The 288,358-nt window shown below is 41.6% G+C and overlaps 11 protein-coding genes and 2 pseudogenes across 27 annotated transcripts; 5 read left to right on the top strand and 8 right to left on the bottom strand.

The window, feature by feature from the left end:
* Window positions 1–49,445: 49,445 nt before the first annotated feature.
* Window positions 49,446–60,305, bottom strand: sp3a (sp3a transcription factor). Of its 2 annotated transcripts, none has more exons than XM_079518297.1 (7): window positions 60,139–60,305; window positions 59,696–59,793; window positions 59,428–59,517; window positions 56,629–57,721; window positions 53,231–53,417; window positions 52,618–52,814; window positions 49,446–51,585 (listed from the first exon to the last, which is right to left on the bottom strand). In XM_079518297.1, exons 1-7 carry the CDS (start codon window positions 60,143–60,145, stop codon window positions 51,296–51,298), a joined length of 1,962 nt encoding a protein of 653 aa, XP_079374423.1. In that variant the 5' UTR covers window positions 60,146–60,305; the 3' UTR covers window positions 49,446–51,295. The 2 variants fall into 2 exon arrangements, with proteins under 2 accessions (XP_079374423.1, XP_079374424.1); XM_079518298.1 differs by lacking the exon at window positions 60,139–60,305 and adding an exon at window positions 59,936–60,060.
* A 6,693-nt stretch (window positions 60,306–66,998) lies between these two features.
* LOC306934876 (obg-like ATPase 1) lies at window positions 66,999–118,382 on the bottom strand (annotated as a pseudogene). Its single transcript has 11 exons — window positions 118,368–118,382; window positions 118,179–118,264; window positions 112,271–112,414; window positions 111,598–111,725; window positions 94,049–94,228; window positions 88,874–88,954; window positions 88,431–88,528; window positions 74,905–75,045; window positions 74,221–74,317; window positions 69,205–69,327; window positions 66,999–67,088 (listed from the first exon to the last, which is right to left on the bottom strand). The product of its transcript is annotated as an obg-like ATPase 1 (transcript).
* A 3,742-nt stretch (window positions 118,383–122,124) lies between these two features.
* Window positions 122,125–123,948, top strand: sp9 (sp9 transcription factor). Its single transcript, XM_079518180.1, has one exon. It carries the CDS (start codon window positions 122,155–122,157, stop codon window positions 123,418–123,420), a length of 1,266 nt encoding a protein of 421 aa, XP_079374306.1. The 5' UTR covers window positions 122,125–122,154; the 3' UTR covers window positions 123,421–123,948.
* A 1,522-nt stretch (window positions 123,949–125,470) lies between these two features.
* Window positions 125,471–135,607, bottom strand: cirsr (corepressor of RBPJ and splicing regulator). Its single transcript, XM_079518836.1, has 10 exons — window positions 135,394–135,607; window positions 132,155–132,249; window positions 131,787–131,860; window positions 131,613–131,626; window positions 130,569–130,621; window positions 130,425–130,473; window positions 130,121–130,241; window positions 128,794–128,900; window positions 128,414–128,499; window positions 125,471–126,890 (listed from the first exon to the last, which is right to left on the bottom strand). The coding sequence occupies exons 1-10, from the start codon at window positions 135,463–135,465 to the stop codon at window positions 126,035–126,037; spliced, it is 1,527 nt and encodes a 508-aa protein (XP_079374962.1). The 5' UTR covers window positions 135,466–135,607; the 3' UTR covers window positions 125,471–126,034.
* scrn3 (secernin 3) lies at window positions 134,939–140,815 on the top strand. Of its 4 annotated transcripts, none has more exons than XM_079518837.1 (9): window positions 134,939–135,017; window positions 135,920–136,019; window positions 136,519–136,588; window positions 136,991–137,172; window positions 137,487–137,686; window positions 138,229–138,441; window positions 138,547–138,709; window positions 138,796–138,976; window positions 139,219–140,815. In XM_079518837.1, exons 1-9 carry the CDS (start codon window positions 135,008–135,010, stop codon window positions 139,378–139,380), a joined length of 1,281 nt encoding a protein of 426 aa, XP_079374963.1. In that variant the 5' UTR covers window positions 134,939–135,007; the 3' UTR covers window positions 139,381–140,815. The 4 variants fall into 4 exon arrangements, with proteins under 4 accessions (XP_079374963.1, XP_079374965.1, XP_079374964.1 ...); XM_079518839.1 differs by lacking the exon at window positions 134,939–135,017 and adding an exon at window positions 135,611–135,718; XM_079518838.1 differs by lacking the exon at window positions 134,939–135,017 and adding an exon at window positions 135,663–135,797.
* gpr155a (G protein-coupled receptor 155a) lies at window positions 140,058–152,034 on the bottom strand. 2 transcript variants are annotated; one of them, XM_079518834.1, is made up of 16 exons: window positions 151,933–152,034; window positions 149,749–150,254; window positions 149,208–149,607; window positions 148,278–148,446; window positions 147,905–148,060; window positions 147,013–147,096; window positions 146,770–146,890; window positions 146,265–146,349; window positions 145,396–145,486; window positions 144,637–144,829; window positions 143,473–143,568; window positions 142,246–142,376; window positions 141,751–141,846; window positions 141,598–141,662; window positions 141,349–141,486; window positions 140,058–141,008 (listed from the first exon to the last, which is right to left on the bottom strand). In XM_079518834.1, exons 2-16 carry the CDS (start codon window positions 150,224–150,226, stop codon window positions 140,813–140,815), a joined length of 2,499 nt encoding a protein of 832 aa, XP_079374960.1. In that variant the 5' UTR covers window positions 150,227–150,254; window positions 151,933–152,034; the 3' UTR covers window positions 140,058–140,812. The 2 variants fall into 2 exon arrangements, with proteins under 2 accessions (XP_079374960.1, XP_079374961.1); XM_079518835.1 differs by having other exon boundaries at window positions 140,821–141,108.
* Window positions 152,035–155,759: 3,725 nt separating this feature from the next.
* Window positions 155,760–188,203, bottom strand: LOC306935803 (acetylcholine receptor subunit alpha; the record flags this gene model as incomplete). 2 transcript variants are annotated; one of them, XM_079519014.1, is made up of 10 exons in its annotated part: window positions 188,200–188,203; window positions 166,039–166,082; window positions 164,176–164,318; window positions 164,037–164,081; window positions 163,591–163,700; window positions 161,235–161,430; window positions 159,595–159,832; window positions 157,364–157,587; window positions 155,986–156,228; window positions 155,760–155,888 (listed from the first exon to the last, which is right to left on the bottom strand). In XM_079519014.1, exons 2-10 carry the CDS (start codon window positions 166,079–166,081, stop codon window positions 155,760–155,762), a joined length of 1,371 nt encoding a protein of 456 aa, XP_079375140.1. In that variant the 5' UTR covers window position 166,082; window positions 188,200–188,203. The 2 variants fall into 2 exon arrangements, with proteins under 2 accessions (XP_079375140.1, XP_079375139.1); XM_079519013.1 differs by lacking the exon at window positions 188,200–188,203 and having other exon boundaries at window positions 166,039–166,244.
* Window positions 170,071–230,816, bottom strand: chn1 (chimerin 1). Of its 7 annotated transcripts, XM_079519017.1 has the most exons (11): window positions 230,747–230,816; window positions 230,106–230,192; window positions 224,051–224,169; window positions 223,023–223,113; window positions 183,520–183,828; window positions 180,802–180,886; window positions 176,556–176,729; window positions 174,647–174,724; window positions 173,513–173,650; window positions 172,098–172,203; window positions 170,071–172,011 (listed from the first exon to the last, which is right to left on the bottom strand). In XM_079519017.1, the coding sequence occupies exons 4-11, from the start codon at window positions 223,062–223,064 to the stop codon at window positions 171,840–171,842; spliced, it is 1,104 nt and encodes a 367-aa protein (XP_079375143.1). In that variant the 5' UTR covers window positions 223,065–223,113; window positions 224,051–224,169; window positions 230,106–230,192; window positions 230,747–230,816; the 3' UTR covers window positions 170,071–171,839. The 7 variants fall into 7 exon arrangements, with proteins under 7 accessions (XP_079375143.1, XP_079375144.1, XP_079375142.1 ...); XM_079519018.1 differs by lacking the exon at window positions 230,747–230,816 and having other exon boundaries at window positions 230,102–230,295; XM_079519016.1 differs by lacking the exon at window positions 230,747–230,816 and having other exon boundaries at window positions 230,106–230,295.
* Window positions 195,107–199,076, top strand: LOC306935540 (nuclear pore complex protein Nup54-like; annotated as a pseudogene). Its single transcript has 3 exons — window positions 195,107–195,165; window positions 197,149–197,971; window positions 198,716–199,076. The product of its transcript is annotated as a nuclear pore complex protein Nup54-like (transcript).
* LOC306935539 (uncharacterized protein) lies at window positions 204,645–211,559 on the top strand (the record flags this gene model as incomplete). Its single annotated transcript, XM_079518641.1, has 12 exons — window positions 204,645–204,769; window positions 204,963–205,061; window positions 205,169–205,240; window positions 205,333–205,452; window positions 205,630–205,698; window positions 205,850–205,897; window positions 206,088–206,207; window positions 206,385–206,453; window positions 206,605–206,652; window positions 206,765–206,836; window positions 207,056–211,321; window positions 211,537–211,559. The coding sequence occupies exons 1-12, from the start codon at window positions 204,646–204,648 to the stop codon at window positions 211,557–211,559; spliced, it is 5,130 nt and encodes a 1,709-aa protein (XP_079374767.1). The 5' UTR covers window position 204,645.
* LOC306934807 (uncharacterized protein) lies at window positions 211,007–213,714 on the top strand. Of its 2 annotated transcripts, none has more exons than XM_079517602.1 (8): window positions 211,007–211,446; window positions 211,624–211,784; window positions 211,943–212,103; window positions 212,271–212,339; window positions 212,491–212,538; window positions 212,651–212,722; window positions 212,881–213,303; window positions 213,462–213,714. In XM_079517602.1, exons 3-7 carry the CDS (start codon window positions 211,998–212,000, stop codon window positions 212,913–212,915), a joined length of 330 nt encoding a protein of 109 aa, XP_079373728.1. In that variant the 5' UTR covers window positions 211,007–211,446; window positions 211,624–211,784; window positions 211,943–211,997; the 3' UTR covers window positions 212,916–213,303; window positions 213,462–213,714. The 2 variants fall into 2 exon arrangements, with proteins under 2 accessions (XP_079373728.1, XP_079373727.1); XM_079517601.1 differs by having other exon boundaries at window positions 212,813–213,303.
* A 3,139-nt stretch (window positions 230,817–233,955) lies between the features above and the next one.
* On the bottom strand, window positions 233,956–257,432 carry atf2 (activating transcription factor 2). Its single transcript, XM_079518458.1, has 11 exons — window positions 256,476–257,432; window positions 256,296–256,392; window positions 256,079–256,200; window positions 255,848–255,964; window positions 251,764–251,942; window positions 251,117–251,231; window positions 248,973–249,059; window positions 246,785–247,114; window positions 245,179–245,385; window positions 240,099–240,204; window positions 233,956–236,860 (listed from the first exon to the last, which is right to left on the bottom strand). Exons 1-11 carry the CDS (start codon window positions 256,620–256,622, stop codon window positions 236,652–236,654), a joined length of 1,716 nt encoding a protein of 571 aa, XP_079374584.1. The 5' UTR covers window positions 256,623–257,432; the 3' UTR covers window positions 233,956–236,651.
* A 485-nt stretch (window positions 257,433–257,917) lies between these two features.
* On the bottom strand, window positions 257,918–260,346 carry atp5mc3a (ATP synthase membrane subunit c locus 3a). 2 transcript variants are annotated; one of them, XM_079517999.1, is made up of 5 exons: window positions 260,290–260,346; window positions 259,992–260,089; window positions 259,049–259,123; window positions 258,677–258,867; window positions 257,918–258,514 (listed from the first exon to the last, which is right to left on the bottom strand). In XM_079517999.1, the coding sequence occupies exons 2-5, from the start codon at window positions 260,028–260,030 to the stop codon at window positions 258,400–258,402; spliced, it is 420 nt and encodes a 139-aa protein (XP_079374125.1). In that variant the 5' UTR covers window positions 260,031–260,089; window positions 260,290–260,346; the 3' UTR covers window positions 257,918–258,399. The 2 variants fall into 2 exon arrangements, with proteins under 2 accessions (XP_079374125.1, XP_079374126.1); XM_079518000.1 differs by having other exon boundaries at window positions 260,202–260,311.
* Between the last annotated feature and the right edge of the window lie 28,012 nt (window positions 260,347–288,358).

Raw genomic sequence — 288,358 nt, 5'->3', positions numbered from 1 at the left:
CCCAAACGTTTTAGCTCAAGACCCAAAAGATACATTTGGTGTGAATTGTGGGGGGGAGGAGTATTTTATTTTTTGAAGAAATTATGAAAATCATGCTTTTCGACAACATAGGGCTAGTTTTTCATGGTTTTCCAAAACGTTAACAACTTTCTAAAAGGTCTGACAAAATCGTGACCTATACACCATTCGATTCGGCGTGCTCGTGTATAGCACCGAATTGAAAATACAAACTTTGAACAGGCAAATAGCTCATTTGACCGTCAGCATAAAACTACTGGTATACTACTAGTATACTATACTCCTATGAAACCAAAAAGAGTAGCTCAATGTAGCTCAGCTACTTTTTCTATGTAGCTGTATAGATTTTCAAGTTATATTTCTCCAGGGGCAGAAATGTAACTTGATCAAGCTACTGCCATGGTGATCTACTTGTAGCTGTACAAGCTACGCTTTTGAAGCAGCTGACCCAGCACTGTAATTATTATTTTTTCCAAATTATTTTGGAATTCATGAATCATGAATCATAACTTCACAGAACCACCATCCATCCAGGCTATGGGATACATGTCTGCGAGGCTATGGACTATGGAGTGCAACTAGATAATCAGCTGCAAGCTGCCTGGGTATCGAGGCTACAATTATGTGATCTACAGTAGTAGAAAATTAGAAATGGCTCCGTACTCTCTGCTACAAGCAGGCAAACTGGCCTCGTAGTTGATACTCTATGCATGTAAATAATATTATTCAGCGAATTCCTTACATCAACGTTGTACGTGTGAAGTAGTTTTGTTATTATTGGAGAACATTATAAAGATTGCTGTGTCTGCGTCTGTCTGATACACAGTGCTTGTCTTAGATTGACACAGATAGAGAGAGAGAGAGAGAAAAGAGAGAGAGAGCTAGAGAAAAAGAGAGACGAAGGAGGGAGGCTTGCAGCCGGCGAAAACTAGAGTTCTCAACAGGCCCGAAAATTAAGACCTGGGCCCTCATCAAACCCTGTACACTCAAGACACTGCCCCCGCTGCCACCCTTAGATCTCCATATATGGAGCTGACCTGTTCTGACATTCCATATGTTGATCTGACCTCATCAACCCCAGTACACTCAAGGCACGCTCCATATATGGCCAGTGCACGCAACCTTGCCTTACTATTTAGTATTCAAGTGCCCTTTCTCTAGAGAGACAGCGAAACAGAGAGACAGAGAGAGAGCAAGAGAGAGCACAAGAGAGACAGAGACAGAGGGAAAATGGGGGTGGGGGGAGAGAGAGAGAGAGAGAGAGAGAGAGAGAGAGAGAGAGAGAGATGTTGTGTTGTTGTCCATACATACATATACAATTATACATATTTGCATTATCAACTACACAGCATGAATGTGTTTCATAAGTATAGCTGACAAACAATATGGCATCGGCACTTGAGTCAATGCTTCACTATTAAAGATGAAAAGATCAATAGTTACTCATTTACAAATGTGTTTTGTTGCCCAATTACTTATACTTAATTGATTTCAGCAGCCTTATGGGACCTGTATAAAGAGGATAATCAATTGAGTGCCAGGTTAAGTGACTGCATAACAGATCATATTGTGGTCTGCCAATACAACATAACAAAGGCAATATTGTCAGTGCCGTAATAGAGCTGAACACCACTACGGCTACATAACACCCTTCCATAACGGACTGAACAACAGAGCCATGTTATCTCCCGAGGAAGCAGGAGGTGAGGTGGAATAAATTCCCCTGGTAAATGTTATTACAAACAATATGCCTTCATGAAGAACAGGAGAAGAGGAAGAGCAATCTGCACTGACTGACCCTTCGGCAAACCGTTTATCAGCTTGAAATGCTATTTCATGCATTAATACTCCACAAACCGCAACCCCCCCCCCCCCCCCATTGCCTTACATTTTCAGTACAAAAGACCTCCGATTTATGATTACCAGTCAACTAAACAATACCCTGTGGCCCCTGCCAGTACACCACTTTCTTCTCGCTCCCTCACTCAGAGCCAGTCTCGGGGCCCCTGCAGTTTTGGGGACAGGGCTGTCAGGATAATGTGATGAAGGTGGATGCAGGTGGAGAGAATCTAAATCGTGGCTGAGGGATGACGTTCTTTGATTTTTAACCATTACAGAGTTTTCATAGAGCTGCAGTCAATTTATTTTATTTATTCTAATGAAGAGCATTAGGAGTGCCGTAGTGTGCCGCAGCGCACATTGATCGCCTCGTTAATCACACTTTGCAGACACCCGCAAATCAAGTTCTAACAGCAAGCACTGAATCAAGGGCAATGAAGCGTGAGCTCCTTCACAATTTATGATCTTTCAAATTGCATCTTTTCAACCATTAAATTGCAAGATACCATAAATTTTTATCCTCTCTACTTTAGTCCTGGTATTGATTCTGTCGTGTGAAAAATAGAATAGTAGTAAATTCAGGCAGTTGGACTAAATTTAAGCCTTGTCTTCAGAAAAGAAACTGAATGGCACAGGAAAGGCTGTTAATTTGCCATTGAGAACAAATATGAATATGAGTGGTAAAATGTCAAAGTCCCAATGGAGGCTTAAAGATATCACTCAGATGGGTTGCGGTCCTCTGCAACCTTGACGTCTTTTACCTCAATAGCCCTGAAATGCCACTGCACTTTCAGTGTCTTTTATATGCCACTTTTAAAGATTAGGTACCTGATGTAGGCTACTGCGGAATTAGAATTAAGTTCTATGTGAAAATGACTTCATCCACATTTCACATGTCAGTCCCACATACAGTAGGATCCAAATAACATTGAAAGAAAACATGTATCTCTATCATCATCATCATCTATGGGACATAACTTTATTACCTACCAAAAAAATGCATTTGTTGCAAAATTTCAGCCTCAATTGTTGTCATAAAAGGAAGAAAGAAAAAGAGAGAAAATTCATAAACTCAGAACTTAGATATTACATTACAAGTGGTTCTTACCTGCCCCATACTGTTCTCTGGAATTGACATAATTATTCCTAGATTACATTTTACCAAGCTGCAAGGAACGCACTTGTCAAACAATATAGTCAGATTAGCTCTTTGTGATTGAGCATGTTGAGTATCTATCCAGCTCATTACATACCGGTACCAAAGAAAAGAAACAAAAGTGCTGAGAGAGTCTCAATTAATGCTATAAAAGGTAGAAGTGACAAAGCCAGTCTGTGGGTTCCAAAAGTAGAAAGCATTAACCTCTTCACATTGCTGAAGGGAACAACACTTAAGTTATGATTGAAAAAGAATGCATGCTGTTACAGGTGGCTGGAAAACAACAATGCCACTAGATTGTCAGACCCTGGTGCAGTGAAGTTTCATTCCTCCTCCTCAACACACCTATCTGTGTATTTGTGAGTTGTGTGTTTCTGCCTCATCTGTTAGCATGTGACCATGTTGAATGAGTGTGTGTGTGTGTGCCTTATTACTGTTTTATTGTCTAAGAAGGACAATATGATTCAGGAACGGGAAGACTTTCATTTACTGTAGACTGAGTCTTCTACTTTAAATTAAAGTAGAAGATAAACAAAAAGTTCAGTCCTGTAGAAAAACAAACAAATAAACCAAAAAATGAATGATGAAATGACGATGAAATGATGGAATGTCACATAGCCATAACGAAGGACATGTGTCTAAATCCATAAGGTGTCCTCTACTAACAAACGCCCCAGTTAACTGTTCCAGAAAAGAGGGTCACATTAACCATATGCCGCCGTGCTACAGTACCCAAATTGCTCTCAAAGGTGGGTACTAAAACCGCAGCAGCATGGCCGACCTGTGCTGCTCCACTCACTTCCACAGGAGGTCCTGCCCAGCCCAAAGGACACGCATTGATTCTGGGCCCTGATAGCGGTAACGCTGGTCGGGCAGAGAGATGCTTCGGACACCCTGTCCCTCCCCAAGGGACACCAAATCAGCAGAGGAAATTACACGTAAGGAAAACAAACCATAATAAAAGGCATAAAAGCCCACAAACATTGGATTGATCAGACGATTACAACCCATCTGGCTTGTTAAACTCAATCTGCCATTGTGTGCACGCAAACAGGTTGGTTCCTGTGCAGAGAGAAAGAGACAACCTGGTGCTAGCCAGAGACGCACAAGTCAGTAAAGTTAAAAAAGTAAAAGGTGCTCCTGGATCAGACAGGATAAGACATCAGATAGAAAATGGGAGACCCGGGCACACAGACCAGGCGAGAACGCAGCAATACTTGACAACACAGAACTGAAGACACTATAGGATCCCACAGACCAACAATTCAGTGTAAAAGTTCAAATTATTCTCAGACAAATCGGGGTCGGCACTAGGCAAGGGTTGATGCAGTCGTGCTCGAGATTGGAAAACAAGGTAAATGCTGGGTGAACACTTAAAATGGCCAACAATGTAAACAAGCTTCAGCTTTTTTGTGATTCTATTTTGGCACTTTTAATGGGGTATTGTGCTTTTAATTGTTGCCAATAAAGTATTCTATTCTACATACATTCATATCCATAGCCTTTTTTATTATCAACTTAAACTCTGTCATACTTTGTTGTACATCAAAGGGCAAAGATAGCCATTCTACAAGCTCCCAACATGTCGCACATATTGTGAGCTTGTAGATCTGCTATTTTTGCAGAGTATTCGCCTATCTTTTTGGGGGGATTTCCCAACACTGTGGTGAGAGAGTAGGCTGAAAAGATGGCAGTACATGGCTGACTGCCAGGCTCACCATTATACAGCCATTCTGTACTCTGTCGAAGTTAGCAATTCCATGCTCTTTTTTTGTTCCTTTGTACCCAGATGCCAGATACAACAACAGAGTTCCTATGGCAGTGAAGTTGTTCATGGTGAACGTTCAGCATGGAATGGCACTTTTTCTTGTGCTTTTTGGTCACCTGCCACATCAGCCCTTGGGATGAGATGCTACGGCCTCAGCTTGTGACAACTGAAATAGATAACTGGGCCAACACAGACTCTTGGGTGGGGGGGGTTCGGAGGGGGCAAGAAAGGTTTGACAACTTGTAGCGAATGACAAAATGTTGGCTGACAAGCTTTCATGGGATGGATGAGCTCCAGCAGATTATAGAGATCTTTATCTTTTCATAAAATGGAGTGCAGCATTTAAGTGCCAATGACTGAAGAATACAATCTGAACTGTAAAGTGTGTCAACAGCCATTACAAGGAGCTGTAAGGCCAGTAATGGTTAGAGTAATTGTGTGATGACAGTTTCATTGCACTCTGACGTTCTCCAGGGCATTGTCATCATCACTGACAGGTGATACAGCACCACTGGGATGGGTATATCTTACAGGTTTTGCCTCTGTAAACACACTACACATACAGAGGTGTGATCTCCAAGTGAACAATACAATCGCCTAAAAATCAAAAGAGGTTGTCTGTGGCTCACCTAAGCAGCAGGAAATGCCCTGACTTTGGAAATACATTACAAAGGTAATTGCTCCGTTAAAATTACCTTGTCTACGGTAATTTGCTCGACCAGGCATCTGAGATATGCATGTCGATTTACCACTTCATGATTATTCTGGAGGCTGAAATCAAGGCCTTTAAATGTGATAGAACATAGAACAATGAAATTGACATAAACATCTTATTGGAGACAATCAATGTTTCACACTGAAGGTTGGTACAGCCACCCAGGGTGTGTATAGCGAAGTTCGGAGGACGCTGGAAGCAATGTGTTTTAAAGTGGGCACTGAGGTGCTCTTGGGGGGTCATACTGACATGATTCTGACCATGATACTGAAAAATGTGTCAAAAGACTGCAAAGGTTATTTAAACAAGCATTAAAAATCCCACTATATAATATAATAAGAATATGTATATGGACTCTTGTTTTACTTCTCTTAAGGTCTCGTTTCAGGGCTTCTCTTGTCATATATCTCAGAAAATGCCTCCCATGTCTGTGAGCTGATGAGGATCACCTACATTCATCTGAAAGGTGATTTCCGAACGAAATTGTTCTCTGAACTCATGCTGCTTGAGCCGAGAGCACATTTTTCCAGAATGTTAACAAACATGTAATTTCCATAAACACGTCCAGTAATTGACAGCTTGATTTGGGCTCTGCCAGAGAGCTGACAGACAGTGCTTGGCTGTTTTAATGCAAACGGCAGGATCTCACCATGCCATAATGAGCTTCTCTGGGCCTTTGTGTGGAGTAGGGTAGGCCACCAAACATAGGCATAATCTCATAGAAAACATCTAACATTCTTTATCTTATGATGAGATTAATGCATTAAAACATTAGCCTATTTGTAGCCATTATAAAGTGAACAAACCAAAGTCAAATCTCAGCACAGCTAAAATGTAACTCAGTGTACAGTACCAAACACAGCATGGTTATTCAAAATGAATTCACTGTATAAAACCCTTACTAAGCATAATTCTAAGAACTAAGATAGTTTACTCGGGGGGACCACAAGTCAGGAACGATGTAAGTTGGGAGTGCATGCCCCACTCAGTTATGCAATATACGTTGTACCAATTGTACCAGAGTAGGCTACTCGCCGTACATGTAATTAGAGTACAGTACCCAATGCGGTACCCCTTAGCACAGCTCTAATAATAATATTAGATAGCATATTACAAAGGACAAACGTTACGCAAAGCTTTGCCAATCCATGAAGCCGGTGGGTCGGGTTGTCTATACAGGGATCCTGGTGCCTTCACTCCTCCCGAATGCACAAAGATTTGGTGCGTCCTCCACTGTCCACAGACCCTCGGACAGACATTCATCCCACTCAGGACAGCAGTGCTGCACTCCTCGGAACATCAACGACCCTGCCGACACACACCAAGTTTGAAGTCAAACGGTAGGAGGGTGTCAGAGTTATGCTCATACAGAAACACAAACACACACAGTCAGACAAAAATAGTTTTCTGCAATTTATACATAGATACATACATAAATACTGATGTCCTCTAAATGTCAACCATTTAATCTCTTTTTAGGCACTAGGCCTATAAATTACAACACACTACTCAAGTCATTCTCACTCACTCACTCATCCCATGACCATAGCATAGGGGGCCGTAGTGGTGTCATGGTGGATGCTTGCATTGCTTGCCTTGGGGAGTCAGGGAGTTCCAGCGCTCTCGTTCTTCTGCTGTGCGAAGCAGGATTTGAAAGCTGCAGCCAGTCCATTCCTTGATGTTGTCCATCCAGGACTTTCTCTGCTTTCTCTCAAGTCATTATAGGTTCTTGCTAAATCAATAGAATTTGGCTATGGAACTGACATAAATTTCATTTTAAAGTTATTGTTGTGTAATTTTGAGATTTGAGAGCTGTCTGCTTTCCCTGAACTACCAAGTAGTACCGATGGAATCTAAACATTCTAGTATCTATAGGTAAGGGTGTGTGTTGCTTCAATGTCAGCTGCACATGCGGGCCTGTTCTGTGTGCAAAGAGCTATGGTTCGAAAGCAGTAGGTGGACGATGGTGCACACAAGGAGAAAATAGACTGATAAATCTGTATTGAACAGTGTGTGGAGGATGTTAATACATATTAATGGTGACAGGAGTATTTGCAAGTGAATACACTGGCAAAGGGGATTAAACATAACTCTCCATAGAAGGGGAGGTATCATCACTCCCATTCTGGCGTGGGACTTGGACTTATCAGATTCAGCCCCATGCGCATTGCCAACACTAAGCCCTTATCTCTCCACTGGGCCTCTCCGGAGAGTTTACAATTTCCTGCTTCGCTGGAGCCTGAGCTCAGCTTGTTACCAGCACAAAGGCTGAGAGGTGGTCTGGTTGAGAGCACAAAGCCGTCCTCACCTCTGGACGGACACATTTCCCTCCGATAACAGATGACTTGTTGGACAGCAGCTACTAGATGTGTCCCTCTACATCAGTATGACCGTCATTCACCACCCTCACACTGGCATTCACAACAAAGTTAAAGTTGGTAGAATACACAATATACCGATGTGGCTTCAGTACTCAGGTCTCTGATTAATGAGATCTGTCAGAGGGACTCTTCGCTGTTCTGTCCAAGGCACTGCTGCTCTCTTAAGGCCTCATACAGAGCTATGGTTCTGTATGAGGCATTCTGTGTTCTGTCTGTGTTTCATGGCCGCCTCAATGCTTTCCCAAGGGAAGTCACATGGTTTGACCAAACATTTGTGTTTGATTGCCCCCCTCGGAGGCCCTCCCCCCATCAAACATAAGTGTTTGGACACACACACACACACACACACACACACACACACACACACACACACACACACACACACACACACACACACACACACACACACACACACACACACACACACACACACACACACACGTGTACACACTATGTCATTTTGGATTGAATTTTTATTTGACAAGAACACCTTGGATTAGTGCTTGGTGCACACAAAACGTTCCTACAGTATGTCTACGATGCAGTCTGTTTCAACAGACAAGGCATGCTCTGGCATTGTTTTCTAGTGCACTGTGAAATTCTATTTTCAGTTTTACTTGGTGCAGTAATTATCTGCATTGTTGGTGAGAATAAAGAAAATAAGTGCATGAATATGTGCCGGTCAATTGGATTCTGTCAGTTCAAGCAGAATTGGGTACACAAGCGAGCAGTTTGCCAGCTTGTAATAACGATGGTATTTTTGCGTGGAACAATTTCCCTTCTAAACAGCTCATCAACAGCAGAGAGAGTCTGTCACCCATGTTACGGAGTGACATGTCTTCCGCATCTCTGTCTGTTATTAACATGTCTCTTACGACAAGCTCAATTATCTGACACTGCCCGTAATTTTCATTCCTTTTTCTGGCACAATGTAAAGTTCCTCTCCTTTATCTTCGAAGCTGGTCGTTTTTGATCTAGAAAACACTGATATAAGACATGATGTGTGGGAGGAGACGAAGAATGCTGGGCAGAAGAACATCTGCAGAGTGAAGCAGCTACAGGCAGCTGGTAATCCCTAACTTTTGTCAATATCTTAGATGGGCCTTCCATTTAAGGGGTTTGATTTCATTGACACAAGATTATTAATTAAGACACTCTTTGTGTTCTATAACCTGACAGTGACCTGTAATTTATTGTATCCACCAGCCGAAGGCATGGGGAGAGTATGTTTTGCACTCCGTCCGTGTGTGTCCGTCCGTCCGTCTGCGTACAGCTAATCTCCGCGACCGTTGGCCCGGTCGATGCCAAACTGTGAGCACACACTCCCTGGATGCCAACCGCAAACCTCTGCCCCAAATTCTTCGGAACGACCTGTTATAGCACCACCATGAGGCCGATATTTGTTAAACACATTTAATTACAACTCGTACACATTTTAACCATACCAGGCAAATCGTTATACACTAACTCTATAGTCATGTGATCGACACAGATCGTACCATTTCCCATATTCTATCCTGATTGGCTAAGATTGCCTTCCAAAGCTTGCAGGATTGGACGGTTTCAAACAAAATGCCAAAATCATGAACACAGCGTGCAAGTTCTGTGAAATCTTACACATACATTTCCACTAGGCAGAGGATGAAATGCCACTTAACCTTTTTCAAATCAGCCTCACGGTTGCGCTATAACAGACCAATTCCTGTTTTACCTATAACTGCACCGATCTGTGTACAACTATGTATGTGCACTCCCTACAGGCCAAGGAAAAACATTTACCCTGCATTTCTTGAATCTGCCTGTTATACCACCACCATGAGGCCAATTTTTGAAAGGGTTATATACAGATTTGATCTATACTGTACATCACGCAAATCGGTATACACTATTAAAAACCCTCCTATCCTCCTGGTGGAGACCTGTGCCCCGAGGGGCAATTTTTCTAGTTGGCTTCTGCTACACTAACTGTCTACAACACAACTTGTTTGAATGTCTGATTTTAAAATTGAAAGACTTGAAATGAGAGATTTGTAGGGGAAAAGGCGTAACTCACGTAATATCACCATTATAAATCATCATAAAATTCTTTATTATTATTACTTGCGCAAGCAGAGCGCGCAAGTAAAGTTGTTTGTTCCGGTGCTCCGATGCGTATGCCGTAGCTGCATGATTTGCTTTACAGAGCAATGGAGAAGGAAAGCAAAGAAAAGCAAGGTATAAATACATGTATGTAATCTGAAACCTACCTTTATTACGTCACCACCGAGAGCCAGTTATACCCTGGCATTGGTACATATCTTCATTACGTCACTCTCAAATCATGTTTTTCTCCATTGCTCTGTAAAGCAAATCATGCAACTACGGCATACGCATAAAACAACCCAAGTAACCACAGTATACTACTCATCAACTTACAAATTACATATACATTTAGGCATTCATATATAGGCATCCAGTGTCGGGTGGATTAAAGGTAATGCCTCTATGTATACATGTATGTAATCTGAAACCTACCTTTATTATGTCACCATCGAGAGCCAGTTATACCCTGGCATTGGTACATATTTTCATTACGTCACTGACCATCGAGACAGTTATACCCTGGCATTGGTACATATTTTCATTACGTCACTCTCAAATCATGCAGCCACGGCATACGCATAAAACAACCCAAGTAATTACCGGTAAGTAACTACAGTATACTACTCATCAACTTTTACAATTACATATACATATATAGGCATTCATATATAGGCATTCAGTGTCGGGTGGATTAAAGGTAATGCCTCTATGTATGTAATCCGAAACCTACCTTTATTACAACATTTCAAAGATTCCTTTTCAGGCAAACATGTCCACCGCAAGATTAACCTAAAGAGGTTTGAATGGGGTTTCTAGGTGTAAGTATGTCGGACTAGTAGCATGCCAAAGTTTGTGCTATTGCCATTGAGAATGCATTGGGCGTTTAAGTTAAATAACTCTACAACTCTACAAAACATTTCAAAGTAAAAAGTTCCAGCATGTGTCTCCACAGTAAGCTGAATTATAATTCAGTCAGACAACTCAAGAAGGATGTAATATATATTTATTGAATATAGATGAGCAATACAGTATATTTATTATGGTTTGGCGATGTATTGGATCTGCTTTTTAGGTACTCAGATCAAGCGCATCAGTCCCGACCATGGGACTCCGAATCCCCCGTACCTAAACAGTAGATCCAAAACGACAGGTGGTAGCTGGGGTGGAGGTGGGTGCGCAGCAGGTTTGTATACAGCGGCACGCTGATACAGCAGCAGCAAGCAAGGTTGTATACTGCAGCGTGCAGGTATACAGTAGCAGCAGCGAGCAAGCAAGCAGGAGGAGGAATGCAAACCTCCTGTTAAAGTAGCCGGTATGAAGATGGAGTGAGAGTGTGATTGGCTGAGTGAATCATGTGAATGAGAGCGTGATGCTGAGGTGGCCCAATTAACGGCCGGCAGCAACTGCACTGAGGTTCCCTGACTGAACTTGCTCTGCGCATGTCTACGACAGGCACAAATGCTCATAAAGTGTGAATGGAGTTTCTAGGAGAAAGAGATTTTTTTACTTCAAAGTCCTTTTCTTTACCAACTGCCCCATCACTACCTTCCTCAAAAAATCACTCCGAGACCATGGGCTATATAGCCCATGGTCTTGGAGTGATTTTGGTCTTTTTTTTTAATCCTCGTTTTTCATCATTATTGAGGATTTGAAAAAAAGACGAAAATAACTCAGAAACTACAAAACATTTCAAAGTAAAAAGTTCCAGCATGTGTGCCCACAGTAAGCTGAATTATAAAAAGTGTGAATGGAGTTTCTAGGTGAAAGTGACTTTTTGACGTGCCATAGGGTTAGGGTTAGGGTTTAGGTTTAGGGGTTAGGGTTTTGACTTCAAAGTCCTTTTCTTTACCAACTGCCCCATCACTACCTTCCTCAAAAAATCACTCCGAGACCATGGGCTATAGCCCATGGTCTCGGAGTGATTTTGGTCTTTTTTTCAAATCCTCGTTTTTCATCATTATTGACCATGGCAAATAGCCCATGGTCTCGGATGGCATACTATAGCACGCTGTTTTTCATAATTTTTTAGCACTATATTTCTAAAACTATGAAACATTTCAAAGATTCCTTTTCAGGCAAAGTGTCCACCGCAAGACGTTTAAGTTAAATAACTCAGAAACTACAAAACATTTCAAAGTAAAAGGTTCCAGCATGTGTGCCCACAATAAGCTGAATTATAAAATGTTGTTTCTAGGTGAAAGTGTTTTTTTTTCTTTTTACTTCAAGGTCCTTTTCTTTACGAACTGCACCATCACTACCTTTGCCTAACTGAGTGAGATTTCCGAGCGCTATTATCTTCTTCTTTTTTCAAAGTAAAGTTTCAGAGTAAAGACCAGAGTGGCATTTGAACCCACAACATCTGGATCATGTGGACAGCCACTTAACAAACTGAGCTACCAGGATGTCTATGTTCTGTCAAGGTTTCTCCTCTGTATTATCTGATTACCATCCATGATAACACTTAAAAGCACTAAAGACACATTTGGTGCACAGCAAAGACCATTAAAATCTGAAAAGTGACACCAAGAAGAACAAATTAAAACCTAAAATCACAGAGAGCTCAGTGGCACCCTTGTTAAGATGATGTTCATGTGATCCTCCTACTTTCACTCTGTAGCATGTTTTGGAGAATAACATCCAGAACAACACTGGAAAGAGATGGAAAGCTGGGGAGCTACTCAGAGAGCATGGTGGCACTCTGTGATAAGATGCTGTCTATGTGAGCCACAGGTTGTTGGTTCAAGTCTAGCTGAGTTTCTTCTACTCTTCACTGTGGACCTCATTTTGGAGAATAACACCCAGAAGAACAATGGAAAGCTGAGAAGATTCTCAGAGAGCATGGACGGCAAAGATTCCTTTTCATGTCCACCGTAAGATGAACCTAAATAGGTTTGAATGGGGTTTATACGTGTAAGTATGTAGGACTAGTAGCATGCCAAAGTTTGTGCTATTGCCATTGAGAATGCATTGGGCGTGACGAAAAAGTGTGACGAAAAAGCGTGACGAAAAAGCGTGACGGAATGGAGTTTCTAGGTGAAAGTGACTTTTTGACGTGCCATAGAGTTGCCATTGAGCCCCATTATAAATGTCTCAAACGCCCAATGCAGTAAAAAGTTCCAGCATGTGTGCCCACAGTAAGCTGAATTATAAAAAGTGTGAATGGAGTTTCTAGGTCAAAGTGACTTTTTGACGTGCCATAGAGCTGCCATTGAGCCCCATTGTAAATTTCTCAAATTTGGAAGCACTATATTTCTAAAACTATGAAACATTTCAAAGATTCCTTTTCAGGCAAACATGTCCACCGTAAGATGAACCTAAATAGGTTTGAATGGGGTTTCTAGGTGTAAGTACGTATGTGAGGCACAGGTTGTGGGTTCAAGCTCAGCCCTGCATGGCCTCGAAAATCGAAATACGAAAATCACTCGGGGACCATGGGCTCGGACGGCATACTGTAGTACGCCGTTTTTCATCATTTTTGAGGATTTGAAAAAAACGACGAAAATCACTCGGGGCCCATGGTCTCGGACGGCATACTATAGCATGCCGTTTTTCATCATTTTTGAAGATTTGAAAAAAAGACGAAAATCACTCCGAGACCATGGGCTATAGCCCATGGTCTCGGAGTGATTTTGGTCTTTTTTTCAAATCCTCGTTTTTCATCATTATTGACCATGGCAAATAGCCCACATGGTCTCGGACGGCATATAGTATGTCTCTTTTTCAAATAGTCCAAAATCACGAAAAACGACACGCTATAGTATGCCGTCCGAAAAAAATTATAACTTTGGCATGCTACTAGTCCTACATACTTACACCTAGAATCCCCATTCAAACCTATTTAGGTTCATCTTATGGTGGACATGTTTGCCTGAAAAGGAATCTTTGAAATGTTTCATAGTTTTAGAAATATAGTGCTTTTAATTTGAGAAATTTATAATGGCAGATAGTGGCACGTCACTTTCACTTTCACCTAGAAACTCCATTCACACTTTTTATAATTCAGCTTACTGTGGAGACACATGCTGGAACTTTTTACTTTGAAATGTTTTGTAGTTTCTGAGTTATTTAACTTAAACGCCCAATGCATTCTCAATGGCAATAGCACAAACTTTGGCATGCTACTAGTCCTACCTAATTACACCTAGAAACCCCATTCAAACCTATTTAGGTTCATCTTACGGTGGACATGTTTGCCTGAAAATGAATCTTTGAAATGTTTCATAGTTTTAGAAATATAGTGCTTTTAAATTTGAGAAATTCAGAATGGGGGTCAATGGCAGATTTTGGCAAGTAAAGATTTGAGTGGGGTTTTAACCCACAACCTCCAGATCATGCAGCCAGTGTGCTAAGTCACTGATCTACTTGCTACCTGCTACAATGCAGTCTGCTGTTCCCTTTGAGTACAACATTGATACAAAAATAAAATACAAAAAATAAAATAACAGGAAATTTGTCTATTGTTTCTTTTGCTGTTGTTTATCTCTAGACGTTTGAATGTTTATGAACCACAATGGAAACAAGTCTCTGGCTCTTCTGTCATTATCTATTCGGCCTTTTAAGAACATCATGCACAGTAGCTCACTGGGTACAGATCCTGCCTGGGAATCTGGAGGCTGCAGGTTCAAGTCCCCGCTCTCACATAGTGTCCCAAAATCATGAAAATATGACATACTATAGTATGCTGTCCCAAACCATGGACTATAGTATGTCGTTTTTTCATGATTTTCATCTTTATTTCAAATCCTCCAAAATCACGAAAAACAACATGCTATAGTATGCCGTCCGAAACCATGAACTATAGTATGTTGTTTTTCATGATTTTCATCTCTTTTTCAAATAGTCCAAAATCACGAAAAACGACATGCTATAGTATGCCGTCCGAAAAAAATTATAACTTTGGCATGCTACTAGTCCTACATACTTACACCTAGAATCCCCATTCAAACCTATTTAGGTTCATCTTATGGTGGACATGTTTGCCTGAAAAGGAATCTTTGAAATGTTTCATAGTTTTAGAAATATAGTGCTTTTAATTTGAGAAATTTATAATGGCAGATAGTGGCACGTCACTTTCACTTTCACCTAGAAACTCCATTCACACTTTTTATAATTCAGCTTACTGTGGAGACACATGCTGGAACTTTTTACTTTGAAATGTTTTGTAGTTTCTGAGTTATTTAACTTAAACGCCCAATGCATTCTCAATGGCAATAGCACAAACGTTGGCATGCTACTAGTCCTACATACTTACACCTAGAAACCCCATTCAAACCTATTTAGGTTCATCTTACGGTGGACATGTTTGCCTGAAAAGGAATCTTTGAAATGTTTCATAGTTTTAGAAATATAGTGCTTTTAAATTTGAGAAATTCAGAATTGGGGTCAATGGCAGATTTTGGCAAGTAATGATTTGAGTGGGTTAGAACCCACAACCTCCAGATCATGCAGCCAGTGTGCTAAGTCACTGATCTACTTGCTACCTGCCACAATGCAGTCTGCTGTTCCCTTTGAGTACAACATTGATACAAAAATAAAATACAAAAAATTAAATAACAGGAGATTTGTCTATTGTTTCTTTTGCTGTTGTTTATCTCTAGACGTTCGAATGTTTATGAACCACAATGGAAACAAGTCTCTGGCTCTTCTGTCATTATCTATTCGGCCTTTTAAGAACATCATGCACAGTAGCTCACTGGGTACAGATCCTGCCTGGGAATCTGGAGGCTGCAGGTTCAAGTCCCCGCTCTGACTTAGTGTCCCAAAATCATGAAAATATGACATACTATAGTATGCCGTCCCAAACCATGGACTATAGTATGTCGTTTTTTCATGATTTTCATCTTTATTTCAAATCCTCCAAAATCACGAAAAACGACATGCTATAGTATGCCGTCCGAAAAAAATTATAACTTTGGCATGCTACTAGTCCTACATACTTACACCTAGAATCCCCATTCAAACCTATTTAGGTTCATCTTATGGTGGACATGTTTGCCTGAAAAGGAATCTTTGAAATGTTTCATAGTTTTAGAAATATAGTGCTTTTAATTTGAGAAATTTATAATGGCAGATAGTGGCACGTCACTTTCACTTTCACCTAGAAACTCCATTCACACTTTGTATAATTCAGCTTACTGTGGAGACACATGCTGGAACTTTTTACTTTGAAATGTTTTGTAGTTTCTGAGTTATTTAACTTAAACGCCCAATGCATTCTCAATGGCAATAGCACAAACGTTGGCATGCTACTAGTCCAACATACTTACACCTAGAAACCCCATTCAAACCTATTTAGGTTCATCTTACGGTGGACATGTTTGCCTGAAAAGGAATCTTTGAAATGTTTCATAGTTTTAGAAATATAGTGCTTTTAAATTTGAGAAATTCAGAATTGGGGTCAATGGCAGATTTTGGCAAGTAATGATTTGAGTGGGGTTAGAACCCACAACCTCCAGATCATGCAGCCAGTGTGCTAAGTCACTGATCTACTTGCTACCTGCCACAATGCAGTCTGCTGTTCCCTTTGAGTACAACATTGATACAAAAATAAAATACAAAAAATTAAATTAGATTTGTCTATTGTTTCTTTTGCTGTTGTTTATCTCTAGACGTTCGAATGTTTATGAACCACAATGGAAACAAGTCTCTGGCTCTTCTGTCATTATCTATTCGGCCTTTTAAGAACATCATGCACAGTAGCTCACTGGGTACAGATCCTGCCTGGGAATCTGGAGGCTGCAGGTTCAAATCCCCGCTCTGACATAGTGTCCCAAAATCATGAAAATATGACATACTATAGTATGCCGTCCCAAACCATGGACTATAGTATGTCGTTTTTTCATGATTTTCATCTTTATTTCAAATCCTCCAAAATCACGAAAAACGACATGCCATAGTATGCCGTCCGAAACCATGAACTATAGTATGTCGTTTTTCATGATTTTCATCTCTTTTTCAAATAGTCCAAAATCACGAAAAACAACATGCTATAGTATGCCGTCCGAAAAAAATTATAACTTTGGCATGCTACTAGTCCTGCATACTTACACCTAGAATCCCCATTCAAACCTATTTAGGTTCATCTTATGGTGGACATGTTTGCCTGAAAAGGAATCTTTGAAATGTTTCATAGTTTTAGAAATATAGTGCTTTTAATTTGAGAAATTTATAATGGCAGATAGTGGCACGTCACTTTCACTTTCACCTAGAAACTCCATTCACACTTTTTATAATTCAGCTTACTGTGGAGACACATGCTGGAACTTTTTACTTTTAAATGTTTTGTAGTTTCTGAGTTATTTAACTTAAACGCCCAATGCATTCTCAATGGCAATAGCACAAACGTTGGCATGCTACTAGTCCTACATACTTACACCTAAAAACCCCATTCAAACCTATTTAGGTTCATCTTACGGTGGACATGTTTGCCTGAAAAGGAATCTTTGAAATGTTTCATAGTTTTAGAAATATAGTGCTTTTAAATTTGAGAAATTCAGAATTCACTCTTCGCTAAGTCCCACCCAAGCCCGTTGTTGGCCAATACCACGTTAGCGACGGTTACTAAGGTAGAAAACTGGTCACGCTTGCATGCTGGTCAAATACCTGGCTCTCAAAGTCAGTCAGTTAGCACATAAGCGAACACAACAAAAGCTGATTCTGACAGTTTATGACATCAGGAAAACTTTTCGTCTTTTGATAGATTTATAAAGTAACTATTTTGGTTGGAGATATACAGTGAAGCGGTTCTGGTGTTCCCAACTCTCGTTTGTAAACAAGTCTCCATGCTGTTTGAGCACCCAGCTGCAGTCCCAGACATTTCTCCTAAAGTGTCTCCCTCAAACGCGTCCAAAATTGTGTATGGTGTTTGCGACAAGTGGACGAGATCAAATACATTTGTTTACATCCAACGGCCTGGATGGAAGGCTGAGACCGAGGCTACTTCAGAAGTGTGTGTACAGATTTGGACCAATCAGATCGTTTTGTAGGCAAACCGGAACTTCTTTCCACACAAACTTGTCAGGGTTGCCAGGTCTGCTTATTTCCCGCTACTTTTGGCTTAAGGCTAATAATTAGTGTATGTAATACATTACCAAAACATTAATTATCATAGACATAGGCCTACATAGTATTTATAATGATAAATGCATACAATCTTTTTATTATGATTATATATGGTCATATTATTGTGTTTGTTTTGGCTTGTTTTTCTTGATTTGGCTTTAAGAGTTGGCTTGTTTTTGGAGGTGGGTTGGCTTATTTCTCTCACACAATGTGGCAACACTGAAGTCAAAACAAAAACAAACAAGACAACGTTGACATTTTTTATTAAAAATAAAAGTGAGTGAGTTTTCCTGATGTCATAAACGGTCAGAATCAGCTTAGTGTTCTAAAAGAGTGACTTTGAGAGCTGTTCCCCCGTTACAATGGAAGTCAATGAGAGCCTATTTTTATTTCTAATATGTACTATTAAACTGCACAACGGAGCGAAATAATTCATGGAACGGACTAGTTTGCTCATAACAAGGTAAGAAAACAAACCCTCTTTCTGAGGTCCACACATGCTGTACAGCAAATATATTTATTGACACTGCTTAAACATTTTGACCAGCATTGCAAGCGTGACCAGTTTTCTACCTTAGTAACCGTCGCTAACGTGGTATTGGCCAACAACGGGCTTGGGTGGGACTTAGCGAAGAGCTAATTGGGGTCAATGGCAGATTTTGGCAAGTAATGATTTGAGTGGGGTTAGAACCCACAACCTCCAGATCATGCAGCCAGTGTGCTAAGTCACTGATCTACTTGCTACCTGCCACAATGCAGTCTGCTGTTCCCTTTGAGTACAACATTGATACAAAAAAAAAATACAAACAATTAAATTAGATTTGTCTATTGTTTCTTTTGCTGTTGTTTATCTCTAGACGTTCGAATGTTTATGAACCACAATGGAAACAAGTCTCTGGCTCTTCTGTCATTATCTATTCGGCCTTTTAAGAACATCATGCACAGTAGCTCACTGGGTACAGATCCTGCCTGGGAAGTCCCCGTTCTGACATAGTGTCCCAAAATCATGAAAATATGACATACTATAGTATGCCGTCCCAAACCATGGACTATAGTATGTCGTTTTTTCATGATTTTCAACTTTATTTAAAATCCTCCAAAATCACGAAAAACGACATGGGTCAGGGGACCTTAGTATAATTGCCTTATTTGAATCTGAATCCAACATATAAAAAACATATTTGTGATTTTTGTTCGTTTAATTTGCTAGTTTTTCCTTTTTTTGTTCAGAATTGAAAAATGGGAAAACGCTAAACGAAAAATCACAAAAATGGTGGTGCCTTAGTATAATTCTGTTTGAGTCCAGCAAACAGAAATTTGCAATTTTTTTCCTTTTTTTTGTTCAGATTTGAAAAATGTGAAAACTCGAAGCCAAAACCCAGCTTTTAAAAGCTGCGTCAAAGTTGAGTTTTCAGGAGAAAAAAAGCACGCAAAAAAAAGCTGTTCATTCCAAGCTTCAAAACGAAAAAGCTGGTATACATAGAGATAACATGGGAGCACGAAGCAAGAAGCTGCTTCTAGCTTCCTTGGTGTTAACGCGGCTTAAGTCTGATTATGCCTTTGGTTTTTTTGCACTACTGATTGTTACCCGTTTCCTTTCTTGTCAGTTAAAATTATCATTCATCATCACTTCCATCTTGTCCATCACCTAACCCTAACCCTAACCCTAACCCTAACCCTAACCCTAACCCTAGTTGTCTGGTACCAGATTGGTTACCATATGGTACCAGAACAAAACAAACAAAAAAGCAGTGTGAATTGTCTCGAACAAGTGGCGCAGTGTGTTACAACGCTGCCACATGATCGGGAGATGTTGAGTTCAAACCCCACTCAAGTCCTTACTTTCAAGACCGATTTCAGAAGAAGAAATGCAACACAAAAGCAGTGTGAATTATCTTGAACCAGTGGAGCAGTTTGTTAGAACGCTCCCACATGATCGGGAGATGGTTAGTTCAAATCCCACTCAATTCTTTACTTTCAAGAAGAAAACCAACAAAAAAGCAGTTGAATTGACTGGAACCAGTGGCGCAATGTGTTAGGACACTGCCACATGATCGGGAGATTGTGAGTTCAAACCCCACTCAAGTCTTTACTTTCAAGACCGATTTCAGAAGAAGAAAACCAACGACCTATCAACCAACACATTCAAAGGCATATCAATCCCATTAATCTGTTTTCTTATCAAGTTGAAGGCATCCCGGATTTTGTTGAGGGTGGGTTGGGTGTTTCACGGTTTCTCATCAACTCCATGTTAAATCACTCAATTACCCCCCAACGGACACTAGCCATAGCCCTAACCCTAACCCTAACCCTAACCCTAACCCTAACCCTAGTTGTCTGGTACCAGATTAGTTACCATATAGTACCAGAACAAAACAAACAAGAAAGCAGTGTGAATTGTCTGGAACCAGTGGCGCAGTGTGTTAGAACGCTACCACATGATCGGGAGATGGTGAGTTCAAACCCCACTCAAGTCTTTACTTTCAAGACCGATTTCAGAAGAAGAAAACCAACAAAAAAGCAGTTGAATTGTCTGGAACCAGTGGCGCAGTGTGAAAGAACCCTCCCACATGATCGGGAGATGGTGAGTTAAAAACCCCACTCAAGTCTTTACTTTAGAGGCCGATTTCAGAAGAAGAAAACCAACAAAAAAGCAGTTGAATTCTCTGGAACCAGTGGAGCAGTTTGTTAGGACGCTGCCACATGATCGGGAGATGGTGAGTTCAAACCCCACTCAAGTCTTTACTTTCAAGACCGATTTCAGAAGAAGAAAACCAACAAAAAAGCAGTTGAATTGTCTGGAACCAGTGGCGCAGTGTGTTAGGACGCTGCCAAATGATCGGGAGATGGTGAGTTCAAACCCCACTCAAGTCTTTACTTTAGAGGCCGATTTCAGAAGAAGAAAACCAACAAAAAAGCAGTTGAATTGTCTGGAACCGGTGGCGCAGTGTGTTAAGACGCTGCCAAATGATCGGGAGATGGTGAGTTCAAACCCCACTCAAGTCTTTACTTTAGAGGCCGATTTCAGAAGAAGAAAACCAACAAAAAAGCAGTTGAATTGTCTGGAACCAGTGGAGCAGTGTGTTAGGACGCTGCCACATTATCGGGAGATGGTGAGTTCAAACCCCACGCAAGTCTTTACTTTCAAGACCGATTTCAGAAGAAGAAAACCAACAAAAAAGCAGTTGGATTGTCTGGAACCAGTGGCGCAGTGTGTTAGGACGCTGCCAAATGACCGGGAGATGGTGAGTTCAAACCCCACTCAAGTCTTTACTTTAGAGGCCGATTTCAGAAGAAGAAAACCAACAAAAAAGCAGTTGAATTGTCTGGAACCAGTGGAGCAGTGTGTTAGGACGCTGCCACATGATCGGGGGATGGTGAGTTCAAACCCCACGCAAGTCTTTACTTTCAAGACCGATTTCAGAAGAAAAAAACCAACAAAAAAGCAGTTGAATTGTCTAGAACCAGTGGCGCAGTGTGTTAGGACGCTGCCAAATGATCGGGAGATGGTGAGTTCAAACCCCACTCAAGTCTTTACTTTAGAGGCCGATTTCAGAAGAAGAAAACCAACAAAAAAGCAGTTGAATTCTCTGGAACCAGTGGAGCAGTGTGTTAGGACGCTGCCACATGATCGGGAGATGGTGAGTTCAAACCCCACTCAAGTCTTTACTTTCAAGACCGATTTCAGAAGAAGAAAACCAACAAAAAAGCAGTTGAATTGTTTGGAACCAGTGGCGCAGTGTGTTAGGACGCGGCCAAATGATCGGGAGATGGTGAGTTCAAACCCCACTCAAGTCTTTACTTTAGAGGCCGATTTCAGAAGAAGAAAACCAACAAAAAAGCAGTTGAATTGTCTGGAACCAGTGGAGCAGTGTGTTAGGACGCTGCCACATTATCGGGAGATGGTGAGTTCAAACCCCACGCAAGTCTTTACTTTCAAGACCGATTTCAGAAGAAGAAAACCAACAAAAAAGCACTTGGATTGTCTGGAACCAGTGGCGCAGTGTGTTAGGACGCTGCCAAATGACCGGGAGATGGTGAGTTCAAACCCCACTCAAGTCTTTACTTTAGAGGCCGATTTCAGAAGAAGAAAACCAACAAAAAAGCAGTTGAATTGTCTGGAACCAGTGGAGCAGTGTGTTAGGACGCTGCCACATGATCGGGGGATGGTGAGTTCAAACCCCACGCAAGTCTTTACTTTCAAGACCGATTTCAGAAGAAAAAAACCAACAAAAAAGCAGTTGAATTGTCTAGAACCAGTGGCGCAGTGTGTTAGGACGCTGCCAAATGATCGGGAGATGGTGAGTTCAAACCCCACTCAAGTCTTTACTTTAGAGGCCGATTTCAGAAGAAGAAAACCAACAAAAAAGCAGTTGAATTGTCTGGAACCAGTGGAGCAGTGTGTTAGGACGCTGCCACATGATCGGGGGATGGTGAGTTCAAACCCCACGCAAGTCTTTACTTTCAAGACCGATTTCAGAAGAAAAAAACCAACAAAAAAGCAGTTGAATTGTCTAGAACCAGTGGCGCAGTGTGTTAGGACGCTGCCAAATGATCGGGAGATGGTGAGTTCAAACCCCACTCAAGTCTTTACTTTAGAGGCCGATTTCAGAAGAAGAAAACCAACAAAAAAGCAGTTGAATTCTCTGGAACCAGTGGAGCAGTGTGTTAGGACGCTGCCACATGATCGGGAGATGGTGAGTTCAAACCCCACTCAAGTCTTTACTTTCAAGACCGATTTCAGAAGAAGAAAACCAACAAAAAAGCAGTTGAATTGTTTGGAACCAGTGGCGCAGTGTGTTAGGACGCGGCCAAATGATCGGGAGATGGTGAGTTCAAACCCCACTCAAGTCTTTACTTTAGAGGCCGATTTCAGAAGAAGAAAACCAACAAAAAAGCAGTTGAATTGTCTGGAACCAGTGGAGCAGTGTGTTAGGACGCTGCCACATTATCGGGAGATGGTGAGTTCAAACCCCACGCAAGTCTTTACTTTCAAGACCGATTTCAGAAGAAGAAAACCAACAAAAAAGCAGTTGGATTGTCTGGAACCAGTGGCGCAGTGTGTTAGGACGCTGCCAAATGACCGGGAGATGGTGAGTTCAAACCCCACTCAAGTCTTTACTTTAGAGGCCGATTTCAGAAGAAGAAAACCAACAAAAAAGCAGTTGAATTGTCTGGAACCAGTGGAGCAGTGTGTTAGGACGCTGCCACATGATCGGGGGATGGTGAGTTCAAACCCCACGCAAGTCTTTACTTTCAAGACCGATTTCAGAAGAAAAAAACCAACAAAAAAGCAGTTGAATTGTCTAGAACCAGTGGCGCAGTGTGTTAGGACGCTGCCAAATGATCGGGAGATGGTGAGTTCAAACCCCACTCAAGTCTTTACTTTAGAGGCCGATTTCAGAAGAAGAAAACCAACAAAAAAGCAGTTGAATTGTCTGGAACCAGTGGCGCAGTGTGTTAGGATGCTGCCACATGATCGGGAGATGGTGAGTTCAAACCCCGCTCAAGTCTTTACTTTCAATACAGATTTCAGAAGAAGAAAACCAACAAAAAAGCAGTGTGAATTGTCTGGACCCAGTGGCTCAGTGTGTTAGGACGCTGCCACATGATCAGGAGATGGTGGGTTCAAACCCCACTCAAGTTCAAACAAAAACATAAAGGTCCAGGGTGCAATCCCACCCCAGTCTTTACTGTGACACTTTGCTTTCCACACTGACATCAAGTAGCACAGAAAAGCTGTGTTGTAGTAACCATCAGTTAGCTCAGTGTGATGAGAGGCTGTCCTTGGGAGCCACAGGTCCACGGTTCAAATCCCACATTAGGCATAACTGTGACACTTTGCTTTGCACACTGATTTCCTGAAGGACAACTTTAAAGCAGCCCAGAAATTCACCATGATTGTGTGCCGGTAAGTGGCCCAGCGGATAAGTCAGATGATATCCGTAGTATACCTAGTAGAAGTGTGCCGGTTCAAACCTGACATACTCCTAGTAGGCGGTGATGGTTCAAATCACTGACACCCAGAGTAGGCGTGGCCCTGTGGCCCCCTCACCTACCCCCCCCCCCCCCCTCGCCTAATCTCCCCCTACCTTACCCCCCTCACCTACTCCTCCCCCTAACTGACCAACCCTCGCCTACTCTCCCACTATCTACACCTCAACCTACTCTGCCCCTACATACTCTTACCTGACCACCTACCTACTCTAGGTGATGGTAATTTGAACCAGCACCATCCTACTAGGTATTCTACAGCTATTATCTGATTTATCCACCGGGCCAATTAACGGCACACGGTCCTACCTACTCTAGGTGATGGTGATTTGAACCAGCACCATCCCACTAGGTATTCTACGGATATTATCTGATTTATCCACCGGGCCAATTAACGGCACACAGTCCCAACTACTCTAGGTGATGGTGATTTGAACCAGGACCATCCCACAAGGTATTCTACGGATATTATCTGATTTATCCACCAGGCCAATTAACGGCACACAGTCCTACCTACTAGGTGATGGTGATTTGAACCAGCACCATCCTATGTCGGGTTTGAACCGGCAGACTTCTACTAGGTATGGATATTATCTGATTTATCAACCAGGCCACTTAACTGCACACACTCCTACTTACTGTAGGTGTTGGTGATTTGAACTAGCACCATCCTACTAGGAGTATGTCGGCCGGCATACTGCTACTAGGTATTCTACGGATATCATCTGATTTATCCACTGGGCCACTCCTACTCTAGGTGTCAGTGATTTGAACCATCACTGCCTACTAGGAGTATGTCGGGTTTGAACCGGCACACTTCTACTAGGTATACTACGGATATCATCTGACTTATCCGCTGGGCCACTTACCGGCACACAATCATGGTGAATTTCTGGGCTGCTTTAAAGTTGTCCTTCTGGAAATCAGTGTGCAAAGCAAAGTGTCACAATTACGACTAATGTGGGATTTGAACCCTGGACCTGTGGCTCCCAAGGACAGTCTCTCATCACACTGAGCTAACTGATGGTTACTACAACACAGCTTTTCTGTGCTACTTGATGTCAGTGTGGAAAGCAAAGTGTCACAGTAAATACTGGGGTGGGATTGCACCCTGGAACTGTATTTTTATGTTTGAACTTGAGTGGGGTTTGAACCCACCATCTCCTGATCATGTGGCAGCGTCCTAACACACTGAGCCACTGGGTCCAGACAATTCACACTGCTTTTTTGTTGGTTTTCTTCTTCTGAAATCGATCTTGAAAGTAAAGACTTGAGTGGGGTTTGAACTCACCATCTCCCGATCTTGTGGCAGCGTCCTAACACACTGTGCCACTGGGTCCAGACAATTCACACTGCTTTTTTGTTGGTTTTCTTCTTCTGAAATCGGTCTTGAAAGTAAAGACTTGAGTGGGGTTTGAACTCACCATCTCCCGATCATGTGGCAGAGTCCTAACACACTGCGCCACTGGTTCCAGACAACTCAAGTGCTTTTTTGTTGGTTTTCTTCTTCTGAAATCGGTCTTGAAAGTAAGGACTTGAGTGGGATTTGAACTCACCATCTCCCGATCATGTGGGAGCGTTCTAACACACTGCGCCACTGGTTCCAGACAATTCACACTGCTTTTTTGTTGGTTTTCTTCTTCTGAAATCGGTCTTGAAAGTAAAGACTTGAGTGGGGTTTGAACTCACCATCTCCCTATCATGTGGCAGCGTCCTAACACACTGCACCAATGGTTCCAGACAAATCAACTGCTTTTTTGTTGGTTTTCATCTTCTGAAATCGGTCTTGAAAGTAAAGACTTTAGTGGGGTTTGAACTCACCATCTCCAGGTCATGTGGGAGCGTTCTAACACACTGCGCCACTGGTTCCAGACAATTCACAGTGCTTTTTTGTTGGTTTTCTTCTTCTGAAATCGGCCTCTAAAGTAAAGACTTGAGTGGGGTTTGAACTCACCATCTCCCGATCATGTGGCAGCGTTCTAACACACTGCGCCACTGGTTCCAGACAATTCACACTGCTTTCTTGTTTGTTTTGTTCTGGTACCATATGGTAACCAATCTGGTAACAGACAACTAGGGTTAGGGTTAGGGTTAGGGTTAGGGTTAGGGCTAGTGTCCGTTGGGGGGTAATTGTGTGATTTAACATGGAGTTGATGAGAAACCGTGAAACACCCAACCCACCCTCAACAAAATCCGGGATGCCTTCAACTTGATAAGAAAATGGATTAATGGGATTGATATGCCTTTGAATGTATTGGTTGATAGGTCGTTGGTTTTCTTCTTCTGAAATCGGTCTTGAAAGTAAAGACTTGAGTGGGGTTTGAACTAACCATCTCACGATCATGTGGCAGCGTCCTAACACACTGCGCCACTGGTTCCAGACAACTCAACTGCTTTTTTGTTGGTTTTCTTCTTCTGTAATCGGTCTTGAAAGTAAAAACTTGAGTGCGGTTTGAACTCACACTCTCCCTATCATGTGGCAGCGTACTAACACACTGAACCACTGGTTCCAGACAAATGAACTGCTTTTTTGTTGGTTTTCTTCTTCTGAAATCGGTCTTGGAAGTAATGACTTGAGTGGGGTTTGAACTCACCATCTCCCGATCATGTGGCAGCGTCCTATCACACTGCGCCACTGGTTCCAGACAACTCAACTGCTTTTTTGTTGGTTTTCTTCTTCTGAAATCGGTCTTGAAAGTAAAAACTTGAGTGGGGTTTGAACTCACCATCTCCCGATCATGTGGTAGTGTCCTAAGACACTGCGCCACTGGTTCCAGACAATTCAACTGCTTTTTTGTTGGTTTTGTTCTGGTACCATATGGTAACCAATCTGGTACCAGACAACTAGGGTTAGGGTTAGGGTTAGGGTTAGGGTTAGGTGATGGACAAGATGGAAGTGATGATGAATGATAATTTTAACTGTTTGCTGGACTCAAACAGAATTATACTAAGGCACCACCATTTTTGTGATTTTTCGTTTAGTGTTTTCCCATTTTTCAATTCTGAACAAAAAAAGGAAAAAAATAGCAATTTTCTTTTTGCTGGATTAAATTGAACAAACATACTTATACTAAGGTCCCTTGACCAGTTTTTGTTATTTTTCGTTTAGCGTTTTCCCATTTTTCAATTCTGAACAAAAAAAGGAAAAACTAGCAAATTTCTGTTTGCTGGAATCAAATTAAACGAACAAAAATCACAAATATGTTTTTTATATGTTGGATTCAGATTCAAATAAGGCAATTATACTAAGGTCCCCTGACCGACATGCCATAGTATGCCGTCCGAAACCATGAACTATAGTATGTCGTTTTTTCATGATTTTCATCTTTATTTCAATTCCTCCAAAATCACGAAAAACGACATGCTATAGTATGCCGTCCGAAACCATGAACTATAGTATGTCGTTTTTCATGATTTTCATCTCTTTTTCAAATAGTCCAAAATCACGAAAAACGACATGCTATAGTATGCCGTCCGAAAAAAATTATAACTTTGGCATGCTACTAGTCCTACATACTTACACCTAGAATCCCCATTCAAACCTATTTAGGTTCATCTTACGGTGGACATGTTTGCCTGAAAATGAATCTTTGAAATGTTTCATAGTTTTAGAAATATAGTGCTTTTAAATTTGAGAAATTCAGAATGGGGGTCAATGGCAGATTTTGGCAAGTAAAGATTTGAGTGGGGTTTTAACCCACAACCTCCAGATCATGCAGCCAGTGTGCTAAGTCACTGATCTACTTGCTACCTGCTACAATGCAGTCTGCTGTTCCCTTTGAGTACAACATTGATACAAAAATAAAATACAAAAAATAAAATAACAGGAAATTTGTCTATTGTTTCTTTTGCTGTTGTTTATCTCTAGACGTTTGAATGTTTATGAACCACAATGGAAACAAGTCTCTGGCTCTTCTGTCATTATCTATTCGGCCTTTTAAGAAAATCATGCACAGTAGCTCACTGGGTACAGATCCTGCCTGGGAATCTGGAGGCTGCAGGTTCAAGTCCCCGCTCTCACATAGTGTCCCAAAATCATGAAAATATGACATACTATAGTATGCTGTCCCAAACCATGGACTATAGTATGTCGTTTTTTCATGATTTTCATCTTTATTTCAAATCCTCCAAAATCACGAAAAACAACATGCTATAGTATGCCGTCCGAAACCATGAACTATAGTATGTCGTTTTTCATGATTTTCATCTCTTTTTCAAATAGTCCAAAATCACGAAAAACGACATGCTATAGTATGCCGTCCGAAAAAAATTATAACTTTGGCATGCTACTAGTCCTACATACTTACACCTAGAATCCCCATTCAAACCTATTTAGGTTCATCTTATGGTGGACATGTTTGCCTGAAAAGGAATCTTTGAAATGTTTCATAGTTTTAGAAATATAGTGCTTTTAATTTGAGAAATTTATAATGGCAGATAGTGGCACGTCACTTTCACTTTCACCTAGAAACTCCATTCACACTTTTTATAATTCAGCTTACTGTGGAGACACATGCTGGAACTTTTTACTTTGAAATGTTTTGTAGTTTCTGAGTTATTTAACTTAAACGCCCAATGCATTCTCAATGGAAATAGCACAAACGTTGGCATGCTACTAGTCCTACATACTTACACCTAGAAACCCCATTCAAACCTATTTAGGTTCATCTTACGGTGGACATGTTTGCCTGAAAAGGAATCTTTGAAATGTTTCATAGTTTTAGAAATATAGTGCTTTTAAATTTGAGAAATTCAGAATTGGGGTCAATGGCAGATTTTGGCAAGTAATGATTTGAGTGGGTTAGAACCCACAACCTCCAGATCATGCAGCCAGTGTGCTAAGTCACTGATCTACTTGCTACCTGCCACAATGCAGTCTGCTGTTCCCTTTGAGTACAACATTGATACAAAAATAAAATACAAAAAATTAAATAACAGGAGATTTGTCTATTGTTTCTTTTGCTGTTGTTTATCTCTAGACGTTCGAATGTTTATGAACCACAATGGAAACAAGTCTCTGGCTCTTCTGTCATTATCTATTCGGCCTTTTAAGAACATCATGCACAGTAGCTCACTGGGTACAGATCCTGCCTGGGAATCTGGAGGCTGCAGGTTCAAGTCCCCGCTCTGACTTAGTGTCCCAAAATCATGAAAATATGACATACTATAGTATGCCGTCCCAAACCATGGACTATAGTATGTCGTTTTTTCATGATTTTCATCTTTATTTCAAATCCTCCAAAATCACGAAAAACGACATGCTATAGTATGCCGTCCGAAAAAAATTATAACTTTGGCATGCTACTAGTCCTACATACTTACACCTAGAATCCCCATTCAAACCTATTTAGGTTCATCTTATGGTGGACATGTTTGCCTGAAAAGGAATCTTTGAAATGTTTCATAGTTTTAGAAATATAGTGCTTTTAATTTGAGAAATTTATAATGGCAGATAGTGGCACGTCACTTTCACTTTCACCTAGAAACTCCATTCACACTTTGTATAATTCAGCTTACTGTGGAGACACATGCTGGAACTTTTTACTTTGAAATGTTTTGTAGTTTCTGAGTTATTTAACTTAAACGCCCAATGCATTCTCAATGGCAATAGCACAAACGTTGGCATGCTACTAGTCCTACATACTTACACCTAGAAACCCCATTCAAACCTATTTAGGTTCATCTTACGGTGGACATGTTTGCCTGAAAAGGAATCTTTGAAATGTTTCATAGTTTTAGAAATATAGTGCTTTTAAATTTGAGAAATTCAGAATTGGGGTCAATGGCAGATTTTGGCAAGTAATGATTTGAGTGGGGTTAGAACCCACAACCTCCAGATCATGCAGCCAGTGTGCTAAGTCACTGATCTACTTGCTACCTGCCACAATGCAGTCTGCTGTTCCCTTTGAGTACAACATTGATACAAAAATAAAATACAAAAAATTAAATTAGATTTGTCTATTGTTTCTTTTGCTGTTGTTTATCTCTAGACGTTCGAATGTTTATGAACCACAATGGAAACAAGTCTCTGGCTCTTCTGTCATTATCTATTCGGCCTTTTAAGAACATCATGCACAGTAGCTCACTGGGTACAGATCCTGCCTGGGAATCTGGAGGCTGCAGGTTCAAGTCCCCGCTCTGACATAGTGTCCCAAAATCATGAAAATATGACATACTATAGTATGCCGTCCCAAACCATGGACTATAGTATGTCGTTTTTTCATGATTTTCATCTTTATTTCAAATCCTCCAAAATCACGAAAAACGACATGCCATAGTATGCCGTCCGAAACCATGAACTATAGTATGTCGTTTTTCATGATTTTCATCTCTTTTTCAAATAGTCCAAAATCACGAAAAACAACATGCTATAGTATGCCGTCCGAAAAAAATTATAACTTTGGCATGCTACTAGTCCTGCATACTTACACCTAGAATCCCCATTCAAACCTATTTAGGTTCATCTTATGGTGGACATGTTTGCCTGAAAAGGAATCTTTGAAATGTTTCATAGTTTTAGAAATATAGTGCTTTTAATTTGAGAAATTTATAATGGCAGATAGTGGCACGTCACTTTCACTTTCACCTAGAAACTCCATTCACACTTTTTATAATTCAGCTTACTGTGGAGACACATGCTGGAACTTTTTACTTTGAAATGTTTTGTAGTTTCTGAGTTATTTAACTTAAACGCCCAATGCATTCTCAATGGCAATAGCACAAACGTTGGCATGCTACTAGTCCTACATACTTACACCTAAAAACCCCATTCAAACCTATTTAGGTTCATCTTACGGTGGACATGTTTGCCTGAAAAGGAATCTTTGAAATGTTTCATAGTTTTAGAAATATAGTGCTTTTAAATTTGAGAAATTCAGAATTGGGGTCAATGGCAGATTTTGGCAAGTAATGATTTGAGTGGGGTTAGAACCCACAACCTCCAGATCATGCAGCCAGTGTGCTAAGTCACTGATCTACTTGCTACCTGCCACAATGCAGTCTGCTGTTCCCTTTGAGTACAACATTGATACAAAAATAAAATACAAAAAATTAAATTAGATTTGTCTATTGTTTCTTTTGCTGTTGTTTATCTCTAGACGTTCGAATGTTTATGAACCACAATGGAAACATGTCTCTGGCTCTTCTGTCATTATCTATTCGGCCTTTTAAGAACATCATGCACAGTAGCTCACTGGGTACAGATCCTGCCTGGGAAGTCCCCGTTCTGACATAGTGTCCCAAAATCATGAAAATATGACATACTATAGTATGCCGTCCCAAACCATGGACTATAGTATGTCGTTTTTTCATGATTTTCAACTTTATTTAAAATCCTCCAAAATCACGAAAAACGACATGGGTCAGGGGACCTTAGTATAATTGCCTTATTTGAATCTGAATCCAACATATAAAAAACATATTTGTGATTTTTGTTCGTTTAATTTGCTAGTTTTTCCTTTTTTTGTTCAGAATTGAAAAATGGGAAAACGCTAAACGAAAAATCACAAAAATGGTGGTGCCTTAGTATAATTCTGTTTGAGTCCAGCAAACAGAAATTTGCAATTTTTTTCCTTTTTTTTGTTCAGATTTGAAAAATGTGAAAACTCGAAGCCAAAACCCAGCTTTTAAAAGCTGCGTCAAAGTTGAGTTTTCAGGAGAAAAAAAGCACGCAAAAAAAAGCTGTTCATTCCAAGCTTCAAAACGAAAAAGCTGGTATACATAGAGATAACATGGGAGCACGAAGCAAGAAGCTGCTTCTAGCTTCCTTGGTGTTAACGCGGCTTAAGTCTGCTTATGCCTTTGGTTTTTTTGCACTACTGATTGTTACCCGTTTCCTTTCTTGTCAGTTAAAATTATCATTCATCATCACTTCCATCTTGTCCATCACCTAACCCTAACCCTAACCCTAACCCTAACCCTAACCCTAACCCTAGTTGTCTGGTACCAGATTTGTTACCATATGGTACCGGAACAAAACAAACAAAAAAGCAGTGTGAATTGTCTCGAACCAGTGGCGCAGTGTGTTACAACGCTGCCACATGATCGGGAGATGTTGAGTTCAAACCCCACTCAAGTCCTTACTTTAGAGGCCGATTTCAGAAGAAGAAAACCAACAAAAAAGCAGTTGAATTCTCTGGAACCAGTGGAGCAGTTTGTTAGGACGCTGCCACATGATCGGGAGATGGTGAGTTCAAACCCCACTCAAGTCTTTACTTTCAAGACCGATTTCAGAAGAAGAAAACCAACAAAAAAGCAGTTGAATTGTCTGGAACCAGTGGCGCAGTGTGTTAGGACGCTGCCAAATGATCGGGAGATGGTGAGTTCAAACCCCACTCAAGTCTTTACTTTAGAGGCCGATTTCAGAAGAAGAAAACCAAAAAAAAAGCAGTTGAATTGTCTGGAACCAGTGGCGCAGTGTGTTAAGACGCTGCCAAATGATCGGGAGATGGTGAGTTCAAACCCCACTCAAGTCTTTACTTTAGAGGCCGATTTCAGAAGAAGAAAACCAACAAAAAAGCAGTTGAATTGTCTGGAACCAGTGGAGCAGTGTGTTAGGACGCTGCCACATTATCGGGAGATGGTGAGTTCAAACCCCACGCAAGTCTTTACTTTCAAGACCGATTTCAGAAGAAGAAAACCAACAAAAAAGCAGTTGGATTCTCTGGAACCAGTGGCGCAGTGTGTTAGGACGCTGCCAAATGACCGGGAGATGGTGAGTTCAAACCCCACTCAAGTCTTTACTTTAGAGGCCGATTTCAGAAGAAGAAAACCAACAAAAAAGCAGTTGAATTGTCTGGAACCAGTGGAGCAGTGTGTTAGGACGCTGCCACATGATCGGGGGATGGTGAGTTCAAACCCCACGCAAGTCTTTACTTTCAAGACCGATTTCAGAAGAAAAAACCCAACAAAAAAGCAGTTGAATTGTCTAGAACCAGTGGCGCAGTGTGTTAGGACGCTGCCAAATGATCGGGAGATGGTGAGTTCAAACCCCACTCAAGTCTTTACTTTAGAGGCCGATTTCAGAAGAAGAAAACCAACAAAAAAGCAGTTGAATTCTCTGGAACCAGTGGAGCAGTGTGTTAGGACGCTGCCACATGATCGGGAGATGGTGAGTTCAAACCCCACTCAAGTCTTTACTTTCAAGACCGATTTCAGAAGAAGAAAACCAACAAAAAAGCAGTAGAATTGTTTGGAACCAGTGGCGCAGTGTGTTAGGACGCGGCCAAATGATCGGGAGATGGTGAGTTCAAACCCCACTCAAGTCTTTACTTTAGAGGCCGATTTTTAGAAGAAGAAAACCAACAAAAAAGCAGTTGAATTGTCTGGAACCAGTGGCGCAGTGTGTTAGGATGCTGCCACATGATCGGGAGATGGTGAGTTCAAACCCCGCTCAAGTCTTTACTTTCAATACAGATTTCAGAAGAAGAAAACCAACAAAAAAGCAGTGTGAATTGTCTGGACCCAGTGGCTCAGTGTGTTAGGACGCTGCCACATGATCAGGAGATGGTGGGTTCAAACCCCACTCAAGTTCAAACAAAAACATAAAGGTCCAGGGTGCAATCCCACCCCAGTCTTTACTGTGACACTTTGCTTTCCACACTGACATCAAGTAGCACAGAAAAGCTGTGTTGTAGTAACCATCAGTTAGCTCAGTGTGATGAGAGGCTGTCCTTGGGAGCCACAGGTCCACGGTTCAAATCCCACATTAGGCATAACTGTGACACTTTGCTTTGCACACTGATTTCCTGAAGGACAACTTTAAAGCAGCCCAGAAATTCACCATGATTGTGTGCCGGTAAGTGGCCCAGCGGATAAGTCAGATGATATCCGTAGTATACCTAGTAGAAGTGTGCCGGTTCAAACCTGACATACTCCTAGTAGGCGGTGATGGTTCAAATCACTGACACCTAGAGTAGGAGTGGCCCTGTGGATAAATCAGATGATATCCGTAGAATACCTAGTAGCAGTATGCCGGCCGACATACTCCTACTAGGATGGTGCTAGTTCAAATCACCAACACCTACAGTAAGTAGGATTGTGTGCAGTTAAGTGGCCTGGTGGATAAATCATATAATATCCATAGAATACCTAGTGGGATGGTGCTGGTTCAAATCACCATCACCTAGAGTAGGTAGGACCGTGTGCCGTTAATTGGCCCGGTGGATAAATCAGATAATATCTGTAGAATACCTAGTGGGATGGTGCTGGTTCAAATCACCATCATCTAGAGTAGGTAGGACCGTGTGCCGTTAATTGGCCAGGTGGTTAAATCAGATAATATCCGTAGAATACCTAGTGGGATGGTGCTGGTTCAAATCACCATCACCTAGAGTAGGTAGGACTGTGTGCCGTTAATTGGCCCGGTGGTTAAATCAGATAATATCTGTAGAATACCTAGTGGGATGGTGCTGGTTCAAATCACCATCACCTAGAGTAGGTAGGACCGTGTGCCGTTAATTGGCCCGGTGGATAAATCACATAATATCCATAGAATACCTAGTAGGATGGTGCTGGTTCAAATCACCATCACCTAGAGTAGGTAGGGGGTCAGGTAAGAGTATGTAGGGGCAGAGTAGGTTGAGTTGTAGATAGGGGGAGAGTAGGCGAGGGTTGGTCAGGTAGGGGGAGATTAGGCGAGGGGGGCGGGGGGGTCAGGCGAGGTGGAGAGTAGGCGATGGGGGGGGCCAGGCAGGGGAAGAGTAGGCGAGGAGGGAGGCAGGCAGGGGGAGAGTAGGAGAGGGGAGAGGCCAGGCAAGGGGAGAGTAGGCGAGGGGGGAGGCCAGGCAGGGGAAGAGTAGGCGAGGAGGGAGGCAGGCAGGGGGAGAGTAGGAGAGGAGGGAGGCCAGGCAGGGGGAGAGTAGGAGAGGGGAGAGGCCAGGCAGGGGGAGAGTAGGCGAGGGGGGAGGCCAGGCAGGGGGAGAGGGGGGAGGCCAGGCAGGGGGAGAGGGGGGAGACCAGGCAGGGGGAGAGTAGGAGAGGAGGGAGGCCAGGGGAGAGTAGGAAAGGAGGGAGGCCAGGCAGGGGTAGAGTAGGAGAGGGGGGAGGCCAGGCAGGGGAAGAGTAGGCGAGGAGGGAGGCAGGCAGGGGGAGAGTAGGAGAGGGGAGAGGCCAGGCAGGGGGAGAGTAGGCGAGGGGGGAGGCCAGGGGAGAGTAGGAAAGGAGGGAGGCCAGGCAGGGGGAGACTAGGCAGGGGGCCTCTTCCTATTTCTTTTTTATAAATAATTTTAGAAAAAATAAAAACATTATAATAAAATATTTATAATATTTTTATAAAAAAAGATTTTTTTTAACTTATTATAAAAAAAAGTCAGGAAGACCGCTGCCTGGCCTCCCTCCTCTCCTAATCTCCCCCTGCCTGGCCTCCCTCCTCTCCTACTCTCCGCCTGCCTGGCCCCCCTCGCCTACTCTTCCTCTGCCTGGCCTCCCTCCTCTCCTACTCTCCGCCTGCCTGGCCTCCCCCTCACCTACTCTCCCCCTGCCTGGCCTCCCTCCTCTCCTACTCTCCCCCTGCCTGGCCTCCCTCCTCTTCTACTCTCCCCCTGCCTGGCCCCCCTCGCCTACTCTCCCCCTGCCTGGCCTCCCCCCTTTCCTACTCTCGCCTGGCCTCCCTCCTCTCCTACTCTTCCCCTGCCTGGCCCCCCTCGCCTACTCTCCCCCTGCCTGCCACCCCCTCACCTACTCTTCCCCTGCCTGGCCCCCCCCCTCACCTACTCTCCACCTCGCCTGCCCCCCCCGCCCCCTCGCCAAATCTCCCCCTACCTTACCCCCCTCACCTACTCCTCCCCCTAACTGACCAACCCTCGCCTACTCTCCCACTATCTACACCTCAACCTACTCTGCCCCTACATACTCTTACCTGACCACCTACCTACTCTAGGTGATGGTAATTTGAACCAGCACCATCCTACTAGGTATTCTACAGCTATTATCTGATTTATCCACCGGGCCAATTAACGGCACACGGTCCTACCTACTCTAGGTGATGGTGATTTGAACCAGCACCATCCCACTAGGTATTCTACGGATATTATCTGATTTATCCACCGGGCCAATTAACGGCACACAGTCCTAACTACTCTAGGTGATGGTGATTTGAACCAGGACCATCCCACAAGGTATTCTACGGATATTATCTGATTTATCCACCAGGCCAATTAACGGCACACAGTCCTACCTACTAGGTGATGGTGATTTGAACCAGCACCATCCTATGTCGGGTTTGAACCGGCAGACTTCTACTAGGTATGGATATTATCTGATTTATCAACCAGGCCACTTAACTGCACACACTCCTACTTACTGTAGGTGTTGGTGATTTGAACTAGCACCATCCTACTAGGAGTATGTCGGCCGGCATACTTCTACTAGGTATTCTACGGATATCATCTGATTTATCCACTGGGACACTCCTACTCTAGGTGTCAGTGATTTGAACCATCACTGCCTACTAGGAGTATGTCGGGTTTGAACCGGCACACTTCTACTAGGTGTACTACGGATATCATCTGACTTATCCGCTGGGCCACTTACCGGCACACAATCATGGTGAATTTCTGGGCTGCTTTAAAGTTGTCCTTCTGGAAATCAGTGTGCAAAGCAAAGTGTCACAATTACGACTAATGTGGGATTTGAACCCTGGACCTGTGGCTCCCAAGGACAGTCTCTCATCACACTGAGCTAACTGATGGTTACTACAACACAGCTTTTCTGTGCTACTTGATGTCAGTGTGGAAAGCAAAGTGTCACAGTAAATACTGGGGTGGGATTGCACCCTGGAACTTTATTTTTATGTTTGAACTTGAGTGGGGTTTGATCCCACCATCTCCTGATCATGTGGCAGCGTCCTAACACACTGAGCCACTGGGTCCAGACAATTCACACTGCTTTTTTGTTGGTTTTCTTCTTCTGAAATCGATCTTGAAAGTAAAGACTTGAGTGGGGTTTGAACTCACCATCTCCCGATCTTGTGGCAGCGTCCTAACACACTGTGCCACTGGGTCCAGACAATTCACACTGCTTTTTTGTTGGTTTTCTTCTTCTGAAATCGGTCTTGAAAGTAAAGACTTGAGTGGGGTTTGAACTCACCATCTCCCGATCTTGTGGCAGCGTCCTAACACACTGTGCCACTGGGTCCAGACAATTCACACTGCTTTTTTGTTGGTTTTCTTCTTCTGAAATCGGTCTTGAAAGTAAAGACTTGAGTGGGGTTTGAACTCACCATCTCCCGATCATGTGGCAGCGTTCTAACACACTGCGCCACTGGTTCCAGACAATTCACACTGCTTTCTTGTTTGTTTTGTTCTGGTACCATATGGTAACCAATCTGGTAACAGACAACTAGGGTTAGGGTTAGGGTTAGGGCTAGTGTCCGTTGGGGGGTAATTGTGTGATTTAACATGGAGTTGATGAGAAACCGTGAAACACCCAACCCACCCTCAACAAAATCCGGGATGCCTTCAACTTGATAAGAAAATGGATTAATGGGATTGATATGCCTTTGAATGTATTGGTTGATAGGTCGTTGGTTTTCTTCTTCTGAAATCGGTCTTGAAAGTAAAGACTTGAGTGGGGTTTGAACTAACCATCTCCCGATCATGTGGCAGCGTCCTAACACACTGCGCCACTGGTTCCAGACAACTCAACTGCTTTTTTGTTGGTTTTCTTCTTCTGTAATCGGTCTTGAAAGTAAAAACTTGAGTGCGGTTTGAACTCACACTCTCCCTATCATGTGGCAGCGTACTAACACACTGAACCACTGGTTCCAGACAAATGAACTGCTTTTTTGTTGGTTTTCTTCTTCTGAAATCGGTCTTGGAAGTATTGACTTGAGTGGGGTTTGAACTCACCATCTCCCGATCATGTGGCAGCGTCCTATCACACTGCGCCACTGGTTCCAGACAACTCAACTGCTTTTTTGTTGGTTTTCTTCTTCTGAAATCGGTCTTGAAAGTAAAAACTTGAGTGGGGTTTGAACTCACCATCTCCCGATCATGTGGTAGTGTCCTAAGACACTGCGCCACTGGTTCCAGACAATTCAACTGCTTTTTTGTTGGTTTTGTTCTGGTACCATATGGTAACCAATCTGGTACCAGACAACTAGGGTTAGGGTTAGGGTTAGGGTTAGGGTTAGGTGATGGACAAGATGGAAGTGATGATGAATGATAATTTTAACTGTTTGCTGGACTCAAACAGAATTATACTAAGGCACCACCATTTTTGTGATTTTTCGTTTAGTGTTTTCCCATTTTTCAATTCTGAACAAAAAAAGGAAAAAAATAGCAATTTTCTTTTTGCTGGATTAAATTGAACAAACATACTTATACTAAGGTCCCTTGACCAGCTTTTGTTATTTTTCGTTTAGCGTTTTCCCATTTTTCAATTCTGAACAAAAAAAGGAAAAACTAGCAAATTTCTGTTTGCTAGAATCAAATTAAACGAACAAAAATCACAAATATGTTTTTTATATGTTGGATTCAGATTCAAATAAGGCAATTATACTAAGGTCCCCTGACCGACATGCCATAGTATGCCGTCCGAAACCATGAACTATAGTATGTCGTTTTTTCATGATTTTCATCTTTATTTCAAATCCTCCAAAATCACGAAAAACGACATGCTATAGTATGCCGTCCGAAACCATGAACTATAGTATGTCGTTCTTCATGATTTTCATCTCTTTTTCAAATAGTCCAAAATCACGAAAAACGACATGCTATAGTATGCCGTCCGAAAAAAATTATAACTTTGGCATGCTACTAGTCCTACATACTTACACCTAGAATCCCCATTCAAACCTATTTAGGTTCATCTTATGGTGGACATGTTTGCCTGAAAAGGAATCTTTGAAATGTTTCATAGTTTTAGAAATATAGTGCTTTTAATTTGAGAAATGTATAATGGCAGATAGTGGCACGTCACTTTCACTTTCACCTAGAAACTCCATTCACACTTTTTATAATTCAGCTTACTGTGGAGACACATGCTGGAACTTTTTACTTTGAAATGTTTTGTAGTTTCTGAGTTATTTAACTTAAACGCCCAATGCATTCTCAATGGCAATAGCACAAACGTTGGCATGCTACTAGTACTACATACTTACACCTAGAAACCCCATTCAAACCTATTTAGGTTCATCTTACGGTGGACATGTTTGCCTAAAAAGGAATCTTTGAAATGTTTCATAGTTTTAGAAATATAGTGCTTTTAAATTTGAGAAATTCAGAATTGGGGTCAATGGCAGATTTTGGCAAGTAATGATTTGAGTGGGTTAGAACCCACAACCTCCAGATCATGCAGCCAGTGTGCTAAGTCACTGATCTACTTGCTACCTGCCACAATGCAGTCTGCTGTTCCCTTTGAGTACAACATTGATACAAAAATAAAATACAAAAAATTAAATAACAGGAGATTTGTCTATTGTTTCTTTTGCTGTTGTTTATCTCTAGACGTTCAAATGTTTATGAACCACAATGGAAACAAGTCTCTGGCTCTTCTGTCATTATCTATTCGGCCTTTTAAGAACATCATGCACAGTAGCTCACTGGGTACAGATCCTGCCTGGGAATCTGGAGGCTGCAGGTTCAAGTCCCCGCTCTGACATAGTGTCCCAAAATCATGAAAATATGACATACTATAGTATGCCGTCCCAAACCATGGACTCTAGTATGTTGTTTTTTCATGATTTTCATCTTTATTTAAAATCCTCCAAAATCACGAAAAACGACATGCTATAGTATGCCGTCCGAAACCATGAACTATAGTATGTCGTTTTTCATGATTTTCATCTCTTTTTCAAATAGTCCAAAATCACGAAAAACGACATGCTATAGTATGCCGTCCGAAAAAAATTATAACTTTGGCATGCTACTAGTCCTACATACTTACACCTAGAATCCCCATTCAAACCTATTTAGGTTCATCTTATGGTGGACATGTTTGCCTGAAAAGGAATCTTTGAAATGTTTCATAGTTTTAGAAATATAGTGCTTTTAATTTGAGAAATTTATAATGGCAGATAGTGGCACGTCATTTTCACTTTCACCTAGAAACTCCATTCACACTTTTTATAATTCAGCTTACTGTGGAGACACATGCTGGAACTTTTTACTTTGAAATGTTTTGTAGTTTCTGAGTTATTTAACTTAAACGCCCAATGCATTCTCAATGGCAATAGCACAAACTTTGGCATGCTACTAGTCCTACATACTTACACCTAGAAACCCCATTCAAACCTATTTAGGTTAATCTTACGGTGGAGTTTGCCTGAAAAGGAATCTTTGAAATGTTTCATAGTTTTAGAAATATAGTGGTTTTAAATTTGAGAAATTCAGAATGGGGGTCAATGGCAGATTTTGGCAAGTAAAGATTTGAGTGGGGTTTGAACCCACAACCTCCAGATCATGCAGCCAGTGTGCTAAGTCACTGATCTACTTGCTACCTGCCACAATGCAGTCTGCTGTTCCCTTTGAGTACAACATTTATACAAAAATAAAATACAAAAAATAAAATAACAGGAGATTTGTCTATTGTTTCTTCACTCTCTCTGCGTCACTGTCTCTGCGCCACTCTCTCTGCGTCACTCTCTCTGCGCCACTGTCTCTGCGTCACTGTATCTGCGTCACTCTCTCTGCGTCACTGTCTCTGCGTCACTCTCTCTGCGTCACTGTCTCTGCGTCACTGTCTCGACTTTGAAATAGTGCCCCTAAGGGGACATGTGGGTAGATTCTTTTTAGGTGGTAAAAAAAAGAAAGGGGTGTGAAAAAAGGGTGGGTATATTTTTTATGGAGACTTTTTTTTTAATATCGTAATGAAATATAGTGAAATAGTGAAATAGGGTAATAGGGTAATAGGATAATAAGGTAATAGTGTACTAAGGTAATAAGGTAATAGTGTAATAGTGTAATAAGGTAATAGTGTAATAAGGTAATAGTGTAATAAGGTAATAGTGTAATAAGGTAATAAGGTAATAGTGTAATAAGGTAATACAGTAATAGTGTAATAAGGTAATAAGGTAATAGTGTAATAAGGTAATAGTGTAATAAGGTAATAAGGTAATAGTGTAATAAGGTAATAGTGTAATAAGGTAATAGTGTAAGAAGGTAATCGTGTAATAATGTAATAGTGTAATAGTGTAATAGTGTAATAAGGTAATAGTGTAATAAGGTAATAAGGTAATAGTGTAATAAGGTAATAGTGTAATAAGTGGAATAGTGGAATAGTGGAATAGTGGAATATGTGTAATAGTGTAATAAGTGTAATAGTGTAATAAGTGCAATAAGTGTAATAAACAGGCAGGGAACATTTTTGATGACGTGTCACTGTTGTGCAACACAGAGGATTGGGCAACAAGCGCTCCTAGGCTGTGGAGCGATGCGACCGGTTTTGATATCATTAATCTCCGTCCTATTTATCAATCTCCGTCTCGGGCAACTGACCGTGCACTTGAACTTGACGGTGATCTCCGTCTGGGGCCTCCAACCTGTTAAATAGAGTTAATTTAATAGAGTTTAATATCTATATGGGTCCTTTCTGCTAGCAGTGCCTGCCTGCCTGCCTGCCTGTCTGTAGAACTTGAGCTGTATACTTTCTTGACCGGGGTTCCCAACTTCCAATGCAGAGCTTTGTACTGGGCCCAGGGCTCTTTGCATTGTGACCTGTTCTGTGAGCTTGTAGATGGGCTTGCCCACTTCCAACTCATGCCAGTTAGCCCACATGTAGACCATGTGGGACCTACATGGGCTTGCCCACTTTCAACCCATGCCAGTTAGCCCACATGTATCCCATGTTGGACCTACATGGGCTTACCCACTTCCAACCCATGAAAGTTAGCCCACATGTAGACCATGTTGGACCTACATGGGCGTGCCGACTTCCAACCCATGCCAGTTAGCCCACATGTAGACCATGTGGGACCTACATGGGCTTGCCCACTTTCAACCCATGCCAGTTAGCCCAAATGTAGCCCATGTGGGACCTACATGGGCTTGCCCACTTTCAACCCATGCCAGTTAGCCCACATGTAGCCCATGTGGGACCTGCATGGGCTTGCCCACTTCCAGCCCATGCAAGTTAGCCCACATGTAGACCATGTTGGACCTACATGGGCTTGCCCACTTCCAACCCATTCCCAGTTAACCCACGTGTAGACCACATGGGACCCTCATAATTTGCCCAGTTCAAGCCCATTCCCACTTGGTACCCATGTATCCCGCATTGAAACCACATGGGCCCCAAGTGGGCGTGCTGGCTGGGATAGCACGCTGTTTTTCATAATTTTTTAGCACTATATTTCTAAAACTATAAAACATTTCAAAGATTCCTTTTCACCGCAAGATGAACCAAAATTAGTTTGAATAGGGTTTCTAGGTGTAAGTATGTAGGACTAGTAACATACCAAAGTTTGTGCTATTGCCATTGAGAATGCATTGGGCGTTTAAGTTAAATAACTCAGAAACTACAAAACATTTCAAAGTAAAAAGTTCCAGCATGTGTCTCCACACTCAGCTGAATTATAAAAAGTATGAATGGAGTTTCTAGGTGAAAGTGATTTTTTGACGTGCCACTATCTGCCATTGAGCCCCATTATAAATTTCTCAAATTTGAAAGCACTATATTTCTAAAACTATGAAACAATTCAAAGATTCCTTTTCAGGCAAACATGTCCACTGTAAGATGAACCTAAATAGGTTGGAATGGGGTTTCTAGGTGTAAGTATGTAGGACTAGTAGCATGCCAAAGTTTGTGCTATTGCCATTGAGAATGCATTGGGCGTGACGAAAAAGTGTGACGAAAAAGCGTGACGAAAAAGCGTGACGGAATGGAGTTTCTAGGTGAAAGTGACTTTTTGACGTGCCATGGAGCTGCCATTGAGCCCCATTATAAATGTCTCAAATTTGAAAGCACTATATTTCTAAAACTATGAAACATTTCAAAGATTTTTCAGACATGTCCACATTAGGATGAACCGAAATAGGTTTGAATGGGGTTTCTAGGTGTAAGTATGTACTATGTAGGACTAGTAGCATGCCAAAGTTTGTGCTATTGCCATTGAGAATGCATTGGGCGTCTACGTTAAATAACTCAGAAACTACAAAACATTTCAAAGTAAAAAAGTTCCAGCATGTGTGCCCACAGTAAGCTGAATTATAAAAAGTGTGAATGGAGTTTCTAGGTCAAAGTGACTTTTTGACGTGCCATAGAGCTGCCATTGAGCCCCATTGTAAAGTTCTCAAATTGTAAGCACTATATTTCTAAAACTATGAAACATTTAAAAGATTCCTTTTCAGGCAAACATGTCCACCGTAAGATGAACCTAAATAGGTTTGAATGGGGTTTCTAGGTGTAAGTATGTAGGACTAGTAGCATGCCAAAGTTTGTGCTATTGCCATTGAGAATGCATAAATAACTCAGAAACTCCGAAAACTACAAAACACTGCACCCCTTGTGGTGGTGTGGAACGCGTGTGTCGAATTTGAACTCGGTGGGGTGAACGGTTCCCGGGTTATGTGGATTACACACGTACGTACAGAGACTTGGTGCATTTATAGATAGATAGAAGATAACTTGGATCATGAAACTCATTAAACTTATCTGCCTACCTGCTCATTCCTGACTTCTCTCCTGCTGTGCAGATGTGCGTCGCTTATGCTGCTGCTGTCTCCCTGCCTCGCTTGCTGCTAACCTGCTGCTCATGAAGTTTTTACAAATCCCGCCGCCTCCCCAGCATCCACCTGTAGGCGCTGTTTCTAGATCCCCCTGCATGGGGTCTTATTCATTCCCTGTAATTCTATTTGGCTTTATAACTTACAGTAACTAAAATGTGAATATTACAGGGAATGAATGGGGACAGAGCCCAGTTCAGCCAGACAACTCTTAGAATGAATTTAGAATATATTAAGTATACATTCTAAATTCATTCTAAGAGTTGTCTGACTGAACTTAGATTCTTAGACTAAGAATCCACTGAGCAGAATCCGACAAACTATACTTTTGGAACTCATGTTTGCTAGTCTGTAGCTCAGAGAATGCCCTGTTAAAGGTTACCTTACTGCTTCAAAATGGAGGCATTAACAGTCTTGTCTTCATGTAGACTACCTTTAGTGTGCATACTAAAGAGCGCAAATGTTCTACCAACGTGAAATATTGCTTTAAGTGCGTGTATGGTTTGCTGTGGGAACGTTGGAGGTAGTGGTAATGATGACAGCTCTAACTCAGTGCAGGTGCAGTAAAGCATGGCAGGTTGGTCAATTGCCCAGAACCCATTACTTCTCCCCAGAGACCAACCTTCTAATGTGCTTGGTATCTTCTGTAAAGGAATGACCTATTGTCAACATAGATTTTCTCTTACGTTTTATAGAAAGACCAATGTAACTGACAAGATCACAGGGGCAGATAAATCCATGTTAAATGTCCTAGAGTTTACAAACATGGCCCATTCTGAGGGAAGAGGATCTTCGCTTCAGTTTCATTACAGACTGGTTTCATTCTTCAGTGAATACAAACATTTATTTTAATTGTATTTACAGCATTGTGTCATAATTCAATTTCAAGTTTATTTTTTTCTCTCTCCACCATGCCTTTTGTGGTCAAGTTAGTTTGGCCTATAGATGGGGTATGGTACTGGTCTAGTATTTGTCAAGTATTTGTCATTCTGCAAGCCCAGAACACAATGTCCAGGAATGTAATAGTCATGAAATTGTCTGTCTGTCTGTCTGTCTGTCTGTCTGTCTGTCTGTCTGTCTGTCTGTCTGTCTGTCTGTCTGTCTGTCTGTCTGTCTGTCTGTCTGTCTGTCTGTCTGTCTGTCTGCCTGCCTGCCTGCCTGCCTGCCTGCCTTGCCTGCCTGTCTGCCTGCCTGCCTGCCTGCCTGCCTGCCTGCCTGCCTGTCTGCCTGTCTGTCTGTCTGTCTTGTGAGTGTCTTTTCAAACAGAGTATAAGCATGTACTGGAGATGAGGACGGAATGACCTTGAGAGGCAGACCCATTTATGTGCCCGTATTATCTTCAGACGGTCTCTGTTTGACCACTATTCACCAGATGCATTCTATCCGACACTTGTAACAATAGTGTAAATGGGACGAAAATTGAGCTCACCTTAAAGGCGGACTTCAGTCCTCTTGAAGGCTGAAAGCTGTGGGTGAGCCCAGTGCCCAGCAGCAGCTCACTGAGACGTGTGTAATCAGAGACAGTCCAGCACAGATTACAGTCTTCAATCAGTCAGGGACGAAAATGATATGTACATCATTGTCTCTGCTGCACATCCGAGGCACTGTCAGCCTGCATGCATATTACCTGTGTCAAAGCTGCCAGGGGCATGACGAGAGAAACTGAGAGCCATCACTGAGATGCCATTCAGTAGGGTGGGGGGCGTGGGGTGGGGGTGCACAAGCTCACCTTCTCAGAATGCAGCCGGCTTCAGTCGCCATGGGGACTCCGCTGTGACATCTGGGATGGACAGCATTTAATGTACATTTTGAAATACAAAACTGTTTCATACATGAAATCATTTTTAAATGGTGCTGAATAACACTGAACGCTCACAAAAACAAATTGCAATCTTTTGTTAGAGTCAAATCTGCACTACGCTGAAACCATTCACACACCGGACGTTGAGTAGTTCAGAACAGAGGAAGAGTTATCAGCCAGAACCCCATCCCAGATCCCACAATAACATGTGCAGTGGCTGGAGGAAGGGTGCAAATTTGTAATAATTTCAGACATGAAACTCAATAGGACGTTATGATAGAAAAGAATACCTATAACATATTCATTGAGTTTGATCAAAAGGGGTAAATAAAAACATTTAGAAATTTAAATTTGTTATGAACTCCATTAGTCTGCAAGACACATACTTAATAACTGGACAAAAATGACTGATATAACAGAATCTCAAATAAGTAACAAGAATACAACCCCCACAGAAAAGTGAGGCAAACCAGCAATTTTCCTTAAACAAAAAAAGCACTTAATTAGTCCCTGTGAATAACCCACCTTCGCTCCACACACTCACACACGGATGCATGCATGTACGCGAGCGCACATAAACAAACGCACGCACGCACGCACGCACTCACGCACTCACGCACGCACGCACACACACACACACACACACACACACACACACACACACACACACACACACACACACACACACACACACACACACACATACTGCACACACACACATTTTCCTATTCAGTCTGCATTTTTCAACAGTCCTTTCACCTCAGATAAATACTGATGGCAAATAATGACAGAAACTACAAAATTCAGGAACATACGGCTGGCCTTTGCTGTCAGGTTTGCATAATAGCCCCCCTTCCCACGTATCTATTCACCTTGAGAAATCTGGCCCTAAATGCAATGTTAACACAGGTAGGCCTAGTTTTATAGCTCACAGATTCTCTTCTCTTTGCTGGTCCTGCTGGGAATCCAGAGGGAGGTCACTAAATTGTCTCTGGAATAAAAAAAAAGGCACTGACCTTCTGTTAAATTGGTCACATTCAGAAGACAGGGAATATCAGGTTATTGAGTCGATCCATGCTGTGATTCCTTGCCTGGGGAAAACGATCTGCTCCATTGTCTGCCTTTTGCAGTTGATCAAGGGCAAGAGTGTATCTGGACTGTAAAAACAAAACAAGATACTTTTAGATAGTTACACAGTAAATTCCTCATTTTTTATCTACACTTAAGCCATTTCAAATAGGCCTATAGTGAAAATAGCAGATTTACAAGCTCACAATGCATTGCAAACTTGAGGATCTTCTATTTTAGAAAAAAATAAAGATAAAAATGAATAATAATAACGATTTGACATATAATTGCATGCCCAAAATGGGGACACTGGGGTTAATGTGGTGAACAGAGAAAATCATTTGTACACTCTTAGTTACAAATGCATGAATTAAAATGTTTTGCTATGTCGTTTTAGATAGTAAATGAAGCATGACACTTAAAATCTTATGGATTGAGCACAGTATTTTGACAGAGAATATAGTATATTGTAAGCAGGTACAGAGCCACAACAATTCCTAGCACTGTAGCTTCCGTTCCAGTTGATGATTCCTTGAGAAAAGCAAATAGTAATAGTAGTCATTTTGCAAAATGACAGGCATATCCTTGAACAAGGGGAAATTGTTTAAAAATAGGCAAGGAAGCACCCCTCTTGCTGAAGTATGCTTTATCTTTGGGGCAGAATAATGAAATAAGTCATTTCTGGCAACCCATTATCTCCCTATGGTTAAGAAGCATAATCCCTATGGTATTTTAGAATTCTATCATACATACAGTGGGGAAATGTTATTACATTATTATAGGGGGTGTGTCCTTCTGCTTCTATATTTATTGTATTTATGTTTTGCACGTAAATTGAAATAGGAATAGTTGAGAGCCATGTACAATCACAGCTATTCAAACTGAACTAGAAGAGGAACCTAAAGCTATTTTGTATTATGCAAAGCAGCAAACAACTTCAAGTAGAACCACTGATTTTGAAATATGTGAAATGATACCTTTCCATCACAAATCCCAATACTTAACTGAACACAATAATGAATGGCAATTCACCATTGCTTAAAAGGCGTTGCTTTTACTCTTGTGTGCATATTTCACCAAAAAGACTGTTCCAATCTCTAGTTGCAGTTTGTTTGACTAATTTCTTTCATGAAATACATCCCATATTATATTAAAATCTAATCAATAATCATGATCCAGTTGTGTTGGCAGCCCTGGGCTACATATATGAAGGGGGGTAAATGCACACAGTTGAAGATAAGTGGGCTCGGACAAAGTTGTTTTACATAAAAGCTTTAAAACAAAGCCGGGGCAGTTAAGGAGCTGTGGCCAGTGCTCAGGCCAGTGGGCCTGAGCTGGGCTCAGTATGCACGTGATTTTGTTTTCTTCGAGCTGCAGGCCGGGTGCTCTTTGACTGGTCATGCTCCCTTCTGGTATAGGCCTGATTCTGAAGCACGTAACTCTAGCTCTGCCTCTCACATCAGTGGCACTGGCCAAGCATCTGCAGATCCTCAACCTACCATAGATTTACCCACACGGCCATTCAAATAAACAATATTCAGGGACAGAATGAATCAATTCTATTCCAGATCTTCTGATTCTATAACATTCTTTAGATTTATTTTCAAATATAGGCTACCTTATAGTACTTTCACTACCTTGGCATTTTTGTTGTCTAGCCTACTACCTACAGTAGTGTAGCCCACGATTGGGTTGTCCCAGAGGTCTGCTGCATATCATAGATTTCATTCCTGCAGGGGAGCTGCGCAAAGATTATTACAATATTCAGATTACCGAGCTGGGGAAATTAATTGGACTAATTAACATACAAGTAAATGATGATACCGTTAACACATTTCATTAACTCAAACTGTCATTCTATGTTCCTGGAGCACTTGATATTGCATTACAATGAATTGAATTCATTAAATTATGCAAATTAAAGGTTTGACAAAATGGATGAGTCCTTTTAACTTTATAGACCATATTTTCGGACTCGATTTCAGCAAATGAAGTAAAATTCAAAAAAGCATGTGCTTTTTCACTACGATTTAGCCGGTAAAGGCTTTCATACAGTATAGCTTTAATTTATATTCCCTAGTAATAAGACCAGTGGCTGGGGTGTAATGCCAAAAGATGTTAATTCTAGTGAGATGCATTTGTTTGACAGTCGAATAAATATATCTCAATAGTCATGTTATATTGCATTGATCTAAGTTAATATTTAGGCTAATGGTAAATAATTAAGCAATTATTTGAGAACTGATTATGACAAAAACTATAGAAATGCTTATATGGATTGCATGAAGTGGTGTCTTGCCCAGTAGACAAGACACCACTTACAAGTGGACATTTCCTTATTAATATGCAAGTTAATGGTAAAAAGATCCACTGACTTGGATGGTGCCAAAGAATACAAAGACTCAAAAAAGAACTGTGAGGCTGCAGAATATAGCCATGACAATTCTGTATGACAGTTAACTCATTAATCAATTAAGCCCTTAAGTATGTCCTCATATGACAAATAGCAAAACTAGCCAATCTACAAGCTCACAATTCACCAGGTAAGGACACATTGTGAGTTTGTAGATGTTGTGTCATTGTTCTTGGCATCAGTGACCTTTAAATTAAACCCGACATCATCACATGGGAGGGTCAAAGGGTCAAGCATGTGCTGTATCTCTCCCAGCTGCCTTGGTTGTAGTGACATCTACTGGACCACTAACTCAGACTGCCAGCAAGTTAGTGATTTGACTGATTACATTTCTAAAATAATATAATTTGTCAATACATTTAAAACCCATCTATCAAACTAAAAATAATCTTCAAACCTGACAGTCACATCTGAGTCTTCCAATTCTTCCAGGAGATAAATCAAGTGTTTTGTGTTTTAAGTATAAAAAAGATGACTTGGCTCATGTCTATGTTTAGTCATTTTAGTATGAAATGTAAAGCTGCCCTCAAAAAGTGGACATTGTACAACCTTTATGCACGACCTAAAAAATACAAAATCTAAACCGAACGGAAAGTCAACTGTTACAGAAGAGTTTATATTGACAAAATTATACAGAAGTTTGATCAACTGAATTTTGAATAAAGGAGGCCAACATGTACTACACGTGTGAGGCTGTGTAATAATAAACACAATTGAATGTCTTACTAAAACCACACATATAGGTAGCCTAAACCTACAGATCTTCTGAGGAGAACCTCATGTCACCATGTGAAGACAAAGAAATTAAAATAAAATAAAAATCACAGGAAACATTGAGCATTGAAACATTCCAGTAAATACACTGCTCGGTGTATACAGAGACAAAGAGACAAGATATATTAACACAGAACAGAAAAACCTAAAATACAATCTTATAAATTCAAAGAAATAACAAAAGACAAAGAAAAGAAAACATACATTTACTGACAGGCATAGATGACACAATTTGTAGGGACGTGTACAAAACATTTCATACAAAAAAAGAAAGTGATGAGCAGTGCTGTTACAAAAAAAAACAGAGACAAAAAGAGTACCGCTTTGAGCAATACATTGACACCAATTCACCTGGACTGATTGGGCAAGGTATAGCACTGATATAAGTCCTACCAAGCCATTACATTAAGGTGATAGGGGGTTCAAAAAAAGACATGGTCAGATTACATGGTGACAGCATAATTTACCTTAGCTTTTGGTCCATCAAATAGCATCACTTTAAAACACCCTGCACAACGACCCTCACAGCTACAGGGGAGAATTACTCTGGTATTCACTGTCCAATCATACAGTACTGCATGACCAAGTCACCCTGAGATTGTAGTTGAATTTGGCAATTACCTCCAAAACATGGCTTTTGAGTCTTTCTGTTACAACACATTGTTTTGAATTAATAATAATTCAGGAAAACAAAAAATAAAAAAAGATTGTTTGAATTACACATGAAATAGCCATTTTAAGGAGGTTTTTTTTAAATATCACAAAACCAGTTCCTATGCAAAGCCTACTATAAATAGCTGTTCAGTCAAAATATAGGATATGCAAATAATGCATATCACTTGAACTGTATATGTTTCAGAGGGACTATAATATAAAAAAAACATAATTACATTGATTGTAATTTCCATCTGGAGAATTATAATACATGAGCAACTTAAAGGAGGGGCTTGCTAGTTGGGGCAAGCAGAATGACTACAAAAAAAAGAGCACATAAAAGCATAATATAAAAAGTGAACAAGAATAGATTTGCATGAAGACACACATGGACGTAAGCAAATCCACAGTTCAATAAAATCAGGTCTCAGGAATCAGGAACAGACCTTTCTAACAAAGAACATGTTTTTGCTCAATTGTGTACCATAAAAAGACAAAGGAAAATCATGAAACATTATTAACAAATAAGTAGCTTTGAAACTAACGGCTTCCTATGTTTCCAACAACATATTGTACAAAATAAGGCATTTCCTTGTGTGTGTGTGTGTGTGTGTGTGTGTGTGTGTGTGTGTGTGTGTGTGTGTGTGTGTGTGTGTGTGTGTGTGTGTGTGTGTGTGTGTGTGTGCGCGCGCACGTGCTGCAACCGCATATTTGTCTCTTGCTGACCCCACCCTCCCCACTACCTCCATTGATAAAAAGACTATTTAGGGACATGGATTGACTATTTCTTGTGTTAAAATATATATATAATATATATTTCTTCGTAGCATGACTAAAACAAAACAAGGAACAAGTCGGGTGTGGAGTACATGAGAGGTTGTAAGAAGTTTATAAAGTGGAGTGCGGAGAATCACTCCATTACTTCGCTGGCTGCTACGGTGACAAGCTGGAGAGGAATCTCAGCGTTGGCCAGGATGTCCTGGGCGTGGCTGGAGCCCTGCTGGATGTTGGTGAGGATGAGTGTGGTACCACCCGCCGTGGTGATGATACTGTCCGAGGACCCCGCAGACTCCATCGAGGCGACCACAGCACCGCCAGAGTTCACGCCTTTTTTGTTCTGATGCGTTTTAATGTGCTTCGCCAGGTGGTCACTCCGCATGAACCGCTTGGAACATTCCGGGCAGACAAACTTCTTCTCCCCTGCCAAGGACGGAAGAAAGAAAACAGAGTTGGGGCAGAGATACAGAAATTGATCTTTGACAAGTTTGAAGAGGACCCGCCGCTATTTTTCTATGTCTATCTTTTTCAAATATTAGGTGGTTGTTAAAAAAAAGAGAGGAACATAAAGTGCGACTGCAAGTTGAGCTTGTATTATGAATAAAATGAATACTAAAGGTCTGTAGTCTTGATTATGATTTTCACGTCAGATAATTAACCCGTTACAGCATAGAATTACTATGAAGGCCACTCTCTGATCAACATCGTCATTGATTGTAATACATGGGCAACTGGAAAAAAGAAAAGGAAAAATCAACTTGGTTAGTACAATGTAACAGGTAATTGTTAATATTTAAGCCTTTGAGGATAATGAAATGCTACTGTAGTCTGTATTGACTGATTACTCTCTTTCAGCCAATAAAGCGATCACATATACACATAATTTAGACAATTAGCTGACATCTTTATCCAGAGCGACTAACAAAGTGCATGATTTGAGTAAATGGCATGAAAAAAACACATGCACAGCACATGTGTTTGTGTGCGCCTCACATTTGGCTTATGGCTGTTTTTAAGTTCTGGGTCTTTGCCCAGTGTTAAGTAAACAAACCATTGATTATTGTTATTTTATTTATTTGGATGGATATTTTAAAAGCCAATACTCTATTATTAAGAATGCATATTACATAAATAGAAAGATATAGTGCACAGATTTGGCACATATTTCAACATACTATAAGGACACATATTTCAACATACTGATCAACCTTAAAACAGCATGCTTTCAAAGTTTGCATAAGTACACTGCTTTTGCGTTTCATTGAACCCTGGGCAAGATAAACCAGACAAACATCCATTACGAACATTTTAACAGGTAAGCCAAGATAACCTCTGTTATTTCATGCTCAGGCCGCACCATTAAAACATTCCCCATGCACAGTCGAGGTGTTTGAAATCACTGCAGATTCCGACATGCAGCGCTATACGGGAGTGATAAAAAGAGAAGCACTGCACCTGTGTGTGTTCTCCTGTGCCTCTGAAGTTCATCGCTGCGTGTGAATCTCTTCCCACAGAACATCCAGCTGCAGACGAACGGCCGCTCCCCAGAGTGCCAGCGCAGGTGTGCTCGCAGGTGGGATGTCTTTCCGTACACCTTCCCACAACCAGCGATGTGGCAGATGTGTTGCTTCTTCTTCCCCATGCTGGAACCTCTGAGAAACACAGACACATCTCTGTGTATGCCCGCGCAGAAGGAGTGTACAGCGTCTTGCACACTGTTTCCCAAACAGTGGGTCGGGGTCACATTTTTGTGGGTCCCTTTATTTTTTGTTCCCTACATTTTGATTTTTATTATTATTATTTCAAAACACATTCCCCAAAAAAGCAATGGGTTTCATGAACAAGAATCAATGTCAATGATTTTTTCAGTCATTTCATGAAGAAGAAAGAAAGAAGAGAAATCTAAGAAGTAGTGAAAATGGCTGATCTACAAGTTGTGTGCTTGTCTGCTATTTTCATTAATTTGGGTCCCGGGCAAACATCTAATCTCTCTTTTGGATCACAGGCTAAAAGGTTTGGGAACCGTAGAGAGTTGAGTGTCTTGCAGAGCTGCAGTGTGTAAACTCACCTCCCCCCAGACTCTTTGCAGTTGGGGCAAGTGCACGCCACTCTCCTCAGCCTCTTGCCCTCCTGGCCGAGCTGGTCATCGTCTTCCACCAGCCTCACTCGTAGGTGCGAAAGATCACTTTCGTTCAGGGTAGAGTCTGTCCCCAGCTGCCAGTCCTCAGAGTCTGGCTCTTGCTTTATCTGGATGTCTGGGCGCCAAAGCAGAGGAATCAATTATTGGATCAATATCAATAAAAGCTCTGATAATAACATGCCAAATTGCCCACAAAATGCACTGTGAAAAGTGCTTCCCACCATTCCTGGTGGGAAAGGTTAGTCAATTCATTCAGACAGTCTCTCAGTAGACTATGGACAACTTGATGCAAAGAAAAATCAACAGTCGTTGAGAATTAAATATAATGAATGAATTACTTATGTAATAGATTGAGGAGGTTTCAAGAAACTTAGAAGAAGCTACGTGTTCTGTAGCGTTTTACACACAATCAACAGGCAATGATTGTACCACTGGCAACAATACCCTATATTATGTACCAAGTTTGGCCTTCCTCTAAGGGCTAGGCCATGTTGTGTAGGCCATCTCTAGACAAGATGATCAGCTGGATGGAAGGATAAACGGCTCACCTAGCCCCCTGGAGTTTAGACAGTGACTTAGCTGTAGACTTAATCGGGTATATGCCTCTATGAATAGAGACGGCACCGGATTTCTCCTCCCATCCACTTGCATTAAGTTGCTCAAAAGCGCATGAGGCGATTTCACTCAGGAACAGAGTGCATTCTGGGATGGATTTGCCCCAAACTCATGAACGCGCTGGCCGTTGACTATCATTGCACGCGTTCACGTATGAAACAGCGGCGTTCACGTATGAAACAGCGTTCACGTGTCATCATGAACGTGCACAATGATAGTCAACAGACCAGCGCGTTCATGAGTTTGGCCCAGCACTGCAATACCAAATTCGGCCACTATGTCCATTTCGCCTCAGGGTTTCCTCCGGGTGCCGTCTCTATTCATATATACTCTAAGGTATATGCACAGCAGCCATTTTGGGAAGAACTCTCCCTACTTCCTTCACAGGTGTTACCGATGATACGAATTGATGCCATTACATTTAGTGTACAGTGGTTCTCAAACCTTTTAATTTCAAGGACCCCCAAATGACAGTGTACACTCTCAGAGTTACACACCCATATTTACTGGACCATTTGGAACCCCCACTCAAGGACACTTTTTGAGACCTACTGGTGTAGCAGTGTTTCCAGAGAGCCAACATGCACAATAGCAGCACCCTGACTCTGACCAGAGCCTTAACACTTATGATGCTAAAGACGTGTCCACATGTCCTCTCAAATAAAACCGCAGGGTGCGTCAGACGTGTGTGGACTTGTCTTAAGGTCTTTATCGATATAAAACGGGGTCACTGAAATCCTTTTAATTTTTTTGTGGACGTTGCAAGGCAACGTCTTACTTCGTGCTCCCGTAGCCGTTTTGCTGCGTACGCAGCCATTCACGTACTTGTTTACGGACCGACAAACTTCCTTATTTACTGAATCTGAATCTACTCCACGCTGCCTCCGCTCCCTCTACAGCCATGTCATCAAGACAGGTCTGTTTGATTTCTCATATTCCACCCTGAGGTGCATTGAAACTGTGCACTCATATTCCCACTAGGCTATGGAGGAAATCCCACTTGACATTTTTCAAATCAGCCTCATGGTGGCGCTTAACAGGCCAAGTCACATCTTTACATATAACTGCACCAATCTGCATAAAACTTTGTATGCGAACCCCAAACGAAATTGAGGTGTATTTCATTGGTATTGCAGAAAAAAAATTCCCAACTAAAAAACAGGTTTCTAATTTATATAAAGCACTGGATGATGTTTCTCAAAATACATGGTACATTAAGGATAAATGGGAATTGGAATTAAATATAATAATTGAAGACAAAACCTGGGAGGACATGTGTGAAGGTTGTCACAAGGGAATAAATAGCCAGTTGTGGAAGGAATTTGATTGGAAACTCAAAACTAGATATTTCAATACTCCTCTGGTCATTTCTTCATACGTGAAAACACCATCCATAGAATTATGTTGGAGAAATTGTGGGGGAGTTGGAGACCATACACACATTTTTTGGGATTGTCCAATAATTTCAGGGTTCTGGAAAAATGTTAAAAAGGAAATTGAAAGGTGTTTGGGGTTGAATATTCCTTCTGGACCCGAGTTATTTCTGCTGGGAATTATACCCGAGGAGTTGCGTGGATGGAGTTACATATTAAGGATACTTTTACTGATTGCTAAGAAAATGATAACAGTAAATTGGAGGGAGGTAAAACCACCTACTATAACCCAATGGAAACAGAGACTGAAGCAGGTTTATATAATGGAGGAAATGACGGCAAGGTTACAATTAAAAATGGAAAGTTTCATACTTAAATGGACTTCTGTAATATTGTACTTGGGTGTTTCGGTGTATGTGTAGAGGTCTAAGAGTGCTGAGTAGGGGTTGTTGAGTCTATAAAAATGCTTCGAATGTTGGATATCTGCTGTATATTGTATTGTATTGTGAGTCATGTCTCCTGCTGTTCCCTGCCTTGTCCTGTACTGTCTGAAGAATGCTGTGTTTTTGAAGTTTGTCAAGCTGTTTTTCTGTTTTTCTTTGATTTCTTTTATTGTCTCTGTTTTTGTTATGTATTTTTGTTTTCTTGTATTCACATTTATGTTTGATTTCTGTTTCATTGTTCGTGTTTCATTTTTTGAAATAAAAACAAAGTTAAAAAAAAAAAACTTTGTATGCGCACTCCCTACAGGCCAAGGAAGAATGTCTAGCCTGCATTTTTCAACTCTGCCGTTTAGAATGCCACCAAAAGGATGACTTATGTGCAACACTTTTTATTATATTAGTCTTTAAGATTTTATCAAAATCTGATAGTAGTTGGTCGACATGATCTTCATAGTCATGTATGTAATCAAGCCGGATCTGTCATTTATAATGTATGCCAGCCATTAATTCACAACACAACATGCATTCATCTTCATAACATTACTAAGCATTATGAATATACTGTTACGTCACAAACGATCGTATCGAGGGGCACTTTTTCTAGTTAGTATTATAATTTATCCGTAACACAGAAGGAAGTAGGGAAGTGGCCCGGAAGTAGGAAACATTATTCTGTGTGCATAGAGCCTATTGTAGGCTAAAAGTGCTGGTTCATCTGCCAAGCTTTCTGCCTACTCAACATTTGTTGGAAATGTAGGGAAGAGGTTTACTTGATCTGTTTGACACCTAACAAATGTCCACCGGTCGCGACTTCCTAACAATAATACAGCACATTGCTCCTCACAGCCTGAAAGTGAAGCTGTCTCCTATTTTTGATACCAAAGAGTTTCTGTACCTGCGATACTGTTCATGTCGACCTCATGCTGTGCCAGCGAGTTGATGGTCACCGTTTGCAGGTTGGGGATCTGCCCCGTGCTGCAACCCAAGGACAGGGTCTGGATCGGAGCCAGGGTTATCTGTTGGGGTGGCGTGGTGGGCAGTTGGAGATTCTGCAGGTTTTGCACGCCTTGCACCTGGAAGGTTTGCCACTGGATCTGGCCCGACGCTGTGACCGTCTGGGCCTGAATGATAAAGGTCCCCGGGTTAATCAGCTGGACGTTCTGCATGCTCTGACCACCCGACATCATCGTTTGGACAACCTGACCATTACTGGACTGGACCGGCACCTGCTGCAGCTGGATAATGTTCTGGCCTGAAGACACCTGTATGTGCTGGACCTGGTTCTGATGGATGTAGCCTTGCTCTGTGGCCATGGATGGCATCGAAGTGTCTTGCGTCAGCAAACCCGACCCGTTTGTTGAATCAGGCAGCTGAGAGGACGTTGGCACATATATTTCTTGATTTGAGTCATTTACAGTTAGTGTCGGTGCATCGCCTGTCTTCTCCATGCTCTCAGAGCAATCCACAGATTGACTGGTCATAATTAGTTGGCCATCAGCGGTGATCCCTGTTGCTATAGTCTGAGCACCAGACAGGCCAAGGGAGTCCAAATCCACACTATTAATGGGAACAAAAGTAATGTTCCCCGGCAAACCCACAGGCACATTAGTGACAACCTGGCCTTGGTTGTTGAAGGTGGAGCTGCCAATAGTTTGTGATATGAGGTTCTGGTTGTTGGTAAGGATGTCTCCAGCCCCTTCCATTGTGGACGTGGAGAAGCTCAGCTGACCATCAGCTGTCTGAATCTGAGGAATCACTTGGTACTGAATGTTAGGCACTGTGTTGGCAGAGGAGCCATCTGTTCCTGATGTCACAAAGATTGGCTGAGACTGGAGGTTCTGGAAAGGAAGAACATACTGTCCGTTTGATGTTAATATCCCCTGACTCTGGATATGTATCATCCCAGAATCATCGTTTGCTGCCGTGGTGGGAGATAGCACCTCCCATCTATCGGTCCCAGTAAGCTGTATAGATGTGAGATCTGTCGTCTGAGGAAGAAAAGAGGAAGCTTTCATTAAAGAAATGCCTGTTACTCAATTAAATCTAAGTGATAGGATGGGGTTGTTTTTTTTACATATTCCTCTGGAGTTCAATTACGAATTAACCAATAACGTTTTCAAATTCAAGCAATTTTCAACCATTTGTCCCACCTGCCTATATGATCCTTGTTTTACCAGCCTCTAACCATCCTTGAATTTGCAACAAGCCAAATGTTTTGTGCTTTAAACTAATTCTGTACTTAATGTGACTACTCAAGTTAATGTAGAAGTAAAATAATATTTCTGCCTCTAAGGAGATATATCAAGCTGAAATAATCAAATGTAAATGTTCATCGGGACATGAACAAACGGCAGTTTTGTACAGAAATAAAGAATGAATGCTTTTTTATCAGGTATCATCTCTGTCAGCTGAAATATAGTAAATTTCTGTTTTTAGTTAGCCATTTAAATGGTTTCATATGCGCAATTTATAAATTAATTTATAAAGTGTCAGTGAAATTGAATGGAATTCCTGTGCATGTTAACCTGGGGTCAGAGACCCCCTCGTTGAAAGGTTTTGTGGTGTGGTGAGATGGATTGTGAAATTTGAGAATATCATTCTATTAGGGTGGAAGTAACAAAAAATACTTTATATAAGTGCATATAATTGAATGAAAACAGTGACCCACCTTTATATTGTTCATAACTACAGCTCTGTCATTACATGTATCACTTACAGTCAAGAGTGCGCACTGATTTCATGTCATAAAAAACATTTCTTTGACAATTATACTGTTCCACAACTGTTGTTTTACATCAACCATCAATATCAACAATGTATTCCATCTCCCCATTGCAGTACAGCAGAAAAAACAAATAACAGATTTCTTGCACATTCTTTGGGGACTTACAGTACGAGTAGGATTTTGTTGCATGTAATTAGGGATGTACCGATCAGATATTTTGGCTGACATCGATATCCAATATAATGAATTGCTGTTATGGCCAATAACCAATATAACCGATATGATCTCATTCTGTTTTAAAAATTATAATAATTTTGACCATTCTGAAAAAAGGCGTATAAACACTGAATTTAAAAAAAGCAATGCCTCTTTATTCTAAAACTAGGGATGCACCGTTATTGAAATGTTGGCCCATATGATCCCATGAACATAAACAGCTTTAATGTAGTATTTTTTTATTTAAAAATGTTCCACTTCCAACTTGTTGACTCTTTTGAAAGCTTCCCCAGAGAACAATGATAGAATTTGTAGCCTTCATCATCCCAAAAGGCTTTTTTTCTCCAACATAATTATTATAAAATAAATTGCTAAAACCGATATCGATCCGATACGATATTGCAGTTTAAGGCCAATATCGTCCGATACTGATGTGAAGAACTATTAATTGTCCATCCCTATCAATAATGTAAACCTATATTATTTTTGCTATTTAATTCACTTACACCATCATCAATCACTTGCATTTCCATCAACTCAAATTTCAAGTTAGTATGAAAAGGAAAGGAAAATATGGTACATTCTTAGGCATTTGTGTGTAGACACTGCACTGCAGTAAAAAACAAGCCACAAAAAAAAAGTTACAAACCACTTTTGTTAATAGGGTTCCTATAGTTCCGCCACCACTATTATGATCATTAAAGACATTTATATTGTGGCTTATTAGCATATTTAGCAGAGGTGGTGACTTACCACATCAGCACCTCTATCCACCTCTGATGATGGTGACCCGACCTGGCTGCAGGTGGTTGCTAGCAGGTCAAGCGGTGACGGCTGAGTGTCCTACTCACAATGGGCGGGTTTAAAGGGAAGAAAGTGGGTGGCCGTTAGTCCAGGCCACAGAGGAAGTTAGATTTATCGCTAGTAGCTAGGAAAGTTTGAAACGTGTGAACTTCACGAAGCACTCACTCACTTCAAACAGCAGAGATGCACACTGGTTAGCCCGTAAATATAAAGTTACCTGATTGTTTCTTCCATTGTCTTGTTGTAGAAAGTCGCTATGACTGCTATCCACGTCCAAGGCAGCCATTTCCTCCGGTTTCACTGGCTGTTCTGGCGCTGTGAAAAAGGAAAACACAGTAGAAAAGCAGTGCTACACGTTAGCTAAACAAACCAGATGCTCCAATAACGTTGCAACGTTTCAATTTAGGTGAATATTTTAATCCAGCGTTCAATGTCACGGTAGCTTTGAGTGACTGACCTCACAGAAAAAAGACTGATGTAATGATAACGATAGGTAAACTGACTGCTGCATTTTATTTTAGCTTGGTTGGTAGGCTAAGACGCTCTGATGCTAACGGGATATCCTTCACTGCTAGTAACCACCAACGAGAACATAGCGTAGGGCGCTTACGTTAGCTCGTTAGCTTACGTTGCTTAAGGAATAAGATGGATATTACATACCAGTCATGGCGTGACTTCTTTTTTTATTCGGAAAAGGTGTATAATCACATGTCACCAGACATGATCGGCAAGTTCTATTGATTGTAGGCGCGCAGCAATATGTGATAACTGTCAATATTATTTCTATTTTGATTGACGGGCAGTAGGAAACACAAAGGGTTGGGCCTCCAGCGTAGACCGAGACATTTTGCGTCACATACAGGAAGTCCCGCCGTTCTTCCCAAACGTGATTGGCTAGCGGTGTTATGAACTGTGGTGTTATTTGTCAGTTAACACGCCAGTCATTTCGGTCAAATTAATTTCCTGTTTGTTTATGATGCGCCTGTTTTGCTTTTGGCCATGGCCAGAGTGCTGCTGCGAGTGAGAGAGAGACCGAGGGTATAATCAGCAGGGTTTAATGTTTCTAATTAATAAGTTGTAGACTATAGGCTACTCACACAGCTATTTTCATAATAGCTTTAAACGTTGCATTGTTTAACAGTAGTTCCCAAACTTTTTCATGTCAAGGACTCCCAAATTGACACTAATTAGCCCACGGACCCCCATTTGAAAAGATACGGCAGGGACCCCCATAAGAGAAGATTTCTACGGATTTAGCAGTGATTCTCAACCCGTCTAATTTTCCAGGACCCCCAATTTGACATGCATTAGTCTTTGATTGATTGAAATATTTATTAACAGTTTGCAGAATTACAGTACATTTCCAGCACAACTCAATACAAAGACTGTTAACTGTGAGTGGACGACCCAATAAAGCATTACACTTGTTTACAAGAGGGTCCACCTTGTTCAATTCATCAAAACATTTAGAGACGTACAAATATAATATAATATTGAATGGGGGTCTATGGACCCCCATTCAATAATGGCATTTATATCTGGGACCCCCAATTTATATTGTAAAACCAATGTTAATTTAACTCTGGGAGTGTACAAATGGAATGGGTCCTTTTGGTTCCATTTGTACACTCAGAGTTACAGACCCATAAGGGTCCATTTGGTTCCAAACTATCATTTAGCTGGGGACCCCCTGGAACTCCCTCGTGTCGAGCTAAACTACAAATAGGGTTGTCTGAAAGCCTTGGCTTTGCTTACAGTCCAAAGCAAGGTTCTATGAAATTGTCTGATGTAGAATAGCCCCCTTACCCCTTAAATGAGTAGGCTAATTAAAGTAATATGTGAAAGAAGGTTTGTTAGAGCAATAATCTATCATATCAATTTAAATATATACACTACTGAATTCTGAAAGAATTGGTCAGGAATGGCTTTAATATGATTTAAGGGTCGGCGACCGTAGATCGCATTTACTATGAAAACCTGCATCTCCCGTCCGTTAGTTAGTCACCCCATGCCTCCATATATGGTCATGCCTCGTGACATCACACCTCCATATACGGTCACGCCTTGTGACATAACGCCTCGTGACATGTCACTCCTCCATATATGGCCATCTCCATATATGAAGATCCCGACACTGACCTCATCTAACCCTGGATAACCATACATCACCTAGATCTGCATATATGGAGCCGGCCAGCAACTCTACATCTGACCTCAAGCCCTTAGATCTCCATATATGGAGCTAACCTGTTCTGACATTCCATATGTTGATCCGCCCCCTCCCATCCTTCCTGTTCTGACATTCCATATGTCAATCTGACCTCATCAAACCCTGTACACTCCAAGACACGTTCCATGTATGGCCAGTACAGAATTAATTCCATATGTTGATCTGCCCCCCCCTCATGCCAAACGCTCGCCCAGCAGTTTGCCGTCACCCAGGCGGATGCGTGCTTCTCGCCCTCAGGACGTCTTACTGGTAGTAATAAAGTGTAGTGTAAATCTAATAAGCAAAAACTATCACTATACAGACATAGTGAATGATCAACTTCTCTGTGTTGAGGTATTATAAATATCTATGTTTCACCCAAAAAGAACTATAGAATAAATGTATACTGTATGCATGCTCAAATGGTGATCTTTTCTTTGCAGTAGTCGTGGCATTAAAAATATATATATTCCCTTAAAGTTAATGTCCTGTGTGTATTTGATACAATTATTGACGTGTAGCCTATATTTGATGCTGTGATGCCAAGTGTTCATCCAGTCATTTTAATAAAATATCATGCACTGTAGCTGCGATGCTATGAGAGCCAGGGTACTATTATTTGTGGTGTGTCAGTTCCTCACAGTGTGCAAGGCCAGATTTCTCTCAACCTTCAATTCAAACTCGTCCCATACAGCCAGACTACAAAAGCACTTTCCTGGCGCTCAGGAGCTCACGGCAGTGAATTGTGGATATTTCTAATCAGTCTGCTGTCAGTCTAAGTGTCAGGTAAACACAAGCGTTAGGAAAAACCATAAACCTTTCAGCCATGTCTGTCTTATTCCAGCAGTTCTCTTACTACTCTATAGTGTATACACTGGTTCTTAAGCTTATGTATGATTCATGATGACTATCTTTTATGTATTTGATGTATTACCATGTTTGTTCTTGCTTACTGTAAATCGCTTGAAGTTGAACGGAAAGTCAAGTATCCTTATACCAAATACCAATGCCAAATCTGACATTCTGGAGGAAAGTGGCCTACACAAGACACTAATTACCAGAACACTTGTCTTCAGATTCCTCCTCTGAATTTTAAGATTAATTTATATTTCATCACACAACTGTAGTATACCGTAGGGACTATTCAGTTTCACTCAATTCAATTCAATTCAAAGGAGCTTTAAGTATACAGTTGGAGGGTGTACAGCATTTTGTAAACAGAGCTATGTCACATTGCATCGTTATAAAGCTCACTCACTGCAGCTCTAGACAGGGAAAATCTGATTCTATTGACTGACCTGAGGGACCTGTTAAGATTCTAGAACAATTACCCAGTGGGTGTGAGGCAGCAATGCAGACCCCGGAACAGCCACACTGGTTTGCCTTCATGCACTCAAATTCAACAGTTGTGCAAACAATGCTTGGTTGGATGTGTCAGTCAATGTTCACATGATAGGCCTTTGTGTAGTTTTTTGGGGGGGTCAAAATGAGAGAATGTTATATGGTCTCAAAGAGCACTTGCGGGTGGCTTCAATTCGAAACTAGCCCCAGTAAAAAGTCAAAGTCCCCCCTTTACTGTACTTATTATTTCTAACCGTTTATAAGATGTTTTTGCATGGTATTGTATATATTTGTATGTCATTAAATGTTCAAATTAATTGAATATGAAGGACCCCAATGGAAACAACTACAAGCCATAGTGCTTTCTAAATTTTCTAATCAATCACTCAATTATGTCATGTTGTATATTAAGGTTTTATCTATGTAACTTGTCTCCGTTAGACATTCAGTGCAATGCCTCATGTTGTGCTGCGCTATGAATACACAGGCAGTGTGTAGAAATGCTGTACTTACACAGGTGACCAAGTCTGAAATAAAGTAATCTTTTACTGTAATTGTGGCAATCATTTCATAGCAGTGATAACTGTGACAGTAATAAATGCAGCAGAGCAAAGTGAAAACTTAAATTAGTCAATCTCTTTGGGTAAGTTACACACTGCTTACTAAGACACTCCTTTCAAACCTTGGTGGCATTCTTTTCAATAAACTTTGGTATGGCAGCATTGGCAGGCTTAGTCCCCAAGGAAGATAACAATACATAATAACTTAAGTCCATAATGAAAAATATTATTCATGGGAAATCAATAAATAGGCCTAGGAAGAAATTGCATTGCTGTTTTATTCCATATATGAGTGATTTGAGATCATTCCAGTACATCTACAATTGAGCATAGTATTCAACAAACAATATTTATATAACAACCCATTGCAACAGTTTCATTGTAATCCAAAATAGGGATAATTTCCTTTCCGTAATGATATGATACAATGTGTCTATGATAGCCATGGAATTTCCCAACACAAATCCTTTGTGTATAGTTATGGCTCTGAAAGAATACCATTGGTTATTTATGTTTATTTGTCATAACTCATAAATATTTTTTTGTAATTCTCAAAGTTCTTTGGTGTGCATGTGATTTACAATAGCAGGCCTTGTCCTTTTATGTGTACTTTTTTAAGGCAGACTTTCTGTATGCCAATCTTGGTCTGGTGCCATTGTGGTTTGCCTCTGGGCAGAATGGCACCGCATGATTGACGATGCTGACAGAAGATTTGCACCAACAGACAATCTTGCAGTTCTATAACGTAGCTTCATAAGCTACTGTTTAAAACCAGATAATGTGTTTGGATTTGTATAACAGCTATTCTAAACATGGTGCCTTATCAGTGAGAGGAGTTTTGTCCCACAAAATCAGGACACTTATATGAAAAAGGGCATCTAATGGAATAATTGATCATTTCTGGGTCTTTTTTAGCTAGCTTGTGGATCTTAGAGTCTGAAACTGCCTACTTATGACATGATTAAAGAACAAGAGGACTCTTGTGGTATATTGTCCCAATAGAACACATACATGGTTCTAAATAGCTTTATTACTGTTCACAGAAAAGATTTACTGTCACTTTATGAAAAACAAAATACTCAGACCCAGACCACTGGGAAAGACTTGTCAATCCCAGTGCCTCAAAACTTCAGCAGATGAATGATCTTCAACGTGGGGTTTCTAAGTTGGCCAACACCACAATTCTCGCCCAAGAAGAATGCAAAAACAGCTTTGTCTCAAGCCTCCATTGTGCTCTCCAGAGGATTCGCATGGTTTCACTTAGCCAACGCTCATCTTAAAATGTCCCAGTTGCTGTATGGAATAAGAATAACACACAGCATAACTGTAATAAACTAACAATGGAAGCATGTGCTTGATATTGGAGTGTGTCTCCTCCGGCTTGTTTGATTCAGATGTGATATCTATCCTTCCTCTTATCAAATCATTAAGAGCGCTATTCTGCATCTGTCCTCAAATCATCTTCAAGACTGTAATCCAACTTTTCATACCAAACACTATGTTTGGAGTGCTGGAAAAAGCCTCTACTCCATTAATAACTAAGTCATTAAACCTGATCCAAAACAAAACTATATGAAATACATTGCTTAATCATTTCACCAAATTTGTTTATAACAATTTATGACTATATTAATATAAAAATAACAAATATAATTAAATAGGATTAAACTTGACTTAGGCCAATTTACATGACTCTTACTGTAAGTCACAAAACCATGTGACCATGTGACTTAGGCCAAAACATTGCCTATTTTGGCCTGAATCACTCTTGATACAGGACATTTTACTAAAAGGGGTGGGATCAGCATGTTCCTTTTCAATTAGACTAGAACATTTTACCAGAAGTGGCCATGCAGTGTCATGAGGAGCTGACTTAGGCCAAGATAGATATATCTATATATAGATATATCGCCCTTTATTTGACTTTTTAAATGGCTTTATGCAGCCGCATGATGCGTCTCAATTTGTAACCTATATCGGGCATTTCATCAAAAGAGAAAAGTTTTATGTAAACGATAAATAGCAGATCTACTTGTAGATTGGCTGTTTTTGAATTGTCTATTTTCTAACAGCTTTAATCAAATCAATGTTTTTCAAATTGATTAGAATTGATCTTGCACTTTTTGATAAAATATTAGTCAAAGTATTAATAATATAATTGTTGGGCTCGGACTCTCCAAAATCTGGCATCGGTCGGGCTCTAGTATGCAGTACTTGTCACCATCCCAAAACTTGTATTCAATCATTTTGTTCTCATGCATTTATAGGCCATTTTGTGCCGTATTAGATTTAGACAAGATATTCAACTATGGACAGTGGGCACTTTATGTACAGCTGTGTGCTCCATCAGCATAAACACTTCACAAACACTTACACACAAAGTAGGCCTATAGAGGTGAGTAAAACACTTCTCCAGCCCAGATAATTCTGAACCGTTTTCTTTCAGATTGTGTCAACTTCTGTTGAGTTACTGTGTTCACAATGCCATAAAATGAAGACTTTTGTGAAAGAGTGTTGAAATTTCTTTCTTTGTACAGTATATAGACACTGTTTCCTTCTACTTCTGTGATGTAAGTGAGCAAACTGTAAACATTACAAGGCATAATCTTACTGCGTTTGATGATTGTTTGGGGGTAAGGATACAGTACAATAACAACGCACATATTCATCAACCGTGAATGGAAACAGCGATTGAGATTTCCACGACCAAAATAATATGACTGGAATGGAAAGGTTAATTCAAACGTAATACAAATGATCATTCCAACTGGCAATTTCTCTGGCATGGATAATCAGCATCACACACTTTACCCTTCTAAAATAAGCATCACTTTACAGATACAATTGTAGTTGTCGCCTGTCTGCTAAAGCCACTGTCAGATGGGCCTTTCTAATTCTCTAATCAGTGGCGGGCAGGACTCCTATCACCGTCCCCATGCAGCGCTTCACTCAATACAGACATCCCCAAACACACACGGCCTGGTTTTGTCAAATGTTTTATTGAGTGTAGACATCTGGGCTACTGTAAAACATGCATTATCTGTAGAAGGGGGAGAGGAGCAGGTGGCATTGTCCCCGCTGTCAGCTGTGTCACTGCTGGCACCAGTGATGGAGATTAATGAAGTATCTGGAGAGTAATACGCTTCTTCAAATGCTGCTACATTTTGGAGTGGGTCTGATCCTGATCTTAAATAGCAAAGCTGTCAGGGTTTTAGTGAACCTGTGTTTTGGTAAAGGCACTGGAGTGGAGTGGTCGATTGGAGAGTGCAGCTAGAGCACAATACTAAAAACAAACGAGACAGTGGGTGACTTTGGCTGGGGTGACCTGACAGAGAGCAATCTACTGTAAATTACAAACAAAGACAATTGGCAGTACATTCCAGTATGCCCGCTGACAGGCCGCTCTCGCATCAATTCTTCTTCGGTGCATTTGGTGCATTGAATTTGTCTCCATCCTCAACAATATAGTTTCTTCCCTGTTGTCTGTACTTCCCCGCTGCCTGTAAGATGGCAAACATAATTCAAAATTAGAGCCATATTAAATGAATAAACAAATATAAATAAATAATTGAAAAGTGTAGTATTAATTCATGTAAACATTATATTCTCATAGTCATACATAAAGAAAACTGTCTCTCTTTCTCACACATACACCTGTGCGTGTGCGTGTGCGACACACACACACACACACACACACACACACACACACACACACACACACACACACACACACACACACACACACACACACACACACACACACACACACACACACACACACACACACACACACACACACACACACACACACACACACACACACACACACGTTCCTCAAGGTCTACATTCCCAATCCAAGGGGGTATGTTCATTTATTTTTTCGTCATTTCCATCTCAGTTAATTTAATTAGTAAAGTCTTTGATTCCGATCGCATCATAGTTCTCAAGGAAACTGTTTCTATATGCAAGATGTGATTTCTTTTTTCTCTCACAAAATTAAAAAAATAAATAATAATAATTGACTTGAAGTGCTAATATGGACAGGTTTATGCATTCTGGTTCTGCACAGCGCACATTAATTAGAAAAAAATCAATGCCCCTTTAAAGGCTCAGGAGACTATTTAATCCAAGCTCAATACCACCAGGAACACTGGTTGGAGAGAGAGAGACAGGGGAAAAAAATCAATGGCTATTTGTGGTTGCCGAGTATGTATTAAACCAGACACGTCTAACTGGTTCATTTGCACTTGAAAGCAGCCATCTGGAGGAGCATGCTTGGCTTAAGCAGATATGATTACTAATAATGTGATATCCCCATACACTGGTCCTATTCAGACAGCCTATTCCCACAACTGTCATTAAATAGCATGGGCCTTAATGCCACAGTGAGAAGCGCTCCATGTTCCTATGAGGCCCCAAAAGGGGAAAAGATTATAAAGAGAGCATGCAGTAAGGATCTAACACTCAGATCTCAACCTTGGATAACAATGATGCAACCTCCTGCCCCAGTATCACCCTGAATCCCCTCCACTCACCCCCCAACCCCCAGGGACCGACACATTTTACCCTCTGCTGCCAGCTTATGAAGAGAGGGGACAATGCATTGGCAATGAATTAAATATAAAAATAAATAATACCGTTTAGGAGGCTTAGATAGTTAAAAATGGTTTGAGTGTTGTCACAATATACTTCCATTTCAGATGTGTGCTTTCAATGGCATATTGTTGATCTGGTGTGGTGTGTAGCCTTCAGTGGATTTAAAATGTGAGTGGGAAGAAGTTGTCGACGGTGATATCATGTTCGTATGGCAGGGTCTGAAGACTGCTGATTAGTTACACATAGCAGGTCTGAGTCAATGCCAGTTGACTTCACGTGATTCAAAGCGTCAAAAGGTTTTTGGTTCTGCCAATTGAGGAAGTGAAACCTAATGAATTAATACATTGCAAAGTAAAAACTTTAAAGTCAAATTAATGCAATACCTGAAACGTTATCCCTGCAGGCAAAGGTGCATGGTAGTGTACTTGCAGCATGTATAACTGCCTTCACAAATTCACCATGAAATCAGTTATTATATTTGACAGGGCTGTGCATGTGTAAAGGCACAGACCATTTAAAAAGGTCTGAACTCTAAACAAACGTTGGCAGTTATATAAAAAAGATATGCAAGTCACATATCTGTACCACTCATCCATGAAACAGTCCTTATTTAAAGAATTTCACACTATATTGAACTTGTCTCTTTATATCACTGTCACATGCCCATGGTGGGGATTTGGCAACAAAGAGCGCTCAGCCAACAGCCCGCACTATAGATCTGCTAAATGTCTATAGAAGTGAAGACGAACTACCTCTGAGAGACCAGGCTGAGCTATGAGCAAGACCTACCATGAGCCAGTTAAGACACAATGTGATAAAGATATGCACAGCTGGAACACAATGGCAGTGTTTAGAGCCAGAATCAGTTGGCTTGTCAGTGTTGGTCCTGGAGTGTGTGCAGTAATTTCTTCCCCTGAGTAAAGGTGAAGAGTGGTTTGCAGTGGGAGCTGTGTGGTGACTGTCAGCTCCACTGATCACAGGAGACTTCCCCTCGTCTCCACTCGCACCCCGATGGCTCACCTTGACAGCGTTCTCGCTGCCTTCCTCTTTAAAATCCTGGAATTTCATTACTTCTGCCATAATGAAGCCCTTCTCAAAGTCCGTATGGATCTTCCCTGCAGCCTGTGGAGCCTTAGTTCCTTTCTGTCACAGGGAAGGGAAAGAGAGGACATGTAAGGCAAATGAATTGTTTTGGAGAAGATGGATTACAGCGAGCGAATGACAGTGTTTGATAGGGGGAACAGCGACGTGAGCATCACTAGGGGGTGTGCTGGGTCAGGGGTGTTCCTGACTCGGTCCTGATTTCTGGATAGCTCTCCACTCGGCTGTGCCCTGCCAGGGCAGCCTGGAGCCCGATAAGGACCCGGCACCTGCTATCAATGCTTTCTGATTCCCATTCCTTGGTGGTATTGATTTCTGTCCAAGCAATCTTGCCTCATTGTGGGTTTCTGCTCTGCTCTGCGATCATAACAGCAGAGCTAGTGTTGCAGTGAACAGCCAGTAGTGTATTGACCTCACTGCACCACACCTTACTTTGAAATGCCCAAAGTTTGGCGATGCTAAAATGTACACTCAATAACGTATTGTTGTGGTAGATAGGCCGGGTGCCATAAAGCACACAAAATACCAGAGAACAAGCTGTTTTTCATTACTTTAAATTGACTTGGAACGGAGGGTTATGATTCTATTTTTATTTTAATGTACAATTTAAATGTGCCCTCAGTCGCCATGGGTTGACAGTGAAAAATACAAAATGATTTCAGATGCCATTTCAAAGAGGACAAAATAACATTTTAACAGTGTCATAAATTCTTTGTAAATTCAATTCCATTTAGCACCAGAAGTCACAACTGGTGAGTGATAAAATGTGCAATTTATATGCATTGAAATAATGCTGGAGGGAAATGACAAATGACCCAAACAAGTGACACGGTCGCTCTGTATCATTATGACTCCTGCCTGTCGACCTGCTCCCTCTCTCTCTGCTCTGCAGCGCTGTGCTCAGGAACTGTTGAGCGGTTTTAATTATGTATATAATCAGGTTGGGGTCAACATATTTCATGCCAAAAGAATGATGTGTATTTAATGACTCCAATACATTACCATCCCCATGCAATCTCATTGACGGAGTGCTTGTGAGTTTAACTACCATTAATCAGCATCAAGGTTTGTCTATCTGGAGAAAAATAGATTAGGGGAGGGATTTTTTTTTAAATATGGTGCATTACAAGAGATCCACATTGTCCTAGTTAAGAACTATGCAGAGAAGGCTGATAGATAATGGTCACCTCGAAGCTGCCTAATAAAGCATGGTAAAGGACTTAGGACCACAACATTACCGAGTGTAGTTTTTACAATGCAAGATGTATTGGCTTAATATAGTTACTCACTGATGCTTACCTGACGAAATGCCTCTCACACACAATCAAGGCTAGCTGTAATCAGTTAAGTTGAGGAGGACAACCATGTTTGTAAGTAGAGCTTTTTAAGTGTGCCGGCACTTCCTTGCATATAGCAAGAACATTGCTCATGCTGGGACAAGTATGCCCCTAAAGACTATGATGCAACCTGAATAAAATGTAAAGTTTCCTAGCTGTAAAAAACAACAGCAGTGATCTCATCTTTTCTTCTCACACACTATTGTCTTTAAAAGTGATAGGCTTTTATAGTCCTCAAGGTCCCTACATAGGCAGATATTCCCTTTCATGAATGTGTCAGTGCATCTGTGAGTCGTTAGAATATATAAAATACATAAACTAAATATAAAATAAATTATAATCAATGTTTAGATTATTTGGATTTAGGTTGAAAATCAATACATTGATATATTACAATTATTGAGCAAAGTACAGATTTTAATTAATACATTGCTTTAAACTGTTGCTAATAAAGTATTTTATGCATCTATCTAATGGGATTCATAGTCAACTTTTGTCTTTTTCCTATACTACCTTGTTTTAGAGTGTAATTAATGCATTGATCTACAGTCAGTGTCCAGATCCTGTGTTAAACTATCAGCCATATAGTCTCCCACCACAGTTCCAGAGGTTACACAGCGTCAGTTCGGCAATGGGGTTCCTGCAAACTATTATTTACATTGATCTCTATAGTAAAATGACCTAAGTGATATAACTTAAGGTTTAAACTTTGTGATGAATGATTCACAAGCCAAGAGCCCGTACATTGGAACTATGCATTCCACACTGCTAAATTAGTAGAGATTCAGACAGTCTGTCCTAGAGATGAAATCCAACTAAGATGTAGTATGATGCAAGGGGGATGAAAATAAAGTTTTAATAGCTGACTGTGTGTACTTTAATTAACTGACGATATGGTCCGATCTCAGAAACTCTGAGCAACTATCGAGAATCAAGAGTGTTTATTATTTGTCACTGCTCATACAGCTACAAAGGTCCGCAGGACTGTGCTAACAGCAACAAGAACAGTAAAGGTCTCCAAACACCGGGCGCGAATCGGATGCGAATTCGGATTTTTAGCGGCGTTTCTCCATCGGTTTTCCAAAAAACGCGGCCGTTGTGCAACCACCTTAATACTGGATGTACAGTAATGGCAATAAAAGTAAAACATATTAAATAAATAAGTAATAATACTAATAATAATGTAATTAAAAGTTACAATCAAGATTAATCAGATCAATAAAAAGGCACACGATGAATCTCTCTGTGTGTGTGTGTGTGTGTGTGTGTGTGTGTGTGTGTGTGTGTGTGTGTGTGTGTGTGTGTGTGTGTGTGTGTGTGTGTGTGTGTGTGCGTGTGTGTGTGTTTTATGACAATAAATCTAACAGCTTCTATGTTTTCTTTTTGTCCTGTCGTTTTAATGTTGTCATGACGTTGATCTTCCAGGGAGTCAGAAAAAGAATGTAACAAGCCATTCATTCCAAACTGATATCACAACTAGAGTTCTCATTTTCTGCCCGAACCCGGCCCGGCCCGACCCGGCCCGACATTTTCGGGCCGGGCCGGGCCCAAAACACTATGCTAATTAGTCGGGCCGGGCCGAGCCTCGGGCTCTGTGATTTTCCGTGATTTTTTCTTTTTTCTTTCTCTTTCTCCTTTTTTCAAGAATGTTATTATAATAAAAATAGCAATTCTGTTATTTGTGTAATGTGTACGCTATACTGCCTACAAGTATGTATTTATTATAAAGAGGGCTTCACTTAATTGTGACAGGAGGAAGACGGAGGAGTGGAGGCAGGGGGCTTGGATTACTGACTGCGCACAGTGCGCAGGCATGAGCAGAGAGAAGTGAACGGTGGGGTGGTTGTTTATACCGCTGGCTGGCCTCTGGTTTGCGGCGCACCAAATGAGCTTCAGTTCATATGCTAAATGTTTTATAAATCAATCGGATTATCACACGATATCTGATTCAGCTATCGTGTGACTGCAACATGACGAAAACAGTTGCACAGTTGCACTGAGCCATCTCGTTAAACCCAGCTGGCTGCGATGAAATGAATAACCTAATCATTAGGCCAGCTAATCAACGTCATATAGTCACCAACCGTTCCATATAATTCTGTAGTGTATGATGACCACGCAATGTTACAGTCCACTGCAGGCTACAGGCTATTTGATTTACAAAATGATTAGTATTATAACCGCCGTCCCTCAGTGCGGCGGCGCTCCTCGTTATATGTGCCCGATTTAAAATAACAGATCTCTAAGCTGTCGAGACACGCCATGAGCGGGTGCGTGGATGGTTTGTAAACTTTGTAGGCTATGTTTGTTCTTTTGGACACCGAACGCAACGGGGACGATACTTGGGGTCTTGGACATAGCTGCTTCACTTCAGAGGAAACTAAGGGGAGCTACTCACCACCACTGGAAATGGAATCCATTAGAATGATATGGAAATGGTACATTAACAGTCTAACGTGAGCTACATAAATCCTTTATTTCGGCGATAAGTCCATTGGAACTCCTTTCTCACTCTCACACAGACACACACTGAACCACTGACGGCGCACGCCGCTGCGCTGGCCATGCATTAAAGTGGCGTTCTTTTTTTCCTTTTTTTTCCCCGGGCTTCATCGGGCTTCGGGCCTAACATTATGGAAATCTTTAGGGTCGGGCCGAGCTTCGGGCTGAACCAGTTAGGGCCGGGCCGTGCCGGGCTTCAAATTTCGGGCCCGATGAGAACTCTAATCACAACATAACGCTAGGCCTATATGAATAACACACATGGTGCAACTCAAACACCAAAAAGTTTCATGTGAATTTCTCATTCCTTCATTTCTTTCTTTCTTTCTTTATTTTCTTTTTCTGTCTACCTGAGACGTCCCTGTAGAACTCCTGCATGAACAATAGCAGCACGCCACGACAACATCTATATCGATGTAAATCCTGCGATCCTGTTGCACAAAGCCTTCATCGTGCGGGGCCGGGCTCAGTAAACTGAGACACACACAGGGAGGTGGAGCCCCTCGGTGGGGGCCCACAAACGGTCAAATGAAAAGCGACATCAATTTTGGCACAGACAGCCCGCCCGTCACACAGATTAGGCAGGCACAATGCACGGCCTCCTTATCTCCAGCGGCAGGAGGAGGTGCAGGCAGATCTGTGCAGGATGGAAACATTCTCATGGACGTAATGGGCTAAAATCAATTGTTGCCCTCCTCAATCAATGTACCCCCACTTTCACTGTTCAGCAGCTCACCAGTAATTGAAGTTATCCTTGGCCTGTAATGACTAGCTAAGGCACAACCATGACAAAGTTGAAAGTGTGTGATATCAGTGAGGGTGCCAGCAGGGTGGAACGCTGGCCATGTGCATGTGTGTACATGGTTCCATGTGCGTGTGTCTGACTGTATATACGTATGTGTGTGTGTGTGTGTGTGTGTACTGTGCAGGCAGTGTGTGGGGGGGTGCGCGTGTGTGTGTGTGTGTGTGTGTGTGTGTGCGCGTGCGTGCGTGCGTGCGTGCGTGCGTGCGTGCGTGCGTGCGTGCGTGCGTGCGTGCGTGCGCGCGAGAGAGAGTGTACGTATATGTGTGTGCACAAGCAGCGTCTGGTCCTTACTCGAATGGTCCATGCACAGACCTCATCTGGTCCAGCAGTGAAGAAGTATTCAAGCTGAAGAGTTGAGTAGCCTGTCTTAATGATCTTGGACAGGATACTGGTGGAAGGAGGAAGACACAGGTATAGGAAATTAAAGTTTACACGGAGAAATCCTAAATTAAAGTAAGATTTAAGCGGTGCTTTATCAGTAAGAATTATTCACAGTCTCAAGTTCAGTTCAGTGGCAGGGCCCCATTCATTCCAATATAAACTCATTAAATTAATAAGATGGGTCACTTCGTTTCGCATAGGACATTCAACTCTCCGATGAGTCCTTTTGATTAATTGGAAAGCTTACAGACTCATTTAGCACTTTTACGAATTCAACCCAACGCCTCGCTCTGTGCCTGGAGAGAGAGAAAAAAGATCTGCTGTCACAATTTCTTTCTCTCCATAGAGGTTTTCACAGGAGAACAATAAACCCAAAATGCCCAAGTTATAATTATACCTGCCAATGACAGATGACAGTTAAAAACTTAATTTAGAGGAAAACCCTTTGACTGAGTTGTTCCGTAAAGAGAGGGATCCTTTGCTTTATAATGGTAATTACTCTGCCATTTATTATTCTATCAGCACACGCAATTAAAGGAGTGCGTGGAGGACACGGTTGATAATAAAGTGCGGGGAGACTGAATGCTAATTAACCTCTGCGTCTTGTGCTCCATGCAGTACGTGTGACTCTCCTCTTCACTCGGGTCCTGTAGATGGCTCTCCATGCCGCCGTTGAAGGGGATGACCACGGCCCCGGGGTCGTGACAATCCACCCACTCCTTGATTTTCACCAACCTGGCAACACACACAGCAGCAGTCAGCCACACAGCGTTTTATAGAGAAACTTGACTGACACTGAAAGTGTGTTATCTCTGGGCTGATGCATATTCATGAAAACGGCGGAACATATGAATGTTTACCGCACCGTTAACAGGAGATTGCTTTTCAAAGGTTGGGAATTTTGTTTATGAAAAGTTTCACTTTCTCACTTGTGTTCTATTTAAGCTTTCCAACTAAGAATTGTTTAATGTGTTGTAATTATTACATGCATTTACAAACTATTAAAAATGGATATTCTGGGACACAGCTGGTTAGTGCGCAATCCACACATGGTCTAATGCAGTTGTTCCCAAACCTTTTAGCCTGTGACACAAAAGAGATTAGATTGCCCGGGACCCAAACTATTGAAAATAGCTGATCTACAAGCACACAACGCATTGCTTCGTGCCGCGTTGTGAGCTTGTAGATCAGCTAGTTTCACTACTTCTTAAACATTTGATTTCTAATTTATGGATTTTTCTTTGATTTCTTTACGAATTTTGTTATTAATTCTTGAAAATATTAGCTTTTTGGGGAATGTTTTTTGAAAATGTTTTGAAATAATAATAAACAACAAAATGTAGGAAACAAAAAATAAAGGGACCCATAAAAATGTGTCAGCGACCCAACCTTGGGTCCCGACCCAGTGTTTGGGAACCAGTGCTCTAATGCCTGACTGTGAGTCTCCGGTTCAACACCTGGCCAGGCCAGCCTAACCAATTGCTGCATGTCACTCCCCTACTCACTCGTTGTTTGGCGTCTCTCTCCACTGCAAATATCGATAAGCGCTAAAAATCCGGTATCGATAGTGCTCACGATTTCATCATTGTAGAGGTTACTCTGCACAGTAAATAGCCTCACCGATACCATAACAAACAATCAGGATATTATTTTTCTGGCAGCTAGTCTCCAGCCAGACAATTACCATGAGGCCAAAAGAAGTGCAAATAAAATTACACAATATGTGTAATTGTCCCACTTATAAATGTCTTTCCTTTAGCCCTTTGAGGGTTTTTTTCATTTCTTTTCTTTATTTTAAACTTTTTCCCCCTTCCAATCCAGCAGGACACCTGACATTGCAGACAAAGATTTCCTCACAGTTAATGGTAACTCTCAGTCAGAACAATATAAGGGGGTCAGGGCAATTATGAGATTAGCCCCACGCGCTTTCAGGCCGGGATTGGACCATTCTCAAAGAACAGCATCACACAAATCCATTTTCACACGGCAGGCCTGACAGAGCTCCCAGGCTGGATTGATTCTAAAGAGTCCCCGTCATTATCTGTAATCCTGGTTTCCTATTTAAAGTCCATAAGAAATCAAAGACTGGGAGGTACCTCAATACCACATCTCCTCCAATAACAATGTCACGGCTTCATCACCTACAACAGCACATCGCTACTTCTAGAAAATGATTGTCAATATACTATTAGACAGGGAAAGACTCTTTAGGCAAATGTAATTTTTACTTGTACAGGCCTGGGTGCCTCTTCCAGCACAAGCTTGAATTATAATACTATGGGGTAAACCAAGTGCTTCATAAGACAGAGTTTCTGTCTTTTCAGTAAACAACTATTAAGGATCATAATCTAAAATGTCCCACTCTGTTGGTCTTATATATGCAGAGCTAAGTTTTGACAGCTGCTGCCTGCAATACACTGCTTGCCAAATCTCATATCTCACAAAAGGACAAAAAATATATAATAATAAAAAACAGAGACAAATCTAATACATTTAGTCAAAACTGAAAACTTGAAAGCGAAGGAGATAACTGGCTCTCCAAGAGGGGAAAGGAATCCAATCTGAGATAATAACAGCTGTAGTTTGTCACTTTTAGGAGCATAGCTGTCTATTCGGTGGCATGTTATTTGCATTCCTCAGGTATCGCGTTCTCTACAGGCGGCTGAATAATGATTCACAAATCACTCTCCCCACACCAGTCAAGGGCTGTGATCCTGTGAATAGACCATTGTACCTGAGACTGTAATTGGTGAAGACTTGACAGAGCTGAGCCGAGCCAGCCAAGTAACAAAGAGGCTCTTGGTAGAAGGCTGAGGAATGATTTTAATAATGTGAAGGCGAGATGGAGAACGTGAGCAGTAAATGAGCATGGGGGTCTCCAGGTCCTTGCACTGAGTGACACGGGACCAGACAAACACCTTGCCAGAGGAACATGATACACCCCCTTCCCTCAACTCCGGAAACAAAGCACTGTCAATTAAGAGCTTTGATGCTCCGTCAACATGACTTCCAAAACCAATTCAGTTAGGCCTCACTACTGTCTAGTCATGCCACTTTGCAATTTGTATTTATACCTCTTCCAATTATGTGTATGAAATTGTGAGTGGGACTATAAAATTACATAAAATGTAAAACCTACTGCAGATGTATTTATTTATTCATTTTACATTGCAGCAATGCATGAATTCCTGAATAATGAATTGGAACCATTATTGAGCATGCTCCTCTTTGGGCATTAGAGGCTTGATGCCCCGGCCAGTGTCCCAACAAAAATCTGATCGAGACAAACTCATTTCCTTCTATGATGCCAGAAATCAAATATATTATTATTATTAAATTGTTTGTGTACACAGTAAAGTCTTCTATGTTAATTTGTGTGTATTTAGAGTTCAATTAATTAAATTATTAATACAAAAATAAATGTTACTGTGTATGTATTACTGTGGGTATAGTATGAACTTGAGCGAATATATTGCGTTTGTATACATTATGTAAGATTATCTGCATTATGAAATTACCTGACATTATTATATTCTAATTTATAGAGAAAAAAATATGTTTGCTTTATGTATCTTGCATTAAAAGGATATCCAAGTAACCAAAAATCCACACAGAAACGTATGCGTGTCTGTGTGCACGCACAGTCACGCACACGCGCGTCTTGTCACTCTGTCCCATGTCCCAGCATCAAGTGCCATCTCACACCACTCTGTTAATAGAAAGATTCAGCACTTTCTGGTCTACATATTCTTCTCTGAACAAATGATGCCTGAAATTTTTATTCTTTTTGTAATGGAATTCCAATGGCCTTTGCTGCAAATCTAGTGGAAATTTTTGCATATCAAGTGGGAAAAATTAAATGTTAACCACGTTTTAATGTGATTAAGGGTGACAGGGACATTATTTCTGCTAATCATTCACCAGCTTAAAAGGCTCAAACAAGACGAAGGAACAAGCCATGTTTGTGCTGCTTTTTTACTGGTCTCAATTCAGGGAGGAAAGAATATTTAAAAACTAATACAATTAGCCATTTCTTTTAAAGCATTATTATTATCTACACATTTAAGAGTAATTATTAAGCATATTCTAAAAAGTCATGAGTTGAAGCTATATGCATTAGTCTGTTTCAATCACTACTGAATCGGTTTATTTTACCACCAGAAAAATGGCTTTAGTGAGCAGCTTGTAAGATTTTACGCCTACAGCACTTATCATAAGTCCAATTAAAAGCACAATATATGGGGGAATAATGACAACCAATCAAAAACAAAAGGAGCTTCCACAACAGAGTGGGTTTGAATGGAGACGTCCCACAGGGCCCACCCTCTGGGGCTTGTCTATTTGTCTTTTTTGTGTGGGAATCCTGAAGGGGGAATAATTCCTGTGTTTCCGCATGCCTGGGGCTACCCTAGGCTTTTTCCTTTTTTTCTTTTTTTTACAGAGCTTTGATCTGCTTAAACGACTCCGGAGGAGGAAACAATGGGAGTTCCAGAAGTACAGGTGCAGATACCTGAGCCAATGACCTGAGCCTGCCACTGTCGTGTATTCATACAGGCAGGCTTTATCGTCGGTACTTAGCCAGGTAAGCCTGTAAAAGCTGTGGGACAAAACAGCCCAAGCGCCTCCACTCTGAGCACCTCCTTTCAGATGCAATTGAATGCTGACAGGCCCAAGGAGTAATCCACTACCAGCCTCACCCTCTCTCCCGAATTCATATACTGACCCGCCCACAGGTGGACAGTCAGGCAGCCAAAATAACCGTCTCAGCACCTGAACTGGGTTCTATCAGCCCTGTGTGATGGAGCCACTTCATATTATCTTGGCATCCACTGGCTGGCATTGCTAGGCACCAAGTCGTCAAGTACTAAACCTGTGGGGGGGTTACTCGTGTGTCCCTGTTAGTTGCTGTGGCATACAGCGTCCTGACCCCCTCCTCCTCTTACCTTCCTTCGGTGGAAGGAGACAGAAATGAGAGGTATGAGCTCATGGTGGCTTTTGAGGCTGGGAAGTCGGAGGCTCTGTGGGACGCTTTTCATCCTCCCAGTGGTGAGCTCCTGAGAGGACATGAGAGCAGACGCTGCATGCTCCCTGTGGCCACTGCATGCCGGATAGAGAGCACGCACGCACGCACGCACGCACGCACGCACGCACGCACGCGCGCACACGCGCACACACGCACGCACACACACACACACACACACACACACACACACACACACACACACACACACACACACACACACACACACACACACGGTTGGTTTTCCACATTTGGTTTTTAATTATAATTATTTCAAAACATTTCCCAAAAAAGGAACGATTTTCATGAATTAAAAACAAAATAAATAATGATTATTTATACTGAAGTAGGCCTAATTTCACGAAGAAATCAAAGAAAAATCTAAGAAATTCCACAAATTACAGAACAAATGTTTAAGAAGTAGTCATAATAGCCGATCTACAAGCTCACAACACGGCGCTAAGCGGCGCGTTGTGAGCTTGTAGACCAGCTATTTTCACTAGTTTGGGTCTCGAGCTAAAAGGTTTGGGAACCACTGCTCTAGACAGAGGCAGCACTATGCGCACACACACACACACACACACACACACACACACACACACACACACACACACACACACACACACACACACACACACACACACACACACACACACACACACACACACACACACACACACACACACACACACACACACACACACACACACACACACACACACACACACACACAAATGAACTAATGAATGAACTAATGAATGAACGAACGCACACACAGTCACACTGTCACACGCGCGAGCACAAAAACAGGCACACGCATTTGCTGACACCCACACATTCACAAGTGTCCTGCAGTGTACACGTGCACACGGACACACATGCAAACACATGCATGCACGCGCGTACGCAGACTACGCACACTATTGCCAATATTGTGAACTTCTTTCGCTCTTCACGCACAATGGGAGGCTTTAAATAAGTGCATCATGGTGCATCCTCTCTCAAACACACCTTAAGGAGTCATGCTAGCAGGCCTTTTGTTAACAACTTTCTTTGTCTTCTGGTGCACCCACTACTTTTCTAAAGACAGAATCCTTGACACAAGCTAAAACCATTCACATGATGGACATAATAATTCTCACTTTTGGCATCATGGCGACAGTAGAGGACACATCATCCTAGTGGCTATGCCCTAGTTATTAGGGCAGTATATAGGAAGTATATAGGCCTTAAGTGGTTAAACTAGGGCCTAGTTTAACCACTTAAGGGCAGGCCTTCCAACTATAGGACAAAAATAAAATAGCTGCTCTACAAGCTCACATGACACTTTATGAGCTTGTTGATCTGCTACTAGAAGCTCCGGTCTCGCTCGAGTGCCACGCAAAAAGGAAAATAATAATAAAAAAAGGTGTAACACAGAAACCTGTGGCCTGTAGAATGATGTTACCATAGGTGTGTGTCGCGTATTGTGTCACTGTTTGATGAGTGGTCCTAATTGGCAAAAGAGGTGGCTGAAATGTGCCTGAATGATGCGATTCATATTATACACATATTGTACAGTTGTACAATATGTGAAGACATTGAGGGCAGCCGCAGGATAATAAGCCTAGAACCTTGGCAATGAATAGTCTGTGGCCAATATGATGAGGAGGCCCAATTATGTGGAGGCAAGTGGAATGCTGGTAAGCCCTCGCAACCAGACACCACGTCGACCCAATTCTGATTCTGTTAGTAGGATGGATACTAATTAAAAAGGGAAACATTTTGAATATTTTTTAAAGTTTGCCCAAAATTGGAATGCCTTGTTGGCTAATGTGTTTAAGTATTGTTCATGTTCAGGAAAAGGAAAAAAGAAAGGGAAAAGAAAGAGTGGACAATCATCAGGAATGACAATGGCACCCCAGAAGTACATGCTACGTACATCACCCAAAATAATTCTCTATGTGGGGTATTCGTGCTGTCATTCATTGCAGTTGACTGGAAGAGTGGAAGAGAGGAAGGTTAAGGGTTGTGTGTGTGTGTGTGTGTGTGTGTGTGTGTGTGTGTGTGTGTGTGTGTGTGTGTGTGTGTGTGTGTGTGTGTGTGTGTGAGAGAGAGAGAGACAGAGAGAGTGAGAGAGAAGAGAGAGAGAGGGAGGGAGAGAGAGAGATAGAGGGGGGGAGTCATCAAGATGTGACAATTGTGACAAGAGCAGGCAAAGTGTAGCGCAGCAGAATGCCGCATGGAATTCTCCATCTCTCCTTTTTGCCAGGGTGACAGCTTAATGTCTACCACATGCAATATTTATTCTCATGGTGTGTCAGACTGTCTAGCTGTCCAACGGAGTACAAAGAATGTCACTTATTAGAATAAAAGCAGCAGGAAGGTAATCAAGGACATATGTAACATCAGCCAATCATGCCCCCGCCCCCTCTCCAATCCTGCATCCTTACACCCATTCATAACAATTCGACAAGCTTTCAGGGGCTGTATGTAGGCACAACTAAATGTATTTATTTATCTCATTAGAGCTGGCAGACTGCAGGACACGTGCAACATGACACTTGTGACATGCGCAATTTTTATAACAACCTGGCCACAAAGATAACAAACAGCCCAACTCAACAGAGCCAAAACGTATCATTAGCCAGACTTGAAACTCTGATATTTGTTTTTGTTCTGGATGCTCACCTGATAAAACCGTATATAGCCTGTATAAATGAGGTTAAATCCTTCCCTTTTTTTCCCCTTTTTTTTTTTACCATTACGTATGCGTTGAACATTAGCATCCTGGAACTGGCCTTGATCATCATCATTTTTCGACCGCGGTCGAGATCATGGATTTCACAATGCCACACCAGACTTCTCGGTCTTTCATTGCCATCCCCAGTTCCTGCTTACTGATGCATGTGTCCCTAGCGATGACATCCGGGAACGACAGTTTCCTACCTCTGGTCTGCTTTGAGGCAGGATTCCAGAGAAGGGAAGATATGACCTCATGATCAGCTCTGCAGCAGTGGCCGGCAAACGGTGTTCTTCTGGATCGCACTAGTGAAGAAACACAGGGAAGGAAGCCATATATTAGAGAAGTCAATGGGTGGTTCTTCCAACCGAGATATTTTGCGCTCTCATTAGAAGGCGGGTGTAAGTGCCATCCAGCTGTTTCTCTAATTTCTTTGAAAGTGTCCATATCTCGGAGCCATAGAGTAGAATCTGGTCGGCGGTCGTCCTAAATATCTTTTACTTTGAACCTCTTACTAAGCTGGGATGACCAGATCTTATGCATGTCATTGCAGGCTGACCAGGCCATACCCTTCCTAGTTTTAAAGTCCTTTTGGGAAGATATATACAGAATGAACTCAAATACTTGTAGTCATCAACCTGTTTCAAAGGAGTATTGTTTTGTTTTGATAACGTGGTTATTGTTGAATTTGTATATTGGGGGAACAAAATGCTATCTTGCAGGATCATTATAGGCTACTATAGCAACAAAAAGCAACTGCTTTGTTATTTATGATTTAAAGAAAAGGCCTGTGACACTCCTAAGTCAGGGTCAGGGTCAGGACACAGCGAAGCCATCAAGGCTGTGTCACATCCCTTCCAAATCCACATAGTGACAGGATGACGTGTGACATGTCAACAGCATCCTTTCATTACCTGGACTGGGGGACAGTCAATAACGAGACTAGTGATCCAACAGGACTTTATTAGCGACATCTGGTTCAGTTTTACTATACAGCCTCTCCTGTTGTTCTCGCTTGCTGAACATCTAGCTAAAGGCTTCCATTAGGATGGGCTGTGGGCAGCAGGATGCATGTCTTTCCATGGGAAAGTGTTTCTCAGGATCCCACACTGCACAAGACGAGAGTGGACGAGGAGCAGGCGATTGTATATCTCCCATATGGCTTTGAAAAGCGAACCGTGACTCCCTAGACGGCAGTTCCTAAAGAACTTGCATGGAGCCAGTGGTTTTAAACTCAATAAAGTTTCAGTTCTGTTTATGGGAATTATGGTTTGGAGTAGCAGGAGAGAGCTGCAGCGAATGCTTTCATGAAAGGGTTCCCAGCGAAGCATAATAGTCTTCCCCTGCAGTGGGTCTACTGTCCCTCAAGAGGCATTCAGACATGGAGGCCTGGACATTTATCCAAATGATCAAACATGAAAGAAAATAAATACATAATTTATTAATACATTTATCAAAAGAAAAAACTAAAGGTAAAATAGAAGTACCTATTGAAGCCGAGCAACTCTACTCATTAATGTGGATAAGAATATTAAATAGGTTATTTTCTGAAAAGGTTAGGTAATCATAAATTAGGTTAAAAAAAAAATGAATTAGGTAAATCATAATTTTAACCTGCAGGTGGTGGGTCTACCAGCACCAGTACCAAAAAGTACTCAAATGTTTTAAAAGTATCAATACTTAGAAATACTCTGTTACAAGTAAAAGTCCGGAAGTCAAAATGCACTTGAGTAAAAGTACAAACATATTGGCTTAAAAATTTACTTAAAATACCAAAGGAAAAAGTACTCATTATGCATTTCAAGTTTTCAAATGTATAACAATCTTTTGATAATAGCAGTCGCGATGCGATGCATTGTGAGCTAAGTTGTAGATCTAGTCCACTAGATTCTAGTGGACTCGTGGAGTAAAAGTACAATATTTGGATGAGATGTAGTAGAGTAGATGTAAAAGTATTTGAAATACTCAAGTAAAGTACAAATACCTCAAAATTGTACTTAAGTACAGTACTTAAGTAGATGTACTTGAGCCCCCCTCTGGTGGTACACAGGAGTCGCCCAAAAAAGGAGAAAAAACTGAAATATTTATCCAGCCGTGGTGAAATGAGCATGACAGCACATCTATCCATTAATAGAAGATTTGAGAACGGATAAATCACATTAGAAATATCATCAGTTGTGCCGATTAGTGATTTGACATAGTTTTGTCAGAGCAGCAGCATTATTTGCTTAGGAATGGAACAAAAAGGGCATGGTATATGCTCCTGTATTTTAACATCAGTTTATTATGGTGGTATTTGGAGATACAACGAGATGTACTCAAACCATGCACTAACAGTGCTGTCTTGTAGAATTGCCAGCAAACGCATAACACCATAGAGCTCTGTGAGATGTCAATGGGAAACAAATGTGGCAGGAGATCTTCCCAAATTAGCCCATCCCAGACACATTTAGTGGGATTAATTGAGGGTGAAAATTTTACGACAGTTTTTCTCAGAATCTTAGCACTGGCTGGGAAAGTAACTGTGATCTGTAATTGGTACTAGGAATCTTGTAAGCGTCCTAAATGTAAAGACAAGACAAGATGCAAATAACAAATATCTATTGAGAAGTATGTCATTTTAAGGAGTACTAATTTCACATTCAAGGCATAGATGTATTGCCAGACAGATACACGCACGCACGCACGCGCGCGCACGCACGCACGCACGCACGCACGCACGCACGCACGCACGCACGCACGCACGCACGCACGCACGCACGCACGCACGCACGCACGCACGCACGCACGCACGCACGCACGCACGCACGCACGCACGCACGCACGCACGCACGCACGCACGCACGCACGCACGCACGCACGCACGCACGCACGCACGCACGCACGCACGCACGCACGCACGCACGCACGCACGCACGCACGCACGCACGCACGCACGCACACACACACACACACACACACACACACACACACACACACACACACACACACACACACACACACACACACACACACACACACACACACACACACACACACACACACACACACACACACACACACACACACACACACACACACACACACACACACACACACACACACACACACACACACACACACACACACACACGGCATCCAGCCAGGTGTTCGTATACACTCACTGGAAGAAGAGACTGGCAGAGGCACTCATAGACAGGTCACGCTTACCGGTTTCCTTAAAGGTCAACACACCTACTTAAGAGGCTCCAATTTACTTTTAAAGCACATTATCAAAGGAATGGGGAAAAACAACTTCCCTGTGAATCAGGATGATTCTCTGGCATGTCTGTTGCATTTACAAAACATGACCGCTCTTAGTTCTCTGGTGAGGATGGGAAGGAATTATACATAGTTTGATATCACATCTGATAAAACATATTAAAAGGTTTATAAAGACAGAGGACATGAGCTTGTAAAATTACTCATTGCCCCCCTGACAAGTGAAAACACGCTAATACAAGGCGGACAACATCCATCACATCATCATCAGTGGTGGCGTAATGATCCTCTCCCAAACTCACACACCAACTATGCGGCACAGACAAAAGTCTTCAAGGCAGCCAACTGACGCCGAGAGAGTGAGAGAGAGAGAGAGAGAGAGAGAGAGAGAGGAGAAAGCCTCTTGATAGACTCTTGTAGATGCCATTCCCTATCACGCAATGCCTCTCAGTCATAAACACATGACAAACGCGGCCTTAATCATTTTTTACGAGCGGGGATGTGCAGGGGGGGCAGCGCATGGCTGGAGGGGCAGAGGGGAGCAGTGAGCAGCAGGCGGCCTCCTCTGCACAGAGGAGAGGGCCGTGCGGTAAAGTCTCCTCTGGAACATCACTCGGCCAGCATGCCTTTGATCTCCACACCGCAATTACGCCAGCATCCAAATGAGCATGGAGTCGCCTCCGACGCAGACTTCAAACATGCACATGGACGCATTCTCATACACGTACACGGCACTGTATATAGGATTGGAGCCATGTGCTCCTCTCAACAGTAAATGATGTACTGTCTCCAGCAGTGAACCTGGGGATGAAAGGGGGCCCTGGTCCTTCTCTGATCCCTCCATTAATGATGGCTTGCTAAACCCCAATACATTCTTGTTTAAACGAGGTCAACTTGGTATGTAGTGGCGCCTGCACTCTAAACAAGAGGGTACACACAATGGACATTATTTTGTTTTGAAACTTCAGTAAGTCTGATAAGGCTCCTGATATCAACTGTGCCTGATATGGTTAGATCAGGGAGTCTCAATCCCTTTCAGCTTGAGACCCAAAACCGAAATCTTGTGCCTACCCAAACGTACAAAATATATTGATGAATTTGTATATCTGCTACTTTTGCTGAATTTTCAGCTATTATGAGATGCGCAGATAGGTATGCTAGAGTTCATGTGGTTACGTTGGAAGCAATGAATGGCCAGCCTGAAAGTGCTAATATGATGTGCGAGGCATTGCAACTACAGGACTGTACTGTGAAAAATACTGAGCCGTGCAAAACAACCCGGGCAAGTATACTCAACGATACAGATGAAACTGCCGCACTTGCCTCACTTCTAGGCATCGTCTTTGTTCCCTCTGCACATTAAAAGCTGAGATTGCAATTTGTCTTGCTGTTTGCTTTGAATAGCCCTTAACCATATCATCATCTCAACTGTGCCGGAGGAAAAACACGGGAGCATGGCGACAGCAAAATGGCAGTCTGGCGTCTCTGCTGCAGACTAGCTGCCATTAGGGCTGAGAGCAGCATTTATTGTACAATTAGGGGCAGTCAGATCTACCTGTAATCATCTCCATACAGGTGTGAGCTCCTCTCTGGACAAGGGAAGTGACTCATCACTTGTCAAACGTCAACACTTTGATGTCAGCATTGTTTGACACAGGGCCCTCAGGGCACCTGGGCACTACTGTTTAAAACACTCTCGCGATTTATTGCATTTTGTACAGCTGAAAAAGGAAGAAGAAAAAAACATGCAAAAGAAGAAAATAACTTCCTGCTGATGACTGATGCTCCACATGTCATGAATCATTTGATTTATGAGTTGAGTTCTCTTCTTGAGATATTCCTCCTCCCTCTCGGTCTGACAGTCATACTTTCATGTGAGGAACATTTTACCATTCAAAGGTAAACAACTGCCTTTTTAATACAATGCTGCCAAGTAAATTGTCGAAGAACTGTTTGACATCGGAAACCTTAGAGGGCAATTGGAAAAGTGTGACAACAATCCACAATTGTTATTTACAAAAGAGCTGTATAGTGTAGATAAATATGCCTTTCACATGCTATAATGGATTCCTCACACACCCATCTTCTAGATTTGCTCTGACTTTGGCCAGATCAGAGCATTACTCATGCTAAACAGCTGCTCAAGAAGAAATAGCACATTCTTGTACAACATAATGCCACAGATCTGGAGGGCGGGGGATAAGTATCATTTGGAGCATGCAATGTCATTAGTGACCAAGTTTAGCGCTTATGAATAAGTGTGCCCCTGGAAAAACATCCCTATCTCTGCATACAAACATTGGACAGTAAATCATATACGGGAATAAGCACATTTTAATGATTCACGGTGACATAAAGACTGTTGCTTTTGGAATCTATGTGGATTCTGTCTGGAGCGGACAGTGTAGCCTGTAAAGCATGCTGTTAATATTCTCAGCCTCTGGGCCAACGTTTGAAGGCAGAGTTCTCTTCAGACCAAACCAAATAAGTAAAGCAATTTTAAACATCACAATATTTAAAGACCACTATCCTTGTGATTTATAGGCCTTCCCCATATGATATTAATTACTTTTCTGGCTTTGGGTCTAAGTGTTTATTTATTTATTTATCTATTTTGTCATTTAAAGCCTTCATCCTCTTTGATTTCATATGGAAATGAGATTTTGTTTTTTTTGTTGATGGAAAATGGAGACCATATGCTAAGAAGTGCTTAATGAAGTGCAGAGTTAGGGGGCTGGCTAGTGTTTGCAAGGCTGGATGTTGTGTTAGGATATTGCTTAGTGCCACCTCCAGGCAGATCCTCTCACAAAGACACAAACATTTAGCCAGCAGGAGACAGGAGTCAGTACGCCACTCTAACTTGGACATACATTTTCCATATCCTTGTAGCCTACTACAACACACGCACAGCGCACCGCACGCACACCCACCCACCCACACGCAGGCACACACGTGTTTTGTTGCTAATAAGCACATATTCAGAAATACTCTGTCAACAGTTTAGTGGATTAGAATCACTGCAAAATGTACAAAAATAAATCAAAGGAAGGCTTGGGGGATCTGTAGAACATGTGAAGGGGCAGTGATTTGTCTGAATCCCTTCTCCTAAACCCTTACCATTTGTTCTTTCTCCTGATGTAGTCTCTCTCCGAGAGGTTAACGAGGTACATCATTGGTTTGGACGTCAAAAATAAGTATTTGTTCAATACTTCGATCTGTGACAGAGAGAAGGCAAATACTTGGGACCCAAACTTTCCAAAGTAGCCTTTGAGGACCATGCACAGGGAGATACGTGAGGACAAATCAAATTAGGGTCTGGTGCTCTGCAGGGAGCATCTATAAAGCCTCTAGAGTCTAGATCAAGATCAGCATGGACACATGTCATTAGTTTGATACAAAAAAACTAAAATCAAAACACCACAAAAAGAGACAGCATGCATGTTAACTTTGTATTTGCATAGAACACCCTTAAAAATACAGCAGCTGGACTTTCAAGCCAGATGAAAAGATTAGCACGATAAATCACATTAACAAATTTGAGTGTAACATCAAAGGCTTACCTCCTTGTCGTTCCAATCGTGATAGTAGCGGACGTGTTTCTTTTCATCCAAAACTCAGCTCTTGATTTTGCACATTACGTCCTGTTTGGGATTAAAAGAGAATGAACAAGAAGCCATTAAAGGAGATGAAAAAGAATATAAACCCAGCAGGGTATGGGGTAATTATTTCCTAAATGCATGGCATCCTGATGCCAAAATGAACAATGGCTGCGCTCGTATTCAAACAGGAGAGGTCCGGCTTTGACAGGGATGGCATGTGCACACGGGCCCCTTCCCTCCTTTAAATCATGACTAAATGCCTTCTGGGGAGCTTCACTTAGACTCATTGTTATGTACACTGATATTCCATAGGGGCTGTCTGATGAATAGGATAGCAAGAGGGCAAAATTGGAAAAAGAGCAGGGAACTAATTGCAAGTTGGTTAGTTATGTGTAAATTATTAGCTCTTCCTCAGGCGCTCTGCTGTATGCCTTCATAATGAATATGCACTTGTAAAGTGCTAATTATGCATGTTCCTTCTGGAGCAAATATTTGGTTTTTCCACCTATGTTTGCTAAATTCATTACCGAGGTAGTGGATGGAGGCTGCGGGCAGGACTGGGTCTCGACAAGATCTGAGAAGTGGAATCGGATGAAGAAAATGGGAGGGAGGAGGTTATAAAAATGTGTAATAAAGAAATTGAGCCTATTATTGTTGATCCAGCCCCACAGAAATTAGCGGAACACATTCTTTTTTTGTTCACATCAACTTAACCTCCCCCTTCATAAAAAAAAAACTCCCCCACCCCCTTGCTACACTCCCCCTATACCACCTCTTTCCTCCCCAAACCCTTGCAGCACTTCACAATCACACTCCCTTTTGAAAGAACTGAGGGGAAAGAGAAGAGAAAAAAAAGGGGGAAAAATCCTGCCAGCGCCTCAATTACACAATGGCAGAAAAAGCTCCACACACTGACCCCCAGCCAGCTGCATTCACTCTCTGCACATCTTTCTCCGCAGGAATTCTAAAGGCCTTTTAGTCAGGCAGCCAGAGTGCAGCCAGCGGGGGACGGCGCAGGAAGAGCGGCGCGCACTCCGCCTGCGCCGGCCCAAGTCCTCACAGAGAGATTAATCATCTGTGAAATGGAAACAGCAAACGGCCAGTGACACAGGCTGAACCCCGCTCCAGGTTTCCCTCATCAGCTCGCAGCCGCCGTGCAGCGCTCCCTCTAACAGGCAGGTGTTAATAAAAGGCATATAGGTCCCACAGGGGTCAAACGCATACGCCTGCCACCATGAAACGCCGCTGGTGGGCTCGCTTCTTATTATTGTTTGGTAAGGAATGGGATTTTTTTGCCGGGGAGAGGGGGGGGGGGGGGGGGGTGGCGATGACGACAACAATGAAATATTGTCTTTGTACAAACGGTGCTAGCAAAATGGATTTGAATTGTTATAACAATATATACAGTATATTATATATATACTGTGAGCCCTATTGCCTGAAAACATGGATTAAGCCTATAGAGTTGAGGCTCATTCACACTGGCTCACTGTGCTCTGAATGGACAAGATCCATATAGCTGCAGCCACAAAACTCATGTTGGGCTTTAACCCTGTCATTAGCAGGTTACAAAACACAATGCCTTGTACAGACGTAATGTTGGGAACACATGTGTGGACAGTGTGGTGTGATGTACTGAACTTCATTTAAAATTCACTGGAACAATACTGGAATTCCCCGCTCAGCGTCGTTTCATTTTTCATCTTACTTGGTAAAAGCAATGCATGTTAATTATTCTAAGCTGCTTGCATTTGTCTGCTAGTAATGAACTCTTTGAAAGTTCTGCAGAAACCACCCAGAGTGGCTGCAGGAGGAAACAAAAGGAAAAGCATAACTTGATGTGGATTTGTTCCTGGGTGTTAATGTCCCATTAGAGAAGAGATTTCACCCTCCAAAAATGGATTTCCATCGCTTACCAATATTATCAAAAACGTAAAGTTTAACTTGGTCAGTTAAACAAAGGTTTCACTGGTATGTTTTTCACAAAACCATTCACATAAATACAGTGTGTGTGTGTGTGTATATATAATGCATACATACAGTATATACAAAATATATAACAAATAATGACATTATGTCAAATAGGTCACCTGAGAAAATATTTCTTAAATTCAAATTTACCACAGAGAGTAGGATATTAAAAAAGCATTTCCTGGGCAGGAATATGTCAGACACAGAAACCAATAAAAGGATACTGGGGTGCTGTGAGAAAATGAGGTGCTGCTACGGAAATTAGAACTTAATTCAAAGTTCTTGTTAATTACTCAGTAAGTGCAGAATCTCAGTATGTAATTAGCAATTAAATAGCTCCATGGTGTTTACCTTTTTATCTCATGGTATTTTGTGGTACTATAAAAATAAGACCAACACTCTTAAATTCATAGCAACTGCGGTGATGCACATGTTGTGCATATACATGTTGTAACAAAATGTATCTGAGAAATACTCCCAGAAACAGATAGTCTCTCCACAAATAAAACTCAGCTTCACATGTCAAACGGCAGAGACTCAGCACCCCCCACATCCCACCATCTGAAGCTTGCTATAGCCTTTGATAAGGGCCATTCTTCCACGTCTAAAGAGGTCTTCTATAGATTTCACTTGGCATCGCGTACACAACCTTTGACAAGTAATGTAGATCATTTTTATTCATTGCCTAAAATTGTCAGCAATTATGTGCGTCAACGAACGGCCACCTGCCTGGCCTGAATGGCTCCTGTCTGTGGGGCTGCAGAGGGGGATTACTCCGAGGGGAACCAACCAGGCGCTGGGCCTCTGCAGCAGGTGAAATGGCCCTTCTCGTTAGTATAATGACTGGTCAGAGCCCTCATGTGTCAGGGCCTGAAATTGGGCGCGCAGTTCCAAGTGAAAGGCCAGATTACCTCGCTTACTGGACCATTTTGCATCGGGGTCACCCTCTCCCTGCCCTGAGCACCGCTAGTGCATGTCAAATATCATCATTGCTATCACTATATCCGGCCTCGCTTGTGTGACAGAGGATAGACTCAAACGCGTAGCTTCGCTGTCGGGCAGAAACATTATGTTCAAAATGGTTATTTTCCAGGGAATGGAAACAAAACAAAACCTGTGCTCCAATGGATCCAATGTAGTCATTATTTAGTCTAATCTTTTAAATATTTCTAAAATATATCTAAAATATATATATCTAAAAGCTCACAATGCAACATCACAAATTCACAACCCGTTGTGTGCCTGTAGATTGTCTATTCTTGCTACTTTTGTGCGACATTGTTGTATGACAAAGTATACAATACGGCATTCATTTATGAATAGCAAAAATATGAAATATGGAGATACAATGTTCCTGCCCAACAGCAACGACAGTTAGCTGCACCGCCTTATTACCCACTGCATAACACGGTGATGATGCCACACACACAGCGTTATGTTTTTGTCTTTTAATTTCCAATCTAGCTACCTCTGCAACCCTGTCTCACTGCACATAACCCAGGGACAGTTTACTGTATTCATATCGACATCATGTAGGCTTGTGGGTCACCCCATTGTGTGGTGTCACCCAATTGTCTAAGCTGTTGTAGGGTGCACGAACATGAGCAGGAGCTGTACTGTGATTTGAGTATTACTTTACATGAATAGAGCCTTGTGGAAACACTTTCATTAGCCCAGCGCTGTGACCCAGGGTTAGCAGCTGAATAAGTAACTCTCTATTAATGATTTCTACAGCAGAACACCCCTGACCCCTGATCACTTTCAATCTCAGGAAGAAAAAAAAAAAGCAGCAGAAGGGGGCGAGAGAAAAAAATGAAAGAAATAAATGCATACATTTTCCTCCCATGTCATATGTGTGGGGTGATTATTATTTTGTTACCGTATTTTGTTTTTAAATATTTCACTGTAGTAGAGGTGCCTCAAAAGGTCTTTGCACATTATGATGGCTTTCTAGGCTTGATGGTGGTGTGATGTACTATTGAGATTTATAGATACATACATATACATTCTTTATGTTTGTTATTATTGTTGCCTCTTGTGTCTCCTATTTGCTGGGAGCACATAAGATTCATTTCAAATTTTGGGTATACACCATTTATTCACATCTTATTATTGTGTATAATAATATTATCAGCCATGAGTGGGTGATTTATGCATTTGTCTCTAAATACATTGGTATACAATGATTGGGCGACGGTGGCTCAGGGGTAGAGTGGCTGGATGGCAACCGCAAGGTTGCCTGTTCGAACCCGGGCTCCCCCAGAGCTAGTGTCGAAGTGTCCTTGAGCAAGACACTGAACTCCAAATTGCTCCTGATGTGCTGGTTGGTGCCTTGCATGGTTTCCGCGGTGTATGAATGTGTCAATGGGTGAATTGATGCACAATCTATGTAAAGTGCCTTGGATAAAGGCGCTATATAAATGCACCATTTTACCATTTATTGTAAACTTCACCTTGGTGTTTTCACAGAACTTGTATATTATACTTCAAACGTATTGGATTGAATTGTATGTGATTCATTACTTTGAACTGATTTGTTATTCTTGTCAGATATAGCGTGCGTACAGATAGGTGCAATGCATCTCATGATGTGTCTTACAGTTACCTACTGTATGTCTGATAAAGATCACGTAGCGTGAAACGTCACACAGGCACGCTGTACAATAAACGCAACATTTTCAACTGGACAGTGTGCGAGCTGTATTTCTTTTGTGTCTATTTTGTTTTCTGCTCAGCACCTGCCGTATTTGGTATTGGATGTGTGTTCTTCCAGCATGGTCATTATTATTTATGCGTTGTTGTTAGCGAGAGCAATGGATGTTGACTCATGTATTCAGGTGAGAAGGGGGAGTAATTGGACATGCTAGGGCCATTGATTAATGTAATCCGGGGATGGGGCGATGATGGACATGCTAGAGATGCTGTCTCATTCAGGTGGACATGCTAGGAATATTGACTCATGTAATCAGGTGAGGGGGAGAGATGGACATGCTAGGGACATTAACTCATGCAATCCAAGGCTGTGGGGCAATAGACATGCTAGGGATGCCGTCCCGACTCTCATGTACAGTATTTAGGTGGACATGCTCAGAGTATAGACTGACTAATGTAAGGGGGAGGGGGGGGGGGGGGAGGACGATAGACATGCCAGGGACATTGACTCACGTATTCAGGTTTAAGTTTCTTGTCACCGCCTCTAATGGCCACCTTTTCCAGTTTTTCAATAATGGGATTGATCATCTCCTCATCCTTCAGCCTGAGCTCCTCGTGGATAATCTCCATGTCCCTCACTGGGTCCACTAGCTGTCCCCTCCACGTGGATGATGTCTTCATCCTCAAACGCACCTACAGCCCAATACATCAACAAGGACGCACGACGCACACAGTAAAGACACCCATGCGGTCAAAGACAATAATACTGTAGCTGTCATCTTATGTCGGCGACAGGAGTGCTCCCCGCATACAGACACGTGTAGAATCAATGGCATTGACTGCCTGAGATCACATATTGTCCAATGATTAAAGGTAGTCGATAATGTTTATCTTTTACAGAGAATATCTGTAAAACAAACGCATCCATATGAGAAACCATAGTGGGAGATGCAGGAAAGTCACAACAAATACACTGAACATATCCGTGTACGGTACATTAGATTTTCCTGTTCAATGGGCAGACCTGTCTGTGTCAGCTGAGCTCAACAAATAGTCAACTTGCAGTGTTTCCTTGAAAAGACTATTCACGTCTTTAAATGGAAAACTTCAGCATGGCACAAAGGATTTATGACAACGCTGAGGAAGGCCTATCCGGTCGAATCGTGTCCATTGCTTGTCCATGAAAGGTAAATAAACCATGTTAAAAGGACATTTATTGTGTGCTGGCTACTTCATTTCGATTACAAAGAATTTATCCTCATATATTATTCTGTGAACTAAAACGTTTTTTTTCTCTCCAAGGCAGTGTTAACATCCACAACCACTAGCAGTAGCTCAAATATTATTGTGCTGTTTTACAACTATGAGCCATATAATGTATTAACATTAAAGACACAAACATTAGCATTTAATCCATAAATATAGAAATATATGAGAAGGGGCCCAATCCTCTCCTAATCAATGGCTTAGTAGCAATGGCTGGACTGGTGATTAGATAATGAGGCACTAAAGTAGACCATTAGCCAGCAGCAGCTCTTGGTCTCCTTCTGAGGGTTAGGGGAGGGGGTGGGGTGTACCGTGTACATCTGTCACACAAGAGTGACAGCCTTTAACCAATGGCAACTACAGCGGATCCTTAGCCTGTTAACAATACACATGTTCACTACATGCTTCCCTGATATCATGAGTACTTTGCATACAGTGCTTCATGAGTACAACATACAGTGAATGAAATCATCTAGTTGAATTCACTGTCTGAATTTACTGCATTACAGCAGCTCACATCTCTCTTATATTATACTCCTTCGAAGGGTTGCAGTATTTCCTTCATCATTGCAACAAACCAATTGTTGTTCAAGTTGACATAATACGAATACCATCTCATCCATGGGTGTGTGTGGATGATGTGACATAGCTTTAAGCACTACCGCGCTGATGGATGCTATGTTCGGCATCTGCCTGCTAGAGTCACTTAATTGTCGACGATCCAGGTTGAGGTGTTGACATCCATGTGTAAAGGACTGTTGACAGTCGAAGCCAAGGGAGAAAACAGCATCACGTGTACTGTCACTTTATCATGGCTTGTCCATCTGTCACACCTCCGTCACTCAACACATTCCTACAGTGATGCATGCTAAAATAAAACGTTCATGATTCATGACTGCTTGTAGTTGTCACAATCGCCTCAGATTCAACCACATGAAGCTTAGTGTCCCTATTCAAGGTCGAACATTCGGCAAAAATAGCCGATCTACAAGCTAACAAAGCGTCACAACTCACAATGCACCACAACACAACCCTTTGTGGGGGAAAATTGTGAACCCAGTATAGAGTGCCATAAGGGAAAGGGACACCAGTCAACTAAATAATGTAATCATGTTTAAGTGGTTAAACAAATCTTTCATGCAGAGCTGTTACATCACCTGACTAAAGACAGTTGAATTGGTGTTTAACCCTCCAAATAAAGATATCATAATTTTGTTGTCTATGTAGTTTCCATTCCAATATCAATCAGGGACAAATAGTGCTGTCTTTAGAGCAATGCTTAAAGTACAGATTAACAGATTGATATCAAGTTGGAACCTCCAATATATCGTATATTCAATATAACCTTTGCATGTATCGTGTTAAGAAATTATGTTCACCTGAGAAAATGACATAGAACTCCATGGCCTGTATACGCCTGTATCAACAATCTGAATTCCGTTAGGGACGATAGGATAAGCAGCAAAATGACACAAATCTCTGACAGATGTTTACTCCCCAACAGAAGCATGCAGGTAGAGTCTATGGTGCAAGCTGTCACCCAGTGAGTTGTCCTCATGGTGAAATGAACTTATCCAATTACTCGTTGCCTAATCAGGCTGTTTTGGTTCCTCTGCTCTTCCAGAGGTACTCCACAGTATAAACAGTTCACTTACAGCACACAGAAAGGGGCTAATCAGTGGAATTATTGTTTTGCTGCTTCAATTTACCAGCTCCCTGTTCAACACTGATTGGGATGAAAATTTGCTATTGTCTCTGCATGAACCCAGAGAATATAATGCAATGTAAATCACTGTGTGACCAGCAATAATATAAAATGGGTGTGATGTATAGTTTTTAGTACAATGGGCTTAAAATGGAAACTATTTGTTAACCCTGTACAATTCACTACCTTAGATTTCACAGAAGGGTTTTTCAAAATGGGAATCATATTGTTAACAGACAGATGATTAGAAAATTAAAAAAGCAAAAAGGAAGTAAATTTGTTCAGTTCAGTCCAGTTCCCACCATGAATTAATGAGCAACAGTCTATACCTGTTTTAACTCCATTATAAAAGCCTGATGAATCTACCCATCAAACGATGTTTCCCGTTGTTCAGGAGCTAGAGCAGCTGATCACCAACCATTTAGTCATCCACTTACTCTCTCTTCCGGCTACTATATATTCCAAAGTAATTTGCTTTAATTAATTTCGCCTAATTTAACATTCACATCTCCTATGCCCCAGTCCCCATTCAGGCTTTAGAGCCGGGGTACAGATGCATGAGGCGAGAAAAAGGAGGCGAAAAATGTGAGGGGGGAAATCTCCACAATTAGTCGTTTAACGACGACAGCTCTTATACTGCTGCGGCACCACACAAAGCCACAAGCAAGACTAAAACTGAGAGAGAGAGAGAGAGAGAGAGAGAGAGAGAGAGAGAGAGAGAGAGAGAGAGAGAGGAAGAAAAAGAGGGAAATACCTCGTTTCAGGAGTCAAGTCTCTTCTCATACTCTCTCTCTCTCTCTCATACATTTTACTACTTTTGTTTGAAATACTTTGTGTTTTGAAGAGACTATTGACAGGTGTGTCTTTATTGACCAAACAAAGAACTTTATTCTTTAATGGGCTGAGTGGCTCAGAGTGTACAAGGGTCCATTTGGCTTTATTTGTACACTCTCAAAAAATGTATAATACTGTGAATTTTACTGTGTACAGTATACTGTACAATGTACAGTAAAGTATACAAGTAGTTTTACAAAAAGGACCTCCAGGCCAGTGTGTCGTCAGATTCAGCTTTGCATCAGAAAAAGTGACTGACTTCTTCAGTTGTTCCTGAAAGACTCAAACCATTTCATTCTGTATTAAAATGTTTTTTTCCTCTTGATAATGCTTCAAATCTGTGCACATCCCTGGGGGCGTGTTCTCTCCTCCGCATCATCAGTGCCCATACCCGAGGCAGGGTTGGCGAAAGGGCCTTTCTGTGTGGAGTTTGCATGTTCTCCCCGTGTCCCCTAGGGTAGGTATACCCTCACAAAAAACATGCAGTAATCCTGGTCTCTAAACCACCTCCCCCTGGCCAGCCGAGGCGCCTGATGGAGGGGAAAGGAACTGGTCGGAATAACGTGTTCCTTCCACGCTCTACGTCCGGCCGGGGAAACTCCCCCCCCCCCCCCCCCCCGTCAAGTGAAAAGAAGCAGCTTGGACTCCTCATGCATAGAAGGAAGCATGAGGTCAGTCCGCTGCCCTCCCAGGTTGGCAGAGGAAGTGTAGCACCCAGGATTACATTAGATAATTGACAATGGGTGAAAAGATGGGTTTCAAAAATCGTGGGATAAAAAATTATTAAAAAAAAAAAGAAAATCTGTGCTCATCCCTAAACTGCATTTTTTTCTAAATGGAATACGGCACTGAAAGAAACACTTTATTCAATAGGCCATACAGTAAAATCCAGATAAAGATTTATATTTATATAGTATATATATACACTGTATGTCCCTACTTCACTTTCGGGTACCAAGACACGGGAGCCTAAGAGCGTTCTTTATATGAATTCTGATCAAGCAGGCTCCTCTACAGTTGCTACCTAGGAGGATAGTATGCGGTCAACAACATAATTCAGTTAAATTATAGTATTCACTGGCTTCTAACTTCCTGTGCATGTTTTCACGTGCAAGATGAGTAAGGGCACATCTAAGCAGTTGCATTCCTAGCACTCCCTGTAAAATGTTCATGCAAACTTAGTACCGCAATCCTTCTGGTATTCAGAGCAGTAAAAAGGTATTTTATGGGTCTGTCAGGAAAAGCACATTATGGATGTCTGCCCTGCATAAAACACTGTTTATTCAGGAAATATATCTTTTTTTACATTCATCTATGATCTTAGGGATACACACATTTGACAGAGATTTGCAAAATACTGTCTCGTGTAATACTAGTTTGTTGCCAATTCAGCCTGGTTTCTTTGCATATTTTGATTATGGCACATACATTAGCAACCAAAAAGCAGATTGACGCTTGGAAAATGGTGGGTTTGCATGTGTCCTTCAAATAGCTTAGGCATTCATGTTTTCACGTGATCCCATCTTTCAAAAAAGATTATAGTGAAATGACAGCTCTCCATGGAATATCAGTACCGTATACAAGGTGTCTCCAATTCCTATGTAATCTACTCTCAGCTGTGATGTTTCATACCAAATCTAGTACACAATAAATTCCTCATTATCCGCATATCCATTTGTAACAGAGTTACCCCCCCCCCCCCCCCCCCCCAAGTGAATTTGGTTTGGTTTGTGTATAATATTCATGTGTTTTTCCACTGTCAATGTCTGTATGAGTGCAGGACCTATAATGTCTGTATGAGTGCAGGACCTATAATGTCTGTATGAGTGCAGGACCTATAATGTCTGTATGAGTGCAGGACCTATAGTGACCTTTGTCTCTTATTTTTATTGTTGACTTCCTTATTGTATTTGTACAACCAAGTGTCTTTACATCATTGTTTTTTTGTACAATGTTTAAGTTTTCTGGGGTCCTTGTGCCTTTAGATGATGTCACCACATTTATCATCATCATTATCACAAGCTGCACCTTATTTCCAATCACAGACCCTGGTTGTTTTTTAACCAAATGTTTGTATAAGTAACTGGCAAAATTCTGTGATATGCCTGAAGAAGTTCTGTAGTGGCCGAAATGTTGCCTTCATAATAGATTTGTTCTCTTGTACCGAGCAGATCTACAGTGTACGGGCATATTTTTCTATTTTATTACAGTCTCAGAGTTAAACTAGATAAAGTGGCCCTCGGGGGTACAGGTCTCCATCAGGGCAGGTCAGGTTGTGGCCTCCTGGTGGTATAATAGGCCAATGTGAAAAGGGTGCCATTTCTTCTTACGCTTTGCATGGCAATTGGATGATTTGAGGCATTTTGTTCCAAAAATGGGTTTTGCAAAAATCCACCTGTCGGTGGCGCTATAACAGGCCAATGTGAAAAGGGTGGGATATATTCCTCAGCCTAGTAGGAAAGTCTGTGAAAGATTTCACGTAAATTGCACGCTGCGTTCATGATTTGAGGCTTTTTGTTCAAAACGGGCCAATCCTGCAAACTTTGAAAGCCAATGTTAGCCAATTAGGATGGAATATGAAATATCGAACAGATCCGTCTTGAACACATGACTATAGAGATAGTGTGTAACAATTTGCGGGATTTTTGGACAGAATCTGGAGTAATATAAAAAAATGTGTTTTTCAAAAGTCGGCCTCCTGGTGGCGCTATAACAGGCCGTTCTGGAAGATTTGAGGCAGAGGTTCATCGTGGCATCCAGGGAGTGTGTGCGCAAAATTTGGCATTGTCCGGGTTAACGGTGCCGGAGATTAGCTGGTAACAGACGGACGGACAGACAGACTCTCACACACACACACACACACACGGACGGACACACGGACAGAGTGCAAAACATACTCTCTCCCCATGCCTTCGGCCTGGTGGAGACAATGAAACAATCATGATATTACTGTAACATTTTGATGTGACTGACTGGGAAAACCATGGAGCAGTCGATTCAATAGAATAGAGAACGTTCATTTACACTTGTGCAATCTATACACAGCTGGACAATGAAAGGGGGAGGCTCCAGTATCCATTAACTTTGATAGACAATAATTGTGTTCGTTGCTTTGTCATTTAACTTAACCTCTGTCATGTCATTTATTTTGTCAAATCGGCGAGTGTGCGAGCTCTGTGATTGAAAGGAACCATCGTGCGCGTGTCAGTGTTGTCCCACAGTGACCACACCATTCAGAGAACAAACCTTAGATCCTTAACTACCACAGCACTGCTGATTGCACAGGCACCGGCAATTTCCTAACCAACCGCCACCTGAACAATGATGTGTTCAGCTTCCAGGCCCTTCAGCCTTTCAAAGGTGAATCATTTCACAGTTTGGAACGAGATCTCCATAGCAACTCCTCTTTGAGGGGTTTTGAATCACCATCCAATAATTCTATGATCATCGGGCCTTGCCATTCCCAGTGGTTCTTTTCACAGCTGACAGGGAAGTGTGTGTGTGTGTGTGTGTGTGTGTGTGTGTGTGTGTGTGTGTGTGTGTGTGTGTGTGTGTGTGTGTCTGCGAGAGAGAGTGAGTGAGGGGGGGTTGGGTGCGAGGTGGGTTGGGTGCGAGGAGGAAGCAGAAAGAGTCTGCAGCCTATTTCAAGCAATTCTTCCTGAAGCCCCATTAGAATTCTAAATATTTCGACCTTCAATCACGTAGCATGTTATCTGGAGCCGTGGCGATCTCCAGTCAAGATGGACAGACGTTTTACTTTAATCACCCACGACGAGTGGAGGCTCACAGAAACTCTTCTCGCCGAATAAAAATGCCCATTTAACCACTTTTAAACTGCTGTCCCTATTTTGGGCATGTCATGTCATTATGTATTCAGAAATGGAGAAAACATCAGATCTTTATTTTTGCAGCATGACACTATCGTAGAATGACGTATATTAAAGGGTCTAGAATTCGACCGACCTTTGGCCGGTCTCACTCTAGCGCCACGCCACGCCATCCAGGTGGCCAGTGTACTGTACCATGCTGTATTGTGCCATACTGTACCATGCTGTACTGTAGCAAGCTGTACTGTACCATACTGTACTGTACCGTAACATACTGTACTGTAGCAGGCTGTACTGTACCATACTGTACTGTAGCAGGCTGTACTGTAGCATACTGTACTGTAGCATACTGTACTGTACCATACTGTACTGTACTGTACTGTACTGTACTGTACTGTACTGTACTGTACTGTACTGTACTGTACTGTACTGTACTGTACTGTACTGTACTGTACCGTACCGTACCGTACCGTACTGTACTGTACTGTACTGTACTGTACCATACTGTAGCATACGAGCTGGCATCATAAAGAACCAGAGTTATGTTTGAAAATCCACCTCTCCACTGCTCTCAACTGAAAATATATATGCCTTCCCATAGTTTGAACGGTGGGGCGTTGCTATGGGAACTGGACCAATGTTAAAGGCTTCCGTAGGCATCAACCATTATATAGACGGAGTCCACATTGAGGTACATATATACGGACTTGGTATATGACGCCACCTAGCGTCGACGTACGTATGCGGACCTGGGAGAGAAAGAATTGATCTAATCCGGTGTGCACGTGACGACGTGCACATGACGTGCACATGTTTTAATTGCCTTGTATTTGAATTGCCTTGTATTTGTCACAATGGCCAAAATGTCACAACCTCTACACGCTTGGTGTCAAGCAGGTGGCACTGAATGAGTTAAACATGTCTGGTTGCGTCCCCCTCTCTATGGGTTGCGTAGAAAGGCAGCCAATCAGAACTACGCGTCAGTATGACTATATGTCGAAGATTTCTTGGCTATTCATTGACCAGTGCTTTTCAAGCCACTGGTAAAAAACTCATCGCCCTTCAGCCAAACAAAGCCACCGGCCATGACAACGTCCCACCAGATTTCTCAAAGATGCGGCAGCCTCTATTGCTCCAATAGTAGCCCACATCACAAATGTATCCATCAGTCAGTGTCACGTACCACAGGATTTCAAAGTGGTGCGAGTAATCCCTCTGTACAAAAAAGGAAACAAACTAGAACCTGGCAACTACCGCCCGTTTCCATCCTTTGTTCCACCTCAAAGGTAGAGAGATTCATTCACGAACAAATCAGCAGCTACCTAGACGAGCGTAAACTGCTGTCTGAATTCCAATCTGGCTTCAGAACATCCCACTCCACTGACACATGCATACCTACTGTATTCGAACGACTAGGCCTACATTAAACGTGAGGTAGACTCGGGCAAATACTGTGGCATGGTCAAGCTGGACCTCCAAAAGGCGTTCGACACTGTTAATCATTCAATTCTCCTGGACAAGCTAAAGGCGATCGATTTTGATCATTAAACTAGATGAAATCCTACCTGGAGGGAAGAGAACAATTGGTTGACATCAAAGGAACCATGTCCTCTCCCCTCCCAGTGAACTGTGGGGTTCCCCAAGGAAGCATTCTAGGGCCGCCCGTTACTGTTCCTACTTTACATTAACGACATGAATGCTGCCTGTAACTGCAAATTGTTCCCATTTGCTGACAACTCAACACTCCTGATCTGACTATGCTTGCACCTCTTGGTTCTCAAACATCCCTATGACACTAAAGACCAAGCTACAAACCTGCCAAAACAAACTAATTCTACTACTCCTCGGTCTGGGGCCCATGACCCATCTTTTTGCAACCCATTTTGATAGTCTATGGTGGCTCCAGGTCAGAAAGTTAAGCAATTGAACAGAGTTAAGCAAAACTGCATTTACATTTAAAGGACCTATAACATAAAATTCAACTTTTTAAATTTATTTTGTGTTTTTGGGGCTCCCATGTGTGTTTTCTATCCCCACAAATAACCAATTTTGAACCATCAGGCTTTCATATCATATAGGTGCTTTAATGGAAATTGCTCTCAGGAACAGCTCAACTGATTTTTTCCTCATCGTGATCATCAATATCACCCTACTTTGTATAATTCCTCCTCTTCTTCAGTCTTCAGTTCCAAATGTGCATTTCCACTTTGTTTACAATGTCCATTATTGTTGATTTTCCAAGCTGGCATGGAATGGAAACAAGCCTGGTTTTATCTAGCATCAGTATTATAATGACTCAAATATCAAATAATCTGCATATCAGCCACCTCAGGACATTGTGGTACTGCAGTTAAAACTGCTTTTAAAGTCCAGAAAGAAATGACAAGGACTGGTTATATCAGAGTGGTGATTGAGGCTCAAACCATTAGAAATAACTTTGAGGGACATAGACAATATGATATTAAAGATTAAAAGCAATTTTAAAATGCATGTTATTTGCGCTTTAAAATTGTAAATGCAGCTTTGCCCTCTATGTCCTCTGTACCCGCATACCTGACAAACTACCTAAAAAAGTGAGTGACTCCCAGAGCCACAATACAAGAGGAAGCGAGAACAACGATCTGGTACCACCCACTTTCAAAACAAACATGGGCAAATTCTCCTTCTACAGCACTACCACCCAAGTGTGGAATGCCCTGACTCTCTCCCTCAAAAAATGCAAATCCCTGGCGTCTGTTAAAACAACCACCTTTCAGCATGCCAAAGGCAGAGGAAATGACCCCCCCCCCCCCCCTCTAGTGACTACCCCCACCTCCTTATAACCCCTTCTTTGTTCCCCAACCTGTACATATTTTGGGTATTTTTACCTTTATGATGATTAGAATTTTGTTGTTATTTTTCATGTCATGATTATGAACTGAATACCCAGGACCTGAATGGTACCGTACTGTATTGTATCATACTGTACCGTACTGTAACATACTGTACTGTCTGTACCATACGGTACTGTACTGTACCACACTGCACTGTACTGCAGGGGTTCTCAACGTTTTTGGCTGGGGACCCCTGGAAATGCTTTGGCCATGTCTCGGTCTCATTCAGTTGCCTAAAAATAAATAAATAATAATAATTTGGGTACCCCCCAAAATAATTTGGCGACCCCCCGAGGGGTCGTGACCCACAGGTTGAGAACCCCTGCTGTACTGTACAATACTGTCCCGTACTGTACCACACTCTACTGCAGGGGTAGGCAACCTTAGGCACCAGTGCCAACCTTGACACAAAGGAGGGTGATCACTGGCACACTGGCAAGTGTGTGAGAGAGTATTTTTGGTTTTAAATAAACTATTTTTAAAAAATGCAGTCAAATAAATGAAGTCCCTCACATTTGTGTGTAAATTACATCCTGCATTCTACATTCATTAAAACTGAACTCTGTTATTGCCCTGACTCTAATGATCATTATAACAACGTGAAAGAAAATATTTAAAAATAAGGAAAAACTTTATATTTGTGGAGCAAAATAGCAAAATATGTTGGAATTTTTCACGTGGTGTCATTCAAATTAATTAATGTTGATATGGCACACTGACGATCTAGAAAATAAAAACATGGCACTTAATTTAAAAAAGGTCACAGACCCCTGCTCTACTGTACTGTAGCATACTGTACTGTACCATACTGTGCCGAGCTGTAGCATACTGTACTGTACTGTACCGTACTGTACTGCTGCGCCCTGTGTGTGTGTGTGTGTGTGTGTGTGTGTGTGTGTGTGTGTGTGTGTGTGTGTGTGTGTGTGTGTGTGTGTGTGTGTGTGTGTGTGGAAAGGGTAGTGGTTTAAAATGTGATGTAATTTGCATCACTGTGAAATGTTGTGCAATAACACGGTATTTCATGCCAATGCAAACTGTACAGTAATTATGACGTGGCGTGGATGCAACATGGTGCGTTATGTCTGGACAGGCATGCAGTAGGTATTGTGCATGGAGAGATTTGTGCAAACAGTGTGGTTTGGTAGGAGAAGGCGGACATAGGCGGACGGATAAATGGGCGCAGGGCTTTCAATTAGTGTGGCAAGATAACGAGGTTAAGGTCTGTGAAGACACCTAAACACAGCTCACATACATACAACAGAGAGGATTTGGGCTGTCAGCAGAGCTCAATGATCTGTATTTGTATCTCAAGACAATTGCACTGACTGCAGGTAATTAAACACTGAGGGACATACAAAATATCAGCTACATGTTTAATGTAATGTGTCACATGTGAAGAAACTGACCCAATAATGCTTTTCTGCTATTGTATTATTTAAATATGGGATAGTGGAATGATTCAGTAACATACAAAGTTAACTGTGGGATGGTCCGTTTCTTTTTTCTGTGTTGTTTTATTTAAAAAATGGTTTAATTAGCAGAGGAGCGAATATTTCCTGATCTATAATTTCAAATCTCTGATGAAAAACTGAGGTGAAGATGCAGAAATCAAATAGCACCGACACAAACTACGAGTCTAGTGAAATGCCTAGTAATAAATAAGTAACTATAAGTGAATATAACATGCATGTGTCCCACGTAAAATGTATTCAATAGTAAAAAGTAAAACAAACATAGGAATATAATACAATATTATGATTGGTGGTGTGTCATGCATCACACCACAGCTGTTGCTTCCACACTAGATACTGGATGGCAAACTGCAAATTGTCCTAGTTGCAGTTCAGTGAGTACAGTGTTATCTCATTAGTTGGACTGTATTGTACTAATTAATTGAATTTAGTTAACTGAACAACAGTCAAAATGACATTGACACTTAACTGGACAGAATGCCTGTCACTTGATTTCAGGACAGTTTAGCTGTAATGACAGTTTAGTCACAGTTTATCAGAATTATTTCGATTTTCTACATTCTGTGCCACTGAGTTATCCTTCACCCGTACAGTTACAAGTTAGCACAAGAGGCTCACATTCATTGTCCAGAATCAATCAATCAATCAATCAACCAACCCCTAAGCATTGCTCTCTCATGATGCCACTCTATCCTCAGCATAGGACAGGCCATGCAAGAGACAGGAAAGATCATTGTAATATTAGGAAATGGCCTTTAGCAGTAGCATTTACCCACGGTTCAGTTGATGCAGATGTTCCATGGCATGAAAATCATAGTGAAAGACGAGCGTAAAGTGTGACAACTGCCAAGAATAACACCTACTTTGTAATTGATTGACCACAACCACATCACAGTCCTTTCGGATTAAATGTGCTGTGCCAGTGTGCCACAATGTCTTGAGATTGGATTCTCTAGTGTCTTAGATTCCCTGTGACTGTAAAGTGTATAAAGAATGAGTCTTCTGATTTCTACAGTGGATGTGGGACACTCTGTGCGCATTCATGTTTTTAATTGTTAGAAATCTGGGCAGGTAGCCAGGTGAGCTGGCAGGCATTGCTAGCAGTGAATATAGGAATAGATGAAGTAAAACGTGTCAGACAGAGAGCATCCAACCAGTCACTCCAGAAGCACTGGGAACACTTATGGCCCTGCAAACCATTCCCTTATGACATTGGGGAACACCAGGCATTCAAAAGAATCAGTTTTCAGGATGTTATAATGCGCCTTAATAGTTTTTGGAAGCTTTCGTTGAAAGCAAATCCACTGTTTACACAGGGCTTTCAAAGCCATTAGGGGTTGAAAAATATTCATAAATGCACAATACTGGAGGAATTGAGCAACTATGTTTGGTAGACCTCAAAGTCCTGACATCAAGAAGAAACTCCAGTTACACCACTGCCTGGATCCAATAAGCCTATAGCAGAAAGAAATGAAATCTTTGCGGTAATCAGTATTTACGAGTATATTCCACCTGTATGCTTTTGAAAGAGTTTGCAACTCTTTAAGGGACCAAGCCAGTCCCGAAGGGACTTTGGTCCCTTATTGTTTTTGTCAAGCTTTTTCTTCTTTTTCCACCAAAAATAGCAGTTCTGGCTCAACATGGCAGTCTGTTTTCACGAAACTGTAATATGGTAGAGGGCCATGCCAAATGGTGAGGATGTGAAGCCCACGACTATTGGCCAAAGGGTGGCGCTATAGCACTCAATTGAAAATGCAAACTTGGAACGAGCATAGCTCATGAACCGTTTGAACGTCGGCAATGAAACTTCAATACACTCCTCATGCCGAACAACGTGCTCTTACTTTTGACCTCTGACCTCTAGATCACCTGCCATTTTTAATTATATGAAAAAAAGTCTATCTCCTCCAACGATCTTTGATCGAAATGCACGAAAAATGCTACACATGAACTTTGGACCTATACGGACAAAAAATCGGAAGTCATTTTTTTTAAGTGAAAACAATGAAGGTTTTATGAGCCAAAGAAAATTGCTGTTTTGTGAAAGATCTTCTTCTGCCCCCAATACATACATGCAGCATCATATGCTTATGAAACTTTACAGTATGGTAGAGGCCAGGGTCAAAACAGCACTGAAACCAGTCTTACTCCAATTGAGAGAGAAAAAGTAAATGTTGGGAAGTTTTGAATTAATCACACTTAGGATCACAAGCTGAGCGTTCTGCACTTAATTTCATCAGGATCATGTCAACCATTGTGACCGAGTTTGGCAAAAACCGAGCACACAAATTACATCAATCTCTGGAACTGTGAACATCCTTCTGTTGTAGCATGTTTTCAAATCCTGCCAGACACAAACATACCAATCCAGACAAGAAAAAGTGTGATTCCCCCAACCATATAATCAAGCAATATAAAAGAAGTGCCTTGAATATTTCAGCCCACACTGCCTGACACCAGATAAAACATTTCTATAATTGCAAAACAAAACGAGCTATGTTTAATGGTTAACTTGAGAAACATACCGCATGGTCTCCAAGGAATCCGCGAGAGGGGAAACAATGGTATGTCAAAACACACAGCTGTAAACTCTCAGAAGAAGCCTTCTATCAAATTGTTTCCGATGGATATGGATGTTGTTTTTTTGTGCCAGCACAAACAAAAAAGAGGTTGGTTTCGGTCATGTACATTTGGTCCATATAAAAAGAACAGAGGGTGTTTTTAGTCATGCACATATATGGAGGCACAAAAAATGACCCGGGTCATTCTCATTCTGGTATAAAGATCTGTTGTGGTCAAGTACATAGACCTTAGAATAGTGCCCTGTGGTGGCAATTTGTTCAGTTGGCGAGTGCGCAGGTGGCACAAAACAGAAAACAAAATAATTCCCAGATCATCTCCTTGTGAGGTAAACCATTTCTTGTCAGTGTAAAGGCTCTTTTTTTATATACAATTGACAAAAATGTCATCCCTCAAAACCATCAGTCAGGCAGTTGTATCTCACCTGACATCTCCTTATACTCCTCTGTAAATCACTAGAATTTCGCGGGCCTTCGGCCCGCTCATCCCAGAGTTGCGTTGGCCCGCGTTGCGATACAGAAGTCCACAGATACAGAAGTGCACAGTGACACGCGTTGTATGCAGCTGTTTTGTGTTGCAGCGCGCGTGTAGTGTTGTTATCCATATATGCGCCTCGGTTCGTCCCGTTTGTTCCACGCCAGGTGTCGACGCAGTCGTTGGCGCAAATTTCTTATTATTTTAACTGTGTATTTAATTGCGGCTAGTAGCACACATTTTTTTTTAGGAGCACGATGAAAAGTTATGAAATAATGTGTTTGAGGGCCCTCCTATATACAGCTTTAGTCCCCACACGTCTCAATATTTGCCATTGACAAAGAACAGAGAAATTAGGTCGAAATGCCGCTAAATATGACGTAAATTAAAATGTATTATATATATATGTTTTTTTAATTGAATGTAAATACTTTACTTATAAAAAAACCTGGCAACCCGCACCCCGCGGTCATTTTCCGCTAACCGGAGCGGTGCTCCCTAGCCTGCTGGAGGGGTTCACATCATCCCATGCAGCCTCGAGAGGAAAAAGAAGGCAAATAAATGCAGCCTTGAGGCTACCTCCCAATGTGGTGTTGTGGAGCTTGATCACCTCCTCGTCCTCCTTTTCTCCCCAAATTGGCAATGCCACATTTTTTTTTAGGAGCACGATGAAAAGTTATGAAATAATGTGTTTGAGGGCCCTCCTATATACAGCTTTAGTCCCCACACGTCTCAATATTTGCCATTGACAAAGAACAGAGAAATTTGGTCGAAATGCCGCTAAATATGACGTAAATTAAAATGTATTATATAGATATGTTTTTTTAATTGAATGTAAATACTTTACTTATAAAAAAACCTGGCAACCCGCACCCCGCGGTCATTTTCCGCTAACCGGAGCGGTGCTCCCTAGCCTGCGGGAGGGGTTCACATCATCCCATGCAGCCTCGAGAGGAAAAAGAAGGCAAATAAATGCAGCCTTGAGGCTACCTACCAATGTGGTGTTGTGGAGCTTGATCACCTCCTCGTCCTCCTTTTCTCCCCAAATTGGCAATGCCAATAAATGCAAAAGTTGCCTAGTGTGAATACTTCCACAGCCTAAGTAGTAAAGGAGAAACTATCAGTCTGCTCCGAAATCGGTCAATGTTTGTCAACTCAGCACGTGTTGACAACGCATATTAGTAAACAGAAGCCGTATGTGTGTCACACCAAAAGTGGTGACCTATAGAATCCTGTACATAGAAGCATCACGCAATCGTCTCCCTCCCTGTGTGGGTCACGTGGTGGGCTCTGAGCAAATGGGAGAGAGAATGTAGTGTTGCCAGGTCCGCGTATTGTAAGCGAGTGGTAGTGTGTGTAAGTAGCGTGTTGAATGGCATTTTTTCGGTGCTTGTTTTCATAGACGTGGCAACAAATTAGGCGGGGGTGTCGGTGCTTGTGGCGTGTTTGTGTTTATTATTGATATTGATATTGTTTGCGAGTGTGGACGGGAGCCGGCTTTAGTGTCAGTGCGATGACAATTGTTACGCGGCTGGTGTCGAGTGTGGCCGTGCGGCGCGACATGAGGAGATAGCCGTGGATCGACGCGGAGGGTAAGGCTGTGTCGTGTTAGTGTGTTGTTGCAGTGTGTGTTGCAGCGTGTTGCAGCGTGTCAGTGACGTAGTAGCTGGTGCCTTTTGTTCCTGTGCGTGCTTTTGGGCACATGTTTTCAATTGTAATATAGGATTACTAGGCCTTATACTTACAGTGGGTGGTCTTCCAATTGATCACAAAGAACATAGAGTAACCATGCAGTGTGTGTGTGTGTGTGTGTGTGTGTGTGTGTGTGTGTGTGTGTGTGTGTGTGTGTGTGTGTGTGTGTGTGTGTGTGTGTGTGTGTGTGTGTGTGTGTGTGTGTGTGTGTCGCAAAGCTATTGAAAAATGATAACGGAACAGAAATAACACACTTATACTGTCCACCAAGTCAAATCCCTAGCAGCGAAGGGAACATTATGGGAAAATGGTTTCATATTTTAACCCTGTCCATTTGTTTGCTCTTTGTCTGCCACAAGCTACTCACTAATCAGAGCTCTTTCCACATAATGGTAATGTCAATAACCGCATACAATCAGTAAACAGATTCTGCTATTTTTAAAAGAGACTCTGCCTCCATTTCAGAAGCAGCAATTTAAATTATTCTAGTGTGTAACACTTTAATCGTGTAAGACAAAGACGATGTTGGAAGCACAAAAGAACGCGAGGCAGAGAGAGAATTGCAAGTAATTTCAAGGCTGCCATACTGAGTGACAGGTATTTCTTTGTAATAATTTGCTGAGCTAATCACCTCTGTATAAGTTGGGACAAAAAGCTGCTCTTCTTAAACAGATAAACACTAAGAAATGTAATAGTGTCCGTTAGAAACATTATAGCACATCTATAGTAGGCTACAGTGGGTAAAACAGTAGCCTATGTATATTTTCCAAAATGATTATAAAAACTAACTAAACATTCTCCAAAATACCCTACCATTCTTGCAATATTTCCATGGTAGCCTAATTTATTTTGTCGTACCTAAACCTTGATTAAATGTGGCATCTGGAATCAAATTACGATATTATGTGGATACCGGATGCTGTTCGACAGTCTTGCTTTATTTCCAAACCTCAGAATATGCTACTGATTGTGCAAAGCTTAAACCAAACACAGATCCTTCCCCACTCCCCATTTCTGTGAATCTAATTCAGGGAGCCTCCCATTAGAAATGTCTGGCTTCATTACCCCTGACTGTCATGTTGATCTTGGCACCTCAGCATAAGCCTCACTACATGGTAAAATCCTCAGTGTTGGATGGATACATTAACACAGAGGATTTTACTGTGTAGTGAAGCCATAACACAGCAAAAGCATCTTGGAATAAAAAAGCTGGAGCAGGCAGGCACTGCTGTGTAAGACTAGACATTGACGACACAACTGGCTAGGTTCAAATAAATGTTATTATTATTATTATCATTATTTCTTTGCAGGGAGAGTAACCGTAATCAGTGTGACTCACGTGTCATATGGAAGATGCCATCGCATGCACTGATGTGGGACAGGAAGGCGTTTCCCAAACCTTCACCAGCATGAGCACCTTTCACCAGGCCATCAATGTCCACAACATTAAGGAACGCTGGGACTTTGCTGCAACCCGGGAGGATGGGATAGGCGGGGAAAATAATTAGCTATTTAAATTAAACAAAAGTTCAAAAATACATTCTGTAAACTCTATTCATTAACAGCAGACCATCAAACTGTGTGGATTATATGCTTTTGTAAAGGGGTATAGAGATAATGACCAATGTTGTGTTAGTTTGTTTTCCATTGCTCTCATAAAGGTTTGACCTGACTTCACACATCAAATGGTTCATTACTGTACTGATACTTGTCTGTCCCAGAGTAATAGAATCTATCTACTGGCTTATCAGCATGCTACTATAAAACAGAAATGGAACCTCCCCTAATTGCTAGAAGATATGATGATGGACTGACAGCTCAATGCTATTTATTTTCTTCCACAAACATCATGGAGGACAGGACAGCTACAATCATACATCATGTGAAAACAATACATGACATCCTCAACAACATTGTTATATCCTTTCCTTTCACATTCCTATAGTGTGCAGTTGCTATATGGCCTAAGGCCATATGGTATTGTTTGTGACTATGTATGTGAGACCCCATACCTGGCAGGCTTGTGGAATTGGCAGAGGAAATCATAGCGTTCATCAGGAATGGGCACTCTGCTTTCATGTGGGTCAATGGTGCAGAAGGGAAGATTTTCAGCTGCAGCGTGGCTCTTTGTCAGCACGTTGAAAAAGGTTGACTTCCTGAAAATAAAAAATAGCACAGAGGTCAATCTATCATAAAGGGCTTGTGGGACCTAATGGTTGGAGAGTTTTATTTAGATTATTCAAAGTCCTTGACGAATTATGTGAGACATGGAAAATATATTTGACTTCTTCTTCAGAAGAAAAAATTAATTCTAATGCATTGATATTTCTCGTTTTTGAATCAAGCCTACTCTGATTTTAAAATAGGCTCCTAAGCACAATTACAAGGCCAGATAATCCCATAATAGATCAATTGTACTTGGAATCGAGGGGCAAATTACATTTCTGATAGATCTGAGCTATTGAACGGAATCGGCCAAATGTAGCCCCATGTTGTGCTCAAAGGGACATTTCTATGGCACAAGCACCTCAAGGACACTTCAAGATGTACAGACAACAGAATGAATCTAAGTATAATAATGGCATGGCAGTTAACTATAATCCTTATCCCCTCACCTGGTGACTCACATTTAAATGATTGGTTGACAGGACCTACAGAACTGAAATTGCTCAAGATTGCAAAGGTCTATGTATTAATTTCTTATACAAAGCAGGGTCGTTTCTCTTAGATACTTAAAGGCTTTTCTTGGGTCACCTTCACAGAAAACAAAACATAAATGGAAAGTAACACTAGTATCACCAGGTAAGTATACCCTGGTAACATGCACTTCAATGCAATTTTGTGGTAATGAACTGCAAATATGCAATGCACTGTATGCTGACATTGATGTGAAGAGGTCACAGAGGCTTTATGCTTGGCTAAGCACTGTCATTCTGATTGTGTTGGGATTAGCTATCAACAAATGCACAATCGTATTTATAATCAAAGACTTACACTTATGTCTTTTATGCAAAAATGTAGTACACCACCTGGACATGACATGTCACAGGGATTTACCCGCAATTGAGTGCCGTGGGTACCATTTGGTATGACTCGGCAAGGGATTGAACCAACAACCTCCCAATTTCAGGGCGGGAAAGCCGGGCAGGATAACCATCTAATATTACAACCGAGAGAGGCTGCTCACATTTTGTGTTCACAATCGGGTGGCCAAGTCATAGACTGTGACGTACGTAGAGTATGCGGATGCCGTTTACGCCTGTACTGTGCTGTGCCTGTGCTGTGTCCTGTTACTGGGTGCTCTGGGTCATCACTCCTTTACCTCTGCATTTTCAACCCAACTTTTGCAGCTTCCGTTTCTGAAATCCACCATTACTAACTGTCCGTCTAATAAAGTCTATTTCTCTTCAGAAGCGTTAATATTGTAACCTCGACACAGCATAACATCAGAAATGAAACGTTCCACGTTCTGTTCAATCAGCGTGGATGCAGCCTAGATTCTGAGAAACTAGGAACAGATGAGAAGGAAAAGTCATGGTCACGTGACTGGGCTCCGCCATGAAGCTGTCGGTGGCAAACCTCGCACCGGAGGTTAGATGAAATACATGGTAGTGAATGGAGCTGACTGGACCAGCTCATGAACAAACACAATTTATGAAACATTGAGACCCTGTTATATAATCGGTTCAGGAATATAAAAGAAGACATATCACAGGTTGTTTTCCAATAACTTGCTTTTTGATGTGCACAGTACATCATTTTATTGAGGCATCTAAACAGCGGCAGGTATAGTTTCTGTCTCTGAGGTATAGCAAAAGATTTGGTTCCCAGACAGGAAACGGTGGACAGTCTTGCGATACCTGTCACGTTCAGAAACTAGTTTGTGCTCTTTAGATACCTCTATAAAATGACAGTGTACAAATAGAAAAGAAACACAGCAGACAATAATGTGTTATATGTCTTCTTTTATATTCCTGAACCGATTACATGACAAGGGTCTCAATCTTTCATAAATAGTGTTTGTTCGTGAGCTGGTCTAGCCGGCTCCATTCACTGGCATGTATTTAATCGAACTTCCGGTGCGAGGTTTGCCATCGAGAGAGTCATGGTGCAGCCCTGTCACGTGACACGTAAACAACTAGGCCTACTTGGGGGAACGAGTCACTAACGATACAAGTTGGGAATGCATACCTCACCCGCAATGCAATAACTATGCACAGAGATCTCTGTATCTGTCTGTCTGCCTGTGTTGCTTTTATATATATGGACATCTCTGTATCTGTCTGTCCATGTTCCTTTTATGCCCATATGAAGATCCCTGATTAACTGGATCTCTCCATACAGTAGTAGGCTATACAGTATGCCTGCCTATATATGGACAGATCGGGTGGATAGGTGGTTCTCGATCCGACCGACTCCACGCTGTGCACAGCACTCCATCATGCCGTCCACCCACAAGGTGGATGTGAGCTAGGCTATGCAGACTTCACATCTGTCACAATACCGATCCATCCAAAGTTCCAGCATGGCTGATGCAGCCCAGCAAGAGGTTGGATAATGATCGAGGGCAATGACAAATGTTGAGCGATAATTTGTGCATCATATGCCCATAGCCTTATTCATTCACAAAGACAAGAAAATAGCATCTGATCAACACTTTAATTCAATAAATAACATTACTGTCAACGATGATGTTTGCCCTGCTGGGATTTCCCTATACTATGGCAAGAGTTAACTGATAACATGGCAGGTGCCACTGGTGGGCGTCACCCTTGTGGGTGAACTGTCAAAGGTTGTGGTTTTTTTACAATGTGTTTTGATTCCTTTGCACCCACTAAGCTCCTGTCTCCTTAGAGATTATTGTACAACACCATTCGCAGCAATTTTGTTTAGCATTCAAGTCTATTCCACAACTGGTTTGGGCTGACTGATGATGGCAATTGGGTGGTGCAGGGGTCAGGTTCCTGCCTACCACCACATGGGCTTGAATTCTCCACATTGCCTCCAGCTTGGGCAGGAGTACAATCGCCATTGTCATGATAATGACCTGAATACTCAGGACCTGAATGGAAACAAGACCGCAAGGACTATTTTCGGTGATCCCTTTGGACGTGTGTTTGACTGTACCCTGTACTGATTACATTTCTGTTTGACTGTACCCTGTACTGATTACATTTCTGCCAATAAAGTATTCAATCAATCAATCTGTCCATACGAACACAACTGACTATGTTTGCAGGAGGGAAGTCGGGTCATCTCTGTTGTTGCACTAGTTCCAGCGTGTACCTCCACATGCATTACGTCCTCCTCACGGTGAAAGGAAGTGCCCTTTATGTCACAAGTATCGGAGGAGACGCAGTATTGTCTGTACTCTCCCTTGGACCAACTGTGTGGATAACGGTGACAAAGGACTATGGGAATGACAACTAAATAAATAATGTCCAAAAAAAAGATGATCATGTCCATGTGGGTGCACTATGTGCAGTGGAATCATTGTTATTTTTTAAGCAAAAATAACTTTATGAATACCAACTTTTATATGTGCTGAATAATAAATGTCTTCATTGTTTTTTATATTTCACACACTGACACAAGCACCACAGATAAAAGGCTCAACATAGTAACCCTTACTCATTTCAAATCTTGGTGTTTTATAAAATAAAATAAAATAAAATAAAAAGGGGGTCCTTGATGACTTGATTCTATGATGTATACAATGTATGAATAAGTCAAGGTACGCTGAGAAAAACCTGTTTCCGGAGATCTCAGTTAAATTATCTTCCAACTTCCATTTCCTTCCACATTTGTTTTCATTAATGTAGTATCACAGTCCATGAAGGACATTCTACTTAAGGGCAGGCAGTACTTTAAAGCAGCTGCTAAGGACAGGTATGGTGAGTACCTAAACCCATACCTACAGTGATTATCGTCTAGACACACTGAAAGTTGTTTGGTCGATGCCAAATTTTGCACACACACTCCCTGGATGCCAAAGATGAACCTCTGCCCCAAATTTTCCAGAACGGCCTGTTATAGCGCCACCAGGAGGCCGACTTTTGAAAAACACCTTTTTTGATATTACTCCTCCAGATTCTGTCCAAAAATCCCGCAAATCATTACACACTATCTCTCTAGTTCAAGACGGATCTGTCCGATATTTCAGATTCCATTCTAATTGGCTAACATTGGCTTTCAAAGTTTGCAGGATTGGCCCGTTTTGAACAAAAAGCCTCAAATCATGAACGGAGCGTGCAATTTACGTGAAATCTTTCACATACTTTCCTACTGGCTGAGGAATATATCCCACACTTTTGACATTGGTCTGTTATAGCGCCACAGACAGGTGGATTTTTGCTAAACACATTTTTGGAACAAAATGCCTCAAATCATCCAATTGCCATCCAAGGAGAAGAAATGTCACCTTTTTCACATTGGCCGATTATAGCGCCACCAGGAGGCCACAACCTGACCTGCCCTGGTGGAGACCTGTGCCCAGAGGGGCACTTTTTCTAGTTTATGTGTTTCTACAATCAGTGGACCTTTCAATGCCACAGAAATGTTGTTTAGAGGTTTTGTAAGTCTTATTCAGTCTCAGTATTCAGGAAACACAATTCATGACACCCAATGTTCTACAGAAAGAATCACCAATACTTTCACTGGATGAATTAAAAGAGGAAATGATGCTTTCATATAGACCAACATTTCTATTGGGAATTGATTGTGTCTAACAGTTCACTATAACAAAATAACTATTATTCATATGCACAAATAAGTCCAAACTATCATACATAATCTAGAAAATGTATTTATTTTATATAAATGTGATAATCAGAACGTAAACAACTAATAATAATAAAAACATAAGTGGGCGCTCAGGTGGCGCAGTGGTAAAGTCTGTCTGTGGGTTAGAATCCACCGTGGTGCATCCGCCTTTGTCGAGCAGCTACACAAACACAATTGGCCCGTGTTCAGAGGAGGGAAGCCGGGCAGGGAGGGTTATAATAGTCACTGAACGTAATTCTACGGGCTGGGGCGGCACCTGTCAGCAGGGGGTGTTGGGCGGGAAGAGTAGGACGAAGGCTCTACGTTCGCCCGGTGGGGGCTCCTCACTGGTAGGTGAGTCAGTAGGATAAAACAGCAGTGACAACACAGAAATGTGTGTGGGGACTGGGGAGGAATCATTTGGCAAAAGAAACGACTATAATTTTGGAGAAAAGTGGTTTGTCTGATAATATTGTGTTTTATTGTCAAAGTCTTACTACACTTTCCAAGTCTTACAGTGCAACTCATATTATAAGTGAGGTCACAGCTCCCATAGTACCAAACAATAGTGTTTCTCAACCAGTGGACCGGGACCCAAAAGCAGGTCAAAAAAGCAGGTCATGTGGTGAAAGGGTAATAGTTAAAGAACAGCTCTGTGAAATTACTGAGCTTCAGGTCCAGTCATTTGATATACTGGAACTATAGTCTATCATTCACAGCAGTGTGAAACCAGTATAAAAGCACTGCATTAGCAAATCTTGCTGCATAGTGCAAGAAGTGTGGGATTACTATGTGTCTTCTGCTGGATGTTTGAATGCCCAGTAGCTAATCAATCATCAGCCTTTCATGTGCATACAATATTTGATCAATATACAGTTAAAAAAATAATCAAACTTTTTAGGTTGTGATATTTTAGCACTCACGTACATGAATAAATCAAATAAATGTGTATGGTGTGAAAGTTTGCCGGATACATGCATAGCCCCTGTTCAAATCTGCATGGCGTTTTAAGCAGTACCGTCAGAATTAGCCATGTTTATGCAAACAGAATTCTGTTAATCCTTCATTCAACAGTACTTGATGTATACCATATATTGCATTACCTCAATGTGTCTTTGTGCTTGTCCAGTGTTAAAAAATAAGAACCTTTTTACTCACCCTACATTGGGTAGTCCGACAATTCCTATTTTCAATGAGGTGCCAAACCTTCCAATCAGTGGTGCTCGCTTCAGTTCTTCACCTCCCTATAAATGCAAAGTGCAATGCCTGGAATGAGTAGAGGCACTTGTCATTATGTAACCGGCAGTTCACATTAATGTTTGAATGGTGAGTTAGCGTGTCACACACCTTCTTTGGAGCCATCTTTATTTTTTACTTAGTTTTACACTGGTGGTTACTCTACACGCTCTACTGTATAAAAATCATACATTGAAAGAACATGTGTCTATAGCCCACCCCTCAGACATATCCAGTCGACTCCATTTGAACTGGCCCAAGCTTACCCCTCACAAAATAGACCAAGTATTTTCTAGCAATGAAAGTTGACCCTATAGCTGCATGGCAAGCTGACTTACACTTCCAAATTTAGCAAATGTGCGTTGAGAGATGCAGTTCAATGAACTGGTCTGAGTTCAGTCTTACAAAGAAATGTCAGTTGCAGGGATGATATGAAAAACTAGTCTTCACGTTAACATATTCTTATAGTAAATCACTCTGCTGAGAGTAATCAACAGTTGTTAGTGTTGCCCCCTGTACTTCTGAAGTTATTGGTCACAGTACCACTTCATCAGTAGATTACTCTGCATATGTAACATGTCATTTAGATTTCAACTGTCTGATTAACTTACAAACAGTGAAACAGGCTACAAACATTGGATTTTATCAGTTAGGTTCTCCACAGAGACATCATAAGGAAATAACATGGTATTAAAAGAAGTGTAACAATAATCTACATCGAGTTCCAAGACTTTAAAGAATGCTTTCTTATATATGAAATATATGTATGAAAGAACATATATGAAAGAACTTCACACAATAGGCTCTTATTTTCTCTAATATTAATACCGTTCCAAACTTTCAATATGCTTAGATCCGACAACAGCATACAGGTGCTTAAAACAAAGGTGTGACATGGTGTGAATAAACCCCCACGCACCTCAAACTTCCTTCTAGAGAAATGCAAGATTAAAGCATGCAAGATATACAGTATTATGCCCAAATCTAGCACCATGCATAGGTTAACATGCAGAAAATGAGGCTCCAATAATCCAGATTTGAGCAAGTAGGGGTGCTTTTGTAGCAAGAATTCAAATGAAATAGGCCTGAATTAATCATTTATCTTTTGTTGCTTAACGCCTTGATGGATGTACCGTCACTTAGACTGATCACAATAGATGCATAGCGTTTTGTTCTACCAAATAAATCATCCTCATTGTTTAAGGTACATTGATCAATCTAATGGCTTGTAATAGGTTCCTAATTGCCACAGAAAAGTCCTCAAGAAGATCCTCAAAATTCTCTCTTGAATAACAATAAGATGATGTTATTTCCTTATGTCCATTGGTAAAAAAAAAAAAGAAAAAGAAAAAAAAGTTGAATGTTTTATAAATGTTATTACAGTGAATTCTATAGGTAAATTAGAAGCAATATGTATGACAATTATATTTTCTATATTCATATATGAACAGAACTGAAAATCATGTATCAGCCTATAGAATTGGAATGTATATATTGTCTGACCTTCATTAACAGAAAAAGCAACATTGAAATATGAATTAGCCTATATATAGGCCTATAATAAAAAATATGTATATTGTACTTGGTTATACCTACTCCAATCTGTAAATAATGAGGGAAATCCCCTTACATTTTACATTCATTTGTATTAATTGTCATATTATTTGCACTTCTTTAGCAACAATCAACGTTATTTATGCAGAATAAGCATTTAATTGTGTTAATAGCACTCCGTTAAATTGCCGTGATTGCGAAAATGAATCAATTTTCTTTGGCAGCATTAAGTAGGATTTTTTTTACTCGCCCCCCACAAAGGTGGGGATTTACAGCAAAAGGAATCTTTGAACAAATTGCGCTTGTGTCGACTGGCAGCATTCAGACACTATGGTACATTATTTGTCCGTTTTGAATAATGTAATGGTTGAAGCCTCTCTCTTGAAAATTGCTTTAACTTTTAAAGGGAAGATCATAGATTATTCGCACAAGAGCAGGTCAGTCTTATACGTTATTAATACCCCTGAATGTCTTAACAAGTTGTGGAACATGTTGCCTTTGTGTCATGCGATCTTAAGAATGATTTAGAAATATATATAAATCTAGACACAGATGAAGTGGGCCAAATTAGTGAATTAGTTTAGAACTCCAATATGCAATATCCTTCGCTATATCGAATGAGTCAGTGTATTTCATTTTGAAGATGATGATTTTGATAATGTAACATTCCATAAAGAGGCCTCTGAAACATTTTCCTAAATAATTTGTGGTCTTTAAAAACGACTGTCTGGTAAAGCAATCTGTCATTTTTAATTAACCCAACATCTCACCTCACTCCCACAACAGGGAGTGCGTACACCCACGCGCCCCAAAACCGCGCGCGCACACACACACGCGCGCGCCAATGTGCGCATGAATTGAAACTGAAAGTAGGCTAAACAGCTATTAAATTGTTTTGTTGGTTTTTTTTTGTCCATTTACAGCTGTCCAAAATATAGAGATAAAAAGATAATTTAAAAAGAGATAGGCCTTCCGTATTGTATGCATAGATAATAGCCCCATTAGCCCACAGTGTGTGTATACACTTTCCATCACATGGAAGTGCATGAGCATCCTCATATTGATATTCGGCGAGCCGAGCCTCGTGTCATGCTATAGCGAACAACACTTTTATAGCCTACAGTACACTTTTACAAACAATCGTGGGGTGTTTAAAAATACATTGAGTGAAAATATATATTGCCTTGCAAAGGCTACTGTAGCCTAAATCAACCATATGTGCGCAGATCGACCTCAGTGTCTAATGTCTTTCACGGTGACGTATGGCGTGAATGTTGTATAGCCTGAATGTAAAGAATTAAAAAACAATGCCACAATCCCCCAAAATATCTTCAAAAGTTAATTAGCTTACCTTCTGGAGCACTGGTGTTTTGAACTCATCTCTATGAAAGAAGACATTGCGCCTTCGTGTGAGAATACATTAAATCAAATGTATTTTTAAAAACCAAATCGTATCATGCTTGACAGTGAGAGCAGAGCCACACAACAACATATGATTGACGTGAGACGTTTGGCGTCTGTGTCCATGGTCGAACCTCTCATTGGTTGACTTCATCGCCCAGCTTGGAATGCCGCTGTTAGATTGGCTGCACGTCCGTGCCAGCTGTACTTCAAAGAACACGCTCTCTACAACTAGCTAGTGTGGGAGCCAAGAGCCAAGAGAAAAATTGCGTGGCTTGAGAAAAGCAGTGTCTGAATCAACTTGGAAACCTACACTATTGCAATTGCGAACAATTTCATCATAGCACAGACCCTGGATATGGCTACGTCTATACTTGGGGTAAGTGTGATTTTGTATTCGTGCGTAAAAGTTACGCGTAAAGTTGTTATTCCCCCGCGATTTAGCCTATCCAGTAAAAGTACCCTTACTATAGCCTATACATTTTAGTTGCATTGTTTTTTAAATCTACCGCGGGATATTAATTATAAATAATATTACCATTCTAAACGGTTCCCCTTAGAAAATGTGACACATTTTACACATGCAAACTACACATGCAAACTTTCGAGGCAGAATTATAGTGTTTCTGGATATCCTTTTACTCAAGGATAGAACAACTGACATTTCATAACAGAACACAGCAACACCATTGCCTTACTGATCTATTGTAAGATACAGATATATGCTATACATAATATGTTATATACCACTGATGCCAAAATGAGCACTCCAAAAATAAAGCAATAGAGTAGTTTGGAACAAAATACCTATACGCTACTTTTAGAACACGTTGCACCAACGTTTGTTAACTGAGAGCACTTTGGATTTTTATTCCAATAACTTTTTTTCCTCTTCCCCCCCCTCTTTCAGGAAGAGCCACGTTTTGGAACTACCCCTTTAGCGATGCTGGCGGCAACCTGCAACAAAATTGGTAACACCAGTCCTCTTACCACTTTACCTGATTCCAGTGCTTTCTCAAAAGGTGGATTTCATCCCTGGAAACGGTCCTCCGCTAGCTGTAACTTGGGCTCCAGTCTCCCCGGGTTCACTGTGTCAACGAGCCGCGCGTCGACAGGACTCACATCAACTAGTGGCAGCAGCAACAGTGCGTTCTGTCTGGCGTCCACCTCCCCGACCTCGTCTGCGTTTTCCACAGACTACAGCGGTCTGTTTTCCAACGCCGCGAGCGTTAGCTCTCAAGAGTCCGGACAATCAGCCTTTATCTCAAAAGTCCACACGTCGGCAGAGACACTTTACCCACGAGTCGGAATGGCTCACCCGTACGAGTCGTGGTACAAGTCCGGTTTCCACTCGACCATTTCTGGCGACGTTACTAACGGCGCGTCCTCGTGGTGGGACGTGCACACCAATCCCGGGTCGTGGCTCGACGTGCAGAACCAGGCGAGCAGCCTCCAGACCTCGCTGCACTCCGGGACGCCGCAGGCCATACACTCCCAGCTCAGTGGCTACAACCCAGACTTCTCCACGTTGACCCACTCGGCGTTCAGCTCCACCGGCATCAGTCCCTCCGCGTCCCACCTACTGTCGACCGGTCAGCACCTTTTAACGCAGGAGGGTTTCAAAACGGTCATCCCCGCGTACACAGACGCGTCGGCCGCCAACGCCATGATTTCGGGCGCCAGTTCAGGAATAAGTAGTTCTTCTAGGTCGTCCAGAAGGTATTCGGGCAGGGCGACGTGTGACTGTCCGAACTGTCAGGAGGCCGAGCGGCTGGGGCCCGCCGGGGCCAGTCTCCGGAGAAAAGGACTTCATAGTTGCCACATTCCTGGCTGTGGCAAAGTGTACGGGAAAACGTCTCACCTCAAAGCCCATTTGAGGTGGCACACCGGCGAGCGGCCTTTTGTCTGCAACTGGCTATTCTGTGGCAAACGATTCACGAGGTCCGATGAGCTCCAGAGACACCTTCGCACGCACACGGGCGAGAAAAGGTTCGCGTGCCCGGTATGCAACAAGCGCTTTATGAGGAGTGACCACTTGAGCAAACACATCAAAACGCACACTGCCGGTGGTGGAGGAAGCAAAAAGGGGAGCGACAGTGACACCGATACAGGCAGTAACCTGGAGACCCCACGGTCAGAGTCCCCTGAACTCATTTTAGATGGGGTGCATCCCAGAATCACGTCTAAAGACCACGACGACGAGCCCTAATAAAAGTGAGAAATGCAACAATCTATACCGGCAATTGAAAAGTGGCACAGTTTTGAAAACGGGTCTGATTTGAAAATGTCAAAATGGCATGCGGAGCGAAGCTTAAACATTGTTCTCCACAAACATAACGAATTTTGATTCGTGACACCATGCAAACATGGGACATAAATTCAAGAATGGCAGGCCTTGAACATTTTTTTAGACAACTTGAAAAGAAAAGGCACGATTAAGCGCTAAGGATGTGCTAAACCTGTTGAACTTGGTTGGACAATGTGAGTTCATCTTGTATATGACGACAAATGTGTTACTTTCATGTAAATGTAATGATTGTTTTATTCGTGTTTGGTATCCTGAAATCAGGGAGTTTACTTTCGACGCACTTTGTGGATATGTATGTACACAGCTTTTTAAACTTTAGTTAACCATTTTATTTCTTTGCTAAAAAATGATATATATATAAATGTTTACCTGTATAAAGCCACACGTATAAACCTTTCATTTTACCACAATTAAAAACATTTTAAAACATCCGAGGCTGACATTGTGTGATGAACATTTTATCATTTGCCCAAATTATTTATTTTCAGGCCTAAATACATCTAGAAATTAAAATGTATTTGGACAAATATGGGATGACATTCAGAATGCGTTTATTTTCTAAATTATATCAGGTAATCGCACCTTGACTTTGACTATTTTCTCTATGGAATAAATCAATGGTTAATGCCCCGGAAAAGACATTTCATGCCCAAATGAAAATCTTGTTAAATGGTATTAATTATGACTTGGAGCACATCACAGCCCCATGTGTCTTGTATTTGCGATTAGGGATTCGTGTCTTATCAAATATCTAATTAATCTCCGAGACATCTTTTGTTCAATTTCACTTTATCTGGCGGTTTCCACGGGGGTTTGATGACAAAGGTCTCTGCATATTTATTCTAATTGTCCAAATTAACTGCTTCAATTTGCATACAAAACGGCGATGGTATAGCCCAAGAATAAGGCCCAGTCATCTTTCTTTTGGCTGGAAACCACTAGATGTTATGGGAACATTTTTTTTAACTTTTGAAAAGAAGGGGCAAAAAGCCACATGCAAATGTTGAATTTAAAATGCTCTTTGCTCAGCGCAGTCAAATGGTGCCTGCGTGTATTTGAATATCAGTGGCCCCGTATTGAAAGGGTTCAAGGATGCTCTCTGCCTTCTTCTTTGTGCTTACCCACTGCAGCGTCCGACCCTCAAAGAAAAACCAGCCCGGGGAATAATTACAGCCAGGGTCCAGGCCTGGGAATATGCATCTCATCCAGACACGCTCCTTTTACAAGAGGAAGTTAAATTGAGCAGAAGGCAATAGAGGGGAATTATTTTCCATTTCCTTTTGTGTGACTGCCTCGAAGGGAAGCGGTCAGATAAAACCCAGTGAAAACTATTACATTTGAATTACATTTTGAATTTCATCAATATAAAAATCTGAACTAGCGGCATTTCAATATAAAATGTTAGGCCCATTTTCAATGTTAATTTGCAGACATTCAGCGATCAACATAAACATATCAATAGCCCTGTACCCGTCTCGTTTTCAATTTAATTCTGAAAATAAATTAAAAAATAAGGCTAATAATTATAAGGAATAATAATAATAATAATGAAAGGAAAATAATTCCCCAGTGATTTTAGATTTAATTTAAAGTTTTAAATGAAATAAATGGTGCCACTTATTTCATGTCGCCCTTGGGCCAATAAAAAGATTGCTTAAATTAAATGAACGACTTAATGAGATGGTTGCGACATGGATATAGTAACTTTAAGTCAAAGATCTAGTTGTATTATTATTTTATGCCCACTCGCTGGGATATTTGAACATTATATCCATGTTTTCAGGCAGATGTAAGAGGAGCGCTCAATTCATATATGAGGGACTCACGCTGTTGTCCCGTCATCAAGTCAAGTTAGAATTGCTGTGGCTATCAGAGTAGACTATATTGACCCGAAGAACGAAATAGGCCTATTTATTATTTGACATAAAAGATCATATAGGCACACGAAAGATCGTCGGCACATTTTTTTTTACTAAAATTCTGTACAATACACGTGATCACAAAACCTTTACATGCTGCTATCAATTTAAGCTTTCATTTTCGAGGATAAAATACATTCCTGTGTGGAGGAATCCAGAACCTTCAGATATACAATTTTCCAATAGGGGCCTAGGCAAAGCATCGGAGGAACACATTCTATCTATTCACGACACCACCGGTGGTCAAATAAACACGACAAACGAGTCTCCAACACTACTAAAGGGCCACAGATGGAAAACCACTCTGCAGGAATCAATTAACCTATACAAGCCAATACAAATAAAAAGCGTTGTGGCCAATTTTACGTTATTTGTAGTCCATGACTGCCACCTACTGGAAGAAAACCAGTCCCGCTGCCGCATATAATCTCTCCCATCTCGGATGAAAATAAGGGACGGTCCAGTTTGTTATAATCATTAACAAAACAAAAAACAAAAAAACATTGTAAACATTTAATTTTGTGTTAAAATAAAATAATGTAATTTAAAAAAAAAAAGGACACAGTGCTTTCACTGATCTGTGTTGATTCTTTTCTCTATTTTCCAAACTCCTGGGCTACTCCTTTCTCTTTCCCCCTTTCCCTGCTCCTGCTCCTCCCATTTACCACTCCATCCTTCTGTCTATCTGCACTGCTCCTGGTCCTCTGGTCATCTGTACTGTGACGACCGTCTTTACCCCCACCCTCCCTGCCTCTGTTGTCGCTCTTGCTCCTCTCTGGGCCAGACTTGGAGCTGCTGGGTCTCTGTCTGTCCCTGCTGTCACGTCGCTGTCTGTCCCCGCTGTCATGTCTCTGTCTGTCTCTGCAGTCACGTCTCTGTCTGTCCCCACTGTCATGTCTCTGTCTGTCCCCGCTGTCATGTCTCTGTCTGTCTCTGCAGTCACGTCTCTGTCTGTCCCCGCTGTCATGTCTCTGTCTGTCCCCGCTGTCATGTCTCTGTCTGTCCCCACTGTCACGTCGCTGTCTGTCTCTGCAGTCAGGTCTCTGTTTGTCCCTGCTGCTGTGTCTCGGTCTGTCAGTGCTGTCACGCCTCTGCCTTTCACGACCTTCCTGCACCTTGCTCTTCCTCTCGGGGCTGTGCGTTTGGCCCTCCTCGCTTCCCCGTTCCATCCCTCTCTGCGTGCCATCTCCATGGCGAGGGCTCCGTGACCTGCTCCTGTGGGGAGAGCGGTTGTTCCCACTCCCTGCGTCGGTATCATGACGGGAGTCGTTCCTCTTGCTCTTCTTCTTTCTCTTTTGGTTCTTAGATTTGCCGTGGCTGTCGGAGTCGGAGTCAGAGTCACTGCTGCTGGAACTGTTGCTACTCTCATGCTTTTTCTTGTGCTTCCCTTTGTTTTTATTGCTCTTCTTTTTCTTCTTCTTGTCCTTCTTCTTTTCCAGGCGATCAAGTTTCCTATGGAATTATGAAAAGTAATATTTAATGTACAATGCACGTCATAATAGTGTATGTTTTCTCACACTAACTGTATACATTATAAACAGTATATATACACATGTTACACAAGTTACACAATACAGACCAAAAGATTGGCAGTACACGCAAATAATTCCCAGTGTCATGATATGAAATTTTAGTCCCAACAAAGATAACATGCCTAACAAGTGATGCGACTTTCCTGGATTGTTGTGACTGTCAATCCTTAGTGCCAGTGTGTGCAAGCTAGAGGGTAGCACGGGTCCACCCAGGACCGAACACCCAAGGTCTGAACAGAGAACCGAGCCGGTTCGGGCACAAAATATTGACTTACCCTTGGGGGCATGGGTCAGTTCCATTTCAAAACTGCGGGTCTCGGTCAGGGCATCTGACATGCATAATACCTGCAAGGACTACTTATATATATAGTTTGCGTTGTAATAATTACATTCTAAGATCTCACGCCACGGCTGACGGCGATTTGGAATGGAATCTCGATGTGCGCACACACACACACACACACACACACACACACACACACACACACACACACACACACACACACACACACACACACACACACACACACACACACACACACACACACACACACGTTTCCTATGACACATCTTCACTGAAGAAACACTTATGCAACCCTTTCTTTCCTCTCTCCGCTGCGTCGGAGACCAGAGGCAGGGGTGACGCTCCTATTACGAGCAGTCATGTCATGGTGAGAATAAGCATAATATAGCATCGGGCATACTACGGGTCTTTCGGACCGGATCCATTATGCCTGGGTTTATTTAGATTCGGCTCCGTTTCGGACCAGGTCCAATCCTTCTCGGGTGCTACCCTCTAGTGCAAGCGTCTGTGTGTGTAAAAAGTGCGCTTGATTTATTGTTCCTGCCCTGGCTGAATTCTCCCAGACTTGACCATCCACTCCATTGATGTTGTTTGCATCGGGCAAGAGCGGATGATGAATGATTCAACCAAAAACCTTGTGACAAACTGGTCTGAAAATTTGACAAACATTCCATACAAATCAGTGCCCCTCAGTAAGTCAATGCTCTCGTCGAGAGTTGGGAAATGTGTCACATTTCGCTACAATGTGTACAAAATCCAGACAACACAATTAAAATGTTTGCCTTGCTGTCCTTGTATCCCATGTTTATCCCATGACTGGAAATACTGTACTGTGCTCTATAATGTATTGTAGTGTACTTTGTTCTGTACTGTGATTCTTTTTGGAAAAGACATTTGAGAAATATCCGGCGAGCCTTCCCACGTCCGAAACAGTCGAGAAATTATAGAGTTACGGTGTTGGAGCTTTACGTGCTCGGACACGTATAGGGACACACATAGATGGAGCGGAGGCACCGCTCAAAAAGAAAGCAAAAAATATATATAAAAGCCTACATGGCAAGATCTCTGAACTAAATTATTATTATTTCCAATTATAAGCAGTGCCTTAAGCATTACTACAGTATTTCTTTTGGACCTACCTGAGGAGTTTCTGTTTTTGTTTGGTAGTTAGCGACTTCAAAAATTCCACTTCAGGATCCAGTTCTTCATCACTAGCTACATATTCCTACCAGAGACACATACATCTTTTTTTAAACAAAGAAAGCAATAGCAAGGTAATCTATTTTGTGGTGTTGTGGATGCAAAACTATATCCCACTATACCTACGCAAACACAAATTGGTTTGAACATTTTATCAAATCTTTAACACATGACTAATCTAGACTATAATGGAATAACAGTGCTTAATGTAAATAATTGGCCACTTTATAGCATTCACATGTAGAAAAAAAGATACACCCTTATGTCTAGACTCTAGACCTGTGTGTGTAAAGATGGGGTGGGTGAGATTGACAATTACCTGTGATGGATCCCAAACAGTAGAATTTCTTCCAAGGACATGTTTTTTCAGGGCAAACCCACTGTTCCGCATCTCCGCCATTAACTCCGAGGGGTGCATCGACGGACCTGTTAGCACAAATCACAGCCTCAGAGTCCCATTGATGTCAGCCCATGCCAACCCACTACCTCCACAGCGGAAATTTTTAAAGGTGGCTATTTGTTAACAGAATACGACACCAAATCAACTCACTCCACTTCCGGCTGAGCAAATAATACAATATCATTCTTTACCAAAGCGTCACTTACAGAGAATCGGAATATACAATAATTGCATTTTTCTCCGGTCACAGGAGGGGCACCATTACCGCACTCCACCATCAACACTGCTGCACTGGACTCTTCCAGAGTAAACACGTTACTTTAGTACTCAACTCCCTGATTGCAGGAGTGAGATTCAGCATGAGACTATGAACCCAGCCGAAACACCAGAGGAGTGCTGTTCTATGTCTCATACTGCAGCACTAACGGACGGCTCATGCTGGAAACATACATATCCCAGTCAAACACAATTTGAGTAAATTCCTGTTTAAATGACAAAAGATTATATTTTATTGAAATTAATATTTGTATCATTTTTAATCGACAATCAACATCAGTGATTAAATTAAAGAAACGCAATTATAATTGAAAGGTTCAGGCGGCCCTCACATCTAGAGTTCGGGCCGCTGTGGTGTGAGGGCCACCTACGTCGCACCACCGATCCGACCAATATGTCTGAGTCATAGTTTCGGGCTTGCGAGCATGGAATCCCCTTCGCGTTTGAGTACGGATGCGCTGTGATTGGCTAGTAGCCACTTTGAGTGGCAGTCGGGGCAACCGCTCTCGCCAGAACATGATTTACTATTATGTCCATATCGGGGTCGCAACTCGAACAGGGCTAAAGGCCTATTCATAGTCTGGATTTTCGGTGTTGAGGTGACCACCCTTCCGGTGGTGAGCTGACCACCAGAGCTGAAATAATGTTGAGCGGTGGTGAGTAAAAACAGAGAGAAGGGCTGGAGCGGTGGCGGTGGTTTGCTCTTCACCACGGCTTGTGACGTCATGTTGTAGTTCGGTGGTCACCTAACCACCGAAAATCCAGACTATGTATGAGCCTTAAGTTGGCTAAGCGAACTTCGCAATGTTCGACACGCGGTCTAAAACTATACTTTATCCCCTGCTACTAGTATGAGGGGGGGTGTGACCATTTACCGGTTTGGTCCACTTTGACCACTTAGAGCCAAAAGGAACAGCAAGCTAAATTGTGTTTCAATGATATTGTTTATAAGGGTTAAAATGTAGGTTACCTGGTGCTTCCTCTGGAGTCACAGAGCTGGCATTGATACCAGACAAGCCAAAGAGAGGACACTCTCTATCCGTGTTCACATGGCCCCATTTATGACATTTGATGCATCTGACGTTGCGCACCTGAGAATTAAAAGGTCAGTAGACATAAATGTCTATATTACAACAATCTGTGAAAAGGCACAAGCAAATGCTGGATGTCAAGATAAATTTGAAGCTTATAGGGACCTTTACTCAAATTTGAAAACAAATGAATATAACTGTTTCAGGATCAAAAGGGTTAATTTCAAAATATTAAACACCCACCTGGATCCCAAATGGCTGATCTCGAATAGTCATGTCATCCTTTGCATACCTGGAAAAAAGAAATGAAAATAGGTCTTAATGCTGAAGACCTACACATTCCAATGGTAAAGATGTGTGTGTATACTGTGTAAATATCATGTTTACTTCTCTCGAGGAGCCGTCTTTTGCCACTCAAACCTGCAGTCTGACTCCCCCTCCTGAGGAAGAGAAAAACAGCATTAAGATATACAATAATATGATGTCAACTACCTGTTTTACTTAACAAAACAACTTAAAAGACCATACCAGTTTTGTCACTATATCATGTTTAACCCCATTAACTACATAGACACACAGTATACTACACGGTATACTCAGAAGACCTGGCTTAATTTTTTGAGGAAGTTTCAGCACAGTATGAAAATGTACTTGCAGAGACTTGAAACTTGCTTGAGATATAGTGAACATTATGGCACCTTTATATGTTGTCAAAGTCATATTATCATTGATTTAACGTGTGGACTGATCTGAAAAGTCTATCTGAACAGTCCCTGGAGAAAATATAGATTTATGTCTATGACTTCTTAGTTCTTAGCTATACAATAAAGTTCACAGTCAATACTGACTCAAAGATTCAGATAGATTTGGTAGTATTTTAAATAAATATGGAGAAAATGTAAACAAAGGCAAAACTAAACCGGATATAATCATAATATAATCCATGCATAATCAGATTAGAATCAGAATAGTAATATTGTATTTTAAGGCCGTTTCAGACGGGGAGTGAGTGACGCAGGCTTTCTCGATTGGATCAGCGGGGATTGTGCTGCCTCATGTGCAGACACATGGCGGTAAAAAAAAAAGGCCCACAATCCAGCTCTTATACCGCCGGCAGCTCATCTAAACAACTTGATCCAAATATTGTCATATCTATCTTCTATCTATAAATTCATCAAAATCTCTGTCTGTCCTGTGCATAACTCAGACAACTTCAAACTTGGCATGCAATTTCAACTTGCATTGTTCCCGATGTGTTGTCCTAGAGTAGTTTATTTTAGAATATTCAATAAGACCAATAGTCAGATTGTCGCAAATTCGCAATCCATGTAAACGTCAAGTCAATGACATGTAATGATGGTATGATCCTTTAAAATTGGGTAAAAAGCAGTTATATTTGTATATATGCGTTAGCATGGTAATGTTCTTTACCTCCTTTATTTCCTCTACAGCAAGGAGACAAATATGAAGGAGAAAAGAGAGAAGAGTTAAAATAAAGTGATACCGGTAAGTGCTTTCCAAAACAATCATGTTGAACATAATAGGAGGATAATAATCATTCAATAAACCATCAGCCTATGGCGATAGTGAATACTAGTGAGTTACCTTTGGAGACTCCAGGGGGAGCTTCATACATGAAATTGAGGCCATTTTTAACACGATCATCCCCCATCAACACTCTATGGTAGAGAGGAAATTATATCGATCAATGTCAGTACAAAGGTAGATAATAAAAGAAGCTTTTTAAGCAGCTAACCTATGTATAATTATCTGACTCCTTAGCAGAAAAGCAGTGATCATGTGAAATTACTACCACACTTATCTCTAATGCTGCAGTTTCATAAAACCTTGTTTATATTAGTCATGTTCTGGACATGCATGCATATGTACAAAAATAAATTCTGTCAATTTAAGGAGGCTGTTATTTAATAAATAAATGTAGTTCATACAGAAGCAAGCAACTGTAACCTCACCTGTTGTTGTAGGTATCCTGTTCTTTCATATAAGCCCCCATTAGATCTTCTTGCTTCTTCTTCTCGAAGGTCAATTTTTGTTCTGCTATCCATACCTGTAAAATAAAAACATACGAGACACTTCATAATCTCAAAGACATTTCTTGTCGGAAAAACTATACTTAGCGAAGTAATAACAACTAGAAAAAGTGCCCTTCTGGGCACAGGTCTACACCAGGAGGATAGGACTGTGTGAGATGTTTGGCAAAATGTTTAGGATTAATATAAACATGTTTTTGAGGCATTTTGTTCCAAAAATGTGTTTTGCAAAAATCAACTTGTTGGTAGCGCTATAACAGGCCAATGTGAAAAGGGTGGGATATATTCCTCAGCCTAGTAAGAAAATGTGTGAAAGATTTCACGTAAATTGCATGCTGCGTTCATGATTTGAGGGTTTTGTTCAAAACGGGGCAATCTTGCAAACTGTGAAAGCTAATTATAGCCAATTAGGATGGAATATGAAATATCGGACAGATCCGACTTGAGCACATGACCATAGAGATACTGTGTAACGATTTGTGAGATTTTTGGACAGAATCTGGAGGAGTAATATCAAAAAATGTGTTTTACAAAAGTCGGCCTCCTGATGGCGCTATAAAAGGCACATGCGGAAAATGCAGGTCAACGGTTTGTCCTTGGCCTCTAGGGAGTGTGCATGCAACGTTTCACGCAGATCGGTGCAGTTTTAGGTAAAAAATTTGAAAAGCTGCCTCATGGTGGCGCTATAACAGGCCGTTCTGGAAAATGTGGGGCAGAGGTTCATCGTTGGCATCCAGGGAGTGTGTGTGCAAAGTTTGGCATCGACCGGGTTAACGGTGCCGGAGATTAGCTGGTAACAGACGGACGGACGGACACACGGACACACACACGGACGGAGTGCAAAACATACTCTCTCCTAATGCCTTCGGCCTGGTGGAGACAATAATAATGATAGAACATTTCCATTGAGCAGATATGTAGGTAGCACACTGGAGTAACTAAAACATTTTCCCATCCAGAGGAATATTTTATTTTCTGGCCAAAGTGTATTTTAGACGAAAGGTGTGGGGGTGAGTGTTACAACATACAGTAGGCTTCCAACACCTTAAAATTATTTGTTTTGGTGAGTAGCGACTTTAAGTCGAGAGACTGCTGTATGAAAACAAATGCCCGAAGAGTCACGATGATTGATTGCAATTTGTATTCAGTTAGTAGAATGGGTACAGTACTATAGTTCAAGCAAAAGCACAGGTAAAATGGTAAATGGTGCATTTATATAGCGCCTTTATCCAAGGTGCTTTACATAGATTGTGCATTACATTCACCCATTCACACACATTCATACACCGATTGTGGTGGAAGCCATGCAAGGTACCAACTACCAACCAGCACATCGGGAGCAATTTGAGGTTCAGTGTCTTGCCCAAGGACACTTCGACATGTAGCCAGGAGGAGCCGGGATTCGAACCGCTGACCCATGGATCATTGGACGACCTGCTCTACCTCTTGAGCCACAGTCGCCCCTAGGTCAATACAAAACTGCTATGAGCATGAAACCAGAAAAAGCAATAATACTTGTTTACATCAGGGTTCTCCATTTTCAATTATCAGAACATTTAAAGACATATACACAAACTACAGTATACTGTTAATGTTATAGGTACTGTACTGAACTCCTGTACTACTCCAACAGTGCAAACCCCAGGTCACACAGCGCTAGCCGAAATGACACCTGCTTTGACAATGTAAATGTATGCTTTCTCATGCCAATAAAGCTCCTTTGAATTGAAATGGACATACATACATGAAAAAACATGCACGGTATGGGGGAAAAAAACAGGGGGAGGGGGGACTTTGACTGATTTTTACAGGGGCCCGTTTCGAATTGCAGCCGTCCGTAGGTGCTCTTTGAGTGCGGTTTTGAAGGAGTCTAAGGATTCACATTTCTTAATGGCTGTTGGTAGGGTGTTACACATTTTAGTGGCATGGGAGCGAAATTAATTTAATCACTTGTTTGAGCAGAATCTGGGTTGATGTGGTTGTCCCTCTGGCGTTGTGATTGTGGACTTCGTTGAGTATTTTGGTGGTGTAGCGAATCTTGTAGACCAGGCTCATAATCGCCATTGTAAGTTGCTGTACTCTGTCGTCAACCCTAAGCCATTCCAGGCTCCAGTCTATCAAAATGGGCATGGGTGAGGTGGGTTCTGGGAGTAAGGCCAAGTAGTAGCATGACCAGTTTATTTGGATGTCTGGAGCCTTGTTTGAAGGGCCTTTGAGGTGCTGTGGTACCATGAGGTGCATGCAGTCGAAGAAATGTATGCACAATTGTATGAGCACACCTGTTAGGGTCTTTTTTGTTTTTTTAATTTGATTTGATTTATTTAGAAAAGCAATCATAATACAACATTATAATCAGCAATTCAAGGATTTCACAGTAAAGTCCGAAGACTTATTTCCACTGAGGTCCTCTCACACTGAACGGAACAATACTTTAAAATACATCACAAACACATAAAAGTACTTATACATTACATACACAACAAGTACGTCCCTATCCATCCCTCTAAGATGACCCTTTATAGGGGAACCTTTTCCAGTAGCAATTGTTTAGTCTTCTGTTTAATATGTCCTCAAATTGAATGTCAGTTTAACACTGGTTTCCAGGCTGTTCCACTGTGTGGCTCCTATATAAATGAATGAGCCTTTGCCCACTTTACTTTTAAAAGCAGGGAGCACATCATCTGCAATACTGGCTCTGGTGAAATAGTTGTGTACCTCGTTTACCTGTCTGAAACATGTTCTTAAAACTGTTGGGACCTCTCCGTATTTAATTTTATGGACCATGGTTAGTCAAGGTGTTTTTGTTGACCATTGAGATCATGTGCAGGAATCTTGTTCTTTGGTACATAGCGCTAAGGCCTGGACCTGAGCTAGTGAGAATTACCGACCTATTTATATGTTCGGTTATGTCATTCGTAATTGTCTAATAGCCTATATATTTCCGCCATTTGACGTGGGGTATTTACTATTTAGTGTTGATCTGTAATCACTGTAGCATTAGCTTAGCCAAATCTGTAGCTCTGAGATCTCGATGATATCTATGAGCGGTCCCATATGGGGCTACGCTAAAGCCATGGTAACGTAGGTTAGCATACAATTAGCATAGTTTAGAGGGCTATCTTGCGTATATGTAAAGTCTGTAAACATTGAACAACACTCACCTTTTTTATGTTTGACTTCGACGCAGGATGGAAATCTTTCTTGCACATAAAATTAGCAAACGACTTCCCCATGTTTGAATTATAATTTAGCTAATAGCTTACTGAAACCTTGATTCAAATGAGTTAGTAGCTAACTTGCTAGTAGTTGCTGCTACCCGCTAGCCAGGGCTGACGCAGTGAGTGACGCACGACGACTGCGTAGTGCGTAAACAAATGTGTCACGTGACTTCTTAATTTCCGGATCAAGCAGTCACGTGAGGCTTGGGAAGTTGGGAGTCTAAAGTCTGGTCTGTGGAATGGAAATAGAAAGTCACTGAGCACATTGGTAAGAAGGATATCTCTCACGACGATCATTGATCAGCCAACGTTAATTTAACTGTGAAATATCCAAATAATCCGCAAACGTAAGGGTCTTTAAAGCAAAATTAAATGTACACTTAAAAGAGTTACAAATGGATGGATTAACAGTAGGCTATGTTTTGTGTAGAATAACATAACGGGTCGTTCTTTCCTTTTATTGTCATAGTTATACCTGCCACGATGTACCCGTCCTCTTGTGACACTTTCGTGGCCCTGCCTCCATCCACCGAAGGACAACATATTGTGTTTGGAAAAAACTCTGACAGGTATAGCTGTCAGGCGAGTATGAAGCCTGACATAAATATTAAATAATTGTGACAGGCTGACATGACAGCAGTCACAGTTTTTTATTCGACTTCATAATTGCCTAATTATTATTTATTATTTAAGATAATCACAATTATTTGTGTGATGATCTCGTTTCGTATATCGTTTACATTCATCTCTATGAATTCATCTTCAAAAATGTTCATATACATTTACAAAATCTTTCGAAAATAGCAGATCTACACACTCACAAAGTGCCGTGATGTGATTCATTGTGAGCTTGTACATCTGCTTTTTTCCACAAATGTCTTTTTCTGAAAGTATAAAATTACAGTAGGCCTATGGGCTGTTTTGGCCATAGACATAGCCTAAAACGGAAACTGAATATTCATTTTGATTGATCTGACATTCAATATAAAAAAACACAATGATGTCGTTAATAGCAATAATTTGTATGACAATTAATCATGAACTAAAATTTCTGTCTGTCTTTGACAGGCCTTGTGATGAAGTTCAGGAGGTGGTTTACTTTCCTGCCAGAGACTATGAAGCCGGAGAGAAGGTTGAGGTAGGTATAGGAAAGCAAATCCTGACTTGCTTGCTTAAAACTGTGAACATTGCTGAATTCATAATTCAAAGCGGCAATACGTATGTAACCTGGTCTCACTTTAACACGTTATAACCGGGAAAGCATCTATGTCATTTTAGATTTGGCTAAATATAGCACATTGGTTGGCTATTAAAAAATAGCAGATATACAAGCTCATAGCGCATCACTTTGTGCTGCAATATGAGCTTGTACTTGTAGATATGTGCTTGTACTTGTAGATCTGCAGGGAGACCACCTGGGCTCCAAGTTCCAACTACTGCAGATGTTCTAGTTATATTGTATCAAATCAAAATAAGTTCTGGATTGCAGGTTTAATAATATCCATTGACAGCTTTTGCTCTTCTTTGTTCTTCTTCAAAGTGCACGTACATAGAGATTGAACAGGCCACCCACACGTATGCTGTTGTGTTGAGCAGACCTGCTTGGCTATGGGGGGCAGAAATGGGGGCAAATGAGCACCAGGTTTGTATTGGAAATGAAGCAGTTTGGGGCAGAGAGAGTGCAGACGATGAGGAGGCTCTTCTTGGCATGGACCTGGTCAGGTAATTGCTCTCCAGATGGATAATATATGCTTTTTATACAACCAGGTTTTATTCATTTGTTTTTGTAATAATTGATTTCCTTTCAATTTTAAATTTGTCTTGAAACATTACCATGCAATGTATCATGTATCAACTATTATCAAGTTGGCCTTATTATTGCTTAATAAAATTGTAAATGCATAGTCGTGCAAATATTAAGTGACATTTCCTATTAAACTATGTTTGAGTCAAACATTACATTATAAACGGAATTCACTGTGAGAAAAGATCACAAAGAGCCAAAGCATGAATCTGTTATCTCTTAATCTTTCTAGACTTGGACTTGAGAGGGCGGACACTGCTGAGAGAGCTGTCGATGTCATTACAGCGCTGCTGGAAAAATATGGCCAGGGAGGATCTTGCATGGAGGATGAGAGTGGCTTCACCTACCATAACAGCTTCCTTATCTCAGACAGGAAGGAGGCATGGCTGCTGGAAACATCTGGGAAATACTGGGCGGCAGAGAACGTGGAAGGTAATCACATGCAACATCTTCAACACAGCATACTAGACTGAGATCACAAAGCATGCCCATCACATGCCCTGCAAAATTCCAAAGTTAAGGCCATGGATACCGTTTCGTCATTAGGATCAACCATATGACCCTGCAGTCATGGGAAATCCTCTATCACACCAAGCAACTGAGGTGTCATCTAAAAGCACTGGTTCTGAACTTGGGGTTTCGGGACTCCCAGGGGTCCTTGAGGGGGTTCACCAGCTAAGTGATTGATAGTTAGCAACCAAATGGATCCATTCCATTTGTACACTGAGTTAAATAACAGAGGATTTTACAATGTTGATTTACAGAGATAAAAAGATAGAGTAGAAGAGTATGTTAATACAGTATAAATAACATACATTTGGGGTGGTTGGATTTTCCTACAACCTAGTTACGAGTGGTAAGGCGTGAAAGCAGGCAGGCTCTATTAGCTCATTTGTAAAAATGCCTGTGCTTTATTTATTATTGCATGTATAGTAGTAGTCTTAATCTCTTACGTCAATGTTTTACCCTGCTAGATGGATACCGTAACATCTCTAATGAATATGGCATAACAACCAAGATAGACAAGGAACATCCAGGAATGAGGGAATATGCCAGGAGCCAAGGCTGGTGGGATGGAAAGACACAGTTCAGCTTTGCTCAAGTCTATAGCTTCTTGACTACAGCCAGAATTGAGGCCTCCGGCAGCCGATACTGTGAGGGAAAGAACTTGTTGGAAAAAAGCAATGGTCAGTCACAATGCAATTCATTGTAATAATAATAATGTTAATATTTGATGAAGAGATTGTTCATGATTCTTAAGCCACCAAATACTTTTATAATATTTACTGAAGGCCACATCACTGCTGACACTATGATGGATATCCTAAGAGATAAAGAAAGCGGTATCAACATGGAGGGGATGTTTATGACAACAGGAAGTATGGTGTCAATGATACCCAAGGATCCGGCATTGCCAGGGGTCCACTACTTCACTGCAACTCCTGACCCTGAAAGGTAGTTAGTACAGCAAAACCTTTTGCATTAGAAGTAACACATTTTGTTATAAACTTAATTCACTGGATGATCCTTTTCTGTGACAGGTCCGTTTTCAAACCATTCATCTTTGTGAATGGCATTAAACAGTTGAAGCTGACATGCTCTCCCAGCTATGGTCTTGATGATCCTGTGAAGAAGAAACCCCGATTCCAGAGCAAGCCTGATCGCAAACATCCGTTGTTCATCAAACACGAAGTGGTGGCTGCCATCATTGAAACCACAAAGGTTAAGACCACTTAGTAAACCCTCTTAGTAAACTTGGTCCTCTTTTTTTCCCCCTTGATACTACACCAAATCCATTTGCCACAAAAGAGCCACATTTGGAAGTGACTTATGCCTTCAGACTTTAATATGCCTGGGGTTAAAATACATTTATAGTTTAGAATTCAGTTGTCGTTACACCAGTTTTAGTTTCACTCTTTACTATTTTCCGCCTGAAGATTTTCTACCTGCTTTATTTCCCTCAGGAAAGAGGAAAGAAGATTACAGAAAATCTGAGGCAGCTGGAAAAAGACAAGATGGCTGAGATGGAGAACATTCTATCAAATGGTGTTCAGGACTCTACATTGGTGGTGAATCTGTTCACAAACTCTGTTCAGGAGGAGATGACGGTGTATAGCAAAAGTTGAGAATGGGTCTACTGTATAACCTCTCAGGGGTTCCCAAACCTTTTCAGCCCAAGACTCAAAAGAGAAATTGAATATCTCCCTGGAACTCAAACTTACAAAAATACACTATTAATGAATGACTTAAGTCCTATTTAATAGTGAAGAACATAGCTGTTCACATGCCACTCACATGTTGCATCGAGACACGTTGTGAGCTTGAAGATAGTCTATTTTCACAATTAAACGCTTTGGGATTTTTTTGTGTGCACATTTCTGATTCTTTTGGGAAAAAAGGAAACTAATTACATTTCTTCATAAATAATTTCATTGAACATTTTAGAAATGTACATGCAACCGATCCGTGACCCAAAAATGGGTCAATCAAAACCCACTGTTTGGGAACCTCTGACATGTCTCAAGTTGAAAGTTTTACTTTACTTTTGTACGGTATACTGTAACTTCTCAGCCAAGCAGACCACTAGATACATACAGTACTCCTTTGCACAGAGACAGTATTTAGAATTTTTAGATGCAATACATTATTGCATCTAATTTATTAATGCAACTACAAAATCCTGCTAAGCTTGATATAAAATATAAGCTTGTATAAAATGAGAAATCGCCTTATAAGAATCAGCACAGCACTTAAGTGTTCACAAATGTCATTTATTTTTTTAAACATAATAAATATGCAGCCCTTGGCATAAAATGCATAAGCTCATTTATTTTAGTAACTGACAAAACAAATAAACATTCCTTATTAAATAAGTGTACACAATTCTGTTCCATATTTCCAAAATACGTACAACTGTCTTGTTAAGGCTAAAGCAACATTGTTTGTGACATTTTGTCCCAAATATAGTTATTGACTTTGCATAGTTTGTTCCATATAAACTGAGCAACTTAATCACTTACAGTATCTTGGCGAATACATTCCCCTTCATTCAATCCAAACATTTACACATAATATGCATTTACATTCCCTGAGTTCTGACCGACTTGCATTGGCATTCAGGAGGTTAGAGCCCACACGCTACCATCATATGGTAATTATTGTTACGGTAATATACCTGGGCTATTATTTATAAAAAGCAATAACAAAACATAATGCCAAAATATTCTGGTTGAACCTATATAATGTGTGCAAATGGTAAAAAGCAGCAAAATGTTCAAGTCACTTGACTCACTTCTAAATATTAGTATTGCCTGCTAGCTCATTCATCACCCAGTGCCAGCGCAAGGCTTTCGAGATTGGTGAGAGTCATGCTTTTATGCGGTTACATTTCATTAAAGTAAAAGTCAGTGTGGTTCCCAGCTGGTTGCATTATGGTATCATATGACACCTATTAAATAATTACTGAGGCCCGTCACATTTTAACATACTGTGAATCGTTCCCTATACTGAAAAGCAAATTGGCCACTTTCGAATAAATAAAAAGAGAATCCTGAACATTCATGTGTTGAAGCAGTAGTATAAGTTACTGTCTTGGAAGTCATATTCCTGCTGGATGTGCTGGAGTACAACACCCTGCTGTAGCCGAGTCCCATAGAGCACCGCCTCACCTCGGTCCTGTGCTAAGCCCACCTGTAGGAGCCACTCCACGAGATCACTGCCTTGAAATGTGTCCACCATGGTGCTCTTCCCAAACCTGTGAGTCAAAGGAAGTATTCCCCCAAGGGCCAATTAAGTTGTCTTCATCGCTGCACGGGTAACGGTGTATGGCAGAGCGGATGAGTGGGAAGAGATTGCTTAAAGGACGGGACGCAAGAGAGGCATGCTTAGCACAATGCATGCAACACAGCTGTAATAACTTATTTTTACACAGTGTCTAAAAATATGTTTATGCACTTTTCATATAATGTGTAATTGTGATCATGAAAGTGACAGGCTGTATTTTGAACAGTAAAACTGGATCAAATAAGGCACATGTTCCAGACAGCATTTTCTCCAAGAGGTCTGCTTTGGAAAATATCACAATGAGTCCTCACCTTCTCTTGTGAACAATGTCCTTAATACATTGGTCCTTGTGGTATTTGTTGAACTGAGTGCAGGTCATCCTGATATCCTCAGGTAAATCAGTCTCTGGTTGCTCTGCCCTCTCCTTCCCATACCACAGGCGGTATATCCTAAACATAATTAACAAAAACAAACGTTGTTTGATTATCAGAGGTTTGAACTAAGTATCTTAAACCCTTAGACAGTACAGAGGAAATGTATTGTGAAAAGAAAATAATTACCTTTTCTTGAATGGTAGTATAACCAACGTTTTGTCAAGCCCAAAAAGTCCAAACGAAATAAATCCCTGATGAAAGAATACATATTTTGTCAAGACAGACATAGTGAATATTATTACCTGTAGTCACAATCATGGTGTTTTAGAAAAGACCTACCTGGCCAAAGTTAGTCACAACACAAAAGAACTGCAGCTCTAAGTAGAGTCTCCCAGGAACATGGTTAAAGATCAGCCACAGGTAGCTAGAGAAATTCTATAAAAAGCAGTGAAAACAAACAGGGATTATATATATATATAGACACAGGACCAGTTGTATTTTTGAAAAGTTATTTAAAAGGATTCACAACTTTAAGTAAAAGGTAGAGTTTACAGCAGGACTTTCAGCTCATGTCAGGTTATAACTTATAAACCACAGGAAAGTGTGCTAAATTGACTTTCAAATGCTTTTGCAGCTCTACAAACTTTGTTCTCTATAGATGCAAGCCCTACCCTATACCTTGTAACTCCTGTTTTGAATTGCACTTTATAACTAAAGTTACATACGTACATACTCACTACTGTCTTCAAGTATCAACCCCTACCAGAAGTAAATTCCATCTAGCAGTATGATTACTTAAATGAATGGAGAGGGTATTAGTGTTGGGCTACTCACAGCAAGCAGACTGACAGTCAGAAGCAAACATAATAGTACATGTCGTGGCAACTGTTTATCCGCATCTTGCTGGAACTGCTCCACTTGGACAAGTAGACAGTCTGAGGATTCACAGCTATTCCCACACTGACCTGAGGGGGGCAGCACAATGTAAGGTTGACTATTCACTCAATATAATCTGGGTTGTTCATCAAATACAATGAACACATCAGGATAATCTTAGATGAATGAATTTGACAAAAAAATGCATACGATTTTACAGTAAATAGCCTACTGGGCCAAATGCAAAGATACTCATCAACGTTAGTCTGTTAAATTGTTTGAAAAGTATTCTGTAACACTTTCCCTATCAGTCAAACAGTGTCGCTGTCGGGTGGAAATCTTGTATGTCTAAAACATTAACTTTTCAGGAAATGGAAAAAATAAGCTTTGTTCTAATGCAGGGGTTTTCAACCGATTGTGAACGAGGAACCACCACCCTGACTTAGAATCAACCACTGTTGTGTTGGGCTAGTTACTGTACAAAGTGTACATGCACTAATATTAGTGCTTTTGTAACATGTGGTATGCATCCCATGTGTATACATCCCACTATTTCTCAACCAATGGCCCATTATTGACTACTAATAATGTACTAATAATAATGACTCAACCAGATAATGCTGTGAACTTCCCCCTCTTGAGGTTCTAACTCCCTTTTTCTGTTGAATTTCCTGACCTCCAACTTGTCAGTAAATGACTACATGGATGGTCATCATAGGTCACCAGGTCATTCAGTTCAGTTTGAAAGGAAATGTAAAAATCAACATCATCAATCTTACATTACTAAATGCATGGTCAGGGACCACATGCAATACCTCCACAGACCACCAGTGGTCCACGGAGCACCTGTTGAAAACCCCTGTTCTAATAGATTCAATGTAGTTACTTATTAATTTGTCCTGGCTTGTGTGGCTATCACTTATCATTGGTTGAATATTTACAATACCCACAGACAACACTTAAGCAAAACTAGAAAAGATTGTAGATCTACAAGCTCACCTTAGGATGTGACACATTGTGAGCTTGTAGATCTGCTATTTTCGCTACTTTTGCACAACACTTACGTACGGCATTAATTAGCGAGAAGTTGAAATATGGAGATACAAGGTTTCTACCCGACAGCGACACCATTTTGCTGTTGCTGTGTGTTGAAGAAGAACAGTTAGCAGATAAACCATACAATACCTAGTTGTGTGGGTGGCACGCCATTCATGTTTGTACTGATAATCATATCAGGCAGATCCAGGGGCTGGGCAGGGGCGCAGTCGCATATGAGGCACTCTGCCAACACAAATGTGTGAGTGAGTGGCAAGTATGACCTACTTGACATTTATTTAGTTATTCAATAACTTCTGTCTGACTGAAGGACACAAAACAACAACTACAGTGATCTTAAGAAAGCAGCAGTTCCCAAAAGATTGATCTTTCCGACATGTTTTTACTTGAAGGTGAGTCAGACTTGGCATAAATCTGCTACACTGATACACTGCTACATGTCATTATACTAAAGCTAACCATTGCCCAACAGCATTGTTGTCAACACAACACAGCTTATTGTTGTCCAGACACCAAAACAAAGTCTGGCTTAAATTATGAATCACTTGGCTAAAAGGTAGAACATTTTCCTCCATTTTTTCCCATTGACCATGACATAAGGTACTGCATGATAATCTTTTGATAGAATAGCAGATTTGGTTGATTTGCAGATGTCTCACCCACTGCCCCTTTCTGATCCATGCACAGATTTGATTGAAACAAGCCACTTCAAATGTTGCCCTCAACGCTTTTTTTTCCTTAAATCTTTAACCCACGATTTTTGTAACCCATTTTTTCACCCAGTGTCAATTGTCTTTTGTAATCCTGGGCGCTACACTTCCTCTGCCAACCTGGGGAGAGCAACAGACTGACCTCATGTTTCCTTCAATGCATGAGGAGTCCAAGACGCTTCTTTTCACCTGACAGGGGGAAGTTTCCCTGGTTGGACGTATCGTGTGGAAGGATGTTATTCCAACCAGTTCCTTTCCCCTCCATCAGGTGCCCCGGCTGGCCAGGGGGAGGCAGTTTAGAGACCAGGATTACATGTTTAGTGACATGGGGAGAACATGCAAACTCCACACAGAAAGGCCCTTTTGCCAACCCCACCAACGGTATGGGCACTGATGACACAGAACACGCCCCCAGCAGGAAACAAACCCAGGACCTCCTAGCTGTGAGGCGACAGCCCAACTCTGATGAAGACACAGTGGCATTGAGACATTGGTCTCTTTAGGCTACAGTAAAGGTTAAATAAATCTGTGTGCCTCAGTTAATCATCCGGTTAAACACAGTAGTTAACTGTAGTTTGGTTACCTGATGGAACAGCTGTCTCCAACACATTTTGGTTCCCTGGTTCATCTACAGGTCTCGAGTCCTCCGCAGTGCCAACAGAGACATCTCTCTCAAGGACTTGGTAATTTGAGTCCCAGCTCCCTCTACTGAGACACACCAGAGAGCTCCCTCCAAGCAGTATGCTGAGGCCAAGCACAGCCGTGGTGCACGCTATCTGGCCAAAACAAAATACAGAAGGTTGTTAGGCAACTCATTTCCTATAGTATAAGGTCCTATAAGTATTACCAGAACATATAATATGCGCCCAAGACAGAGATCGATCAAAAGGACGGAGATTATTGATATCAAAACCGATCGCATCACTCCACAGGCTGGGAGCGGCTGTTGCGCAACAATCAATGTTATTTTCTGTTGGGACGTCATCGAAAATGTTCCCCCCCATTTTAGCCGACGAGATCGAAAATCTTAAAACGTTAATAACTCTTGATCTAAATCATTCCGTCCAATTCTAAGAAAATATTATGTGTTAGACGGCCCATCGCGGTCCCGTCGCTACTCGCGTTAGAATTAATCATACCTCCCGTTGTCGATCGCATCGAGAGTGTTTTGGCTACATCAAGCTACTTCAGCCACATCCGGGATAGCATCCGGTCCGTCGCTAAATATGCTCTGCTGCTATAAATCACTGGGCACTATGATTTAATGGATTAAATAACCCTGGGCGTTCGGGGTGTTAACTTCAGCAGATGTTTGAGGGAGTGAGAAGTTTATAATTATTACCTGTAGTCTGCCGTAAAAGAAGGCTGAGTCAATTGTGTTTGGCAATTTCTCCCCAGAAATGAGCAGCACTGCAGTGACAAAGGCCGGAACTCTAGAAACAGAAAAAATGCAGAACAGCAGAAATGTTGCCATCTAATTCATGGTGGCCATTTGCAAACAAAAGCTAAATGTAGACTAAACGTTATGCTGAGGCACACTGGTGTGCCGCCGTGAGACAAGATCAGGTGTGCCATAGCTGCATATTGCAAGGAGTTGCATGGCGAATCATTGGTGTAGATTGGGCTTTAAGTCCTAACCACACCAGAGGGTCGCCATGCAACAAAAACAGAAAAGCCCCTAAGAAAGAAAGAAAGAATTGAACTGGTGTGTCCACTGTACCCAGTTAAAAGACAAATAAATTACTTGTTCAGGCATTTAGATTAGATGTCTGCCTAATGAGACAAATCTAGAGTAAAGGGAACTCTGCTTTAAGGATGAATCCTCTTTTGAGAACACTTACTATTTGCAACATACTAGTGTCATGTCCAGAGGGTGTACTTCTTCTTTTTTGTACTTGATTGGGGTTTTTTTTTTAACTAAAGTGTTACTGTATTTTTGAAAAGTCTCCTGTGGACAGCTGGTGAAAATTAGCACTTGTGCTACTGTAACACACTGTAAGCAATGCATCTACAAATTGTACAATTGTGCAATGAGAAATGTGATTGTGATGTCCATATCAAATAAATAAACATAAACATAAAGCTGCCTTGCGACACAGGGTATAGAATCCTAGCCCATATGCCCCACATTGCTTTTAGTCTACGAATTTAGCATTTGTGAACCAAGCATACCAGATTAGTTTCATTTCTCATTTCCAGTCATTTACTCACCCCCAGCCTACCATCACCAAGACAGCTGGTGATACCTTCAGTTCCTCACCACTCTTTGTTAGCACAAGAGAAAGCGCTATTAAGCCTAAAAAAAAAAGAATAAGAATTATACAAAGACACATACTGCATGTATAAATAAACACGCATTGAATCTCTGTGGTGGAAACGAATGGAAACAGTAACTTCGAACTTGTTCTACAAAAAAAGGTTAGAGCTAGATCCCAGCTGGTCTTAGCCAGTTGTAGCTTTACAAGCTCACAACCCATCACAGCATAACGCATTGAGCTTCTGCCATTTTCTATGCTCAACAAAGCACACAACTAAGTGGAAATTACTATTTAGGGTAAGGTTTTGGGCGAGGTGTTCTGTGCTTACACTTCCTGGGATCTAGCACCCCAACAGTACATAAATATGTAATCCCTGTCATTATAAAATATCATAAAGAGGAACAACAGATACATTGTAAACGGTATTTATGTTGGTAGGCAGTGGACTGTATACATACCTGGCCATACATATGTACTGTAGAGGGAAGTATATAACAATGCAAACGTCAAAATCTGGCCAACGAAGGTGTCTTCTCTAACAATGAAGTTCCATAGGATCATTCCAATACATGTTGAAAACTGGAAGGGAGTAGATGCAAGTATTTACAAAAGTAGAACTGAAAATAGAAATAAAATAGTGATAAATCATTAATTTTGGTGTTGCTATGAATGTATGCTATGTATGCTATGGTGTTGCTTACCTGCGCCAAGAACAGGTTGAATGTAAACATGTGAGGTAGTCTCTTAAATTTCTTGCCAATGTGCATGATAGCTGTTGTCCATACCTATTACGCAAACAGAACATTTAGCATTAAAAAGGTGATTAAATTGTATTTGCTCATTAATTGTGATGACACAAAGTTGACACATGTATTTGTAACCGCCAACACTGTTGATTGGTACAGGTGTCAGTTAATTTACTGAAGAGGAGGGTAGACATAAAAGAAAACGTTGTACTGAAAGTCTTTAGAAATGTTCACAATAATAATAAAAGTAATAAAGCAATTAAAATTGAAAAGGACAGTATGAATTAGTGCACACTGTCTGCCCATGGTCTTCTCCAACACACCTGTCAATCTACAGTTGTACAAAACATGTTCTCTTTTCAAACAAGTATGATACAAATTGGTATTAGTTCTGTGTTTCAGGTCAGATAAAATGAGGAAGTAAGGCACAGTATCCTGCTCAGCTGGTGACTGAACAGATCAATTTTCATCCCCTGGCTGCAACTGTTTTTACATAGCGAAGGTGTGTCTTACTATTATTGCAGCTACAGTACTTGGCTGAATATATCTGTGTGGTGAGTGGTCACTTGATACATTAGTATTATGTAAAGACAGACAACAGTCAGCTCCACAGCTAAATTCCCTGTAATTGTACTGCTATAGTATGAATGGATTTAAGTGAAAAGGAGCTTTATCATTAAACCATGCCTTGTTAGTAAGTAACAATTTACTGAAATAAAGCATAATGACTTCAAACAAATCAAACAGAAAGGGCTCTCTGCTACAAAGCCAGTCACAAATACATGTAGCAGCAGCTGTAGGTAATGATAGCCCTCATTTCATGAAGGTGCAGGCAGCTAATACTCACCAGGGCAACTAAGCTCACAATGCTGATGTTAAAGCTAACATTCTGTAGTGAATCCATCAACAGTTTAGGATCCATCCCAGGTATTGTAAGTAACCAGGCAGAGGCATACATTATTGGAGCTGAGAGAAATGTGCTTATAACCATCCCAGAAGTAACCTGTTGAATAGTAAAACACAAGAATCACACAACAACTTACCACAAGATGTAAGCTATATGACACAACTGTTAGGTAGCACACGCGCACACACACACACACACACACACACACACACACACACACACACACACACACACACACACACACACACACACACACACACACACACACACACACACACACACACACACACTTCTTGATTAGATAGCGACTTACAACTTCTAGCTCCATGTTATAGTGAGCAGCATAGATGGCCACACTGGGCGCAGTGGGAAAGACTCCATAAAGAAAGGCATAGTTAGAAAGGCTGGAATGGTTCAGAGAGCTGCTGTTACTATAATCCAACACTCCCACCATGACCTTACACATTAGGGGCATCACCAACCTAAATAGGAAACAAAAGGAAACAATTAAAAACACATCTTCTAAAACCGAGGGAATGCCAGTAGCCTTGAATTAAAATACTAAAAACTGTTGCCGCCACATTACATGCCTCGGATTTCACAAAAGGATTACAATTTTGCAAGAGAGGTCTTAGTCATCAAAAGCGACAAGCAAAATAGCATGTTGTTGGTACAATAGAACATGCAGAGGCCTAACCCTTTGTGAGTTGTAGTACAGTCCTAAGGAACAGCTAGTTAGAAATAGCCTAGGTCACCGAATCCTGTGATTATGAAAATTATTTCAGATTGATTGATTGATTGATTGATTGAAGAATTTATTAACAGTTTGCAGAATTACAGTACATTTCAAGCACAAACTCAATACAAAGGCTGTTAACTGTGAGTGGACGACCCAATTAAGCATTACACTTGTTTCCAACAGGGTCCACCATGTTCAAATCATCAAAACATTTAGAGACGTACAAATAGACACTTCTATAGACAGAACAGGAATTCATCAAAAAAGAATTCATCAAAAAGGAGGTAAAAAGGGAAAAGAAATATATACAGTGAGGGGAAAAAGGGGGGGGCGGGGGGGGGGGATTCAGTAATCAGTAAGATAGCAGCAACAGAGGAGCATACCAGAATGAAAATAACCAGGAAGAACCCCAAATACCTTTGTTGAAACACACAAAACTGGCCAAATATCTCTCAATAAAAGGATTAATCTCCATATATCTTTTGCCCACAGTAAAACACTTACAGTTTTGCTGTAACAAGCAGTATCAGAGCGACAACCGTGGACTTGGTTAGTTTCCCCAACTGGCCCACCATGGACAGACCCAGGTAGAACAGTGCTGCTCCACCGAAAGAGTTCGCTAGACCGTCCACAAATCGAACCATGAAGGCCGGAATTCTCTGGCCCAGGAGGAAGTTGGCGACGATGCCAATGACAACCATGAATACGATAGGGTTCTTCAGAACCTGCAAGACGACAATCCCAAGAATCGTAAGCTTGCTCTGTTGATGGTCTCTTTGGTTTTTCCATTTCTGGATCTCACAGCAGGCGAAGCCAATGGGATTCAGCAGCATGAGGGACACAGGTGCAACCAGGTAGATGTATTGGAGGTACTCTGGATATGTGTTTCTGTACAGGGCCTCGACTGAGGAAAGAGAGGGAGGAATGACATAAAAAACAATGTAACACTAGAACATCTTGTTTGCTAACTTTGGTTTGTTTTACTGTATGTCATAATTGGGGCAATAATACTAAATAAAATATATGTTCACCGTATTCTACTCACCAATAGGGTATCCCAAAGCAAAATCATTGCTTTGAGTGGCAAATATAGAGAAGAGGCCAGCTTTACTAAGGCGATTGTCTGGACTGGAAACCAACAACGTTAGGAGAAAGACGGTGAAAAATACAGACACTTTGGCAATGAGGATGCTCCACAGAAATGGCCAGATGACATTGCTGAAGTCCAACAGAACCATGTTCTTGAACAGCAGTGCCGGCAGGGCAAACTTTGAAACAAAATGTCCCATTCCTTTGGCTTGTGTGGATGTAATAATGTTTGCTCTCCCTGCAATGTATCCACACAGTATTATCCCAAAACACTCCAAGAGGGCAGGGAAGAGCTTGTCAATAGACATCATGGAGGGACTAGAAGTGGAATTTTCCACATATAACAAGGTGCTACTTCTGTTAGATTCCATTGTGGTCGTCCAGTCAGCTCTCATGCTTGGTTTATGATCATCATACAGGAGTTGTTTACTCATCTTGGGCAGATATCAAAGAGGGAGAGGGCTGCGGTGAGGGAAGAAATGTAGCTAGTTAATGAAACAAAAAAGAATGATCTATTATGTAATCATAATAATGCACTTAATGTATATCTATGGTAATTTTCAAAGAAAACATCTCAATGTGCTGTACATTAAAGAAAAAGAACTTGATATTTAAAAAAAAAAAAAAAGTTAAAAAGAAAAAAGAAAACTTGACAAACTTGAACAACTAAAACAAAACTACATTTCTTAATGTCCACGGCAGCTCTTTGTACAAACACCAAAAGATGAACTTATCCCCCACTCCAACACACATCTCACTCCAAGACAAGGGGAACCAGTTTGGCAACAAGGTGTTAAAAAATAAAATATTTGTCAATAAATAAAAAAAGTTAAATAGAAATATAAAATGCCTTAAAATTGAGCGTGTGCTACAGGTTAGGTTATGTTTTTTTTCTGCAGTTACCTAATTTGGGTACATGGTTGAAGCAAGGTGCATCTTCAATTTTTCTATGTGCATTGTACTAGTAACTAGTCCATCCCATTTCAGATAAAACAAGCATGAATTAACTTTATTTTTGTTTGAGTTTTTGCTTTGTGGCCAATTATAACATTTCTGTCATTTCTTTCTTTAGAGAAAGTTATTACTAGCCTAATCCATGTATTGATTGCAGATATGTAGATTCAGGTCATCTGCATCATTGGTTTGACAGTATGTAGTGTAGCTACATTGTGAGTATCATCAGAATTATTGTTATTATGTTCTCCTTCTCCACAGACATCTACATCATGTATTCTACTTATAGAAGAAGCACAGTGCCCACAGCTGTTCTTTGTACACAACACCAAAAGATGAATTTATCCCCCACTCCAAGTTCAACACACATCTCACTCCAAGACAAGAGGAACCAGTTTGGAAACAGGATAGGTGTTAAATATTTGGAAAATAGAACATGCTTAAAAATGCAACAATAAGGTCTAATTATATTTCTACAATTGCTAAATTGCTACACCTGTGTATATCCAGTCCTTTTGGTGCATAAACAAGAAGTTAACGGTTATTAAGTCGGATAATGCACCATGCAGGGCCTGGCTGGAAACAAGTTCTTGAGCTTAGCCCAGATACCCTGGGTAAATATAGATTTCATTTCATTTCATTTCATTTCATTGCAGTAACTTTTTTTAAACGTTACAAAATAGCCAATTTTACATTGAGGTGCCCATCTATGATCTATTCTATCCTGTATCTGTATCTAGACCTAGAATGTCTGTGATCATTCATTTAACTTCGTAACAACAGAGCCATTCTAGGGCTATCCTCCAACACATTTTGAGAGGCCAACCCAGCTCGAGGCAGTTTGAGGATCATTGATTCATTGCATGTATAACACTTAAATCAAGAACAAAAACAGATGCCTTATTAGCATCAGCTCTAACTTACTATATCATTTAGTGCTGAGAGCAGTTTCTACGCAGCTCATTATCTCTGAAACCTGACTTTGTAATTACACGGTAGTGATCAGCGACCATTCCTTATGCTCACTGCTGTTGACTTTTAGGTCGTATCACTGATTACCGGGTAGCGACTAGTGACTACCGGGGTATTTGTCAACGTGAAACTCGGCCTACTGTCTTGCTGTAGCCTAAGCTCACTATGTTCAAACCGATAATAATCAGAGATCACGTTGTGTCTGTTTACTTACGATTGTTATTGTCAGTCTTGGTCCACGTCCTCGCTCACATGGTTCGTTTCAGGCGAGCCGGGGGTTCACCCCTACAACTTTCATTAGTGCTCTTTTGACGCAGAGGGAATCAGCCAATCACATTTGGAGAACGACTGTCGTTCAACGACATATTAGATTTGAGCTTCTACCAATGCGCAAGCGCAACAATTTATACTCCGTAGTATGACGGTGTTGCTCGAAGCCTATCTCACAGAATTTCCCCGCCCCCTAAATACGCCCCCTTTCGGGGTTAGTGGTGATAGCGTGACGTCACTCCATAGACACTACATGTTAACCGAGGTAATTTAAGAAGTCTACAACTTTTGTTTTCTCAAGGTAAGGTTTGTTCTATCTGTTCGACCTGATTTACCATCTTGTTTGCTTCATAATAATATTGGTCTGTCACATTTTTACATTAGAAAATGTACTTAGATTCTCCAGAGAAAAAAATGTTCATGTGAAGTCTGCGAGGGCTTGAGGGATGTCCCATTTGAAATCGGTAAATCAGTGAGGGCTCAGCCCCGCCCCTTTATGCACCCTTTGCCAAAGTCAGCATCGATGCTGATTTTGGCAAAGAAATTACCCACAGTTCATAGCGTTACCAGGGGAAGGAGGGGTGATCCTCCGAACGTCAATCATTTAAGTATGCAAATTAGTTATGTATCGCGGTTAGAATGTCAACAAACACAATAGTGCTTTCTCACTGTTCTCAAAGGGAGACGGAATGGAAGGATAGGCTATATATTTAATAACAAGAATAATAATAAGGGAAACATGATGAGAAATGACTAATGAGCAAAGTAAAAGAATATGGGAATGCAATTTATAATGAATATTATTATATATGAATAATAAAGCTTAAATACTAAAATAGACATGATAGACATAAATAGGCCAAGCATGTACAGTAGGCCTAGGCACTGGCTGTGAATAAGGTATATATAAAGTGATGCAAAGTGTCATGAATGACAGACTCATATCTTCAAAGTGCTGTCCCATTCCTTTCACAACAATTTGGAGCCCTTGCAGCCTCTCACCCTCAAGCACTTACAGCTGACGTCACTAAAGTCAATGAGGGTTCAGGGCTCAGGGCTTGAGGGAGGCAATTGAGATTGGGTTTTAGATTAAGATGATATAATCTGGTGTGATTATGTAGCACTGCCACTGTTTGGTAAACTATATTATCGTATGTGTGTGCTGATATATAACGCCCGTCATCTAGTTTGGTTACCAGTGGTAACCAAACTAGATGACTTACCACTGCACTGCCAGACTTGTCATTAACAGCAATAACAAATTAACAATGAAATGAAATGAAATGAAATGAAATCTATATTTACCCAGGGTATCTGGGCTAAGCTCAAGAACTTGTTTCCAGCCAGGCCCTGCTCATAGAACACATTTCATCGTAGTGGTTGATGCCTTGTTCAAGGGCATTTCAGCGGTGGTAATTTTAACGTGTCGGACGGCTGGTTCGAACTGGGAACCTTCCGGTATCTAGACCGCGCCGCTATCCGTTCGGCCACCGCTGCCACCGCTGCCACCGCTGCCACAAAATGAGTAGCCCCTGACTGGAGAAACAGTGCCACCTACTGCTTATCCCATGAAGTCCTATTATTTGCGCAACACTGGTTGATGGAAACAAACAACAAACATGTAGAGATAGGTTTAATGTTGTAATGAAGGGAGCTATGTGAGACAGTGAACTGCCCACATCATTTGTGGCCTTGGAACAACATGTAAAATGCTGTAATGTATACTACTGTATTCAGATTATTCTTTTTTGAGTGGTGCAACCTATGGGACTGGGTGCAACCACTTACCACTCCTATAGACAGAGCAACCTCGCCTCACCAGGCTTCCCACCTCGGAGGAAAAATAGACAGCTATGTGTGTCCCTGCCTGGGTCCCTGGGGGTAAGTAAGTGTCACTGTTGCGCAGCCTAACACATACACACACACACACACACACACACACACACACACACACACACACACACACACACACACACACACACACACACACACACACTACCGGTAACTGATGATTTGGGGTGTTACAGTACAGTACAGTGACAGTACAGTAGAGGGACCCCCTGGGGACCCCCACACGGTAACTGTCATTTCTCGACCGTTTCGGACGCGGGGCACCCTGGCCACGTTCCTGTGGGTCTGGAACTTCTGGGGACCCCCACACAGAGTTGCACCACTCACTTCACACGGGTGTGATTTTCTTTCAAACAATTAACATTCAATCCATGGGATAGCACATTTCTCTTCTTGTTTATTTAATGTTCTCAAGTAGAGGCACACAACACAAGTCATAACACAAACATTTTAAAGTAATATTTAAATGTCAGCACAACACAATTACAAATCTTACAGCACCTGTGGTTGCTGCAGATGGTAGCAAAATAAAATGCCTCATCTAAGCAAATAACTAATAAGAATCAATGTTCTGTGTTCGAGGCATGTCCCAAATCACAGTATCTCTACATCTTATAACTAAATCAATCTGTGACTATTTACACTCTCTACTGTGGCACTAACAGGCTATGCAAGACTAATATAGGTATATACATGTAGATACAGTTGATATCATGCATTAGATGGGGACTCAATATGGTCTGCTGCTAAATTCCTATGTTTCCCTTTAACCATGCCACTTTATCCATGCACATGAAAGTTTCATGATGAAACTGTGATTTTAGATGGTCTACCTGCTGCTATTTTTGTACTGTTGGATGTTTTCCACCAGCACAAGAAGCATTTCTGCCTTTCATAGTGCCATGTATGTCTATTTTCATGCACCTTGTGGACTTTGTATATTTGATGTGACTGTGCCTTCCTCCTGTTATTTGACTTGTTCTGTGTGTTATTTTCAATGCAGGCCTGCCGTAGCTGCAGCAATGTTGCCAGTTTGCACAAATTATAATTTCACAATACAGTTGGTTCTGATGTTTCTGACTCAATGCATGTGCTCTCTTTTATTAAGATACTGCAGGGCAGGCCTATGTATACTGCATGTCACTGCATGTGGAATAACTGTCATCTGCTTTTTAGAACATCATGTTTTCTATCGACACCAATGCATTTCCTGTCTCGCCTACTTCTGCATCAGTCATGACTCATGAATGACTCACTTAGTTTGTGGTTACGTAATATGGCTTGTGTAAAAAACAAAACAAATCGGGAGTGCCCAGTACCTGCCCATGACCCCACAGTCTAGTATGGTGCATCCAGTTTGCAGGCACGGACGGCGCCTGTCAGTGGGGAATGTTGAACGGGAGGAGTAGGATGGAGCCGCTTTGTCCTCCCAGTGAGGGCTCCTCACTGGCAGGTGAGCCAGTATAACCGCAGTGACAAGCAATGGGAGGAAATAATTGGCCAATTTGGGAGGAATAGGTTATAGGAATAGCTGTTTGTGCGGACTTCCTTTCTCTGTAACTATCTATAGTCCAGCACCAGTGAGGAACTGGATGTGCGCAAATACTTTGTTTTTTAAACTAATCATCAACTTTAACCACTTAGTTGACTGCATTTTCAAGGGCTCTGTAGTAGGCCTCCCCTCAATAAAGTTGATTCTGCATTATTCTGTTTCTCTCCTGTTTTCATGCTGCAATAATTATCTGAAACTGTACAAACTCACAGCTTATAGATCTATTTTCACAGAATATTCCCCCAGAATAAGGATGTTAGGGTTCATGTGTTTAAAAGAGGATCACAACAACAGAGGATTGTAAATGCCAACAATCAACTTAAAAGAAAAACATTAGTATGTTTAATGTTTTTAGACATGTTTTATGTCTAAAGTCTACTTAGCTCAATTAGGCGGCCTGCAAACACGCCTAATGTACCAATGAGACATACTGCCATGAACACACACAGCAGAATGTGATCCAGAACCATTGCCACAAACTTCCACTCCTCAGCAGCCTGTGGAGAAAAGGGACAGATCATTTGTTACTCGCAATGACAAGAGACAACAAAGAACAACATTCCTGCTTCCCTCCCTTAGAACGCGAAACCTCACATTGTTGGACTCCTCGTCTGATTTCATGGTTTCTGCGATGTACTTCACCCCTTCAATGGCACTGCGAACATCAGGATTTTTGGTGATAGGTGACTGGTAAGGGACACCAGCAGGGACAGGCTTTCCAGAGATGTCTGAGATGTCAAAATCAGCATTATAGATGACTTTGTCTGGCTTTGTTTCCTGACTTGGGCGCTTCATGGTTGAGAAGAACATGATGTTGGGAATGGTTTCAATGAACACCTTGAATGGAAAATACAGATACAAAATAACACTCAATGTAAAAGTACCACCATGAGCTACTGTCAGCTAGCAATGACAGCAGAAACTATTGATTAAAAAAAACAAATGCAATTCATCCTACTGCCACTGGATGGCTATAGAGTGCAAAGAATACATAGGACCCAACCGACCCATCCTATGTAAAGTGCTGCCAGACTGAGGGAAGCCTATAATTGATCAGATTTGTAGGTTTTTCACACTTGGAAATCGGGCATTTTCGCCGAGCCACGCAATCATACGATTGTCAATCTGGTCACTGGTCAACAAAAACACCTTGAAGACCTTAACAGGAGCCCTCGTACAAGGTTTCTTTGACTATGCATGCACCTCCTGGTACCACAGCACCTCAAAGGCCCTTAAAACTAGGCTCCAGACTTCCCAAAACAAACTGGTCAGGCTCCTACTTGGCCTCACCCCCCAAACCCACCTCACCCCTGCCCACTTTGACAGGCTGGAATGGCTTAGGGTCGACGACAGAGTACAGCATCTTGCAATGGGTCTGGTCCACAAGATTCGATACACCACCAAGATACCCATGTACCTGTCTAGATACTTCCTTAATGTTAACGAAGTCCACACCCACAACACCAGAGGGAGTGCAACAAACCGTACAACCCAGATTCGGCACAAACAAGGGACTAATTTTTTTCCGCTCCTATGCCACCAAAATGTGGAACGCCCTACCAACAGTCATTAAGACATGCGAATCCCTTGACTCCTTCAAAACCGCTCTCAAAGGGCACCTACGGATGGCTGCAATTTGAAACTGGCCCCCGTAAAATCTGAATCCCCCCCCACTGCCCCCCCCCCCCCCCTTTTCCCCTCACTGTATATGTTTCTTTTCCCTTTTTACCTCCATTATGATGAATTCCTGTTCTGTTCTTTGTCTATATAGAAGTGTCTATTTGTACGTCTCTAAATGTTTTGATGAATTGAACATGGTGGACCCTCTTGTAAACAAGTGTAATGCTTAATTGGGTCGTCCACTCACAGTTAACAGCCTTTGTATTGAGTTTGTGCTTGAAATGTACTGTAATTCTGCAAACTGTTAATAAATATTTCAATCAATCAATAAAAAATCTAACGGTATAACCACCTGGCGAACCCAGTCGGGCATGGTGTGAGTGCTTGGGGAGCGGTGGTGGGTGTTGATGACAATGACGGTGATGATGATGGAGGCAATCACGAAGACCATGGTGAAGAGCATGTACTTTCCAATGAGTGGCACAGCACTGGAGGTGGACGGGATGAGCTCCACGATCACCAACAGGAACACAGTCAGGGACAGCAGAACAGAGATGCTGAGGGTCATCTTCTCACCTACAGAGACACGTCACAAAGTCCATTTGATGTATAAAGCATGGTGGAAAAAGTACACTTAGTTAAAGTATCAATACTGCAATATAGAAATACTCAAACTCAAACAAAGGTTACTGAATGTCCAGAAAATGTAGGCTACTTGAGTAAAAGAGAAAGTACAAACGTATTGGCATCAAAATTAATGTAGTAAATTATCAAAAGTAAAAGTAGCCCTACTCATTATGCAGAATGTCCCGTTTCAAGTTTTCAAATGTATAACAATGTTTTGAAAATAGCAGATCTACAAGCTCACAATGATTGTGAGCTTGGGAAAAGAGGGGTGTCTTTAGTCTAGATTTAAAAGTGTTGAGGGAAGGGGCAGATCGGGGGCAGATCTGTCTATCCTCGCCATCTATCCTCGTCGTCTGTCTATCCTCGTCGTCTATCCTCGTCGTCTGTCTATCCTCGTCCTCGGCAGATCGGACAAGAAGTGTCCGATCTGGCTTTGATTGCCCTTTAATTTGTCACATGTCACTATATAGCCTGGCCCTTATATCCATCAGTGGCGAACAAAGTACTCAACTCCAGTACTTGAGTCAAATAGATACTCCTGGTCAATTATATTACTCAATGTGAAAGTTGCTCTGCCAAATAAGTGCCTGAGTCAATGTACTGGAGTTAATGTACTGCTTTTAAAAAGAATTACTTGGTCAAAAGTAGCCTACATGCTTTGAAATGTACAAATTAAAAACTAAATTTCTTTTTAATATCAATTCATTGCTAATTATTATTGTTGTTGTTGTTGGTGTTGTTGTTGTTGTTGTTGTTGTTATTATTATTTGTTGTCATTGTGTTTCAATGCTGTTTGTTTGTTGTACTGCTGAAAGCATCAATCCACAGGGAAGACTCTTTGGCATCCTTCACAGTATCATGTCAGCAGCCATATTAAAAACAGCCATCTAGTGATGTATAATACATGAAAGCAAAGCCTGCTTGCAGACATGACAGCACAGAGGGACACTGGGTAATGAGGCAGGTCTCCACACTGGGAACACGGCCAGATGTGCACTGGAGCACTGCAGTTTCAATAACTTAACACCTTATAAGCTGGCGTTCAACATGTCGGACATGCAAGCTCATGGCAAACAAAAGTATTCGCTGGAAATGTACAGGAGATAAACCTAATTTGAATAATCAGTGTTAGAACTATAGATAATAATTACGGTACTTTATATTCTAATACACAACTTAATTGCTGTTGTTTGTCTTTCTATTCCTCTAGATATGGACACATGGTACATACAACACTCCACAGACTTTGAACACCGCAGTATCATTTTGGGGATTAGACCCTCGCTTAAGGCAATTTAACCAATGATAGCAGCCATCACAGGTGTAATATCACCACTCACACTACAGTACTTTCACCAACCCACAGTAGGAATACACATGCGCACGCACACATGCACGCACACACACACACACACACAGACACTCACGTACACACACACACACGCACGCACACGCATGCACGCACGCACAAATATTTGTTGTGTGTGTGTGTGTGTCTAGTCTACCAAGCAGACCGCCAGACCTACTGCACATGTAAACACTACAGAGCTGCTAACTTTAAAGTACATCTTAAGTTTTTTTTGTATACTATTTAAATAGTCTTGAGAGAAAATGCAGCTATTTTTCCCAAAGTGAATATTTTGTTTCAAAAAAGCTTTATACCCTGTATAACATGTATAGAACAATGCAATGTGACATCTAGCTCTGTTTACAAAATGCTGTACCTCCTCCAACTGTAGATACTTTCCCCATTTTCAACTGTTTTTATTATATTTTGACACTTGCTTTGGCAATGTAAACGTATGTTTTCTCATGCCAATAAAGCTAATTTGTGTTAAATTGTGTGTGACTGTGTGTATATTCTATATACTGTAATTATGTGTAATATGATGATTCTCATGTGAACTCATTCATTCCATGTGAACACAGATGAACTGTAAACAAGTGTCAACGTACCAGAGTCTGTAGGCAGATAGAAGACGAGGCCAGTCAAGAAGGAGAAGAGCATGCAGGGGATGATAACGTTAACAATGAAGTAGAGCGGCAGACGGAGCATGAGGAAATGGTAGGTAATGTCCAGGTAAGGGGTGTCTGGGCAGCAGGCATAGTACACATAGTGCTTCCAGCCTCGATAGTACTTCATCACCCACTCTCCACTCTCCATGAAGTTACTCAGGTCAGGCTGCTCACTTTCCTGGTGAAGAGAAACAGTCGTGATATTTAAACCAGGGCCGTCCTTATACAGTAGTTCGTAGTCAACTAATATTAGGAATATGAATTTCTCAATCAATAGATTTGTTCATTTAATTAACGAATCTGTTTGCTGCATACAATCATGCAGAGCCAGAGACCAGCCTTTTCAGGTTAGTGGTGAGACTGAGGAGAACTGAACATGCTGATTTCACAATAGCTATTGGCTATTGGCCTATAGACTTGGTAGAATTTAAGCATTATATTGACTGTTTACATTTAACAAGGTGTGCTCATTATTTAGAAGGCTGATTAAAGGAGTGGTTCACCCAAAAAATTACTTACTTTACAGTGCTCTTGGCTGACAAGTGACAACCCATAAAGCCTTGAATTCATGGAGTTTTGTTTTAGTTTTGGACACATTCCTAAGCCAATAATTTGGCTTTAGGACACTGCTGTGTTTCTGGTAGGAGACACTTCCTCTTCTGTGTTTTATACCGGAAGCACAGCCGAAAGGATTCAAGGCTTTATGAGGTGTGTTATTGATAGAAAATAAGTACTTTTTTTGGTGAACTACTCCTTTAATCAATAATTTGACTATGGGGGAAATCGATACTGATTTTGATCAGTTTCTACACGCACGTGTGGTATACTTTATCAGTATTAATTTGCAGTTATTGCGACTGTAGGTCGCAGATTACTATGAAAACCTGCAAAACCTGTCCGTCCGTTCGTCAGTCAGGTCACACCACCATATATGGCTGTCAGCCCGTTACACCTCGTGACACGTCACACCACCATATATGGTCGACACTCCATATATGGCCATCTACATATGAAGATCAAACCCTGGATAGCCATACATGGAGAAGACTGGATCATCACCTAGATCTGCAGATATGGAGCCGGCCAGCAACTCTACATCTGACCTCAAACCCTTAGATCTCCATATATGGAGCTGACCTGTTCTGACATTCCATATGTTACTCCTCCCCCACCCGTCCTTCCTCTTTGATGTCTTCCTTTTGACTGATACCTGTCCATTCAAGGGCCGGTCCTACCTGAGACCTCATCAAACCCTGTACACTCAAGACAATGCCCCTGCTGCCACCCATAGATCTCCATATATGGAGCTGACCTGTCACCTGTTCTAACATTCCATATGTTGATCTGACCTCATCAAACCCTATATGTAGTCCTACTTGTCTTGTGTCTTTCTTTCTTTCTTTCTTTCTTTCTATCTCAATTTTTTTCCCTTTCCAGGAATCTACAAATGATTAGCGGAAATAGGCAATCTATAACGCATTGTGCAGTAGGACACTTGTAGACCCGCTTTTTTGAAAAAATAAAAATATTTGGGGGAAAGAGAGTTCAGTGTTTTCAATGGTACGGATCATTGGTATTACTTGGTTGACAACGACCAAGTTCCCATCATAGGTCCAGGTGCCCAGCTTCATACTACAGTTCTGGAGGTCAAACGGGAAGTGCAGCACAATAATTTCACAGTAGCTCTTAAAGATGGCAGGCGGGTTCCATGTGATCATCCCTGTGTGTTCCAGTAGCACTTTGGTCTCATGAACGATTGCAAAGTCTCCATCGGCACTGTGGGCACAAATAAGCACACATGGGAAATCCTCAGTGTTCATTCATTATAATTTAAGTCTGGGGCTCCAGCTGAATGCTTGATAGTTAGGAATAGGAACCAAATGGACCATTACAGGTCTGTAACTCTGAGAGTGTACAAATGCAACCAAATAGACCAGTAGTTTTCATCCAGTGGTCCAGTGGCTAAATGATGGAGAGTTGGTAACCAAATGGACCCTTGTAGATCTTTAACTCTTGAGAGTGCAAAATTAAACCACATGGACCCGTAAGATTTCAAGAGTTCAATTGTTGTTAAACATCTTTTTACTTAATTTACGAGAAGTCTACACGACTACAGAATGTAAAAGAATTGTTATTTTGATCAACGTTTGCCTGTTATGTCTCCTATGGTCCAACATCAATACAGCATGGAACAAAAACAAAACATATTCTTTAGTTTGTATTTTGTTGTGAGAGGCTAAATCTCTTCAAATGGTGGTCTGTGGCTCAAATGCTGAATAAATAATGGGCCTTGATATGAAAAGGGTTGAAAAGCACTGAAATAGCCCCATACTGTGCTAGCACCGCTTCCATACAAAGAACCTACAGCTCCTATACCTCTGTTTGTCAAAGGTGCTATATATCATATTTAGAAAAGGGTCCCCTATGACAGTGTTTCCCAACCTTTTTTGTCCCAGGGCACACTTTTCATAGCCTAAAAATCTCAGGGCACACCTAGATATACGGTGTATAGGCCTATCTATATACATATACATACATATGTGTATGTATGTGTATATAATATATACAGTATATATACAGTATATATACAGTATATATATATTTATATATTTATATATTTATATATTTATATATTTATATATTCATCATTCAATATTTTGAACTAAAGTTCATGGTTCCAAAAAATTAACTATTTTAGTTATTTTTCGTTCTTTCTTTTTTGAATTATTATTATTATTATTATTATTACCACAGTACCACAGCCCATAGCCATATAGAACCTCAGACTTTATTGGGGGATTTAATAATAAAAAAATAATTCCTCATATGCAATGTAGCTCATATGCAATGTGAAATGCCACCTAATTCTTAATCCTTTTCCTTGTCTTTATTATGGGCCAACTTGTGAAAGCTGTATGCTTTTATTGTGAAGGGTCTCAGTTCTCACAGCCTGCATATTTCCACGTGCTAAAAATAGCTGATCAACAAGCTCACAACGCGTTGCGTCCGCAACGCGTTGTGAGCTTGTAAATCAGCCATTTTCAGCATGGAACACGTGTACGACGAAGAATAAATCAGGCAAAATGCATGCGCAAAATGTAGCGTCTTCTGGATGCATCTCTTTTGCATTAACATTTCAATGGCTAAGGGTCGTTAGAGTCTATTGTTCCGTCGTTATCGCACGTCTAATGGTTAGACGTGTGACAACAACAACGCCGCAACAATAGGAAGCCTGCAGCCCGGGAGGCATACTATGGTCCGACGGAGCATTGGAATCAGGCGGCACACCTGGACACATCAAACGGCACAGTAAAGTGCCGCGGGACACAGGTTGGGAAACACTGCCCTATGATTTCTATCCAAATAACCACTTTTAGTGCTAGTTAGCATAATTGTTGTTGTGTGTGTGTGTGTGTGTGTGTGTGTGTGTGTGTTTGTGAGTGACTGTGTGTGTGTATAGGCAGCATGAGCGTGGCAGGAGATAACGTTAACACGGGGGGACATCAGTGCCTGGGGGGTTGGTAACGTCTGGCCAACACTCCAGTCAAACAGCCCAACCAACCAGCGCACAGCCTGGCTGGCACAGGTTGTTGTGGCAGCGGAGGCTGGTTGTCAGGGAAAAAACAGCAGTGTGTGTCAGACACAGCATATGGTATGGACTATGGAGAGAACCTGGGATATTACCAGGGGCCAGATTTAGCCTGCTGCCTGATGCAATCTGAGCCTTCTCCACTCAACACAACGGAGTAAAGCAAAACATGACTCGACAACATCGTTTGGAAGTCGTTTTGAGTAGGGCTGCAACTATTGATAATTTTCTTATCACTTACTTTTTCAATTATTATTATACAACTGTACAACAAATTGAAAAAAATGAAAAAAGTAAAGAAAAAAGGGGGGAAACACAAACTAGTATTTTATTAAAGGAAAGCTTACTTGTTGTAAAGAACCAGATCGGGCCGCCAAATGTCAGTGGATGGAACTCTTATCTTTTTGATTCCGCCATAATCGTCCGGGTTCCAATGCAAGTTCATATCTTTCCATTGCTGCGTAAATGAACAGAGAGGGTAATGCCAAATATATTTCTGACCAACTTTCTGTTGGAAATGGACAACATTTCCAGGGTTTTACATATTTATTTACATTGTGTATACTTTAATTTGAACGGTACATTATGGGCCAAACTTTGCACCTTGTAATGTGTCTTTAGGCCATAAGTATCTGTCTATATAATATTGCATTTACAGAGTTCCAAAAATATGTGTTCTGATTACTCAGTGAGCTATTCTAACTATAGTGAGCTATTCCATTATAACCTTTCACAATATTAGTAGCAGGTGTGCCTCTGTTGTGATTAGTAACAATTACATGTTAAAACAAACCTGTTTTAATCGCACATTGCTGCTGACAATCTGGTTGACCTCATCCTGCATATGGGGATGAATGATTCAATCATTTAGATTCTTGATTACAGTGAGCCTTAATAGTCATGAGGCGATATGGGATGACTAAACCTCTCACCACACTGATGAGCTGGATGAGCTGAAGTCCAACAGTAACTACTACCGCGTCCTTGAAGTGAGTGACAGGACGCACAATCTTGTTGTAACCAGTGAAAATGGTTTTAACCAAGCGAGTTTCATCTTCAGAAGCCCAGGCAATGCCTACAACAATCACAGAGATAGGGTTCAGAACTTCAGACTTAAAGCAGCTTTGTTTAGAGCAGTGGTTCCCAAACGTTTTAGTTTGAGACCCAAAGAGAAATGTGATGCTCCCTGGGTCCCAAACTAGTGAAAATAGTCCATCTGCTTCTTTCTTTCTTCTTTTTTCTTTCTTTCTTTCTTTTTTTTTTTACTAATTATTAAAAGTATTCTTAAACGTGAATCCCCCCCACCGCCCACCCCTTTTTTCCCCTCACTGTATATGTTTCTTTTCCCTTTTTACCTCCTTTATGATGAATTCCTGTTCTGTCCTTTGTCTATATAGAAGTGTCTATTTGTACGTCTCTAAATGTTTTTGATGAATTGAACATGGTGGACCCTATTGGAAACAAGTGTAATGCTTAATTGGGTCGTCCACTCACAGTTAACAGCCTTTGTATTGAGTTTGTGCTTGAAATGTACTGTAATTCTGCGAACTGTTAATTTCAATCAATCAATCAATCAAAGTATGTTTTTCCTCCTTTTTTTAATGGAAATCTTTTGAAAAACCTTTGAATTTGTTCTTAACTAAATTGTGAAAAATGTACTAAACCAAAAATAAAGGGGTATTTACTCACGACCGATAAACATTGGTCCACAACCTACATATGGGTCCCGACCCACTGTTTGGGAATCAGCGATTTAGAGTATCTAATGATGATATCAATGTGTCACTCAGTGAAATGCTTTCACACAGTGAGAGGATTTTCTTTGCACATATTCCTCGTCATGGTTCATAAACAGTCATGACCTCTGGGTATGTGAGTGCCCTGCTGGGTATGTGAGTGCCACTAAATCCTAATTCTAAAACACATAATTGAACTGTTCATGCAGCCTCGTTTTCTTGGTGGTGGTGGAACATGAAATCCTATCCGTTCATGAGCAGAATTAGAAGTTGTCGTCACCACTGGAGACTACGCAGGTTGTCCAGGGTCACTTTCCTGGGTCCTCAGACTGTCGCAGAAGCACCAGTGGTGCTGATGTCTGTGTGATTTAATGTGTGAAAACTGGCTTGTATTTCCAGAGAGCTATGTAGCCTACTTCTTCTATAGAAGTCATTTGGACACATATAAGTAATAAAAACAACAATCTTAATAACAACAACATCAACAACAACAACAACAACAACATACAGTTTACATAATTTGTTGGAGTTGAGAGGGTCATTTGTACTTCCAGTATTTCTGTTACACATTTGACACATGACAGAGAAGTATCCCATTTCATTTTCCACATGACCTTGGGGGGAAGGCTGTATTAAAGCAACATGAACCATATGATTCTTGACACATTTAGCTCACTAAACCCAGGACCCGTCCGGCCGTCCCTATACTTAACTATGGAGGCTGTCTCGTGAAACATTGAAGCGGCAGCCCTAGGTTGTAAAGCAACATACAAATGCTCTTGTCAATCAAAGCATGTTAAAGCTGCACAAGACAAACACGTAATTTACTTAAATTAAAATACATTTAGTTATCATTTATGTTATTCCAACAACATAAAACCATGAAACTACTGTTATAGTATAATTCATGGAAGGAATTAAAGTAATTATAAACTTTAGAAGCAACTAAAGTGAAATTAGTAGGTAAGATTTAACTTAATGTAATGTAAATACAACATAAGTTAAATAACACTTTTCTTTCTCTGGTTTACCAGCATTCACTCATTTCAGTGCCCTTACCTGAAAGAAATATTAGATGAAAACTGAAAAATAAAAGATTCATTATTGGCAATTCTTTCTTGTAAATCCAAAATGAAGACTCAACTTCAAGTTGTTGCCTGCTGGCCCCTAAGAGAATGAAAATGTATCTCCCTGCTTAAAGGATTCTTACAGCACTGGCGCCCAATAACTTACAGCCAAGTAGTAGTATTGTTTTTCTCTCTGACACCGTATGTGTGACTGCCAACGTTTGTCATTTGAGAGCCACATTCTTTGTCATCTGTTATAAGCTCAACATGCCACAGTAATCTACCACTGAAATATCCCATCGTGAAATAGCCCACACAGAACATAACAGGTGCAATGACAACCCCTGGCTGCTTTTAAAGGAATGACATTTGCAGTTATAATATGAACAATGAACATTGAGGAGAATCAGAACAAACAAATTTCCACAACGATTGTTGAATTTTGATGAATTGAGGATAAGTATCTAGAATATTTTAGAATGTATTAAAATGTTCTTATTCAGTTTTATCTGGGTGTAAAGCTACAGATGGAAAAAAAAAACAATTGTCCTAAGTTTAACACTTAATTTGTCAAGTCGCAAACATTGAATACATTATTAGTCCTAGACTTAATTGAATAATTCTAAAAATGTCTACTGAATGTTGCAACAGCCATGTGTTTCCAGATGGCCGGGCATTACACCCATGTGGCCCTCTACACCTGCTCAAGCTTGCTGAGCCAGTGATGGGCCGGGCAACTCAATTTCCTCCCAGCACCAATCTGTTCAATCAGCCAGTCACTCAATAACTAGTCTCATTCATCTCACTTAAGGACAAAATGACCATTTTGGCAATGTCTGAATTAGGAGAGATTTGTCTCAACCCCCCTCACCCAACCCTTTTCCCTATCACTCAGACCACCTGAGTTCACACACTGCTGCCTTGCCTCAGCAGCACTGCCATGTAAGCCAGGACAGATCACCCCAGTGCCAGTGGTACTCCGATGTTTTACATAAGTAAAAGGGCTGTATTAATAATTTGACTACACCACTACTGGTTCTCGTACAGGAAGGATACTGACCAGTACACTACTGGTTCTTGTACAGGAAGGATACTGACCAGTACACTACTGGTTCTTGTACAGGAAGGATACTGACCAGTACACTACTGGTTCCAGTAACAGCTCTGTAGGAGTGACCAGTATGTTTAGCTCTATCCGACATGTGATGAAAATGGTCATGGAATATATGAATGGTGATACCACTGCAGGGGTTGGATGAACAATGGGCAGCATGCTGGATGTTGTGGAAGATTATGTGGATTAGGGTTTTCATGATAGAGTATTAAGTGCATTATAACCATGATTATATTTATCCATGTGTGTGTGTGTGTGTGTGTGTGTGTGTGTGTGTGTGTGTGTGTGTGTGTGTGTGTGTGTGTGTGTGTGTGTGTGTGTGTGTGTGCGTGCGTGTGTGCGTGCGTGCGTGCGTGCGTGCATGGGTTGGTGCGTACACTAGCCTATCTTAAACAGCCACATTATCAGAATCACAAAGTCAGCCTACTATCACCTAAAAAATATAGCTTAACAGGATCTAGAACAACGTGTCCATGTATTCATCTTCAATAGACTTGATGACTGTAATAGTGTCTTTACAGGTCTCCCTAAAAATCCTTGTGTGTCAAAGAATTGATTTCAAAACACTACAATTTGCCTAAAGCATTAAATGGTTTAGGTCCAAAATACATTTCTGATTTTGTGCAATCATGAACCATCCAGACCTCTCAGGTCATCTGGGAAAGGTCTGCTTTCTGTTCCTACAACCACAAATAAACATGGGGAAGCGGCATTAAGTTTTTATGCACCACATATCTGGAACAAACTCACAGAAAACTGCAGGTCTGCTACCACTCTTATTTATTTTAAAACACAACAAAGGACCTTTCTGTTTGCTGCTGCCTTTGATCGAGTTATTTTTTATTTAAAGCACATAGAATTGCCTTGTTGAAATGTGCTTTACAAATGTATCTATCTATCTATCTATCTATCTATCTATCTATCTATCTATCATATAAACTATATTCAGTAAGCACAAACATTACCCAGTAAGCACAGAAACACTGATTATGAGATGTGTCTAAGATATCCAATCACACAGTTGTGGTTGTATGTGCCTACATGTGGTAACGCTATACACAGGCAAAGAGATTGACATTTGGATTAACTGAATATTTTGGTTTATCTTTAGAATTTGGATACTTAGGTTAGAGCCGCTCTCTGTGGGAGGAAATCAACAGACAGTAACATGTAATCAACAGAGAAGAAAGGTCACTTATCTCATGGATCACATGCAGGCACTGTCACATTTAGACTCATTACTGTGAATAAGGCACAGCCATCACACAATAAAATTGGCAAACATTATTGGATGTGCATGAAGAGACTACTGTCATGGAGTCATCACAGCAGATATCTAATCGGTGCATAACTTTGGTCTATTGCCTTTTGCACCCAGTCAGTGTCTAATGTAGATGAATGTATAATATATTTGAAAAAATGGCTGATTATGGCTGGTGGAAAACCATTCAGCTGGAAGACGAAATTCCATTTTGTATACAGCCAACAAAGGTAGGTATGAATCCGTCACACAATAATTTGATGTGACGCGGTCACAAAAACCTAGTGATTAAATGTCAAGTGAGGACAGCTTCTGAATTGCAATGCAGGCAATGTCGCAGAGCATGTTTAAAAAGCATCAGTGGGTGAACAACACAGTCATAGACAGTCAAGATCAACATTTTCTGCTTTTAATATTGAGGCAGGCAGTTATAATGGATTGCATTTTTATAGCCCTGCCTTTTCCAAGTGCTCAAAGCCAGCGTCCTCACGTCCCACATTCACACACAAGCTAGCACCGACCGACTCATTGGAGGCAATGTGGGGTTCAGTATCTTGCCCAAGGACACTTTGACATGTGGATGGGAGGAGCTGGGATTCGAACCACCGACCCACGGATTATTGGACGACCTGCTCTACCTCCTGAGCCACAGCTGCCCCGTTATCAGTGTGAACAACCACTTATAGGATTTTACTTTACAGATTAGGAGACAGCTGTGTCCTTCATTGATAGGACTGTATTCTGTACCAACAGACACAAACAGAGAATAGTTGCTAGCAGACACTATCAGGTTATTAAGCCTAGTTATCACTTGGTAGGGAAAATAAAGCCCAGGGGAAAGAACACGTTCATTTAAGCGGTTAGAACTATTTAACTAAAATAATTTGACACTCCCATCCAACTGAAATGTCCACTAACTAAGTCAAGAAGCTAGTCAGTATTGGCCTTGGCCAACATCCTGTTATACACATTCTGTTGAGGCCTGCCCCCAGAGGCAAATTCAAAGGAAACAAACAGCAGAGGGTGCTGTTTTTACTTTCTTTGCAGATGGGTTCCCAGATTGCCACCATACTAGTTCAAGATGACCTACATATTTAGAATCTGCCTTTGTTGTGTATATATATATGCCAAAACAACACTTTGATCTCATAATGAGCTGCCAATGAGCTCACTATGGCATGGCTGTTTTTTGGAAATTACATGGAAAGATTGCTTGTTGATAATTAACCCTAAAATGCATAAATCCCAAGTGAGGTTGTTTGCATATATATATATAATATATATACACACACACATCTCTAGCAATTAAAAATCTCATGGATGCATAGGCGCAATGCCGGAGGTACTGTGGGTTTTGATTTAATCTCACAGTGAATGACTGATTGACGTGTTCCCAGAGGGGTTGCTCTACAATCATATGTGGCGTCTAACATTACTTGTCACTCCGAATATGCAGATTTCAAGAAAAATAGCCCCTTTTGCCTGGGTCACCTTGGAAGGTCAAATAAAATGTAGTAATTATGTCATTATGACTACTTCCCCCTTTGTCAACCATTTCCTGCAATTAAAATGTACCTTACAAAATGGTGATGCTCATACTAGAACTTAATTGAACACATTAAAATTCAGAGTCGTGCCATTTGTGCATTTCTCAGAGAAAGGTTTAATAAATTAAAGAGTTCATGCACAAATTATGTACAAAAGCATTACAGTAAAAAAATAATAATAATAATAATCTTCTTTGAACAAGAAAAGATTTTTTTTTAAAGTTCAGGCAAATATAACAAAGCACACATTGACTGGTTGCTTTCTGTGAGGAAAGGCTCAAATGGTAACTTGGTAAGAAGTGTAATTTACATAAAAACAGATAAGGAGGTAAAAGGTAAAAATCCACTGTCATAAAGGTGCTCCTCGGTCAGGGACGGTTTTAAACCCAGTGAGGGCCCCTGGGCCCGGTATTTTTAGGGTGGCCCCCCCTGTTTCCTTTTGTTTTTTTTATCATCTTTTTTACCTAAATTTAACACAATTAACAGCCAATGGAGGCCCCAAGTAGCCCTTGTCAGGGCCTCAAACCCAGTACCATGCGGTCCAGTTTCCCCGAAGGGCCCCTGAGAGCCAAGGGCCCCTGAGAGCCAAGGGCCCCTGGGCCCAACCGGCCCAATGGCTAAATTGGTTCTGTCCTCGGTACGTCAGTAGCTTTGTTCATATCCAGCTCTACAATGTTTCACAGAAAGAAATAATTTCACATTAGGTAGCTAGGGATCTGTACTGTAAAATCCCCAGTGTTAACTCAGAGGGTAAAGGGAGCTACACATACAGTACATCCGATGTCCGACTTCGGACAGGGTAGGTTACAACTACAAAATTATGTCATTCAGAACTTCGGATGGGCAGTCTCAAAACTTATTTTTTGAATGTAGACACTCCTGCACCCCTAGATGTTCTTAGACAGGATTGGTCAGGAGTTAGGTGGGTTTCATTCATTTAGTTTTGTTTCCGCATTCAGCCCAAGGCTTTATTCTGATGCCAGCCAAGCACACTGCACTCACTTTCTGCTGCATAGAAGTCGCACATTTTTACAAGTACCAGTATGTAAAATCAGTGAAGATTGTGCGACTATATGGCATATTTAATGTCTAAAATATATAAATAATTTACAAACAATCTGCCGTATAGCTAGATTGGAGTGGCTGCCTGTGTCTGCCTGGCTCTGTGCTTATTGCTGCGGCTCTCTGGCATTCACTGCTACAAATCTCCCGAAACAAGCCAGCCTCCAGGTGAAACACATCCTATCACAAGAAACTGCGAAACCTCCGTAGCTCTGAGAAAAAAAGTCCCACAGTACGCCAGATGATTCAGGGGCTTGAGTGTCGCGATTCATTGATGAGTGGGCAGAGTCTGGCATTCAGAACACACACATTTGTGGTGCTAGTATGAATGTTGGGCACTTGTCTGTCCACAGTTTTTTTGGACAGGCCATCCCAAAAACCTTTCGGCGATCGGATGGAGCATGTAGGCCCCTTCGGAGTTAAATTAATGAACATTGAGGTTTTACTGTGCAACTACTACAGGACAAACAAAATCAAAGTCACAAGGATTCACAATCTTTAACACATGCTGGGGTACTGCTATGAAGCTACACAAAAACAAAGAACCTGCACAATTCATACTGGCCCATCAGCTTTAAGAAAAGCCCCGACAAAAATGGGGAGACATACACATACAAGTGTAAGGTACATCATCCACACCCGATACAGGGGAGGAGGAATGTTAGGTTCAGCACTGGTCCATAAAGAGGGCATAGAATAAAAAAGTATTACACATTGTAATACAAAAGATTTGTTCAAGTCTTTGCACAAAAAAAGAAAGGTATTATCAAATGGCTGTTCTACAACAAGCAGTCCTTCCTCATCTGCTTTCAGAAGAGCACATCACAGTTTTTAATGAGGACCTCCACCACCTGTCTTTGATAGCGGATGTCATTGAGTGCTGTCATGGCGTCCAAGTTTGAGACTCGCATGAGGGTGGGCCCAAACACAATGCCGAGGTTCTCTGCATTCATCAGGTTGTCCTTTGCATTCAGTGTCACCCTGCAAAAGTATATGATCGTTTAGAAACATATACACTCTGGTAGCAACTGATTTGAACTTATGTGGGTTTACTACGGATCACTCACCTTTTTAAGTGGGCCATGAGGTATTTCAGAGTGTCACTGTGTGATGGGGGCAACAGTGCCAGAGCTTCACGGAAAGCTTCAAGTTTCTTTTCAGGGTCTGTCAGTTCTGGAAAGCAAAACATTCTATTATATGAGCCACTTGATCTGCACATACTCAGACGTCTCTAATCATGAGGGGTCACTGACAATGTCCAATGTCCTTTACAGGATTACAGAATAGTACAAATAATGTCAGTCTGACATTATTTGTACTATTCTGTAATCCTGTAAATCATCCTTTGCTGTGAGGAAATTACAGTATACAACAGTACACAAATCCGCAAGGTTAAAGGAGAATTCCATACTAAAAGGCTTTCTTACCTTTATTTGTAGTTGTTACGTCCCCATCAAAGAGGTCCAGGTGTTATTTTGTGCAAAAGCTCCTTATTGGCTATTTCCCCTACCATAAGCCCTAAATTAATTGAATGGGAATTGAATGGGGCTATGGGGTGTTGTGCTAATTCGCTTATTTCCATCGCTCAGATTTTTTTTTTGTATACATCCTCTCTTCATAATGTAAATAATATCCCAAGCGGCACACTTTACTACTTATTTCGATGGAAATAAGCGAATTAGCACAACACCCCATAGCCCCATTCAATTCAATGCAATTCATTGAGGGCTTATGGTAGGGGAAATAGCCAATAAGGAGTTTTTGCACAAAAAAACACCTGGACCTCTTTGGTGGGGATGTAACGACTACAAAGAAAGGTAAGAAAGCCTTCTAGCATGGAATTCTCCTTTAAGCCATACTCTGACATTAGCCTCACGTTACAAAAGTCTGACAATTCAGAACTGTTGGTTTAACAAAAATTCCAATTTCCATTTATGAAAATGTTGGAAATAATGAAACCGTGGGGGCCTTTGTGGTGTCTTAACACTGAATCATTCTGTATTCCATGCAAGTTCCTGTACCATAACAATAAGCATCATTTGGTCCTCCAGCAAAGTAGTAAGTATGTGGATGTAAACACAGAAGTAGGGAACTTTGACTTTACTAACTGCAGTACATTAATGGCTGGTTTACATCCCTGGACCAGCTAATCGTTTGTCGAGGAAATTACCAAACAAACTCTTTCACCTCCCGGGCCTTGACAACCACCATTAAAAATGCCCACAGGCAAATATTACTGTGAATCTTAACTTAAGCCTAATTTATACTTCTGGACGCATTATGAGTTTATAAATCTGTCCGCAACAAAATTGTACAATGGAGCATAAATTAGGCATGAGTCACCATCATTAATCTAAGCAATGTGAGCAGAGATTTACTGAAAGGGTGCTTGCATGCCCGGCAAAAGAATCATATGGGTATGTAAAGGTTAAAAAAGAGAAATGTATTAAATAGTTTGACAAAACTATATAGTTTGACTTACTTGCAGCCTCAATAAACCTGGGGTAGGCATCATACGAGATGACTGGAACAGGTAGATCCCTCAGATAGAGTTTCAGTGCACCTGTGATGATATTGATGTCTTCATAAGAATCCACTGAGATGTCTGTCTTCTCACCATCTGTGAGGATACAGAATACGTGATGGAGGGAACACAAAAATGTGAGCTTGGAAATAAGAAAACTTTCCTCATCAGAAGATTATGCTTATGTCTTAGAATAAAGTGAGGAAGACATTGTGTAAGCCTCGAGGGGAGATAAATCTAGACTATTAGTCTGAATACAAAGTGGCTTCTATCACTCGCCTGAACTGTTTTATTCTGACGTTGTCTTCATTCATGCATGGTATTCAGTGTAGGCCATGGCCTAATTCTACTGGGCGGTCTGAACATCACAGTGCCATGAGCTGGAATGACACTCTGTCATGGGTGATCTCCCAAAGGCAGCTAAGACTTTAGTTTAGCCTATAGCTGAAGGGTTTTCCTACAGTTAAAAGTCACGCCGCACTGGGCCAGGATAGACTCAATGTCACCGCCTCTTATACTGGAAAACCGTTTCTCAACCAGTGGTCCTTAATTGGACCAGTAATGTTCCATGGCGGGAACAAAATAATCAAATATTCAACAAATATAATTTACCGGTGAGCAACTAATCCAGCTTTAAGATCATTAATAAAATATTAATATTAAAATAAAATAAAATAGAAATTACTATGTTATGCCTTAAAAAATACAGTGGGTGGTCCTTGAGGATTGTTCGAAATATTCTAGTGGTCCAGAGGAATACCAAAACACAGTTGCCCCAGGGCAAATCCGGCGGTATTCAGCTGGTATTCCTAAACTATGCCTGAACCTAACCATATTCCTAAACCGCATTGAGTGGACCATGTCAGGATATAGTCCGCTTTCCCGGATTGACATTAATCCTTAACAAACTGCGTGACTTTTTGCTTAATCTGAAATGTTCTCAGAGCCTTACGTAAACACATCACAATGTTAGCATGTCACGTCAGCATTCAGTCAGTTGCGTTGAGTGCTGATGCGGATCTATATGACATTCTGTTGATGACAACCCCCTGGCTAATCCATAGCAAAACAGATAATGAACATTGCACTTGCCTCTGTCAAACGCGGTCTTGACATCTTCCACTGAATCGCTGAATCCAGACACTCTGTAGAGCCCTTCTGACTTAAGACCTAGAGAGACAACGGCAAATAGGTTTCATTTCACCATGTCATGAGGAATTCTTTCCGCCTAGTAGTACACAATTCATGTCAGTCAATTTCATAAGACTTCTCGGGTCATATGGCCACCGAGATGCCCTTAAATATGCATAAGAAATTAGCAGCCAAACGTCTGCAGTATCACATGGGGGAATAGCATGGACAGATACAAATAGTTTTCTGCATCAGTGAACAAAATAATAAAGACATAAATCAAACTTAGAGCTGGTTACACACATGTAAGACACCAGACAATGAGGGAGAGATGAGGGTTCCTACATAGTTGAATGATTTAACTGAAATGCAATCAACTTCGGCAGCAGGAAACAGAGTAATCTATTCCTCATTACACAAGTACGATTACCAGCAGTCTCACGAGCCCGCTTAATCATTACTACATAAGACCAACACTACAGTCATTAATAGAAATCCACACATTTCCCTCATGACCCGCTGGGGGATGGATTAAGATGCAATGAGATATCATATAAAAACACAAATGAGGGTTTTATTTTAGAGGACACCTGGGGCCCTATTATGCGTGTCTTAAGTACCAGGTCTTATGACTTAACTTAAGACCTGGAGGCGTGGTCAATGCTGTTTGGCCACTCAGAATAGCCAAATGGCATTGATCACGCCTCCAGGTCTTAAGTTAAGTAATAAGACCTGGTACTTAAGACACGCATAATAGGGCCCCTGCACTACTATGACACCTCATCTACACTGCCAGCGAGGCGAGCGAGCGAACGATGAAATCTCATTAGTTATATATGTTTTTCATTGTGACTGTCCTGACGTACCGCGAGCGACAACACGCCATGCAGCGAGTTGACAAAATTGACCCTTACGGGTCCTGAGAGTGTACAAATCTGTATACTGTCAGAGTTAACTTAACACTGATGATTTTACAGTGTTGTTTGGCATAGCAGAGATTAAAATGGTATCAAATGGTGGTCGGTCCCATAAATATTGCTCGTCAAACTGGGGTCCTTGAAATGAAAAAGGTTGAGGATCACTGTTTCACGGCAGAGGTAATCAATACTATTTACAGTGGTCCCCAACCTTTTGTCCTCCGATTCCCCCTTTCTGACAAAAGCAGAGACTCCCCAAACGTGCACACACTTGTGTTTTTAAAACATGTTAAACACATTGTGAGCTTTTAGATCTGCTATTCTCAATACTTAGTAAAACACTATTGTTCACAACGTAATGACCCAAAAATGCCCCAAAAAAAGTTATAATTTTGTGTAACATGTTTAAAGATGGAGTGCCATGATTTATTTTTTCCAGTTTTTCATGTGTTTATGAGGTGACAGTACTTCGTTAGACCCCTTGGTGTGGTTGTTATGGGCAATGATGTCTTCCCTTTGTATTTAGGGTTTCTTCCTGGGGGCTGAAACCTTGACATTCAAACGTGCCAATGAAAAAAAACTGATATAGTGACATCACAATATCTTCCCGAACCACTTCAGTTCAGGTGGATCACCACCCATCACCACCCACCAGGCAAACCAGTCATACTTAATGAACTGGTGGGCGTGTCCACATAAAAACATAATTTTAATAAATACTGTTGTGTTTATGAATAACTTCTTCCTCCTTATATAATACCTGATGATCATGTTTTAGGGTGGGGAAAGAAATCACGGCACTCCATCTTTAAATATGTTGGACTATACCTCCAAAACAGACATGACCCCCCTGTGATCTTTGGCACCTGGGAACCACTGCTCTATTATAATGAAGTATTGGATTGTGCAGCCCCCCCCCCTCCCCCCCCCCCCCCCTCCCGCCCCAAACTAACCTCGTGACTCTATTTCTCGTATGCACATGTCCACCACCATGGGTCGCGCTGTATTGTGAACTTTCACCAGGGTCGTGAGGTCGCAGCTGTAGACTTTACGGACGTGTTTCAGGTCGGGCTTGCAGTCGTTGGGTACGATAGTTGAACAGTGTTTGTGGACATTCATGCCACAATCTATAGAGAGGTACAGAAAGTAGAGCAAGGGGCATTAACAGTGTTATAATAAGGTAAATGGCACAATCAAATCCTGTCTGTAAAAATGTACCCTTGTTGTAATAATGCAAAGTTAATGTTATTATTATGTTATACAACCCTGTGGAATTTACAGAACAAAACCTTGAAATCATGAAGCAACAAAACAAATACTGTAGTGAATTCTATTGTAAAAAAAATGTCCATTTAATTTTTATTGATGAAATTCTATTGTCATTTTAAACAAAGAGGTACCAAATTAACATTCAGCTCGTTTTGTTAATTTCACTTTCATTGCATGGTTGCTTTAATTGGCGTTTTTGCTGGCTTAGGTCTAAATCCCCTTAATCAATATTTGCTGTCAAAATGTCACAGGGACACTGACTGGACGACTACTGTCAGCGGTGGGTGACATCACTCTGGTCAGCTGCCAGGCGTGTCATTGGGGTCACCTTGAGCACTAGAGTGGAACGCAGCTCCACAAACAACCACAGTCATTTATAAATAAAAAATCACACCCGTGTGAAGTGAGGGTCGCTCTTATGATCATACATCATCATACGATGATGATTTGATGTTTGTTTACACAAATCCGGAAAGCTATAGGCATATGGGAGGAGCTAGCGACCCTCAAAAACAATAAATGAAAAAGGCAAGTCAAGGAAAAGAAAAACTCCACAAATGTCAGATTTCAGGCCAGTACATTGACCCAATATTTTGCTGTTCTATACCCAGCTTTCCGGGTTTGTGTAAACACAAACATTGGCTTGTGATTGGCTGATCACCCCCATAGCGATGATTTGATTGGCTGAGCAAAGTACATATTGAAGATAAAAGTAAGGGCGTATAAGTGAGGACGCAAATTATGATTGGCCAGAATGAGATGATGTATGATGATAAGAACCCCCCTCACTTCACACGGGTGTGATTCTCTGATTATTTGTAAAAGCTCAGGGCTATGTTTTAGTGTACTGCTAATTCAAATTAATTGACAATGCCATTTGATCATTCTTGGCTATGTGTGGGGATTCCCTTTATTTTATGTGGTAATCTGTGGCATCACAGTATCCATCTCTGTGGATTTTCAAGCAGTATATTAGTCATGATGATCATTTGGTTCTCCCACATTGCATTTTGCCTTCAGTGTTAGAGCATGTGCTCCGGCGCATGACAGTGTTGCGTGCCGAAAATAGCAGACCTACAAGCTCACAGCGAGTCGCATCCGCGTCACGGTGTGAGCTTGTAGGTTGTCTCTCTCTCTCTCAGAATGAATTAGGTTTTAGTGAGCACACAGCTGTTTCAGGGCAGGTTTCACCTTGTAGGGAGATCAGCAGCCCACAGCGAGCCAGTGTAGAGAGACTGACTCCAGGACTGCTTTGTAGCAGAGGCTCTTAGAGGGAATTAGAGGCTCAGTGGAAACAACGTGGCCTGCAGTAGGGACAGTCAGCCCTGCTGTATGCGCTCCATTCTCTTCCAAATCTGGGCTCGCACACAAAGGCTTGGAAGAAGCAATTCAGACGCTGCGGGCTACACTAGACCTAGTTTCCCACACGAAAATGGGGGCAGCCTCTCCAAGCTCCCTGAGCATTCTCCAAGTTCTGAAGGGGATTTCTTAATTTTTGTGTATATTGATGCCAAAACCTCAAAATTTCATCATTTTGCTCTTCAGAATGATTCTTGTTTTTCGTTCCTCTTTTTTTCCCCCAACAATTATTGTATCGATAAGAAGGAAAAGATCTCCTATGAACATGGAACTGCCGTTTCAGCATGTAATTTCACATTTTGATTAATATGGACCCCCTGAGAAATGTGCGCAGCCTGCCTGTATTTATATGCATTGATGCAGAAATGTAATTACTTTTAAGAGATGGTTCTCTTAAGGATATGAGACAGGCAGCGTAATAGAGGGCACTCTGTCATCAGACACAGGTCTGGTGTTGTCCATGTGTGAGCGCACTGATGGCCCTGGGGTCCCAGGTGGGGTGGGTGAGGGAGAAACAATGGCCCCAGGGACACCCTGGAGACAGAGGAGGCTGCACACTGCACAGTAAAAAAAAGAAAATCCTCAGCGATTATTTAACTCTGAGAGCATAAAAATAGATGCAAACGGACTCGTCGTAAAGGGCGCATTTTTATGCCCTTGGAGCGAAATGAAGACTGATGACTTTTACTGTGATACATTTTACTGCACTGTCAGCTCTATCTCCGTTGCCATGGTGAGAATCACGTTTTTTTAGCTCAACTAAAAGATTCTAGTGCTGATGAGTAGTGGTTGGTGCCTTGGTGGGGGTTGGGGGCGTTGCTAGCGTCTTATCACCACATTATCACCATATCACACATCTACTATGCTTAGGACCCCATAATGCCGGGTAGTCTACCAACCCATTATTGCGTTTGTCTCTGGCTGGAACGGTGCAGGCTGTCTGACTGTTTTTTCTTTTTTCTTTCTTTTTCTTTTTTGATAATTTGTTTTTCCAACAAGAACTGAAGCTGAGGTTGAGCTATGGGTGACCTAGCTCTTTGGTTGAAGCTTCTGAATTTTAATGCATGTGGAAATGGAGCTCCTTCCCCATGCTCCGAGCCCCGCTCCTCATTAAAGAGACATGCCAGCTTTGTTTTCCCTCACAGGCATGATGGGATGAGAGGGGGGGGCTACTCCGATGAGGAAATGTGGCACAACAAGCAGTGGCAGAAGCTGGCTTCCTGGCACTGTGCCAAAAACAGTTCACACACACACAAAAAAGAGGAAAAAAGGGGGGGAGGGAGAACATTTTTTGAATGCAAATTCAAAGCATCTGAGACTTTGTTGCCCCAATTTCAACTAAGCAGGATAGCTATGGTTGAGTCTGAAGGAATGACTAAATACAAATATAAACCAATACTCCGGAAAAAAGAAAGAGCTTTTCCTTTGACTGTTGTCTGCTTTCTAAACCAATAACACATCAATAATTAATGTGAGAGCTCCCACATATATGTGTGGCTCACTTTGTTCCATCAATAAAACATCACTACACATCAACCCACATTATAGTGCTATTATTTGTGATGAAAATCCATTTCTGTGTCTGCTGCAAAATGGAAGTCTCACTTATTGACAGGCAAGGTAGAAACATATAATAAAACCCACTGAAATGCAATTTCAGTAGGTTCATAAAATGGAATACATATAGCAGATAAAAGAATAAAGGGAGTTTTGTGATGTGATTTCCCTTAAACCACAGATGAATAGGAATAAAAACAAAGGAACACTGCAGTGCTGTATCTTCTAAGGTGGGTGAATGTGTGTTATAGCATGGTGACTGCTAAGCGAATGAATGCAGAGAGAGACAGAGTATTCAGCCAAACACTGCCGCCTTGCCTAAATGTCAGTCCTATGGTAAGCTAGCTATTGTAGCTTCGTAGCCAACCAACTAAGGTATGGTGGGGGGAGTAGAGAAATGTCTCATTGTGTCTGTATAATAATTATGGCAACATGGCAGAATAGAGATGTCCTGTGTGACCACAATAAACATAGCCTTGAGCTAAAAGCAATGAGACAATTGCTTCAGAAAAGTGTAGTTATTTTAAATTTTTAAACTGTATCAGTTCACTAATAACAAAAGTGAGCATATACTGAATCTCGTATTCACCAGTCAAATGATAAGCAACCATGTCAAAAGCAAAGCATTAATATTACTTTAAATTATCTATTACATCACAGTAAATCCACAGTGGGCCTAAATCTTAATTTCACTATGTTATACAACCCTTCTAATCTATAGGGCCTGGTGGGAGTTTTAGATTAACACATAATAATACAGTTCTACTCGCACTAGAAACTACTGTAGGTAACCCATATGCAGACATAAGAACTTTATAATCCATGATGATTACATAAACTAAGTACAGAAAATTATGTAACCCAGTGCTTACATTTGCACAAACAGTGAAATCCGGAGTAATAATTTGAAGATTAAATTAACACTATGGATTTAACTGAGTATATATGTAGGCTACACTGCACTTATATCTGCAGCCTATATAATGTTGATATTTAATGTTAACATTTTAGTACCTGCACATTTGACCCCTTGAGCCATCAATCCCCACATAAAGTTGGCACAATGTTCACACCAATGAGGACCTCGAAAGGTGTGCACCTGGAAGAGAGAGAGAGAGTTCTCAGATTACTGATGAAGTGAAAGCAAAAGATAGACTTACATCGCACCTACAGACAGTAGACATGTCGATGTTAACATATTGAACTAGAAGAAGTGCCCTTCTGGGCACAGGTCTCCACCAGGAGGATAGGACTGTGTGAGATGTTTGGCAAAATGTTTAGGAGTAGGAGTTTGCCTTTGATGGAAATTGGATGATTTGAGGCATTTTGTTCCAAAAATGTGTTTTGCAAAAATCAACCTGTTGGTGGCGCTATAACAGGCCAATGTGAAAAGGGTGGGATATATTCCTCAGCCTAGTAAGAAAATGTGTGAAAGATTTCACGTAAATTGCATGCTGCGTTCATGATTTGAGGCTATTGTTCAAAACGGGGCAATCTGTGAAAGCCAATTATAGCCAATTAGGATGGAATATGAAATATCGGACAGATCCAACTTGAGCACATGACCATAGAGATACTGTGTAACGATTTGTGAGATTTTTGGACAGAATCTGGAGGAGTAATGTAAAAAAAAGTGTTTTTCAAAAGTCGGCCTCCTGGTGGCGCTATAAAAGGCAGATGCGGAAATTGCAGGTCAAAGGTTTGTCCTTGGCCTCTAGGGAGTGTGCATGCAACGTTTCACGCAGATCGGTGCAGTTTTAGGTAAAAATGTGAAAAGCTGCCTCATGGTGGCGCTATAACAGGCCGTTCTGGAAAATGCGGGGCAGAGGTTCATCGTTGCCATCCAGGGAGTGTGTGTGCAAAGTTTGGCATCGACCGGGTTAACGGTGCCGGAGATTAGCTGTACACAGACGGACGGAAGGAAGGACGGACGGACACACACACGGACGGACGGACACACGGACGGAGTGCAAAACATACTCTCTCCCCATGCCTTCGGCCTGGTGGAGACAATGAAGCAGATCAGGATGATTAGATCTGTATAGGAAACAATGGTTCTTTGAACAGACTCTAAAACTAAGGGGGAGTGTGCCTGCATGTGCCAGAGTATAGAAGTGACTCGGAGCAGAGAAGGCATTGCAGTTATTGTACAGTGCGATATGACAGCTAGACACCAAAGCAATGTAAAGGTGCAAGTTGTCATGGAAATCTGCTATGGAAACAGTAGGACGCTACCTTGCTAAGGGAGCCCACACTCTACCAGGTAACAACAGCCCAGCCAATCAGGAAGGCCCTGACGAGACATCAGGGGGTGACAGAGAGCGACGTCTCTCCTAGGTGCTTATTTTTTTACATGATGATAACAGTGGTTACAATACACAAACTCATTAAATCCCACAAGAAAGGCTGAGGCCTGGAACCAATATGTCACTTTGGCACAGCAGCCGTAGGCTTTTGGCAAGCGTGTCCCTGTGCTGGTTCTTGGACAGTCAGTTACCAATTACCATTACTGGCTGCCTCAAGAATGAGATCTTTCTTATTGTTTGTATTCTAGTCTGGAGCTCACACAACGTGCCTTATTAAATAAATACATGAATATACCTGCTTGTAGCCAATTTTCAATAGAGTAAATAAGCCCAAATATCAGTGACAACTAAGGTAACTTTCTAGGCGTAGCTAATGTTGGAGGTTGGTTGATTGGTTGTCAGATCATGGAGATTGTGCTCATCTGTTGGAAATGGGGAAATGTCTCAATTTGATATATAGCTGTCATTAGTCAACATGCTAGTCTATTTAAATAAAAACAATAAAATAAATCATTAGGCACGTGTCATTCTGTGAGGGAAAAAACACCTGGCAGTATCACAACTCATCAGAGTACACAGCTTAGTTCATTAGCAAAAGAAAGTGTTCCGTCAGCGCTCTCTGTGATTAAATGAGAGTAGCTTCAAACTGTTAAAGGAGAATACAATTAATCTCATCAATGTAAAGCAAATTATTTGCAGACTATGGTGATAACAGCTAATCATTGTGTCAATGAGTGAGAGAGTGACATTAGATTAGTATTCTATATTAAAGAGTATACTGATAAAATTCCAATCAGTGTCATGATTTCACACAAAGTGAAAAAACAAAACAGAAATAAATAAATAGTGTAACTCTTGAGAGAAATGGAACATGTTCCATTTGGACACTGCACTCCCAGAGTTAAATTAACACACCCAGTGTGGGAGCAGTAAACATGGATGCTAAATGTGTAGGTGAAAGTGGGTGTTCAGCAGTAAGCAGGAGAAGCCTGGTGAGCAGACATCAGCACTTTGCAAGCCTTTAAGGCAACCATTTCCTCACGGGCCTCCTTTCCATTAACAAACCAAGATAGGAAACCAAGTGTAGGACTGCTGACACAGGCCAATATGGGGAAAGCCTCCTGAGTCCTCCATGCTTCTCGCTTCCCTGCATCATCCTAATCTCTCCATCTGGTGTCCAAACCAACAACAGCGGTCCTCAGGCCACCAAACAGATTTTCCTTAGAAAAAAAAGCTCAGCGGACAGATCCAAAACATTCCCCCCCCCCCCATTTTTTATCCGCTCTCCCACTCAATGGCAGACCTGCCTCCTGTTCCGGCAGAAGGAGACCCGAACCCTGCCTTCTGGTCATGACACAACAACACGAAATACACAGGCAACATTTTGGACATGTAACTGAACAATAATAACTCTCTCCAGCCTCACCTTGAAGTTGTGGACTTTGTCAGATTTGGGGGTCCGGTCGCTCTCCTTCAGTGTGGCTCTGCGTACCAGCGAGGTGATCTGTGAATAGGCAAACAGTTTGAAAGGCTGCCAGATGGCGGCTGGAGGTTTCTGTGGCCCCATCCTCATCGCCAGTGCCGCCGCCAAAATATCCTCTTGGTTGGCCTCTCGCTTGGCCTTTTGCACCAGGGACTTCTCTCCCTTGTGAAGCTCGTAGCACTCCCTAGATGGCATCTCAGTGGCGACGTCTACCCAAACAAGACCCAGTAGAGTCCAAAAAGTTACTGGGTCCTAAAATGAAAAAACAATTAAAACTATCTGATGCTCAAAGAAAGTCTACAGAATGCAGGGTTGCTTTCATTGCTCCAGTCAAACACAACATCTACAATAGCAGTAACAAACATGCAAATCTAAACTGCGAAGAGTCTAAAAAAGAAAATAAGTCCAAAAGGAGGAAAATGGGTCTTCTGTCTAAATCCTCTCTCAGCAGTGACAAGGAGATTAAATAGTGCTTCTGTTTCGAGAGTGTCAAGTCCTGTGATGGTTAGATACAAAAGAGGTACAGCCCTGGGTGCTCATATGGTTGCCTGGGAATGTGCATGCAGATGAGATGAGTGGTTGCGCTAATCCTCTCCTCCCTGTACAGAGCTGATATCTTCCCTGCTGGAACAGAGACAGCACACAGTGTATGGATGCTGCCAGGGCTGTTGGAGTGAGGGGGAGGAGTGCAGGGGCGTACCCCGTTGTAGTCACCAGCGGATTAAATGGTTCACACTGGCCAATCATAGCACAGCCCTGCATGCATTATAGTTGCTACTACCCCGCCCCCACACAGACGCCTCTATCAGATATCCAAGCAGGGGTGCCTTGGTGGGATGAAATGAGTGTGGGTTGATAATGAGCAATGAATGAGTCATGCATCATCGGTGGGATGCTGTTTGCAGCACTACCAACAGCAGTTGGCTGTTGGATCGAGGGGCTGTTTTCAAAATCATGTTGCCACAGTAACTGGTTATGCCTTAACTACAATGACCTGGACAATATCAATTCATGCCCAGTCGAACCACATATAAAAAGCATCTTTATCATCAGTGTAAGTAAAGAAAGCAGCTGTGATTGTTTTTGGTTTCCCCCCCCAAACAAATTGAAAATGAAAATATGGTTTAAACATTTTGAGTTTTAAGAACAGACAAACAAAACAAAAAAAATCTAAAAGGGACTAATCAGAGATGATGCAATAGTAATGTAAAGGCATGCAGTTTACCAGATGGAGGGAGCTCTGATGTGCATTAGCAATTAAAAGTGGCTAAAAGGAAGCTTTAGCTGTTGTTATGCTCCCTGACTTCAAATCCATAAAGAGATTAAAGTCAAATGCCAACATTCTTAGATAGAAAGCTGACCTAATTCTACCAATGAACACTGCTGAGGTGAAAGAGTCAGCATACAATTTATACAGTATAGAATTATAACCACCCCACCCCCCATGGACTGTCGAATGTAATTTATTGCAACCGCAAGTCACATTTACTATGAAATCGTACATTTTGTCACAGTGTATCACTCAAAATCCCCATACATGGGGAAAGCCCCCATATATGGTACCCAGGTCTCGTGACATCACGTGACATCATCAGTGATGGAGATCCCTGATGTCATAGTAAATGCGACCTGCTGTCGCAATTAAGCCCATATATGGAGAACCCTGATGTCATCAATATTGGCCAGCAACTCTACATCTGACCTCAAACCCTTAGATCTCCATATATGGATATATGTCAGAACCTGTTATGACATTCCATATGTTGATCCTTCCCCATCCATCCTTCCTCTTCGATGTCTCCCTTTTGACTGATGCCTATCCATTCAAACTCTAGACGGGCCTGCCCCAAAGTTATTAGTGCAGCCGCGCCCGGCAGCCGGTGAAAAATAGAGTTCTCAACAGGCCCGAAAATTAAGGCCCGGTCCTACCTGGGCCCTCATCAAACCCTGTACACTCAAGATACTGCCCCCGCTGCGACCCTTAGATCTCCATATGGAGCTGACCTGTTCTGACAATCCATATGTTGATCTGACCTCATCAAACCCTGTACACACGCTCCATATATGGCCAGTACAGAATTAATTCCATATGTTGATCTGACCCCCCATGCGCCAGCGCTCGCCCAGCAGTCTGCTGTCACCCAGGCAGATATGTTGATCTGACCCCCCCATTCCAAAGCGCCAGCGCTCGCCCATAGTCTGCTGTCACCCAGGCGGATGTGTGCACGCGACCTTGCCCTCAGGCGTCTTACTGGTTTAAACAGATGCTAGGTTGATTGTTTACCTGACATCATAGTTTCAATGTACAGTTTATATTGTTATATTGTTAAGACTAGGTTCTTTGTTTACCTGGGATCCTAAAGTTTCTAGAGGCACTACTACACTCTTGGATACTGTGGATAAGAGTGATAAGAGTGTCTGGTAAATGCCTAAATTGTAATTGTATTGAATATCCAGAACAGGCACTACTGTACTCCGAGGTGGACAGAGTACTCGACCCCAGTACTTGAGTAAGAGTACAAATACCACCTGTTCAGATTTACTCCACTTGAGTCCACTACAATTAAAAGTAGCTCATTGTCTCCACCAGGCCGAAGGCATGGGGAGAGAGTATGTTTTGCACTCCGTCCGTCCATCCGTCCGTGTGTCCGTGTGTCCGTCCGTCCGTCCGTCCGTCCGTGACCAGCTAATCTCCGGCACCGTTAACCCGGTCGATGCCAAATTTTGCACACACACTCCCTGGATGCCAACGATGAACCTCTGCCCCAAAATTTCCAGAACGGCCTGTTATAGCGCCACCAGGAGGCCGCTTTGTGCAAAACAAGTTTTTGGACAGTACACCTACAGATTTTGTCCAAACATCACGCAAATTGGTACACACTCTCTAGAGCAAGGGTTTTCAACTGATTGTGAACCAGGGACCACCACCCTGACTGAGAATCAACCTGGGGACCACCACCCTGACTGAGAATCAACCTGGGGACCACTACCCTGACTGAGAATTAACCTGGGGACCATTGTTGTGTTGGGAGGGGGGATATGGGCGTGGTGTGGGGGAAATAAATTAATCTTCCATATTAAACTCATGTTGCTGTTCATTGTAACTTACTCTATGAGTAAGCAGACACTTGCGATTGATTATGGGCACATTTCCTTATAATGGTGACTCAACCAGGCAAACCGGTACGGTTTCCCTTGAGATTCTAACTCACCTTTCTGTGGAAGTTCTTGACATCCGACTTCCCAGTAACTGACAACATCGACGCGTCATCGTTTGTCACCAGATCATTTACTGCATTGTTTCTTAACTTGTGGTAAATCTTCACTTTCCTACATTACTAAATGCATGGTCAGGGACCACATGCAACACCTTCACGGACCACCAGTGGTCCACGGACCACCTGTTGAAAACCCATGCTCTAGAGCCATTCAACGAAACGGGTCTTTCAGATTTCTCGGACTCCATCCTGATTGGCTAAGATTGGCTTCCAAAGTTCGCAGGAATGCTCAGTTTCAAACAAAATGCTGCAAATCATGAACACATTGTGTGATTTCCGTGAAATTGTGCACGCACATTCCCACTAGGCCGAGGAAGAAATGCCACATGAACATTTTCAACTCAGCCTCATGTGTTTTTACCTCTAACTGCATGGCTCTGTGGATAACTTTGTATGCCAACTCCCTAGAGGCCAAGGAAAAACCTTTTCCTGGAATTTTTCACATCTGCTCTTTATAGCGCCACCAGGAGGCCGACATGTAAAACACATTTTCTAATATTACTCCTTCAGATTTTATCAAAATTTCACGCAAATCGGTACACATGCTCTCCATAGTCATGTGATCAAGACGGGTTTGTTTGATTTCTCATAATCCACCCTCATTGGCTACGATTGGCTTCTAAACTTTTCAGGAGTAGCCCGCTTTGTACCCGTTTTGTACAAATCGCCACAACTACTCAACGCAGCGTCCGATTGTGGTGAAACTGTGCATGCATATTCCCACTAGGCTTTGGAAGAAATGCCACTTGACCGTTTTCAAATCAGCCTCATGGTGGCGCTACAACAGGCCAAGCCGCGACACACACACACACACACACACACACACACACACACACACACACACACACACACACACACACACACACACACACACACACACACACACACACACACACACACACACACACACACACACACACACACACACACACACACACACACACACACACACACACACACACACACACACACACACACACACACACACACACACACACACACACACACACACACACACACAGACACAGACACAGCTAGTATGAGAGAGCAGAAGTGGAGAATAAACAAAAAAAAATTTTGGGCGGTTGCTTGCCCTTGAATAAGACAAACATTAAAAGTCCATAGACTTGGCTGCCACATATGACATCATGTCTGAAAGCCAGACAAAACAAGTAACAACAAAGTAAAATAATTTGTCTTGGAGTAAAGTACAAATCCTCAGAATCAGTACTTCAGTACAGTACTTAAGTACATTTACTGACCTCTTGAATGTACTACCACATATATTTGCCAGACAATGCAGAAGATTGAATAACAGATTCTTTCTGCAAATATGTTTGCATGTTCAATTCCTTTCAGGCTTCCACTGATGCAAGCATTGATGGTATGCACATTTGGCATCAAACACAGGACCATGATAGCACTGTGTCATAAAGGATACACACCTTTTTGAGGGGTGCTAGCCCCTCCTACGTCCAGCTTTGAGGGTCTACTGTAAACACAAACATTGAAGACTAAAGTGTGTAAACACAAACATTGAAGACAAAAGTGTGTAAACACAAACATTGAAGACAAAAGTGTGTAAATGTAAACCCAAACATTGAAGACAGTGAGGACGCAAATTGTGATTGGCTAGAATGAGATGATGTACGATGACGTATGATGATAAGAGCGCCGCTCACTTCACACGGACCGTGATCTAATATTTTATCTACATGTATCATGTATGTAGATATATTTTGATCTCCTTTCCCATGCCCCCCCGCACTTCTTCCCTCTCTTTCTTCTAAGAAATAACGAAACGATGCACAAAAACGAATGTCAGACACTTCTTTACTTCTGTAAACCTGTGATGTGACAAGAACGCTGATTCTGATCTACAACCTGCTTCAAGTCAAATGTGAATATAATAATCCCACATCTCAGAGCTCAATTTAGCCTTTAGCTGTCTTCACACCTCTTGAGGGGAGAAATGGAGGTAGTAGAGATCAGAATGAATGACTCACAGATAAGACTCTCCTTCAGAAATCAATGAAGACTATTTTATTATTGACAGTCAGTGAGCTCCCCAAACCTCAGCAGAGGGGTGGCGAAATGAAAGTCTGTTCGGTAGAGAGGAACAAACGATAGCTTTGAAGATCAGTGTAGGTGCGCACAATAGCATCCCAAACCTGCATTGTCTGTTTGCTGACAGGGACTGAAGCTCCACATGAAAGTTGATATTCTTTTCTTTTTGAAGTTTTTCTAAAGGAACTATCTCCGCTGTGCTCAGTGCAAGTCTCTGCTCAGAGGGGGCACCAGAAGTTGGTGGATAAAAGGCAGCAAAGACCTTTTATGTATATGCATCAGGCACCCTCCCAGACCCCGAGCACTTTGGAAGGCTTTGCAGCGTAATTGCATTGCACGCTGTTAAGTGCAGAGCGAGCATCTGACTCCCAGGATGTGGCTTACTTTGAACGCAGCTCTAATTGACACTGATTGATTTGCTTGTTTCCCAAACATGCCTCAAGTTTGGGCCCTGGTGTAAAGAAGGACGTAGGGCCGTCAATATAATACTTTTTATTTTCTCGTCCTACAACTGCCCGTCCATGGCGAACAACAGAGATCTTTTGAGCCTACCCAAATACTGTGTGCCAATTTAAACCTAACAGTGTAAAATGGACCATGTACCTTTCAGAAGTTAACCTCACATATATTATGTTCTCATCACAAACTTTTCCTTGCTAATGTATAATAAATAACAGTAATAAAGGCACCAGTCCCCATTCAGAAACTAGAACAAAGGTTATACTTTGTCAAAAGATGTTCAGTTGCCATTTGATACTTGGGGTTTCTACCGTGTTCCATTATCTGCCCACAGTACGCAAGAGAGCCATTACAGAGCGGTAGTGGAAGACATTATTTATGGAGTGGAGGTTGTTACATAAGGAAATGTACTTCTAATGTGCTGCTGACCTAGCATCAACATTAAGAGCCATTAAGTGAACAGCAGAATTCTCTTTATTGATCAGATCATAAAATAGAACTGAGAATGTAACATCCCTAGAAGAAATTGCATGTTTTAAGGTGGTAAAGCTTATATATAGAGGCTATTTCTTGTACAAGCAGTGGTTTTCAACCATTTTCACATCAAGGTCCATTATTTATTAGATTTAGAGTCTAAGACCGAAAAATTCGAATGACCACAATTCTAATGCTAAATTGATGTTGGCACCATAGGAGATAACAGGCAAACGATCAAAATAACAATTATTTTACATTCTCCAATTGTGTTGACTTCTTGTAAATTAAGTAATGCAGATGTTTAATAATAATGTAACTCTTGAGTGTAAAATGAAACTAAATGGATGCATAGGGTCCATTTGGTTTCATTTTAGACCTGTAGGGTCCATTTGGTTTCATTTTACACAGCGGTGGCCGAACGGATTGTGGAGAGGTCTTGATACCGGAAGGTCGCCAGTTCGAATCAGCGGTCCGACACGTTAAAATTACCACCGCTGAAGTGCCCTTGAACAAGGCATTGAACCACTACGATGAAATGTTCTATGAGCAGGGCCTGGCTGGAAACTTAGCCCAGATACCAGGTATCTGAGCTTAGCCCAGATACCCTGGGTAAAAATAGTAATCATTTCATTTCATTTCATTTCTCAAGAGGTAAAGATCTATGGGTCCATTTGGTTACCAACTCTCCATCATTTAGAGCTGGAACTCCCTCAAGGACCACTGGTTGAGAAGCACTGGCCTAAAGGAAGGCTGGAGATGGTGTTGGTGGTGTGAGGTGAGTTGAACCAAGTGAAAGGCAGCCTTGAGCAGAACCATGGGTCAGAACATTACAATACATAATATTATATAACCTGGAGATGGTGTTGGTGGTGTGAGGTGAGTTGAACCAAGTGAAAGGCAGCCTTGAGCAGAACCATGGGTCAGAACATTACAATACATAATATTATATAACCTGGCATAGATAACCCTGACGCAATCAAGAAACATGGGAAGTAGGACATTATAGAGAACACAAAGAAAACAAGACCATTGAATAACAAACTCTGTCTGAACTGGGGCACTGTTCTATTGACACAGCAGCTAAATGGCTTCCTAATGTCTTAGGTATACAGTACATATACTGAGTGATGATGCACTTTGACTATCCATAGTTCTATCCATAGTTATTTCCATACCAGTTAATAGCTCATGCATCACGCTAATACCAAACAGTCCAATTGCAGTGGGCCAAGCAAGAGTACTGTAGTTTATCTAAATCCACTGGTTGTGGTTACTTTATTCCTATTCCCGGTTTGTTACTATCGGCTAAATTCATTATGATTACTATAACTCTTAATATATAGCTGTACCTTTTTTCTGTATCTGTCCTGGACGTGTTTCATAACTGAGGTACTGCCATGACAACTGAATTTCCCCTCGCTGGATCAATAAAGGTCTATCCATCTAGGTAACTACGATAAATCCTAATCTATTAGTATAGGGCAGGTCTTCACCACTCTGTGAAGTGAGTGATATTGAGACTACCCAAATACTGTGTGCTAATTTAAACCTAACAGTGTAAAATGGACCATGTACCTTTCAGAAGTTAACCTGCCTCACATATATTATGTTCTCATCACAAACTTTTCCTTGCTAATGTATAATAAATAACAGTAATACAGGCACCAGTCCCCATTCAGAAACTAGAACAAAGGTTATACTTTGTCAAAAGATGTTCAGTTGCCATTTGATACTTGGGGTTTCTACCGTGTTCCATTATCTGCCCACAGTACGCAAGAGAGCCATTACAGAGCGGTAGTGGAAGTGGAGTGTCCCTTGCTATATGCTTATATAGCAATATGCTATATAATGCATATTTGGTATGAAACTAGAGAAAAGCTATGCATCAAAATAAATAAGATGAAATAAATCTAGCTTACATAGCAGCTAAAGTATGCCTATAGCACATATGGTTGCGCTAGTAGAATCCTATAAGAGACAAAATGCAGGGTAAAATCTTTTTGCTAGCGTTGCAAGGAAGCTGGAACAAATTACACCACATTTTACCAGGACAAAATAGATTACCCGAGTGTGGCTGGTGGCGTCTGTGCTGTGACAGTGATGTATGGGGAGACTGCTATCATGCTTTGCTATCGAAAGAGCAAGGTCACAATACAGGACATACTGTTTATAATGCATAGGTGCAATATTTTATGAAATAATAGTAACTTCGGCTGCATCTGGTGCTTTGTATTCAATTTGATTGCCTACTGGTACTGGTTTCTTTAAAATAGGAAATATGGTGGCAAAAAAATACTATAAGCTACTTATTGGTTTGTCTGAAGAAAATATATTTGATCAACTGGCATGGCCTAGTATGACCTTTATCGTCCTAAAAGGAAGATGTTGAATTAATGAAGAACTATAGGAAAATAAAGAAAAGTGTACACTGTAGATTAATATAAAGAACTAATGGAAATCTTACTGCGTTTCATGGCATACTCCTTACTTGCACTCTGCTGTTATACAGCACAACACAGATACTCAATATAGTCCTGATTTAATTATGGAACCTTGGAACAAAATGGGAACTAATCCACAGTTCACAATAAAAAATAATCTCATCCCTCACAGCAACAATTCTATGTAATGGAGCATCATTTGATTTTACATGTAGCATCAAGGAAGCATGTGCTGGAAGCAAATGCTTCCTTTGTGGCACAATGATTCTGAAGAACTGACAGGATGTTCTGAAATAAAATTGTGATTTAGCAGCATTTAGCATTGATTACTCGATAAATAATTAAAATACTAAGTATAATAGAAACAAACATTCAAAAGAAAATCATAGATGAAATTGTTTTTATGTGTAAACATAGGTGCCCCTCACTTCACACATTTGTGATTTATTTTCACATATTGTGGGCATTTTCTTGTACGTGAATATTTTTCACTGTTTAGATGCACCACCATGCCTTCATTAGACCCCATGTTGTTTTTATATTCTTTTTAGGAATGTTTGGTATTGAGAAATTGAATTCCATACATTTTTATTAAAACTTTACTTCACCTGGCAACGAGATGGAAATGTTTTTTGGAATTTACATCGAAAAAGGAATTAAATTAATCTGGTGGGAATCCAACCCTAAAATGAACCCTGTTCATGATGTAAAATGTACAGAATAATGGAGAAATGGATTGTTGAGCAATTAACATTAACATTTCTGATGTTTTCATTTTGAGACTGTGCTTTAAAACTGTCCTGGGGTTTGAGGGTGGAAGGAGGGTGGGATAGGGGATTGAGGTTTTTATTTTTATATATGTGTATAACCAACACTGTCCTTATGTTTCTTATACTGATTGCACTACTGAAGACTATAAACTTCTGTTTAAATTTTTTTTTTAAAGATTTTGAAATGAAAGAAAAGAACATTTATGATGTTAGTAACCTGGAAGATAAGAGGCAAGTGAGACAGTGTCTAATCAACATGACGTTAGAAAATCTGTGGGTGCAGGCAGGGTGAAAAATAGCTCAGCGTGGTACATTACATCCTTCGTTCTAGGACAGGCACAGATGAGGGTCACTCCGTCCGTCATTCCTGTCAAAAGACTCTTATGCAACTGTTCTGCATCATTCTCCCCCGCATCACCAGGCGAGCACAGCTAGAAGTCCACGCATGCAGCTTCCTTCAAGGCATAGACATTTCATAACTGATTGATGATTGCATTTAACTTTCTCTTTCACATACACTGCACACAAACACATTGCATGGCCACATCTACAGTCAATTAATGATGCTGGTTAAATGAACCAGTAAATGTAATTCAAGGTGTAAGTAAGCGGATATATGAATATGACACACACACACACACACACACACACACACACACACACACACACACACACACACACACACACACACACACACACACACACACACACACACACACACACACACACACACACACACACACACACACACACACACACACACACACACACACACACACACACACACACACACACACACACACACACACAGTCTTGAAAGTCATGGTGAGGTTATGAGTGTCACTAAGGCAAGAAAAGGGGTACCAAGATATGTGAAAAAACCCCAACAATTATTACACTGAAACAACTGGTTTCAGTGTAATTGAGTATTGGCCATATATTGTTTCTCATAACATTTGGTTAGGTGTACTGTACTGACACCAGATTTATACGACTCTTCATTGTACAATATATGGAGTCATGTACTGGGAAAAAAACCTGATCTACAAACTCTGTGCCACGGATGGATGCATGGTGAGCTTATAGATCAGCTATTTTCAGCATGAGACTCCCATCATACGTCAAGGTACAAACCAGGCTTAAAACAGCAGCTGTTGCCACGTTCCCATGAGAACAGAGTTCTGTTTTTGGACTTCTTTTATACACCATTGGTTCTGTAAGTCTTGTAAGTCCCATGAGGATGCAATGTTAATGGACACTTAAAAGATGCTGATGTATGAATAATTTGATCAGTCTTTTATTTTATGGCAGGCAACACTGAGCAGAACTCGAGTGGTTTAAAAGAAAAGAACATTTTGTCTCACATTTGTGACACGTGCAGGATTTTTCCAGCGAGTAGGGAATAAACGTCATCATTAACAATGTCAAATTAGACCCAACTGAGAAACACGGCAAGGGGTCTTCAAAACTGGGGAAAGAAAAGTAATGTCTTAGCCTGCAGCCTTAATCATCTAATAAAATATTTTCAACCTAGCTTTCAGAAAAGCCAGAGAGTTAGAAACAGCATAGTGAAAATTGTGATAGTGCCAGTAAACACAATAAGGGAGAGACATCAGGCTGTTCTTACTAAGGGGAGCAAATATTTCAGATGCAGCCAGAAACAACAAATGAGCTGCCGTCCTCTGCAAAAGTTAAACTAGCATAACCCAAAGTCTGCATCATAGGGTCTGCATATAGTTTGGGTGCGCACATCTCTCGGTGTGGACCAATTGTTTATATGATTTTAATGTCTTTTTTCCAAATTATTTTTCTGGGAATATATATTTTATGAGAAACTTCCATGATATGATTAACGACTCGAGGGCTAGTGTGTGTGTGTGTGTGTGTGTGTGTGTTGTTCATTGGGTTTCTAGCTTTGGGATAGAGTTGGTCATAGTCACATTATGCCCGGTATGTTGGGGATAATGGGAATAATACACATCCTCAGTCAGCGGTAGTCATATTGCAACACTTGGGGAACATTGTGAACAAACATCGGATGGTTGATGCTGAAGGGGGTACCTTCAGCATCAACCATCCGATGTTTGTTCACAATGTGTAACGTTCAGATCACATGTCCTGCGCCCGCTGGCTGGCCTAGTGGTCCAGGCGCATGCCACATATAGGCTCTGGCCTGACAGCGCGTTGTGTGTTCGAGTCCTGTTCATGACGACCTTAGCTGCATGTCTCTCCCCTTCTCTCTCTCCCTCTTTCCTGCCTGTCTTCACTGTAACTATCAATAAAGGCACAAAAGCCAAAAACCAATCTTAAAATATAGCTGCAAGCAGCGATAAGGCGGGACCAAGCAGGAAAGAAATAAGCAATACGATAACATGGAAGACTGAACTTGAGAAAAAGAAGACTAGAAGGTTCTTGAAGACTAATACGCTGAGTTGGAGGTGCCCGGATTTGAACCCATGACCTTGTGGTCCAAAGGCGAGAGCTCAACAGACTGTGCTATCCAGACACAATCAGTTGTCTTAGTGTAAACAGCTAAATCATTTAGTGTTTTTGATGACAATTATGTCTGTCCTGGTTTTGGGGATGTCTTTATCCATTACTACAGTGTGTTTGCTGTCAATTGTTTCACGTACAAACTTCTCTTCAACTGGGAGTTTCAAGTTTCATAAGCATATGATGCTGCATGTATGTATTAGGGGCAGAAGAAACCGCAATTTTCATTGGCTCATAAACCTTTTTTGTCTGTGTAGGTCCAAAGTTCACGTGTAGAAGGTTTCGTGCATTTTGATCAAAGATCCTGGGAGGAGATAGATTTTAACTGTTTTTCATATAATTCAAAATGGTGGTTGATCTAAAGGTCAGAGGTCAAAAGTCAGAACACGAAAGTTGTTCGGCATGAGGAGACGCATCTGGGTATCGAAGTTTCATTGCCGACGGTCAAGCGGTTCATGAGCTATGTACGCTAAAAGTTTGCATTTTCAGTTGAGTGCTATAGCGCCACCCTTTGGCCAATGGCCATGGGCTTCGCATAGTCACTGTTTGGCATGGCCCTCTACCATGTTGCAGAGTTTCACGAAAACAGACTACGCAGTTCAGCCAGAACTGCTATTTTTGGCGGAAGGAGAAGAAAAAATAACGGACAAAAACAATAAGGGACCAAACCCCTTCGGGACTGCTTGGTCCCTTAAAACAAAACAAAAATATCACATGTCCTAACAACGGAATATGTGGACATGCACATCACTTAAATTCACCTTTAAGTTCATCTATGTTAAATGGAAATGGTCACTACATTTCTATAGTGTTTCTATTATCACATTAAGCAAAATTGTTTTATTGTATCATTAAAATATAAAATTATGCTCACGCTTACTTTGAGATATAACCTTCAAATAAAACCCATAATTGAATGTCAATCATCCATGAGTATGATGACTGACATTCAATACGGTATAAATAACACATGGACAGGCCCATGGTGCCAGAGTCTGGTCTTAGTCTGGCAGTTAGGAATTCATACATATCCAAGTGAGACAGCTGCTATTTGGTTTGAGGCAATGCTCACACCAGCAGGCACCAGGCCATGAATATCAAATCCTTCACATTTACAAATAACAGAGCTACCGGTGGACATCTGGTCAAGCAAAGTCTATGGATGATGCTCTCTCCATGTTTGTGTGCTTGTTAGCATATCAAAGATATGAATCTATCACCAGGAAAGATAGGAGAAATCAACAGTGTAGCTCCAACATGGATCCTTGTTTTTTTGGACTTGACTCCAATGTAGATTTCGACTTAATGTGGCCAGCCTGTGACATCATCATCTCCTCATCAGCATCGTCATCTATGACGGTCATCATATTGTCGAGTTGGCAATTAGCAAATGCGACAATGTCAAATTGTCACAGATGCAGGTATACCATTTGTTTATGTATTTGGTTGTGAATTGGGGCGGGATACTGTGAGGACATAGTGCAGGCTATTGTAAAGAACTAGAATCTTGCACGCCTGTGGCACACTCATGTCTAACGTAACACGATTCGTGTTGTTGTTTCTCCGTGCCACGCGTGTGTGTCGCAGTGCACCTGCTACCACAACTGCAGCAGCCACAGGTTTTGGGTTCGGCTCCACCATAACTAGTGCTTTCGGGGCTTTGGGACCAGTACTACATCTGGGGCTGCTCCGGGTTCCACGTTCAGCTTTGCTGCTCCCTACAACACCACAGGTGGTCTGTTTGGTAACACCCAGCAATGCAACTAGGGCTACAGGATTTGGAACTGGACTAGGAACTACTCTGGGTGTGTTTGAAGGTTTAAATGTGCAACCAACTCAGCAGCAGCAAGGAGGCTTGTTCGGCTGCAGGCACATGGCCGCAGGCCCAGCCCACTTTGTTGTACCGGCAAGTCACGGCTTTGTCAGCTCCTACATTGCTGGGTGATGAGCGAGATGCCATCCCAGCCAAGTGGAACCAAATGCAAGCCTACTGGGGCACCGGGACTACAGCAACAACGTCCCACCTGTCTACTTAACAAGTAAGGATGAGGATGGTTTGGTTCTGTGCGATCGATGCAGCAACAGTTGGTTGAGTCTCTCTATACGATTTTGGGAAGCATTCAGGCCATCACTGTCAATGTAGAAGGTGTGAAAGCACTGCCCGATGACCAGACAGGTGATAATTTATGTGGTGCAACGGTCCCCTAACGGCACCTCAAAACACATCCGAGCATCCACCCTCTTCAGCTACGTGGAGCAGACCAACATCAAGGTCCAACTCTCACAGCTAATTCAAAATGGCCCTGAAGGTGTAGGCCCTATCATTTGGGATCAGGCCAAGGTCAACAACCCCTGACGCTGACAAACTGATCCCATTGCCCACGATGGGTTTTACAGAGCTGCTTTTTTGATTGATTGATTGAAATATTTATTAACAGTTTGCAGAATTACAGTACATTTCAAGCACAAACTCAATACAAAGACTGTTAACTGTGAGTGGACGACTCAATTAAGCATTACACTTGTTTACAAGAGGGTCCACCTTGTTCAATTCATTAAAAAAACATTTAGAGACGTACAAATAGACACTTCTATATAGTCAAAGAACAGAACAGGAATAAGCCTATCTCACAGAATTTCCCCGCCCCCCTTAATACGCCCCCTTTCGGGGTTAGTGGTGATAGCGTGACGTCACTCCATAGACACTACATGTTAACAGAGGTAATTTAAGAAGTCTACAACTTTTGTTTTCTCAAGGTAAGGTTTGTTCTATCTGTTCGAGCTGATTTACCATCTTGTTTGCTTCATAATAATATTGGTCTGTCACATTTTTACATTAGAAAATGTACTTAGATTCTCCAGAGAAAAAAACGTGTAAATGCTAATGTTAAAGACACCACTATTTACCGGAAGTGGGCGTGGAAAGCGGGCTGTGAGATAGGCCTATTCATCATAAGGGAGGTAAAAAGGGAAAAGAAACATATACAGTGAGGGGAAAAAGGGGTGGGCGGTTGGGGGGGGATTCAGATTTTACGGAGGCCAGTTTCGAATTGCAGCCGTCCGTAGGTGCTCTTTGAGAGCGGTTTTGAAGGAGTCAAGGGATTCGCATGTCTTAACGACTGTTGGTAGGGCGTTCCACATTTTGGTGGCATAGATTGAAGATCCAGGAACAGATGACTAAACAGTACCCGACCAAAGTGGATATTATTTCAAATGACATCAGTGAACTGCAAAAGAACCAGGCTACTACAGTGGCCAAGATCACTCAGTACAAGAGAAAGCTACAATGGACCTTTTTCACAGGATCCAGACCCTAACCCTATGGCATCTAGGTGGCACCTCAGGGTGACACCATTCAATCAGAGCTCAATGCTCCAACACAATTTAAGGGACGCGGTTGAACGAGCTGATGTCCCAAATCAGAATGCAGAAAGATTTTGGGGCAGTGAGATCAGAGGAACGTTACAGTGTGGGATGCAGACCTTCTCAGAGAAATCAAACACCTGAAACAGTAGCAGGAGGATCTAAGTCACCAAAGATCAATATCATCAAGACTGGAGGACATTGAACATGGGCTAAATGACAGTGGGCATATACTGTAAGAGGAGTATGGTCAGCTGAATACCCTAATGCCTAAGTTTGTGACTGTGTCCATAGCTTGAGGTATCACATCTGCAAGCTCACAGCGCATCACGATACCTCTGTGAAGTGTTGTGCTGTGAGCTTGTAGATCGGCTATGTTTGACATGTGAACACCGTCGTACAATGAAGTATAATTGGGGCTGAACTAATCTACGTCCTCCATACATCAACAGACACTCCATCAGCTCGTTGGAAAGATAATTGGTGGAAGGTTTCTTAAACTGTCCAGAGCCCACCTCTGAGACACAGAGCAAGAACACAGTGGTGGAAGGTTTCTTAAACTGTCCAGAGCACACCTCTGAGACACAGAGCTAGAACACATCTTATAATGGGCGAGGATATGAACATAAGGTTGAAAATGTGTGAATTGCTCCTTTAAGGGAGCTGGACTTGTGATGACAGAATTTATTAAAACAATACGTTGATTTTAGTATCCATCAGATGAATTAAGTCTAAATCGGCATACATTTGCTTACATTCTGGGATGGCAGAGCTATTAATATGAAAACTGAACTATGGGTGTAAACAGTTAGTAACAGTCTGTAAACGTGATGTAACAAGCCCAGCATTGTTTTAATAACACATTCAATTGTTGCTGTCGTGCAGAAATCTTGTATCACTATAATTATTTCAAATGTTTCTGGGGCGGCAGTGGCTCAGGGGTAGAGTAGGCGGTACAGCGGTAATGCACAATCTATGCAAAACGCTTTGGATTAAAGCGCTATATAAATGCACCATTTACCAAAATGCACCATTTCTATATTTTTGTAAATGAATGGCCTGCTTCATAATACAAGTCTCACACATACGTAGTGACAATAACAGATCTACAAACTAAGAGCTTGTAGATGGGCTATTTAATATATTTTTTTATATAATAAAAAGGAAAGATTTTGGACCTACAATGTTAACCGACAGCAACGGTATTCTATGGTGGACTGTTTTTGGTATGATGATTTTAGCTTTTTGTGATGTTATTCTTCCCCTGACCCCTATAGTTCCATTTTCCCATCAGAATACATACTAACACCTACGAGAAACATTCTTCTTGCGTTCATAAAACCTTATAACCTCTCATCTTGCTGTCTGGGTCTGAAGCGTGCCTACAGAGGAATAGCTGCTTGACCTTAATTGCTGTATGCCTGCTGCTTCATAACTACAGACACTGAGGGTGTACTAAAACATAATATGTCATACTCATAAGTGCTCTAAACACACAATCCCATAGACTTGGCTTCCATATGAACCTTCAAAAGCCCATGCTTTTTCCCCGCCTGATGGAGGGGAAAGGAACTGGTCGGAATAACGTGTTCCTTCCACGTGCTACATCCGGCTGGGGAAATTCCCCCGAGGTGAAAAGAAGCAGCTTGGACTCCTCATGCATAGAAGGGAGCATGAGTTCAGTCTGCTGCCCCCCCAGGTTGGCAGAGGAAGTGTAGCGCCCAGGATTACATTAGATAATTGACACTGGGTGAAAAAATGGGTTGCAAAATCGTGGGATAAAAAATATTTAAAAAAAAAAGGTCCAATGTTCAGAGTTACAGCAACATAACAGGATAGCAGGATGTAAATAAAGACCTTTTTGGTTGTAGGTTCAGGGAAAATTGTATATCTGCATCTATAAACTCTAGAAGCCCTTACTTGGTATAAGATGCTTTACTAGCCTGCTTGCCAATCATTATATAAGTATGAGGATCTGATGAGGTATGATCATTCATCCAGACTTTTCCAACATGTATATCTCAGTGTTTACCTCAACAGTAGTGCAACATGACATAAACTAAAGTTATCTGTCCTTGAAAGAAATCAAACAAAACATCTGACATCAAATTAATTTCTGCTTTCACAAAAGGTTGCGATGCACAAACAATACTTAAATATCACTTCAATTAATAGCAGAATGATTAGCACGTCTTTGTTGTCTTGATTAAATAATTTGCCTGCCATGGCATGAAAGCTAACAGCTGGATGTCTGGAAATCAGTGGTGAGTCGTGACACCTTGAAACCTGATCTGATGCGCGCGCACACGCACACACGCACACATGTTGAGTTCTGAAAGTGGGATCCGTTTGTTGCTTGGATGTTTTGGTTTTGATATTCTTGAGCTGCTTCCCGGAGGGGAGAACTTCAAATAGATCAGCGATGACCCCTCTCCTCCTGGCTTAGCCTGAAAATGTACTGATCATGGATTTTGGGGGAGGGGGGGGGGGGGGGGTAGTTTGAGGCTGAGTATCTTCACTGATCCACCAGCCAGCGGTAAGGACAGACTATGATTTCAGTGTACTGTAGAACTGGAATCTGTGACAGGTTGGATTTCTTGCGACTTGCTTCGTTGCTCATTTATAAATGTACCCGTTTATTGTAATATCTAACGCTATTAACGGGTACCGCACTGGGTACTCCAACATGGGTAGGAGTACTGTAACAAGTAGGCTACAGCAGGTATTGTAACGAGCATAAACGAGTGGGGCATGCATTCCCAACTTGCATCTCTCTCGACTTTTGTGGTGCCAGAGTAGGCCGGCACCGGTTTAGTTTATATAATTTGGTTGCTTATTTATTTTGCTTGTTATACAGTAACTGTAGAGGAGTGTAATGCCTGCCTACAGTAATTAATAGTCCACTGAAGTATAAATCAGGTTAAGTCTTCATCTGAAAGTCATCATTGGGGCTGTTTTGCACAACTCACCCTGGGGATCCATGTCATGTAAACAACTGGTAGCCCAGAGGAGTTTATGTCCTCAGCGTGAGCCTGTCAAACAGGTTTTATGGGCCCCCGTTTGACCTCGATAATACAGTCTATGAGCATGAGCAGCATAAGACAGACTTTAATACGGCCAATAAAAACAGTGACCTCACAGTCCCTGGCGTCATCTAAAGGCGCACAGAAGTCATGCTCTCCTTCATGTGTGATGAGAGTGTGCCCTCATTAAGTGTTAAACATTCGATAGTTAAATGCAGGGCTTGAAGCACTTTCTTTAATCCTATTATCTTCTCCAAGCTCAGCCTCTGCGAACTTAATTGTTGGAGACATTGCATGTGGAACCAGGAGCTAGCTCAGACAGAACAAAATCTAATTGTGTGTGCATCTTGAACAAATTTCCCAAATCCACAGCAGGGTTTTTGAAATCCACATCAGGGCAAACCTGCTTTTAAAATCCACTTATTACATTTGTGGAAATCCCATTAAAATGTCATTTGACTCACTGGTGCAGAGATGAAAAAATACAGCTGTTGTGACTAAATGGTAGTCTCTTCCAGCTAAGATGAAAATTTACAATACAGAAATGAAACATAATATGCGGTGAAAATGTGTCCATTGTGATTGTGATGTAGTGGCTGTTATTATGGTGAGTGATTTTGTGAGTGTCACGCCCTCACAAGCATTATGTTTTGGGACGCGTCCAATCACATTATAATAAAGCATTGGTTCTCAAAGTGGAGGTCCATATAGCACCATAATCATTTTAACCACTTAAACCATATTTTATACGTTGGCTATTAAAAAATAGCAGATATACAAGGTCATAGCGTATCAGAAATTGTTTTTAAATCATGAAAATGTGTGCAAATCTTTGAATATACCATATACTATCTATTATACATTTGAAAAGGTGTCCCCAAAAGGTGTCCCCAACACAGGAACAAAAGGCACCAGCTACTACGTCACTGACACACTGCACTGACACACTGCAACACACACTGCAACAACCCACTAAACACACTAACACGTCACAGACTTACCCTCCGCGTCGTTCGTTCCCTATCTCCTCATGTCGCGCCGCACGGCCACACTCAACAACACCCGCCTAAAAATTGTCATTGCACTGACACTACAGCCGGCTCCCGTCCAGACTCGCACACAATATCAATATCACTAACAAACACAAACACGCCACAAGCACCGACACCCCCGCACTCACACACGGGCCACTGTTGCCAGGTCTATGCAAACAAGCCCAGAAAACAACACGCTCCTCACACACACTACAACACGCTTCAAACTCGAGGACCTGGCAACACTGCATCCTTTTTTCCCATTGCCTACTCTTACTAATTTGTTGCCACGTCTATGAAAACAAGCACACAACAATGCCATTCAACACGCTACTTACACACACTACCACTCGCTTACAATACGCGGAACTGGCAAAGGACCTGGCAACACTACATTCCCTCGCTTTTGTTACGGATTTCACATCCGGTTGGACCACCACAACTTACACGCAACACACACACCCTCACTCACACTGATTCTAACTTGGCTGGAGATCGGCGCGATTACATACACAGTTTCATTCATGAAAAGACGACAATTGCGCGCGGGACGGACGCTCGCATTGCATTGAATTGCGTATCGCTGTCCCCCTCGACCACGACACCCTTCTTCACAGCACTTTCACTACTCACTTGGACACGACCACTACGCCTCTTTCCACCATTACAGGTAACTACAACTTAAGGCTGCGTGCGCGTGTGTGTGTATTGTGTGTGCGTGTCTATGATGTACTCTTAAATGACCATAACTTGCTCAATTTACAACCGAACTTCAAACGGTTGGGTTTGTTATAAACCTCAGAGACGTCCGCATACTTATATGCTTTTACACGACGTTACAAAAACAAACAAAGAGCGACGTCGTTACGTGGCGCACATCTTACCTCGGCCCACATAACATTGTGTCTATGATGTACTATTAAATGACCATAACTTGCTCAATTTACAACCGAATTTCAAACTGTTTGGTTTGTTATAAACCTCAGAGACGTCCGCATACTTATATGCTTTTATACGACCTTAAAAAAAAGAAAAAAAAGAGCGACGTCGTTACGTGGCGGCCATCTTACCTCGCCCCACATAACATTGTGTCTATGATGTACTCTTCAATGACCATAACTTGCTCAATTTACAACCGAATTTCAAACCGTTTGGTTTGTTATAAACCTCAGAGACGTCCGCATACTTATATGCTTTTATACGACGTTAAAAACAAACAAAAAAAGCTGATAAGCTTCCTGAATCAGAGCCACGTTATGATTCTGTTGATGCATCAACAGCTGATAATGCCATGTCTCATGTACAACAGCTATTGCCACACAATTCTCCATTCATGTTGGCAATGCTGAAAATAACGCCTGCTAACAATACAGCCTGCTAACAATTGGGCTGTTGCCAATTATGCTCTTACAAATAGCAGGACAATAACAATATTAATAACGCTAGCATCATTACAAGCATAATAACACGCCGCCATGTCTCATGTACAACAGCTATTGCCACCCAATTCTGTCTTCATGTTGTCAATGCTGAAAATGAGGGCTGCTAACAATTCCACTGTTGCCAAAAACGCCATTATTTGCCTCATACCATAACTATACTTTCATAATTTGTCGTCAATGCATAAAACACTTCTTTCAACCACTTCAGCTACATACAAAGCCATGCCGAAGAAACGCACATCATCCCTTGGATACCGAACGGCAAAAGCCACCCAAAAACGCTTGCACACAGCTGCCAGACAACACCACGCACCATCCGCACAAGGTACAGCACCATCCGCACAAGGTACGTGCTCTAACAACCTTCCACAAACACTTGCACTGCACAATACATGTGTGCGTCTGTGCACACTGTGCACACACGTACTCCTTCACTGTGTGTGTACCACCATTTACTAACATCGTACCACACGTAACCAGTTTCCCACACGTGACCAGTTTACACTAACTCATGCATGCTGTCCAATCACACTCCACAGAACAACGCAATGAGGATCCAAACTTCCACCACAACCCTGCTCGCGACACTCTACGTGGCCACACACACACCCGCTCATTGGAAGACACCCAGCCCACAGGTACCCAGTACACTGACACCTTTCTATTTACTGTGTGGCGGCAGGGACCCATCACACAGCACCATGTCATAGCAGCACAACTTGATGATGATTGTCTCACTTCACAGCAGAACGCCTTGATGACGCGACTACACCACGACTGCTCCACACCCCTACTTTGCACCTGCATGACACCAGAGGTAATGCATTCACATATGTTGCACTCAAATTTACCCCTACTGCATTGTGTCCACTACACTCACATACTGTGCAAAACATCCATCGCCAACAGCTACACGCAAATGCATGCATCAAGCAGCTGAACTACTACATGGACCCTCCCACGCCACTCACACGCCAACAGCCCCAACACAACGCTTGGTTCCAGCAGCTGCAGCACAACATGTACCAGGTAAACTTGCTCAAAACTACACTTTGCACAGCACATTGCACAATGCAATACACTGCTGTTTCTTTCTCCACAGATACTACAGTATCTTCATCACATAACCTACATTAATTGTGTACACTACACTCACACCCTGTGCTCTACTTAACTCATACTATCTCTCTACACATCACTTCACAGCTCAACACCAGGGCAGCACTCCTCCACAAATGGCCAACACACCTTCATTGGACGTGGCTGAGGCCAGAGGTACTGACTTCTGTTATTCAGATAACCTTACTGCTTGGTACCGAGCATCCTGACACACTGTATAGAGACATCTATCTACATATCTCTGCATAACATGTCGATAACATTTTGTACCTCTGTGTCTACACACACTACTGACATCCATACCCAGTTCAGCGCAGGCGGGAGCAAACACGTGACAGAAAGAGACGGACCAGAGGTAAGGCCTCAGATATGTTGCCCTCTGCCTCAATGCATTACGCATATGTGTGTATGTTATACCTACATGTACTGAATATATAGTCAATGACACCAGAGGTAATGCATTCACATATGTTGCACTCAAATTTACCCCTACTGCATTGTGTCCACTACACTCACATACTATGCAAAACATCCATCGCCAACAGCTACACGCAAATGCATGCATCAAGCAGCTGAACTACTACATGGACCCTCCCACGCCACTCACACGCCAACAGCCCCAACACAACGCTTGGTTCCAGCAGCTGCAGCACAACATGTACCAGGTAAACTTGCTCAAAACTACACTTTGCACAGCACATTGCACAATGCAATACACTGCTGTTTCTTTCTCCACAGATACTACAGTATCTTCATCACATAACCTACATTAATTGTGTACACTACACTCACACCCTGTGCTCTACTTAACTCATACTATCTCTCTACACATCACTTCACAGCTCAACACCAGGGCAGCACTCCTCCACAAATGGCCAACACACCTTCATTGGACGTGGCTGAGGCCAGAGGTACTGACTTCTGTTATTCAGATAACCTTACTGCTTGGTACCGAGCATCCTGACACACTGTATAGAGACATCTATCTACATATCTCTGCATAACATGTCGATAACATTTTGTACCTCTGTGTCTACACACACTACTGACATCCATACCCAGTTCAGCGCAGGCGGGAGCAAACACGTGACAGAAAGAGACGGACCAGAGGTAAGGCCTCAGATATGTTGCCCTCTGCCTCAATGCATTACGCATATGTGTGTATGTTATACCTACATGTACTGAATATATAGTCACATACACTCCCATCTTAATTTCTCAGCTCAGCATAACCTGGACAAACAGCAGCACATGATGGCTACAACACAGCCAATGGCCACAGCAGAAACCACAGGTAACCAACGCACTACACTCACATCTACACTTTCACCTCAATAACTCTTAATACAACTATCACATTGTCCCACTACACATACACACAGTTCAATTTAATGCCTCCACAGATTTCCATTGCCTGCCTCAACAAAAACATCACATTCACATACTGACCACAATCTACTTATTGACTCTCATGAAATTAACTTCACACCATACTTTCCATTTACCTTCACAGGCAGTTCCCATCAGCCAGCAAGACGACAATCACAAGTTGCTGCCAAAATTGCAACTTGCACTGCGCAGATTCTCAGCGGCCAACTAACTATCAACCAACTCTCCGACACACCACAGAGTATTGGCCAGCTCAACTGTGTGTGTGACCACTGTCACGCATTCACATTCAAAAACGAGACCTCCAGTATCTGCTGCTTGAATGGAAAGGTTTGCCTACCAGCCTTCCCTAGGCCCCCACAGGCCATCAATGATCTGTGGTTTGACGATACCCCTCAGGCAAAACTGTTTCGGAAACACAGCCGTGTCATCAACAACGCTGTCTGCCTCTCCAGTATTGCGGTCAAAGAGAAAACATTCACACGCTTCACTCCCACTGTCATTTTCCAAGGAAAGGTAATCCAGCGCATCGGGCCACTCCAACCAGAACCTGGTGCTGTTGCTGTGTTTGCCCAACTTTATGTCCTCGACCCAAGTCTGGAAAACACCACCAGATTTGCAAACATGACACTCCCCGCCAGAACATCCACTGCTGACAAGGACACAATGGCGCAGCTGCTGCACACTGTGCAGCAAGTTATTCACCTGCACAATATATTTGTCCAAGATTTCAAGCAAATCCTTGAAACCCCAGAAGAACAACTACAGCGAGGCACTATTGTCATAAGTGCTGCAGCCAGGCCACAGGGAGGACATTCCGGTGTTTACAATGCCCCCTCCAATCTCCAAGAACTTTGCATTGTCACCAACGAACAGGCACATGATCTGGTCATCCACTTACGTGGTGGAGGTCTGAAAATCATATCTGACTGCCATCCCAAAGCCATGCCCCTCCACTTCACCCTCCTCTTCATTGAAGGGACATCTGGCTGGCACTGTGCTCTCAAGCATGTGGGTGATGAAAAAAGGCTCACAGCCCGTGAGTTCTTTGCCTATCACATGAACAGTCGTCACACTGCGAGCGACTACCTTTTCCAGGCAGGCAGACTGTTCCAAGAATGGATCCTCAATGCCTGGATAACATGCGAGAACCAGAGGCTGACTTGGCAGCGCCATAACCAGAAGACATTACGGGCTGACAGCTTCAAACAACTACAACAGGTTGTGGCTGTGCGTAGACGGGAACGGAGTGCTCCATCTCACTCTGTCCACCACAATGAGCAGGAACATGCTGTGGGTAGAGTCATCCTTGCTAGCTCTTTCCATGGCAGTCCACGCTGGTACCACAGCAAGTTCCAGGACGCTATGGCCATAGTCCGCCACATGCGAAAGCCAGACCTTTTCATCACGGTCACCTGCAATCCTCACTGGCCAGAGATCGTAGCTGCCCTCACCCCTGGCCAGACACCCCAAGACCGACCTGACCTGGTGGCCCGGGTATTCAAACTAAAGAAAGATCAGATCATGGATGACCTCATCAAAAGACACATCTTTGGCCTAGCCATTGCCCACCTCTGGGTCATAGAATTTCAAAAACGCGGCTTGCCTCACTCGCACATCCTCCTCATTCTAGCAGAGCAGGACAAACCCAAGACACCAGCCCAAGTGGACCAAATTGTCTGTGCAGAACTTCCCCCTGACCCGCATGAAAATGGGATCTCTGCCCAAGAAAAAGCAAGGCGCCAGCCACTGTGGGACATTGTACTTGCTAACATGATCCACGGTCCCTGTGGACAAGAGCATCCCAACAATCCCTGCATGGAGAAGAAAGCCGGCTCCAACTGCAAAGCCTGCAAGAAGAACTTCCCCAAACCCTTCCAGCCCAGAACAACAGTTGGTGACGAAAGAAGTTATCCTATCTACCGCCGTCGCTCTCCAGATAATGGTGGCCGAACTGCACAAAAAAATGGGAACCACATCAACAACAGTTGGGTAGTGCCCTACAACCCCTACCTCAGCCTCCGATACAACTGCCACATCAACGTAGAAGTATGCATCTCTGCACTTGCGGCCAAATATCTCTACAAATATGTGACCAAGGGGCCGGACCGTGCAATGGTTTGTGTTGAAGTTGAGGGCGCCCAGGCTGCCCGTGATGAGATTAGGGACTATGAAGACATGCGTTCTGTTGGCTCAAGTGAGGCCTGCTGGAAACTCTTCGCATTCCCCATATCCGCCAACAAGCCTCCTGTTCAAGTCCTCCGCTTGCATCTGGAACACGAGCAATACGTCGTTTTCGCCGAGGGTGATGAGGAGAATGTGGTGGAGCAGGGCAGACAGACAGAGTTGACTGCTTTCTTCAAACTGAATGCTCAACAGAAGACAGCCAAAGGTCCAGATTACAACCCTATGACCATGCAGCGCTATGTTGACATGCCTCACAAATACACCTACACAAACAACAAGTGGCAACTCAGAAAAAACAACGCTTTCTCCGTTGGCCGTGTCCACACCATCAGCCCCCTAGCTGGAGATGTGTTCTACCTGAGACTGCTCCTCCACAATGACCACTCCAAAGGGAAAACAAGTTTTGAGGACCTCTACTCAGTCAATGGCAGCCGCCTTGACACCTACCAGGCAGTGTGCAGGGAGCTTGGCCTGTTGGATGATGACCAAGAGTGGTCCACTGTCCTTACTGAGGCTGCTGCCACTCACCTCTGCCCCCAGATTCGTGCCCTATTCGTCATCATCCTCATCTTCTGCCAACCAGCGAACCCTGCAAGCCTGTTTAACGACTTCTGGCCAGACTGGACAGATGACTTCAAGCGGAGAGCACAGCAGAGTGCAACGACCTTCACTGACCAGCAACTCAAAACCATGGTGAGACTGGATCTGCAAGTCCGCCTCCAGTCACATGAACATGACCTCCAAGACTTCCTCCTGGAAAAAATGACAGATGAGGAAAAGGCCACTGTCCATGGGCTGGTCAACATCGAAGAGCCTCTTATCCGTGAGGAGCTGGACTATGATGTGGCCCAGCTGAAAGCCAATGTACAGGCAACAATTCCACAATTCACTGCTGCACAACAACAGATTTACGACACTGTCATGACGGCAGTCCAGCAACAGGCCAACTTACAACTCTTCATATCAGCACGTGGCGGTTGTGGTAAGACCTTCCTACTCAATGCACTACTGGACGCTGTGCGCAGTCTGGAACCTGGTGGCTGTATTGCCCTTGCCATGGCAACTACTGGCATTGCTGCACAACTCCTACACCTAGGCAGAACATTCCATTCGCGGATGAAAGCACCTCTCCACCCAACAGAACACACACCCTTCCACATCACAGCTCAAAGCAGCCTAGCCAAGCTGGTGCGACGGGCACGCCTCCTGCTCATTGATGAGGCAACCATGCTGCACCGCTTCTTGCTAGAGGGACTTGACTACACTCTGAAAGACCTGATGAACAAGCCAGACTGTCCATTTGGTGGGAAAATCATCATCTTGGCCGGCGACTTCCGCCAGTGTCTTCCAGTGGTTCAAGGGGCTAATCCTGCCCAAATTGTCAACAGCTGCCTCAATAACTCAGGCCTCTGGCAACACTTCCAAGTCTCCAGCCTCACAGAGAACATGCGAGTCAGGGCCAGTGAAAACCAAGACCTGAAGGCCTTTGACCAATGGACACTCCGCATTGGTGATGGTACAGCCAACGATGCAAACGACTTCATCTTCATCCCAGATGACAGGTATTTCCACATTCAAAGCAACACAGACAATGACCACACATCCATGAAGATGTTTTGCCAAACTATATTTCCAGATATGTCCAACAACTTCACTACTACCGGCTGGCTGGATGGCCGATCAGTACTTGCCCCTACCAACAAGGACGTGGACGCCATCAACGACCTAATGGAGACCTGGGTACCAGGTCTGTCAACCAACCTGAGCAGTGCTGACACCCTGGAGAACTACCAAGACAGAATGCGGTTTAACGTGGAATACCTCAACACCCTCTGCCCCAATGGATTTCCCAGGCACCTCATCACCCTCAAACCAGGAATGCCCTTGATGCTACTGCGCAACATCAGCCCCAAAGACGGACTCTGCAATGGCACCAAACTGTTTTTCCTGAGAACCCTCAACAACAAACTGCTGCTGTGCAAACTTGCAGCCACACAAAAGGAAGTCCTGATCCCTCGAATCAAGTTCATTCCTGATCCTAGACATTCCTACTTTGAGTGGGCCAGACGACAGTTTCCAGTCCGCACCGCTTTTGCCACCACCATCAATAAATCCCAAGGCCAGACACTTACAAGAGTGGGGGTCTGGCTTTCGTCCCCTGTCTTCAGTCACGGACAGCTTTATGTTGCCAGCTCAAGGACAGGTAACCCAGAAGCTCTCACCTATGCCATAAAGCAGAAAGAAGGACAGCCGGAACATCATACTGCCAATGTGGTTTTTCGAGACTTGCTTCGCGCTGTTCTTCCTGGCCCTACAATCCCCATTGAGGTAAGGCTGTTGCATTGCTACATGTCATTTCTACATATGTCATTTCTGAATAATACATAACTGCTGCTAACACTGATTAACACTTTCCAGAAATATCACTACCTTTCACATGATCTGTGGTGGACATGTCACATTGTGTGGTTGATTCATCCCTTATCTGTGTCTCCTTTTCTGCAGGCTCAACCATGACAATCTCTGGAACCAGAAACACAAACACCCCTTCCACATCACCCCACTCCTCCACGCCCTCCTCTGGATCAGCTGCCAAATACAATTGTTCCTTTGCTAAGTTGGCCTTTCCACGACAACTGCGTCTTCCCCAAACCATCCCCATCAACGTAAGGCTGTTGCATTCTTACAAGTCTCATTGTTGATTAGTCTACATAACTGATAATCAAACATAAACATAGCATTGTCATTCCATTCACAACATACCTGGTGGAGATGTCTCAATGTATACTTTCTCCCTACCTTCTCTGTTTCCCCAATTCTGCAGCCTCTGCAATGTATAGTCTGCAAAACATCCATCGCCAACAGCTACACGCACATGCATGCATCAAGCAGCTGAACTACTACATGGACCCTCCCATGCCACTCACACGCCAACAGCCCCAACACAACGCTTGGTTCCAGCAGCTGCAGCACAACATGTACCAGGTACACTTGCTCAAAACTACACTTTGCACAGCACATTGCACAATGCAATACACTGCTGTTTCTTTCTCCACAGATACTGCAGTATCTTCATCACATAACCTACATTAATTGTGTACACTACACTCACACCCTGTGCTCTACATAACTCTCTACACATCACTTCACAGCTCAACACCAGGGCAGCACTCCTCCACAAATGGCTAACACACCTTCATTGGACGTGGCTGAGGCCAGAGGTACTGACTTCTGTTATTCAGATAACCTTACTGCTTGGTACCGAGCATCCTGACACACTGTATAGAGACATCTATCTACATATCTCTGCATAACATGTCGATAACATTTTGTACCTCTGTGTCTACACACACTACTGACATCCATACCCAGGTCAGCGCAGGCGGGAGCAAACACGTGACAGAGTGAGACGGACCAGAGGTAAGGCCTCAGATATGTTGCCCTCTGCCTCAATGCATTACGCATATGTGTGTATGTTATACCTACATGTACTGAATATATAGTCACATACACTCCCATCTTAATTTCTCAGCTCAGCATAACCTGGACAAACAGCAGCACATGATGGCTACAACACAGCCAATGGCCACAGCAGAAACCACAGGTAACCAACGCACTACACTCACATCTACACTTTCACCTCAATAACTCTAATACAACTATCACATTGTCCCACTACACATACACCCTGGAGAACTACCAAGACAGAATGCGGTTCAACGTGGAATACCTCAACACCCTCTGCCCCAATGGATTTCCCAGGCACCTCATCACCCTCAAGCCAGGAATGCCCTTGATGCTACTGCGCAACATCAGCCCCAAAGACGGACTCTGCAATGGCACCAAACTGTTTTTCCTCAGAACCCTCAACAACAAACTGCTGCTGTGCAAACTTGCAGCCACACAAAAGGAAGTAACATTGATTAACACTTTCCAGAAATATCACTACCTTTCACATGATCTGTGGTGGACATGTCACATTGTGTGGTTGATTCATCCCTTATCTGTGTCTCCTTTTCTGCAGGCTCAACCATGACAATCTCTGGAACCAGAAACACAAACACCCCTTCCACATCACCCCACTCCTCCACGCCCTCCTCTGGATCAGCTGCCAAATACAATTGTTCCTTTGCTAAGTTGGCCTTTCCACGACAACTGCGTCTTCCCCAAACCATCCCCATCAACGTAAGGCTGTTGCATTCTTACAAGTCTCATTGTTGATTAGTCTACATAACTGATAATCAAACATAGACATAGCATTGTCATTCCATTCACAACATACCTGGTGGAGATGTCTCAATGTATACTTTATCCCTACCTTCTCTGTTTCCCCAATTCTGCAGCCTCTGCAATGTATAGGCTGTTGCATTCTCACAAATCCCATTTCTGATTGAACTACATCACTGAAGATGATGATGATGATCCCATTCTGCAGGCTCTACTGGCCAAATCTGGGCAACCTCATGGCACTGCAGCTTCTTTTACTACACATTCACTGTTAACATTAACATTCTTTCCTAAAAAAACACTCAGACTCCATTAAAAATACACTGAGAACTACATTTTGAAATGTTGTGACTTTGTCTACCTTTGCTCTCACAATTTCCTTCCTCCGATTTGCGACGCGCAGGGAGCTAGGATGAGCGGGCCGAAGGCCCGCGAAATTCTAGTATATATACATTTCTAAAGCGAATATGTTTAACTCAAATCTTTACTCCTGGAGGTCCCTGGCACAAAATATGTTTGAGATGGCTGTATTTGACCATCCCCAGACTGCACTAAACATTACAATAAACACTAGGTCTCAAACAGACAGAGGAGCTGGCCAGATTATTCTCCTTTCTCCTAACGCAAAAAAAAGAATGTAACCTTGAATTGACTCCTTGTGTATTGTTGCTGATAATGTGTTGACAAATTAATAGAATAGGGCTGGGTCATTTGCAGATGTACTGAAAGCTGCTTACTTAGCACATCACATCAGAAACGACAAGCAACGACAAGCACCTTCCCCAAATCCATACTATCCGTAACTAACTGTAAAAATAAAAAAATAAAATAAAATAAAAATAAAATCGCTCAGTGGATTGAATGTTACTGTACAACCAAGACAAAAGCTATATTTTAAATAAAAGCCACAAATTCACAGCTGTTTTGTGCCAACGTGGATGCATTCATCCACATTAGTAGGCCTATTGCATTCCGTTATAAATATGCCATATATACATTGCATGTTCTGTTCTAAAGCCTGGGATTGTGTTGACTTGGTGCTGTTCTTTGAAAACATGTGAATGCCTAGTATAATTCACATAAATAAGTTATATGTAACAATGCGCCCCCACCCCCCTAAAAAAAAAGAAAAGAAAAAATAATCCTCACAGAACCGACTCAGTAGCCTACAACTCTTTGTACAATATGGCACACCGTGAAATGATCGACAGGGTAATGAAGAAGCTAATGAGGGGAATCAAGACTGCTATGGAGCCAATAAATCAACACAACTGTGCCTACAATGATATAGGAGCAATCGGTAACAATGGTCAGAGCGAGGGGAGCAGAGGGGGAGGGTTGAAGCTGCAATGCGAGTCAATGTCAAGCACACCACGCTGGCTGTGTTTATGGCCTCTGATGCTTATTTGGTCATACGGTGGAATCCTGTGCCAAAAATAGCCAATCTACAAGCTCACAACGTGCAGCATAGATGGACTATTTTCAGCACGAGACACTGTCTCAAAGCATAAATCCGGATTCATTTTGCATGGCAAATGACTCATTTTACCTGGAGTGCAGGAGCTGAAGACTAGAGCCATAAAAATGATAATGAAAGACTGCAATAAAGGCCTCATACCAAATTCATAGAAATATGGGAATTGACTTAACTCTATTGGACACAACTCACAGATAAAATCAATTCTTAAATCCTGAAGTGTCTGCAAATCAATATGGCTTTGCACCGATCAGCATTTCAGTGAAGATTCCCTATTGTAAGCACATGTACCAAACAAGGACAATTAACACTTCACTGAGGAGAAGGAAGGGCACCACAGCATTTAATACCATTTAGATTAGAATAATTGTCTTCCTGCTGAGAGGCTTAGATTATTTCACTGTAGCAAAAAATCTATTAACCAATATGGGTTTTTAGTGCAAGCACAATGGAATTGAAAGCATAAAGCACAAACAAAGAAAGGAAAAGCCCAGTGGGGAAGACAGCAGCTCCTATTTCCAGGCTTTGGAGAAGAATTTACTGGAAAACCAATTAAAGGGATAGTTCACAATTTCTGAACTTAACACTTACTAGCCTGGCTAATAAGACAGACTCAAATCACACTGTCGTGTGGTATTTGAGTCTGGAGATGCTGTGTATGGATCTTGTTTCCTGGGGGGCGGGTTCAAACATTTTCTCTTTGACGCAATTGGTCAGAGCTACTGTCAGTCAAAGGTCTCAAGCATTGAATGTCACTGTACCAAAGCCCGCCCATATTGCATACCGTGTCCCGATTGGCCACACCAGTTCTCTGGTGTAGGAAATGGGCGTACAATTGAGCCTCTCCAGACCGTAATCCGCCGGCAGGCAATTTTTTTTTGCCAACGGCTGATTCGGTCTGGCTTATTAGCCAGGCTAAACACTTACAGCGCTAGCATTTATTGACAAATTATATAATTCACGCCAGCATTTTTCCCAGTTCAGCTCTTATTTTGAAAAGCCACATTTCCAGACTTCCAGTGTTGATCATAAACTAGGAAGTTGGACGATGCGTGGTCAGGTCCTGTGTATCAAACGGAGCGCAGTGGAATGCTTCACAGCGTCGGCTCCCTGCCGTGGAATAAACCTTGTTTTGACCAAAAATGCCATCTGGGACAAGGAATAGGATATACAGGCGATTGAAAGAAACAGATAGAATGGGTGTTTATGGTGACGACGATCGAAGATGGCGCGACCCAGTGTTATGACAACAACAGCTAGCAACCCGATGCTAACATGAGTAGCATTATGACTCGATCAATCGAAAGCTCTATAAAAGCGCAATTGCCATTGATCTACGGCAATGGCGTTGAGGGTAGCATTGATTCATTTGCTTTAATTGACATACATTAAGCTGTATGAAATACTTGCAATGGTTGCTCTGGTTTTGGTGAAATATTAAGTAGTTCCGGTAATTTTGTGGGGGGGCACAGGGGGCCACGCATTAAAAGTAAATTAATTCACAAAACTAGCGTCATTTGTATTGTTGACCTATTTCTACCATATAGTGCAACTTTCGTTCATTTTTTACCCTTCTATCACACAGAACTATGTTTGTTGTGTCCATATCACTACGCCCAAAAATAGTTCCATGTGATAGAGGGGTCAAAGTTGAGCGAAAGTTGCGCTAATATTTTAGAAATAGGTCAACAATACAAATGACACTAGTTTTGTGGATTAATTTACTATTAATGCGTGGCCCCAGTGCCCCCCACAAATTGACCGTCCGAAACTACTTAATATTCACCAAAACTCCCACCACAGGACTCGGGCAATCAATTAATACAGTTGCAACCAATATATTAATGGCAAGTATTTCATACAACTTAAGTTCAAAAATTGTGAACTATCCCTTTAAGCTACAATCAGTAATACATTGACCAGCTCAGTGGCCTTGTGGTTAAGAGTGTCCACCTTGAGACTGGGAGGTCGGGGTTCGATCCCCGGACCCGACTGGGAGGTCGGGGTTCGATCCCCGGCCGGGTCATACCAGAGACTCTAAAAATGGGACCCAGTGCCTCCCTGCTTGGCACTCAGCATCAAGGGTTGGATTTGGGGTAAGTCCCTGCGACATACTAGGGCTTTCACTTCTAGTGATTTTTACTAGTTGCCTAGTCGACTAGTTGTTTAACTACCTATTATGTAAAAAAAAAAAAAACGTTTTAATTGAATATTTGTACATTTAAAAACGGTGTACATTGGTGACTATAATCTATCTGATCTTGAGGCCTACAAAAACGGGAGGAAAAAACACGCCTTTTACTTTTTTTCTTATCAACTAGTCAAAACCAATGAGGTCAACTAGTTGCTTAAAGCCCTACGACATACTAGCGTCACGTGTACATCAAGGTGCCTCACGCTACAGAAACAGGAGATAGGCTCCTGCCCTATGAGCCTCATGGCTCGGCACAGCTTACTTACTTACGTAGTAGTACATGAGGTAAGACCAGTTTACAGTATTTTAGTGAATATGAGTCTATGCCAAGCCAGGGACTACGTTTTCGACCCTGTCCATCCGTGTGTCCGTCCATGAAACCGATTGGCATGAAACTTTGCATGCACACTCCCAGTAGGCCAAAGACTTGGAAGCTCTGTCACACATTTTTCAATTCAAATCGCTATAACAGCCCCCTTTACATTTTGACCTACAAATCTTGACCCATAAGACAATCAAAATCTTTTCCCCCCTGCATGCATTCCTTGGATCATAATGCAACTCAGCATATAGCATACCTGCCAATTTTGCCAACCCTCCTGCATTTAGCAGGAGAATCCTTTTATTTGACCATTTCTCCTGCACGATTCCTGCGGCGGCATTTCTCCTGCTTTTGGGGGGTTTCAGCCTTTGTGCGAGGACAGTCACGCAAAAATGGTCTATGACTGCCTTGACGTATAGGCTATACGCTTGCACGTGGTCAGTGGATGAAATGATTAGCAGACGGTAGCCTATGCTTTTTTTCTCCAAAAACCTTGGCACAACATACTACATATAGGTCCTCATTCACAAAGGAGAAATACGCAAGAGTGTAACGGAAGCGGAACGGAAGCGTAAACTGATGCGGGAAATTCCGTCCGATCACGCAACGTTGTTTTGCCGTGCAATTCAAAGAGCGGTGTGTACCACAGGTACGCAGGTGTATGTTGTGAGGTACGCAGGTGAATGCGAGCGGGTGCCAAATGATCGGAAAATCAGCGGATAACTTAATTTGCATTGATCCACGCCCCATTTCACACCATAAAAGGCGTCAAGCATGACTCAGCAGACAGCAGTAAAAAAAACAAAAAAGAACTATAGGCCTTACAGCTCAAACGAAATAGAGGTCCTCCTGACGGAATGCAACAAAATAATGATATTTTCCAGTATAGTGGCTTCACAAATTAAAATAAAAATGATTGCTGGAAAGAAATTAGGCTATATTAGGAAATTAAAAGAAAATGATCTGACCATGTCAAGCGCCGGAGCGACGACCACCACCTGCAGTCTCTTTTTTTACATCCATATACCATTACATTTGTGCGTGATTCTTTATATTGTCTATAGCCTACCATTAAACTATATAAATCATTTTCCCAAGCTTACAAAACGGTGAACGCTGCTCCGCACCGCTGCAGCAATGTCAAGCTGACTTACGGTATAAAATGCAGCTTGGCCATTTATTTATTTAAGTTCGGGACCAAGGCAGCAAGCTAGCGTAAGCGTATACTTGGCAATTATATTATAAAGCCTTTTCTTTTCTATTAAACAATTGCTCACTCACACCTTTGCAGAGGTAAAACATATATCCGATATTTTTATCAGAGCTGCATTGATTCATGCGGGGAATAGATTAATATCATCTCACTGTCATCTGTCTGAATGCCATGTGGAGAATGGATTTGTTCTGATCATGGACACGTAGGCATAGGCCTATAGCTATTTAAAATTTCAACCATATACGGCGGGTAGCCTCCTCTTTGTCAGATCTAAGTGCAGGTTCATTTATGATGATGTCGTCATATTAAAATGATTCGCGAATTTCGCGGGACATTTGGCACCAAACTTGATTGATCTCATCAATGTAGTAGCCTACAGCCTAGCTATAAATTCCCCATATTATAATTAATTAAGGTGCACTGGCTTAAAACTATGACTGGTCGAATTGCACGCGCTGATGCAATAATGTGGACTTCTATTTTTTTATAGGGCTAATTAGCCCTTGTGACTGCTGTCTGTCTGTCAGACCGGCATGTCTGTGAACCATAGAAATAATCTGTTCTGTCCGGGCCGGGCTCACCGCACCGTTATATTCATTTTCCAATGAATTCGTACAGTGCAGAATGCAGATAAGTGTATGTTCTTTTTTAACATGCAGCGCGAGTCCGCGAGAGCCGATCTACAAGCTCACAACGCGTTGCACTGCGAGTAGAAAGCTGTCAAGTGCAGCGCAATCGCGCATGCTAGAAATATCCTAATAAATAAATAAAAAGGTGTCGGGTTTGCAGGGGCAGTTTCTGTATGGGACTCTAGGCTAACCTGCCTCTAGAATGCATGCATTTAGGCATCCAAGTGATACTTGGCTTTTATATAAGCTATCATTTTTTTATGTGCTGACCAATGTTTTGGACACATTCCTACATATTTTATCTGAGATTTGGGGACTTTTAATTGATTCAGAATGAAGACTAAAGCCTTCTGAATAAATCTACGCAAGCAGTACACGACCCTCTGAGCTGGCGCAGCTTTTAGCGGAGATTCCGACCATCCGACGTCACCGTCAAGTTCACGTTGAAGTTCATGAATTCCCACGTAATGTGGGAATCCACGTAAATGCCTGTCCGCTCACGCTCCGCTCACGTTACGTAACGGTATGAGCGTAAACGCCGTTGTGAATGAGGACCATACTGTGTATAGTCAAGTGTATAATGGTACACCACTGGCCCTGACCATTTGTGCCAGACTAGATTTTGTACCATTTTGCATTTTCTTTGAAACATTGTTTTGTCTAAAGCTCTTAGTTTAAAGATATGTTTTTGGCCTTTTTGATAGATGTACAGTAGGTACAGTGGGAAACGGGGAGAGAGATGTGGGAGAAGACGCACAGCAAAGGTCGTCGGGATCGGGACTCGGACCCACGGCAAGGTTTTTACCAGCCTAGGTGCCGGGACCGCTAGGATCCCGGGCTGCCTTTCAAAATGTGCAGGCTCTGGCTCTAAACTTTAATAAACAGACCGTTAAAAAGAAAAGTTTAGGCGACACAGTAGCCGTAACACAGATGTATAGCAGACCCACAACGCTGCTATGAGTAAAACCAGTGCATGCGCCATGCATGCTAATCTCATTATAGACATTAACGGAGGAGTTCCATCTCCAGACGCATCAGGGGGGGGGGCTTGATACCCAGGGGAGGACCTGGGAGGGTTGGGTTCAGTCCATGCACGTGCACATGCCCAGTGGGGATGGCCTCCATTGGTCTGCTTGACGATGGCTGAACTGATACACCCCGGGTAACATATTATTAAATACATGCACGTCCCTGGTGAAAACAAAGGCAGATGCCAGGCCCAGTCGCCCTCCAATCAAGAGTGAAAGCAAACAGACTGACTATGATAGTATTTGCTGCTTCCCAACTGAAACTAATTAACTATTATCACTATGTGTGCGGTGGAAACAGCTCGTATCTCATCAGGACTTCCAATAAAAAGGTTGACCACATATGAAAGACGTACATTATTCATGCAAATCTGAATGACAATGGAGGCTACCATTGCAGGGTGCTGCAGGCAGGGTGCATTGTGTTTTACACTGAAGGTTTGGTTTGGGACATAACCAGTGTATTTACATAATCTGAAATAAATGCAAATCAAGTCGTTTCATCTGGGTCTCTCTGGATAAAAGGGGTTAAAGTCTGTGCTCAAAAACAGCACTCTCTCCTGGGAGAATAAGGATTCATGATATAAAAAGCTCAATATTAAGGCCTGAAGCATCTTTAGTTTTTGCAACCCACATACATTTTAAATGTAAACTTGACTCCCCCTTCAGCAAGGAGCTACCCACTTTGTATTTAGAATACAATTCACGTAAACGAGAAGGCCGCTTGGCTCTTAATCCCTGCCTAATTAAGTGAGCGGCCAATCTGCTGAGGCAGACGGCTATGGGCCAAGGCATACCTGTCGAATTATGGAAACAGCAGGAAGGAACAGCTTCCCTGTCAGCACATCAGCCCTGCATTATTATCCTATTCATTTAGTCACAGGGCAGGGCAAAGAGAGAAAGCATTATTTTGCGCTAGCTCTATATATATATATATATATATATATATATATATATATATATATATAGTTCCTTATACAGAGTGTGTCAGACTTAAATATACATTTCAAATCAGTCGCTTTGTTTATTTGTCTCACAGATCGAAGGATGTACTGAACTACTACTGTATATTTCCTCCACATGAAGGATGGGCCCATATTCTGGGCCCATCATAATAGGCCAACATTCAGCGAAGATAGCAGATCTACAAGCTCACAATGCCTCACAATATGACACTTTGGGAAAACTGTCAATCAATCAAGTATTTAGCAAGTAATTGGTTAATCATTGTGAATGCACATTATGCACATTCAGCAAACTACATTTTCTTTCCACTACTACTGCAGCCACTACTCTACAAGTATCTCTCTGTCAGAGAGAGAGAGAGAGAGAGAGAGAGAGAGACTGACTGACTGACTATGGGATTACTTGCTATTTTACAGATGTTATTTTGCTATTTGCAAATGTTATAATGACTTGTATATATATTTGTATTTCATTTTATTTTGTATTGTTATCTAGTATCCACACAGGGGAAGTTCAAAATAGAAAAACGTTACTACCTGCTGCGTGCAGTCGTGCACGTGACAAACGTTTAACACATTGAATTTATAGAGGTTCCCTACACGTTCCAAAGCTCTCATGACAAACGCCATAGGCATAGATGCTCTCTGCATTTACTCACAGAAGCATCGTCAAATGAGTATAAAATCATTACTGGCTGAATAATTCAAAACCATTACCTTGGGGTCTTAAACAAGAAAAAAAAACATAATTTAGTGGAAAAGAAGAAAACAACTAGTGTCTCTAGATTTCTCATAAACACAAAGCAAGTGGATGAACTCCTGCTTTAAAAAAATGGATTGGGGGAAAGCGAGTTGTTATTCACAACACACAAGCAATGTGTGACCTACATATTAACATTTACAATTCTTATCTGGCTGATGATCAGCTAATCGTGCTGGTCTCTAGACAGATACCCGGTCGATGCCAAACTTTGCACACACACTCCCTGGATGCCAACGATGAACCTCTGCCCCGCATTTTCCAGAACGGCCTGTTGAAGCGCGACCATGAGGCAGCTTTTCACATTCTTTACCTAAAACTGCACCGATCTGCGTGAAACGTTGTATGCACACTCCCTAGAGGCCAAGGACAAACCTTTGACCTGCATTTTCCGCATCTGCTTTTTATAGCGCCACCAGGTGGCCGACTTTTGTAAAACACATATTTTGATATTACTCCTCCAGATTCTGTCAAAAAATCTCACAAATCGTTACACAGTATCTCTATGTTCATGTGCTCAAGTCGGATCTGTCCGATATTTCATATTCCATCCTAATTGGCTATAATTGGCTTTCACAGTTTGCAAGATTGCCCCGTTTTGAACAAAAGCCTCAAATCATGAACGCAGCATGCAATTAACGTGAAATCTTTCGCACATTTTCTTACTAGGCTGAGGAATATATCCCACCCTTTTCTCATTGGCCTGTTATAGCGCCACCAACAGGTTGATTTTTGCAAAACACATTTTGCAAAATGCCTCAAATCATCCAATTGCCATCAAAGGCAAACATGTTTATATTACTCCTAAACATTTTGCCAAACATCTCACACAGTCCTATCCTCCTGGTGGAGACCTGTGCCCAGAAGGGCACTTTTTCTAGTTATTTCCTTGTTTCGTTTGGTTGTCTTGATTTGTTTTTTTCATGCGTGTGTTATTTATTTTTCTCTCTCTTGTTATGCGTTACTCTGTCTCTCTCAATTTGTACCTGAATATGTAAAAAAGAAAACATGTAAAATAATTTAATAAACGGAACGTTTAAAAAAAAACATCAACATAGCACACAGGGGCAGAAAGCAGACACTCACACGTATGGCGAAAGTATGAATGAGGCGCCTCCTGGTGGACATTAAGGGGTGGTACTGTTGAACCGACAGCTGCCTGCTGGACAATGGTCATCTGCAAAAACATAATGAGCAACAAATAAATTATCACGTCATTATTTACATAAAGAGGAAATTACCTTAAATAGGAGTACAAAATGCTAATCTTATTTACTAAATCTCCTACCTTTGGGCTCACACTGAGAGGACATGCAAGCATGTGAAAGCTTTAGCAACTAAATTCGGACTGTGTATATCTGACTGTCAATTCAAACATCAAATCAAAATATACTCAGTTAACATCAAAAAATAAGTTATACAATGTCTAAACAAGGGAATGCTTCAGATGGCAAACTTCAGATGGTTAATAGTTCTCTTATGAGACTGGCACTCAGGTATTCACTACTTCTCTACTGTACATTGTTATGCACTTGCCAGAAGTCTCACATTCATTGTTAATGTCCTGCTGGCCTGTCATAGCACCAGATGGCAGAGGAAAAAGTCCTTGTCTGAATCTCATACTTGACAATAAAATGAATCTGATTCTAACTGATGTCTTAATCTCAGTGGTATGTACTGTAATATGTATGTATGTATGTATGTATGTATGTATGTATGTATGTATGTATGTATGTATGATTCCGATCTTCCGATTTTAGTGAGCTTGTAGATCTGCTATTTTTAAAAGATTTTCATTAATTTTGAGAACTTGAAATGGGACATTTTTCACAATAAGTACTTTGAATTCCGTACTTTTACTTGTAACAGTATATTTCTATATAAAGTAAACAAATTGAATACCTTTCTCACCGCTGCTTAAATGGAGAAATGTCTTTTGTGGATTACATATGAACAGGTTCTAAAACAAGTTTGAGAGAATTTTAAAGCACACTTTTGCCTGTCAAATTTCTATTTGAAAATGAGAGCCTGTGTACAGGGACACTAACGGACATCTCTTGGTTTTTTTTTAGATGTTCTCAGCCTGATCGAAATCCTGAGGGGGCAATAGCTACCTGGGTGGAATAAGAAGCACATTGGTGATTGGTCCGTTGCACTGACAGTGTGCAGTGATGCGCTCCTACATGTCAGCAGCACATGGTTGTCAAAACCATCTATTGTCAACAATGAAGACCTACAAATTCACAGAGGAGAGAATACAATTACTACTACTTTTACTATTGAGAAGACAATCATCAGATACATGACACAAGCATGGCATTTGCAGGGCATACAATTGTTAAAATCAATAAATAATATTCTAATAACTAAGGGTTCCAAAAATTCTGAGACCAGTTACTAAAAAAACAGTTTTACATCATTCAATAGAAACCAAAGATTTTTTTGTAACCATTTGTTATTGAGACTGTAGGTCACAGATTACTATGAAAACCTGCAAAACCTGTCAGTCAGTCTGTCCGTCCGTCCGTCCGTCCGTCACGCCTTGTGACACGCTCCATATATGGCTGTCTCCATATATGTAGGTCACCACACTGACCTCATCAAACCCTGGATAGCCATACATGGAGAAGGCCCGGATCATCACCTAGATCTGCATATATGGAGCCGGCCAGCAACTCTACATCTGACCTCAAACCCTTAGATCTCCATATATGGAGCTCAGCTGTTGTGACATCCATATGTTGATCCCTCCCCACCCGTCCTTCCTCTTCCATGTCTCCCTTTTGACTGATACGTGTCCATTCAAACTCTAGACGGGCCCACCCCAAAGTTATTAGCGCAGCCACGCCCGGCAGCCGGCGAAAACTAGAGTTCTCAACAGGCCTGGCCTCACTAATTAGCACACATTTTACGCCCTACCCGGCCCGAAAACGTCAATTAAAAATAAATAAATAAGGGCGACCTCGCCTTTAGGGCATCTTACTGGTTTATGATATGGTATCTGTTATTTGAGAACATGTCATAAACCACTGATACAAATCCAAATGTGTAGCTGTTTGGGTAAACACTTAAACCCTGTTATACTATACATTGTACATCACAGTGAAAATAGCTATACACGCTCACAACGAGAACTTGTAGATCTGGTGTTTTTGTCAAATAGCCCCCATGTCATGGATCAAAGCTTTATACTTATGTTTGTAGTATGCTGTAACTTTAATACCACCATCCTGCCACTTGGTGGTGCTATATGCTATATACATATCATTTGTGTCACCTGTGCTAAAGTTGCACACCTGTATTGAATTTGAGTTGGCTTAAATACCCCATGCCTTGATTGCAGTCAGTTAATTGTTTGAAGCACATAAGTAATATAACCAGATCCAGGTTCTTCCAAACTACTTCTGTTTTCTTTTAAGCATACCGAGATCATATCTATGAGTATGACTGTAAATGTTTGTGTGAAATGTGAACTGTAGACATGAGGATTTTCTACTGTAAAATCATAATGTATCTTTTGATAAATGAGCATATTGTACTATTGATTTGACATTTGACTAGTATGCGTTTGATTCAATGTTTATTGTAAGTTTGTGAATGTAATATTGAGCATTATAGTGAAGATGTTCTTTGTTTCTCGATTGATTTTCTTGATTTGTGAATACGAGTTTAACCGCTGGATATATGTATGCTACAGTTACGTGTACATAGAGGCCAAGACAGTGAAAAGATATCTCCAGCACACACTCTAAGAAAGAGAAGTTACAAGTGGAGGTTTTTGGATCATGATTTAAGTGGCATGTTAAACAGGCATATTGGAGAAGCCTTCACAGCACTGGTAGCTGAATCTCCCTCTCCCTCAAATAGATTCAAAATGGCTGAGGGAAGAGAAGCTAAGCAAACAAATGTATCGCAGCGTGAGAATGATGCACAATTGGAATTTCAAAGTAATGGTTCCTCTAGATCATCCATCAGTTCAAGCGCCAGCAGGATTGCTGCTAGAGCCTAGAGCTTGTACAAAGGCAGAGACTACAGTATGTACATGTATGTTGAGAGCCAGGCCAATGGAGAAGATGATCAACAGTCCAGGCAGGGAGAAGGCGATCTAGGTTCTATGCACAAGAAGACAAAAATCAGTCTATGCATGGACAAGACGTAAACCCAGGAGCTGGTGCATTCTTACCTGCAAGTAACAACTCACACCAACCTCACTCGGGCTGTTAGCCCAAGTCCACCACCGAGTCTCAGTGTATACTCCCTTTACCATACTCCTGCAGATCGAGGCATCAATGCAGCCTCTACCCAATCTCCTCACAATGTGGCGCCTATCCAATCGCATTACAATGCAACCCGTGTCTCGTTACTTTGGAGCTTCTACCCAATCACGTTATGATGCAGCTCCTAACCAATCTTATTATAGCACTATTCCTACCCAAGCTAATCAGAGCACAGCTCCTACCCAAGCTAACCAGAGCGCAACTCCTACGCGAGCTAATCCCCGCGCAACTCCAACATCTCATTTCACCCAATGTACCTTAGGCCCTATCCATACACAACCCAAAGTCAGTGCAGCTCCCAAGCAAGCCATTTACGGTGCTGCTGCTTCTACATTCGATCTAGCCAAGTACCTTGCACGGAGCCAGTTGGTGACTACAGGCCTGTGCAAGTTCGACGACAAACCAGAAAAACTATTGGGCCTGGAAATCGTCATTCCTAGGTACCATTGCAGGCTTAGACCTATCAGACAGAGAAGAGTTGGACTTACTTGTGAAATGGCTTGGGAAGGAATCTTCAGAACAAATACGCAGGATCAAATCTGTGAATGTGAAATATCCTGCAGCTGGACTGAGGATGGCCTGAGAAAGGCTAGAGGAGAAGGCTCTCTTTACAAAGCTACTGTAGAGATGTTTCTGAAGAAAACGAACAGGGAGCCTTTGAAACTTGATACCTCCAGAGGTGTTAATCCCATAGTGGAAAAGCTGCCGTACAATTTACAGGACAAGTGGATGTCATATGGGTCACGGTACAAGGAGAACTACGATGTGCCCTTTCCACCTTTCTCTGCATTTGTCATCTTAATACGCACAGAAGCTAAAGCTAGAAACGACCCCAGCTTCAGCCTCACACCCCCTGCTACAAGAAATTGTAAATTGTACCATACCCTTAACATCCTATATAAGGCATATATGTCAGTAGCATGTGACATATGAATCTAGGGAGTTTATGATTCTGAATTCATTCCAAGCATTAGTTTTGCACAAAAAACACTCCTTGGGAGGACAACGGCCATAGCCGTCATCACAAATGTGATGAGGTCAGCACATTTGTGCAAAACCAATGCTTGGAATGGATTCAGAATCATGAAACCCCCTAGTTTCATATGTCACATGCTACTTAAAGAATTATGAAATTTTGACTTTTTTGCCTTATATAGGATGTTGAGGGTATGGTCACATATTATGCTAATAACTCAAATTTCCCCGGGGAGTTGAATTTCAATCTTTTAGTACATGTTATTAGACACCTTTAGAAAAATATTGGTGAAGAAATTTCTTGGTAACGATTTAGTTCCCAGATTGGTCAAATACCTGAGAAAATGCCCTTAATAATGGCCAACCACCAGCTATCTCGCTCCATGTAGCAGCCATGTTGTGGTCGAAGAGAAGTTCAGCTTCCCAGCAGTTTGTCAAAGCCTGAGAGCCTCCCATCACAGACTGTGATGCACATAGCTCTCCATGTCAAACAAAGGCCTTGACCAGAAAGTGTTCTGTTACAAAGAGAATGACCATCAACTTGATCTGTCCATAGAGGATGTCAGACTCCCAGAGATCATGGACAAAGAGTTCACCAAAGATGACACGACCAGCTGGGTTGCTCCCCTGCCCTTTCGGGAACCTAGGAGACAGGTGCCGAATACTGGGGTGCAATTTATCCATATGTTCACCCTTCCAAGCCAGTGGAAGCATGTCCCACCTGACTTGAAAGATGATGATGTGGTTCTACTGAAAGACAGCCAAGCAAAACCGAACAGGTGGCCTATATGGCAATCGTTGCAAAAGCCCTTCCAAGTCAATATGGGAGGCTGAGACAGGTCAACCTGCAAGTTGTTAGGCCAGGGACAACAAGGATCTTTTCAAGACACATCTCTCAATCTTCTTCTGTCCCCAAATAACTCATAAGTAGATAGTTATGTGGAGTAAATTATAACTCCAGACGGGGAGTACGTGTCATGGATCAAAGCTTATGTTTGTAGTATGCTGTAACTTTAATACCACCATCCTGCCACTTGGTGGTGCTATATGCATGTTATCTCACTGGCATTTGTCAATTGCAGTTACTAATTGATATCATTTGTGTCACCTGTGCTAAAGTTGCACACCTGTATTGAATTTGAGTTGGCTTAAATACCCCATGCCTTGATTGCAGTCAGTTTGTTTGAAGCACATGTAACCAGATCCAGGTTCTTCATAGAGGCCAAGGCAGCCTACCCTATGACATGCCCAGAATAGAGACGCTATGGTTCATGTGTACAGTCTTTACATAGCTCTAATTATACTAAAGAATGCCTACGTTAGTACTAAAATCTAACTTACTTTTAAATTTTTGAGTGGTGTAAACCACTCCTACAACTGGCTTTTTTGAGTGGTGTAAACCACTCCTACAACTGGCTTTTTTGTGCAGAAAAAATGAGCATGGTTGCTATGTTCAAAATAATTTCTGACGTAATTAAATCACACCCGGGTGAACTGGATGACCGTAGCAACCATGCTTATTTTTTCTGCACAAAAAAAGCCAGTTGTGAAATCACATCCGGGTGTGATTTCATTACGTCAGATCAGAGCTGATCAGGCTATATAATACCTTACCTTATATAATACCTCACATCGGACAAAAACTCCAGCTGAATCAACTTCATGGTCACAAATCATCACATCAGAAGACGACCCTACCTAGCCAAAGATCTTTAAAGACGGTGGGAAGCCCAATAGGAGAGACGCAAGACAAAGTTTTGTTTTCATATTATATGTGGCCGCAAACCCCCCCCATCTGAAAATGCTTTTGTGCCTGGCTGCCAGCCAGGCATCCCAAAAAATGTTCCAAACATTTTTCGATATTTTTCAAATATTTTTGAGTGGTGTAAACCACTCCTACAACTGGCTTTGTTAGTTTACGTGTCTGTCTGTTTGTCTGTCTGTCTGTTCGTACCAAAAAATGAGCATGGTTGCTATGGTCACCCAGTTCACACAGGTGTGATTTCATTACGTCAGACATTACGTCAGACCACAGCTGATCAGTCTATATAAGACCTTACACCACTCAGTTCACACGGGTGTGATTTTTTTATTTAAGGGACACAAAGTTTACCTAGTACTCAGTGTAATTTTGAGAATAAAATAACACTTTACGTAATAATTTACGTCATGTGCACCATTACGTCATATTGTCTCTTTATTGTTAATGGCGTTTAATGTTTGTGTTGGCACCGTTACACCATTACATCACCATATCAACATGAGTTAGACTTTAATATATTAGCGCCCCTCACTTCACACGGGTGTGATTTTTTAGTTCTTAGTAGTTCTATTTATAGTGACGCATAGGAATAGTCTGGTGACCACCCGAGAGATGGTTGACAGCCGGAATGTAACCGGCACCCGGGTGAGCAGGGTGGGTTAGCGCCCCAGCCTGTGTCCGCCATGAGGAGGAAGCCCAAAAAACCCACGTGAGTTCTTTAGGAGGGCCATTCAAGCCGCAAGTGGAGCCTGCAGCACCACCGTTTCCCTAATGGGACTGATCGAGGGTAGCTACTGGAACGTAAGTCGGGACTTGATCACCCCGGCTGGGTCACCCAAGTGAGGGGTACGATGTTGTGAGACCCGAAACCCAGAGGACCTTGGGATACATCACTGAGGATACGTCCCAGGTGCATCCATGCAATGTTTTTTAGTTCTTACTCCAACATTCTGTTTGATTTGGAAGGTGGGAGCATGACATCACCAGCAGAGGGAGATGTTTTATATTCTGGGTAGGTTGAGGGTGGGCAGACACAGAAGAATATAGTCTGGCGTTTGTTTATTCTCTGGACACACAGAACATAAATTAGCCTCAGAGCAGGCCTAACAAAGATATTAAAAACACTCTTTAAAAAAAAAACATCCGCCTACCTACCCTTGGCCTTTACTGATTCCGGCAGTGTCCCAGACTCCCAGCTCTAGCTCCCCCATAAACTGCCACACTTGCTGGACTGAGTGGACTCTGTAAAGGGGATATAGAATGCCACTGTGAAAACATATGCCACCATATTGCCTAAATGAATTACAAAAGTAATAACATTGGTTCCGTTTCCTAATAACCCCAGTCTCTCCCCAAACACTCAAATGCAGGCTTAGGGCCAAAAGGAAGGCCACCAACCTGGTCACCCTTTTATGCCCTCCTCTTAAAGGGGTATTACTACAATATTAGCCCAAACTTTAGACTCTCGTTATCGTTTGAAGCACATGTTGTAACCAGATCCAGGTTCTTCCAAGCTACTAATACTTCTGTTTTCTTTTAAGCAGAGATCATATCTGTGAGTATGACTGTACATGTTTGTGTGAAATGTGAACTGTAGACATGAGGATTTGCTACTGTTTTAAGTTAAATCATAATGTACCTTTTGATAAATGAGCATTTGTACTATTGATTTGACATGATTTGAATAGTATGCGTTTGATTCAATGTTTATTGTAAGTTTGTGAAAGTAATATTGAGCATTATAGTGAAGATGTTCACTATAATGTTGGGAACATGAAAAGTTAGAAATAACCAACCTTATCCCCAATCTTGCCCATACTGTCCAGCGGCTCCAGCCTGAATACGATTGTGTCTGCAGGCTGCAGTCAGGTCAAACATGATACATTAAATAGGCCATATAGCCTACTGCAGCACTGAGCGGTGCCCGGTTCCACTGCTTCACACAATCTTTCATCATGTCCTAAATAGAAAGAGCCTAGACTAGAGGATTCAATGTAGCGATAGAAGATCGTGGGTCGCCACTCGCCATTTCGGTATTATGTTGATAGGTGCTTGTCAGTCTGTTAATGGCTGTTGTGTTAATCAGGTTAATCACTAACACCCGAGTCATTGTTGAAAGGTCATAAAAGGTCTCTTCCCATTTCATTGTGCATTAATATTTATTTGTATGATGCAGATGTCTTTTATTCCGCATACTAGTCTGTGAATAAAAATGTCAATCAATCAATCAATCAATCAAGTCTTGGTAGGCCTACAAGCTCTGTTGCTTTCTCTCACATTATTGAAGGAGGATCTTATTGTGTTTCCCTTCTTTCCTCTGTTTTGTTATCTTGTGTTGTCCTCAGCTTTCTTTTCAGTGGGTTCACTGATGGCTCACCAGGTGTGGTGAGCCATCTAGATTAGAACAGTGATTCTGAGTTCTGAACCTACTTAACTCAAGGATCCTGATATGCATTAGGGCGGCCACTGGTTCCTAACCATATTTCCTTGGAGCATGCCTCTTGAGTCTTATGAGTCTTAATATTAAAAAAGGTACCCCCCACGCTGTGTGCAGTGCACTGTGCAAACACGCGCGCACACACACACACACACACACACACACACACACACACACACAGTAACACACACGTTTTTTGTGGGGTTTTGTTTTTTCTTTGTTGGCAGTGAGCACACTCATGTCATTTTTGGTGGTAGTCATGGTTGCCAGTTCCTTCCTGATGCCTTGCACTGTACTGAAGTACTGATTGCATAACGTCTTCAGATTAGGACTCAAGATGTTCAGGTCATCAGGGGGTGTGTGTGTATCCTCTGAATCTAACGATATGATCTCCCACCATGCAACAACACATCCAATACATCTGAGCCAGGCCTTTCCCCTTGGGCTCAACTTTCTTCCAGGAGAATAAGATCTCTGAACTGAATTTCCACAGATTATTGACGGTCTGGTTAGGGTAGCAGCCGCCAAATATGCACAGCTCTTGGTAGGCAAAGCCTGAATTCCCATGGCCTCCTTCTGGAAGAAGATTTGCAGAAGGGGTGCTGATGTTGTTGTAGTAGCCCGCCTGCCCCCCACAGCCCCGCTAAATACAATATACATCTTTGTCCCGATGATGGTGACAGAGTTGCATTCTGAAACGGGTGTCGGCGTGCCTCTGGTCTAAGTTACAGATCAGAACATTGTGTTGGTGTGCAACTTATATAGTTGGTGCCTCTTGTCAGCTGTAAGTCGATATTAAAAATATATGACCTTCCCCAAAACACAGGCTGCGTGGTTGCACCTCGCTTCTGGAACAGTGACCCCCATCCCCCACTGTCCCAGAAACCCTGACAGAACCTTCTGTCCATATTGACATCAAATACATAAAGCACGTTGGAGTAAGTAAACCCTCCCCAGATGTAGATATCTTATCAGCGCACATGTGGCCACAATGCCAGGAGGGAACCTCAACAGAACCTTTTACTCTTCCAGTCATGGGGGCAACTTCCCCGCTCGAATACACTTGAGTTGAAGAAGTTTGAAGTTGAATGGACATACTGTATATATGTTAAAAACTGTCTGTGGTGCACACAGAAGTCAGAGTAGATTGAAAATGACCCCAGAAGTGTTTTCATGTGAATTTCCCCTTTTAATGTCAATTCATGCAGCATTATTGTAAAGTGTTACACATACTATCTTATAACAATGAGAGAAAAGAAAAATACCATCCAGACCTCTCAGGTCATCTGGGAAAGGCCTGCTTTCTGTCCATATAACCAAAAATAAATGTGGGAAGCAGCATTTATTTTTTATGCACCACATACAGTATCTGGAACTAACTCCCAGAAAACTGCAGGTCTGCTGTCGCTCTCATATATATTTTTTAAAACACTACTAAAGACCTTTCCGTTTGTCGCTGCCTTTGAGTTATTTTTCTCTTTTCTTTTCTCTTCTCTTCTGCACTGTAACTGTATCTTGATACATGTTTACTTATTTCGTTTTAAGCATCATAATGTAATTTTATAATTGTGTTTCCTTTGCTTGATGTTCTGTGTATATAGCACATTGAATGGCCTTGTTGTTGAAATGTGCTATACAACTGCCTTGCCATGCCACAACACAGATACCTGCCATTTGCAGAAGTACGCAGATGATTCTGCTATTGGGGAGGCCAACGAGGCCAACGTGGAGGCCAAGAGATGGAGTACAGAGGACTTGTTAACAGCATTGTTCAGTGGTCAACGTTGCCAAAACGAAGGAGATGGTGGTGGACTTTAGGAAGAAGGGGTTTCCCCCTTGTCTCCAGTTTCAATCAACGAGAGGGTGTGGAGGTGGTCCAGAGCTCAGAGTATCTGGGGGTGCAATTGGACAATAAACTGGACTGGGAACACAGGTCCTGTAAAAGAAAAGGATTGGATTATTCACATTCTGCCCAATTTAGGCAAATAGTGGACATGAAAAAAAGGAAAAACATATAACCTTGTTTCAGATGAATTGATTTATTTGTTTCAGATCAAATAATTTATGTTTTTGATGAAGAAATAAAAACAATCTAAACAAACAGATCTTGGCAGTGTTCTCAGATTTTGGAGCCAGTAACTGACATTATTAATATATATTGTTTTAATAATTGAATCACTTCATTACATTTTTAAATTAATGTCTGATCCATTATGTTTTCTATTTGCTTATGCAGCCTCATTCCCTACAACTGGTCTATTCCAAATCATCCACAAGGTGGCAGGACACACCACAGGAAAATATTTGCCATAGCGTAGGCTATAACTGTCAATGCTTACAGGTATAGCAGGCATTCCAACATTTTTACTCTTTCACATCACAATACACTATTGTTATCTGGTTCAGTATGAGGTATATTACTAGACTTGTTTATATCAAATTAAAGTGGCCATAGATGGGATCAAATATCTTGAATAATCATGTCAGAAAAAAATAAATACATCTGTTTAAAGATATTAAAAGGTTTATTACATCTTATGAATTCATCATATTTTATACAGACCTTTCACATGTTACAAGTTCACTTCCAACACAGTATCACACCCTTTTAAGTGGTTAAGCCAAGGTATTTTCAAACAAAATTAATAAATAAAACTTTGATAAAGAACCTCAACTAAAGTTGAAACAACCCGCTCAATATAATTTATCGGAGACATTATTGAATAGTCAAAATTCTCGTGGAGAATTGTCTCATGCAGATAGCACACAGAAAAAAAGGTCTTAAACAAATGTGTTGTTAACGTATCATCAAAACTACATAGTAGTAAGCCAGTACAGTATATAAGGGGAAATTGGAGTTATTTGTATCCTACATTATTGTAGGATACTATGTATGTAGCGTTGATCAACGGTACTCGCTGATTCCAGTATGCGATTCCAGTTCATTGTTTTTACTTTAGTTTGCAGGTATTATGTGACAGATGTGTGGGGGAGATCTATCTTGAAGATTTATTGATTCTTAAGGTCAACCTTCAACTGCTTAAAGTATAGATCTAATCAATAGAGCTCAACTACACAATCCAAACTATTCTATAGGCCTATGTATATGTACACACACACACAAAATAATCTACATAACACCTAGAAAGTTCACATACTGTATTATTGATGATGTAATTTACAATGTCTTCTAAAAATCATATATCTAGAATTGCAAGGGACATTTTTAAACATGTTCTCAAGTGTCCTGGACACAGAAAGAAAGCAATAAACTATAATTAGAATGTAGAAGCTGTATTCAAAAGCAAGATATTTCCTCTATCAAACCATTGTGTACATGAGACCCCCAATTTGAGAGAAAGACATGATCAAGTCAAACTAATTTGCATTGAAAATGTAAGCAAGTTATACAAAACATTAATGGCACACAGTTAACATCAAAATCGTTTACTAAAAATGCATCGTAATCCTACAATCACTGCTTCATGAACAATCAGACTACAGATCGAATGTTAATTAAACAATGATTCTACCCAAGCTACCTCCTTAACCACATAAACCTGACCAACTTTGACTGGGATCCAGGGGTCCACTTCTTTTTTTTTTTTGCCAAAAATAGTCCATCTAGTGTACAAGTCTATTGCTGTTGGGAGGAAACCACCTAATTATTTTTTTTCTTTTTCATAAATCAATGCTATTGAACACCCTTTACATCTGTTTTGTTGGTTAAAAAGTCTCAGAGCCTCAAAATGTCAGGTAAAGCAGCCAACTCCACTACCTCTCCCCCTCTCATGCAAGTAATTGACAATATTAATATATATAGTCACAATACCAACTTTGATGAGGCAGTTGTTGAGGCATTGTTTTAAAAATAAGGTTTTCTTCATTTCCAAAGAAAAACAACATTATGGAGTTAGGTGGTTTCTCCCCAACAGCAGATATGCACTCTGCATGTATATCTGGTAAATGAAACCTTTACCTATTTTTGCTTCTTGTTCACGTATTATGACATGCCCAGAATAAGGACGCTAATATAGGGTTCATATTTTACAAATAGAGGCAACCGTAAACATTCAAATCACATGATGAAAGTAGAGAAAAGAAAAAAGAAAAACTGATGAAAGTAGAGAAAAGTAAAAAAAATAAACTGTCCATTTAAAATTCAATTCATCCACCATGTGTGGGTAATGTGACTGTATTCAAATGTATTTCCAAAAGCTGCCAGTACTTGTGAATAGTCAAACTCTAAAAAAATGTAAACCCTTCATCTCTCAAAATGTGCAAAATGGAAAAAGTGAATAATCAAAGTAAATCCTCTTTGTGTTTAATTATAAAGATAGTTTTTAAAAGGTCATGAAAAAACGCAAATAAATTAAATTAACAACACTTTGGTACGGTTGCATTAACAATTCACTGATTAACCTGTATACCATTCATAGAATACAAAATAAATAATACAATCAAATAAATAACTAAATAAAAAATATGAATACAACATCACTATACACTTAAAGTGCCCTTTTCTTTCTGTCTTCATCATTGCCAGAGAAAACTTCTTTTCTATGTTTTACAAAAATGGACCAATCACAAACCAACCAACCAAAGAAAGGAAAAAGCACAATACAGTCCAAACTGAAATTGAGTGAGAGTTCCTCTACTCCTGTTGTTGTTGTCAACATGTTTTCTCGTTCCACTGAAAAATATGCCATTCATTTTTTCCATAGAGATTAACAAAACTATTCATAAATGAAAACTGCTAAAACAAAGGGTATTTATTATTTATGGTCAAAATTCACCAGGATCCTGGATGGCTTGATTCTAGGTTTAAAATAATTTATATAAATATTTGTGTAAATCTCTATGGGAAAAATGAATGGCAGATTTTTCAGTGGAACCAGAAAAGCACGCCCACTGCTATGCCCTATTATATAGGCCAGCGGTTTTCAACCTTTTTAATATCAAGGACCTTTATTTATTTGGAATTAGAGCCACGGACCACCATTTGATGACATTTAGCCTCTCAGACCCAAAACTAAAGAATATTTGATTTTGTCCACAATTCTTTCCAAATTGATGTTGGTAGCATAAAATGAAAACCAAATGGTTTCATGTTTCACTCTCAAGAGTTTAAGATCTATAAGGGTCCATTTGGAACCACCTCAAGGACCACTGGTGGTCCCAGGACCACTGGTTGAAAACCACTGCTATAGGCGACAACATTCAACAACTAACACCAGAACGTGGTGGTGGTTGGCACGTGGCAATCAGGAGTGGGCGGGGTCCCCCTGTGGCAGGCGCTCCTCTGTGCTCTGGTCAGATGTGGTGGCGGAGCCGGCCGGGGCGGAGACAGCGGGGGTCATGGAGGAGGAGCTGACCCCGTTGGATGTGCTGACGGAGCTGTGCTGGATGGCCTCGTTCTGCGTGGGGCTACTGGGGACCGACATGTCTTCACAGCTCTCCTCCTTCTCAGCGACTGCATTTTGTAAGGGCAACACAAACAAGCAAACAGACACAAGCACACGCAGGACAACTCATGAGCAAACCATTATCTCAAAAGATGAAAAGTAAATAAAAGATACAAAATACAAATAAATAAGCAGATCTAGCTCACAACATGTTGCATTGCATTGCAACATGACTATTTCCACTTTTTAACCACTTAAAGGGGAAAACCACCCATTTTCAACATTTTACTATATGTCATTAATATACCTTAGAGCTGTTGTGTGGAAATAATAAAAAGTCCCCCCATTCTGTGTTTCCTAGAACTGTAATTATGAAAAAAATCATTAACATGGTGAAACACATCTTGATGACATCATCAAGATGTGTTTCACCATGTTAATGATTTTTTTCATAATTACAGTTCTAGGAAACACAGAATGGGGGGACTTTTTATTATTTCCACACAACAGCTCTAAGGTATATTAATGACATATAGTAAAATGTTGAAAATGGGTGGTTTTCCCCTTTAAGTGGTTAAAAAGTATTTTTGTGACTTTGGGTTCTGGGAAGACACCACATTTCTCTTTTGGGTCTCAAGCTAAAGGATTTGGGGAAACTCTGGTATATTGTTTTGCATTATCATGCACACAGGCTGTGGAGATACTATTGTTTCCTAAAACTAGATAACACTATGAAATCACCTCATACGTTGGGAGGAAGGCTTAGAAGGCTTCTGCATGTAAAGCCTAATTGGATGTAAAACAGCTACTTGCGTGTGGTGAATGTGAACCATTTCATTAATCCCCATAATGCTACTACCCCCCACCCCCCCAACCCTCCTTTAACCCATTTTGACCTGTGATCAGATTCTAAAAAATTCTTCTACAATACATCCTGACAGTTTTCTGAAAAAGCTATGTTTCTATGTCAGTCGTTCTTCGATTTAAAAAAAAATAGGAGACCTACAAGCTCGTAGCGCGCCACTCGGTGGCGCGCTATGAGCTTGTAGATCTGCTATTTTTCAATAGCTAAAGCATAACAATAATGCTAACACCAAAAGGGGTTCCCGCCCAAAATGGGTTAATTAAAGTTCCTATGTCAATTTAAACCCACATCATAAGGGTGCATTACATTCTGGGGCATGTGGCAGTGTTTTCTATCCCTAACTGCGTGCTCAGTCGTTTTTTTGTTACCTTGCCAACTACTGCAGCGACAGATGATTACAGCACCTGATTTTAATGATGCTCACACTGGAGAGTAGGGAAGACTTGGAGTCGAAATGCCACCAGCTGTTAAGCAGTTGCATTGAATTAATTGGATCCTGATGAAGAAAAAAAAAGACTACTCTCACGCTCTGTCTCATAAAGGAATAAGGAGCACTATGATAATTAATATTGCTAATGATATGAAGTCAGTTGAAATGGCGCTCAGTAATTAATGACTGAGTTTGGTATTTGGAAAATGTTGAATACAGATTCCATAGCACCAGTAGCAATGAAATTGCATTTAAAATGTCTTGACAAATGGTGTCTCCCTCTCCCTTCTTCATAACTGGAGTTTTGACCATGTGATTTAGTGCAAGTGAATGTCAGTGTACTATAAACTCTTGCCATTTCTCCGTGGAGAAGGTTGGCCTCAGACTAAATCAGCTCGAGCTTTTGTTCCATGTTCAAGTGCATATTATTAGTCCTAATGGCATTAAGGAGTGCTCGGCCAATATGTCATAATACCCAGCATTTCTGGCCGCCTGAGCATCCAAAGCTCTTTTTTGCTCTCTCGGTTTCCGATATGGTATTTCACCATAAGCAGATGGACAGCTTGGTCTGCCAAGTGATTTTTTTTTCCTGGCTTGTTTGCGGGGCAGGCTGGGTAATTTCCTTCCACCTGCCATCTCTGTGCCTGGGCAGGACGATGAAGGGTATTACCAGTCATGGGCTGGAGGGCATTTGGAACCTCAGAGATATGAAAATACTCGAGTTGATGAGGCCTTTACATGAATAAGCCATGGTGCAGGCGCAGCTCAGGCTGTTGTCTCACACACGGTATCAATAAGTTCTCTTTCCATTTAGGTGCTGTTAAAAATGTCCCTCACTTGTCAACAAAGTGCCAAATTGAGGTGGCAGGGTACCTGGATGAGACGATATTTCCCTCACCACGGGTAAAGCACTCAAAATGTCATCCTTCACAAAAAAATTAAATAAAGGTCTACAAAAGGGAGGACAGAAATTCTCAACAAACATGAGGAAAACGATGACCCAATTCATCTACAGAACCAGCTTAAAAACAATCCAGACAACACCAAATGAGGCCTGGCTGTGACAGCCCACCACAGCCAGGAAGCCATCAGTCCCATAATATTCATGACGCGTGTCAGTGGGATGGTTAGCAATAGCCGATGCATAATGAACAGCCTGGCTCCGTGGCCAATCCGCCATGAGAGCGCTCGACTGTCTTGTCAAGCTCGAAGCTTTAATGGACTCATTTCAGAGGCAATCATTGTCAATACAAGTCAGTGGTGGCGTCTGGAGCTCATTGGAGATGTGGCTTGAGTGCACTTCTTCTGGATAGCAGCTCATAGTTAGGTGGTGAGTTGTATAAGATTGAGGAGCCTAGGTGGTGAGTTGTATAAGATTGAGGAGCCTAGGTGGTGAGTTGTATATTTCAGTAAATTGAAAAGTGTAGCTTCATCTTACAAAAGAGATTTAAGTGTCACTGAACTAGTAGGAACCATTCAATAAATTCTACACTTAAGTACACGTAAGTTACAAGCATGTTTTGCTCCCTCTGACAATAGGACATGTGAAAAACGTCTTAAATGATCAAACACTTCTGAGAGCTTTGTTTAAAACGGCATGGAATAACTTGTACATTTAAAGATACCATATGTATGTAGGCATCACTGAAACCATTCATACTCCTGGACAGCTCTGTCCTTTGGTTTGTGATCGGTCTTCCTGGGAGCATGTGGCACACATCTATGTTTACTTAAAGGCTTATTGATATATTGCATCCCCAGAGCACCATTACATGTTTGTGGAAACCACCTGAGGCGTCACACAACCAGAATTTGTCTCCCAACAATACGGCATAGTAATACCGAAACTTCAGCAGAAAGTTTTTCGAAAAAGAGAGAGAAAGCAGCATAATGTGTCCATAGCTCTTGCTCGACCATAAGCAAGACGTGTCCTTCTGGTGGTTGGCTGGGCCTCGTTTTAGGAAATGTTTCATGGGCGGCCGCAGGCTGAGAATAATGGAACATTACTCACTGTGATAGCCAGATTTCCTCTGCATGGCGGTTACAGGGCAATCTTTATGAGCCAGAAGAAGCTGCTTCAGCTGAGCCACTTCATTTCTCAGCAGGGTGACTTCGTTCTTTGAGAGAAGAGACAGACAACAGCACTCAATAACGTGGTCACTTTGGAAGATTTGTCGGATTACAACACACACACATATGTCCATGCAGTAGAGATATACAGCAGAAATAGAATTTTCACAAACTAAATGTGGTTTAGGGAATTTCTGTCCTTGGTTTTAGGCTTTCATTATACAAACGTACCTGAAGTATAATGATCAGGAAATAGTGAGAAAAACAATTGGGTCCCATTAACACCTGGCACTGAAATCCTAATGACCACAGCATTCCACACTTAGGGCAGTATTATGCGTGTCTTAAGTACCAGGTCTTATTACTTAACTTAAGACCTGGAGGCGTGATCAATGCCATTTGGCTATTCTGAGTGGCCAAACAGCATTGACCACGCCTCCAGGTCTTAAGTTAAGTAATAAGACCTGGTACTTAAGACACGCATAATAGAGTATATATTAATAGAGACGGCACCGGATTTCTCCTCCCATCCACTTGCATTAAGTTGCTCAAAAGCGCATGAGGCGATTTCACTCCTCCTTCCGGGTAGGAACAGAGTGCATTCTGGGATGGATTGGGCCAAATCGTGAACGCACTGGCCGTTGACTATCATTGCACGCACTCACGTATGAAACAGCGTTCACGTGTCATCATGAATGTGCGCAATGATAGTAAACGGACCAGAATTGGCCCAGCGCTGCAATACCACACATCAAGAGTGGTCTAGACGAGAATCGAACATGGAAGAGAAGTCCAAACATCCATCAGAACGATCCAGAATGATCGCAATCTGACCATTTTCAAGTTACACCATAATATGGTTTAGAACAAGACCACTACACAGTACATCGCTGCATATTAGGGATCTACATGGCAAGTCATTTCACTGGCAGTTAATAAAGAATGTTTTTTGTAACCAACTATGATTGGTTTTTTGTAACCAACTATGATCACTCTAAAATGAACTAATTTATTTGTGGCTAACTGTTAGCATAAACCCCAGTTCCAGGTGCCACCATACGCGTTCACTTTAACCCATTTAGACCTGAGGACGCATCTGTGTCATATTATAGCTTTTAACCCATTTTGGGCGGGAACCCCTTTTGGTGTTTTAACTAAGCATTACGTTATACTTTTGCTATTGAAAAATAGCAGATCTACAAGCTCATAGCGCGCCACCGAGTGGCGCGCTATGAACTTGTAGGTCTGAAAAATCGTAAAAATGCAGCACAAATCTTTGAATATTATATTCTTTCAGAGCGAATGTTTTTTTTATTTCGACGTCAGGCCTGAATGGGTTAAAAGACAGAGTTTGCCCGCCCCCCCGCCCCCCACATACACTCGCTACACACACTCGCGTATCACTGGAACAAGCACACACTGTTTACTTTTCGTCAGAAGCTTTTACATGGCAGGAGCGTTGCGGTACAAATGCACAAATTAAATCCGAAATTTGGATGGCAGAAGATCCACCAAGGACAGCTCTCCTGGAGTCCGATTTATGGACCTCCTTTCAACTGCTTTACACCGTGATTATATTTTCAATCCCATAGCTGGAACGGTGGGGCGTTGCCATAGGAACCAGACCAATGTTAAACGCTGCAGTGGGACTCAACCATTATATAGACGGAGTATACGTTGGGGGGTGTGTACGTATATATACGGACCTGGGATATGACGCCCCCTAGCGTCGGGGTACGTATATATACAGACATGGGAAAGAAATAATTATGGGAAACTTCTGAAAACTACGGAGCCCCTGAATGGCCATGCATTCAAAATATATTTTATCTTGTCCGTACAAGATATTATCTCGTCCGGACAAGATATTATCTCGTCCGGACAAGATTGTAAACACCCCAAACTAAGCACAATTCCATCTATAAGGCCAATCATGGGGAAAATATATTATGGTATATAAAAGCCATTTGGAATTGTTTTGCCTAATATAAATATTCAAACAACCTAATCTTAAATGTAGTAGTATGTGGGTTTTTTTAACCAGGTTTCATGGTTAACCTACAAAAGAGTCCATGCAAAGAAATATTTTATTGATTCGGCTAAATGGTTTCATTTCAGAAAACATTTAGTTTCGCACGTGAAATTGAAACAAGGAAAACAATGGTTAACTTCACTGAATGGGAGTGTACTCCAGACTCTCAGTGGCGGCGGTGGTGGCTCAGGGATAGAGTGGCTGGATGGAAACCAGTTGCCAGTTCGAACCCGGGCTCTCCCAGAGTTAGTGACGAGGTGTCCTTGAGCAAGACACTGAACCCCTAATTGCTCCTGATGTGGTGGTTGGTGCCTTGCATGGTTTCCAGCACCATCAGTGTATGAATGTGTGTGAATGGGTAATGCACAATCTATGTAAAGCGCCTTGGATAAAAGGCACTATATAAATGCACCATTTACCATTTACCAGTGAACATTCTGACAAAGATTGGCATGCTGGTGTATTTCCATTCGGGGAAGGTAGGTTTATCTATAAATGTACCCATGAGGCAGCCACTGCATTACAATGCTGAAAACTGCTGTTCTGCCTAAAAGTAACTCAGAGAAATAATTTACCTTGACACTTGAGGAAGTGGGTGAGCTGGTACTGCTGTGTAAAATTCTGTGGGTCAAAATGAATGATGTCTTGTCGCAGAAAGAAAGCGCATTTTGCAATACAATTACGATAATAAATAATAGTTTAAATGACTAGTATTTAGTAAATGATTAGTAGCGGCAGCACAGTTTAACAGACTAGTCGATGCGCTGCGCACATCGCTACTGCAGATAAGCTCACACGAGAAAGGCCAAATGTGGGAACAGGCAACACTAGAATGGATTAATATATTGTAAAATAAAGCGAAGATGCAGACCTTTTTCCTTTATTCCAATTATGTTTCCTTGCAACAATTATGAGCCTTTATCTATTACTGACCGGCACAATATGTCAGTAGCTGAGCTGTTCCGATTGTCAGCACAAGTTTGGAGACTATGTAGGAGATTTACACTCCTGTGTCATTACAGCTCCCAAGGGAGCCAGGGATTTCTGCATGTCGTAAAGAGACAGTCCCATTATGCTGAAGGTGACTTTAACTGGATTTAAAGCGGCTAGGGCGACGACGGAACATCCTATGGCAGATTTAAACTCTTTCTCTTCTCCTTTAAAGAAAAGGGGGGCTTGTGGGCGTGGGTGACTTAATCTATTAGTCTAAAAGCAGCCAATTTATTTGATTCCATCTGTTTAGCCTAGCTGGTGTTGGCAGTGCTGAGATGCCAGGAGACAGATTTAAAACACAGCTGGAATGGGCCGCATGTATCACATCCACTGTACCATATATGATGCTACAGTATGCTCACTGCCTTCCACCGTCATAATGCAACTGCTGTGCAGAACCTATGACCAATATAGGCTATGCTTTTGGTTCACCCAATTTGAATACTCTGAACGACAACTCAAAAAGATATCCTTGCTTTACCAGACTGTTCAAGAAAACTGAAATCTAATTACTACAGTGAAAATAGAAGCCTTTATAATTGTTTGTGATATGAACTATGAAGATAAGAGGAATTTTCAATCAGAAGACAAATCTTTGATTGATCCGTGAGTGCTGGTTGGTGTCCAGGCAGTCACAAAGCCTTATTTAGATCCGTAGATCCTGCTGCTGCTTATGAGTGCATTCATGACCAAGTTAGAGGCTGTTTAAACAGTTAAAAAATGATTCTATAACTTTGTGACCAAAGGGAGTGCATTGGCCTTGGCTGACGCTAGGAACCCTGCGAGCTGCCTGCTCTGACACCTCATTAAAAAGTCAGTTAAGGATGATGTTAAAGTAATCGTGCATCATTAGAGCCAGCTCTGCTGATCAGCCAGGCCATGTCAGCATGGGAGTTATATAAAAAAAAAGAATTACATTTAAAAAAAACCTGCAGGCTTGATTAATGCCCCCACACAAAGAGCACTTTCATTCTCTGATGTTCAATTATACATATTTTTCTGCCACAAGTTGCTCTTTTCTTTCACAGTTAAAAAGCAGCTCTCTGCCTATTTCACTCATCTGGCCCTTCCTTCCGTCTCATCTGCCGAAGCATTTATTTGAACTGCAGCTGGCGAGCCTGAGACAAATGGTGATAACTTGTTTTGAACCCGGATATTAATGACATAAACCCATTTCCTTTCCACTCCAGCCCCTCTTCCTCTGCTCCTCATCTTCAACACCCCCCAACTCCTCCTCCTCCTCCTCACGTCTTACTCCCCGCTTTCATAGACAAATAAGACAGCGAGCAAATAAACACCACATCTCATTTAATTGTCTGGAACACCGACGTGCTGCACCCCCGGCTCACACTTATCAACAGAGACAGCAGTTACATGAACTGTTTCGAACTTGTCAGCATCAGATCCTAATTGCTTCCTGCGAAATGAAGGTTCAAAAAGACACCTTTCCCTGGGAGATTTTCGAGGCCATTCAGTAAACTGCTGAGACAGAAGCGCAGACACGCTTGTGTGCGGCTGACATCTGGAGGATACATCTTTATTGACAGGGACGTATCGATGTAAAGGGCTCACTAAAGCGCCGCTGTCGTGCGGCAGCTCTTCTTAATCGGCTTTAATGACTTCATCACCACGGAAGGGAGGAGCACGTGCACACACTCAAAACACAAAACAATAAAAACAGACATGCGACAAATACAAACAGCCCTGCGTGTGGAGAGTAGACATGGAACAATGGATGATGGATTGATTACTCACGGGGCTTAGAGGGCTTAGAGATTGAACCACTTGATCCCTAGCAACCATATTCTGGGGGGGGGGAACATTTGCTGACAACAGCAGATCTACAAGCTCATAACGTGTAGCGTTAATGTGTTATGAGCTTTTACATCGGATATTTTCACCAAAGACATTTGTTGTGGAGGGAGGGGGGATGGAACTGTCTAAACTATTGGTTTACTAAATATAGAGGGTATAAGTGGTTAAAGGTGAGATTTACCTGCAGTGATCCGTGGGTGGAGTTGAGAACCTCAGCTTTCTTCTCCAGGTCCTGGACCCACACCTTCCTCTTCTGCCTGCAGCGGGAGGCCGCGGCACGGTTGCGCTCCAGGAACTTGCGCCGCTTCTCATCTGGGTCATCACTTGTGGCTCTGCGCCGCCGCCCCCCTGTGCTTGGGGTGTGCTGGGCTGGGGGCACCGGAGAGGCCTACACACAACATTGGAACAATATGTGATAACTAGCACTACCCGTTACTATTTAACGAAGGAAACTAAGACAAAATATACTGACAATTTCGTCAACAAATAAAAGCTAGACTAAAATGTTAGGAAGGGACTAGTGGACATAGAGTTATATGGTCTGAGGCAGTGCCGTTTAGATGAGAGTTGCGACAACTCCATTCACTTCATGGGGCCACTGACTACAGCTTCAGCTTGTCACTGCATGGGTCACGTGACCCATGCCCTGTCAGTGACGGCACTCTCTCTCCAAAGGTCTCTGGTCTGAGGCTGCGCTCGGTGCACAAGATGGCAGCGCCTGTGTGTTATGATTATCAAACTACTATCGTGTTTCTACAAAGACTCCTAGGTGGATTTTATTGTTTATAGCGTAGGATGAGGTCTGATGTGGCCATGCAAAATGATTGTGTCCTTGGATTGTTATTTATTTTTTTACATGGATTCTTCTACTGTTACAGTACAGTGCTGAGTACAGTAGTGCGTCCCTGGGACCCCTGGAACGGGACACGGATGGGTCCATTATCAATACCTGCGGTTTGGGTCGCAAAACGCACCCTATTTCCATCACTTCTAGCGAGACATATACATCGCACAATGGTATTGCGTGCCGAGAATAGCTGACATACCGCTCACAACCACATTGCGGATGCGATCGCTGTGAGCTTGGAGGTCTGCTAGTCTCTGATGTTCTCTGCACGCATGACACCTTCGCAGGACGGAGCATAAATTAGGCATGATGGGCTGCAGCTGCGTGAGCACGAGTAGGTTCCCTCCGGTCTAATGACAGCCACTGGAGGTGGGGTTTGGGAACAACATCTTTGAATTGCTATTATTGTTTACACACAACAGAAACCAAGTGTATTTCAAGAGCGAGAGATCACAATAAATATCCTAAGCATTCTTCCTCCATACTGGGAGAAAAACAGCATCTGATATTTACAAGTGAGTGCTGTGAACACTTTTCCATTGCATCTCATGAGGCTGAGCGGTGAGGTTCATCATGTGGTGCCGGCCTGCGCGCACGCATACTGGTTGTTATCAGTGTGACGTTGTCTGATAAGGGGTCTATACAAACCTGGTGTAAAGTTATTATCTAATATAAAAACACTGAATGATTGAATTGTGAATAAACACAAGTTTAACATTGTTATCGAACAACTATCAAAGTGCTTTTCAGCAAGTGATGTTGACTGTAGCCGCTGTAGTCTTTAGTCACTTTAAGCAAATTGCCTTTCTTGTCTAATGCTGGTGAAATATGCAGTTATTAAATGGTAAAATGGTAAATGGTGCATTTATATAGCGCCACCGCCACCGCCACCGCCGTTAGTATGTACTATGTAGAGGCTTATGTCAATGTCAATACTCACAGGTGATTCAGGTGTGGTGGAGGTGGCTGGCTGCTGAAGAGACTGTGGGCAAGGCTCCTCCAGTGGAGCAAAGTGAGGAATTGGAGGTGGGGCAGGGGTGGGGGGCGGCGCTGGGGCCATGGCCAGGACAGGAGCGGGGGCAGGAGTCAGTGCAGGGACTACCACTACCAGAGTTGGAGTAGGGGCAGGTGATGGAATTGGTGCAGGGGCTAGGGTCGGGGTAGGTGGGGAAGTTGGAGCAGCAGTGTAGGTTACAGCATTGCTCTGGATGTCACCAGCATCTCCATTGGCTACCTGAGGAAGCTGCTGGCTTAACGACACTTTCAGCTTCTGGAAGTAAACACAGTCAACACAGCACCAGTGATCAAGAATGGTGATCAATGCTCAATCTACTGGGCTACATATGATCAAGCCTACTTAAGTATATTAATATAAAACAAATTACATTTACAATTTATAGCATATGATATTAGGCATTAGGAGGATGTGGTTGGTGATACACATAGTGGCTATTTGCTCTTACTTCATATTCAGGGGTCTCCCAGTGGTTAATTAAATAGAATATAAGGCTAAAAATAAGAGTTCTTGAAGGTTAACTTTGACCTTTCAGTCCCTTAAAGTGAATTATTCTATGCCTAATTGAGGCAAAATTATTCATTTAAATAACATTAAGCTTTTGTTCTTGAAAAAAGAAAAAGAAAACATGAACAGAAATGATCAGCAGGCTAAGGGAATACTTGAACTTCAGCTTAATAAGTTAATACATACCACACATGCATCCCATGCTATTCTCTACAGATAGCAGTCCATTCATTTACAACCCAAATCCTCTATCAAATAGTGAGTAAACAAGCTGAACGTGAATGAGCCTTCTCAACCAATAACAAAGTGAGAGGGAATACATTTACATGGGAAAACAGAGGAGAACATTATTCTAACAACTACCTTTGCCAGACCAATCTATCCACCAAATTAGTTTATCGTGTAATACCCTTCCAGAAGCTCTTCTGGCAGAAACAAGATATTATTCTCCTGGAACGGCCCATAGAAGGAGGGAAAAGCCAGTCGGATTCATATTTCATCTCTGCCACGGAAACCTCATCAGTGTAATAACCCTCCATCTCATGGGTGTTATTCAACCATCTGCTACTATATTACTTATCTTTATTTTGCAACTAATTAACAGCATAATCTTCTAAATTCAGCAAGTTAATTATCATTATTGTGGTCTTTGCAGCATCATCAGTCCTTGTAAAGTGCCGTCTCCGCGCCCCCAGAGAGCCGGGTGGGGGTGGGGCGCGGGCAGGTTGAAGCGGGGGTCTGTTTTCTTGACGTGCGCTCATTAGGTGTTTGCTGATGAGCAGAGTGTGGTGGGAGGCGCCAGGGATGAGTAGGGGGTTGGTGGGAGGGGGAGGTAGTACAGGTCAGGCAGGATTCTGCTGAACAAAAGGTTCCATGCAGGGTACGGCTGACTTAATGTGCCTTGCTGAGCGTGTGCCAAGATGCCCCCCAGCTGGCACCCCCCCCCCTCCCTCCAGTTGGCCCCGGTGACGGCGTGCTGAGCAGAACGCTGTCTCCACGTTTGTCATCTCGGCCACCCCTCGATCCCGACAACCCCCCTCCCCCTGCCCCCGGTCCTCCTCCTCCCCGAGTCAGTCAAGCCCCCCCCTCTCCTCTCAACGCTTTACCTGATAATTTTCGGAGGAGTAGCGTGCTGTGAACACTTACAGGTTCCGTGATCTGTGCTTCATCACAGTGCCACAACTCTCCCTAACAACGCTTCATATCCGCTGCCCTTCAGACATCACTTTTCATAGAAAAGAGCTTGCAGCATAAAGGAAGGCACTGCTGCACAGTGGACTTGATTTTGGTTGCTTAACCATCAACTTTAGTTCTGCCATCAAGAAAGGGGATTATTTTCAAATTTGAACATGTGCTATTTAAGACAGTGGCACATGTTTGTGTACAAGAAAATGCTCACAATAGTTCCCCCATCTGGTCAAAGCAAGCAACTGCATAGTTTGTCAGGCTTTTTTGTTGTTCTTGTTCAGCTTGTTAACTCTTCTCTGATTAACACACACGCACAAAAAGGAAATCACACCAAGTTGGAAACAAAGACCTGAATTCATTTAAAAGCCCCCCCCCCCAAATAAATAAATGAATAATAATAATTAAATACATAAATTACCAGCTTGGCTTCTGATTGGATGGGCTGTGGTGAGGGGGGTCCTGGGATCCCGGGGATGTTAGGCACTATGGTGACAGGTCTGACAATCTGACAGCAGAGACACAGGCACAGATCAACACACAGAGAATTAGCCTTCCCTGGTGAAAGGTGACACACACACACACACACACACACACACACACACACACACACACACACACACACACACACACACACACACACACACACCTCATATCTCAAGCTCATTAGGTTGGATGGCCTGTTATTTTGTGGAGGCAACACCACATGGAGATGCAGTGTGCACGCTAATGAACCTCTCCCTGCCTGTGAGAGTGAGCATATGGACAGAGATGCTGAGAAGAGGATGGAGAGACACAAGCTAGAAGGCCAGAGCCAGGCCTCTCCATAGCCCTGGACAATGAAACAGAGAGAGCAGAGGTGTGCAGAACCAGAGCCTACCCAATAGCCCATATTGCCATACCGGTATATACATTTACTTTTTTTCTTTTTCTGTAATTGACCCTTTTCTTTTCTTTTTTTGTATGTTTTTTTTGCGGCTTTTGCCTTTATTTTATATTTTTGTTATAGAGGGACAGACAGTAGTCTGACAGGAAATGGGGGAGAGAGATGGGGGAGTGACATACAGTAAAGGCCGTCAGGATCGGGAGTCGAACCCACGGCACACTGCCAGACTTCCGGCCAAGGTGTCTGGACCGCTGAGCCACGGCCCAGGCCATAATTGACCCTTTTCTAAGCTCCGCTCCCACCATTGGGCAACTCTAGGTCTAGCAAGCTACGCTGCACATTCATTGAAATAATATTTAAAATATTATATAAAATATAAAAATACTAATACAAAATATATAATAATAATAAAGATTTTCCCATGTAAAATAATCCTTTTTGGAGCCAGAGCCATATGTCTTCTAAATCTTGTTAACAAGACCTGCAGTATGCACAAACAAAATACCATACAGCCAAATGTTTCACTACCTCACAAAAAGTGAGAAACAGCATCTAACTTTAACTAACATCTAACTTTAACATCATTATCACCAGACAGGCATGTTTATTTATCTATCAAAAAGTTATGTCTTTACGTTTTAATGTTTTGCTTATACGTGACACATCAAATCTAACATTTTTTAAATTGGTTAGAACATTTTGACAAAATATCGGTCAAAACATCGGTAATCTGTGGTCAAGAACTGGGTTGGGTTCTGCATCGGACCCAAAAATCTGACATCTAGGCTGAATCGTGGGTCATGTTGTCAATCTTGCTTCTCTCAGCGGCTTGCCCAATCCCCACAGACTGGGATGACAGAGGCTTGTTCCCTGCTGAGCCGCTATCAGGAGATAATCATCTGCTGCTCAGTGTTCCACAGCCAATCAGGACCAGAGCGAACAAGACAAGCTCCCACATAGGGAACATAAAACATTCTAACAGGCCTTTATCTTTAACATATTGCCTGTATGATGCTCAGAAATGATCAGAGGCAGCCATAGTAATTGGAACGCAAAACACATTAGCCATATAGTCTTTCCATTGTGCCAGAAAGGAAGAGCAGTGATTACAAATAGCAACGCAGCATCTTGGAATGAAGCCTGCCATCTCTTGGCCAACTCCCGTGTCTTTGCCACTGTGACACACAGCTGCTCTCTTCTAAAGTCCATTAGTTCACTCAACCTCTCCCTGCTTTCCAAAGGGATGCCAAAATGTAATGGTGCCAAACTGTGAAAATTCAGTCTGTCCAAGTAGAGCTAGACAGATAAGTGGCATTAATATATCAGTAGAACATGAGAACAGGGTAAATGGGACTACTACAGTATGCCATGCACAGTTTGGCATAATTTCGAAGTGACTTCCCTGCAGTAAATCACCACCTGAGACAGGAGTGTATTAACCATCAGTCAACAGACAGCCGACTGATGGTTAATGCGCGTCTGACTGTCTTAGTTGTGTATTTGATTATTGTGATCAATCTGAAGTTAGAATCTGGAAACTTGCAAAGAATAATTTTGTTACTCGATCAAAATGTCAACTCAAGCACCAAACAAATCAGAGAAGACATAGTAGAAGTACCGTTATTAAAGTTTGACATGTGCCGAAAACATAGACTGAATATTAATTGCACAACACTCACAGGGATTGTAGTTGGTATATGTGCAGTTGAGCTTGTAATGGATGCAGGGATTGCGACTGGCATTGTCTGGCCGTTAGGGAGCTGTAAGAGCACAGGGAAAGTACCACATACTGGGCTAGAGGAGAAGAAAGAAAACAGCAAGCACAGGTTAGAAAGGTACCGATCCAACTACAAAGTAAACATCTGGGTGTTAGTTTAACTAGTGTCAAAATTGACCCTTACGTTAAAATAACACCCAGGATTTGACTTTCTAATACAGCTGAAAACAAACAACCTGCTGCAATGACTGATGAAAAAGAGGTTAATAACATCACTATGCTAAGGACAATCAAAGCAACAAAGGATGAGGAACTGAACATGAGATCAAGCACTTTGCAAAGTTGTTTCAAACTTGCATGACAATAAAGTAACTATGAATAAACTGCCATCAAATATACATGCAATATTGTTTTACTAGAACACTCATGTGATAATCGCTCACACTAACAACAAATGGAAAATGAATAACAATTCACAACGGAGTGCAACTGAAAAAACAAAACAAATGTACCTCATGAAATAAAAACTCAACAAAATAATACAAAAGGGAAATTAAATAAACTGAAAGTGCTCTATTTCTTCTATAAAATGAACACCAAGTTACTTACACTATAGGCCTATTAGTGGATGGAACTTGGGTAATAACAGAGCTAGATGTTGGCGATGGGAGCACTTGCTGTATTACAACACTAGCCTCTGTGGTTGCTAGAAGTACATGGGGAACTTGGAGAGATGCTGGACGTACTATAGTGGATGTTGGCATTGAGGCTGGCTGCAAAGATAGGTCCTGAAAACACCATATGAGACCTTAGCTGCATTTCAGTCAGACAACTCACATGAAAAAGATTTACCGTATTTGGAATTAAGTACTAGGCAGTATATACACCAAGTTTATTTTGGCATCTGGGCTCTATACTTAAAGGGGTATTTAATGTTTTTAAAAACTTCTCAAATCATCTTTTAATCTTCCGGCTTTTGTGCGCAGCCCAGACAGGTTTTAAGTAGCTTGATTCAATATTTAGATATTGATCAGACACGGCCCCCTCCAATTAAGGCCATTCATCTTCAAACTCTATGTTCCATCCATTGCTCATTGAAAACACATGTCCCAGGTTCTGGTGACTGATATTACTAACCACTGATACTTTCAATTTCATGTCATTAGCAATTTCATTTCAAATATCTAATGTTATAAAAAAAATGAAAGAAAAAGTTATAGAAAAGCGATTATCATGCATCATGTCACCAGAGGCAGGGACATGTGTTTTTCTTCTTTTTTTTAAGATTTGTTTTTGGGGCTTTTTATGCCTTTATTGATAGGGAACAGTAGACAGGCTCGGGAGTCAAACCCGCAGCACGCCGTCCGGCTGGCTTGGCAGCCTAGGTGCCCTGTGCCCAGACGGTTGAGCTAGCCGTCCGGGCCAGGGACATGTGTTTTCAATGCCAAATTCACACCACCAGTGTCGAGGCTAAGCAGGATTGTTTAGCATCGATAATGCAATAAATTGGGCCTGTCTGGGGTTTTGAGTGACAGCTGTCAGTGTCAAAGTGTGTCAAAGTGACGGTAAAGAAAACAATTGTATGGGTTTCATGTTGAAATCACAGATTTAAACTAGCAGCTGTTGGAGAAATCAGTACTGAGCGACTACTTACCCTATTTATCTGCTTAAATTAATGGATTTTTTTTTTTTTACAAACAAACTATGAATGTCCTGCAACGCAACAGGTTGGTGTACTCTGCACAAAGAGCTAGCTTGTCTGGGCAGAGAGCAGCTGGCATGCCGGTTCAGGCCACCTGTGGCCGGAGCTGACCTGGTTGTTTATTTAAGTTGTTTAGTTGACTGTTTATCGATCTACAACTGCTAGTTTAAAACTTTTAAAGGGTAGGGTAAGTGATATATTGTGGTTAAAACAAAACCTTTTTTGTTAAAAGGTTTTTGATATTAATCATTGCTTGTTCAGTAACAGGAGTCTCCCCGTCTCTCCAGCTCTTTAACCAGAAAATACATTTTCAGGTAGTTGACAAAATTTCCGCCAGTGCATTTCACAGTAGGGGTGAACAGCTAATCAATTATAAAAAAATAATAATAATAAAATAATCGATAAGAAAGTGGCCAAAATAGCAGATCTACTTAATGCGTTGCAACATGTAGATCAGCAATTCAAACTATTTTTTGCACAGCACCATTGTACATCAAAGTATAAAATAGGGCTAAAATGGTTAATCAGACTAATACATTTAGTTCAACTGCATTAGCACTAGACACTGACAGAATAAATGATTAAAGCCAGAAGATGATGTTCTTCACCGATGACGTACAGAATGCCTAGACATCTCATCCTCTAGTCTATAGCAAACTCAGACATGGAGCTGCAACAGCCTTACATGTTTTGCAAAGGGAAAAACAGGTTAAACCCTGGCTAATTGTGGTGCAATACATAAAACTCCCAAAATGAAAGGCCTGCCTCTTTTTTCTTTTCTTTTTTTCAGTGGACAATGAAAAAAAGTAGCACCATTGTTAGAAACTAAAATACATACTAAAAATCTAACAATGAAAAAGCAGTTTGTGTCCATTCCAATCATAAATACAGACATAAGGAAAAGATTGTCGATTCAGGTTTAAATAAAAACAATTAAACAAAATATTTAGGATTTCTTATGAGATTGGAGGTCTGGGGTAACACAGCCATGAATATAGGATAAGATTTTTCTTTTCTCACTATATTTAGGATTTTCCTGTAATGAGACCCTTATCACCATCACATTTTACATACATTTACATATATTGTATTATTCAAAAAAATTACAAATTATGCAGTATAGTATTGTGGGTTTTTCTTTTAGTATTTTGGGGCAGGTGTGAGTGACTACAGCAGGGGTATTCAACTGGTGACCCGCGGGCCAAATGCGGCCCACAGGGCACCCCCTTGTGGCCCCTGGAAGAATAAAGAACTAGAAAAAGTGCCCTTCTGGGCACAGGTCTCCACCAGGAGGATAGGAGTGTGTGTGATGTTTGGCAAAATGTTTAGGAGTAATATAAACATGTTTTTTTGTATGTTTGTTTCTTGCAACAATTTTCTTCATTTTGTTGAGGAAATGCAGAGCCAGATCACTCATAGCATCTCTGAGGATAGAATTCTGGATGAGCAGGACATGTGCAGCATTTTGTACAAAACGGGCTACTCCTGAAAACTTTGGAAGGCAATCTTAGCTAGCTATCAGTGTAGAATCTGAGAAATCCAACAGGCTCGTCTTGATCACATGACTACAGAGATCATGTGTACCGATTTGCGTGAGATTTGGATGAAATCTGTGCGACTAACATAAACAATGTGTTTTGCAGAAATCGGCCTCATGGTGGCGCTATAACCGGCAGATGTGGAGGGATGCAGGGAAAATGTTTTTCCATGGCCTCTAGGGAGTGCACATACATAAGTTGTCCATGCAGTTATAGGTAAAAACAGGAATTGGCCTGTTATAGCGCCACCGTGAGGCTGATAAAATAGAAAAGCTGAAAAAAATAGTGGCATGTCGTCCTCTGCCTAGTGGAAATGTGCGTGTATAATTTCATGGAAATTGGACACTGTGTTTGTGATTTGTGGAATTTTGTTCGAAACAGACAAATCATGTGAGCTTTGGAAGCCAATCTTAGCCAATCAGGATGGAAGATGGGAAATTGTGCAGATCTGTGTTGATCACATGACTATGGAGATAGTGTATACCGAATTGTGTGATGTATGGATACAATGTGTACGAGTTATCTACAGAAATGTGTTTTGCCTAAATCGGCCTCATGGTGGCGCTATAACAGGCCGTTTGGGGCAAAGGTTGGCATCCAGGGAGTGTGTGTGCAAAGTTTGGCATGGATCGGGCCAACGGTGCCGGAGATTAGCTGATAACGGACGGACGGAAGGAAGGACACACACACACACACACACACGGACGGAGTGCAAAACATACTCTCTCCCCATGCCTTCGTCCTGGTGGAGACAAAAAGGACTAATGAAAGTTACAGGTATGGTGTGTGGATATAAGTGTGATAACCATAATGACAGTAATCCTAAATCATATTCCATCATATTCAAGGGCTTTTGGAGTTCTGCGTGGGTGCACGCTGTGACACCCCCCCCCCCCCCCCCCCCCCCCCCCCCCCCCCCCACCACACGTCACACACACACACAATCATTCTACAGTTGTGGCCCCGGCCTAATCGAGTTGAATACCCCTGGACTACAGTGACAGGGTTGACCACATGCCCCTGTGGCAGATAAATACAACTTTCGTCAGGTGGAGTTTGCTTTCGGGTTGCTCGACCGGGGAAGTGCTTGTTTGAGAGGGGACGCAGTTGACAGTCTACAAACACAACACGAGATTGTATTGTGCTTTTAATTTATACCTTTCTAGTTTGTCTCACTGTATCTACATTTGATTCATCTTTATGTGAAAACATAAAAATTCAATACAAAATGTGAAATGTAAAATAAGAGCACTGTTTACCTAATATGCTGTTTTCACTGTTCAACCCAAACCTCTACCAAAGTGGTCTTGCACTTTCACAAAACAACGCATTATAGCGTGCAAAATTAATAGATTGGCAATCAAAGCAGTGGGCTTCTGTTTATTCACAACGAGACAAGTTCTGAGACTTTTGTCATTTGGCAGGTTACACAAGGAAGGTAGATGATGCTTACCTTGTCATCACTTGTAGTAGATTCAGGATGAGGCAGTGGACTGTCTCGATGTGCCTCCATGGCTTCGATTTTGTTTCGGATAATAGGTGTTGCAAGAGGTGACAAATCCAATGGAAACTACATGGCGGAAAATAAGTAATCCCAATTCAGCAGACTTTCCATACTTGGCACAAACAAAATGTTAAGTGCTTATCTTATCATGTCATACTCATGTAAGAATGATGCACAAACCTTTTTAATGTCATATTCAGTAACCTTTTTGAAGTCATGCTCAATTAACGGACTTGCAAGCTCATTGAAGAGTCCAACTTCCTCACAATTCTTCAGGAAACGAGTAGGTGTGGGTGTTTGGTCTGAAATAGAGTAAAATATTTTATACTGTGACAACAACTACGGTAACTACAAGATAAATAAAAACTAAAAAGCTATTAACTTGAATAGAACGTACCAGCAACAATGACACTGTCGTGCCTTGCTGGACCAAACTTTAGTGTCATCTCATGCTTGTGTTTGTGAACAGCCAAGTGGTCTTCATTTGTAAATCTCTGTGGAACAGTGAACAGAAAGTCCTTAGAAAACGAATTCATTAAATACTAATTATAAGTCTTATTATAAATACATTGCCTACCTGACCACACCCAGGAGCAGTACAAAGGAATGGTTTATCATCACTCATATTAAGGATATCCTGTTTTTTCACCCTAGCATAAAACAAAGAATACATCTGAAAGTGTATTATAACGGTAGAGTACATTCTTAAGACCATACTCTGCATGCATATATGTATGTATACAGTATCATAGTATGTATGTATAGTGAATTGTGTGTCATCACCATTCAAAATGCTCAGTGCTGCTATGCTTTAGTTCAAATAGCTGACATCACATCTGTCATCACATACTATAAATACAATACACGGATTTTTGACAACATAACCAGTTAAACCAGGGTCCTGCAGCGGACCGGTAATGTTTAGAAATCCTGACAAATCATAAAAGATGGGCGGCTGCTAAATGGATTGTTTACAGAAAGAATACACAATTACACACCTATGCTCAGCCTATGAACAACGCTATTCTGAGACTGCATTGCAATTGCACTTGTTTTGAACAGTTTGTGCCAAAATAAAATGACATATAGGCTCCAGTCTCAACACAACTCTCAGCCGACATTTCTACCGAAAGCTATAGACAGTTGCTATGGCAAGATATTATGCAAAACACCATCATGTAAATACAGTGTGAGCGTTCACGTAAATCAGGCCGTTCCAGGCAATAGTCAGAGCCCCAGCGTTGTAACATATCACACCGTCGCCACATTAGCTTAGCTCTAAATATCACTGTTACTTGACGGGGAGCATTCGTTTTATGCCCACTTAATTGCAATGACGCACAAGTACCTCGAAGAATTATTAATTTTACGATAGCTTTGTGCTCAATATGCTGTCAGTTTATATGGATGGACACTTACCCACAGTCCACACAGGCACAACCAGCACAACCCTTACAATCGAAATCCCACGTCTGCACCAACATCTCGCGAGCGTAGCATGGGATCTTAGTTCTTCCTTTCAGTAAACGTCATGTTATACAATACTGAATACAACCCAACCGGTGTTGAATGGAAGGTAATGTGTAAACACGTTCAATTAACTCGATCACCCCCAGTCAGATATACAGTTTAGCAACAAGCTCAAACGTTGTTGTTTTTTTTGGGGGGGGGGGGGGGGGGGGTCAAATTGCTCGCTTAAAGTGAAAGGCCCACATCTTTCCCAGGTAGCATAGCATGGCTTTATGCAAACATTCAAATCGTACTCAAATATATTGGGGGGGCTTTTTTTTTTAATAGCAATGTGTGTTACAGTGGTACCAGGCTGCAGGTTCCTGTTACTTAATCTAGATGATCAGCTATACCTGATGGGTTATGGTCATCCTATTCAAATTAGTACATTATGTCCCCAAAAATAGAAAAGCATACAAGTCAGAAATAGGCTTCACTCTTGCATGATCAGCTTAACCATTACATTCATCCATCATTCGAAATAAAGCTGAAACAGGTTATGTAGCACCATGAAATTGATCTCTAGGTTTATTTAATGCCATTTACAAAAGCCAGCACTTTCTGCCTACTTACAGTACTTCTACTGACCTGCGGATGAACCCAAATACGCATCATTGTGGACCCCCTAAAGCTTGCATTTGATGCATCAAGAAAATGGGCTAACACACACCAGGCTGATTGACAGCAAGCCGTTACAGTTTCCTCAAAGTATAGGTGACATTCAAGATAGCGGGTTGCTCAGGTGACAAGGTGAGTAGCAGGCATGATGTTCCACACATACAAAATTTACTGCCATTTGTTAAATAGTCAAATCCATGCATTTTAATGGTGTAATTACTTACATTTTTACAATACATGTTTTGCTTATTTTGGACAGCCTCTGACAGACTTGAAAAATGTACATTTCCATGACACCAACACGGAACAATTTGGTAGCCACAATAAAATATGTAGTCACATCTGTAATTAAAGTGTTCTATATGATGACGGCTTTACATAGCGAACAGGATAAGGAAAGCAACCATCAAACAGAATAGACCCATGGCTTCAGACAGGGCAAATCCCAGGATGGCATATGAGAAAAGCTGCTGCTTCAGAGATGGGTTCCTATAAAACAAAGAAATATTGTCAGGAATGTTGTGGCCAAACAAGCATCCAAAATATTGAAGCATTAAGAAACTGGGATATGTAGACTGCAATAGTGCAGGGTCAATGGCACACAAACACAATATGACCGTCACACAGTTAACGGACGTGATAGACACTCACCTAGCATAGCCAATGATAAGGCTGCCGAACACGGTTCCAATTCCAGCACCGGATCCGGCCACTCCGACCGTGGCAGCTCCAGCACCAATGAACTTGGCGGCAGTGTCGATGTCCCTGCTCACAGCGCTGGTCTGAAAGCCTCTCAGTGCGACCTGAGTGAAAGCGCTCTGTGGCAACAGGGCAACAGTGCTCTGTGGGGATGGAAGTAAAGATGCAGACATTTGATAAGCAAGCTTGGAAATGCTTCAAGCAAGTTTCAAACACCTCACAAGACAGAAGTCACAATACAACAAGTCAAAATAAATATATTAACTATTCCAACTATCACAATGGACGATAAATCATAGATGTGTTCAAAAGGTTCTTTCTTACCTCTGTTTTAGCCTCGGGTCTGGACAACAGAGAGGCAGACAGGGGTCTGCAAAGAGCCCGGGAGCCAGCACGGACCTGTCAAAAACAAGAAATGTGCATGTCAAATAAAGCACTAATGTGCCCACAGAGGCAATGGCTACACAGTAAATCCTAATGTAACTGGAGCTCTGAGTTACAAAAGGGTAAGCATTTTACTGTGTAGCTTCTTTTGTCAAAGGCTGCATACATTGTGGGAACAGGTGGGAGACACCTTGAATGTCATGGCTGTCATTGAACTCAAAATGTCATCCATTCAGTGTTGTCTTTTGAATGCATGCATGTTTACATTACCAATATTAAATACCAACACTGAAAAATAAAGCCCTGCATTTCTTCTTTTTATGTTCAAATGTGGCCCTAGTCCCTAGACAGTTCTGGCCAAGCATTACATTTGTTGAGCCAAACATTGTATTGAACACAATCTGGTTAGCTACCTATATTGACAGCTGAAAAAGAAACATGACCTTGGAAAATGCACACACCAGCTTTCTGAACATTGTCCATTCTCTGCTGAAATAAGTGACAAGTGCTCTACTTAGCAGCATAAGTATCCATATGAACGCTGCATTATAAGAAATTAGTTGACCTTATATTAGTCATTGACATGTTAGCTACAAGCTAACAGATATGCATTAGCAAGGGTTCCTGCAGATGTAAGCCATGGGCATTTTGGGCAATATTATATTTATGCAATGCCAGTAGTATAACACAATAATATATGCCACAGCCATGGCAAATAGCAAGCTAACAAGGTAGCTAGCCTGATGGCCTAGCCTGCAGATACCCTTGCCAAGCTAGCTGTTAACACTCAAGTTCAACCGCAGGCCCACACGAACATAATAAGCATATTAGACAGCAAGTGAAATGCACAGCAACTACATTTAAAAGATACAAAATAACTCACCAGAGCCGGCGTAGACACGAACTTTGCACAGGTGAACATGGTGGAATTTAGGTAGTTTTAACCGGTTCGGTCAATCTGATTGAAGCCCGGGTCTATATCTGTGAATAGCAGAGCAGACACAAGTAAGGTCAAATGTATATAAATATGCTCAACTGACAAAATAAAGACATTCGAATATCAATTATCATCTATTCTGCATGCAGTCCTCACTCGCGCAGCGCAAGATGCAGTTAGAAAGGAGGATGATAGAGGATTTACAAAGTCGAGCTTCTCATTGAATCTGCCATTAGACACTTACCGACTGCAGAGGTCGAACCACAGTGAACGAGTGCGCACGCGCGAAGTGATGTATATATATTCCCGGATGATGAGAGGGAGGGACGCTTAGAGGGAGGGACGATTTCACAATAAAACTTTATTAAAACGTGCTCACTTACAGCGTCTAGCCTTTACAGCGTCTAGCCTATGTCGAAAATTGATTGATTGATTGATTGATTGATTGATTGATTGATTGATTGAATAGTTTATTGGAGATAAATGTAAAAACAGCAACAGAGTACAGTCAAACACTTATTCCAAAAGGTATAGCACCAAAACAAGGTCCTTGCAGTCTTGTTTCCATTTTGGGCCCTATGCAATCATCAATTTATAGACTTGACCAGAGGCATAGAGTAAGACAGAGTTACGACATTGAGGGGGCAGAAAACAGCCTGGTCACGTCAGGTTCATGTGCACTGCTCGCGCGAGCCCGACTCTAATGCATTCCGTAAACTTCCGCTTGACCCTTTTAAAGTTACAAACCAATAGAGGGTATGCGCAGGCATAAAGTGAATAGCAGATCGAGTGGCAAAGTGAGTGACAAAGTGAATTTAATGTTGATTAAAGTCATATAATGCAATCAAATAGGACCTTTCTCTTTGGATATATGGGCTGTCAAGGCCAGAAAGTATTTTTCTGCCACTCAGTAGGCGTTCCCGCATTACTTCCGGGTATGATGATGATGTCACGCGCATACCCTCTATAGAAGTCTATGTAGAAGAGCCTGGCCCCATGAAGTGAACGGAGTTGTCGTAACTCTGTCTTACTCTATGGCTCTGGACTTGACATGAAGAATAACAACAAAATGCACTATCATCAATAACAACAAAAATACCAATATCATTAATGGTCACGGTTCGTCATAGAACAGTATTGTTAGTATAAATCATAAATTGTATGTTGTAATTTTATAATATATAGGCCACTATGAAAAATATATTCTTTTGATATTTTCTGCTTTGTTTCATCGTTTCTGGTAAAAGTATCTAGGCTAAAGTCCTTGTAAGTATCTTGTCTGTTTGCTTTAAAACAGTGCTTCTCAAAGTGAGGAGTACCCCCCCATAGAGTTATATAGGCTCACATCAATCATTTCAAGTTTAAAGCTTTTAGATCTGCTATGTTTGAACATTTTTGAAAAAAGGTTTTCAGATATACATATCATTTTGGCATGAAAGAGTGAAACATAACAAATACTTTTGGGAAAGTGTAGGCTAGTGCAGAGGTGTGTGTGTGTGTGTGTGTGTGTGTGTGTGTGTGTGTGTGTGTGTGTGTGTGTGTGTGTGTGTGTGTGTGTGTGTGTGTGTGTGTGTGTGTGTGTGTGTCGTGAAGTGAAGTGATCACCACTGCAAAAAAAACTACCCCGAAAGAGTCATTTTCTACCTTCTGGTTGTTTTTACATCATAGTAAAAAAGGTTGGGGAACCGCTGCTGTAATGTCTGTAACATCTCAAGACCTGACAGCAAACCAAGAAAATAAGTACATGAGGTACACACAATGAGATAAAATGATTCTAATTATTTGACAGGCTGGGTGATTTACCACCAGTCTGCAGGGTAAATGCTAAGCAATAAGATGGTATATATGTTTGTATTTTGAGTAGTGTTAATGAAAATGTATTTGCAGCTGGATTCACTTTATGTAAAATAAGAGCAAAAAGTGTCATATTCAATTAGCATGTTCATATCAACTACAACTACAATGTTGTAGCCCAAAAGAAGCAGGGATTTGTTTTAGAACGACCTTTATTTACATTGCTTGACAACTAGTAGGCCTATTGCACAAGAATTGTTATGCATTTTGAATAGGAACCTTTAATTCATCATTTGACATCATTTGTCAACACCTTATTTAATCATACCAGATACAACAGGCTGCAGCTTACCTCTAGACTAGCTAGTCTAGAGCACAACCTGTTGTGGTGTGAGTTTAACACTGTCCTCAGTGGGATTGATAGCTCACCCTGAGTGGAGCTCAGTGGCTTAATTAGGCTTTATCAGCCATGGGTTCTAGGGGCCCTGCGGAAATCGGTTATTTGTCGGGTAATTTGGACCATTTGGGACGGTTCTGACACGGTTCTATAGTTACTTTGGCCAAATATTTACCTACTACAAGCTCATTCATCAGCAGCATCACATGTGCTGCAGTGCAGAATGTGAAAGAACTTTCATATCAGCAATTACTCACACAGTGCTGAAATGGAGGATGTAAGAGCATACTTTTGTTGGTTACAGAGAGGGTAAATATGAAGTTTTGGCCCAAAGTCTGAGTTTGAGGGGGCTCCTGACGGCCGGCCGTCTCTTCCTTCTCCCTTCACTGACGGGAGGAGGAAACAACGGCCGGCCGTCAGGGGCCCCTGGCTAGTGGGGGGCAAATTACGCCTCTGGTGGAGCTGCAGGCTAGGTCTACTGTACACTGGTGGATTTGTAATATCGTCTATGAATGACTCCATAGCAGCTGGCCAGTGATGGAAAGGTAATGAGCACGGAGAGTCTTTCTTTGCCGCATGCTGGCTTTAGGGGAGGAATCTCCCACTGACTCCGTCCTCGGGTATGATCTTTTAAATTCCAAAGAGGAGGGGATGACTTACTGTAGGTTCTTCATCATCACATGTGGGCACAGAGTTATTCAGTTGGTCATACTCATAAATGTCCCAGACTTAGTGGAAGGATCACATCACAATGGTCACATGCCTTAACAAAGCACAGGACAGATGCAAATGAGTTATGTTTTTAGTTTACATAATTGGGTGTTGTATTATGTGAGACATTTCCATTTATCCAACATCGTTTTCTCAATACACACAATATACACTTAACTTAAAATTTTGCACTTGTAATTCAAGCACCATTTCATGTTTTTGTTTGGGGATTCCTTCCGTAGATTACAATATATTGTAATCTTCTAATCTACCATGTCATTTTTGTTACTTTTAGTCATAAACCATAGTGGTTCCTTTAAATTCCAGCAGAGGGAGCAATTGGGTCGAATGTGTTCCATAGCATTTTTGCCAGGGTCATGGTACCCTTAGGCTAAGAGCACACAGGGGGCACACTCACTGCACAGAATATTGCAATAACATCTATTAATATGGTCTACACTGTATCCTAACATCAGTAAGAGTAAATATCCCCTTGTATTCACTCAGCCAATAAACAATGAATAGAGCTTGAAACAAAAATCGGTCTGAAAAGATACAGTAACTATATCCATTGAATGCCTCTGACATTACATTCCTGTTAATGCATATGTAAAGCATAAACAGGTCTAAGTGTAATTTAGCCGTATATAGGTCAGAGCTGACTGTGTGATAAAACATGAACATTAACAATACATGAATCGCTAGACAGCACATATCAAAGTGGTCGTTAACTACCTGAGGTCACTGTCATATCATCTAATTAACAGGCCAGTGGTAGTATGGTCCTACACGGCTGCGGAAGGTGGAGAGTGCACCCCCCACCAACGCCCCCCTCCTTCACCCACCTCCCTCTGACTCCCACACTGAGGCGTGCACACACTTGCTGTCTGAGTTCTTGCAGAGAACACTCCGAGACATTCCATTTGCATGCCCACCCCATCAGGCTGGATGCACTCAGACTGGTAATAAAAGGCATTGACCCCCTTAACCTTTATGAATTACAATTTGTGCCTGCAGCACGTCCTGTCAGAGGCCTCAGAAATGCAGGCACCTCGGCCGGTGTGTGTGTGTGTGTGTGTGTGTGTGTGTGTGTGTGTGTGTGTGTGTGTGTGTGTGTGTGTGTGTGTGTGTGTGTGTGTGTGTGTGTGAGCGTGTGTTGTTTTGCAGTTGTTAAGGAGAGGGGAAAAGGTTTTTACAGTGCTTCGTTGGAGCTTCTGACAAGCAGGGAGGAGGCACTCTGACAGCAGAAGCAGGCGCTGTTCATGGAGTCATGTTAATGTCCAACCCATGGATGCATCACACAACAGTAGAACCTCATATTGTTGGCAAGATCAGTGTTTCATAGGTTATTATTTCATTAAAATTCATCTATATTTTACCATTAAATTTCAGCTGATCTTCTGCAACGAAGCACTAACAGCATGGCTTCCCTGTGGATCTCAAGGGTACGCACAAACATGACATCACGGAGGGGCGCACACAAAGCAAACATAAAAAGTCCATAGACTTGGTTGCCACATGATGTTATGGGGGGGAGGGGCACACACAAAGCCAAAATATTCGCAATATGTAAAAGAAGTGTGAAGTGAGGGGTGCTCATATATCATCATACATCATCATACATCAGCCAATCAAATGATCACAATGATCCGTGCTACAAACACAAACACTTGCTACAAACACACCCACACACAAAGCTGTGCATAGGAGGGGCTAGCGCCCCTCAAAAATATTCAGGCATTTTCTTCCTTGGCCTACTGGCAGCATGTGCAAGAAGATTGCTGCTGATTGACCTAGAGGTTTGCGAACGCTCTTCTACGGCTCGTCCAGTTGCCACGCTGTAAAAAGGGGATGGGAAATCCCACCCTGCTGAGTATCAGTGGTTCTTAAACAGTTTCATGACAAGGACCTCCAAATTATTATGTATTTGGCCGTGGACCGCCATCTGAAAAGATTTTGTGCGAGGGAACCCCATACGAGAAGATTTGTGCTAAAACATTTCTAATTTCTTCCATATTTTTCCAAATTCTTTCAAGACTTTTTAAGTCTACTAAAGTACAAGTGTATTTCACAAATGTTCAGCTATCTATTCAAAAATGCAAGTATAAAATAGGGTAAATGTGGTTAAAATTATTGTGATGCTATAATAACTCATTTTGCTGGGGACCTCCTGGAACCCAGACCCCACTTTGAGAACCACTGTGATACAATACCAAATAGGCTGCTCTGTGAATATGGTAGATGGGACCTACAGTATGTGTAGCTTCTAAGAGTGATGCTGAATCTTTGGGTCATTGATGAAATAATCTCTCAAGAACAGATTCTGAGCTGCGCTACTGAATCTGGTTTTCAGAACGTGTGTACACATTGTTGTTAATGGGAATGAAAACATAGGCGCCCCATCGAAGAGGAGAGTTGAGGGCCCACCCGCTTTTTATTGAATTCATTGAATTTTTATGATGTATTTATTTTGAACACTACAACAAGTCTTTCCAACAGGGTGTACACTACAGTGCAATTAGGAAAGCATGAATCAACATCACACAATGTACATCTCTCTTCCCCTATCTCTCTCTCTCTCTCTCAATTCAATTAAATTCAAAGGGCTTTATTGGCATGAGAAAACATACGTTTACATTGCCAAAGCAGAAAGCACAATACAACAATACAGCAATACAATCAAAACAAAAAATATGTACATTTGAACGTCAGAATCTTCAATAGATCAATTTCTATATTGTACCAAGATCACTGGATGCAGGTATAGTGCAGGAATATACACAATGATTAGGGTGGTTGTGTTCCGTTTGATATCCTTCTCCTATCACAGCAACTCACGAATCTTGCTGCTGTGTTTGCACATTGTTGTACTTCGCCCAGCAGATATGGGAGTTTTTTGTCATTGGTCATGTTTTCAAAATCTCCGTGTGTGGTTGTAATCTGTGGGAAGTATGTGTCTTTGATGTCTTGGTACAATGGACAGATGGTTAGGAAGTGTAGCTCGGTTTCCACTTCATTTTGTGTGCAGTGGGTGCATAGTCTGTCTTCTCTCGGGATACAGGTCTGCCTATGACGGCCTTTCTCGATCGCAAGACTGTGTTCACTGAGTCTGTACCTAGTTAGGATTTTTCTTTGTTTTGGGTCGGTCACGGTGCTCAGGTATTCTGCCACTGCGTATTCTCTGTTTAGGGCCAGATAGCATTCTAGTTTACTCTGCTTTTGTGTTGCTTCTTTCCAATGTGTCAGGTAGTTTTCCTTTTGCTGTTTTATAATTTGGTTTAGTCCAATGGGTTTTCTATCTCGTGGCTCTGTTTGTGTTTGTGCCCGGAGTTCCAGGGCCAGCTGGCTGAGGGGGCATCTCTCTAGAGTTTTGCTGTGTGTGAGTGCCTTGTTATGGAGTGCATCTAGGTCGCTTTCTTTTAGGTGGTTGTAGAACTTAAGTGCTCTCTTTTTTATTTTGATTATGAGTGGGTATCGTCCTAATTCTGCCCTGCATGCATTATTTGGTGTTTTTCGCTGGGTACGGAGAATGGATTTGCAGAATTCTGTGTGTAGGGTCTCGGTTTGGTGTTTATCCCATTTTTCAAGGTCATGGTTTGCTAATGGTCCCCAGATCTCACAACCATAGAGGGAAATTGGTTCTATCACAGAGTCCAGTATTTTAAGCCAGGTTTTTATTGGGATGTCTATTTTGATGTTTCTTTTGATAGCATAGAATGCCCTTCTTGCCTTGTCTCTCAGGTCCTTTACAGCTTGGTTGTAGTTCCCTGTGCTGCTGATGTTTAGGCCAAGGTAGGTATAGTTTTTTGTTTGTTCTAGTGGGATTGTATTTAGGAAAAATTGATGGTTTTGGCGGCTGGATATTTTTTTAAATATCATGATTTTAGTCTTAGTTAGGTTCACTGTCAGGGCCCATGTCTGCGAGAATTTGTGTAGGAGATCAAGTTGCTGCTGTAGTCCTTCCTTGGTTGGAGACAGCAGCAGCAGGTCATCTGCGAAAAGTAAGCATTTGATTTATGTGTTTGTCAAGGGGATGCCTGGAGCTGTAGACTGTTCTATCGTTTTTGCTAATTCGTTGATATATATGTTGAAGAGTGTTGGACTCAGGCTGCATCCCTGTCTAACTCCTCGGCTTTGGGGGAAAAAGTCTGTGTGCTTTTCGCCTATTTTAACTGCGCATTTCTCTCGCATCTCTCTCTCTCTCTCCCTCACACACTCTGAGCCCCCCCCCCCCCCCCCCCCCACACACTCTGAGCCCCCCCCCCCCCCCACTCTGAACCCCTGGCCCTGAACCCATTGTTTAACAAACTGCCAGTTAAATGTCCCTTTTATATTTAAATGAGCTGAGGCAAAGGTGGAACTTTCCTGCAGGTATATAATATTAAGCTGCCTCGCTTTCATTCAAATACTCCCACATACATTAAAGAAGTGTATGTATGATTTGCCCGAAGATCCCCGCAATCTAGCTATTTTACCCAGTGCAGTCAATTATTAGTCAAACAAAATATAAACAACTCATCAATAACATTGTATCATTGTCAAAATATCATCTAGTGCTCTTTCCCCATTGGATGACGATAACTGATCAAAGTACATGTAGGCTCTGCATAGCGAGCCTGGCCTGCTATTCAGTGTCTCTGGGTAAGATATTTTGTATGACAGAGGAACCCATGGCTAAACACATTAGGCTCCCTTCCAAGACATATACTGTAGATGCTAATCAATCTAATGGTACAGCATATCGTAGGGCATTCATTTACAAAAAAACACAAAAAGTTAAAATATGGAGATAAGAGTTTTCTGCCCGACAGCAACGACATGGTAGTCCAAATGATAACCCAATAAGTTCAACAGTAGTGTCAGAGGAGCAGGGCACAGTGGCACAGTCGCTAGTGCTGTCGCCTCACAGCTAGAAGGTCCTGGGTTCGATTCCTGCTGGGGATGCTGTGGGCGCTGGGGGCGTGTTCTCTCCGTGTCCCCTAGGGTAGGTACCCTCACAAAAAACATGCAGTAATCCTGGTCTCTAAACTACCTCCCCCTGGCCAGCTGGGGCGCCTGATAGAGGGGAAAGGAACTGGTCGGAATAACGTGTTCCTTCCACGCGCTACGTCTGGCCGGGGAAACGCTTCCCTGTCAGGTGAAAAGAAGCAGCTTGGACTCCTCATGCATAGAAGGAAGCATGAGGTCAGTCCGCCCACCCCCCAGGTTGGCAGAGGAAGTGTAGCGTCCAGGATTACATTAGATAATTGACACCGGGTATATTATATATTATATTATATTGACGTGAGATTAAAAAAATAAAAACAGTAGTGTCAGAGTGCAGAGAGTAGTTATGGCTGTCTGACAGAAGTGACCATGTGGACCTGTAAGTTAAATGAATACTGTGTTTGGTGTAGAGAAGCATCAATACTTTTGTTGCTCTATTCAACAGGGTGGCATGATGGACTCTTGTTAACTCAGTGCTGTAAGGCTGAAGGTGTGGCTGAGACTATGTTTTGCCATAGACAAATGGCACTGAGTTGTGTGTAGTAAAGTAAGGGCAAGCTTCCGCGTTGGTGCTTCACTAGTCTTGCGTAGCCAGACAGCTATTGCGAGAGGCAACAGTCTGGCAATGCGAGACTAGTGCTTCACAGAAGCTTCCACGTGCGTCACAGAGCAGATGTTCGGGTCTGGCAAGTCCTGGAAAAGACACTGTGATTGGCCAGTAGTCACTTGAGTGGCAGAGTGGTGTAACGTGCCTTCCGCACTTCCGGTGCACTTCCGCCCTCACGTCAACACACATGGCTTCAACGAACTGCAGTGGCCAATGAGGCATCTACAGTCCGTCTGTCTGTCTGTCTGTCTGTCTGTCTGTCTGTCTGTCTGTCTGTCTGTCTGTCTGTCTGTCTGTCTGTCTGTCTGTCTGTCTGTGTGTGTGTGTGTGTGTGTGTGTGTGTGTGTGTGTGTGTGCATGCCTGTCACAGTATTTCTTTGGTCAAGTGATCAAGACGGATCTGTGTTTTTACCTATAACTGCAGAGAACGAACGGCGGGAAACTTTGCACACTACCTAGAGATCAGGGAAAAAACTCAAACCGGCCCAGGAGTGGTCCGTTTTGAACAAAATGCCTCAAATCAAATTTGATTCCCATGAAATGTTGTATGCACATTCCTACTAGGTTGAGAAAGAATGTCACGCTTTTCACATTGGCCTATATTGCCACCAGTAGGCCGATTTTCTGCAGAACATATTTTCTCCATATTACTATTTTGTTCAAAAACATCATGCAAATCGTCCCACAATAACCTACCTAATGAGGAGGAGAACTCTATGCTCCGAAGAGCACTTTTTCTAATTATCAGTGTAATGTTTACATTGTTCTGTTCCTTTTTGTTCTGTTGTTGTTGAAGCTACGGAGTTCTGAGGAGGACTTTTATAGGTTACCGTATGCGATTTAGTAACACTGACTCAAAACTATTTTGAGGCTCCAAGATGGTAGGTAATATTGTCTATGAAGTTAGCTATCAAATAGTAAACAGGAGACTTAATGACCTGCATACTTAAAGGACCACGTCACCACTTTTCAACCTATCTTCATATATCATAATAGGTCCTCACTAATAATCATGATAAAATGGCACGATTTTTTTTCTACTCAGTCTGTGTCTCATAGGAGGGCTTCCAGTGACATCATCATTAGGCAGATTATTTTTTAAACAAGATTTCTTTTACAAAAATGTTTCGATTTTCATTATCGTGAGAACGATGGCTTCCATTTTCGCATTGCAACTTTTCAGGACTAGAAAGCTTGCAGTTTTTATTAGCTTGTATTCCCCATCGATGATGTCACTGGAAGACGGTTTCTGAACGGCCCACAGCCCTCCTATGAGACACAGACAAAGTAGAAAAACATTGCGCCATTTTTTCATGATTATTAGTGAGGACCTATTATATGAAGATAGGTTGAAAAGTGGTGAAGTGGTCCTTTAACTAAACAAAAACATTTCAGCTCATGTTCACAACTCGCCTTCCAAAATATTCCACCTGCTGCAGAATCCTCAAAATAACCCTCCGACCTACATGGATCCTTCTTAACACCCTTGTCTACAAAGACTCCTTTTATTCAGAGTGTACGTAGATCTGGCCTTCAAGCAGCTATAGTCCAATAATCCACAATAGGGGTAGGCAGACAGTTCCCTGATACAGCTGGAAATCATCCTGCAATAATGCCCTATACATCCTTTATCTCGGAAAGATTTAAAGGACATTAGCATTCCTGCAATTGATTTTTCAACAAATCTATAATAACACTGATCTTTGTGCTGCTGGTGCATGAGCAGAGCAGTTGGGAGTGGGCTAAGAAGTGCTGAGGCTTGCAGTACTGTATCATTATTCCGAATCCTTATCCAGACTTTTCATCTAAGTCTGTAACACCTCTATATTCAAACACCCTATTGGATGTCATATATGTTTAAGAGCATGTGTTCTGTGCAGACAATTTATCACGCTAAAACGTGTGTTGCTCTTGGTCTTTCGATAAAGGAAGAAATGATCACTTACATGGATCTCCTCGCCAATGTTTGGGGTAAATTGTGTCCCTTACTTCAATAAGTATTTATTAGGGGAAATCCATATATATTAAATTAATTCTAAGGTAAAGGAAAATAGATATACACTGTACAATTGGGAGTATTCATTTAACTTACAGGTCCATATTTGCACAGATTTAAATGAAAACATTTTACAGTGTACAGTAGATTCTCAACACTGCAATGTATCATCTCCTTCCAGACGGCTTTCCTTCTTCTTCTGATCAACATCAGGAGAGCCAGCCACAATGCGTGAGCTGTAGCGTGGATGACAGGGGTAGTCGTGCGATGATTGGTTTACAGATGAGTGCTTCCTCTAGCCTCTTCAAGGTCACTAAAGACTGAAAATCAAAGGGCCTAGGACTAGGAGTTAGTATTCTTTAGAAACAGCTGCCTAAATGCTGCCTGCCTAATGGCCATGAAAAAAGAGACTAAGATGAGCTGACCACCATAACGGAATGACCACTGTTCACATGATCTAACAAAGATTTGCACATGAAAATTAACAGACAGACAGGTTGTTGTTAAGAACGGCATATGGAGAGAAACTTTGATAGACAGACAATGCATGATAAACATACTATTAGGAGCATGGTGGGTTTTGAGCAATTCAGTCAGACATGGTCCAGTACACAATTAGCAATTAAAAATGATTAATTTAACATTCACATCTTATTCAATTCTGACAATATGGTCAGCCGTTGATACATAAAGCAGCGTGTGACAAATGAATGTTGAGGCTGTAAAAGGTTTGTTTGAATCATACAAAAATAGACCATACTGTAGAACTGTGTTTTAAAAAATGATGGTTCAATTCAACGAATAAGAAAAAATCCTCACAAAATGTGAAATGATCTAAGCTTGGAATGATCAAATAAATGATGAAATGAATGATGAAAGAGTTAAGAACACATAAGCTAGGCCTACTTGGTATTCAAAGCACAGTCAATATGACATGAGCCTGCTTACATATAAGACATGTTTACTTAATACGCATTAGCACTCATATGGAACGCAGTTGATGTTTATGGGGCACATATGGCTGGTTTTGTTGTGTTCAATCAAACTGCTCTAAACTAGGATTAACTTTTGAAGGGGGCAATCCATTATCAAATAGCTTCCCCATAGAGGCCCTTCACCACAGGTTCCTGCAAATTGTCGCTGTCGGGTAGAAACCTTGCATCTCCATTCAACTTTTTCCTATATGTCATACGACAGCGGCACACAAAAGTATAGCGTTGTGAGCTTGTAGATCTGCTATTTTTGCTAATTAGTTTAATGCCTGTGAAAGTGAAAGTTAAAGTGGTTTAGTGTGTCCCTGGACAGACTGGAACCGTTTATTTTCATTCCATTTCCTGAAAAGTCAGAGTTTTGGACATACATGGTTTTCACCTGACAGGCGACAGGGCCAAAATGTATCCTTAGTAATGCTCATGGATCAGGGTGTCAAATATTAGCCTGTCAGAACAATATTTAGTGTCAGAGCCCTTCCTGCTTTTAATGGCTTGACCTACATCCCAGTTCAGAGAGCTAATAAAGGCAGTCTGGTGTGGGTCCTGGAACTGCACAATGTCAGTCGCAGATGCCCAACTCAGCAAGTTCCGGAATGCTCAATTAGCTGGTTTTATAGGGCCCATTAATATGCATTAACTTTCTTTCCCATATACAGGATCAGGCAAACAGTCAAGACCAGCAGCAAGTCAGCCATGTAACACTTTTTTGGGCATCAGAAACCTATAAAGCTACAGAATAAAAAAAAAGAAACATCTGAAACTGAAAAACATTTATGTCCAGACAAAAATGTGAAAATATTGTAGGTTGAATACAGAGTAAAATCTGCAACTCCGAGACTGTATATGTCATGTGTAACCAAATCGGGTCCATTCGGTCACATTTGTAAACTCTAAGAGTTAAATTACCACAAGTTTTTACACAGCTAGGCCACACACACGACACACGTACATGCATACATGTACAGCACAGGAGACCTTGGCTTTACAGTACATGAACATCAGTACGTTTACTTATGATCTTCCGGCCTGCCTCCATACCCGTCCTGAATCAAGAGAACAGCTTACTACAGAAGCCTACACAATCTGGTACTACTCCGCCCACACAATAAACCAATCTGGCACAGAGCAAGCTGAATCAATCATGGCGCTTTATTATCCTGTCACTAGCCTGCTTCCTGCAAGTGTGTTTACCCCGTCCATGGCCCTCCGATTGTGGCTGTTCAATGTACATTAAGACAGACATAATTGAGATTGTGGGCGGCCGAAAGTGCAGGGCTCAACCTGTTGTCGTTAATCTGTCATATTGTCAAGAGTCACAGCAGCGGTGACCTATAGATGGCCCCACCTTGAAGGCACTGCTGATGGCTCTTTGCTGTGTGTGGCAGAAAGGCCTCACCTATTTTAACATTATTGGTCGGCCACCAAGAGAGAACTCCCAGAAGGTGTGATCTATTACCTGCAGCCAAACACCCGAGTTTAATTTGCTCGCCGAGGTCCTAATCTCCTAACAAGTGTCATCTGTTAGTAACTTTATGATGTAGATGTATACTCTCTCACAACTCATCACTTTGAAATTATCCACTGGTATTCATTGCTTGATTGATTAAGCATTAGACAGAGTTTTCTTACTTGAAAGTATTATCATGAACAATTAGTTGAATAACTAGCAGCAACTAAAAGTCATGCCCCGCATAATCAAAACTTAAGATTGCTTCTTGTAATATACAGAATTATATAAGCAATGAATTTCAACTAATTGGTAACCTTTCAAACAGCGGCAATCTCTCTTCAAATTGGATTACTGATGGCTGTGCAGAAAATTCCCCTTCACTTTGTATAAATTAAAGCCCTGGAAAAGCATTTACAAAATAACAAGAAATAAATGAATGCAATCGTACTGTTGGAAAAGGTGCTTTTTACAATCACACAACATATTAGAAATAATAGCTAAATCTAGCCTCAGCGGCCCATTATTAATTACATGGCAAATAGGACCTGTCTGTTCTCATACAGAGTTATTGTGGCGGCAAGAGATCACCAAAGAAAATTAAACCACAATCAAAGTACATTTCTATCATCATAATTCCTGATTGTCAGGATCACCTTTTCTAGGGTAGCACAGAACGGTGCAACAAATCTTAGTTTTTTATTAAGTGTCTCAATTTGTTGCCATTCATATTTCATGTTTATGACGCATTACAGCAGTCCTATATGTATCCTGTATCCTTGCTATTTTGAATACACAACGTGATGTATTAGACAGACGGAGAAGATTCAAACCAAGACTAATCTCCTGGATCCTCTATGCAGGAGAACTATGTGTTTACAACATATAGCAAACTGGAGTGCCTGCTTTGTTTTTATCGCAACATTTACGCCCGTTATCAAGGTTGGAATTTTGCACATACAAAAAAAAGTAGAAGAAAAGCATCTAAGAACAATCAGTTTAATCTCAAAGTGGATATGAGTATCTGGCCTCGTATCTTTAGAACGTGTCTTCTTTTATAGCCAGGCGTTATATTGGCCCAGAGACTCATAAGTTATGAAATGTCAGGATTCTATGCATTCTAATTGAGTGCAGAGCAGTTAATGGCTGTGGAAATTCAGCCGCTTGACGTGCTATTCCCCAGTGTGTCGTTTCACAGCCAAGCCCATGAGCCTCAATTAAATGGCAAAATGGGCCCATTCTCGACAATAACAACAATAAAAACACTAGCCTACATGGCAATAATATCAGGTCTCACCTTGAATCAACAATGGTCACAGCTTGCAAATGGCTAAACGGAGACATTGTGACAAATTTGGAGACCTGAAATCCACCGATACATGTAGAGAAAAAAACAGGGGACAATCAGGTTCTTACTATCCTCATATAAACACATGTAATAAACAGCAGGTCAGATCATATTAGGGTCAATGAGGTATAAATATCCCAAATTCAAATGGACTTATAGCAGCTAGAAGTTGGCCACTGCACTGTAATTACCCACCAGGGCCAACCATAACTTTTCTATAATAAGTCTGAGACTATTTTTGTGGGTCACTCAGGCCTAATTTTTCATCAAACTAGATCAAGTCCCATAGTATATTCTCCAAAAATTCAAAGTTAGCTGTATGTTACGGAGTAAAACTTTTACAATCAATGAACAATAATAGCTATAGTATTTCCCATTTTCAGTAGCAGAAACTGTAGCCTGGTGACCGTACATTTGCAAAATGCCCTCCAATCTATAAATACACATGGAGCATGTCCTATTAAATCCTGTGATATGGCGAGAGGCTAAATATTGAACCAATTTTGATTGAGGTAGTTTTTTTTTCCACACCCTGTCTTATTGTTTTTACGAGTCCTCGACTTTAACCCCTTTACTGCTTCACTGATTTCATGCAAGAAAAAATGGCTTTCCAATAATTCAATTTATGCTTGGGCATAAATGGAATTCAAAGACAATGCTGTTGCCAGTGAAGGAGGAGAATGCTTCTGGCCCCCAATCAACAGATTTTTTTTTTACCAGAGGAAAGCGAGAATATATATTTTACAGCTGCTTCACATTCCCATTAAAATGAGGAAGCATCATTTTCAAGTGTGGGGTGTAAGAGAAATACATGGAGAAACAGATGGTGGGATGAAAACTCTCATATGACGACACTATGCAATGGTCTAGCACTTGTAAAACTACAAGGCCATTGAAATCTGACCTATAGATATACATCACTAGATGTGATCTGTAGATGTCTAATATAATCTATAAATACATGTTCAAGGTTAGATCTGATCAGCATCATCAAGTTATTACAGGGCCATTCCTGCAAATATGGTCACATCTCATCCATCATTTATTGTTGATGCCAGACCTTGAAAATGTACGTATGATGTGATGTACTGTAGAAGGGAAGGGATATTAAAAAAAACACACACACAAGCAGATAAATGAAGAAGCACCATGTATTCATCGAGCCCTCTCTGTCAATCACAGCAATAATAGGAACTAACTCATTCAAATTTTGTGAAAATGAATGATGTTTTCCCTCCAATGTTCAATTTGGATGTGGCAACTAAGGCCATGATGAATGTCTGAATAGTCCATCCCCTTTCTCTCATTCCTACTAACCTTTCCTGACAGCATAGATATTGCCTACCTGGTAATTTGCTCTACAATAATTGTTACTGTGAGATTTCCCCCCAGCTTTTAACAAGGATTCTTAACACCCTCTGTAGGTGACAAAATGCAATTACAAACATGAAGTGCCCCATCGTGACTGGTCATCAGCAGCTGCCACCACCGCTGCTCCCCGACCCCGACTGGCTCTCTTAATGGAAAACGGAGACTCAGACAGTTTCACCAAACATTTGCAGGGAATAAAACTTTAATTAAGAGATATGAAGCTGTTCTATTGATTAACAACATCAGTGATTAAAGTGTACGGCTGTTTTTTTCCCTTTTCTATCTTGCTGTTTTGTTTCCCCTCAGAGATCATTTATTGTCGCGCCCCCCGTTTATTGATAAGTGTATTTGATGAATGCAGATGCGGCTGTTTGGAGAGCGGCGCTCGCTGATGGAGCGATCATATTGTGTGAAACGCCAGACACAGGCAGGAACAGCTGTTGCAGCTCCATCCACTGGGATGGCATGTTTCACAGCCACCCCGGGTGCACACGCAGGCGCTTTGCAGTAAAGCTCCAACCAACACATCCACGGTGCCCTAACAACTCTATGAATTTTATGACACATCACGAGAGCTCTCTGATCTCTGTCCAGCACTAAAACCTTAATTATTGAACTAATTGCTACGGCTACGTTCATTTCCCTGGTAATCCTTTCTGGTGATTATACTTTGTGTTCAATAGCAGGCTTATCCTTTAATTAAAAGGATTATTAACCTTTAAGATGGCGCCATGTGGGATTAAACCCTCAAATGTTAGTGTCAAAAGCATACTTTAGAAAACAAGCTGCAAATGTGAGGTATAACAGGCATTAATTCAATCATAATGAGGAGGCTCTGGGGTGGTCGGATGGCTCCTCACTTTGCTACAATGCCGGACTTGTTGAGAAGAACAACAGCTATAAACAATCAACCAAATATCTCCTACCAGTTAAGGCTATGGCTGACACATAAATGATTTCCATGCAAGCTATCAGTATGAATAGATGGATCATAATGCATATTTGGCCCAGGGGCAATTTAAGCTTGGTGAGAACAAGGCGAGAGCTCCTATGTCAATGGTAAAGATCTCATTATACAGACAGGGAAGTCTTTGCTCCGGCAAGCCTTCAAGGCCTTTCACCTCTAGAGCATGAGTTCAAAGTCAACCAAAGAGTAGGAGATGTTGAATTAAAAGGATTTGTATGGACAAGAGGGGGGAGATGGGAGACAGCTCATTGATCTACTATACTGTACATGGGGCCCACATTAACACCCGCGTAAAATACAGCAAAGGATGAATATCTCTGCTGTCGGGAAGAAACCACCTCCAACACCAACTCCAAAATATACATTCTTCTGAAAATGAAAAATATGCATTTTTCAGGAAATGAAGAAAACCTTATTTTTTTAAAACAAAGCAATACTGCCTCATGAAAGTTTGTGTTGTGAATTTCTAGTTATATTGTCAATTACTTGCATGAGAGGGGGAGAGGTGGTGGAGTTAGCTGTTTTAGCAGACAGTTGGAGTTAAGAAGTTTTGACCGCCACATTTTTACTACTTTTCATTGTTTCAATATTGTTTTAACCAACACACATACGTAAAGGGTGTTCAATAGCACTGCATGAAAAAAGAAAAAAAAATCTAAAACCTCAACAATGCAGTTGGGTGGTTTCCTCCCAACAGCTGATTGTAATCAAATGAAACATTACATTGATGTTATATATTAATCAAATGAAACATGACATTGATGTGCTTTCCCTGATTCCCCGTCCTTGATGCTGCCAATAAGTCGAACATGAACCATTTTATTATTCAAGGGACCAAGATGCCGAAACCCCCCAGCTGACTCAAGCTGTTGTTGGATTGTATTTAAGAGTTGTTTGCCCATGCCAAAGCCACACTGCATTATCCAGAGCAAGGCTTCATTTGAATGTCCTAATTAGTTAATTAGTTGGTGGTTAAGGATGATATGAGCATCTCATCAATCTCTCTACCTCTAAAAATAAACACCCCCAGGATCGTTGTGGTGAGTCATTAGAATACTGATGACTGTGGGAAGTGTCTGTGACTGTGAGGATGAGGGGGTCTGCTTGTGACACTCCACGGCTCCACAGAGATACCGACAAACACTGCACTGAGCATTGTACGGATGACAAACCAAGCGTGATGCAAGAAGCTTGCAAAAAATGAAAAACAACAATGAATATTGAGTTCCATTAATGCTTTCCCATGCATGTCCTCCGGAATCTATTTACTTATTTATATACTCGAGAGAAGGACAAACACTAACGATGAGAGAAGCCAGAGAATGGGAGATTAAAAATACATATTACCAAATTATATAAATGCTGTAATTCATATAAAGTTAATTCTAAGTGAGTGCTGCTAGTGAATTTGTTGTTTGTTTTTCTAACGTGCCGTGGTCAGCTGCAAAGCACCATCCTCTTTCATCGTCACACAGAGTTCCACAAGGCAATTATTATTTGACTTTGTAACTACATTGGGACACAGACTTTGTGCTGTAATTCGGCTGCAGAGTATGCAGAGTAAGTGAAGGCAAGAGGAAGGAGAGAACGGCAGAGAGGAGGAGAGATTAGGTTAAAAATAGTTAGCGTGTGGCAGAATATGATTGAGTTTCCAGGGCTCTGAAAATTCACTCTAATTATTCAATGGTATTCCTCTGTCATCCTTCCCCTATATGTGTGCCTGTGCTCGGAAGTACAAGTGACTCCAGCTAATATACATAATTCCGCTGCTTAATTGGCACGGATCGGGTGGAAGTGGGCTAGGGAAACTCCTTGGAGACTAATAGGGGCACATATCATTGGCTCCATCAGAAGAGTAGTCCCATAGGTGATAGAAGTCAGCAAATATTTCATGAGCTGTACTATCAAAGTACCTCACCTCTGGAGCCCCGCACACTCTCCCTCTGAAGAACAGTTCCGAAACTGTTCTGCTGTCAGGTGTATTTATAGCACGAGCGGAGATGACTGATGCTAATGCCATGGAAATTATGCAGTGCACTATTGCTGTCATAACAATATGTTAGACTTAAACAGGAAGGTTAACTAAACTAGTCATTTAAGTTATAAGTGGGCCACTGGCATATGGCTGCTTTCAGAGATATGGATTAAGCTTAGTCCCAGACTGATTTCAGTAGACACGGTTTAGAATAGTCCTAGATTTAGCCCTGATTTATGTTTGGGCCTAAAGAATAATCTACACTTACGCTACACTATGCTTTCTTTGCCTCCAAGCAGAAAAGGTTTGCAGATTATATATATATTAATGCTCCATTGTTCTAAACTGACTCTAAGTTGCTCTACCAAACTTAAATTTGTATGCCCCTAGCTAGTCTTCTTAAACCTTTCCCCCTTGTGTCTTTTTTTCCCTTCTTCTTCTTCTTTACACTGCAAAATCCTAATTGTTTATTTAAAACTTATGGGTCCATTTGCAGAGTTCAACTAACACTTATAATAGGAGTTTTGACTGTGTACACAGGATACATTGAAGAGAGAGAAAAGTGAGGAGGAATCACATGCAGCACACAGCATGGTCCTCTGCCAAAAACACATTTTGATTTGTACTCTCTGGGCCCTGATAAAGAAATTGAAATCAGGAAAGATAATTTACTACTGTCTGTATTTAAGGCAGTAAGCTCAAACCGTTAAAAATAAAACATAATGTGCATTTTACAAGTATTACAGACACTTTATGTTTGATGAAGAGCTATAGTAAAGTTATGGCAGGGCCCAGCACTGTCTGTAACATGCTTACAATGCAGCACTGCTTTATAGTACGTAGCTGAATTTTCACTTGGAATTTAGTAGTTTATTTTTGTATTATGCTTAGTAGATTATCCTATACTCAGGCTGAAGATATAGACTGTAGATTGACCCTGAAACACCAGATAGCATGTGCAACATTTAGTCTTTGAAGCCACAGGAAATAACCATTACATTTTGTTACACACCAAATGGTAAGACCACACTATAATAAAGCGCTCACAGCATGTCAAAACAAATTGTGGCCACCAAAGGAATCAATTTTTGACATTTCACCTCTATCTAGAAAGAGTTCAGTGACCCTGGCTATCAAATTTACAGCTGTGCAGAGCTGTGTTTGTCAGCAATGTGTTTAGTTGAAAGTTTTAGTGTAACACACTGCAGATCATGACACGTGTATGGATTTAATGGACCCTTGAGCCATACCTCAATATCTCATGTCACTCACACAGGATAAATAGTTCAGATCCTTTCCTGTTAATAACATGGGGGGGGATTTGTGCGTAAGACCTCCACTTCTAATCTTAGTACTAGTGCTACTGTGCCTCTGAATGAATCATCACAGTTACTGACTGATCACTATGGGCTTGTTTTACTAAACATTGTGTCAATAAGCAATTTTGATGGCAATTCATTAACGCTAGATTAATGTCATAAATGTGCAATCTATTTAAAAACAAAAAGTCTAATTGTGTTATATATACTTAGTACATTATCCGAAAGAGATAGTTTTTCAATGTTCTCTAACATTACCAAATGATAGAGAATGTAGGTTTTAGATAAATCAGTGCTATTGAACACCCTTTAGTCAGTGTGTTGTTTCGAAAATATTGAACCAATGAAAAGTAGTAAAAAGCGCTTCGGACAAAACCTCTTAACTCCATTGGACCCTCAAACTGTCTGCTAAAACAGCTAACTCCACCACCTCTCCCCCTCATGCAAGTAATTGACAATATATAAAGTCATAACAACAACTTTGATGAGGCACTATTGCTTTGTTTTCAAAATATAAGCTTTTCTTCATTTCCTGAAAAATGTATATTATTTATTTCCTGAAAAATGAACATTTTGGAGTTAGGTGGTTTCTTCTCGGCAGCAGAGATGGAATGTCAGAACAGGTCAGCTCCATATATAGAGATCTAAGGGTTTGAGGTCAGATGTAGAGTTGCTGGCTGGCTTCATATATGCAGATCTAGGTGATGATCCAGTCTTCTCCATGTATGGCTATCAAGGGTTTGATGAGGTCACTGCAGGTCAGTGTCGTGATCTTCATATTTATGGAAAAGGCCATATATGGAGACGTGATGTCACGAGGCGTGATGTCACGAGGCGTGATGATGGACTGATAACCATATATGGAGGCGTGACACGACTGACGGGCGGGTTTTGCAGGTTTTCATAGTAATCTGTGACCTACGGTCTAATGACATCATATTTCATACTACACTGCTTTTCTGTAACATGATGATGTCCATTTAACAGACAAGACACAGAGGGAAAGAGCAAAGAACAAAAACAATCATAGGCCTATCTTTCCTTCTCACTTCAAGAACATACGTAAAGTACTTGCCAGCGTTTTATCTGCTCAAGCAGAGGATTCCCTTTAAGCAGCAGAGATGACTATCTCCATGGCAGTGAAAGAGGCCGTTCAGTTAGCCCGGGGAGAGGGATCATGAGTACAATATTGACTTTAAATTACAGCAATGGCTGCCGCTCACGCTGTCTCAGGACCACGCTGCGGATCAAACGCAAAGATCAGGCCTGGATTAGGAGAAAGCCACTGACAAGCGCCTAGCCCGCTCCATGCTGCAGCAGAATACACACTCTCACAGCACTTCCCAAATCTCACACTAAGCTCTCCCTTGCCTCTCGAACGTGTTATACACAGATCTTACAGCTATCTCATTTGTGTTTCAAAGCGAACATTGATTACAAACCAAATAATCTAAACACAAGGGTAAAGGGGAGACTAACTGGCTTGTATGGGGCGGGTTTGGACATGGATGTTGGCGAGGAATCTATTCAGAGGGAAAAATGACAAAAATGTTTATTCCCTGATGGCAAAGTGCTCTCATGTTTTGGTCAGGATACAACCGTGCTCCTGCAATGCTTTGTAACCAGGCTTTTATTTTCCTTTTCCTGGCAGTTAAACACAAATAACAGCATGGATGATGCACTGGGATGCATTGTCTCAGCTCAGGGAGGAGTGCAGGATATGACTGGTGTGATAAATGATCATGCCCGGTGCCTGGCGTGACAAAGGAACTGCTGCACAATCTGCATGTGCTCCATCCTTTCGCCATCATTAGGTGTAATTGGGACTCATGGTGAGGCGTGTTCTGTTTTTTCTTTCTTTTTTTTCTTCTTTTTTTTTTCCTGCTGTGGAAGTATCCAGGAATGAGGCTGCTACTCCTAATAGGACAGGCTTAAAGTGGGGAGACATGTCCAGGCCACTGCTATCGCAATGATAGAACGTCCTGATATGGTACACTTTGGCCTAAATGGGAGCTCAGCAGATATTTGGCTGTGTCAATTCTTGAGAACCAGAAAATCCACTGTTGGATCCGCATGGCTGTCACACCAAACAGCCCTGATTGTGACATTCCGATACGGTTCACATGCAGAGACTGTTATTGGCATTATGTCTGGAGAAAGTATATAGAGTACATTATACGTATATAGTATTCCGGTTCTCAACAGTTCTTACACGTTCACCCAGAAAATAACTATAGCACCCAGCTGGGCACTGATTACAGTGTTGTTCATTAGGTATAATGGGGATGCATGTAGAATTTACAGGGTTGTGTAACGAGGTTAAAACAGACTCATGAATCCTAGTCATCACAGAAACCCTTTTTTTGGCACCACTATTACTCATAATTAAGAGTATCGTAACAAGTTGGTGTATGAGCGTCTGAGATGCGAAAAATGTGGCAGGCGTAAAGCTGCAAGTGTACCGATAAATTAGGAAGGGTAAACGGGTTTCGACAGTGGCCTTGTTTGTGAGCCCACACAGTAAAATCCTCAGCGTTAACTGATCCATTTTGTAACTCAGAGAGTGCACAAGTGTAACCAAATGGACCCATTTGGCTACAGTTGTACACTCTCAAAGTGAAATGAACAGGGAGCATTTCACTGTGTATACATACACCCTTTAACCACGCCAGTCCCTCTCTGGATAAGGTCTAGCAGGAGCTGTACCACAAAGTCTTTGTCTCGTGACCTCAGCCTGTATATCCTCAAAGCTCTCGCATCGTCGTTAGCATTTAGAATTAATTGCGCAGTTATCCTCAAATTAATTCCTAACTGTTTTACAACACACAGAGAGAAAAGGGCAAACCAATTATTATTCTGTTTTCACCTTACAGAGGGGGATATTATGCAAATGATCTTCTCTACACGAGAAGGAATCAGGGTTTTTATTTTCCTCAGCAGATGCTGCCTAGACAGTTCAGTGTTCCGCGTGGGGACAGGAAGTGGGCATGCTGGGAAAGATCTGATCGCTCCACCTGGCTTCCTACTGACTCCATATCCAAGCAATAATAGAAAACACCTTGATTCATTATTTATTTATAGAAATGTGTTTTTTCTTTCTTTTTTTCCTCATCTTTTTTCTTTTTTGCAATGCGTGCCAGACAACTAAGGTTAAAAGAATGTTCCAAGTGTTGTCTGGAACTATTTTACAACTTCTACACTCACAAGCTCGAGGTGTTTCTTGATGGAAGGCAAAGTCTTTTCAGTTACACTTACACAGACCAGCAGAATGCTTTTTTCCCCCTTGCATTTTCCCAAGAACAGTATACATAACATCAAGCAGTATGCCTGCTGATGCTGACACTGATAAAACATAATGAATAAATCACAAAAGTGGAGTAAAATATATTTTGGACAGTGATGCCCAGTGGCCACGGACCATGTGTCCTTTGTGGGCCGCAAGGACACAAGTTCGAATATACACTCTCTTCTCTAAGAAATAAAGCATAAAAGTAAAGAAGGCATTTTATATATGTATATACACACACACACACACACACACACACACACACACACACACACACACACACACACACACACACACATGTTTTGGAGAAACTAAAGGGAGAAACTATGGGAGAAACTATATTTTTGATTAGTCAAACTATGTGTAAAAGAGTTCATTGGATATTGCGCTAATATTGCTATGGTAAAATTATTGTATATTTCTGAATATAAATGTGAAATGTGTGGATTTATTTATCTTTTGTTTCAGTTATGGGGAGAAGAGAGGCAGCCAGACGTGCATCTGGACTGTGTGTGGTCACAATGGACAGGGGACATCTCACCTCCTACCTTCTCCTGTTTCCTAACCACACTGAGTGTTTATTAAACTGAGACCTTGAGACCTGAGAGAAGTTGCAAAAAAAAAATAATAATAGAGAAAAGAGAGAGAGAGAGAGAGAGAGAGAGAGAGAGAGAGAGAGAGAGAGAGAACTCGTCTCCCACTCGAGTTACCCTGCTCTAGCCTCTCGATATAGTCCACAGATATAAAACTAAAGCAGTGACTTCAAAGTCGGAACAAACGGTAGCTTTAATGAGCTGTAATGATGAGTTAAGGTCAAAGCACTTATCATCTTTACAAATCAGGAGAAGAGGCACTCATGAAAATCGGGTCCCATGAGTATCCATCATCACCTCAAAAACTGCATGCAGTGGCACAGCTCCAGGTGTTCCTAGCAAATTGGGCTTTCGATGTGGAATGGATCAAACACCGGCTCAATATTCATTATTCTCTCTGACTGGTATCTGCAGCAGTTCTCTGAGTGGGTGAGGGTAATTGTGTACCTCATTGTGTGCGTGTTTGGACTGAACTTAATCATGATGTCAGCCCGCTAATAAAAGGTTATTAAAGGAACAAAGATCCAGGTTTTACATATGTTAGGCAGGGGAGGTCTCGGCAACGCCTGTCTCCTGAGGTAAACATGGACCCTCATGACAAATGATGTTCACGCTGAGATCAGATAGTTAACAAGAGATCTCCTTATTAACCAGGTCTGCATAGATAATTGGCACTTGAGCCTCACATTTTAAATCTGGCCTGAGCAGTGTCATTTATCAAGAGCCAGAGCATGCTGTCAGGCCTCTATAATAAGCCTCGGTAACTGATGAATCAAGATTAAGCAGATAGATTGAGAATGAAGAAGGAGAAAATGGGCCATGGCTATATTGCGGAGAGCTCAGCTTCATATTCATAACATTAATGTGGCATTATTCCTTATAGGAGGGATCTATCCTGTGTGAGATGCCATAGCGTAAAATACCTCCATTCCACAGCCTCATGATGAAGAGTCCCACAGTAGATTGCAGCACTTTACTCTCATCTGCATATACAGCGCGCAAGCCCTGAAACCAAAGGAAGATGGAGAGCTCATGAAACGTTTGAATGGTAGTGGAATATCCCACATAAATCCACCACATAACTTTTTTTTTGAGGGGCGCTAGCCCCTCCTATATCCAGCTTTTGTCCTACACAAACATTAAATTCCCATTGACAATGAATGGAGAATTTTACATCATAGTTTCTGAGCAAATAGACAGTGTCTATTTTATGGAATGATGATGTATGATGATAAGAGCACCCTTCACTGTTTTTCTTATTTATATAGACTTGCGTTCAGCAGTAACTAGTGCAAACACAGTTTTAGTACTGTATATCGTTCATGTTTTTCTACACAAAACAATTCTGTATAGCCTTGTGGGCTGCGTGGACAGAGGCACATAATTTACATTGGAAATTTGATGTGTGTGTGTGTGTGTGTGTGTGTGTGTGTGTGTGTGTGTGTGCGTGTGCCTGTAATGTACTGTATGTGCATGTCCTGGCATATTTGCGTGCATGTGTATGTACATGTGAGAACACCCCCCTTTCCACCAGCATATAAGTGCAGATAATTACAGATGATGGGCCGGTGATCTGCTGCAGGTATGGGAGCCACCTCAGGCCTCGCCCAGCCTTCCACCTCCAGCATGGCCCCCGCTCTGTTCGGCCGTGTTTGGCAGCGTCTCCCCTTCCCCAGGTCTCCAGCTGTCCAGTGGGGTGCGCCAAGTCACAGCAGGACCGGCAGCCTCTCCATCTATGGCCCGTCTCTTTCTATGAGTGTTGGGGGGGGGGGGGGGGGGGGGGGGGGGTTCCTCTCTCCCTCTCCCTCTCCCTCTCTCTCTCCCTCTCTCTCTCTCTACTTGCATTACTCACTGGCAGACGGAACACGCTGCCAGCACCCAGCATGTCCGCCCACACGCCCCTGCCCTGCCGGTCAGACCTCGCGGTTGGAGGAGATGATGGAGAGAATCTGGGATCCAGGAGGGGGGTGGATCCACAGGAATCTGAGACAGACAGAGGCAGAGAGAAGCCCCGAAGCTTACCTCCATCCCACAGGCAGATCCACGGACAGCCCTTCTTGATATGGTACTCTGATAGTCTCCTCATTGGGGTATTTTTTTTCCTTCCTTTGGGGGGTGTGGGTGGGGGGTGGGTGGGTGGGTGTTGCTCTTGATCTGAAATGACAGTTAAATGATAGTTTGTTTTTTTGTTTAATCACTTCCCCCTTACAGCTCTTCTTCTAAATCTGCATTCTTCACTCTGCCCCAGTGGGCTTAAATTGTTTTTCTGATTTTGACGATTTCAATTAATTAATTGTTTACATTAGCTCAGAGATAGCATTTGACCAGCTTGTTGATGCACATAAGAGATGCACATAAGAGTTTAAAGATTGGGGCATATATCCATGAAGATATCAAACAAATGTACTACTTGCATGAAAATACACTAAACTTGTTGTGAAAGTATAAGTTTATGAAGCACTGTAATTTAACTAGTAGGCTACAAGCCTATTACAGGACTACAGCGACATGAATGGTTAGGCTTTCAGGCTTTCAGTAAACAAAACAATAAATAAACAAATTAATACATTAGTTTCCATCTCTTAAATGCAGGTAGTCATGAGTTTAGAATGGAGAACGGAAGGTGTTGAAATGTCTCTATACGGTAGGCTACATACTGTAAGTAACACATGCACATTTCAGCATACTTAAGGTGCCTTGGAGACACGGAAAAATAATAATAGTGTGATGATGTTCATCATGAACAGTGGGACAAATTCTGAAAAACAAATTATCATTCTGGGGAAACAATCATGCACAGCATAAACAAACCGGCTAATTACTGAGACACAGACCGCAGTACTTTCCTGCGCCCACAGGGGGCTCTAGTGTACCATAGATTCTGCTACCTGATGGCAGAGTTGTGTACAGCAGCTTCTGAAAGAGCACATTACTGACTGTGTTCAGGGCAGACCTTTTGAACTGCTGTGCCATGCTGTTGATATAAGTATTAACCAAAGTGATAGACAAAAAACTGAATGTAATTGTATTTGTTAGAACACTAAAACATTGTTAGAACTGTAAAATAGCGCAAAAAGGAAGTTCAACTATTAATTTAGCATATACTGCAGGTTGCTTCAGAAGTGCCTTAAATACCCACCAGTATAGGTCTGTGCCTGTATTGGGTTCAGAATTTTTTTGTCCATACTGTATGTGTGTCTATATGAAATTCCAAGGTGGTGAACAGTACTTGATGAGCTAGCTCTGGAGACCTCTGAATTTTAATGATGTTGGAGATGATATTGTGTGTCCTTCAGCTTGTTATACTGACACAAGCACTCCATAAATCATCATACCTAGCTATCGTAAAATCAATACCAAACTGCTACCTCAGCGCTAACCCGTAATAAGTTTTTCAGCCATCTAACAGCTTAAACTTTGCTGTAATGCCGTTCGACCTATAGGTTAAGATCAGAGCATGCTTAATTTGTTTTGTAATAGAGACTTTCTAATCCTTAATGAAGCGCCTATTAGTGAGGCTTTTGTTGGCACATTGGTGATCAGTTGGTGGAACAGCCACTGCAATTAAGTTTGAATCTTTGTCCTGGAGCAAGAAAAAAAGAAAAAGGACAAAAACAGCCAAGCTTAAACGGTCAATAAATGTTAATCCAGTCAGAACTCATCTGTGCCTTTGAACAGGACTCACACAGGGTTTTTCTTTCCACATGTACTTGTTTTATCCTTCCCTAAGAGAGGCCATCCCTTAAGGATACTGCCACACTGATCCTGAGACCAACCAGCTACCTCTCACTAATAAGAGCCCATGTGTAAGCAATATTGTCCACATTAACCACATTATTAAGGGGCTTTGTGTAAAACTCAACCCATAAATAAATTCAGAGAGCAAGCGCACCTAAAATTCCTAGAATGAGCAATAAGCGCATGGAAACCTGCTCAAATATTCTATAATGAATGAGGAGAAAAAAAGTGCAAGAGCACATGTTTTGTAGCCAAACACAAATGAAGCACTTGTGTTGTTGTTTCAACACGGATTCCTTTCACAAATTTACATTTTAACTCTGTACTTCCTCCAAACGACTATGTAAAGAGAAACAACAAAAAATACTAAATGGAAATGCATAATGTTACCTTTTGGGATTGCTTTTGTTTTACAATGATGGCTCTAACCGCCCGGGCCAACAACATATATCGTTGCTGTTGGTTAGAAACCTTGTATCTCCATATTTCGTCCATACTGTATTTGTGTGACACTCGTCACACAAAAGTAGCAAAAAATGCAGATCTTCAAGCTTTCGACACCTGCTTTTTGAAAAACATAGAAAGTAAAACTGATAAAGTGTGTCTGTAGGTTTTATAAACATTTAATCAATGAAAAGTATTAACAAGAGCTTATAACTAAACAAACTACAATGGACACAGGCCATGTTTTCCATTTCCTGAAAAGTAACGGTTTTGGACATACAAGGTTTCCACCCGACAGCCACAATATGTAAAAGCCTTTTGCAGAGAGAGAAGCTATTGCCA

This window comes from Electrona antarctica (assembly GCF_951216825.1).
Source record: "Electrona antarctica genome assembly, chromosome: 13".
NCBI lineage: Eukaryota > Metazoa > Chordata > Actinopteri > Myctophiformes > Myctophidae > Electrona > Electrona antarctica.
Note: the sequence above shows the minus strand (reverse complement) of the source record. Positions and strands in the feature narration are given on the sequence as shown.

Coding starts and splice junctions, on each gene's coding strand:
- chn1 (XM_079519017.1), bottom strand. CDS start 223,064: ATGTCCACCAGGAGGCGCCTCATTCATACTTTCGCCATACGT. Junction 183,829..223,022: donor TTCATACTTTCGCCATACGT/GTGAGTGTCTGC, acceptor TTTTCATTTTAG/GACCCAGTAACTTTTTGGAC. Junction 174,725..176,555: donor ACGAGAAATAGAGTCACGAG/GTTAGTTTGGGG, acceptor TTGTCTCTCTAG/GTCTTAAGTCAGAAGGGCTC.
- LOC306934807 (XM_079517601.1), top strand. CDS start 211,998: ATGCATCAAGCAGCTGAACTACTACATGGACCCTCCCATGCCACTCAC. Junction 212,104..212,270: donor TGCAGCACAACATGTACCAG/GTACACTTGCTC, acceptor ATCACTTCACAG/CTCAACACCAGGGCAGCACT. Junction 212,723..212,812: donor GGCCACAGCAGAAACCACAG/GTAACCAACGCA, acceptor TACACCCTGGAG/AACTACCAAGACAGAATGCG.
- sp9 (XM_079518180.1), top strand. CDS start 122,155: ATGCTGGCGGCAACCTGCAACAAAATTGGTAACACCAGTCCTCTTACC.
- atp5mc3a (XM_079517999.1), bottom strand. CDS start 260,030: ATGTTCACCTGTGCAAAGTTCGTGTCTACGCCGGCTCTG. Junction 259,124..259,991: donor TCGTGTCTACGCCGGCTCTG/GTGAGTTATTTT, acceptor TGTTTTTGACAG/GTCCGTGCTGGCTCCCGGGC. Junction 258,868..259,048: donor GACCCGAGGCTAAAACAGAG/GTAAGAAAGAAC, acceptor CCATCCCCACAG/AGCACTGTTGCCCTGTTGCC.
- cirsr (XM_079518836.1), bottom strand. CDS start 135,465: ATGGGGAAGTCGTTTGCTAATTTTATGTGCAAGAAAGATTTCCATCCT. Junction 132,250..135,393: donor CGAAGTCAAACATAAAAAAG/GTGAGTGTTGTT, acceptor TTTATTTTACAG/GTATGGATAGCAGAACAAAA. Junction 128,901..130,120: donor GACTCCAGAGGAAGCACCAG/GTAACCTACATT, acceptor TTGTGCTAACAG/GTCCGTCGATGCACCCCTCG.
- scrn3 (XM_079518837.1), top strand. Junction 137,173..137,486: donor CTTGGCATGGACCTGGTCAG/GTAATTGCTCTC, acceptor TAATCTTTCTAG/ACTTGGACTTGAGAGGGCGG. Junction 138,442..138,546: donor CTTGTTGGAAAAAAGCAATG/GTCAGTCACAAT, acceptor TATTTACTGAAG/GCCACATCACTGCTGACACT.
- sp3a (XM_079518297.1), bottom strand. Junction 52,815..53,230: donor TGCAAAGAGTCTGGGGGGAG/GTGAGTTTACAC, acceptor TGTGTTTCTCAG/AGGTTCCAGCATGGGGAAGA. Junction 51,586..52,617: donor GCACAGGAGAACACACACAG/GTGCAGTGCTTC, acceptor CGTCCTTGGCAG/GGGAGAAGAAGTTTGTCTGC.
- atf2 (XM_079518458.1), bottom strand. CDS start 256,622: ATGCAGAGTATGGTCTTAAGAATGTACTCTACCGTTATAATACACTTT. Junction 251,943..255,847: donor CTACTACAAGTGATGACAAG/GTAAGCATCATC, acceptor TGGTGTTTTCAG/GACCTATCTTTGCAGCCAGC. Junction 245,386..246,784: donor CCACCACACCTGAATCACCT/GTGAGTATTGAC, acceptor TGTTGTGTGTAG/GCCTCTCCGGTGCCCCCAGC.
- gpr155a (XM_079518834.1), bottom strand. CDS start 150,226: ATGAGTAAACAACTCCTGTATGATGATCATAAACCAAGCATGAGAGCT. Junction 146,891..147,012: donor TCAACCTGTTCTTGGCGCAG/GTAAGCAACACC, acceptor ACTCCCTTCCAG/TTTTCAACATGTATTGGAAT. Junction 141,009..141,348: donor GACATTGTTCACAAGAGAAG/GTGAGGACTCAT, acceptor TTTGACTCACAG/GTTTGGGAAGAGCACCATGG.